This window comes from Bufo gargarizans, chromosome 1 (assembly GCF_014858855.1).
Source record: "Bufo gargarizans isolate SCDJY-AF-19 chromosome 1, ASM1485885v1, whole genome shotgun sequence".
NCBI lineage: Eukaryota > Metazoa > Chordata > Amphibia > Anura > Bufonidae > Bufo > Bufo gargarizans.
In genome coordinates, this window is record NC_058080.1 from 326,134,538 (window position 1) to 326,377,914 (window position 243,377).

A 243,377-nucleotide genomic window follows, 5' to 3' on the forward strand; every position below is an offset into this window, starting at 1 on the left:
ATACCAGTAATTGACTTGCTGCAGATTTTGAAATCCACACAGCAGGTCAACTTCCGCAATGTAAAAAATCTGGAAAGTGTACATGGAATTTGTGTAATCTCAGACAGTTTGCTGGTACTGTATTATGCTCGGGCTTTTCCGCATGGGAATTTGTGTGGAAAATCCACACGTATACCATAACGTGTGCAGGTGGCCTAAAGGTACAAGCAGTTAAACAATTATAGCGGTCTTTATAATAAAGGCGGGAAGATTATTAAACACTGCGTAGAGATGCCACAAGTGTGTTCCTCATAGCATCCCCTCACCTTGTGGAGAAAAGTCACATCGCTCCAGGAAAGTGCATTTTTTATGCAAAAAAAAGTCACACTTCACCACTCAAAACTAAGTAAAGTACGCCTGCCCTGGGATGAAAGGAGACTTTTTGCAACAAATTCAGGCGCAAAAAGGCACACCTACATAATAGATTGACATTTTCTAACTTTTGAACCTTTTTTCCCAGAGTCCAAAAAATCTAAATAGGCGAACGAGGCACAAAAGCCTCCACAACAGGTGCAATTTAGAGTCAGAGACAGCATTTTTCTAGACTAAAAACAGGTGAAGACACTATAGTAAATGTGCCCCACTGGTTGAAATTAACCACCTCCCGACCGCTGTACGCACCGATGCGTCCAGGAGGTGGTTGTTTAGTTCCTCCTGGACGCATCGGCGCGTCCTCTCGCGAGACGCGAGATTACGTTACAGCCGGCCCGCGCATGCGCATCGCGGGCCGGCATTTCGCAGAAGAGTATTTCGTCAGCAGCCTGCCGGCCACGATCATTGGCTGGCAGGCTGCTGATTTTAAAAAAAAAAACAATCAGCAGCCATATAACCCCACATATTAGTAAATATGATGGGGTTATATGGCTGCTGTGCTCCTCTGCTCCTTCTTTTGGTCGGTTGGTTCCAGCAGAGGAGCACATCATTACTGTGAGTACCCACCACACCACATTTAGCCCCCAGATCACCCCAATTAACCCTTTGATCACCCCTTTTATCCCCCCCTGTCAATCACTAGTCAAAGGAAAAAAGTGATCAGTGCAAACTGTCACTTTTTTTTTTCACTGTTATTGACCGTTAGGTTTTAGGTATAGTTTAGGTCCCTTGGTTAGGTAGTTAGCGATCAGTTAGCGCCCAGCCCACCGCACCGCAGTCCGTTATTCGCTGATTAGCGTATCGCTAATCAGCATTTGTACTTTTATAGTATCTGAAAGTGATCAAAACTGATCACGGTCAGATCTATAATAGTACTAGTGTCACTTTAGTTCGCCCTCCACCCAAAATGCAGTGTTTGCCCGATCAGGCCTGATCGGTCGCCCACACGTGCGTTTGCCCACGCCCGCCCCACCGCAGTGACAAAATTTTTTTATTTTTTTTGATCACTGCACATTCACTTTACACGCACTGCGGCGATAAAAAAATCAGTTTTGATATTTTTTTATCAACCGCAGCAGCCTCTGGTACTTCGTTAGCCTCCCATTTGTAAGACAGGCTTGCTTTTTTTTTCTTGGGTAGTCTCAGGGAATACCCGGAAATTTAGTTGCCCACATGTCTAACAGGGGGTATTCTTCTGAAGAGGCCTACAGGCTTCTGACCCAGTCGGATGAGGAGTGGGAACCCTCATCTGATGAATCCAGCGGGTCAGAATACGAACCTGTAGAAAGCAGTGGCTCTCTGACCCAAAGTTCGGACGAGGAGGCTGAGGTCCCTGATAGCACCAGGCGTACCCGGCCCCGTGTCGCTAGACCGCAGGTTGCGCAGGATCCGCTTCAAGAGCAGCAGAGTGGGGCTGGTGCTGTCGGATTATGTGGTGAGGCATACACCAGCAGCCCAGCCCTTCCTGGACCTAGTACCAGCACTGCCGTACAACCTAGTGAAGTAGCGAGCACCAGAAGGGCAGTTGAAGCTGGTACGGTGGCACGTGCAGTAGTGACCCCGTCGCAGCCACCGCAAAGACGTGCCTGTAGAGCCCCTAGACTCCCAGAGGTGCTGGCAAACCCTGATTGGCAGTCCCCAACTTCAGCCGCACCCGTAGTTTTCCCTTTCACCGCCCAGTCTGGAGTTCGGGTTGAGACCGCTCAGATCGATTCGGCCCTGGGATTTTTTGAGCTGTTCTTGACTGCAGAGCTTTTAGACTTAGTCGTGGCAGAGACAAACAGGTATGCCACACAATTTATCACCGCTAACCCGGAAAGCTTTTATGCCCAGCCTTTCCGATGGAAACCAGTCCAAGTTTCCGAATTTAAAACTTTTCTGGGCCTCCTCCTCAACATGGGCCTGACAAAAAAGCATGAATTGAGGTCATATTGGTCCACGAACCCGATTTATCACATGCCCATGTTCTCTGCTGCTATGTCCAGGACACGATTTGAGGTCATCCTGCGTTTCCTGCACTTTAGTGACAACACCGCCTCCCGTCCCAGGGGCCACCCTGCTTTTGACCGGCTCCACAAAATTCGGCCCCTCATAGACCATTTCAACCTGAAATTTGCAGATTTGTATACCCCTGAGCAAAACATCTGCATAGACGAGTCCCTGATACATTTTACCGGGCGCCTTGGCTTCAAACAATACATCCCAAGCAAGCGCGCCCGGTATGGGGTCAAATTGTATAAGCTCTGTGAAAGGGCCACAGGCTATACCCAGAAATTTCGGGTCTATGAGGGAAAAGATCAGACCCTGGAGCCGGTCGGTTGCCCTGACTACCTGGGGAGCAGTGGGAAGACAGTTTGGGACTTGGTGTCACCCTTATTCGGCAAGGGGTACCATCTTTATGTGGACAATTTCTACACAAGTGTGGCCCTCTTTAGGCATTTGTTTCTAGAACGGATTGGCGCCTGTGGTACCGCACGAACTAGTCGCGCGGGCTTCCCCTAACGGCTCGTTAGCACCCGTCTTGCAAGGGGGCAGAGGGCCGCACTGTGTAACGAAGAACTGCTCGCGATGAAATGGAGAGACAAGCGTGACGTTTACATGCTCTCCTCCATTCACGCAGACACGACAATACAAATTGAGCGAGCAACCCGTGTCATTGAAAAGCCCCTCTCAGTCCACGACTATAACCTCCACATGGGAGGGGTCGACTTCAATGACCAGATGTTGGCTCCGTATTTAGTTTCCAGACGCTGGTATAAGAAGGTGTCTGTATATTTAATTCAATTGGCTCTGTACAATAGTTTTGTTCTCTACAGTAAGGCTGGGAGAACTGGATCCTTCCTCAAATTTCAGGAAGAGATCATCGCGAACCTCCTGTATCCAGGAGGTTCCGTGGCCCCATCCACCAATGTAGTTAGCCGTCTACACGAGCGACACTTCCCCAGTGTCGTTGCTGGTACCTCAAACCGACCGCCACCCCGAAAAAAATGTTGTGTCTGTAGCAGGAGTGGAATAAGGCGTGACACCCGCTATTTCTGTCCTGACTGTCCCAACCACCCTGCCCTATGCTTAGGGGAGTGTTTCCGAAAGTACCACACACAGGTACACCTAGCATAGGGATCACATCTCACCAGGATAGGCACACAGGGCTATTAGGGCCCATTCACTCACAGCTGCTGCAAACGTCTCCTTTCACATGGGACAAAGTGTATAACGCACTTCGCCACATCTTTGGGCGATTTGCGCTTTGCACATTGACCCATGGGGAAGGAGAGGTTTGTTCTATAAAAGGTAAAAAAAAAAAAAAAAAAAAAAAACAGGTAAGCAAACAGGTTAATGTTTAGTTCCAAAAGTTAAAGTTACATGTTCTGTTCCAAAGTTAATAAAATTATTGCGTTGTGGCCTGGTTTTTTCTTTTTACCTTCCAGGTGGACCAACCGATCTACTAGCTGCAGCGCTGCTGTCAGATTACACGCAAGTCGGTGTATGCGGCGCTGCAAGACGGGATTTTCTCCTCTGCAGTGACAGATACGTTTGCCGAGGCATACGAGCTAAGTGGGTATGGATGTAGGGCGGAGCTCCTATGTCCTGGCAGACGCCTTTCCCCTCCATTTTTTTTTTGGGCAGAGATTTTTTCATCCACATTGATCGATGCGAATGAAGAAATCTGTGCCGTTCATTTTTTTTCTTTCAGCCCAGAGGCTGAACGGAAAAAAAAAATCTCATTACCTGTATGCTCAATATAAGGAGAATAGCAGAAACTCCTAATGCTGGTCATACATGTAATGATTGCGGAGACCCTCAAATGCCAGGGCAGTACAAACACCCCACAACTGACCCCATTTTGGAAAGAAGACACCCCAAGGTATTTGCTGAGGGGCATATTGAGTCCATGAAAGATTGAAATTTTTGTCCTAAGTTAGCGGAAAGTGAGACTTTGTGAGAAAAAACAAAAACAAAAAATCAATTTCTGCTAACTTATGCGAAAAAAAAAAAAAATTCTATGAACTTGCCAGGCCCCTCATTGGATACCTTGGGGTGTCTTCTTTCCAAAATAGGGTCACTTGTGGCGTAGTTATACTGCCCTGGCAATTTAGGGGCCCAAATGTGTGAGAAGTACCTTGCAATCAAAATGTGTAAAAAATGCCCTGCAAAATCCGAAAGGTGCACTTTGGAATATGTGCCCCTTTGCCCACCTTGGCAGCAAAAAAGTGTGACACATCTGGTATCGCCGTACTCAGGAGAAGTTGGGGAATGTGTTTTGGGGTGTCATTTTACATATACCCATGCTGGGTGAGAAAAATATCTTGGTCAAATGCCAACTTTGTATAAAAAAAATGGGAAAAGTTGTCTTTTGCCAAGATATTTCTCTCACCCAGCATGGGTATATGTAAAATGACACCCCAAAACACATTTCCCAACTTCTCCTGAGTACGGCGATACCACATGTGTGACACTTTTTTGCTGCCAAGGTGGGCAAAGGGGCGCATATTCCAAAGTGCACCTTTCGGATTTCACCGGTCATTTCTTACACATTTTGATTGCAAAGTTCTTCTCACACATTTGGGCCCCTAAATTGCCAGGGCAGTATAACTACCCCACAAGTGACCCCATTTTGGAAAGAAGACACCCCAAGGTATTCTGTGAGGGGCATGGCGAGTTCCTAGAATTTTTTATTTTTTGTCGCAAGTTAGTGGAATATGAGACTTTGTAAGAAAAAAAAAAAAAATAATAAATCATCATCATTTTCCGCTAACTTGTGACAAAAAATAAAAAGTTCTATGAACTCACTATGCCCATCAGCGAATACCTTAGGGTGTCTACTATCCTAAATTGGGGTCATTTGTGGGGTAGTTATACTGTTTGGGCATTGTAGAACCTCAGGAAACATGACAGGTGCTCAGAAAATCAGAGCAGTTTCAAAAAGCGGAAATTCACATTTTTGTACCATAGTTTGTAAATGCTATAACTTTTACCCAAACCATTTTTTTTATCAAAGACATGTAGAACTATAAATTTAGCGAAAAATGTATATATGGATGTCGTTTTTTTTGCAAAATTTCACAGCTGAAAGTGAAAAATGTCATTTTTTTGCAAAAAAATCGTTACATTTTGATTAATAACAAAAAAAGTAAAAATGTCAGCAGCAATAAAATACCACCAAATGAAAGCTCCATTAGTGAGAAGAAAAGGAGGTAAAATTCATTTGGGTGGTAAGTTGCATGACCGAGCGATAAACGGTGAAAGGAGTGTAGTGCCGAAGTGTAAAAAGTGGCCTGGTCATGAAGGGGGTTTCACCTAGCGGGGCTGAAGTGGTTAAAGAAAGACTGTTGGCAGGAAACTAAGAGTTCAATATACATTTTTCCTATATGTTGCCTGGATGGTTCTAATTGCAGCAAGTCCCACAGTGAAGTGGATCCTTATTCACAAAAACAGTACATATATAAAAAGGGCAGCGCAAAATTCCAAACCAATAGGGCTGATGTGAGTCTTCTACCAACTTTAAGCAAGCACATACTAGCTTCATTAGGTGTTTCTTTCAATTAGCATCATGAGATTATAAAGAAGACACGCACATAGTGAAGTACTGCAACAACCAGCCGTTCCTCCTCTCGATGTTATACTCACAAGCGTATAAGTAGAATATGCGCCTCCTGCAGGAGCAGTGATCTGTGTTGATTTTACTGTTGCGCATTTTATCTCATCTGAATGGGAGTATAATAAACGAGTTTCACCATGGGAGCAATATTGAATCATCTGTAGGAGGCACAACGAGAACAAGCGTGCAGAGGACCTACTGGTCGGCTTTCTTTTGAGGCGCATATTCTACTTATACGCTTGTGAGTATAAAATCGAGAGGAGGAACGGCTGGTTGTTGCAGTACTTTACTTTACATGTACACAGACCGATTGAAATAAATGGGTCAGGATTCAGTGCGGGTGCCATGCGTTCACTTCACGCATCGCGTGGAAAACTCGCTTGTGTGAAAGGGGCCTTAGGATTCTTTCACACAAGCGTGATGTATTAGGTCCGGATGTGTTCAGTGAAACTCGCACCATTTTGTAAGCAAGTTCAGTCAGTTGTGTTTGAGATTGCGTTCAGTTGTGTTTTTCACACACATGATAAAAAACGGAAGGTTTACAAATAACATCTTAGCAACCATCAGTGAAATACGCATTGCATTGCTCCCTTGCTTCCAGATGCTATGCGCTTTTTCACTGAAGCCCCATTCACTTCTATGTGGCCAGGGCTGTGTGAAAAACGCTGAATATAGAACCTGCTGCGTTTTTCCACGCAATGCAGAACTGCTGAGTGAAAAAAAAAAAAAAAAAACACACATGTACACAGCCCCATTGAAATGAATGGGCCAGGAGTCAGTGCGGGTGCTATGTGTTCACATCACGCATCGCACCCACACAGAAAACTCGCTCATGTGACAGGGGCCTTCTAGTGCTAGCTCAGCTGCATGAAAGATACCCTTCACTTAGGATCCGGCCACACCAGCATAATATTAAAAGGGAGTTTCTCCCCTGATGTCATGGCGCTGCAGGGTAAGAAACAGGGAAGGGCGGCAAGCTTGGGCACCTAGAACAGCAAAGCCCACCCAGCTGGACACTTGGGAGCAGTTTTTCATAGGAATAAAAGTGCTTTTCCTGGGCATGGTATAAAACACCCAGATGACAAAGGTATGGTTAGAATGCTTTTACAACCTTCTGATGGCCATTGCTGGTAGTTAACGTATATTACTAAAATTTGCATAACAAAGTCCCTTTAACTAACTGGAAGAGCACTGTTTATTCTGTGTTCACAGTAACCTGTGAAACCACACGGACAATGAACACCAAATAAATAATGTGGTTCCAATTATTGAATATGATGCTGCTGTGGCTCATATGCCACCATCCCAACCGCAGCACGGACGCTACATGTGGTCGTACCAGCAGTGATCCATTGTGACCTCCTGGAATAAAAGTACTTTTAATCCATATGCAAATGAGCTGTTAAAGGGAACCTGTCACCATGAAAATATGAATTAATCCACATGCATTTTATAGAGCAGGAGGAGCGGAGCAGATTATATAGTTTTGGGGAAAAGATTCAGTAAAACGTGTCTTTAATTTATATTCCTGCTCATTCTGGACTTTGAAGTCCAGGAGACGGTCCTATCAGTGATTGACAGCCTGCCCTCTGTGACTGTGTAATCACTGACAGGACAGAATTAGCAGGAATTTTAAATGAATACGTTTTACAGGATCTTTCCCCATAAAATGATAGATTAATCTGCTCTTCTTCCTCCTCCTCTCCAGCCCCTGACAGTGTCAGACAAGGTAAAAGGAAAGTAAGCGACCTGCAGAGGAAGCAGGAGGAGCAAGGCTGCACAGAGTGGCTTGGGTCTGAACTATATGCATGTAACTGCTCATTTGCATAAGGTTTAAATGTACTTTTCCCCCCAAATAAAGCAATGGATTACTTAGTGAAAGATATCCTTACATTTCACGAGGCATTGTGTTTGGCTTAACAGTGAATTTCCTGGTGACAGATTCCCTTTTCTGTCCGATCGGGAGGCCTTATTGCTGCCGACATATTTGGCAGCTCATCCCTCATTGTCCCCAGTGAGGCTCACAATCTAAGGGTCTATTCACACGTCCGTTGTTTCTTTCCTGATCTGTTCCGTTTTTTGCTGAACAGATCTGGACCCATTCATTTTCAATGGGTCCTGAAAAAAAATCAGACATGGTGCTGTCCGATTTTTTTCAGGACCCATTGAAAATAAATGGGTCCAGATCTGTTCAGCAAAAAACGGAACAGATCAGGAAAGAAACAACGGACGTGTGAATGGAGCCTAAGGGTGCTTTCACACTCTCATTTGGTGCGGATTCGTCTTGTACCTGCACCGATAATGCAAATGCTGGTATCTGTTCATAACAGATCTATTTGCATTATTCATATAAATATAAAATAAGTCTAAGTCAAAACGTTTTCAATTGCACCATATTGTGTCAGTGAAAAACAGATTTCTCCCCCATTGACTTACATTGTACAGACGGATCAGTTAGGCTCTGCATAGTCAGCCGGTCATAAAAACACTGCAAGCTGCATTTTAGTGACAGTCTAAAAAATGCTATGGAGGCCAAACGCAGCCAAATTGATGCATTGTGAACAGACCCTTGTCTAGTCAGAATGCATTGGGGCTGAACTGATCTGTTTTGGGCCGCTTGTGAGAGCTCTGAACCGGATCTCACAAGTGGACCCAGAAACACCAGTGTGAAAGTAGACTAAATTCCCCATCAGTATGTCTTTGGAGTGTGGGAGGAAACCCATCGAAACGCCATGTAGCGCCAGCATTACGCCTTCCACAAGCCATGTGTGAGGGAGTGATAGTTATCATTTAAAGGGAACCAGTCAGCTACAAGAGGAGTCATAAAGCACAAGCATTACTTTACAGATCTTTTTGTCTTATATGTCCGATGTGCAAGACAACTGAGAAAGGACTTTTACTCTCCTGCAGGCCATATGTAAATGAGGTTCTTATAGTCAAGAGGCAGCAGCTTATATCGCTTAAAGGCAAGCTCGCTGCACCCCTTTCCCTCCCCCTTAGCATTTGAGTGACAGCCTTTGGTATACATTCAGGTACAATTCCTTCCTCAGATCGATGCACATGCGCTCTACGATTGCATTTCCGATGTGCTCCTGTAAGTGACATATGTATGCGGCAATGTTCTGTGGTGCGTTCGCACACTTGAGACTGTGCCTGCAGGTACAGAACATCAAGGATTAATGCGCATGTGCTAGATCTGAGGAAGACATTGAACCTGAACATATACCAAAGGATGTCAATCAAATGGGAAGGGAGCGCAGAGAAAGCTGCTGCCCCCTTGACGTCAAGAACCTCATTCGGACCTGCAGGGGCATAAAAGTTTTGCTAGTTGAAACTGTAACCTTTACAAGATGCCAGATGCGTGTACCTGAAGCCTCATGAATATTTTTCTTTAACGAAAAACTCAAATTTGCCTTTGCTTAAAGGCCTCCTGCACACAATCTTATCCATTTTTGTGGTCCACAAGACAGGGACACCAGCTGTGTGCATTCCGTGGATCAGCTCATCCTGCCCTTTGTTAGAAATGCCTTTTCTTGTCTGCAAAACGGGGCCATGGAACGGACCGCTGCTCTGTTCCTGGCCCCTTCGAGTCTTCCTTTTTTATGTTCAGGGGAACAGAACCAGACCAAAAGGAGTTTATAGCACCAAGGCTGGAAAACCTCAGGCAGTATTTCCATCCAGTTAACAATGGACAGCATGTGGACTGAACATTAGGGCTGCAACGATTAATCGATTATATTCGATAACTGGATTCGTTGTCGACGAATCCAGTTATCGAATAATCGCCGATTCGTTGCTATTCGGGCGGGCGGGCGGTCGCTGCATCTTTATTTTACCTTTTTACAATGACGCTCCCGCTCCTGTAACAGCCAGGCAGAGCGGACGGCGGCGTAACGTCACTCACTCACGTGACACGCCTGCTCCGCCTCCTTCATTCATGAAGTGGGCGGAGCAGGCGCGTCACGTGATTGAGTGACGTTACGCCGCCGTCCGCTCTTCCTGGCTGTTACAGGAGCGGGAGCGTCATTGTAAAAAGGTAAAATAAAGATGCAAGCATCGGGGCCGGGGCTGTTAGGGGGAGGGGGGATCTGTCTATGGCACTGCTATGGGAAGGGGGGGTCTGTGTATAGCACTGCTATGGGGAGGGGGGAGGATCTGTCTATGGCACTGCTATGGGGAGGGGGGTCTGTGCACTGTTATGAGGAAAGGGATCTGTGCACTGTTATGCCCATAACAGTGCACATATCCCCCTCTCCATAACTACGCCGTCCACAGACCCCCCTCTCCATAACTACGCCGTCCACAGATCCCCCATAAGTGTCGTCCACAGATCCCCCATAATAGTGTCGTCCACAGATCCCCCATAATAGTGTCGTCCACAGATCCCCCATAATAGTGTCGTCCACAGATCCCCCATAATAGTGTCGTCCACAATTTGTTTTAATATGGCCTTTGAACATAATTTTTCAAGTAAGATCATATAAACCTCTCTGTTTTGTAATTTTGTCGTTTTTTCCGATTAATCGATTAATCGTAGTAATTAATCGGCAACTAATCGATTATTCAAATAATCGTTAGCTGCAGCCCTACTGAACATGGACACATTCAATCGAACGCGTATCTTCACATGAGCGATTCTACATATGGACCAAATGTTCTATATTTGTAAATTTTTTCCTTCAAGATTCATTCAAATTAATGGGTTTAGCCAGTTGCACCATGGCTAAAACCAAACATGAAGATTGGAGCACTTTTCAAATCCACTGCAGCTAAAAGCAGTTCCATGTGGTGGAAAAATCTGTCAAACAACTGGGGTGTGGATTTTTACAAGCGTATTCCATCCATCACAAATTAAATGGTAACATTCTGCTTCAGAAAAGCTACAACACATCAGTATTTACTCTGCAGCAGCAGAATACAGGACAGGGATTGACATTTTCCAACCCTATAGGACAGTGATGGCTAACCTTGGCACTCCAGCTGTGGTAAAACTACAACTCCCAAGATGCCCCACTTGCTTGGCTGCTCTCAGAACTCTATAGAAATAAATGAAGCATGCTGGGAGCTGTCATTTCATCACAGCTGGAGTGCCAAGGTTAGCTATCACTGCTATAGGATAACATGGGGGAAGTCTTTATCCTTCCTATTTTCTGCTGAATTTTCCTACCACATATGTGGCCATTAGGCTGAGTTCACACAAGCGTGACAGATTTGGTCCAGATGCATTCAGTTAAACTCGCACCATTTTGCAAGCAAGTTCAGTCAGTTTTGGCTGCAATTGCGTTTAGTTGTTCAGTTTTTTCCGCGCGGGTGCAATGCGTTATGATACGTTTTTCACGCGCGTGATAAAAAACTGAAGGTTTACAAACAACATCTCCTAGCAACCATCAGTGAAAAACGCATTGCAACCGCACTTGCTTGCGGATGCAATGCGTTATTAACGCAGCCCCATTCACTTCTATGGAGCCAGGGCTGCGTGAAAAACGCAGAATATAGAACATGCTGCGATTTTAAAGCATTGCAGAAGTGATGCATGATTCAGGATTCAGTGCAGGTGCAATGCGTTCACCTACTGCATTGCACCCGCGCGGAAATCTCGCCCGTGTGAACTCAGCCTACGGTTGCCTTCACACATGATAAATTGTGTGGGGAAAAATGTCTGCAATTGAAAGTAAGTTCCATTCATGTGAATGGCAAGAAATAGCCAAAGAAAAAGCAGCGTTCATAGAGTAAAATTTTTTACAGATTTTTCCTGAACACAGAAATTATGCGTTTAAACCAGGGTCAGGATTCAGTCCGGATGCGATGCGCTTGCTTCAGGCATCGTACCCTGACAGAAAACTTGCTTGTGTGAAAGAGGCCTTATGCTCACCTATTTGCATTGTGCAAAGTGGGCACAACACCAATGACAGCTTAGGAGGCAGGAGCAGAGATCAGTGAAGCAGATGCCATGTTTGTTGTCCAGGGTCAAAAGCCAGTCAACTGAAGGAGCAGGAGAACCAAAGGAAGGGAATGGGTGGACTGATTGGGTCTCACTGGCTGGCAGGCACAAACCCACGACCAATGTAGTTATAAGTACCTAAAAGACGTTATCCATGAGAAAAGCAATATTTAATAAAGATCTTACAGTTTGTAACTACGTTGGTCCTGGGTTTCAGACTTCATCAGTCCACTTGTATCCTTCCTGTTAGTCATCTGAATAGGGTTGTTTTAGTGGCAAGCACATGGATTCCTGCAAGCCCCATTTCAATTAATAGAAATAATTTTCCACCACAATCTGTGTGAGACGAGACCCTAAATTTGAAACTGTAGTTGGCTTTAGTAAACTCGAAAACTGCTATAAAAATGTGAACCACACCACAGAAGCACTGTTTCCAATGGTGCAGCCAGCAATAGCTTCTTAGAGCAGTCATTTGTGTGACAGTGCATAGGGTGAAAGCCACAAAATCCATAAGGCCTCACGCACACGACCGTTGTGTGCATCCGTGGCTGTTGTTCCATAATTTTCTGCGGACCCATTGACTTTCAATGGGTCCGTTAAAAACTCGGAAAATTCACTGTTTGTCATCAGCCTCCGTGATCCATGTATCCTGTCCGTCAAAAAAATATGACCTGTCCTATTTTTTGATGGACAACGGGTCCGTGAAAGAACACAGATGCACACAAGATTGGCATCCGTGTCCGTGAGCCGTAGGCTACTTTCATACATCATTGGTGGCCAGTGTGCGCCCGCCCGCCCGCCCCCCCCCCCCTTTATTTATAATAGGGGATCCGTTTGCAATTGCACCATATTGTGTCATCAAACGGATCCGTCCCCATTGACTCGCATTGTAAGTCAGGACGGATCCGTTTGGCTCCGCATGGCCATAAGGACACCAAAACGACTTTTTCCTTCATGTCTGTGGATCCTCCAAAAATCAAGGAAGACCCACGGGAGGGAAAACGGACACGAATTACGGACCTCGTTTTTGCAGACCTAAAAAAAAAAACAAAAAAAAAAAACGGTTGTGTGCATGAGGCCTAAATCTGCATGCGAGTTGTAGATTTCTCCACTTGTCCTGTTTAGATGTACCAATAACTTCCAGCATTACTGTTATGCAAAAAATGCACACATTCACAACAAAACTGGTACAATCCAACAAAGAATAAAGCTTACAACACTGCTGTATACCTAGTATGTGTGGTTTTCAACCCCAGTGCCTGAATAGGAGGTTAGAAATTATCAGCCTACAGAAGGGCATGGTGGGAGTTGTAGTTTTACAACAGCTGGAGGGCCGCAGGTTGAGCATGCCTGGTCTACAGCGTGTGAGCGCAACTTCAGCACTCCAGATATTGTGGAACTGCAACTCCCATCATGCACATTTGCTCGGCTGTTCTCAGAACAATCATAGAAGTGAATGGAGCATGCTGGGAGGTGTAGTTTCACAACAGCTAGAGTACTGGAGGTTGCCGACCCCTGGTCTAGAGTTTCATGATCTTATATCCAGACTATATTTAGGACTTGATCTTTGTCTACAAAAGTAGCAGTTTAGTTTCATACAAGTTTGTCAGTGGGTTGAGGTGCACTCAACACTAAAACAAGATTTTTACTGGGGAGCTGCACAAGGTTATATTCACATGCAGCAGATTTGTTACAGAAGTTTCTGTGACTGCCCTATTCATCTGACATGCTGCATAAACTATTAGTTGCCGAACTTCTGCACCTAATCTGCCACACGTGAATACGGACACTTCCAGTTTGCTACTTATAGAATAGACAAGAGAATAAACTGAACAGCACGGCTTAGTGTACAGTATTCCTTAACTCTTTCCCTTAAATATGGATACAAAAAAAAATAACATTTCACTTTTTCAGCACACAAAAAAAGCATATTAATGTCAGACTAATTAAAAAAAAACACCAACAGAAAAGTTACCAAAAGAAAATGAAATGAAAACAGTATGAGGCTCTTATTTCATTTAACTGACAAAGTCCTGAAGAAGGAAGAGGCTCTTATTTTAAGAGCGTTGTAAAAGTCAGTGTTATTGAAGTTTAATTCCAATGTGAAAGACGTCCACTTCAAGGTATTCATATGCGAATGGATCAAGCGAAGAGTTTCTGTACATGTTCATTAATTGCTTTGTTCCTGTACAGGACTGAATCCCAATGTAAAAGCAACCAACGACCGCAGGACCTTTAATGTACATTGAGGGGGTTGGCAGCAAGATAGAAACTAAAACTGATGCATATAAAATAAAGTTATGTCTCGGAAAAGCAAAGCAGATTGCACAGCTGATAATAGGAGAGGGAGGAAAAACTGGATTTCACACAGCTCATCAATATGATGAGCTGTTTATTCTGAAGCATTCTACACTGTATATAGGTTGGATACTTCACAGATCCCCTCCAAAAACACTATAAAAAATATATATATAGGGACCCAATGTATTTGTCTGGTTTACTTAAAGTGAACAAAAAGATAGAACAGTTCCTTGGTAAGTGGATAAAGTCTGTGTCCCCAGTCCACCTTTGTAACGAGTAGCCGGTTTTAAATATTCCATGAGGCATACAAAGAGGGGGCATCTGTGGATTGTCATCCTGCCAGGTGAGGACAACCATCTTTCTGGGAGTGAGGCAAGTGGCTGCTATGTACTGGATACGGGTGGCTTGTCTCCTTCATCACTAGGTGCTACAGAAAGAAGTAAAACAATATATGTTAAAAGGTGAGCAAAAGCCACGTTTAAAAAATAAATAAAAAATATGACACGTTATCTTTATTCTGATGGTCAGTACAATTAGAGAGATGAAAAGAACTATATAAAATTGGTAAGTTTTAAAATCCATTTTTTTTTTAATCAAAAGCAAAATCATCAGTGTTTAGTACTTACTACTCGTAGGTGCTACTGCAGGGGTAAGGACATCATCATCATCATCATCACTGTCTTCCTCATTAGATTGGGTGACCTCCCTAGATGGTTCAGGACACTTCACCTCAGCCTCCTGCTCTACACGGCTCCGAAGGGCAAGAATGCGGTGATGTATTGCAGCAAAAAGCTGCCCAGTGTCTTTAGAACTTGCCTGTAAACATTTATATTTATAGCTTACGTTATGCATTTCTCTTTTTCCTGTGCAAAGACATCTTCAGATTTACAAAAAAAAGTGCATAGGAAAGGCTGATAAATGGAACTTTTCATGTAGTAGTTTGTAGCTTTCACTAAGACCAAGAGACACGAGAGCTGACATCTACTGTGGAAAGACATTCAGGGTAAGGCCACATGCAGCGTATCTGTGACCAAAATCCACAGCAAATCTGCAGATCTCATCCACTGCATTGCAAAGGGCAATATCCATTGCAGATATGCACAACATAAATTTGCCATGCTGAGCAGATTTTAAATCTGCAGCACAGCACACAAATTATGTAAGGATTCCAGTCCGCACTTCAGATATGATTTTTTTGCCGATATTGCAAACACTGCTCTTTTCCTGAATAACTTTCCTACAAAATCCATGTTAAAAAAAACTGCTCTAAATAAACGCAACTAAAAACACCATAAAATGTTGTTATATTTTAACCCCTTAGTGACTAGCCTGTTTTGGGCCTTACTGACCAAGCAGTTTTTTTTATTCCCCCCCCCCCCCCCCCCCCCCCATAGTCGCCTTCTAAAAGCTATAAATTGTTTATTTTTCCCTCAATGTCGCTGTATGGGGGATTTTTTTTTTTACAGCACAAGTTGCAGTTTTTAATGGTGGGTCATTCCATGTCAAGTGGACCAACATAGAAATCCAACCCTCTCCAAATTGAATAAAATTTTGCACAGATGTTCCCTAGGATCCTAAATGAAATCTTAACATTCTTTTCTTCTGGAGCTCTGCTGGTTCCAGAGTTTCAGGCAGCTGATTATGGACTAGCTGTAATGCACTGCTTGCCACGTAACCTAAAGTGGCAACTTTACCAAGACGGCATCTTAACTAGTTGCAGGGTAGTAAAACGACTTAGTCTAAGTCTCCTTGCAAAGTTTAGTGCCTTAAGAAGGCTTGACTCAATTTTTACATGGCATCAAAATAGGCCAAGAAATTTATAAATGACCAATAAGGGCCTACTTTGACTGGCCACTGCTCCTGACATGCATGGCCGATCAGACTGTAATTTGCCAGGAGTTATGGCCCATGGGATATATCTTAAGATCACATACACAAGCTTTCCAACCAACTTGAAGACTAGATATGATTAGACAAATAAATTACTTATTTTTTTCTTTGCCTATGTTTGCTACTATTGGGGTGGAAATATCTCAAATGTGGACTTTTGTATCTTATTTTTATTAATCTCATCTTAAAAGAACATGTTTTTTGCCACAAAAGTCACCCTGTTTCATCTTTGACCCAGCCTTATGTTGGCCAGAACTAAAGCTCACAAGAATGTACCTATTTTGCATGCACGCATGAACTTCACTACAAGGAGACCTTTTTGGTGGCCTCCTGTCTGACAGGCTGGTGAGCCAGAAACATAAGATTATGTAATGCTGCTGAGCTTGTTTTTTTAATATAAACTTTTAGATATATTTCCACACACATATTCTAATTGTGGGTTGCCATTTTTAATTGGATTTAAGTTAATTTGTTCCCACCTATGGCCTATATTGCTTCAATGTACTTGAATAAATGACCTACAAGCTACACATTTGGCATCCTTGCTGTTCCTAAACCCAAGCAAGGAAAATTACTGTCTGAGCACAGAAAGCAGAATGTACTGGATTTTTATGAAAATGTTGAATTTTCTAGAGTATGTCTAGGCAGAAAGGATTGTGCGTTTGTGAGGTTAAATGGTGAAAAGCTATTGAAGCAGAAAAGGTTGATCTTGGGCAACTTGAAGGAATTGTACATCGGGACAAGCATGGGCCTGAAATTGGGTTCTCCAAATTCTGTGCGAGTTTCCAAAATGGTGCGTTAGTGTTGGCTCATCAGGAACTCCGTCTGTCTGCAAAATCCATCAAAATGTTAAACCTATGCTTTTGGCCACCACACTTCCCGATGACTACAAAATGCTTTTTAAGTAAAACTGTCTGATATTGAATCAAAAGATTGCATGTTGCAACGATGTGAAGAGTGCCCTGGAAGGACTGCTTTGGAAGAATATCTTGCTGATTATTTTAAGCAAAGTGACCCCAATGATATTGTTGAATTTAAGAAGTGGATTCACACAGATGTGGATACCTTAGAAACACAGCAGTTATCCTTAGAGGATTTCACCTCAGAACTAATTGACAAAATTTGTAACTTGACCACAAACCTTTTTATTACTAAGCACCAAAGTGCTCATCTAAATGAGCTAAAACAAAAATCTGGAGGAGGGACATGTAATTGTCCTGAATGACTTTGCCAAAAACAACTACTTTGTTGTCCAGGATGCAGTGCAGGGGTTTCACTGGGAAAATAGCAGCTGATGGCACTGGGAGGAGAGAGCTCATGCACTTAGGCTGATCGCAAAGTGGGGAATGAAGGGTGTTGGGGGATTAATGGCAGGGGGTCCTATGAGTTTTTATAAAGGAAAACAGTCAATTTTTTCTTATTAATCAATTGTAAAAAAAATCAATAGAATACTTGATTACTAAAATAATAGTTTACTGCAGCCCTAATCATGAGACAATAACTGTACACACATTTTAGAAAAAGCCGATTGGAGATCTGAAGGAAGCACTAGCCACTTTAAAGCATATTCACTATTTTAGTGATGATCTGCTGCGCAGTACAAAACCTTTAAAATTTTATTAATCTATGCAGTCATAATGACTTTTGCATCATTGCTGAGTGGAAAATCACCTTGTGATTGAATTAGAGGAACTGCAAAACATTTGGCTGCCAGGGCTAGTTTACAGCGTCCAGTCAATAACCAAATTTTTACACCAAAAGATCTGTATGACTTCTGCAGCAAAAAATGTTCCTGGTATTACATTTTTCTTTGTCCCAAAGGAAGAGGTTGATGCAAACAGACCTATTCTAGAAGGAAAGGTTTAGCCAGGGTCACACTGTTTCTGGGACAAGGGAGCTCCATTAGTTCAAACCTATTTGAACAACTAATATTTGTGTTAGCAAAATCTTGAATAATGCAACCTCATTTATTGCACTTATGATAACTCCTGGTGGATTGGCAATATATGTGGAGTTTCAATTGAGAAGCATGATGGTTTGATCAATTTCTTGCATCCCCATGGTCCTGTGCAAGGTCATTTTACTGGCCTTCCTGCAGAGATATTTGCTGGGTCCCAGAAGAGCATGTCATTGCTTCCCTTGATGCACCCACAACATCGTCAGGCATCCAATATGTCTTCTCACAAGATGTTTTGGTTAACATTGACAGGAAATTAAAAACTTTGTGCAATTTGAGAAAGACTGGAAGAGAAGTCTTGTGAAATTATTTTTTTAAGCAATTTTAGTATGCATGTTGTGTTTTTACCTTCTTGTTTTTCTTCAATAAAACTTGGACACCCATGGCTGGTATCTTCGCTGGTTGTTGGAAATTGCTCCTGGGCAATGGCAATAATTCTGTTGAACTGGCAGTAGCTCAGTAGTCCAATGCAAGATTGATAATAAAATGTGCCAATTTAAAATGGCAACCCACAATTAATTAGAATATGTGTATGGAAATATATCTAAAAGTTATATTAGGATAACAAGCTCAGCAGCATTACATAATCTTATGTTTCTGCCTCACCAGCCTGTCACACAGGAGGCCACCAAAAAGGTCTCCTTGTAGTGAAGTAGTTCATGTGCATGCAAAATAGGTACATTCTTGTGAGTTTAGTTCTGGCCAACATAAGGCCGGGTCAAAGATAAAACAGGGTGACTTTTGTGGCAAAAAACATGTTCTTTTAGATGAGATTAATAAAAAAAAAAAAGATATAAAATTCCACAATTGAGATATTTCCACCCCAATAGTAACAAAAATTGGCAAAAATATGAAAATTTATTTTTCTAATCATATCTTGACTTCAAGTTGGTTGGAAAGCTGGTGTATGTGATCTTAAGCTATATCGCATGGGCCATAACTTCTGCATGTCAGGAAGCAGTCCAAGTAGGCCCTTAACGGTCATTTGTCAATTTTTTGGGCCTATTTTGATGCCATGTAAAAATGTAGTCATGCCTTCTTAAGGCACTAAACTTTGCAAGGAGTTTTACTACCCAGCTAAATTTCAGCCTCCTACCTTAAAGGGGTTGTCCGAGTTATGAAAAATAATAATATAGCACTGAAAATCTGATATATAACAGAGCTAAGCAAGTTTTATGCAAAACAAATATTTCCTCATTTCCCTGGTTCTTTTCTGGCCCTTTGTTTACATGCAATAAAAAACAACATCTGCCCCTCCCCCTGCACTGCTAAGGGAGTGGCTATAAGAGCTTCCCTGAGTGACATGTCTGTCTGCTTGGAGACTCTGCAGCATGTTGTATGTGTAGGATACTGTATAATGACACTGCTAAGGGATTGAATACAAGAGCTGCCCTGAGTGCTGGGAGAATCAGCAGCATCTTGTAAGTGTAGAACTACAGGTCCCAGCTGTATAATGACACTGCTCATATACACAGGATCTTCCTCCTACCTTCTTGTGCAATGGTCTCTCTAGAATGTCAGCTCCAGTGCCCAGCATTGTCTCCTTGATGCCTGCAGAGGTGTGTAGCTGAAGGGGTTAAGAATCCTAGCAGAGAGTAGGGCAGTGAAAAGGGGGGGGGGGGGGGGGGGGGGGGGAGAGGGATGGCCAGCACAGTGACTCTGGTTTACGTGTAAAGACCTTTATCAGAGCAGGGAGAGAAGCTGAGATCACAGGTCATGGGACCCTCAGTGAAATCTGAGAAACCAGCCACTGGAGATAAAGTGAGTTAATTGGAGAGCTGTTACATTTGCCCAGTTAGGAACATAGAAAGATCAAAAAAATAACTCTGACAACCCCTTTAACTACTTAAGATACAGTGCCTTGACAAAGTTGCCACTTTGGGTTACGCAGCATTACAGTTGGTCCATCATCAGCTGCCTGAACAGCAATCCCCAAAACAGCAATGCTGCCATAAATAACAACTTTATTCTATGGGTCAGTACAATTACAGCAATACCAAAATAAATAAATACTTTACTACTTTTTCCATCACCGCATCCCAAGACCCATCACTTTTTGACCTCTTCTTTGGCCTCATGCACACGGCCGTGCCGGTTTTTTAGGTCCGCAAACTGCAGACCCGCAAAAAACGGAAGTCGCCCGTGTGCCTTCCGCAATTTGCGGAACGGGCAGCCCATTGTAGACATGCTTATTCTTGTCCGCATCAAGGACAAGAATAGTACATGCTATATTTTTTGGGTGGGGCCACGGAAAGGAGCAAAGGATGAGGACAGCACATCTTTTGCGGCCCCATTGAAGTGAACGGGTCCGCACCCGAACCGCAAAAATGCAGCTCGGATGCGGACCACAACACGGTAGTAGTGTGCATGAGGTCTTATTCTGTTTTGGTGGCAAATAAGCAAATAGCAATCCTGTTTTTTTTTTTTTTTTTTTACACAGTGTTCACCATATGGGATAAATGACATAACTGCATAGTGCGGGTTGTTACAAATGCAGTGACGCCCAATTTTTATTTTTTTTGCAAAAATAAAATAAGCTTCATTAGAATTTTATTTAAGAAATGTTTTTTTCTACTTTAACCATTTAATAGTTCCACAAGGGGACTACAGTAGCGATCTTTTAATCACTTCTTAAATACATTGCACTATTTCTACAGCGTAAGGCCTCATGCACACTGCCGTGTTCCGCGGCCGAGAGCGGCCCGTGAAAAACCCGTCCTGGATTCCTGCCGACAGCATGGCCGGGATTCCACGGTCCGCGTGCATGAGGCCTAATGCATTTTAATGCCAGTGCTATCCCTTGAGAAAGCAGCACGCGAAACGCGCATCGGGGAGTGGACTGGTGGTGCCTGGGTTTGAGGTCTGGATTGTGGTCAGTATACAGTGCAATACAGTCTTCATTGATTTTTCTCCGTGCAGACATCATAGTCTGCTGGTGATTTGTACTAGTCTTCAGTCCTTTTCTATATTGCACTATTATATGCATGTTGTGTGCCACACTGTGGTGCCAGTGGTACACACTGTGTTGGTGCATATACCATTTTCCTTTCTTCTTTATAGATTATATCACTGTACTGTACAATGAACTAAATCTCCTCTGCTGATTGCATTTTGCACTTGCACTTTATTCCTTGACCGGCCAGTCATGCACCACCAGCCCTAGAGTTTTTTTGTTTTTTTTTAATTGTGTTTTTAACCTTCTGTTTTGTCAATCGGGAATATTTATGTGATTAAAATAAAATTGTGTATGGTTTCACAATATTTTGTATTAGTATATTATTTTAAATTGCTTATATCCTTTTTGGTTAACTATACTGACATTGACCAGCAGGATGAGCCAGAGAACACTAGGTCCAGGCCTGCCTTCTCCGACATTGGCACCCTGCAATCTCATTTGCGAGGTGCCGATGGGATACAGAGGGACCCTGCTCTCTCTGTAACTGATTATATGTGGCGGATGCCATTACATTGGCATGCAAGGGGTTAAACAGCACGGCACGACACCAGTGTCGAGACCCCATTATCCGTTGCATGGAGACCCGTGCAACGCTTAGACTGGGCTACCGTGAAAATCTGGCAGCTCTGCCTAAGGCCCCTTAGTGACCCCCGTAAAAAGGTCGGTGGTCACTAGGCGGTAAAAAAAATGCAGTCTCAGAATTCATTTTTTTTCATGCGGTTTAAAACACGCCGCAACACTGTCATATGGACCTCTCCAGCTTGGAACCCCCCTGTGTAAGCCACAGCAGAGGGGCACACAAAGAAAACAGCTGATCTTTGTCGGACAACCCCTTTAAAATACCAATGAAAAGATGTCTCTGAAAATAATGGCTCTATGCCATTTAGACTGATTGAGAATGAAAAAAAATCTCTTGCAACACACCAAGTTGTCTCCTCTAACTATACTTTATAGGATAACCCAAAATATTACCAACCACATCATGCAGACAAACTACATAGACACGAATACCTTAATGTGTGACGTGGATATCTGCCAGTTTTTTTTTTTGTTTTTTTTTACATTTTCTATAGTCTTCACCAAGAACACTATAATATTTAATACATAGTCAAGTTTCTGAATGGCCATATGGGAGTCAGGGTAGAGGATAAACCCAAGCTATAATTGTTTATAGATCAAACCTCTCTACTCTACAGATAATTTTTGTGGCCATGTCTTTACCTCCTTATTATTGTTTGCCATGTAGTACTTTGTAGGCATGGTCGATATAAAGTGAATAAAAAAAAAAAAAAAAGGTCTAAATGTGGAATATAATATACCGTATTTTTCGCCCTATAAGATGCACCGGCCCATAAGACTCACCTAGGTTTGTGAGGAGGAAAATAAGAAGAAAAAAAAATTTGAACTAATTGTGGTCTGTGGGTGACGCACTGTTATGGGGGGGGGGGGGATCTGTGGGTGACGCACTGTTATGGGGGGGGGGACACTTATGGGGGGGGGGGATCTGTGGGTGACACTTATGGGGGGGGGGGGGATCTGTGGGTGACACTTATGGGGGGGGGGGGGATCTGTGGGTGACACTTATGGGGGGGGGGGGATCTGTGGGTGACCACTTATGGGGGGGGGGAGATCTGTGGGTGACCTTATGGGGGGGGGGGGGGAGATCTGTGGGTGACACTTATGGGGGGGGGGGGGGGAGATCTGTGGGTGACACTTATGGGGGGGGGGGGGAGATCTGTGGGTGACACTTATGGGGGGGGGGGGGGGGGGGAGATCTGTGGGTGACACTTATTGGGGGGGGGGGAGATCTGTGGGTGACACTTATGGGGGGGGGGGATCTGTGGGTGACACTTATGGGGGGGGGGGAGATCTGTGGGTGACACTTATGGGGGGGGGGGAGATCGGTGGGTGACACTTATATGGGGGGGGGGGATCTGTGGGTGACACTTATGGGGGGGGGGGGATCTGTGGGTGACACTTATGGGGGGGGGGGATCTGTGGGTGACACTTATGGGGGGGGGGGGATCTGTGGGTGACACTTATGGGGGGGGGGGGATCTGTGGGTGACACTTATGGGGGGGGGGGGATCTGTGGGTGACACTTATGGGGGGGGGGGATCTGTGGGTGACACTTATGGGGGGGGGGGATCTGTGGGTGACACTTATGGGGGGGGGGATCTGTGGGTGACACTTATGGGGGGGGGGATCTGTGGGTGACACTTATGGGGGGGGGGATCTGTGGGTGACACTTATGGGGGGGGGATCTGTGTGACACTTATGGGGGGGATCTGTGGGTGACACTTATGGGGGGGGGGATCTGTGGGTGACACTTATGGGGGGGGATCTGTGGGTGACACTTATGGGGGGGGATCTGTGGGTGACACTTATGGGGGGGGATCTGTGGGTGACACTTATGGGGGGGGATCTGTGGGTGACACTTATGGGGGGGGATCTGTGGGTGACACTTATGGGGGGGGGATCTGTGGGTGACACTTATGGGGGGGGGATCTGTGGGTGACACTTATGGGGGGGGATCTGTGGGTGACACTTATGGGGGGGGATCTGTGGGTGACACTTATGGGGGGGGATCTGTGGGTGACACTTATGGGGGGGGATCTGTGGGTGACACTTATGGGGGGGATCTGTGGGTGACACTTATGGGGGGGATCTGTGGGTGACACTTATGGGGGGGATCTGTGGGTGGACACTTATGGGGGGATCTGTGGGTGACACTTATGGGGGGATCTGTGGGTGACACTTATGGGGGGATCTGTGGGTGACACTTATGGGGGGATCTGTGGGTGACACTTATGGGGGGATCTGTGGGTGACACTTATGGGGGGATCTGTGGGTGACACTTATGGGGGGATCTGTGGTGACACTTATGGGGGGGATCTGTGGGTGACACTTATGGGGGGATCTGTGGGTGACACTTATGGGGGGATCTGTGGGTGACACTTATGGGGGGATCTGTGGGTGACACTTATGGGGGGATCTGTGGGTGACACTTATGGGGGATCTGTGGGTGATCTGTGGGTGACACTTATGGGGGATCTGTGGGTGACACTTATGGGGGGATCTGTGGGTGACACTTATGGGGGGATCTGTGGGTGACACTTATGGGGGGATCTGTGGGTGACACTTATGGGGGGATCTGTGGGTGACACTTATGGGGGGATCTGTGGGTGACACTTATGGGGGGATCTGTGGGTGACACTTATGGGGGGATCTGTGGGTGACACTTATGGGGGGGATCTGTGGGTGACACTTATGGGGGGGATCTGTGGGTGACACTTATGGGGGGGATCTGTGGGTGACACTTATGGGGGGGATCTGTGGGTGACACTTATGGGGGGGATCTGTGGGTGACACTTATGGGGGGGATCTGTGGGTGACACTTATGGGGGGGATCTGTGGGTGACACTTATGGGGGGATCTGTGGGTGACACTTATGGGGGGGGATCTGTGGGTGACACTTATGGGGGGGGATCTGTGGGTGACACTTATGGGGGGGATCTGTGGGTGACACTTCTGTGGGTGACACTTATGGGGGGGATCTGTGGGTGACACTTATGGGGGGGGATCTGTGGGTGACACTTATGGGGGGGATCTGTGGGTGACACTTATGGGGGGGGATCTGTGGGTGACACTTATGGGGGGGATCTGTGGGTGACACTTATGGGGGGGATCTGTGGGTGACACTTATGGGGGGGATCTGTGGGTGACACTTATGGGGGGGATCTGTGGGTGACACTTATGGGGGGGATCTGTGGGTGACACTTATGGGGGGGATCTGTGGGTGACACTTATGGGGGGGATCTGTGGGTGACACTTATGGGGGGGATCTGTGGGTGACACTTATGGGGGGGATCTGTGGGTGACACTTATGGGGGGGATCTGTGGGTGACACTTATGGGGGGGATCTGTGGGTGACACTTATGGGGGGGATCTGTGGGTGACACTTATGGGGGGGATCTGTGGGTGACACTTATGGGGGGGATCTGTGGGTGACACTTATGGGGGGGATCTGTGGGTGACACTTATGGGGGGGATCTGTGGGTGACACTTATGGGGGGGATCTGTGGGTGACACTTATGGGGGGGGATCTGTGGGTGACACTTATGGGGGGGGATCTGTGGGTGACACTTATGGGGGGGATCTGTGGGTGACACTTATGGGGGGATCTGTGGGTGACACTTATGGGGGGGATCTGTGGGTGACACTTATGGGGGGGATCTGTGGGTGACACTTATGGGGGGGATCTGTGGGTGACACTTATGGGGGGGATCTGTGGGTGACACTTATGGGGGGGATCTGTGGGTGACACTTATGGGGGGGATCTGTGGGTGACACTTATGGGGGGGATCTGTGGGTTGACACTTATGGGGGGGGATCTGTGGGTGACACTTATGGGGGGGATCTGTGGGTGACACTTATGGGGGGGATCTGTGGGTGACACTTATGGGGGGATCTGTGGGTGACACTTATGGGGGGATCTGTGGGTGACACTTATGGGGGGATCTGTGGGTGACACTTATGGGGGGATCTGTGGGTGACACTGTTATGAGGATGAGGATCTGTGTATGACAGTTATTGGGGGGGGGGGGGGGGAATCTGTGGATGACGCATATATAGCATCTTATGCTATGTGTCATCCACAGATCCCCTCCATAAGTGTGGGGGTCGCATCTGCTTTTATAATGGGGGTGGGGGTCGCATCTGCTTTAATAATGACAGCGGGGCCTGTGCAGTGACTATTCTACTACACGGGCCCCGCTTACTGTATAATAATATCCCTAATAGTTAATTGTTGTATGCATGTAAAAGCATAATGAGCGTTAATGAGCGCTGTGTATTACTTACAATTAGAAGCGCTCGCCGTTCGGAGCAGAGAGAGGAGGGAGGAGGCAGGCCGGGTGCTGGCAGTGTGAGTCATACATCATGCGCCCACGCCGCCTGCTTCATTCATAAAGTGGGCGGCGCAGGCGCGTGACGTATGACTCACGTTGCCAGCGCCCGTCCTCCCGGCCTGCCTCCTCCCTCCTCTGCTCCGAACGGCGAGCGCTTCTAATTGTAAGTAATACACAGCGCTCATTAAGCTTTTACATGCATACAACAATTAACTATTAGGGATATGATTATACAGTAAGCGGGGCCCGTGTAGTAGAATAGTCACTGCACGGGCCCCGCTGTCGTCATAAATTTTTTTTTGGGGGGAGGGGGGGTGTGCGTCTTATACGGCGAAAAATACGGTAGATATTTTCAAATGCGTTGTCATTACCCCAAAAGAAAGGTGTTCTGCAGTCTACAGTGGAGCTGCACTAGCAGAGATACAAATATGGTCCAAACAAAGGATTTCATTGGGATGGATCGACACTCACAGATATGAGAAACACTTTAACGCCTTGGTCCTCTGTGTCCATTGCAGTAATTCGAATGCTCTTCTCACTGGCTTTGTCTATCTGCATCTGAGCCCAAAGCTTAGTGTTGAGGATTAACCGCAGACTTCCCTGTGTGCGCATAACTGAGAAAAGAAGGTACATATTCGATTTATAAGGGACTAGACCATACTACTACACACATAGTTCTACTACAGTCGTAATTGTGGTCACCCATTCTGGGGGTGGGGGGCGGGAATTCCCCTTACAAAAGCAGGACAAATAATATTCACACCAACATATTAACAAACAGCCATTCACACAGAAGACGAACAGACATTTCATGAGGATTTTTAAGGGTCAAATATCAACCCGTGATAAAAGCAGTCAATACACCGTTCTAACCATCAACTCCACCTTTAAACACACACACTTGGCCGAGCGTGCATGTATATTTTAAAGAAAGAGGTAATTAACTCCCACAGAAACAAAGGATTTGGTATGATGGGTACTGGACCATAAGTTAAAGGAGTTGTCTAACCTTCCGCTTGCTTCCCCGCTGGTCTATGGGCCCATTTCTTAGCTGGAGCGGGGAGGAGGCTCTTTCTTTGACTGACCGAGGCTAGCAGCGCTGGGATCAAGTAAAACAGCCCCCTGCCTCTGCGTCCATGCTCCCAAGGCAGCTGTCTCCGTAAAGCTCCAGACTGATCAGGTTACCAGAAGACAGATCTGATCGCTCTGCCAGGCACTGCATAAAACTTTCAGGCCAGCCCAGAAGCTTTCCTACAGTCATCTTTCATAAGATGATGGCAGACATTTGCGATCCGTCTTACATGTCCGGGGCTATTTATGCAAGCCCTGAACCTGTTATACTTTGACTCTCTGGTAGCATGGAGGTTTAGAACAGCTCCAAGGCTGTGGAGCATGCTGTGAAGCTGTTCTGTTGGAGGAACAAGGTGGCCACATATCAGTGCTAAAACAGCAGCAGATGAGTGGGTGGGAGCTAATATGCATGTTCCGGCCTCTATGCAAGCTCACTCCCGCAATTCCCGGCCACTAGAAAGGCTGTCTGCATCACTCCTAGTACACAAACGCGTAACCCCCTAGAGATGAGCATGGTTTAACAGGATGGAAAATTAAAGGTAACGAATAAACATAACTAAAAATAGAAGTATATTAGTAAATGACTTAAAAAATGATTATACACATAATAAAATACATGGATGATTTGAGACAACCCCTTTAAATCATATTGGTATGACCTGCTTTACCTCCAATAGCGGGTTCATTCATGGTTAGAAGATAAAACTGGCTACCTTTAAGTTATTTAATGACATTTAGTAGGTTACGGTCAATTTTTTATAAACTTAGACAAACCCTTTAAGGCAGATACTACATGGGGATCTTGGCCATAACACCTTTAACGCGGCCAATGATTGTTGTGCAGAAATGCAGTCTCTGAACCGAATGAGGTTACAGCGTGACTTACAAGTTGCTGCAACCACAGAATTACAACAAAAAAAATCTGATTCTGGGGTTACAGCAACTTGCAAGTCATACTGCAACACTATTTACAGTATTTTCCGGAGTATAAGACGACACCCAACTTTTCCATTGAAAATATAGGGTTTGGGCTATGCTCGCTGTATAAGACTACCCCTGAATGGCCCAGCCCTCCCTGTCTTCAAGACTATCTTCTCTAGTCCAGGGAACTGACTGGGATCTGTGGATGGCACTGCTATTGTGGGGAGGGGAATCCACAAAAGATCCCCCTCCCCATAACAGTGCCATCCACAGAAGATCCCCCTCCCCATAACAGTGCCATCCACAGGAGTACATTTATAAACTGTAATCAGTTACTAGAATCAGCGCTCATCTCTTTACTAGGGTACCTTACTCTCAGCTCTGGTAACAGGCAGCGCTCACTCACTGATGTCACGTGCCTGCTCCTCCCACTAGGCGGCACAGGCACAGTGACTGCCTGTTACTGGAGCGGAGAGTAAGGTACACCTAGTAAAGAGATGAGCGCTGATTCAAGTTACGGATTAGTTTATAAATGTACTCCTGTGAGCGGCGGGGCCCTGTATATTCTAACCCCCAGGCAAGTGGGAGTTAGAATATACCATCGATTCTGAGTATACCCGGCGTATAAGACGACCCCCGACTTTTGAAAAGAATTTCTAGTGTTAGAAAGCAGTCTTATACGCCGGAAAATACTGTAGTTCAATGGCTGCACTGTTACATAGAGATCATAGGTGGTGGCCAAGATCTCAGTGTAGCCTCAACCTTAGAGAGCTGTCATAAGGCGTTTCTGTGAAATTACATGACAAAATACAAGTTATACATTTACAACAAAAATAAAGTGGTATAACTATAAAGATGTATTTGTGTATAGCTTAAAGGGAACCTGCCACCTGGATTTTGTGTATAGAGCTGAGGACATGGGCTGCTAGATTTCCGCAATACCCAGTCCCCATAGCTCTGTGTGCTTTTATTGTGTAAAAAAACGAGATTTTTGTATTACTTACCAGTAAAATCTCTTTCTCGCTCTTTCCTTGGGGGACACAGAAGACCTTGGGTATAGCTCATCTCCATAGGAGGCGTGACACTAAGTGAAGACTGTTAAGCCCCTCCTCCACAGCTATACCCTCAGCCTGGATAGAGAGACTGCCAGTTGCGTGTCCAAGCAGTGAGAAAAGGCAAAGTCCAAAAGTGGAACCAACAAGCCAACTACCCAACGGGTAAAACAAACTCGGAAACCGTGCAAAGAAAAAACAAGAATGGGTGGGTGCTGTGTCCCCCAAGGAAAGAGCGAGAAAGAGATTTTACTGGTAAGTAATACAAAAATCTCGTTTTCTCGCCCAGTTTCCTTGGGGGACACAGAAGACCTTGGGATGTTCAATAGCAGTCCAAGAGGGGAGGGACCACAGCACCAAGGCGAAGCACCCGAAGGCATCAAGAAAACACCGCCTGCAGACCAGGCGGCCCAAGGCAGCATACGCCGAAGCCCGAGTATGCCCCCAGTAGAACTCGGTAAGGTGTGCAAGGAAGAAGTGACCGCCCTGCACAAATGAATGGCCGAAACCTAACACCCCCGCCCCAGGAGGCACCGACTGCTCTGATGAAATGAACGGTGACACCGAAAGCAGAACCCTGCCATTGGTGCGATAACCACAGCAAAAGCCACTCTGAGAAAGCGGAGGAGGCCACCCCGGAGGCCATCAACCATTGCACTGACCTCCTGGAAACACAAGAGACCGAACGCCGACCGGAGTCGGAGATCCCCAAGGAACAACTGCAAGGCCCAACAACCTCCCAACGGTAAAGCGTCCGTACCCGGGGATGGGTGGAAAAGGACGAAAGCCTCGTTGATAAGAAGGCAGATACCACCTTCAGAAGGAAGGAAGAGGACGGGACGGAGAACAGCCCTGTCCTGGAAAAGGACAGAAGGCACAGAACACGAAGGGCCGCCAATCAGGCACCCTACAGACATGATGGCAACAGAAACACAACCGTACAAGACAGAAGGAGTAGGAAGAACTCCTGCAACGGCTCCAAGGGAAAGACTGGAGCGCAGAGAGCTCAGTATGTAGTTCCCAGGGCGGAACCAGGAAACGATAAAGAGGAACCACAGAGCCACTCTGTGGAAGAAGGACATGACAAGGCCCAGGAGGGCCAGGAAACGCTGGAAGGGGAAGGACAGCGCAGACACTTGACACTTCAAGTAACAGAAGTCCCAGTCCCAGGGTCAAGCCGGACTAGGGAAAGACAGAACCAAGGGCGAGAAGGCAGTATGGGGGAATGCCCCGCTTCCCACAAAACCCCAGGTAAGAACCCTAAGCCCGACAACCAAACCTGGACTAAACAGTCGGGAGCGAACACTAGCGTGCTCGCAGGAAACACCCAGCAAGCGGGAGAAAACCCAATGGGATCAGGCACAGACCAGTAACACGGCCGAAGGATCGGAAACCACGGTCCTGTCGGCCCCCGAACAACATAGCCCCGTATCCGACCGGAGTGGGGGAGCAGAAGGACAGACGGAAGAAACCAGAAGGGCCTGCCCAGCATCCGACAGATGCCCAGACCAGACAGGCCAAGTCCAAGTCGATGTAGCCACCAAGAAAGGAGTTCTACAGCCCCGTGTGGGAGATCCAAGGACAATCCTGACCGAAGGGCAGTCCTCCCAAGTCACTGAGAAAGTAAGTCCCACAGGACCATACACCCATAACGGAAAGGCAATCTGCACCCAGTGGAGGACAAAACGCGGTAGGCCCGGCAAACAGCTAGCACCGCCAGCGAGAACGAGGGAGATGGTACGAGACCGCAAGTAACACCGGAACCATCCAAGCGAACAACCATGCTCACCCCAGAGGAGGGGGGGGGGCAACGACGGAACAGCCACTGAGGCCTGGCCGGGGCAGCAGCCACATTGGAGCGACAAACCCAGAGCAGAAGCCAAAAAAAAAAAAAAAAAAACGAGCCGGCGAGGAAAGGCAGAGCCGAATCCCCTCTACTCTGTGAGACCACCTGCACACCGTCGCAGCAGGCGAATACCCTGAAGAAACCAAGGTGGAGGTCCCCAGGACCTGGACAATCAAGCACCCAAGAAGAGTTGGGCGACCTACCCGAGAGGAGCAGTCTGAACCTGGTAGCAACAGACTGGAGCGCAAAGGGCGCCAATAGAGGACCCACACCACACTGCATCCGAGAAGAGGAAATGGTAGTAGGCGAGGGAACCGTAGTCCCGCCAGAGCCAACGTAGAGGTCGAGCGGCACTGCAGACAACACTCTCGACCCCGACCGGTTGCGTAGGGAAACAATGTCACGAAATGACGAATGGGTACGCATCAAGGAACCCCGAACACTCCCCAGGTGGAAGGCCAACGAACATGGTGGGTGCCGACAACAACGGGACCCCACCGGAGAATGGGTACCACTCAGCTCAGTGCAGTAGCGAGCCAGCAGAGCCTGTCTACGTACATACAAGATATACAGCTGTGAATACATTGAGCATCCATTGTTGCGTGATGGACAACAACACCTTAGGCTCACAAGTGGACAGAACGATCTCTTCAGAGAAGAGTGCAAGCTTGCGACAAGCAAACACACCCCAGAGAGAAAAAGGTATGTCGCAGGAAGAAGGGAGGCATACGTACTAGCAACCCAGCAGGCAGCGAGAAGGCCAACCCACCCAAGGGAGGAGAAGGCATACACGGCCCAAAACAACGCACAGAGCACACAGCCACAGCGTCCCACAGTATCCACGGAAGTGTAAAGTGCAACCTGAAAAGGAGTTATGCACAAGACCAGTACCGGCATGCGAAGGAACGCAAGTAGTCCGCCCGGAAAAAAGGGGGGGGAAGGTACCTGGCAACTCTGCCGATGGCAAGAGTGCAAAGGCCCTGAAAAGGGGGGGCATGCACCGGATATCCTAGCAATAAAAGATTGTGCAATAATCTACCCAACACTGAATTTCGTGAGAGTGCAACTACTCCGCCCATGAAAGGGGAACGTCCAGGACAGCATACACACGGACAGCCGTGAATCTCGTGAGCGTACAATTTCCGCCCATGGAATGAGAAGTTGTTATGCACAAGGCCAGCACCATTCCCAAAGGGAGTGCAAGCAGCGCACCCCTGTTAGAGCCATGCTCACGGCCCGCAACGCATTTGGTGAAAGTGCAGTGACCCAACCAAAAAGGGGGAGGGGGGGTGCACATGGCCACCATCGCATCCCAGGAGAGCACGAGTATCCGCCATGGATGGGGGTCATGCACCTGGCCGGCAACGTGCTGGCACAATGACACCCAGTCAGTAAAAAAGTGCATGAATGTCGCCTGAAGAGAAGAGGCATGGCCACGCCGGCAGCAATCCAGCAAGAGTGCGGAACACCGCCCCCGGAAGGGGGCCATGCATATAGCCGGCAGCGGATCTGGTGAGAGTGCAAGCACTCAGGCACGTGGCCCATGGCCAACACTGAATCCGGTGAGAGTGCAATTATTCCGCCCCAGAAGGGGGACATGCACCTGTCCAGCATTAAAACCAGTGAGTGCAGCGTCCCCTAAGGAAGGGGGGTGGCGTGCCATGGTCAGCACCGATCCGGTGAATGTAGTATTCCACCTATAGAAGGGGGTTATGCACATGGCTAGCCTGCGGCCAGAGAGCGCAGAATTCCACTCAGGAAGGGGTTCATGCCCATGGCCAGCACCATAACTGGAAAGGTGATGTCCTGCCATAGAACGGGCGGAAGAGGGGCGCCTACACTTGGCTAGCGCCGTATCCCGGTAGATGGCAAGGGTCCGCCTAAAGAGGAGACTTGGAGCCGGTCAGCACCGCAGCCGGGGAGCGCGACATGCCGCCTACGGAAGGGGGGCATAGCATGCAGCCAGCACCACTGTATCATGCTGCAGCGTCCTGCGCAGCCATTCCGTTATTTAATAACTCCGCCATGGAAGCCCTTTCTCTTTTTTTTTTTTTTTTTTAAAAACACAGCCACTCTGAGGCAAGAAAGGGCCACCATACAGGGACATAGCCTCGTATAGGCTTATTAGGAAGCCCACCAGAACATAGAGGGGGTCCTCCAGAAGGGAGCCGGCCCTTGGAGATGGCCGGCACCCAACAGGTTAACAAAGATCCGGCCTGGGGGGCGGCGCTGCGATCCCCTGGGGGGCGGAGGACGTGCGGGCGGGAAGAATTCGCGCCGCGAGACGTTCCCGCCCCCTCCAACAGAGGCCGGGATGTTGCGGCCTAGTAGGACCCGAAGCCGGGGCCTAGATTTTTGCGGCGCCCGGCCGGCCAAGAGGCAACGACGGTGAGCCGGGACCTGGAGGGAGCCGGCTGACGCATGTACCAAACGGCCGCGGGTGCCCACCCCGCGGGCCGGCAGAGACAGAAGACCGGAGTAGCAGGCCAAAGCCTGGGTCAAAGTCTGCGGCACCCGGCCGACCGGAAGCATCAGCAGTCGGCCGGGGCCTGTTGGAGCATCGCGTCCACATGCAGGCCGCGAGGTCCTGCGTCCGGCAGCGTCTGGAGCGGCCCTTTGGCTCTAGCACACCGGTAAGGAGGGAGACCCCGAAGTCCAGCACTGCACCCCCTGCCCTAATGGACATCTGTAGGGAGAGACAGGGGCAGCTAGCGCGGGCCCCCTACTGAACTGCGACCGGCAAGGGGGAGGGTCGGCATAACCCCTGTGGTAGGGGCAGCTAGGAGCAGGTCTCTGGCCCTATATTCCTCAACAGCAATGCCATGCTCACCCCTGTGCAATCCCCTATGGAGGGGCATTGTATTGTCGCCCTGCGGCCACCAGTATGGTGGTGGTGTGGGGCTATATAATTATTGGGCAACAGCTAGCCCAGGAGCCAGCGTAGGTCCGCCGGGACCAGCATGGGAGTCCAGCACGCAGGAGGCCAGGGAGGGGGACGTAGGGCTGGAGAAGCCTCTCTCTTACCACAGCCGTCTTCACCCTCGGTCCGTTCCAGCAGGGTCGCCCCTTCAGCTACTGGCACCGTAGTGGCAGGACGCTGGAGAGGGACTTGGCGTGCGGGCGACCCTTGCGCTGGCGGGATGCAGGGGAGCTGGGCTGCCCTGGTCCACCTTGCCTTCTGTGGGGGAGGCAGCAGTGCGGATGACCGGCACTGGCGCAGCTCAACCCCGGGAGAACAGAGAGGTCTAGTGAGTCTCTGTTGTCCCTGATGATCTGGAACAAAAAGAAATAAAAAAGTAAAAATCAAAAAATTAAACAAGGAGAAAACAGCCCTGCAGAGCAGGGAGTGTCTTGCCTCCTTGGACACTAAGCAAAAACTGGCAGTCTCTCTCTCCAGGCTGAGGGTATAGCTGTGGAGGAGGGGCTTAACAGTTTTCACTTAGTGTCACGCCTCCTATGGAGATGAGCTATACCCAAGGTCTTCTGTGTCCCCCAAGGAAACTGGGCGAGAAATATATATATTTGAACCTGAGATGAGTCCTGTCTCCTCCATGCTTCAGAGATAAGTCCAGCGTTCTCTGACTCGGAGTGCAGCCACACCCACTGTGAAGGAGCCTAGCACCGCCCGTATCCTCCGAATCGCCTCCTTGCTCAACGCAACAAATCTAGAGCGCCGTAATGTTGCGATGCGCGAGCTAGCACGCTCTCGCATCGTGAGATTACGGTGCTCTAGCTTTGTGACGTCAGGGAGCAAGGAGGAGATTCAGAGGATGCGGGGCAGTGCTGGGCTCCTTGACAGTGGGCGTGACTGGGCTCCGGAAACGTTAGTACCAGATCCTTGGGCTTCTTACTTGCCTCATTTACATATATATAAAAAGTTGTTGTTTTTTTGACACAATAAAAGCACAGAGAGCTTTGGGGACTGGATATTGTGGATATGCTAGCGGCGATCTAGCAGCCCATGTCCTCGGCTCTATACCCAAAATCCAGGTGACTGGTTACCTTTAAAACTGAATAACTGCAAACACATTGCATTACTACTACATTGTGCAGAAATGTAAACCATCCCAGTAATATGATTTCAGCCTGTAAGGGATATGTCAACAAGCTAGCAACCACAAAAACTGAATGCAGATAACTATCAGGAATAACTCACCAAGTCTAGACTGCAACGTGCCATCTTCTGTAGAGGCCATGTCATTGAGGCGTAAAAGTCCCCGGCCTCTCTCTACCCAAGACTGAGACAGTTTATCAAACACGAACAGCTTGCACTGAATCTAAGAGTAGGCAAACAACATGGAAATAAAAATGTGCTTTCTGAATTTATTATCTACAGAAAATTAAAATTCAAAATAAAAAAATTTAAAATGACACTGCATATCAATTCTCTATTAACCGATCAATAAATATAGAAAAGGCATACTAATGACATAACTGTGTGAGATGAGGGATTAGGCTACTTTCACACTAGCGTTCGGGCGGATCCGTTCTGAACGGATCCGCTCATAATAATGCAGACGGAGGCTCCGTTCAGAACGGATCCGTCTGCATTATTTTTAGCATATAACAGCTAAGTGTGAAAATAGCCTAGTACGGATCCGTCCAGACTTTCAATGTAAAGTCAATGGGGGACGGATCCGCTTGAAGATTGAGCCACATTGTGGCATCTTCAAACGGATCCGTCCCCATTGACTTACATTGAAAGTCTGGACGGATCCGCACGCCTCTGCACGGCCAGGCGGACACCCGAACGCTGCAAGCAGCGTTCAGCTGTCCGCCTGTCCGTGCGGAGGCTGAACGCCGCGAGACTGATGCAGTCTGAGCGGATCCGCTCCATTCAGACTGCATCAGGGTTGGACGGCTGCGTTCGGGTCCGCTCGTGAGCTCCTTCAAACGGAGCTCACGAGCGGACCAGCGAACGCTAGTGTGAAAGCAGCCTAACTTCAATGTAAGCTATTTCACCGCTTGCATGCCACAGCCACTTTTGACCATGGCATCTAAGCAGTTAGAGGGAGGGTGCTCTGTCAATCAAGGGGTAGCAATGGTTGCCTGACAAAGGTCACAAGGTCTGGCAAGTATTGAAACCTATTAGGCCTTGCATGAGGCAGCATGGTAGCTCAGTGGTTAGCACTGTTGCCTTGTAGCACATGTCTAAAATTCTATTTCAACCAAGGGCAACATTTGCCTAGTGTTTGTATTTTCCCCATGTGTTTACAGGTCTTTCCTTCCACACTACGTAAGCATACCGGTTAATTAAAAAAATGTAACTGATCTCCATTAGGGACACAGACCGATTTTAATGATGCACAGAACTTCAGAATATGCAAGTGCTATATAAATGAATAAGATTAATTGCCTATCAGTAGAATACAGACATACTAGTGCAGTACCGTACATGTTCAAGATCCCTGGGGTTTAATAAAACAAAAATACATTTCAATATATTTTAAGCATTAAAAAAAACAATTCAAAATTGGTGTCCAACCCTATTAAAGTGAATATAAAAAACGATTTTTTTTTTTTTTTTTAACTTATCCTGCCTCAGGCTTGTGAGAGCCTTCAGACGGAACTCACAAGCGGAACCCCGAACGCAAGTGTGAAAGTAGGTTAAAAAGGGAGTAAAAAAAACCAACAAAAAAAAAAACAAAAAAAAAAAACAAAAAAAAACCTGTTGCTTGCTAAATCTGACCCGTAATTAAAAAGTTATTTTAAATCAGTGGAGGCAATTTAGCATTTCCTTACCTGTAACACATTGCTCTCTGCTTCTTCTCCAGTGATGACCTCTACTTTCTCCAGAAGACATCGTTTTGCTGTGGCTTTTGTGTAAGCAGCTGCAGATTCCACCAGTGATTCTGAGATGTTGTTAGCTGCAATTTCCAGACAATGGCCCAGAATTACTAATGTGTCCGTCTAGAATCTGCCTACTAAGTGGCGCAAATCAGGGCAGTTTTTATATTGTTTAAAGGGGGTGGGAAAGGTAGACTAACATGTGCCATTTTGCACAAATTCACAATTCTGATGTAAAATAAAATTCGATCTCAAAGTAAGCCAAGCAATATTTGGTATAGAGACAGACAAAAGAGTCTATCCCTGCACCAGGCTCATCTTCCAGCCTTTACCACTATGATAAATCTGCTCTAGACAGCCTAAGTTTACGCCATTTACAGGCTTAGTAAACCTCCCCAATGTTGTTTTATATAAAACACAAAAACATTATAAGACTAGCAAGCATAACTGTATTTTTAATATCTCGCTAAAGCTACATGCACACGACCGCGTGCCCCCCATGGCCATACTGCAGGCCGCATACAGCGTGTCCGCAATACACGGGCACCGGCCCTGTGCATTCCGCATCACAGACCCATTCACTTGAATGGGTCCGCAATCACGGAGATGCGGAATGGAGGCACGGATCGAAACCCCACGGAATCACTATGCAGTGCATAGTAGTGCACTATATAGTGCATACGCTACTTTTTGCAGTACGGCCCATCGGATGCAGATGGCGGACCCCATTCAAGTGAATGGGTCCACGATCCGCATGCGGCTGCCCCACAGTCTCCGTGCACGGAGCCCTAAAGTTCGTGTGCATGTAGCCTTAGACATGGGTCTCACCAATGAAAAAGTCAACACACATGCATGAGCTCCACTCCTTTTGCTTTCAGCATTCAACATTCAACATTTACAATATCATGACAGATGAAAGTGAACAAACACTGAACATACAACTACTTGCATGCTTTTAATTAGAAACACTGCTTATAGAGACAATCTAAAACACAATTACAAATGTTGCTGCATAAAAATCACAATACAAACCAACTGAACTTACACTTCTCTGGGGTGTTTTCCAATGAAGATCCCTCCGCTCCAGATTCTCCAGCATTCTCCTTATTGCTGTCAGAACTTGCTTCAACTTTGGGTGGACTCTGAAAACCACAAGGTTAGGGATTAGAAATACTCTATCTGAATTCACTTTAGGAGGAAAAGGAAAAAAATAAAAATAACAGCTTTTTATTTAGGCTGGGACTCCATGGCGATGATATTAATCACACAACAAAGGATCTCGATGTAGCTTTGCAGCCATAGAATTGAATGAGGTTGCAGATCAACCCTGCTCAAATTTTGCGTGGAGATTCTGAGGTTGTGGTAGCTTGCAAGTAATGGTGTATACGTTTATTGAACATTTTGCAAGTTGAACTACTCAGATGAACTACCTGCGGTTCGCGAGTATGAATTAAGAGGCTCTCAGTATCGTATGCTATAACAAGAGCTTAAAAGTAATCCCATATATGATTATTGAAACCACTGCTACACAGCAATCCTTGACTGTGTGACAGCTGTGACAGCTAAGATCGCCATGTAGCAACAGCCTAAAACAAAAAGCCATTTCAACATAGATTGGTTCATAAAAAAACAATCTTAGCCATAATATTTCAATTCAAACTTATGCTGCAGAAAAAATTACTTACCAAAACTCTTTCAATCATATTTTGCCCAAATACAAATTTATTGCAGGCTGCTTCTGCTTTGTGTGCGGAATTTTCAAGGCTAAACACAAAAATACAAAACTGTGAAAATATGTGCATAGACTATGACTTTTATATAAACAGGCAGAAAGTAAACCACAACAAAACATACAGAAATGCCATTAATAGTTTTTAAAAGACTTTTAAATAGTTTAAAAGTCTACACACCCCTTTTAAAATGTCAGGTTTGAGACAAAGATTACTCATGTCAGAACTTTTTCCACCTTTAATGTGACCTATAAACTGTACAACTCAATTGAAAAACAAACTGAAATCTTTTAGGTAGAGGGAAGAAAACAAAAATAAAATAATGCGGTTGCATAAGTGTGTACACTTATAACTGGGGATGTTGCTGTGTTCAGAATTAAGCAATCACATTGAAAATTGCTAAATAGGAGTCAGCATACACCTGCCATCATTTAAAGTGCCTCTGATTAACCCCCAAATAAAGTTCAGCTGCTCTAGTTGGTCTTTCCTGAAATTTTCTTAGTCGCAGCCCACAGAAAGAGACATGGTCAACAGAGAGCTTCCAAAGCATCAGAGGGATCTCATTGTTAAAAGGTATCAGTCAGGAGAAGGGTACCAAAATAATTTCCAAGGCATTAGATTTACCACGGAACACAGTGAAGACAGTCATCATCAAGGGGAGAAAATATGGCACAACAGTGACATTACCAAGAACTGGACGTCCCTCCAAAATGTATTAAAAGACAAGAAGAAAACTGGTCTAAGAGGCTACCAAGAGGCAGACGGCAACATTAAAGGAGCTGCAGGAATATCTGGCAGGTACTGGCTGTGTGGTACATGTGACAACAATCTCCGTGTTCTTCATATGTCTGGGCTATGGGGTAGAGTGGCAAGACAAAAGCCTTTTCTTATGAAGAAAAACATCCAAGCCAGGCTACATTTTGCAAAAACACATCTGAAGTCTCCTAAAAGCATGTGGGAAAAGGTGTTATGGTCTGATGAAACCAAGGTTGAACTTCTTGGCCATAATTCCAAAAGATATGTTTGGCGCAAAAACAACACTGCACATCACCAAAAGAACACCATACCCACAGTGAAGCATGGTGGTGGCAGCATCATGCCAAGGGGCTGTTTTTCTTCAGCTGGAACTTGGGCCATGTCTTTCTGCATGACAACGATCCAAAGCATACATTCAAATCAACAAAGGAATGGCTTCACCAGAAGAAGATTCAAGTTTTGGAATGGCCCAGACCTGAATACGATTGAAAATCTGTGGGGTGATCTGAAGAGGGCTGTGCACAGGAGATGCCCTCGCAAAGAGAAGAGCGGGCAAATCTTGCCGAGTCAAGCCAACTCATACCCAAAAAGACTGAGTGCTGTATTAAAATCAAAAGGTGCTTCAACAAGTATTAGTTTAAGGGTCTGCACACTTATGCAACCATATTTTATTTTTATATTTTTGTTTGTTTTTCAATTGAGTGGTACAGTTTATAGGTCACATTGGTGGAAAAAGTTCTGAAACGATTTATCTTTGTCTCATTTTTTACAGCACAAAAACATGACATTTTAACGGGTGTGTAGACGTTTTATATCCACTGTATATGAAAAAATTTGGAAAGGGGGGGTTTTAAACTTTTAATACATAGGTGTTTTTTTTTTTTTTTTTTTTACACTAGTAGCCCCCATAGGGTGCTAGTACAAGGGATCTTTTGATCTCCTATCCTATTCACCCTAATAGAGATCTATTAGGGTGAATAGGATTTTGCCTCATGCATTGCTCAGTATGGAGAAAGCCATGGCAGGCCTGGAGCATCTCAGCAACGTCCAGGCTGCCATAGCAACAGATCGGAGCCCTGCGATTTCACTGCGGAGGCGCAGATTGGAAGGCAGAGGGATGCGGCTTACTTGTTGACCGCAGCACCTCAGGGTTCAAGTGATGGGGACGGTGTGATCACTGCTCCCCGTCAGTGCGGGCGGATGCCAGCTGTATGATACAGCCAGCATCCATAGTGTGTTGAGCGGGCCCGCTGCAGAGGCCCACTCCATACATCCCCTCACACATCATGTACATGTATGTGATAATGCGTGAAGTGGTTTTAAAGGACAATACTAGCAGTTAAAAGCAGACGATATAGTCCGGGCAGACATATTACATTTATCCTCAGCGGCAGTAGCCAGGCACCATGATGATATAAGACATCAAGCACAAAAAAAAAAGTGTACGAAGCCATTATTTTCCGAAGCAGCAGGGAAGAGGAGCCACAAGGAATAATGCTGCCCAATTGTCCTCCAATGTGCAAAGGCCTCTATATAGGTTATAGTATTGTTGGCAAAACTTGACTTAAGGGGGTTCCCCGGGAATTAAAAAAATGAAAATACTTAAAATATGACTATTATAAATATATTCTCAAATACCTTTCATTATTTATAATGGTTCGTTTTGTCTGGGGAGCAAATCAGGGGAAACAAAGTGGCCGCTGTCCAATTAGTACACACAAAACCTGTCTTGATCACACGAGGACAAGTTACTTTACAACACTGAGGTAAAGAGCTGCCTCATCCTCATCTATGCTGGTCAGGAATTATGATCCTGAATACAGATAAAGATCTTTAGCTGAATTTCTATGGAATTTTGATCATGAGGAGTCATGAAGTACAGAGAGGATGGACAGGACAGACTGTGGTAATGGAGGCTGCATACAAGTGCTGCTGCTCATAAGCCAGACCCCACAATCCTCTCCTGTCTCTTCATCTCCATTCCCACAAAGATTCACCTGTATCCAGGATCATAATCCCTGGCAAGTAAAGCAGAGAGGAGGACGAGGAAGCTCTTTACCTCAGTGTTGTAAAGTAACTATAGGATGGCGGACATTTTGTTTCCCATAATCATTGCTCCCTAGACAAAACAAGCCATTCTAAGTAATGAAAGGTATTTGTGAATATATTATAAACTACTATAAGTATTTTCCTTTCAATTCCTGGAGAACCCCTTTAAAAGAGGTTTTCAGAGAATAATAAATTTTTAGCAAGTGCCTGCAGCCTGCATCTCTAAACAGAAGCTTCATACTTACCGGCTCCCATCGCCCTGGTTTTCTGCATCCATGTTCTGGTCCTTGCAGTGTTGACATTTGGCGCACCATGGGCAAAAACTACCTTCAGCAAAGCATGTGACCACGTCCATGGTGCCCCAGGTGTCAACAATGTGGGGAAAGGAGGCTGTGGGCACTTGCTAACAAATTATTATTCCCGGAGTACCCCCAAAACAAAGTTTGCACATATGTGGTTACTTTCAGTTAAAAAGATGAACTACAGACTTCAGTCTGTAATCTCCATTACTTCATTCAGTTTCAAATTCCTTAGAAAAAACTGATGACTACATATGGTTCATCTGGTCTGCTCATTATAACACATCTGCTGAAGCATGTTTCATGCATCTACTAGTTCTTTAACCCCTTCACACCCAGCGCTGTACACGTACAGCGCTGGGCGGGTGTTTAAATATGGCGCCCATCCTGTCCACTGTGGGCACCATAGCCACGGGTGGCTGTCTGCTTCTTTTAGCATAAACCTGCGGCTCATGTCCGCAACCGTCAGTAATGGCGCGTGCGGACATTTAACCCCTCAGATGCCGTGGTCAATCCTGACCATGGCATCCAAGTGTGCTGAAACCGAAAGTGTGCACTTTCGGTTATGCTTCAGCTCCCCCGCTCCTTGTATAAAAATATATTCCCCATAGGACAAACAGCAAAACGGGAAAAAAGCATACAAATGGCAGATTCGCAATTTTTGTTCACTTTCTTTCTACAAAAAATAAAAATAAATTGTGAGCAATAAGTCAGACACCCCAGAATGGTATCAATGAAAAGTTCAAATCACCTCGCAAAAAATGAGCCCCCATACAGCTCCGTACACATAATTATAAAAAAAAAAGTTAAAGTTATAAGGATCAAAATATGCAGACAAAAAACAAAACAAAAAAAAAAAAAAAAAACTACACATATAAGGCATCGCCGTAGCTACTGCAGGAGGCTAAAGAAATGAGTATTTTATTTATTATTATTATATTTAAGACCAAAGTTACCAAATGTTTTAGGCTACTTTCACACCTGCGTTAAGTGCGGATCCGTCTGGTATCTGCACAGACGGATCCGCACCTATAATGTAAAAGCTTGTATCTGTTCAGAACAGATCCGTTTGCATTACCATGAACAAAAATAAATAAATAAATAAATAAAAAATTTATGTTGACGATAATGCAAACGGATCCATTTCGACTTACAATGAAAGTCAATGGAAGGCGGATCCGTTTTAAATTGCCCCATATTGTGTCAGTGAAAACGGATCCGTCCCCATTGACTTACATTGTAAGTCAGGACGGATACGTTTGGCTCCGCATCGTCAGGCGGACAGAGCGGAACGGAGCCAAACTGATGCATTCTGAACATATCCTTATCCATTCACAATGCATTGGGGCTAAACTGATCCGTTTTAGGCTGCTTGTGAGAGCCCTGAAACAGATCTCACAAGCGGACCCAGAAACGCCAATGTGAAAGTAGCCTTATTCCGCTCTGTATACACAAAAGAAGAGAAAGGCTGCATATTGATATGTTTCAAGCAAAAAAGTAAATGTGAACAAGGCTCCAGGTCCAGATGGATCAAACCCAAGCGTACTTAAAAAGCTATGGACACCTTTGTGCACTAAAAAAAATCAATAAACCCATATCTTACTGTAATGCAGTACATCATAAAATTGCACTTGTTTGTTTATTGGTATCAGCTTTGCTTCACATGTCGTCAGAAATGCTCTTCTATGATTTTTACTCACAGCTGTAATCGCCTGTGAGGCTCTGTGGGCGTTCCTGTGGATTTCACCTGCACCAGCGCAAGCTCTGCTGCCCCGCCCCCACATGCTGTTACACAGCACAGTTAGCAGCCACTTACATATAGGCTGCTGGAACTTGTAAGATTTCAATCCAAAACAGGGCGAGTCTTTACAGGTTGCAGCATACTGTAATCAGCAGATCTATTTCTCACTTTCCTTTCTGTAGAAAGTCCACTATTTGTATAGACTATAGATATTTCTGCTGATAACATTAGTGCAGCGATTTACAGACAGAACCATGGTGTTATATGCAGGATATAGATCTCATTACTAACAGCTCTCTTTTGAATACAGTATTGTGTATAGTCCGCACAGTGAGCGCTCACTTGTACCACACAGATTAGTATAGTGTGACGACACACAATGCCATGTACACCTAGAAGTACACCGTGGCGGAGATTTATCAAAACTGGTGTAAAGTAGAACGGTCTTAGTTGCCCATAGCAAACAGGTTCCTCCTCTAATTTTCCAATGAAGCTGTGAAAAATGAAAGAAGGAATCTGATTGGTTGCTATGGGCAACTAAGCCAGTTCTACTTTACACCGGAGAGTGTTGCCGGATCCATTGGCCTGCACCTCCATATTTATATTTGGCCTGATGTGCTGCCATTGTAAAATATATATATTAGACATTATGCCCGTTACAATAATGGGGCACTAGAATTGGCTGATGATCAGAGCAATCATCACACCGCGTTCTATGGACAGCGCATTGAGCAGCCGCAGTGATTGCTCTGCATGCCGGCCAATTCTAGGGCCAGTTATTGTAACGGGCATATTGTAGGGACAAACAGCTGACATAAATATCCATATGGCCTGAGGTGCACTATGTGGCACGCTGATGTAAGCGGTCCGGCGCAATTGTGGGCGGTTCTGGAGGCCTGAGGTGCTCATGTTTTAGTGTCTCCATTTTCTGAAAGCCATATAGTTTTCACTTTTTGGGCGATTGTCTTAGGTAGGGGCTCTGTGGGATAAGAAGACTGTTTGGCACAATTTGGGGTACATATGACACTTTTGATACCAAACATGTTTAGTGTTTTGTTTACACTTTTAGCCAATTATATGTGCGGATATAGGAAGAAGTAGGGCTTGTTGCCATCCTGAAGGGGAGGTGACAGCTTGCATATAGGGGAGTGAAGGGGGGGGGGGGGGGGGGGGGGGGGGGCGCTGGGGGCTAGGGAACGCCGCCATGGGGGAATACATTATTAGTTTGTAAAAATAGCCTGTGGATATTGAGTTAAAGAGGCAAATCAAATGAAGGTGATGTTGGCAAACTAGGGGGACCTCTCTAAATCAGTGGACTCTGTTTTTTGCTAGGGTGTTGGCACCTGACTTCCCCGTTTTTAGGAGTTAGGAAGTGCACCTACCATTTTTGTCCCTGATATGAATGGCAATTGCTGTAATCTCTACACACTCCCCGCTGGTGAGAACCATTGGGGTCTGTGCTGTCAATTAATAAGACCCCTTCTAGGTCCTGGGGATACGCATGTACCTTTTTGTGTTCCTTTCTCCCCGGATTGGGGTTGCACCCTTATGTCCCCATAACTCTTACCCAGGGTATAAGAGATCGATCCCTCCGCTAGGACCTAGAAGATAGGGACGGACCAGTTTGTGTGTTATACATGTATTACAACAAGCCCTGTCATATCTAGCCCCGAAGTTGATATTGCGCCAGAAACTGTATAGAATGTTTTATTACATCTCTATATATAATATGCAGAGTACAGGTGAACAGCGCATATAGTTTTTGCTGTAGCGATGGATTTTCTCTTATGTATAGGACCTGGCCATAATGGTTTAACACTGAGTAGGACCTGTGGTTGCTGGGATACGGAGACACATAGGAACATGTGATGTGTCAGGTGACTCGCAACAGGGGTAGTGTCCTAGCAACGATGACAGGTCCTAGTCATGTGGCCGAACACATGATCGCTGGAGATGCAGGCCTACTATGGAGACCAGGAAATGAAAGTCAAGCATGCGCAGTAGCATGCTGGAGATGCTGTTCACCTTACTCAGTGTGTTTGTCTGATCCTTGGGCTCAGCTGTGTTGGAAGTACTAGTTTATACATGTAGGTTGTTGGTAATGAGGTCACTGTGGGCATCACAGGTGGAATTGTCTAAGGGGAGGGGTTATTTCTGATACGTTGGGACAGCCCCCCAACCAATTCTGTTTGAGAAGGATGCATAAATATGTGCTAGTGTTCACTTGTAACATTATCTAGCTTGAAAATGACTTTGCTGTCGAAACGTTGTTTTTTTTTCCGGTGTTACTAAATACAAAATTGGATTCAAAACTGGGAGTGCTGCAGTTTTTCATCTATTTTTTGGGCTACCAAGGGGGCCCCTCAGGTCGAGGCCTGGCACTGCGAGCACCACCGCCATTTTACACAGAAATCGACTAACAAGTGGTGCTGTCCTGTCTTCACTTTGACGAGCCATCGGGCCGCTACCACAGCAGAGCATCAGCCGATGGTTAGCCCCTTCTATGCCATGGTCCTTAGGGACCGCTGTATGGAAGGGCTTATGTCTGCAGTTTGAAGCAGACTGTCAGCTTTATGTTACAGCTGACAGCAGAGGTCGCACTACATTTTTCAGAAGAGTAAAAATATTCTTCTTAATTTTGAGAAGTATTTTTAGCCGAGGAGGAGTACATATTGTGCGGTAATTCGTGTATATATAATCCATAGGCCCACATAACGTTATGAGGCTGATATTTCTGCCGGAAAAGTGTTGCTAGTCTCACATGCAGAAATAAATGTAACAATTTTAAATTTATCCAACATCATACACTACACCCACCTGACGCTGCCATACACTGCGCCCACCTGACGCTACTATATACATATTACATACACAGCTCTACCAGATGCCCATTATACAGATAGTTTACTATATACACACTGCACACACAGCTCTGCTACATGTCCATTACACAGATGGTACTACTGTGTGCACCTTACACACAGAAAACTGTATATAATAGACTGGTTTTACTGACATAGCCCTGCTTTATACACACCTTCCATACATAAAGTACCTCTGCATTCTCCACCAGCACAGTCCTACATGGAGCCTGTGTTCCTCTAACTGGTCCCACACACATGGCTGATCACATTACTGTGACATCACCACAGGTCCTGTAACCATAATGTAGTCTGGAGCTGCTCCTGGTGTGAGATGTCTGAGAGGTGGGGCGGGGCTTCATGTGCAGGACCAGCAGCTTCTGACACAGCGCTCCTGACCGGGGGGCGGATTAGGAGGAGACACAGGAGGAGTTACAGAAAATCTGTCAGATGACATTCTCTGTAAACTCACTGAGAGCAGACTGCTGTGCATAGGAAGCACAGCAGGATGAAGAACGAGATCGGTAGATAATTAGAACCAATTGGAGGAACGATTTTCTCCATAAAAGAAATTAGTGTAAATTTTTATTTTATTTTATAGAAGTCACTAAGGGGCCTTAGGCTGTGTTGCTGACTTAACCATGGCCCAGTGTAACTGCTCCAGTGGCTCAGCACTCGCATGACAGACTCCTGCTGTAATGGTCCAGAAGGTTAACCCCTTAGATGCCGCAGTAAATAGTTATTGACTGCAGCATCTAAGAAGTCACAGAGGGCGCAGACTGTCTTCAATTGGCACCCCAAAAATGAGATTGTGTGGTGCAGATGTCTGTGTATGCAAGCCTAAGACTAGTGATGAGCGAAGCAAGCTTTGGATGTTAAATCCGAAGTAGTTTCATTCAAAACTTCGGATTAATGCTTTATGGAGAACTGTCTCCATACAGCATTAAAATATAAGGCCTCCAATGAGGCAAAGTTCTGGGCACCAGTCCACAGAAAGGATGTCCTGGATCTGGAGAAAGGACAAAGAAAAGCAACAAAACTTATAAAGGGCAAAAGTGGGAGAGAGGGTCTTAGAAGTTTAGAAGAGTTAAACGTACAGGTGCATCTCAAAATAGAATCAGTCATTCAATTTGAAAAGCAAACCTCAATATATAGATTCATTAAACAAACAGAGTGATCCACTTCAAGCATTTATTTCTTTGAATGTTAATTATGGCTTACAGCTAATGAAAACCCAAAAGTAAATGTATTAGATAATTAGAATAATGGAGTTCAGCTAATCGACACAAAACGCTTGCAAAGGTTTCCTAAGCCTTTAACCCTTTCCCGACCAGTGCCGTACTAGTACAAAACACACATCACGGGTGTCGCAATGTGCGAAAATGCGCATAGTATAAAACTATATTCCCCATACGGTAAACAGCAAGACTGAAATTTTTTTGCAAATCTGACCAGTGTCACTAAGTGCTCATAACTTTAAAACACTTTGACTGAGATTCTGATTTTTTCGTCACATATTGTACTTCATGACAATGGTAAAATGAAGTCAATAAAAATATTTTTTTGCATAAAAAAAATACACCAAATTTACCCAAAATTTTGAAAAATTTCAAATTTCAGTTTCTCTACTTCTGTAATACATAGTAATACCCCCAAAAATGGTGATGACTTTACATTCCCCATATGTCTACTTCATGTTTGAATTATTTTGGGAATGATATTTTATTTTTTGGGGATGTTACAAGGCTTAGAAGTTTAGAAGCAAATCTTGAAATTTTTCAGAAATGTACAAAAAACTAAATTTTTAGGGACCACTACAGGTCTGAAGTCACTTTGCGAGGCTTACATAATAGAAACCGCCCAAAAATGACCCCATTCTATAAACTACAAACTTTGTTAACCCTTTAGGTGTAGCAGAAGAGTTATTGGCAAATGGGGATGAAATTTGAGAATTTCATTTTTTTTGCCTAATTTTCCATTTTAACCCATTTTTTCCACTAACAAAGCAAGGGTTATCAGCCAAACAAGACTATCTTTATTGCCCTGACTCTGCCATTTACAGAAACACCCCATATGTGGCCGTAAACTACTGTACGGGCACACAGTAGGGCGTAGAGTGAAAGGTGCGCCGTATGGTTTTTGGCAGCCAGATTTTGCTGGACTGTTTTTTTGGACACCATGTCCCATTTGAAGCCCCCCTGATGCACCCCTAGAGTAGAAACTCCATAAAAGTGACCCCATCTAAGAAACTACACCCCTTAAAGTATACAAAAATGATTTTTACAAACTTTGTTTACCCTTTAGGTGTTGCACAAGATGTAATGGAAAATGTCACTTTTTTGGCAGATTTTCCATTTTAAGATTTTTTTTTCCAGTTACAAAGCAAGGGTTAACAGCCAAACAAAACTCATTATTTATGGCCCTAATTCTGTAGTTTACCCTATATGTGGTCCTAAACCGCTGTACGGGCACACGGCAGGGCTGATGCACCCCTAGAGTAGAAACTCCATAAAAGTGACCCCATCTAATAAACTACACCCCTCAAGGTATTCAAAACTGATTTTACAAACTTTAACCGTTTAGGTGTTGCACAAGATTTAATGGAAAATAGAGATCCAATTTCAAAATTTCACTTTTTTCCATATTTTTTATATTTTTTTTCCAGTTACAAAGCAAGGGTTAACAGACAAACAAAACTCGTTATTTATGGCCCTGATTCTGTAGTTTACAGAAACGCCCCATATGTGGTCGTAAACTGCTGTACGGGCACACGGCAGGGCGCAGAAGGAAAGGAATGCCATACGTTTTTTGGAAGGCAGATTTTGCTGGACTGGTTTTTTTGACACCATGTCCCATTTGAAGCCCCCCTGATGCACCCCTAGAGTAGAAACTCCAAAAAAGTTACCCCATTTTAGAAACTACAGGATAGGGTGGCAGTTTTGTTGGTACTAGTTTAGGGTACATATGATTTTCGGTTGCTCTATATTACACTTTTAGTGCAGCAAGGTAACAAGAAATAGCTTTTTTGGCATTTTTTTAATGTTATTTACAACATTCATCTGACAGGTTAGATCATGTGGTAATTTTATAGAGCAAGTTGTCACGGACGTGGCGATACCCAATATGCATAAAAAAAAAAATTATTTTATTTTTTATGTAAGTTTTATACAATGACTTCATTTTTAAAACCCCAAAAATGTTTTAGTGTCTCCATAGTCTAAGAGCCATAGTTTTTTCAGTTTTTGGGCGATTATCTTAAGTAGGGTCTCATTTTTTTGCGGGATGATATGACTGTTTGATTGGCACTATTTTGGGGTGCATATCGCTTGCTATTATACTTTTTGTGGCGTAAGATGCCAAAAAATGGCTTTTAAACACAGTTTTTATTTTTTTTATGGTGGTCACCTGAGGGGTTAGGTCATGTTATATCTTTATAGAGCCGGTCGATACGGACGCGTCGATACCTAATATGCATACCAGATATACTCGAGTATAAGCCGACCAGAATATAAGCCGAGGCCCCTAATTTTACCCCCCAAAAATGGGAAAAATTATTGACTTGAGTATAAGACTAGGGTGGGAAATGCAGCAGCTACTGGTAAATTTCAAAAATAAAAATAGATACCGTATCAATAAAATGACATTAATTGAGGCATCAGTAGGTTAAAGGTTTTTGAATATTTATTTCAAAGAAAAACAATATGGTATCAACAATAACTTTAACAGTACAAAAACCAACTAAAGCGAATATTAGATTTTTGGGAAAATTTGAATGCGATTTTTTTGCGAATTTTCGCAATCAAGACCTAGACTCGAGTATAAGACAAGGGGGCTTTTTGAGCACAAAAATATGTGCCAAAAAACTTGTCTTATACTCGAGTATATATGGTACTTTCTTTTTATGTATGCAAGTTTCACACAATGATTTCATTTTTGAAACAAAAAATCATGTTTTAGTGTTTCCATAGTCTAAGAGCCATAGTTTTTTCAGTTTTACGGCGATTATCTTGGGTAGGGTATGATTTTTGTGGGATGAGATGACGGTTTGATTGGTACTATTTTGGCGTACATGCGACTTTTTTTGATCACTTATTAGCTTTTTTGGGAAGTAAGGTGGGCAAAATTTCAATTTTCTCAGTTTTTATTTTAATGGCGTTCACCGTGCAGAGAAAGTAACATGACCGCTTTATAGATCAGGTCGTTACGGACGCGGCGAAGGTGTCCTGTTGCCATGGGAACCTTCCCCGTCTGCCACAACTTCGCAGACAGGGAAGGGTGAGCACGGGGCTGCGGGGGGGCCTCTCCCTCTCCATCAGGGGGTTGCAAAGGCACAGCAGCCCCCCGATGGGAGAGGGAGGGAGCTCCCTGACCGATGACAGTTAACCTTTTCCATGCAGCAGTCCGTACGGACCGCGGTATGGAAAGGGTTAAAACGGCTGACATTTGCACAAATGTCAGCCGTTTATACCAGGGTGTCAGCAATGTGCTGACACCCTGGTAGACCCACTAGACGCCAACAAATTTTCAAGGGGAGGCGGGCGGGGGATCGCGATCTCGCCTCCCGCAACGCCCCCACCGCCTGCGACCCTCTAAAGTTTCTGATCAGAAACTGCAAAAAGCGCAGCAAACCGCAGGTCTGAATTGAGAAAAGGATGCCGGCATCCTGTTCAGATTAACCCCCGCGGCGCCGGAATGTCTATTTAAACTTAGGACGTACCGGTATGCCCTGAGTGGTTAAATAAAAAGTGATCAAAAAGGTCATACATACCCCACAATGGTATCAATGAAACGTTTAGATTGCCCCGCAAAAAATAAGCTCCCACACAGCCCTGTACACATACAGTAATTACAAATAAGTTATGGGGTTAAAATCTGGTGACAAAAAAATAAAACCGATATTTTTTTCCCCACATTATTTTATCACTTATCAAAAGCAAGAAAAACTATACCTATAAAAAAGGTATTGACGGATTCGTACTGACCTGCAGAATAAAAGTAACTGGTCAGTTTTATCGCACATCGAAAATAAAAAAAATAAAATAAAAAAAAAAAACGTAAAACTGGTGGAATTGCTTTTTTTTTTTACCCCAATTTTCCCGTTTCCCACTACATCATATGCAATATTAAATGGTGGTGTTGGAAAGTACAACTTGTCCTGCAAAAAACAAGCCATCATATGGCTATGTGAACAGACAAAGTTATGCCTCTGAGAAGGCAGAAAGCGCAAAACGAAAAAAAAAAAAAAAAAAAAAAAAGAAGAAGGTCAGTCTTGTTCAGTAGGCTACACAATTATGGGGATGACTGCTGACTTGACAGCTGCCCAGAAGTCACTGATACTCTCCACAAGGAGGCTAAGCCACAGAGTCATTGTAGGAGTGCTACATATTAATGGACGGTTGAGTGGCAGGAAAAAGTGTGGTAATAAAAGGTGCACAAGCAACAAGGATAACCACAGCCTTGAAAGGATTATGAAGAAAAGGCAATTCAAAAATTTGGAGCAGACTTGCAAGGAGTGGACTGTGGCTGGAGTCAGTGCTTCAATACACAGGTTTATCCAGGACATGGGCTACAACTGTTGCATTCCTTGTATCATGCCACTCATGACCCAGAGGCAACGTCAGAAGAGTCTTACCCGGGCTACAGAGAAAAAGGACTGGACTTTTGCTCAGTGGTCCAAAGTCACGTTTTCAGATGAAAGTAAATTTTGCATTTCATTTGGAAATCAAAGTCCCAGAGTCTGGAGGGTGGAGAGGCACACAATCCAAGTTGCTTGAGGTCCAATGTGAAGTTTCCACAGCCAGTGATTGTTTGGGGAGCCATGTCATCTGCTAGTGTTGGTCCACTGTGTCATATCAAGTCCAAAGTCAGCTCAGCCGTCTACCAGGAAATGTTAGACCACATCATGCTTCCCTCTGCTGACAAGCTTTATGGAGGAGCTAATTTCGTTTTCCAGCAGGACTTGAGACCTGCCCACACTGCCAAAAGTATTAGTACCTGGATTAATAACCACGGCATCAGTGTGCATGATTGGTCAGCAAACCCGCCTGAACTAAACCCCATAGATTCTGTCAAGAGGGAGATGAGACACCAGACCCAACAATTCAGACAAGCTGGAGGCCGCTAAAGCAACCTGGGCCTCCATAAATCCTCAGCAGTGCCACTGGCTGATCACCTCCATGTAAAGCCGCATTGATATAGGAATTCATGCAAAAGGAACCCTGGCCAAGTATTCAGTGCATATACTGTTCAGTAGGACAACATGTCTGTATTAAAGTTCATTTTTTTTTATTGGTCATAATATTCTAAGTTACTGAGACACTAACTTTTGGATTTCATTAGCTAAAATCCATAATCATTAACATTAAAAGAAACAAATGCTTACAATAGATTACTCTGAAATGAATCTATATAAGAGTTTCACTTTTTGAATTGAATTACGGAAATAATTGGATTTTTGTACTTACCGTAAAATCCCTTTCTCGTTCAATTCATTGGGGGACACAGCACCATCGTATATGCCCAGCTACCACTAGGAGGCGAAACTAGATAACAAAATGTTTGGCTCTGCCCAGATGGGCCTTACCCTCTCCACAACCACTAGGCTAATCAGTTTATACCAATAGCAGTAGGAGAGAGAAACAAAAGCGAAGAACCAACATGTCTTGGACCAGGAAAGGAAACAAGAACAGCAGCCCAATGACAGAAAAAGAAGTGAAAACAAAAGATATCAAAAAGTTTGGCTCTGCCCAGGTGAGCTACACCCTCTTCACAACCACTAAGCTAATAGGTTTGTACCAATAGCAGTAGGAGAGAGAAACAAAAGTGAAGAATCAACATGTCTTGGACCAGGAATGGGAACAGGTGGGATCTGTGTCCCCCCAATGAATTGAACAAGAAAGGGATTTTATGGCAAGTACAAAAATCCAACTTTCTTGTTAATGTCATTGGGGGACACAGCACCATAGGGCGTCCCAAAGCAGTCCCCGAGGGTGGGAAGGAAATCTGATGCAAAAAAGTTGGACGCTGGGGAACCCTGTGACCCAACCGGACCAGGAGAGGCCATAGCATGAAATGGTTCCAAAGGAAACAATATAGAAGACCGTTAGGATTCCAAGGACAAGAAGAAAGGGGAAAACACACGGTTCCTCCCGAGGTGGGATAAGGAGCAAGGCAGATGTCCTTAGCAAGAAACAAGAGTTGAACAAGTGCACACTAAGGAGCCTGAGGAAGGATCTGGAAGAACCAGGGCTCTTCCCGAAGAAACAGAGTAGCACAGCAACTAGGGGTGCACCGAAATGAAAATTCTGGTCCGAAACCGAAACCGAAAATTCAGGATACCCCTTGACCGAAACCGAAACCGAAACTGCCTTTTTGCCCAAATACTTTTAAAAGACCCCCCACCCCATAACAGTGCCATCCACAGACCCCCACCCACCCCATAACAGTGCCATCCCCAGACCCCCACCCACCCCATAACAGTGCCATCCCCAGACCCCCACCCACCCCATAACAGTGCCATCCACAGACCCCCCCCCCACCCCATAACAGTGCCATCCACAGACCCCCCCCACCCCATAACAGTGCCATCCACAGACCCCCCCCACCTCATAACAGTGCCATCCACAGACCCCCACCCACCCCATAACAGTGCCATCCACAGACCCCCACCCACCCCATAACAGTGCCATCCACAGACCCCCACCCACCCCATAACAGTGCCATCCACAGACCCCCACCCACCCCATAACAGTGCCATCCACAGACCCCCCCACCTCATAACAGTGCCATCCACAGACCCCCCCCACCTCATAACAGTGCCATCCACAGACCCCCACCCACCCCATAACAGTGCCATCCACAGACCCCCACCCACCCCATAACAGTGCCATCCACAGACCCCCACCCACCCCATAACAGTGCCATCCACAGACCCCCACCCCATAACAGTGCCATCCACAGCCCCCATTGTACAATTAATAGATTAATAGAAAATAGCGGGGAGGAACTGGGAGGAGGAGCTGGGGGCCGGTGCGTTCACTGTTCTCCGGCCCCCAGCTCCAGTAGTTATAAAATGTTGTACAATTAATAAGAAATCTATTCATTTGGCCCCCCTCTGCAGTATTACATTCAATACAGCCACATCATACTCACAGGGCTGTCATCTTAATGCTGGCCGGCCGGGCAGAGGAGCGGCAGCGTCACAACTGACGTCATGTGCCCGGCCTACTTTCTGAATGAAGGAGGCGGCGCAGGCATGTGACGTCAGTCGTGATGCTGCCGCTCGTCTGCCCGGCCGGCCAGCACAGCCCTGTGAGTAGGATGTGGCTGTATTGAATGTAATACTGCAGAGGGGGGCCAAATTAATAGAATGCTTATTAATTGTACAACATTTTATAACTACTGGAGCTGGGGGCCGGAGCACAGTGAACGCACCGGCCCCCAGCTCCTCCCCGCTATTTCCGGCCGATATGTAAAAATATCGGCAGAAACAGATTAGGTGCATTCTCGGCCGATATTTTCGGCCGCCGAAATTTCGGTGCACCCCTAACAGCAACGTCTGTTGGTAATGACCTAGTGCTCTGCATATGGAAGAATGCTCCAGGAGGAGAATCCATAAGAGGACAGAACCAACAAAAAAATTAGACTAAGAGTACCTGGCAGGAGGAAAAATGCCTGGAAAAAGGACGGATCAGTCCTTAACCAAGGAGAAAAACTTCTTGGAAACAAGCTAAAAGACCATGTTGACTGCCCCTCGGCAAAAGGAAGGGCGCTTCTATATAGGCCTTGAAGCAAAGAAACCCGACCAGAAAGAGCAAAGAAAAAAATAAAAAATAACTTGTCGCAGACCAAAAACATGGCCTGTCTGTGGCCAACCTCCTTTAAAAAGGTCAGGGTAGAGAGGAACCATGGGAAGGGAGCAAGCCTCCTTCCACAGCAAGGCATGTGGGCAAACAAGAAGAGGCTAGGATCGAGCCTCCAAAAAAACTTTGTAAGACCAGAAGAAATATAAATGTAAGACCAGAAGAAAAAAAACAAAACAAAAAAAAAAAAACACATCAGCCATGGTTAACAAACCATGTGTAGTGGCTAGCATACTGTATAACAATGCCTCGGAATGGGAAGTACAGCAGCCTGGATTTTGTAAAGAAAGGCCAGATATCCACGTCAGAAGAGGATGCAGAATTCGCCAGGAGACTACACTAACATATAGAAACCAGCTACTAGCAGAGCACAATGAAAACCCCAAGGAAGGGGGAAGAAACTGACAGGTGCAGAAAATGGCAAGGCCCAAGGGGATGGCACTACTGTCATGTACTACCACTAATCCGCAAATCTAAAAGCGTACAAGAACGCCCGGACCATGGAAGAACTACGGGAACATATCAGATACAACGGCGAGCAGCGGAAAATCCCACCCACCAAGTATGTGTGTGGCGCTCACTAGTTCTGTCTCAGTCATATCAGTGAGGACGTCCAGGAATTACCCCAAAACTGCAATAGCGGCTGCTGCTCACAATGCTTCATATCCCTGCAGGATAGAGCATTCAGTGGAGATCCAGGAACTCTGTCAGGACTGGACAACGTAACTCTGTGAAAAGCAGTAAGAACAATAAGGAGTACTCCATCATGAAATGGCGTAATGCAACTGTGCGGAATACAGTAGTATTTTATAGGGTTGAAAATCTAGCATGACAGCAAACAACATGCGCACGCAAGGGGAGTGTGGTTGTCTGGTGCACGACAAGCAATAAAGAAAAAAATCATGCCTAGTACAGAGGCAAGGAGATGGCTTGGAGGTACTGTACCGGGTATCAGATCTGAAGAGGCCAGCCATATACCGGATCTAAGAATTGCAATTCTACTCCGCACAAAAAGGGAGGAGAACATATGGTTACCAGATACATACTCCAACCACGATGGCCTGTCCGATACAGCGCCTTGAGATAGTACAAGTACACAGCCGAGCACGACCGTAATGAGGTGCCATATGCATACTGGAACCAGAAAAGGGTGATGAATACAGCGTCTGGCGATGTTAACATCATTTAGCATGAAGAGGGGCCACAAGATTGCCTAGCACACATTACAGCCAGGAAAATACACCAAGTAATGCAGGAGCCGTATGGGCCACAGATTGTACCAATAGGGCACAGCACTTGCAGATACTATAAATACTGAGCCAGAATAGGAGTAATCTGATTGCATGGTGAACACTATAATGAGAGGAGACATAGCTTCAGCATATAGAAAATGGCATAGGCACTGCACTTGATAAAGGAGTAGAAAGACTGCATGATTCACACTAGAACAGGTGTAATGGCGAGAAAAACAGCGGTGTAATGCAGACTAAAAACCAGACAGGTGTAAAGGCTATAGCATCTGGAAATGGTACAGGTACTCTACCTAATAAAGGAGTAATATGGCTGTGTAGTGCAGACTAAAAACCAGAAAGATAAAATGGCTACAGCATCTGGAGATGGTATAGGTACTCCACTGAAAGAAAGAAAGGTGGCTGCATGGTGCACACTAGAGCCAGATAGGTGCCATGGCTACAGCAACTGAACATGGCATGTATACTTCGCCTGTGGTGCACACTAGAACCAAACAGGTGTAATGGCTACAGCCTCTGGAGATTATACAGGTTCTTCACTTAACCACTTCAGTCCCGCTAGCTAAAAACCCCCTTAATGACTAGACCACTTTTTACACTTCTGCACTACACTACTTTCACCGTTTATCGCTCGGTCATGCAACTTACCACCCAAATGAATTTTACCTCCTTTTCTTCTCACTAATAGAGCTTTCATTTGGTGGTATTTCATTGCTGCTGACATTTTTACTTTTTTTGTTATTAATTGAAATTTAACGATTTTTTTTGCAAAAAAAATTACATTTTTCACTTTCAGCTGTAAAATTTTGCAAAAAAATAAAACAAACGACATCCATATATACATTTTTCGCTAAATTTATTGTTCTACATGTCTTTGATAAAAAAAAAAAAAATGTTTGGGCAAAAAAAAATAAAAAAATGGTTTGGGTAAAAGTTATAGCGTTTACAAACTATGGTACAAAAATGTGAATTTCCGCTTTTTGAAGCAGCTCTGACTTTCTGAGCACCTGTCATGTTTCCTGAGGTTCTAAAATGCCCAGACAGTAGAAAAACCCCACAAATGACACCATTTCGGAAAGTAGACACCCTAAGGTATTCGCTGATGGGCATAGTGAGTTCATAGAACTTTTTCTTTTTTGTCACGGATGCATGGAATAGCCTTCCTGCAGAAGTGGTAGCGGCAAATACAGTGAAGGAGTTTAAGCATGCATGGGATAGGCATAAGGCCATCCTTCATATAAGATAGGGCCAGGGACTATTCATAGGATTCAGATATATTGGGCAGACTAGATGGGCCAAATGGTTCTTATCTGCCGACACATTCTATGTCACAAGTTAGCGGAAAATGATGATTTTATTTTTCTTACAAAGTCTCATATTCCACTAACTTGCGACAAAAAATAAATTCTAGGAACTCGCCATGCCCCTCACGGAATACCTTGGGGTGTCTTCTTTCCAAAAGGGGGTCACTTGTGGCGTAGTTATACTGCCCTGGCAATTTAGGGGCCCAAATGTGTGAGAAGTACCTTGCAATCAAAATCTGTAAAAAATGGCCTGTGAAATCCGAAAGGTGCTCTTTGGAATATGTGCCCCTTTGCCCACCTTGGCTGCAAAAAAGTGTCACACATCTGGTATCACCGTACTCAGGAGAAGTTGGGCAATGTGTTTTGGGGTGTCATTTTACATATACCCATGCTGGGTGAGAGAAATATCTTGGCAAAAGACAACTTTTCCCATTTTTTTTTATACAAAGTTGGCATTTGACCAAGATATTTAGGAGAGTGTGTTGAATAAAAGCCCTGGAATAAATTACTCCAGCTGAAAAAGGAGATACCTTTGAACGAGGAAAGTCTGCCGGATACAGCATTTGGCAGTGGTACAAGTACTCCTCTGTGAAGGGGAAGGAAAAACATACCGGGGACACCACATAGGTGTGCCGGCCTGCTAAACACGGTGGCGGGTAAAGCAGCATGTACTGGAGAGGTGGCAAGCTGACTTATCTGTGTGGATAATATCCTGTGCAGTCAGGGGAGTGCCATTTGAAAATCCACTAAAGGGGATACCAACCCTGGAGAGGAGAGGTTCCTCAGTGGACATTTGTCTTTGACCACCCAGAGAGATTCTGTATGGTGGAAGACGGCCTGATGCTCTGTTCATAGTCCGAATCGGTGCAGAGGTGTCCCCTGAGGAGGTGTAACATGCGTCAGGGAACAATACGTCACCAGCCTCAGACCTGTCCTGGGGTGACCCGAGGAGGAGCGGGACTTAGTTGTTACAACCTGAGGTCGTTTGCGGGACCTGGTGTCTGAATGTCGCAATTTGGGCAGGCAAGCGTTCCATCGACTCCACGATGGATTAGGAGAGTCGGACATGGTTCTCTACGGCTTGGGACAGGAAAGAGGCCCATTCAGGAGGGACCCACACAGCCTAGGCGAGAAAGAAATCAGGGCCTCGATAAATGAGGTGGCCGGAAAAGGTGTGCCGTTGGCGGACCGGAACCGCGGGAGACCTGGGGCCCTCCGGAAAAGAAAAAAAATAATAAAAAATGGGTGAGTGGGGCTGCTGAGGAGGAGTGACGCTCAGGGAGGGTAAAAACGGGGCAAAGGACCAGGGGCCCCGAAGACAGGCCGGGGAAGATGCAGCCTAGTCCCGGCAGAAGCCGGGGATTAAAGTAGAGGGGAAGGCTGGGAGAGACATGGGTGGCCAGGGAGGTGAAGGATACCCAAGGGAGGGAAGAAAAAGGAGAAAAAGGGACCTAGCCACACCTCACAATAAAATGAATACCATCCCTTGGCCAGAAAGGGGGATTTAACCTGGGGACCTCTTGGGGCAGAGACGCAGGGGAGAATACTTACAAAAACAGAGCAGGTCATGTCTGCCTCCTACAGACACTAGACTAAAACTGATTAGCCTAATGTCTGTGGAGAGGGTATAGCCCACCTGGGCGGAGTCAACCTTTTTGATATCTAGTGTACCGCATAGTGGTAGCTGGGCATATACTATAGTGATGTGTCCTCCAATGACTAACGAGAAAAGTTAAGTTTTCGTTTATATTCCATTTTATTGAGACGCACATGTATTTAGACTTGAGAAGAGGCATTTAAGGGGTGGACATCATTAACTTTTATAAATGGCCCATGCATAAAATATGGTGGATAGCTGTTTTATGTAAAATCCACTCGAAATACAAGGGACACTGCCTCCATCTGGACAAGAAAAGGTCAGTTTCTAGATACGGCAAAGCTTCTTCACCATAAGGGCCCATGCAGACGACCGTTGTTTTGAAAAAAATTTTTTATAAAATTTGTGTGCATGAGCCCTAAGAGCAGAAAAATCTGTAGAATAGTCTACCTCAGATTTGGGTAATGGCAGGAACATCTCAAGGTTTAAAAAGGCTTAGACGAAATGTTAGAACTAAATAGCATTATTGCCGATATAGGGATAGAACTCGCACTCGCCTTACATTAATTCACACTCTCTGGTTGAACATTATGGACTTGTGTCTTTTTTTTCCAACCGTACTAACTATGCAAGCAGAGTGTAGATCTATTGCATTATTCTGACATTAGCATTAGGTCAGTTACAATTTAGTAGATCCAAGGTCAGGCTGGGAGAAAAAAAAAATATTATTGTTTGCAGATTTTCCATTTGAATCCATTAATACTGCAAGGGTTAACAGCAGATCCTACAGTTTTGGCTGCTTTCACACTAGCGTTCACACTAGCGATGCGGATCCGCTCAGACTGCATCAGTCTGGCGGCATTCAGCCTCCGCACGGACAGGCGGACAGCTGAACGCTGCTTGCAGCGTTCGGGTGTCCGCCTGGCTGTGCGGATCCGTCCAGACTTACAATGTAAGTCAATGGGGACGGATCCGTTTGAAGATGCCACAATATGGCTCAATCTTCAAGCGGATCCGTCCCCCATTGACTTTACATTGAAAGTCTGGACGGATCCGTCCGAGGCTATTTTCACACTTAGCTTTTTTTTGCCATTTTAATGCAGACGGATCCGTTCTGAACGGAGCCTCCGTCTGCATTAATATGATCGGATCCGTTCAGAACGGATCCGATCGAACGCTAGTGTGAAAGTAGCCTTACAGAAACATGTAGTTGTAAACTGCTGTATTCGCAAACGGTAGAACTCAGAAAGAATGGAGCATCATTTGGCTTTTGGAGAAGAGATTTTGCTGGAATAGTTTTCAGGTGTTTCCTCATATTTGCAGAGACCCTGAGCCACCTGTACTGTGAAAACCCCCAATAAGTGACTCCATTCAAAAACTACACCTCAAGGAGTGGAGGGAGCATTTCGACACCATAACTATTTTGCAGAAAATTAAGGGGACGTGAACATTTTTATAGATATGGCATTTGCATTTCAGTGCCCAATATGTTGTGCCCAGCTCGTGCCACTGGATTGGTTTATGGGCACCATGTTGCTGTTGATCAGACTCTGGGGTACCAGTACAGCAATTTTTTTTTTGAGAAGCATACTTTTTATTTTCCTCTCAACGGAGCTTATTTTAAGGAGCAAATTGCTATTATCATGGTTTACATTTTAGGGTACAAAAAACTTTTTTATTTTGCTTTTTGGGAAACCGGTAGAGAAAGGGCAACAATTGCGCTCTTGCTTTTTGGGTGCCCCATACGCTAAAAACAACATGTTAACTTTATTGTGCTGGCCTGTACCATTACAAAGATGCCAATTTTATATATTTTTTTGTTTTGTTTTATGTTTGCTACTCAATTACCAATTATGTTTGTGTCACCATTTTCTGAGAGCCATTATTTGTTTTCAGGCAAAGTTTTTATTTATTCTCAAGCAACAACCTCTCCGCTCCTTCAGTGCTGTGTATACAGTGATGGGGAAGGCAGGGCTGGTGAAACACTCAGGGGGGGTTGTCACTAACAGCAGGCTTCCCAACTGCTGCTGCATGATTATCGTGTAGATGTGATCTCTGCATGGACGTTTTAAAATGTCTATGCAGAAATCTGTCCCTACGGCACGGATGTATATAGTCTGTGGGCGCTGGTAAACTAAAGATCACCTTTCACTCGTATACAAACTAAAAACTAACTAGATCAGTGGGCAGAGCGGCGCCCAGGGGTTCCCCTGCACTTACTAGTATGTCTGGGCGCCGCTCCGTTCGCCCGGTATAGGCTCCGGTGTATGCAGCTCAGTCTGTTGTACTGGACTGATTTCTTGTAGGAGGAGTGTCCCTTGCTGCACTGCTGGCCAATCGCAGCGCACAGCTCATAGCCTGGCTATGAGCTGTGCGCTGCGATTGGCCAGCAGTGTAGCAAGGGACACGCCTCCTACAAGAAATCAGTCAGAGGGAGCTGCAGACACCGGAGCCTATACCGGGCGAACAGAGCGGCGCCCAGGCATACTAGTAAGTGCAGGGGGACCCCTGGGCGCCGCTCTGCCCACTGATCTAGTTAGTTTTTAGTTTATACAGTAGTGAAAGGTCCTCTTTAAGTCACACCTGTTGTGCACAAGATTGCATACAACACAATTTACTAATATGGACTACAGCTGTAGTTCGATCCACTCCTTGTTTTGGCTTCAAAAACAGCATTAAAAAACTGGACTGTTTAGCACCACCCTTAGGCCTCCTGGACACGATGGGAAATAAGTGTGTTTTTCTGCGCTGATTCCAGTGACGAAAAATCGCTGCATATTTCTAATTGTGGCATGTACTTCTACAGATCAGTGTTCTGTCCACGTGCGAAATGGACAGAAACATACAAAAAGATATGGACATGTAAATCACGCCTTTGAGGGAAGAAATTAATTCTCCATAAAGCATGGACTGGCCCAGTAAGCATGAAAAACATTTTTCCAGTGCTACTACCTTACCTGGAACTAATGTATTGCAGAAAGTAATTGGTCTGCGCTGGAGCATCTGCACTTTGCGGCCCAGGATTCGCCACATCAAGGGAATCTTTACTTTCCACTCCAAGCTGCAAGATAATGAACATATTTAAAAACTGAACAAAAACACTTTATGAAATGTAAGGTGTATCCAAAAGAGGGATCTTTAGCTTGGGAAATTAAAAAAGAGCAACATACATATACAGTTGCAAGACAAAGTATGTGAACCCTTTGGAATGATGTGCACAAATTTGTCACAAAATGTGATCCGATCTTCATCTAAGTCACAATAGACAATCACAGTCTGCTTAAACTAATAACACACAAATAATTAAATGTTACCATGTTTTTATTGAACACACCATGTAAAAATTCACGGTGCAGGTGGAAAAAAAGTATGTGAACCCCTAGACCAGCAATAGGCAAACTGCGGCTCTCCAGCTGTTGCAAAACTACAACTCCCACCATGCCCTGCTGTAGGCTGAAAGCTGTAGGCATTCTTTGCATGCTGGAAGTTGTAGTTCTGCAACAGCTGGAGAGCCGCAGTTTGCCTCCTGCCCTAGACTAATGACATCTCCAAGAGCTAATTGGAGTGAGGTGTCAGCCAACTGGAGTCCAATCAATGAGATGAGATTGGAGGTGTTGGTTACAGCTGCCCTGCCCTATAAAAAACACACACACACACAAGTTCTGGGTTTTATTTTCACAAGAAGCATTGCCTGATGTGAATGATACCTCGCACAAAAGAGCTTTCAGAAGACCTACGATTAAGAATTGTTGACTTGCATAAAGCTGGAGAGGGTTATAAAAGTATCTCCAAAAGCCTTGCTGTTCACCAGTCCACGGTAAGACAAATTGTCTATAAATGGAGAAAGTTCAGCACTGCCGCTACTCTCCCTAGGAGTGGCCGTCCTGTAAAGATGACTGCAAGAGCACAGCGCAGACTGCTCAATGAGATGAAGAATCCTGGAGTGTCAGCTAAAGACTTACAAAAGTCCCAGGCATATGCTAACATCCCTGTTAGCGAATCTACGATACGTAAAACACTGAACAAGAATGAATTTCATGGGAGGATACCCCAGCAGAAGCCACTGCTGCCCAAAAAATACATTGCTACACGTTTACAGTTTGCACAGGAGCAGCTGGATGTTCCACAGCAGTACTGGCAAAATATTCTGTGGACAGGTGAAACCAAAGTTGAGTTGTTTGGAAGAAACACACAACATGATGTGTGGAGACAAAGAGGAACAGCACACCAACATCAAAACCTCATCCCAACTGTGAAGTATGGTGGTGGGGGCATCATGGTTTGGGGCTGCTGTGCTGCGTCAGGGCCTGGATGGATAGCCATTATCGAAGGAAAAATGAAGTCCCAAGTTTATCAGGACATTTTGCAGGAGAACTTAAGGCCATCTGTCCACCAGCTGAAGCTCAACAGAAAATGGTGTTGCAACAGGACACCGATCCAAATCATAGAAGTAAATCAACAAAATGGCTTAAACAGAAGAAAATGCGCTTTCTGGAGTGGCCCAGTCAGAGTCCTGACCTCAACCAGATTGAGATCCTCTGGCATGACCTCAAGAAATCGATTCACACCAGACATCCCAAGAATATTGCTGAACTGAAACAGTCCTGTAAAGAGGAATGGTCAAGAATTACTCCTGACCGTTGTGCACGTCTGATCTGCAACTACAGGAAACGTTTGGTTGAAGTTATTGCTGCCAAAAGGAGGTTCAACCAGTTATTAAATCCAAGGGTTCACATACTTTTTCCACCTGCACTGTGAATGTTTACATGGTGTGTTCAATAAAAACATGGTAACATTTAATAATTTATGTGTTATTAGTTTAAGCAGACTGTGATTGTCTATTGTTGTGACTTAGATGAAGATCAGATCACATTTTATGACCAATTTGTGCAGAAATCCATATTATTCCAAAGGGTTCACATACTTTCTCTTGCAACTGCATTTTACAATTAAAAAATAAAACAAACTACCTTTACTCGGTCACGAAGATTCTGACCAAACACAAAGGTCTGTTGAGAATTCTGTTCCACTCTCTCGGAGCTCTCAAGAACACCAAATTTAATAGCTATCGACTCTGACTGAGCATCGCCAGCCTTAAAAAACAAACAAAAAAAAAAAAAAAAAAAAAAAACAACACAAAAATAAAATAAAAAAAATACATTGATCATGTACATTCTATTCACACACATTTTTTCTTCTCAAAATTAAAAACTTCCAAATTATAGGGTTATTCCCCCAGATATGCCACAAATGTCTGACAGATGCAGGCCCGCATGACTTTGGTTCCGCCTGGTCATGTGCATCTCTCTTTATTGACTTATATAGGAGTCAAGAGGAGTGCACGCTTATGAGAGATAACTTATATGTGTAGACACTCACTACTGATAAATGCATGGCTGTATAATGCCTCATTAGTTATAGTGACTAAACTATGAAGCCTTAGAGTACTCAAGTTGTGTTTTAAAGACTGCTTTACATAGGCTGACTCAGCAGGCAGTTTTCCTAACCAAGCTGTCTCTGATAATTGCCTGCTTATCAGAGGAGGTAAGAACTCCATTTACATGCAATAATCATCTCCACTATATGAAGGCCAATGATCACTTGGCCCCCTGGAGAATCACTGTTTCGAGTTGCTTCCAAATAAATGTTCGTGTACAAGGAGAAAGCCTCACCGATATGAATACCTAAATTATTGTTTCTGGGCAGCAGATTACCCTGCGTACATAGGGAGCTGTTGCCCAGAAACAATAATTTAGGTGTTCATATCGGTGAAGCTTTCTCCTTGTACACAAACATATGTTTGGAAGCAACTCGGAACAAGGCAACTATTGTGGATTGGCGTTTCTAGGAACATTCCTTCCTGATAATTGCCCAGATTGTCACCTACTTCGGAAATGCACAAGCTCTAAGCTACTCTCACTTCCGGCTGTTTAGATCTACAACAGACAGCCCGACCCAGATACGACAACATGTAAAATACTGCATTTTCTCATTCATTCGACATCCTTTATATATATTTTTGCAAATCTTGCATGTTTTTCTGTCTTTAGGGCATGTAGCACACGAACGTTGTTTGTTTCCGTTCTGCATTTTTTATTTTTTTTTGCAGATTTCAATGGGTTGGCAAAAAATGTGTGCTGTCCGCATCAGTATGTCTGTTCCATAGCCCCGCAAATAGAATATGTCCTATTCTTGTTTTAGGCATTGTTACAATGGATCCGCAAAAAAATAACTAACAACGGATGGCATTTGTTTTTTTTTATTTGCAGACAACAAAACACATACGGTCGTGTGAATGTAGCCTAAAATAATTTTTCCGGGTGTTCAATATTGATTGCCTAGCCTCAGGATAGATTATCAATATTTGAAGGGAGATAGATTATCAATATTTGTTTGATACACAGACCCTCCCCCACTAATCAGTTTGAAGAAATAAAAAGTTTGTTACTCTAAGGCTGTGTGTACACACATGGCTGCAGGTCAAAATGTATGGGAATGGGTCTATTCCTGATTTCAGTTTGTACGATAAGCACAGACCTGCGCTCATTGGAACAGGTAGCTTCTCTTTCTCAAGAACTACACCCTTCACAGACGTTGTAATCCTCTCCTTCGGAAGATTTCTTCCTACCACCAATCTCTTGCTGTTACATTAGAGATAGCTTGCACTCACAAATGGCCGAGACCTTGGTGTATTCAGTCTATGATTTGGGTTACCCTCAACTCTCTCCTCCCCTCATATGCAGATGTCCTCCTATATTGATTACCTGCCAGATCCTCCGGTAACTACTAGTTGACCAGTTTGGAGTGTGGCTAACTGGAGAGGTCTAGAAGCACCTCTATTACCCAGGCAACACCACTCAGAAGGAGAGATGGCAAAACCCCCTGGGTCAGCAGCAAAGGACTACACCCAACAAGGCTCAAGACACGGATGTAGCAAGCAAACAGCTAAGGCTACTTTCACACTAGCGTTCGGGCGGATCCGTTCTGAACGGATCCGCTCATAATAATGCAGACGGAGGCTCCGTTCAGAACGGATCCGTCTGCATTAAAATAGCAAAAAAAAAAGCTAAGTGTGAAAATAGCCTCGGACGGATCCGTCCAGACTTTCAATGTAAAGTCAATGGGGGACGGATCCGCCTGAAGATTGAGCCACATTGTGGCATCTTCAAACGGATCCGTCCCCAGTGACTTACATTGTAAGTCTGGACGGATCCGCACGGCCAGGCGGACACCCGAACGCTGCAAGCAGCGTTCAGCTGTTCGCCTGTCCGTGCGGAGGCTGAACGCCGCCAGACTGATGCAGTCTGAACGGATCCGCTCCATTCAGACTGCATCAGGGCTGGACGGCTGCGTTCGGGTCCGCTCGTGAGCTCCTTCAAACAGAGCTCACGAGCGGACCAGCGAACGCTAGTGTGAAAGGAGCCTTAGATATGCTACCCAGAAACAATGAGTGTCCAATCACACGTCCATGGTGTGTTGCGGACCCGCAACACACCCGGCCGGCACCCACTATAGAAATGCCTATTCTTGTCTGCAGCTCTGGACAAGATTAGGACATGTTCTATCTTTTGCGGAGCTGCGGAACGGAAGTTTGGCGTCGCGCTCTGCAAATGCGGAAGAAGAGAGCACATAGTGTGCTCTCCGCTTCACGTCCGGGCCAATACAGAATAAATGGGTCAGCACCCGTTCCGCAAAATTACGGAACGGGTGCGGACCCTTTTGCGGACGTATGAACGGGGCCTTAATCTGTATGGGAGCAAGGAACTGCAATCACTTGTCCACATACAGCAGTGGTGAGTGCTGTACATAACTGCTGCTTTAGATTTAACGGGCATTTCAGCAGCTTTGTGCTTATGAATCTGGATGACCTGTTACATGTGCACTTGGTAGCTGATGGCATCTGGGGTAGGGTAACAGGCAGAGTCTCCGATTAACCACTGCTGGTGGATGTCTACTATAGCACCCGATCAGCTCCAGAGTAGGTCCCATATTTAAAGCCCAAACATCTGCTGTGCATGCACAGGGGATGTGGCCAAGAAGTTAATACGGCATATAAACAATCTGAAAATGTTCCTTTCCAATTAGAATGGCACCGGACTCCTTTTATGTTCATGACTCACTATAATCATTTAGCTGTATGCAGTTTTAGGAGTGCACACTCATGTTTATACAAAGGGAACAGACATTTAAAAATGTTGGTAAAAGTCACTTTTTTCATTTATAAAAGATCTATTGAGGCTTGCTGTATGTAATAGTAATGTAAACTGTATATGAGCCATTTACTTTGGAGATGGGGTCACTGTGTGGGGAAAAAAATAATAATAGAGCAGTGCGAGTTAGGCCTCATGCACACGACCGTTGTTTGGGTCCGCATCCGAGCCACCAAAACAGCGGCTCGGATGCGGACCCATTGACTTCAATGGGGCCGCAAAAGATGCAAACAGCACACCATGTGCTGTCCGCATCCGTGGCTCCGTTCCGCGGCCCCGCAAAAAAAAAATATAACGTCCTATTCTTATAAATAGGCATTTATATTGCCGGCGCCCATTCCGTTTCGCAAATTGTAGAAGGCAACACGGGCGGCTTCCACTTAGGTTGGGTTTACATCACGCTTCACAAAACGTACATGTTAGGCCCCATGCACACGGCCGTGTGCGGGCCGTGGAACCGCGGCCTGGATCCCTCCTGAGAGCAGGCACGCACGGCGTCACTGGTTGCTATGACGCCGTGCGCTCCCTGCTGCCGGCACAGTACAGTAATACACTGGTATAGATCATACCAGTGTGATACTGTACTGTGCCGGCAGCAGGGAGCGCATGGCGTCATAGCAACCAGTGACGCCGTGCGCTCCTGCTCTCAGGAGGGATCCAGGCCGCGGTTCCACGGCCCGCACACGGCCCGCACACGGCCGTGAACAACGGCCGTGTGCATGGGGCCTTAATGGGTGCCTCAGACAGATGTTATACTGTGGCATCTGTCACAACAGTTCTATTGCACATAAAAAATAAAATATTTAACTTTTGCTGGACTTTGCAGGATAGAAAAACATGGCTTTCCCATCCTGCAGTCCTACAAGAGAACATGTTAAAGTATTTTTATTTCTTTTTTACAGCTGGACTCTATGGTGACTGATGTCATAGTATGCCATCTGTCTGAGGCGTCTGTTAACGCATACATTTTTGTGTGCGTTAAATAACGTATTTTTCGTTTTTTTATGACGCTTTTACTTATCCAAGCCATTCTGATATCGTTTTCTCGTGACTCATTGTACTTCATGACAGTGGTAAACTTGAGTCGATATATTTCACCTTTATTTAGAAAAAATAATCCAAAATTTAGAAAAATTAGCAATTCTCAAAATTTCTATTTCTCTGCTTTTAAAACAGAAAGTGATACCTCAAAAAATATTACTTAACATTCCCCATAGGTCTACTTTATGTTGGCATAATTTTAGAAATGTAATTTTATTTTATTTTTTTAGGACATTAGAAGGCTTAGAAGTTTAGAAGCAATTCTTAAAAAGTTAAGAAAATTTCCAAAACCCACTTTTTAAGGACCAGTTCAGGTCTGAAGTCACTTTGTGGGGCTTACATAGTGAAAATCCCCCATAAATGACCCCATTGTAGAAACTACACCCCTCAAGTTACTCAAAACAGATTTTACAAACTTTGTTAACCCTTTATGTGGTCCACAAGAATTAAAGGAAAATGGAGATCACATTTCTAAAATTTCACTTTTTTGGCAGATTTTTCATTTTAATCCATTTTGTTTCTTTAACACATGGAGGGTTCACAGCCAAACAAAACGCAATATTTATTACCCTGATTCTACGATTTATAGAAACACCGCACATGTGGTCATAAACTGATACAAAAGTACACAGCAGGGTGCAGAAGAACAGGAACGCAGATTTTGCTGAACTGGTTTTTAGATTTCATGTCCCACTTGAAGCCCCCCTGATGCACCCTTACAGCAGAAACTCCCCAAAAGCTACCTCATTTTGGAAACTAGGGGATAAGGTGCCAGTTTTATTGGTACTATTTTGGGGTACATATGATTTTTATTGCTCTAAATTATGTTTTTTGTGAGGCAAGGTAACAAAAAAAATGGCACGGTTATTTTTTACAACATTCATTTGACAGGGTAGATCATGTGCTATTTTTATAGACCAGGTTGTTGCGGCAATATCAAATAAATCTACTTTCTTTGTTTCAGTTTTACATAAGTTTTTTTTTATGACTGTATGTTTTTGTGTCTCCATTTTCTGAACGCCATTTTTTTTCATCTGCCGATAGTCTTGTGCAGGGGCTCGTTTTTTGCAGGAAGAGTTGACGTTTTTATTGGTACTATTTTTGGGTACATATCATTTTTTTGATCATTCATTATTACAAAATTACGAGGCAAGGTGACCAAATTTTTTTTTTATTGTTTTAGCAGTTTTTATAGCGTTCACCTGAGGGGTTAGGTCACGTGACATTTTCATAGAGCAGATCGTTACGGACGTGGCAATACCCAATACGTATACTTTTTCTTATTTTTTACACAATAATAGCATTTTTGAAACAAAAATAATATTTTGGGGTCTCCATAGTCTGAGAGCCATAGTTTTTTTATTTTTTACCAATTGTCTTAGGTAGAGGCTCATTTTTTGCAGGATGAGGTGACTGATTGGTACTATTTTGGGGGGCATATGCCTTTTTGATAGCTTGATGTTGCACTTTATGTGATGATGGGTGACAAAAAAATTGCTTTTTTGGTTCTGTTTTCCAATTAAAAATAAAAAATAATATTATATATATATATATATATATATATATATATATATATATATATATATATATATATATATTATAGTTTTCACCTGAGGGGTTGGGTCATGTGATATTTTTATAGAGCTGGTTGTTACGAACGCAGCTATACCTAATATGTACATTTATTTCACTTTAACACAATAGCAATTTTGAAACAAAAAAAATAATGATGTTTTAATGTCTCCATGTTCTGAGAGCTATAATATTTTTTTAGCGATTTTCTTATGTAGGGGGCTCTTTTTTTTTTTGCGGGATGAGATGGCAGGCAGTTTTATTGCTACCATTTTGTGGGACATATCTTTTTGATCACTTGGAGTTGCACTTTTTGTGATGCAAAGTGACAAAAATGGCTTTTTTTTTTTTTTACAGTTTTTATTTTTTTTATGGTGTTTATCGGACTGGGTGGATCATGTGATATATTTATAGAGCCGGTATTTATATCCTATGGGCAGATGTGAAGTGCTTAACAAAGCAGAGCCACTGGATTACACGACAAGAATTTGCATATGAAGACCGCTTTGAGTGGGGCCCGGTGTAATGGAGTACAGCGATTATTCAAAATTATTCTGCGATCTGACTCCACCACAACCCATAGTACTGGCTGGTGATAGATGGCTGGACCACTACACAAAACAAGCACTTAATCTATTGTGCCACTCCTACCATCTCACAGATTGTAAGCTCTTATGAATAGGGCCCTCACTCTTATTTTAATTACTATCTAGTTTGTTACCCTGTAATGTTTTGTTTGTGCAACCAATTTTTGATAACATTTTTTTTAATCCAATTTTTTTTTTTTTTTGGCTATGAGGTGACCAAAATGACAATTCGGACATCAGAATAGTGTCTACAGCATTCACCACGCATGATAAATAACATTTAGTATTTTAGACCGTTTCAGATACAGCGATAACAATTGTTTATTTTATTATTTTTAAAATGTGTTAACTAAGCTTTTTTTTTTAAAAAAAATAGCTGAACCTACTTCAGCACTGCAGTAAATACCAATTTACCCTGCCAGATCTATTGCATACCATACCACCCCATTTTTCCCACAGGCTGCTGTTAATTACTGCAGTTTATACTGGAGTCTGCTCTCCCGAATTTGTTTGAGAACTGTTGGCACAAAGAGGAGTCATCATAGAGTAGGGGTAGGGTCCAATCCAGATGAGGTCACCTTTCCGTGCTGGATCTGCACAAATGATCTTGATTCTAATAAAATAGTTTAGTACCTAAATTATTTATATAGAGAATCTAGCATTAGAACAATTTACAATCCATATATTCAATTCAACAAATTGCCACAGCAACTGCTCAGCACCCGATAACTCAGAAGGGTATTGATCTGAGAACAGAAGGAGCCCTCTCAAAGTCCAAACACTTAGATTTTGTGTTAGATTCAGGATCTGAGGGGTTAAAGATGTATACAACAGCTAGTACCAGCCAGGTATGTAGGAGGCACAGCCCGTGAGCCAACAAGTTATCTGGCTGGACAAACCATTTTAAAGAGGACCTTTCACCTGTAAAAACAATGTGAACTAAGTATGCAGACATGTAGAGCGGCGCCCGGGGATCTCACTGCACTTACTATTATCCCCGGGCGCCGCTCCGTTCTCCCGTTATGCCCTCCGGTATCTTCGCTCTGTAAGTTATAGTAGGCGGTGTCTGCCATTGTCCTGTGGGCGTCTCCTTCTCCTAGGCTGCCGCGCTGGCCAATCGCGGCGCACAGCTCACAGCCTGGGAGGAAAAACGGATCTGGCGATGCTGCATTTTCCGGAACACTTAGTACCGGATCCGGCATGGATACATGTCTATAGAAATTAATGCCGGATCCGGCAAGTGCAGTATTGTTCCGGGATTTTGTCCGGTCAAATACCGTACAAGGGACAGAATGGAAGACATCCTGATGCATACTGAACGGACTGCTTTCCATTCAGAATGCATTAGGACAAAACTGATGTGTCTTTTTCCGGTATTGAGACCCTTTACCAGATTTCAATACCGGAAAAGAATAACACTAGTGTAAAAGTACCCTAATAAAGACCATTTGAAAAGAATATTAGCTCAAAATGAGTACAAGCAATAATTAGAGGAGGACCTTGTCACCACTCCTGACATGCCTGTTTTAATAGCTTCATGCATTCCCCATGGAATAACCATTCTGGAACATCTATTCTTATGGCTCCATGTTGTGCCATTCCTTTATTATTTCTACTAGAAGTTATGAATGAATTACTATTAGCCTTCAGTAACTGTACAGAGAGGAGGTAACCAGTTGGGGGGTGTACCTGCATAGACTGAAAATGGCAGCAGTGATTGGATAGAGTCAGTCTGTGCAGGTACACCCCCCCAACTGGTTACCTCCTCTCTGTACCCTTACTGAAGGCTAATAACAATTTACTCCAAAGGTGTACATAGCCTTTAAGGCTAAAATTATGTCACTAAGGGTTTAAAAATGCAATTGTGTCCCCTGATTTACCGCAGACACACATTAAAAATCTACAATAAATAAAAAAAAAAATGGAAGTTATTTTTTTCAATTTCAATGTTACTGTTAGGTGGTTATTAACTACTGAACTAAAGAAAAAGTCCAGCAAACAAATCACAAGTCAAGGCTCAACCCTTCCCCTGCCAAACGCATATAGTCATGCTATTTTCTCTCAAGCAACTCAACCGACAGCATGTCATCTTGGTTGTAAACATAAATGTCTGCAAGGAACAGCTCTGGAAAATAATTGTCCCATGATGCCAAGCCCTGCCTGCATCACAGGTTATAGAAACCACTCCAAACTGTCTGCAGAGGTACAGGTCTAAAAGTGGCCAAACACATTAGATGAACGCCAGCCAAATTTACCAATTTTAGCAGACTATTTACTGTCTATGGAGGTGTTTGACTTTTTCCTGCCAATCTTATATACTGACAGACAGAACAGTGTCATTTTGTATTACAACCAGATTCCTTTGTTATCAAGGAAGATAAGCCGACAGAAAACGTATTCCTCTCTCCCTAGTGAGAACACATGCACACTCAGCCAAGTACGCATGTACAGGAAATAGTCTGAAGGAATAGCTGTTGGCAGACAGCTACTTAAAGGGGGTGTCTAGGATTTTGATAGGTCACCAATATCTGATTGGCGGGGGTCCAATAACATGACGATCAACTGTTTTGTTGTAGTTCAAATCCCGCAACTTCATAGCTCTGTCCACTGTGTAATGGAACGAGCAAGTTCACGTAGCACTGCACCCACTGAAACTAATCCTGTACAATCCAAAGGTCTATGACCATCTTCAATTACTTAGAAAGGCTAGATACTGTGTCCCGTACAAAACAACGGATAGTAGGTGGTATACAAGTCTTCAGAAAACATGAAGCAGCCTGAAGAACAGAAGAATATACGTTCTTCTGTTGTCGCCCTCATCTTTGCATTGGCATTAAGTTTAGCATCTGACCATTTAGGCCTCTATTGGGCTGCTGCTGTCATGTAATCACTGGAAGCTTGTTAATAAAGACAGGCAGAGGGACCAAAGCATCTGCGACAAATTGAAAATCGCTCAGTTTTTTTTTTTTTTTTCCCTAAAATGTGTGGCTCCTACCCCAAAAAATCCATTTCAAGATTCACTGAGAAAACCTACTTTATCAGATGTAAGTGTTGGGGCAGCTGGACTTGTTGAAATTTTATTAGTAGATGAACCACATGGTTCAGAGGAGACACTTATGCCATTAGTTCCACTGCTGACAACTGGAAAACAGAACATAAATATGATCAAATCTATCCATGTTTTGTAAAGCAGTAACAATACATTTTTAGCGACATTTAGAACATCCTTGCTACTTACATGGTGTGCAAAAAGTCTTCGGTTGTGGTGCTTGTAATACTGCTGGACGTAGCACACTGCGCTGCTGTTCCTTGGGTTTCTGACTAGGAAGCCCTGAAATGCCCAAAAATGATTAATGGTAACTCACGTTAAAAAACAATTCTAATTATCATGAAGTATAAGGAGAAAAATACAAACAGCCATCACTAATGATAGACAGAAAAAGGCACAAATGTTCTTGTGCACAGGAGCATATTCAGGAGACATATGGGCTCAATATAGAAAAGACCCTGACAGCCACTAGAGTTAAATGCATACTGTTGTTCAAGCTACTGTATTTTTTAGACTATAAGACGCACCCCCTCCCAAAATGGGGGGAAAATTGGCAGTGCGTCTTATAGTCTGAATGTTGGCATGCAAGAGGCATGGGGAGCTGAGGGCAGCGCTGCACTGGCTGTACTTCCCTACCATGGTCTTCTTTCAAGTCCCGCTGTAGTATCCTGACTGTGCACAGTGTCAGCAGATATTGCACGTAGGCACGCACTATGACCTGAAGCTGTGCGCCGTCAGGTCACAATACACAACGGGGCTGATTGGAGGTCAGATTGGGGGGCGTGGGGGTTCTGATCTGAGGTTAATGGGTCTGACTGAGGCTGATTGAGCTCGAGGGGTCCGATCTGAGGTCTGATGAAGAATAGGGGTTCTGGTTTGGGGGTCTGCTCTGGCAGAAAAATGTTTCTTATTTTCCTCCTCCAAATCCTACGTGCGTCTTAGTCTGAAAAATACAGTATACATCAGTATTTCTATGTATGTGGCATGTTTAACAGGAAGTCGTATGCAGGTCACCTTTCTAGAAATCTGCAATAAAGAGCAGTTAATATAGAATACCAACTATATTAAAGTCTTATGCTTACCATGCACATTATATTAACCCCTTACAGCATTACGTGCTGTGAATTGCGCTGAACCTGCTCCATACACTGTGGGTGTTGGCTGTATAGTACAGCAGGCACATGGTCGCAATGATGGGGAATGGTGATCACATGGAACCCAGTCATTTAACGGTTGCGGCATCTGTGAGGTTATGCAGCTCTTTCTGCCTTCCGATCGGAGCCTCCATAGTGAAATCACGGGGCTCTGATCGGTTACCATGACAGCCTGGTACCTCCTGTAGGTTACCAAAGCTGTCAAAGTAGTCTGCCTACTGAGCTGTGCATGAGGTATTTTTCTTCAAAAACATATTACTGTACTAGTGATGTACACTAAGTTGTGTGAAACTAGTGACCATTTAATAAATTTTTCTCCTTGACATTTCTCATGTAACTGCAGTTGATCCATCAGCCCCAGCTACAGGTAGAATACCGTACCCAGAGCTTCACTGCAGAGATAATCGGGGACAAGCAAGTTATCCGGTGATCACGATCAATGGGGCCAAGAGAAGGAAGTGTCACACCGTGCTCACTGAGCCATGGTATAAAAGTGATGTTGAAGGTAGGGGCGGCAATGAACCTCCTTCTAAGGGTATCCCGGCTGCCACCTGTAACCAGCTCCCCACTCCAGCAGCTGCATGATCTCTATGCAACTGCAAACTCTGCAGGGATGTCTTTGCAGAAAAACATGCAAACTTGTGGTATTAAAAAAAAAAAATACTAAATAAATACAATAACGGAAAAGAATACCTGCACTGGGAGCTTGTCCATGAATAAGTGTGGGAGGTTTGAGTCTGAATCCACTGGATTTTTCCTCTAAAAAGGCATTTATAAATTAATTGTTAAAGAATATTTTCTGAAATTAATTCTGGGTACAGGAAAGGAGAATGTATAAGAAGTTAAAACAATAGGCAAATCGAATATAGTTTCCATTGAAATCAGTAAGCACAAGCAATATAGATCATACAAGCACATATGGTGGTGAATGGGAAAAATCATTTGTAATATAGCATATAGAGCATGTCACACTTTGTTCTCTTCTCTGAGCCCACGAGCTGTAAATATGAAGCCATACAAGGGAGGAATTCTATAGGTGCAGTATATGGAAGGGCACTATAGTGCTCAATACTTGTTATACAATCTAGGTGTGAAGATGGCAGGAAGCCTTGGCTGAGATCCACTCCAAGTGTCACTCATCAAGGTCATGGTATATCAGCAGTAATAAGTCTGAGCTACTGACTTGTAGAATTTTTGTTTTTTCCAGATGTTTTGCGACTGTCTTTTTCAGTTAGAAGGGCTTGCATGAGAATTCTCCTGCATTAAATACTGGTAACTCGTGACTGAAGCTATAAGGTGTAACATCTGCATAGTAAGAGGTTTTATGTCCCAGCTACCCAGTGATATCTGGAAGACAGTGGTGGAATGTATAACATGCACAGCACAGTAGAAGTTCTCCATTCCATGCAGCAGCCATACACATGAGGAATTAACCTGGACACATAGGAATGTAGCTAGGACATGGCAAATCCAAGTAAGGCTACTTTCACACCCGCGTTTGGTGCGGATCAGTCAAGGATCCGTTCAGATAATGCTACCGTCTGCATCCGTTCAGAACGGATCCCTTTATTATCTTTAACATAGCCGAGACTGTTCCTTCTTGAACACCATTGAAAGTCAATGGAGGACAGATCAGTTTTCTATTGTGCCACATTGTGTCATAGAAAACGGATCCGTCTCCGTTGACTTACATTGTGTGTCAGAACGGATCCGTTTGGCTCAGTTTCGTCAGACGGACACCAGAGCGGCATTGAGATGGAACGGAGGCAAACTGATGCATTCTGAGCGGATCCTTTTCCATTCAGAATGGATACTGATCTGTTTTGGACAAGCTTGCGAGAGCCCTGAAAGGATCTTGCAAACGGAAAGCCAAAACGCCAGTGTGAAAGTAGCCTAAAGCGAGTGAAGAACTTCTGAGATGGGGATCTTACCCAGCTGGAGACAGACGTCCTGAATAAAGAACTGAACTTTGCAATTGCCCTCGAAATAATCCCAGTGGTGGGCATTATCTCAGCCACTGAAGCCTTCATCCTGAACAACTCTGTCCTAAAAGGTCTGCAGCCTTAGCCAGAGCTAAACCACCCCATCCAACCCGACTAAACAAGAAAGGCCATTACACCCCTCCTTAATACAGTTGTAAAATGTTTATATGGTGACCACATTTCTGAGTGACAAGACATAGGAAGGGACCAGCGGTTACAAGAAAAAGATTGCAGAACTTGTAAAACAGCTTAAAAAGGGCCAAGCTATTCAATACTCCTGCCAGCCAGATAATGGCTACTGATTGAGAGGAAGCTCCTTACTTTTCCTAGGCCCTAAGAACTGTATAAGTAGTTAAGAAGACTGTCTGCAATCCTTTGTGACCTGCAAATACTAAAGAACACATCTCCTAACATACAAACAGTGAAACTTCTCTTTCTTGTGAGTACAAGCATGGCATCCACAATACAGCTCTGTAGTATTCATTTGAACAGACAAAGCCGTCCGATAGAAGTGAATGGGGATGCCATACTGTTGTAATTACACCTGCTCACCACTGAAACTGCTGCGGTGAGCAGGTAAACAGAGCAGAGAAGGCAGCGCTCATACGAGTGCTGCCTTCTCTTCAAACAGCAGATCAGCAGGGGCCCTGGGAGTCCGACTCCTGCTGGCGATATTGATAACCTATCCTAAAGATAGGTCATCAATTGTAAAAAGGGAAAAACTCCTTAAAAGTAGCAGCAACTTAAACTATATTTCCTCTATAGGTTCAAAGGGAGCTGAAGTGATGGCAGTTAAAACTAAATTAAACGGGGTTCTCTGGGAATTAAGAAAATAAAAATACTTTAAATATTACTTTATAATAAATATATTCCCAAATACCTTTCATTATTTACAATGGCTCATTTTGTTTGGGGAGAAGTCAGAGGAAACTAAATGGCCGTCGTCCTATTAGTACATACAAAACCTGTCCTAATCACACAGCAGGACAAGTTACTTTACAACACTGAGCTAAAGAGCTGCCTCATCATTCTCTCTGCTCAGCTTGTCAGGGATTATGATCCTGAATACAGTTTATAAGAACTTTAGCTGAATCTCTGGGGAATTTAGTTTATGAGGCGACATGAAGTACAGAAAGGGTTGGACAGACTATGGTAATGTGGGGATGTGAAAATGGAGACTGCATACAAGTTCTGCTGCTCATTGTCCCCTCATCTCCATTCTCACAGAGATTCAGGATCATAATCCCCAACAAGCAGAGAAGGATGAGGCAGCTCCTTAGCTCAGCGTTGTGAAGTAACTTGTCCTGCTGTGTGATTAGTACAGATTTTGTGTGTACTAATAGGACGGCAGCCATTTTATTTCTCCTAATGATCGCTCCCTAGACAAAACGAGCCATTATAACGAATGAAAGGGCTATTTGGGAATTTATTAAATTAAAAATAATATTTAAGTATTTTCATTTTCCTAATTCCCAGAGAACCCCTTTAACATCCCACAGAGGAGATCTATTTCTCTGGATAGATGCCATCCTGCTTACTGCTCTGATAAACCTTTTAACCCAAGGGTGTTCTGCCAGGCAGAAATCGAACAGAGCACTCAAAGCTGAAACCTGAACTTTAAAGGGAACATGTCATCAACTATGCTGCCCATACTAACGGCAGTATAAAGTAGAGACAGGTGAGTTGATTTCAGCAGTCTGTCATTTAAAAGTTAAAAGTAAGTGGTTGCCGAGAACCAACAACTAGTGTTGAGCGAACTCGTGTTTTAAGTTAGGAGTCTAAAGTTCGGGTTATCGAAGTATCCAGTTATGGATTCTAAATTCCGTTATGGTCCGTGGTAGCGGAATCCATAACGGGATACTTCGATGACGCCGAACTTAAAACACAAGTTCGCTGAACACTGCCAACAACACAATCATTGCAGACCGGGCTTCGAAAAGAGTCACGGCCACCTGAGATGAATCATCGTTATTCATAAATTCCTGCTCTCCCTGCTGATGACTGACAGTCTTCTACCTAGTTTTCTCCCTTTTTCTCTAGGAGAGAACTGCCAGTCATCAGCAGATGGGCGAGTCCAGGAGATTATGAATAACCATGACTCTTCTCAAGTATATTTTCAAGGCCTGGGCTGCAATGATTATGATGATGGTTTTCAACAACCACTTTTAGCTCATGAGTGACATACCGCTGAGATAAGCATTTCTGTTACTATATTATGCTGCCCTCAGTGAGGTCAGCATATAGTTGATGACAGGTTCCGCTAAAGAGTACTAGGTCCAGGTCCAAGATTCTTATTTCAACATTCCTGAAAAAACTCACAAGAAAAATATCCAGAGCAGCTAGAACATCTACAGGTGTATTCACAAATTTATAGAAAGCCCTCCATATCCTAAGGTATACAGTAGATGTGACTTTATTTCTGCTTGCCAGCAGGGTGGTGATAGTATCATCATCAGAGAGGTCCTTCATTCTCAAAACCCACCTATCAATAGCCAGGCTGTCAAATGAAGATTCTGTACATCCAGGTGAAAGACTCAAGAGCTTCTGGGTCTCTGTCAGGATCCAGTGTGTAGCTATTGGCATCTTGAGGTGCCATGAAAATCAAACCCTCCAGAGCTAAAATGCAGCAATTATTATCACCATAGCCCCCTCTTCTCTGATCTTTTTGGGACATCTAGCCATAAGCTTCAGCTGGGGAAGGGTATGAAGTAATCCTTAGCTCCAAGATTGAGCAAATACATCTATCCCTGATAGGAGAACCCTTGGAGAGAAAAGAACCTGTTCACGTTCTTGTTGGATCAAGTTTGCAAACCTCTCTCCGGAGACACCCCCCTCCTCAAACAGCAACTACTTGATTATAAATGGCGCGATTTACAGCCCATTCCCCCTGACACAGACGACGCTCTGAAAATATGTTTCTACATTCTACACTACTCTGAGATGAACTGCCAAGAGAGAGACTAGTGACCTTTCTACAAACTGAAAAGTCAGATTGGGAGAGGGACGTTAACCCTACAGCTCTGGTACTGTCTGTTGATATAGAATAGTGGTAACTGAGTAAATGTTGACGTTCCTGCACTGTATTACCGAGAAACTCTATACTAGGGCCTGAGAAACCTTCAGCCCCTTGCAGTTGTGGAATTGGGATAAAGTCAGTTTGTCCCACATACCCTGAAGTAGTAAAGACTCTGCATTGGGCTATCAAAATTTAGACTGTTGTGTGCATCCGTGGCCGTTGTGTCGTTTTCCGTTCTTTTTTCGCGGACCCATTGACTTTCAATGGGTCCGTGGGAAAAAAATAAAAAAAACTGAAAATTCACTGTTTTGCAGCAGAGACCATGATCCGTGTATCCTGTCCGTCAAAAAAATATGACCTGACAACGGTTCACGGACCCATTCAAGTCAACGGGTCCGTGAAAGAACACGGATGCACACAAGATTGGCATCCATGGCCGTAGGTTACTTTCATACAGACGGATCCAAAGATCCGTCTGCATAAAAGCTTTTTCAGATCTAAAGTGCGGCACCTGAAGGGGTTAATTGTACTATCATACCCCCCCTGTAAGAGATCAGGGATGCCAGGCAGCAGGGGGCAGACTCCCCCCCTCTCCAGTTTGAATATCATTGGTGGCCAGTGCGGCCCCCCCCCCTTTCTCTATTGTAATAATTTGTTGGTGGCACAGTGTGCGCCCCCCATCCCCGCCCCCCCCTTCCTCCCTCTATTGTAATAATTTGTTGGCGGCACAGTGTGTGCCCCCCTTCCCTCTATAGCATTAACAACATTGGTGGCCAGTGTGTGGTCTCCCATCTCCCCCCCCCCCCCCCCCCCCCATCATTGTTGGCAGCGGAGTCAACGTCGAACGGATCCGTCCCCATTGACATGCATTGTAATTCAGGACGGATCCGTTTGGCTCCGCACGGCCAGGCGGACACCAAAACTTTTTTTTCATGTCCGTGGATCCTCCAAAAATCAAGGAAGACCCACGGACGAAAAAACGGTCACGGATCACGGACCTACGGACCCCGTTTTTGTGGACCGTGAAAAGATACTGTTGTGTGCATGAGGCCTTATCCGAAGCTTTTGCCAGCAAATCATCTAACACAGGGCCAAACAAAAAAATCACCCTGGCAAGTAATGAAGCACAACTTAGCTTTTGAAGCCATATCCCCATTCCAGTTCCCAAGTCAGAGGGCTCTAGGCGCCGGTCTTGAAAGGGCAAGAGTGGTTTAAATACTGCAGAAGATGCATTCCAATTCTTCCTAACCCTATACCACAGCCCTTTTGTCCATGGGATTTTTCAGAGAGCCCCCCCCCCCCCCCCCCCCCCCAATCTGGCCTGCAGTGATGACCCCCTTCCTCCTCCGTTCCCCCAAACCAGAAGCTTTCATCATACAGCCTATTCTCACGATCCTGAGGAAGACAGGCATGGCCCATAGTGGCACACAGATACCCGCCCACGTCAAGGAAGAGAAATTCTCTAACCTCCATGCGAACAGATTGGGGAGGAGACTGGAAAGTACAGATGTGGAGACCAGACTAGGCCGTGGCTCCTAATAGTGGCTTATGTTGCCCAGGGTAATCCTCATCTACATATTTCCCCATAAGACAGGAAAGAGAACTGGGGATAAGGAGAAGGTTCCCTCCTTTAAAGCGATTCTGGCTCCCATTTTCTGTCTCTCCATGAATGCTGTTATAAAGAGAAGGGGAAATTAAATATTGATGACCTAATCCAGAATAGTTCATCAATACCTTATCGGTCAGGGTCCAACTGCTGACTTACCAAATTAGCAGGTGTCTGACTCCCAGCACCCCTGCCAATCAGCTGTTTGAAGGGGTCACTGTGCCTGGCCAAGTGCCTCAGCTACTATATAGAATTGCCAAGCACAGTGCTGAATATCATGCAGTGGCTGTCCTTGGTACTACAGCTTAAACTCATACACTTGAAAAATCATGCGACTGATTGATACAATGGCACAGGCTTAAAAAGAGACAGCAGTGCTTGACTGAGCCATGCGGCACCTGCAAAAGCTGACCGATAGGGTGCTAAGAGCCAGACCCCAACAAAATTTTATGCTAAGATCTTATGATCGAAACGCATAAGCAAAGACACTTTCTGATGTATCCATGCTGATGTTTTAAAATAAAGTATAGAATATTTTATACTGCTCATAGGACTGCTTTTCTTATTCTTGATTCCTTTTTATCATGTTTGAATCTTTTCAGCTATTTTCCATGCGCCCAGAGGACTACAATTAAGATGCCTGATAAGCTGACTACAAGTGTGTACTATCCCAAGGATAGGTTATGAATGTTTAATTCCCAGACAACCCCTTTTTAACATGCTACTCTATCTGCAGACATCAAATTATAGAGCAGAAGAAATCAAACAGATTAACAGTTTTACAGCAAAATCTTCAGTTTAATAATCCCGTTAAAAGGGTTGCGTCATCTCAGACAATGGGAGCATATCACTAAAATATTCCCTGATTGTCTGATAGATGTGGGTCCCAGAGATGGGACTCGCAGCTATCTTGTAAACTGAGCCAGCAAAGTCCCGGAGGTCGCATCGCACATGCGCGGTTACCCTCCATTTCTATGCGGCCCCAATAGAAAGGAATTGGAGCGGTGGGCGGGCAAGCGTGGTGCGCTCCATTTCATTTCTATGGGGATTCCGAAAGTATGCTGCTCGGTTATTTTCAGCAAGCCAATATAAAGGCTTGGTTGTGGCCGGACCCGCCTGGCCACCCCTTTACCGACCTTGTGTTCGGCTTAGTTTTAGAGATCGTGACAGCGATAAGCCCCCAATGTCTGAGATGGGAATACCCCTATAAACATAGACCAAACAGAACAAATGTCATCAATTAGTAGAATTCCTTCAATGATTGTATCTCACCAAAAGAATAGTAGCATCTGACAGGTGGACAACACAGTCCAGTCAAAAGAGGGTTTATGATGGGGCATCTAGTTTGCTGCTTACCTGCTTCAGAATCTGAGTTCCCTGTGGAAGGCTGACAAAAACTGGATGGCATGAAGACATTGTTCTTTGTCACTAGAATTAAAAATGCACAAAATTCACAACTTAAGGGAATTTATAATCAAACACTCCTGCAGCTACTACAGTGATATATAAAAAAATAAAAATAAAATAGCAACATATAGGGCATTTGTTTAGAACAGTGAACAAGATGAAAGTGGGATTGGACAGGACAAACCCTCCTGAAAAGAAAGGCATCCTAGCCTTTAGCTACAGTGCATTTGGAAAGTCTTCAGACCCTTTAAAGGGGTTGTCCGAGTTATGGGGAAAAAGAAAAAATATATATAAATATAAAAAAGAAAATAAAAAAAATTAATATATATATATATATATATATATATATATATATATATATATATATAAAATCACTGACGTCTTGTTTACAGGCTTGCAAAGGAACATTATCAGAGCAGGGAGAGAAGCTGACATCACAGGTCATGTGACACAGTGAAATCTGAGAAACCAGCCATTGGAGATAAGATAAAGTGATGAGTTCATTGGAAAGCGGTTATATTTGCCCAGTTAAGAACATAGAAAGAACGAAAAAATTACTCAGGTAACCCCTTTGTTATGCTGTGACCTTGTTCTAGGATAAAATAAAAAAATATTACAATGTTCCTTCTATTATTCTGCACTCAATACCGCTAAATGAGAAAGTGAAAATCTATATTTTTGTACTTACCGTAAAATCTATTTCACTTCAATTCATTGAGAGAAACAGGCTTGACCAAGGGTATAGCTGCTGCCACTAGGAGTTGGACACCAAGTACAAAAGTGTGAGCTCCTTCCATCAGCTATACCCTTCCTCAGGGACTCGGCTAAAAACAGTTAGTGCAAGTAGGAGAACCAAGAAATGGAAACAAACCCAGAACCAAATCAAGGCCCATCAAACAAGAGAATTAGGGAAGAGAAATAGATTATACGGAAAGTAGAAAAATTTTGTTCTCATCCATATAATTGGGGACCATAGACTTGACCGTGGGACGTTTCAGAGCAGTCAAAAGGGTGGGCCAGAAGCAAAAAATAAAGACAGAGAATTGAAGATGCAAAGGTGTGCAACCCTATAAAACCAGGCAAAGGTGTGTAAGGATGATCATGTAGCAGCCTTACAAACCTGAAGGGCAGAAGCCCTATGATGCACCGCCCAGGAGGCCCCTATCACCTGAGTTAAATTAGCAGTAACACGGAAGGGCGGCTCATTGTGCTCATACAGTACACTTCCACAATAACCAAACAAATCCACTGAGAAATGGATGCTTTGAACGCAGCCGGCCCTCACCTCAGCCCATCTGGGATGATGAAAAGGGAATCCGCCTGACAGAAAAAGGATGTCTGTGATAGATGTGAATAGCGAACACCAAATCCAGACTGAAAAGACTGCTCCCTGGGATGAGATGGAGCGGGGCAAAAAGGGGGCAAGACAATCTCTTCATCAAGATGGAATGCCAACACCACCTTTGGAAGGAAATATTGTACAGGGCGAAGAACTACCTTGTCTAGGGAGCAGCAAGTTCCGACCGCTTCCTTGCCCGGATCATTGTCTGGATGACCGCTTCCGAGAATCCACGAGCCATTAGAACAGTGACCTCAGCCATGTTGTTAAATGTAGAGACTGTAAATTCGGGTGGAAGAGCAATCCCTGGGTTCTTCTTTAAGGGGAAGATGCCAGGGTTAGTCAGTGAGGAGGGCAACCAGGGATATGTGCCAAACTCGAAGCGGGCAATTCATAGCCATGGGAATGACTGGCAGACCATCGGGTCGGGAAGACAGAGAAACTGATCCAGTGAAGCCGAGACCGGTTCCAATTGTTCAGAATGTCCTGCTGAAGCGTTTTGGTGTGGAACTGAGCACAGGGGACTTCAACTGCTGAGCCGGGTGAAGGCATGACTTTGGAAGGTCCAGTATCCATCAGAAGCGCTCCAGGGTGTTGCTGCTGGAAACTATAGACCCTTGATCAGATTATCATCCAAGTACGGTAGGTCACGATCACCCTGGCATTGGGGGGGGGGGGGGGGGGGGGGGGGTCAGAACCTTGGTGAAGACTTTGGGGAGCAGTGGCTAACGCAAAAGGAAGGGACACAAACTGGTAAGGGAAGGGGCCCACGGCAAACTGTTGGCTAATGCAAATAGGGATTTGGAGATAAGCATCCTTCATGTCTATCAAGTACATGTACTCCCCCGGTTCCATGGACGCAGTGTCCGATCTGGAAGTGGCGCACCAAGTACCAAGTAAAACCCACAAAATCGGTCATGCGCAGGAACCGGAATGATAACTCCCTGCAGCAGAAGAGTGAGGAAAGCTTGAACATTTTATATCTCATCACCTTTGTAATAATATGCTCAGTAGTGTCATTTATTTCCATCGTATATCTTGTAGACATGGATCACTATATGGGGGATAACGCCACTTGCAATGTTATTTGTTTCAATAGACATCTTGGCTTTTCTTTAGAATAATTTTTTAATATTCATCAATAAATAAAGATTGCTATATATTTTTTGTACATTTGGTGGTGGTATGCTTAGCAATGCGAGACACTGGTGGGTAGAAAATTGGAGGATGACCACTTTTTTTGTCAGATCCTCCAGAAAAGGGTACAAGACCTCCAGGCATTTTGGCAAGGTAAAACATCTATCCCAGAAATCCCACTCATTGGAAAGAGAATAATTAAAATCTGGATGGCTAGGGGAAACATTTGGGTGAGCGACAGGATAGTTTAAAGGAAAATCCTGAGCCGGCATATGAGGTTGTAGGTTCCTCAACCTGTAATGTCCCTATGACTGGCGCAATGAGATTGCCTACCATGGACGACAGTTTGGAGGACTGCTTCTCAGGCAAAGCAAAATCTGTGTGACAATTTGCCCTCGGAACATGCCTCTTACCAGGACACGGAGGAGTAAAACTCTAAAAGGTGGAGAGGAGACGGAAGAAACGGGGGATGGGAACTAGCTGCAGGTTCCCAGTCAGAGGGTGGTCACGTGGATAAACATCCCAGCATTTCAACAATAGATTTGTTGGAATGGGAAATGTCCTGTACCATTTGTTGCCAGTTCCATCATAGGCTGGGGAGAAGGGGCAACTAGGTCAGAAGAACAGTGGGGATCTAACTGACAGCACTGAAATTTGGAATGACCATAATTAGACTAGGGCTAAACTGATGAAAGGTCCTCTTTAATACAAGGCACTTACTAATGTATTATGATTGTCCCCATTGCTTCCTTGACCAACTAGATTCATTTTTCCATCACATTATACACAGCTCGTTTCTATGGTTACAACCAACCTGCAATCCAGCACTGGTGGACATGCTTGCACACTACAGAAAAAATGCTGGACTATGCACGCTCCCATGGTCCAAGCCGCCAGAGAGCCTGTGCCTATATTGTGCAATCACGACCACTGCTGGTGGATTACAGGGTGGTTGTAACCATGGAAACAAACAGTATATAATGTCTCATCTTTTGTAGAGTTGAAGCATGGGCCTGAAAGCTTGAGGATCGTGGACCCATTTAAGTATGCAGAGTTCACATGGTCGGCAATTGTGTATTGCGGACCCACGGCTTGCTGTCCACAGCACGGGCACGGAAGCGATACAGTCATGTGAATGGGCCCTATGGCTGCATTCTGTAGCAAGATGATCCGGCACAAATGCAGCTTTCTTGTCCGGCTGAAACCCAGCTCCAAAGATCCTGTGTGAAGATGGAGAAACTCCCAGAAGGTCAACCATCACTGCAGAACTTCACCATGGCAGAATAGCCAGAAAGAAGTCTCTCTTTAGTAAAAGAAACAAGACTTGTTTTAAAAATAAAATAAATAAATAAACTGTGAGAAACAGGATTCTCTGGTAAGATAAAACCAAGAATTAACTTTTTGGCCTTGATTCCAGCCACTGACGAAGCATGGTGGTGACAGCATTTTACTGTGGGAATGTTTTTCAGCAGCTTAGGGACAACTCTGTGAATGTCTGACTAGCCAAGTCAGAGCCCTGACTTAAACACGATTGAACATCTCAGGAAAGAACTGAATATGGCTGTCCACCAAGGGTTCCCATCCTGAGAGGATCTGTAAAGAAAAATGGCAGAAAATCCCCATATTCAGGTGTGCAAACATGGCATCAAAGATGACCGGAGGTCCGTGCCAAAGATTCTTCAACTAAGTACTCAGTAAAGAGTCTAAACACTTAAATCAATGCATTATTTTAGTTTGTGCTTTTCAATAAATTAGCAAAGAATTCCCCCCCCCCAAATTTTTTTTCTTCATTATTGGATATTAAGTGCAGAATGATGGGGAAAATGTTGAACAGTTTTTTTGTTTTTGGTTTTCATTTTGGGCTACGTTCACACTAGCTCTTTTGCTGACCCATCATGGATCTGCAAAAACGCTTCCGTTACAATAATACAACCACATGCATCCATCATGAACGAATCCAGTTGTATTATAGCCATGACGGATCAGTCTTGAATTCCATTGAAAGTAAAAGGGGGACCGATCCAGTTTCTATTGTGCCAGAGAAAACTGATCCGTCCCTGTTAACTTACATTGTGTGCCAGGACGGATCCGCTTCATCAAGTGGACAGCAAAACGCTGCAGGCAGCGTGTTGGTGTCCACCTCCAGAGCGGAATGGTGACTGAATGGGGGTAAATATGCATTCTGAGCGGATCCTTTTCCATTCACAATGCATTAGGGCAAAACTGAGGTGACTTTAAAAAAAAAAAAAAGAATATAAAATAAAAAATATTAAAAAAGAAAAAGGTTACAAATATAAAAAAAATAAAAAATTCTAATCATCCCCTTTTCCTTAAAATAAAAATACTTAACCAATAAAAAAAATATAAACAGCCAATTCGCCTTTTTTTGTCACTTCAACTACACAATATTTTTTATTTTTTTTATAAAAAGTGATCAAAAAGTCCGACACGCCTCAAATTGGCATCACTAAAAAGTACAGATAGTCCCGCAAAAATTGAGCCCTGGCACAGCCCCGTACACAGAACTACAGAAAAAGTTATAGGGGTCAGAACATTGTTGTAAAAAAAATAATTCTGAAACGTTAAAAATAAAGATTTTGCACCCCTGCATGATTTTATGCCAGCGGGTAGTGCGGCAGGCGGGATCGAGATCGCGATCCCCACCCCCCTCCTCTTGAAAATTCATTGGTGTACAGTTGTTATACCAGAGTGTCAGCACATTGCTGACACTCTGGTATAAACGACTGACATCTGTGCAGATGTCAGCCGTTTAACCCTTTCCATACTGCGGTCCATACAGACCGTATGGAAAAGGTTAACTGTCAGGGTCAGGGGGCTCCCTCCCTTTCCCATCTGGGGCTGTTGTGCCTTTGCAGCCCCCAGACAGGATGGGACGACAGAGGTAGGGAGCCCCCGTCCTTACCCTTCCCCGTCTGCGAAGTTGTGGCCACAACTGAGCAGACGGGGAAGGTTCCCATGGCAACAGGACGCCTTTTCAGGCGTCCTGCTGTCCATGGTGCTGAACAGATCTATGCTAAAGGAATAGATCTGTTCAGACAAAGTGTGTAAAATACAGTACCCTATATAGAGTACTGTACTGTATTATACAGACATCAAGATTTTCAAGAACCAAGTAGGTCTGGGTCAAAAAAAAAAAGTAAAAAAAAAACGTTAAGATAAAAAAAAAAACCACATTTATCACTGAATAAAAATGAAAGAAAAAACAAAAACAAAAAACACAAATACACTACACATTAGGTATCGCCGCACCATGAACGCCATAAAAATAAAAAAATAAAAACTATGAGAAAATTGAAATTTTGCTTCCCTTACTTCCCAAAAAGGTAATAAAAGTGATCAAAAAAGTCGAATGCAAGCCAAAATAGTACCAAACAATCATCTCATCCCACAAAAATCATACCCTACCCAAGAGAATTGCCCAAAAACAGAAAAAAAACTTTGGCTCTTAAGACCATGGAAAAACTAAAACATGATTTTGTTTCAAAAATGAAAGCATTGTGTAAAACTTGCATAAATAAAAATAAAGTAAGTATACATATTCGGTATCGCCGCGTCTGTATCAACTGGCTCTATAAAAATATCACATGACCTAACCCCTCAGGTGACCACTGTAAAAAAATAAAAGCGGTGTAAAAAAAGCCATTGTTTGTCATCTTCACAAAAAGTGTAATAGCAAGCGATCAAAAAGTCATATGCACCCCAAAATAGTGCCAGTCATCTCATCCTGCAAAAAATGAGACCCTACTTAAGATAATCGCCCAAAACCTGAAAAAACTATGGCTCTTAGACTATGGAATTTTTTGGGGGGGTTTTAAAAATGGTCATTGTATAAAACTTACATAAATAAAAAAAAAATATATATATACATATTAGGTATCGCCGCGTCCGTGACAACCTGCTCTATAACCACATGATCTAACCTGTCAGATGAATGTTGTAAATAACAAAAAAAAAGTGCCAAAAAAAGCTATTTCTTGTTACCTTGCCCACAAAAAGTGTAATATAGAGCAACCAAAAGTCATCTGTACCCTAAACTAGTACCAACAATACTGCCACCCTATACTGTAGTTTCTAAAATGGGGTCACTTTTTTGGAGTTTCTACTCTAGGGGTGCATCAGGGGGGGCCTCAAATGGGACATGGTGTCAAAAAAAAAAAAAAAAAAAAAAAAAAAAAAAACAGTCCAGCAAAATCTGCCTTCCAAAAACCGTATGGCATTCCTTTCCTTCTGCGCCCTGCCGTGTACCAGTACAGCAGTTTATGACCACATATGGGGCGTTTCTGTAAACTACAGAATCAGGGCCATAAATAACGAGTTTTGTTTGTCTGTTAACCCTTGCTTTGTAACTGGAAAAAAAAATATTAAAATGGAAAATCTGCCAAAAAAGTGAAATTTTGAAATTGTATCTCTATTTTCCATTAAATCTTGTGCAACACCTAAAGGGTTAACAAAGTTTGTAAAATCAGTTTTGAATACCTTGAGGGGTGTAGTTTCTTAGATGGGGTCACTTTTATGGAGTTTCTACTCTAGGGGTGCATCAGGGGGCTTCAAATGGGACATGGTGTCAAATAAACTGTCCAGCAAAATCTGGCTTCCAAAAACCATACGGCGCACCTTTCACTCTACGCCCCGCTGTGTGGCCGTACAGTAGTTTACGGCCACATATGGGGTGTTTCTGTAAACGGCAGTCAGGGCAATAAAGATACAGTCTTGTTTGGCTGTTAACCCTTGCTTTGTTAGTGGAAAAAATGGGTTAAAATGGAAAATTAGGCAAAAAAATGAAATTCTCAAATTTCATCCCCATTTGCCAATAACTCTTGTGCAACACCTAAAGGGTTAACGGAGTTTGTAAAATCAGTTTTGAATACCTTGAGGGGTGTAGTTTCTAGAATGGGGTCATTTTTGGGCGGTTTCTATTATGTAAGCCTCGCAAAGTGACTTCAGACCTGTAGTGGTCCCTAAAAATTGGGTTTTTGTAAATTTCTGAAAAATTTCAAGATTTGCTTCTAAACTTCTAAGCCTTGTAACATCCCCAAAAAATAAAATATCATTCCCAAAATAATTCAAACATGAAGTAGACATATGGGGAATGTTAAATCATCACACTTTTGGGGGGTATTACAGAAGTAGAGAAACTGAAACTTTGAAATTTGCAAATTTTTCCAAATTTTTGGTAAATTAGGTATTTTATTATGCAAAAAAATTAATTTTTTTGACTTTATTTTACCAGTGTCATGAAGTACAATATGTGACGAAAAAACAATCTCAGAATGGCCTGTATAAGTAAAAGCGTTTTAAAAGTTATCAGCACTTAAAATGACACTGGTCAGATTTGCAAAAAATGGCCTGGTCCTTAAGGTGAAAATGAGCCTGGTCCTTAAGGGGTTAAAGGGGTTGTCCAGGTTCAGAGCTGAACCTGGACAACCCTCCATTTTCACCCAGGCAGCCCCCCTCACATGAGCATCGGAGCAGTTCATGCTCCGATGCTCTCCTTTGCCCTGCGCTAAATTGCACAGGGCAAAGGCATTTTTCTGAGTTCCGGTGACGTACCGGGCTCTCTATGGGGCTGACAGGAACCCCGGTGACGTCACCGTCACTGATGGGCGGGATTTGGCTCTGCCCTAGCCAGTAAAACGGCTAGGGCAGAGCTAAAGCCCGCCCCTCAGAGCCGGTGACGTCACCGAACACACTGCTGGGCGGAAGTTACCGCCGGGCAGTGTGTTATTGAAAACACAAGAGCCCGTGCCCTGCGCAATCTAGCGCAGGGCACTGGAGCGCATCGGAGCATGAGATGCTCCGATGCTAGGCTCAGGGGGGCTGCCGGGGTGAAAATAAGGGTATGTCCGGGTTCAGCTCTGAACCTGGACAACCCCTTTAAGGGGTTGAAGTTTCAGTGCTTGCTCGCTACTCTCCTGTTTTAGAGATTTAAATGCTTTCTTTTTGTCATTTATTGCTTTCTTTACAGTTCTATTTATCCACATTGGTTTCTTCTTGTTCCTTAACCTTTTATTCCCATAAAGGCATGTGTCTCTCACAATTAGATTTTAGGATGCTTTTAAAAATATCCCAATTTGTGGATGTATTTAAAGTTTTGAGGACTTTGTCCGAGTTAGTTCGGCCTATGGCCTCTCTTAGTTGGCTAAATTTAGCTTTTTTGAAGTTTGGTATTTTTGTTCCTCCCTGAAGAACTCTTTTGAATGAATTTGGCCCCTTTCACACGGGCGACTTTTCCGTGCGGGTGCGATCCGTGCGGCGAACGTATGGCACCCGCACTAAATCCTGACCCATTCATTTCTATGGGGCTGTGCACATGAGCGATGTTTTTAACGCATCACTTATCCGTTCAGTTGAAATCGCAGCATGCTCTATATTTTCCGATTTTGACGAGACGCAGGCCCCATAGAAGTGAATGGGGTGCGTGAAAATCGGATGGCATCCGCAAGCAAGTACGGATGCCGTGCGATTTGCACGCATGGTTGCTAGGAGACCATCGGGATGGAGACCCGATCATTATTATTTTCCCTTATAACATGGTTATAAGGGAAAATAATAGCATTCTGAATACAGAATGCATAGTAAAACAGCGCTAGAGGGGTTAAAAAATAAAATAAAAAATTTAACTCACCTTAGTCCACTTGCTCGCAAAGCTGGCATCTCCTTGTGTCTCCGCTGCTGATGAACAGGACCTGGGGTGAGCTGCTCCATTAAATATCGGTTAAGGACCTTTGATGACGTCACTCCGGTCATCACATGGTACGTCACATGATCTTTTACCATGGTGATTCACCATGGTAAAAGACCATGTGATGACCGGAGTGACGTCATCGAAGGTCCTTAACCGATATTTAATGGAGCAGCTCACCCCAGGTCCTGTTCATCAGCAGCGGAGACACAAGGAGATGCCGGGCTTCGCGAGCAAGTGGACTAAGGTGAGATAAATTATTTATTTATTTTTTTAACCCCCTCTAGCGCTGGTTTACTATGCATTCTGTATTCAGAATGCTATTATTTTCCCTTATAACCATGTTATAAGGGGAAAATAATACAATCTTCAGAACATCAATCCCAAGCCCGAACTTCTATGAAGAAGTTCGGGTACCAAACATGCGCGATTTTTCTCACGCGAGTGCAACGCATGACAATGTTTTGCACTTGCGCAGAAAAAAAATCGCGCATTTTCCCGCAACGCACCCGGCTCTTATCCGGGCAAAAAAAATTACGCCCGTGTGAAAGAGGCCTTATTACTTTATGGTCACTATTTCCCAGGTGTCCCGCGACCTGCACATCTGTTGTTCTGTCAGGTCAATTGGTTAATACTAAGTCCACTATGGTCATCCCTCTAGTCGGGTCCTGAACCAGTTGGGAAAGGTAATGGTCTTTGTTTATTGCCAAGAACCTGTTTCCTTTAGGAGATCTACAGGTTTCATTTTCCCACTCTATATCTGCGTAGTTGAAGTCCCCCATGATAACCACCTCATTCTGATTTGCGGCATCGTCTATCTTGTTCAGTAGCAGATTTACTGTGGACTCTGGTATATTAGGTAGTTTATTTTAGTTTTTGCCTCCAAGTATTTCTACCCACAGTGACTCCACAAAATCATGTCGCTCACTTACATCTTCCGGAAGTGTGGGCTTTAGACAGGACTTTACATAAATGCAGAGCCCTCCCCCTCTCCGGTTTTGGCGATGCTTTCTAAACAGAATGTAACCCTGTACGTTACATTAACTGCCCATTCATAGTTATCATCCAGCTATGTCTCTGTTATGCCCACTATGTCATAATCCTCTTCCCACATCACTAATTCCAGTTCACCAGTTTTATTAGTCAGGCTTCTGGCATTAGTATACATACATTTAAGAGGTTTATGTATATGTTGCACACTACACTTCATTCTGAGCTTTTTTAGTCCCTCCATCCATTTCTCCCCCAGTCCCATTATCATGCCCCCGGTATCTATCTGCACCATCTTCCCATCCTAAAACGCAATCACTCTCCCCCACAGTCCCTACTTTAACCACCTCAGCTCCCCTAGCTTAACCCCTTCTCGACAACAATCTGTATATATACGCGATAGCTGCACATACCCTGTGCAGCTACCACGTATATAAAGGTTCTGGCAGCTCTTTAATCCAAGCGCTGCAAAGCGTTTGGATTAAAGCTTCTGCCCCTTCTGCCCTGCTGCTGTCACGGACAGCATACAGTGCAGTAATGCCGGCAAGGGACTAATCAATCGGATCGATTGTCGGCAAGAGACCAGTGCCAAAAAATATATTTTTGTCACCTTACATCACAAAAAGTGCAGCAGTAAGCAATCAAAAAGGCCTATGACCCCCAAAATAGCACAAATCAAACAGACACCTCGTCCCACAAAAAATGATACCCTGCCAGGGCAGTATAACTACCCCACAAGTGACCCCATTTTGGAAAGAAGGCACCCCAAGGTATTTCGCAATGGGCATAGCGAGTTCATGGAGGTTTTTATTTTTTGCCACTAGTGGAATATGAGACTTGTTAGCGGAAAATGATGATTTTTTTTTTTTTCCATACATTTGACAAATAAAAAATTCTAGGAACTCGCCATGCCCCTCACTGAATACCTTGGGGTGTCTTCTTTCCAAAATGGGGTCACTTGTGGGGTAGTTATACTGCCCAGGCATTTTAGGGGCCCTAATGCGTGAGAAGTAGTTTGAAATCCAAATGTGTAAAAAATGCCCTGTGAAATCCTAAAGGTGCTCTTTAGAATGTGGGCACCTTTGCCCACCTAGGCTGCAAAAAGGTGTCACACATGTGGTATCGCCGTACTTGGAAGAAGTAGGGCAATGTGTTTTGGGATGTCTTTTTACATATACCCATGCTGGGTGAGAGAAATATCTCTCTAAAAGTCAACTTTTCCCTTTTTTTTTTTAATACAAAGTTGTCATTATAGAGAGATATTTCTCTCACCCAGCATGGGTATATGTAAAAAGACACCCCAAAACACATTGCCCTACTTCTCCTGAATACGGTGATACCACATGTGACACTTTTCTGCAGCCTAGATGCGCAAAGAGGCCCAAATTCCTTTTAGGAGGGCATTTTTAGACATTTGGATCCCAGACTTCTTCTCACGCTTTAGGGCCCCTAAAATGCCAAGGCAGTATAAATACCCCACATGTGATCCCATTTTGGAAAGAAGACACCCCAAGATATTCAATGAGGGGCATGGAGAGTTCATAGAAGATTTTTTTTTTTGGGGCACAAGTTAGCGGAAATAATTTTTTTTTTTTTCTCACAAAGTCTCCCTTTCCGCTAACTTGGGACAAAAAGTTAAATCTTTCATGGACTCAATATGCCCCTCAACGAATACCTTGGGGTGTCTTCTTTCCAAAATAGGGTCACATGTGGGGTATTTATACTGCCCTGGCATTTTAGGGGCCCTAAAGTGTGAGAAGAAGCCTGGAATATAGATGTCAAAAAAAAATTACGCATTTGGATTCCGTGAGGGGTATGGTAAGTTCATGTAAGATTTTATTTTTTGTCACAAGTTAGTGGAATATGAGACTTTGTAAGAAAAAATAAAAGAAAAAATAAAATCAATTTCCGCTAACTTGTGCCAAATAAATGTCGGAATGGAGCCTTACAGGGGGGTGATCAGGGGTTAACAAGTGACAATAGATAATTGAAAAGAGAGAAGCAGCACACAAAAAGAAAACGTGCAGGTGCAAAAAAATCCTCCTGAGGGACCTGCAACCAAGGTCCCGGGTATGGATAATGAAGCAAAGGAAGGCAGCACTCCAGATAATGAAAAAGTGGACGATTTATTCACTCATCAACACAGAGTTTAAAAGGCCACCACCCACACTCCCCCTCAGTGCTTTCCAAATTACCAAGTGGGTGTAGCCTTAACCTAGGCAATATATGAATATACACTTTTTTTGTATATAATTTTTATTTTTATATATTTTTTATTTTTTTTAACTCAACCCCTCCTTAAATCTCAGGGGGGGAATCTGGGCCGTCATGGTGGACTCAAGGAAACAGAATTACCGGTAAGTCTAATTATGGTCTTTCCATTTCGTCCACCATGACGGCTTACTATGAGAACTACCAGATTATTAGACAGGGTGGGTAACTGCTTGTAGAACCTTCTGACCGAAGGTTAAATCCGCAGAAGCAGACACGTTAATTCGGTAATGTTTAATGAAAGTACTTATATTCGACCAGGTGGCTGCTTTACAAATCTTGTCTAGGGAGACACATTTTTCTGCCCAAGAAGACGCCATAGCTCTTGTAGAGTGGGCTTTTATATTCGTGGGGCTATCTAGACTCGACTTCTGATAGCAGCAGATAATAGTAGATTTGATCCATCTGCCGATCGTGGCTTTGGATGCCTTTTTTCCTCTATTTGGACCTGCATACGAGATGAAAAGGTTATCATCTTTCCTAAATTCCTTTGTTGGTATTGTATGATAGTATCTCTAACATCCAGGAGTTGGAACTGATCTTGTGATGAGCAGTCCTTAGGAAAGGATGGAAGGATGATCTCTTTGTCCCTGTGAAAGTTCGACACCACTTTTAGGGAGAAAACCTGGGTCTAAACGTAGAACTATTGTGTCCGGGAAGATAGTGAGGTATGGTTCCCTGCAGGACAGCACCTGGATTTCACCCAGGTGTCGGGCTGAAGTAATTGCCACTAGGAAGGCTGCTTTTAAAGATAGGTGCTTGAGGGATATATCCTGTATAGGAGAAAAAGGGGAAATCTTAAGATTTCTTAGTACCAAGTTAAGATCCCATTGAGGCGTCCTAAGAGTTAGGGAAGGTCTCAATCTTGAGGCAGCTTTTATAAACCTCCTTATCCACCTATGACTGGCTAAGTCTGTATCATAACAAGCCCCTAAGGCCGAGATCTGTACTTTGTACTTTGAGAGTACTTGGTCTAAGGCCCAGGTCTAACCCTCGTTGGAGGAAATCCAGCACTTTTTTAATATTTGGAGAAGAGTTCACGGGAGGAGTCTGGCCTAGCCAACTACAATATTTTTTCCATATCTTAAGATATATTGCAGAAGTAACTTCTTTCATGCTGGACTTAAGGCTGTTAATGACCTTTTCTGATAGCCCTCTGCTTTTTAGGATATCGCGTTCAGGATCCAGGCTGATAGTCTGAAAAGACCTAGGTTCTTGTGGAGAATCGGACCCTGAGAAATAATGTCCTCCTGTGGGGGGATTTATCCAGGGTTCTTCCAGGGCTAGTTCTTTTAACACTGGGAACCAATTCCTTTTTGTCCAGAACGGGACAACCAGTATTACAGTTACCGGATCCGATCTTATTTTCTGCAGCACTCTGGGTATTAATGGCCAAGGGGGGAAAGCATAGGCTAGATCCCAAGACCACCTGACTGAAAATGCGTCTGTCGCCCAAGGGTTGTCTCTTGGGTTTAGGGAGCAAAAGGGATGGACCTTTGCGTTCTTTTTTGATGCAAACAGGTCTATCTTGGGGGGTCCCCCACCTCCTGGTAATCTGCTCGAATACGATTGAGTTTAGGGCCCATTCCCCGGGATCTATGGTTACTCTGCTGAGAAAATCCGCCTGTATGTTTTCTGTACCCTTTAGGTGGATAGCTGTGATGGATAGAACGTTCTTTTCCGACCAGGAAAAAATTCTTCCCGCCAATTCCTTTAGGCTTGACAATTGTGTGCCCCCCTGATGTTTCAGGTATGCCACGGCTGTTACGTTGTCCGAGCGGATTTTTAGGTGTTTTCTGGAGACCTTGTCCTGTGCTACCTTCAGCACCTCCCAGATTGCCCCCAGTTCTCTGTGGTTTGAGGAACATTTTTTCTGACCAAGTGCCCTGGTAATTTAGCGAGCCTATTTTTGCTCCCCATCCTGTACCACTTGCGTCCGTGTATATTAGAATCTTTTACCCAGGGTACACCCTTTTGCAGGTTTTCCTCTTTCGTCCACCATTTTAAATCTGACTTTACCTGATTTGGGATGGGGATTTCTTTCTCTAGAGAGCACTGTCTCTTGTCCCAGATTCTCAGGATCCAAGATTGGAGAATCCTGGTGTGGGCCTGAGACCAAGACACCGCTGTTATGCAGGAGGTCATTGTGCCTAGGAGGCTCATGGCATTGCGAATGGAGCACTGGGATTGACATCTGAATTTTTGTGTTTTTTCCGTAAACAACATAATTTTTTCCCGAGGGAGGGATGTCACCTGGGAGACAGAGTCCAGGATTACCCCCAGAAATTTCATTTTGGTAGGGGGGATTAAATTTTATTTTTTTCAGGTTTATCACCCACCCCAGGTCTGAAAACCTGCGCATCAGGTCTCTGGTAATGCTGGTTGTCTCCAGCTCTGAGGATCCTAGGACCAGAAAGTCGTCCAAGTATGGGAAAATTTTTATCCCCTCTGCTCTCAGGGGGGATATCATTTCTACTACTAGTTTTGTGAATACCCTTGGTGCAGATGAGATTCCAAAGGGTAACACGGTGTACTGGAAGTGTCTTACAACTCCTGAGCTGTCGGCTAGGGCAAACCTGAGGAATTTTTGCGATGATCTGTTTATGGGGACGTGATAGTACACGTCCTTTAAGTCTATGGACGTCATGAAGTCTCCTGTTTTGATCATAGGAATCATGGATGTTATGGATTCCATTTTGAATTTCCTGTATGCCACTGCTTTGTTCAATTCTTTTAGATTTATAATAGTGCGGAAGGTACCATCTGGTTTTTGTACCAGAAATAGATGAATAATAACCCCTTCCTCTTTCTGAACTTGGGACTTCTGTCACAACGCCTGATTCTATAAGTTGCAGGATACCCTGCCAGATTTTCTCCATAATTTTTGGGCTGTGGGAGGTTATTTTGAATCTTTGGAGGGGCTGAGGAAAATTCTATCCGGTAACCATCCTGAATTATGTTTAGGGCCCATGGATTTTTTGTAATGGACTCCCACTGGGACAGAAAATTCTGCAGTCTTCCCCCTACTCTGGCGTCATTGTTTATCTGCTTGTTTGTTTTGGGGGTTAAGAAGGAACCCTCTGCCTTTCCCCCCCCCCTTCTGGTAACTCCATCTACCCCCCTTTCCTTTGCCCTTATAGGGTCTAGTTTGAGGGTTGGAGGAACGAAAGGGCTTCTTTTTGGTCTCTTCCGGGAACCCCTTCTTTTTATCTGCTGCCTTTTCCAGGATTGAGTCTAATACAGGCCCAAAAACATATTCGCCAGAAAACGCTATGGAGCATAATTTGGCTTTTGATGCTCTATCCCCTCCCCAGGCCTTCATCCACAAAGCTCTTCTTGCAGAATTGGTGAGGGCCGCATCCTTAGCGGCGAACCTTACTGATTCCGCCGAGGCAGACCTGAGGAGTGGGATAGAGCTCAATATTTCCTCTCTAGGTGTCTTGTTCTTGATATGTTCTTCAAGTTCGTTGAGCCAAAAACACATAGATCTCGCGACAGATGTTGCGGCTATGTTGGTTTTGACCCCAAACATAGCAGTCTCCCAGGATTTTTTTTTAGGAGAGAGTCGGCTTTCCTTTCCATTGGGTCCTGTAGTTGAGAAGAGTCCTCAAATGGGAGGGAAGTCTTCTTAACTACTTTTGCTACTTGGATGTCTATTTTGGGGGTCTCATTAAATAATTTGACATCCGCTGGATCAAACAACAACAACCTGTTTCTAAATTCACGAGATACACCCAGTCTCCTCTCAGGGTCAGTCCACTAGTCTAAAATCATGTTCTTTAAATTTTCATTCATCGGAAAAACTTTAGATTTTTTTGCTCTAAGTCCCCCGAACATCTCGTCTAAGACGGACCTCGGATTCTTCACCTCCTCAATCCCCATGGTCGCTCTGACAGCCCCCAATAGCTCCTCCATATCCTCGGAAGAAAATAAGTATTTTTTACTATCTTCCGTTATCTCACCCTTGGATAGAACGTCCAGATCCACATTCTGTCTAGAGGTGGAGGCCTCCTCGTCCATAATCTCTGAAACAGAGAAAAACCTGATAATCTAGGTTTTTTTGTAGGAGGTGTGGACGGGACTGATCTGAGGGAGGCCAAGGAGGACTTAATTTCGTTCTGAATAAGTGTTTTGACCTCAGACAAGCCTTTTATTACAAGTTGCACATCTTTGCACTTTAGACCTTGTTCTGGGCTCTTTAACTCCCTATAAGAGAGGAGCAGCCAGGTATCAATAGATAAAACAGGCAAGTCAAAAGGATACATTATTTTTGTCTTTTCCCCACAGGGGAACTCACTGTTGGAGTCGCCGAGGGAGTTTCAGAGTCCATCTGGGCTGTAGGGGCGTCCAGGAGCAGACATAGGTGCTGTTCATGCGTCCGGAGGCAGATCGATGCCACTGCCTGAATCTGCTGCCACAAGTAGTCGCCCAGCGTCATCGCCGTGCGCCCGTCCAAGCTCCGCCCCTTCCGTCCAAGCTCCTCCCCCAGCCACCGGGAGCTGTGAGTAATGCTGAGGCTTCCACAGAGTCAGTGTTCAGCATGCTGCTTCCTTGCGGTCAGCTTCCTCAACATAGGGGAAGGGGGACCGCACTGAGTCATACAGGCTCCTGGAACAGAAGCGAGATCTCCTCTATCTGGATCCCCTGCCCAGCTTTGGACCAGACCGCAGGAGGGCAGGGGGAGAGGACAAAAATCCTCAGGTATTTGTAAAATAAAAATAACTTTCTTCACCTCCACCAGGAGGGCTGTGTGGTTGAACCCCGTAGGGACAGAAAAAACACTGAGGGTGAGTATGGGTGGTGGCCTTTTAAACTCTGTGTGTTCCTGCCCCTACAGAGGTCAAGGGTCAATCTCATAGTAAGCCGCCATGGTGGACGAAATGGAAACTATGAATTAACACATGTGGAATTATATACATAACAAAAAAGTGTGAAACAACTGAAAAGGTCATTCTAGGTTCTTCAAAGTAGCCACCTTTTGCTTTGATTACTGCTTTGCACACTCTTGGCATTCTCTTGATGAGCTTCAAGAGGTAGTCACCTGAAATGGTTTTCACTTCACAGATGTGCCCTGTCAGGTTTAATAAGTGGGATTTCTTGCCTTATAAATGGGGTTGGGACCATCAGTTGCGTTGTGGAGAAGTCAGGTGGATACACAGCTAATAGTCCTAATGAATAGACTGTTAGAATTTGTATTATGGCAAGAAAAAAGCAGCTAAGCAAAGAAAAACCGAGTGGCCATCATTACTTTAAGAAATGAAGGTCAGTCAGTCTGAAAAATTGGGAAAACTTTGAAAAAGTGCCCCCAAGTGCAGTCACAAAAACCATCAAGCGCTACAAAGAAACTGGCTCACATGCGGACCGCCCCAGGAAAGGAAGACCAAGAGTCACCTCTGCTGCGGAGGATAAGTTCATCTGAGTCACCCGCCTCAGAAATCGCAGGTTAACAGCAGCTCAGATTAGAGACCAGGTCAATACCACACAGAGTTCTAGCAGCAGACACATCTCTAGAACAACTGTTAAGAGGAGACTGTGTGAATCAGGCCTTCATGGTAGAATATCTGCTAGGAAACCACTGCTAAGGACAGGCAACAAGCAGAAGAGACTTGTTTGGGCTAAAGAACACAAGGAATGGACATTAGACCAGTGGAAATCTGTGCTTTGGTCTGATGAGTCCAAATTTGAGATCTTTGGTTCCAACCACCGTGTCTTTGTGCGACGCAGAAAAGGTGAACGGATGGATTGTACATGCCTGGTTCCCACCGTGAAGCATGGAGGAAAAGGTGTGATGGTGTGGGGGTGCTTTTGCTGGTGACACTGTTGGGGATTTATTCAAAATTGAAGGCATACTGAACCAGCATGGCTACCACAGCATCTTGCAGCGGCATGCTATTCCATCCGGTTTGCGTTTAGTTGGACCATCATTTATTTTTCAACAGGACAATGACTCCAAACACACCTCCAGGCTGTGTAAGGGCTATTTGACAATGAAGGAGAGTGATGGGGTGCGGCGCCAGATGACCTGGCCTCCACAGTCACCGGTCCTGAACCACTACAATAGTGTAGGTAATATTGTTCACCGAGCACACTTGTATAATAAGTCTACTATTTGGGTCGGTAATTAGGGTACTAGGGGAAAAAGGAAACAGTTACTGAAAGCCAGCATGACTCCCCTCTGCTTCTTGCGGTAATAAACTTGCATGACATGAGGGAATTGACGGTGGTGGATTTTATGAGCATCTTTGTGCATTATGTGGGTTTCTTGAATGCAGAGGATATCTACTTCAGCTGTCACAGCTTCAGGCCAAAAGGTAGGATCTTTTTTTAAGGGCTGTTAAGGCTCTTAGCGTTGATTAAAATCAGTTTAAGACCATGGGCCATGGTAGAGGAGCTCAACATTTCCCCAGGGATGGTTAGGTTCAAAGCGGAGTGGGCCACCCAGATCACCCAGTACCAAGGGACATTTGTAATATGGAACACTGGGGCAAACTTATTAGCATGGGAGCCTATGATGTGACACGGCTTGCACCTAGAGACAAAAGGTAAAACATAAACCAATAACTATAAACCGGAGTGGGATAAACTTCCCATAGTGAACAACATTCCGGAATCATACAATGTAGGGGGTAAAAGTCCAGGTTGAAGCCAAATAACTATGTGGTGCGCTCCTGCACAATCACACCTAGAAGCAGTTCAATGCTTTGTACCCCTTTTTGCCCCTACTGTGTGCCACTGAGGTCGAGAAGCCGGTATGGATGGAGAAATATTCCAGGACTTCAGCAGGAGGCATCCCTATTCTAGTGAAGCAATGACGTGTTGTTTGCCATTATGGTAAAGTAGCAGTTTCACCGGGAAGCCCCATGTGTAGGCAATATTGTGATCCCTTAGAGCTACGGTGTTCGGGGGAGGTGGGGGGGGGGAAGAGATAACGGTACTTCAGTGGTCGGACCCACTGGACAGGGATAAATGGACACCAAAAAAACCACTGGAACCCACGGAAGCTGTGCCCACCAGGTGTGGAGCAGTGGTCGGCATGGACCGCTGCCATAATCTTCAGAAGCCATATGAACATGTCTGCGCCAACAAGTGTACATGACCTACTATGCAGATTTTCCACACGCAACCCTGATTGTGTGCATTTAGCATTGATGTGCATAAAGTAATTGTGCAGCCTCAGAAAAGAGATGGATCCTCAGCACCTTCTGGTCCTCCCATGATGCAGAGCAGGACAGTTAGTAATCTCTAGCTATATCAAACTACACAAATTACAGCTAATAAAGCACGAATTAACATTCATTTACAAGCTTGCTTAACAATGGATTTTCAGTATGTAACCTTGTGTATTCTCCTCTGTATTGTCAGTCATTGCTGTTTCTTTTTGTTTATATGTTGCTTTGACTACCTGACGTCATATTCTATGACGCCAGATCCAGCGGGCTATTTAAATCTTGTTTGCTGCATAGAGTCGAAACGAGTCACTTACTTTGTCCCTCTATGTGGCAATAAAAAGAAAGCAGCATTATATCCACTTCAGCGAGTGTCGGTCTTTTTCCTTGGATGTTTGTTTGTGGGACACCGACCCAGACACGTGCACCGCACATGAATATTGGAGTGCTGGCTGTTTCTCTCTATTAATTTACAAGCGGCAGTCACCGAGACAAGCCTGATAAAATTTTCTTCAACTCATGCATGTACAAAATTTCACCACTTTCCCAGCAAGCAGAGATGGTAAGAAACAGCTGATGTGATGTTGTGCTGAGACATCATGGAACTGATAGCATTTTACCTAGAGGTCTTTAACTAAATCAAATTTTATTATAAGCCTTACCGGACTGAGAAGGTGGGAACTGAGAAAAGGATGATGTGCGTTCTCGTTTAGGGGGTGGACAGTAACCTCCATCTTCTTTGTCAGAATCTAAACAGTGAAAATATTGCTCATTACTGTAAAATTTACCATGAATAATATCTAATATTCACAAACAGTTGTGGAAAAACGTTGTTACCTTCACCTTCTTCTGGACTTGATCCGTCAGCAGACCTCTATAAAACAGGAAACGCAGCGTTTATGCCAGTCTGGCAGGCAATATAAAAACATACTGCTCCAGCTACACATGAAATGAATATACAACACGCATGGGACTGATTGAATGCATTTAATAAGTCCTTTTTAATTTACTACACTGCATGTAAGGCACCAACTTATTTGGAGCACGGCCAGACTGAGCATGTGGGCAGACGTGCTTTCACCAACTATACGGGGGACTCAACTCCATAACATTATCTCTACTAGGCAGCAGCAGCAGATAAAAAGGGAAAATCAGCTACAACGGGAGACGCTAACCCAAGATGGTGGTGCAGCCTCTGCTACAGCAAAAGATAAATAAGACTGCCTCTAGAGCCTCCGCAGCATTCACAAAGCTGCTCCAGTAAACCAGAGTCCCACCAGAATGTAGTCAACTGGCAACAGCTTCAGCTAAGATTGTCCTGGCCTCTGCCAATCGGCAAGGTACGACACTCTACCCGCAAGCTATCAGGCAAGCCTGTGCCTATACTCAAAGCTTCTACCTACCAACCCTGTCAAGAGCATACATCAGTCTAAGGGTGTATTTACATGGCTGTGTCTGTTTTGTAGATCTGCAAAACATGGGCCACGGGAGTGTGCACCCCGGACCGAGATGTGGACACATTGACATAATAGATCTGCATGCTATGGCCAAAGTTAGGACATGTCTCATCTTTTGCGCCATGGCTTCTAGGTCCATTCCACAAAATATCGAAAAACATGCCCTATCTTTGGCCACAACACGCTGATCCCAGACCCATTGAAGTAAATGGGAACGAACCGCAATGCAGGGTACAAACGGCCAAAGTCCGTATTTTGCAGTCTACAAAACAGACATGCCTTAGAGTGTATTCACATGGCCCTCACGCGTCTCGAGTGCATTGCGGCAAACCCGCACAAGTAGGTACGCAATTTCAGTCAGTTTTGACTGCAATTGTGTTACGTTGTTCAGTTTTTATTGTGCGGGTGCAATGCGTTTTGCACGCGTGTGATAAAAAACTGAATGTGGTACCCAGACCCGAACTTCTTCACTGAAGTTCAGGTTTGGGTTCAAGGTTGTGTAGACTTCCCTTATAACATTGTTATAAAGGGAAAATAATAGCATTCTTAAAACAGAATGCTTAGTAAAATAGGGCTGGAGGGGTTAATAAAAAATAAAAATAATTCTTTAACTCACCTTAATCCACTTGTTCGCACAGCCTGGCTTCTCTTCTGTCTTCAGGACCTGGGTAAAAGGACCTGTGGTGACATCACTGAACTCATCACATGGTCCGTCACATGATCAAACACCATGGTTGGATCATGTGATGAACACAGTGACGTCACCACAGGTCCTTTTCCTCACAGATCAGCAAAGGCGATGACAGAAGAGAAGCCGGGCTGCGCAAACAAGTGGATGAGGAGAGTTAAAATTTTTAACCCCTCCAGCCCTACTTTACTAAGCATTCTGTGTTAAGAATGCAATTATTTTCCCTTATAACCACGAAACCGAATGAAAATTTTGGTATCGTGACAACCAAAAGGGTTGTTTCAATACCAAAATTTTGATTCGCTTTCGTCACCATAAAAAAGTATTGCGATACTCAATACCACGCAAAAAAGGCACGTGCATTTCGCATTTTATGAAACGTTCGGCCCATAATAGAACAGTCCTATCCTATTTGACAAAAAAAATGGCGAATGCTCACAGCATAGGAGATATTTTTTAATAATTTAATAGTTTGGACTTTTCTGACGCAGCGCTATGTAATATGTTTATTTAGTGTATATATTTTTTATATGTAAAATTGGGAAAGGGGGGATTTAAACTTAATATTTTAGAGTACTTTCACACTAGCGTTTTTCTTTTTCGGCATAGCGTTCAGTCACAGGGGCTCTATACCGGAAAAGAACGGATCCGTCATATCCCCATGCATTCTGAATGGAGAGTAATCCGTTCAGGATGCATCAGGACGTCTTCAGTTCAGTTATTTTGACTGATCAGGGAAAAGATAAAACCGCAGCATGCTACGGTTTTATCTCCGGCGGAAAAAAAACTGAACACTTGCCTGAATGCCGGCATTTTTTCCCATAGGAACGCATTAGTGCAAGATCCGGCACTTTATGTTTATTATACTGGGGGGGGGGGCGCCACCAATGAAGATAACTGACGTGTTAATACAAATACAGGAGGCGGGTGCCGGAATGAAATAGCCGGCACCCGACCTCTATGACAGGGGGCTGCGATCAGCGGCAGTTAACCCCCTCAGGTGCCCATCCCTGTCATAGAGGTCGGGTGCCGGCTATTTCATTCCGGCACCCGCCTCCTGTATTTGTATTAACACGTCAGTTAACTTCATTGGTGGCACAGTGACCACAGCCCCTCCTCCTCCCATCTCTCCTTATTGGCGACGGCAGCACAGGGGGGAGGGAGAGACTCCTTCTCCACTGCGCTCTGCACTGCTGAGAAGAACATCGGCATCGGCGGTGGGGCAGAGAACGATCATCTCCTGTCTGTGCCCCGCCGCTGTATTCAGTGCTGCGGCGGCCGGTCTAGTCGCAAATGGCGACAAGACTAAAAAGTCTTGTCACCATTTTTAAATTCTTAGTCGCATTGGCAACCTTTTTGGTCGCCATCTGGAGCCCTGAAGTGATGCGTGAAAATCACTGCTCATGTGCACAGCCCCATAGAAATGAATGGGTCTGGATTCAGTGCGGGTGCAATGCGTTCAGCTCACGCATTGCACCCACGTGGAAATCTTGCCCATCTGAAAGAGGCCTAAGGGTACTTTCACACTAGTGTTTTTGTTTTCCGGTATAGAGTTACGTTCTAGGAGCTCAATACCAGAGAAAAACGGATCAGTTTTATCCTAATGCATTCTGAATGGAGAGCAATCTGTTCAGTATGCATCAGTTGTCACTCTTACGTTTTTTGGACAGAGAAAAAAAATACCACAGCATGCTGCAGTTTTCTCTCCGGCAAAAAAATCCTGAACACAATGCATTTGCCAAGTGTTCCAGCAAAACAGATTCATTCTTTCCGTCCGGGCATGTGCAGACCATTAAAATCAGTGAAAATAAATACCGGATCCGTTTTTTCCAGATGACACCCGAGAGGCGGATCTGGTATTGCACGGCATTTGTCAGGCAGATCCGAATTGGATCCATCTGACAAATGCCATCAGTTTGCGTCAAGATTGCCGGAATCCTCTGCTGCAAGTGTGAAAGTACCCTAAGGCCTCATGCACACAACCATACCAATTTTGCGGTCAGCAAAACACAGATCCCAGCTATGTGCATGCCAAAAGTTTTTTTCCCCAAACGCCAGCAAAACGGACATCTTTTCTCTTAGGCTACTTTCACACCTGCGTTTAGGTGCGGATCCACACCTATAATGCAAACGCTTAGATCCGTTCAGAACGTTCGGGTGTCCGCCTGCTGAGCGGAGGACAAACGGTGCCAGACTGATGCATTCTGAGCGGATCCGTTCGGGGCCGCTTGTGAGAGCCTTCAAACGGAACTCACAAGCGGAGCACGAACGCAAGTGTGAAAGTAGCCTCATTTACAGGGCCGTGAAATGGACACATCTTCTGCAGCCCTTTTGAAGCTAATGGGTCCGCATCTGATCCGCAAATAATGTGGATCAGATGTAGACCGAAACTTTGGTCATGTGCATGAGGCCCAACCTTGAGCAACTTCCAGGTGAGCCATCACTGAAAGACATTTCAAGAGCTGTCACTCAATGTAATGCTGCTCTTTCTACATTAGCCCCTTCAGGACCTCAAGATTTTTCTTTTTTTTTTTTTGCATTTTAATTTTTCACTCTCCGCCTTCCCAAAGTCCCTACTTTTTCATTCACATAGCCTTATGAGAGCTTTTTTTGCGGGAAAAGTTGTACTTTTTAATGGCACCATTTACAGTTGCATACCATGTAGTAGGAAGCAGATTTTTTTTTTTTTCCCAAACTGGGTAGAATGGGGGGGAAAAACGCAATTCTGATAAAAGGTTTTTATTTGTACACAATGCAATAAACTTGACCTGATCTCTTAATTCTCCAAGTCAGTACGGTTATGTATAATTTTTCTAGCATTTTAATACAGAAAAATTAAAACCTTTTGGGGTAGTTATGTGTACAAGGCTGTGTGAGAGCTAATTTTTTTGCAGCACGATGTGTTCTTTTCAGCGATACCAATTTGACGTGTGTGCGACTTTTTGATCACCTTTTATAAAAAAAATAATAATAATAATTGGGTAGTTGAAGGGACAACAAATGGCAAATTGTCTCCTCAACCGCGACCTCCCTTCCAGGTACATAGGCCTGCATAATACAGGCATTTCCGGATGGCCTCAAACCGGGAGCATGTCATGGCCGTACTGTTAAGTGGGGTCTGGTAGAGGATGTCCCCACTCCAGTAATGCCTGACACTAGGTTTCTTGACTAGGCCCATATGCAGCATGAGGCCTCAAAATGTCCTTATCTCGGCTGCACTGACCGGCGTCCAGCCACCGGGCCTAGCCAAAAAGGAGCCCGGGTGTTGAGCAATGAACTGTTGGACGTACAGGTTCGTCTGCTCCACCATTAGATTTACCAGTTGGTCACTGAAAAAAAATGACTAAAAAAATCATATTCAGTGAAGCCCACTGTGGAAATCTGGATTCCTAGTTGGCCTTCAAAAACAGGAATTACGGGCTCAAATCGCTCTGGGGTACACCAGACAAGTTCACCGGCAGGGTGCTCCGGTGGATTTAACTGGTGGGCCGGAAAACTAGTACAAGCCCCAGAGCTGCTCGTACTAGGGTAGGCCACAGGGTCCGTAGCATGGCGGTCCACCTTGTTCCGTCTGGCGGCCTCTCCACCGCCTTGGGGGCTTATCATCACTAGATGAGGAGGCCGCTGATGACAACAGGAAAGTGGGGTCATCCTCGTCCTCACTGGGACTCTCGGACTCAGAGCCAAGCTGGGCGTATGCCTCCTCGGCCGAGGCCATAGAGGAGTGTGTGTCTGCGTGCATTTAAATCTTTATTTAGTGCGCGTGTGTGTGGGGGCAAGGATTTTCGCGTACTTATGCCTAAAACTAACAGTACAAAAAAAAAAAAAAAATTACTAACTGTATTAGACTGTATTATCACACCACCGATCACCATCCTGTTCTGGGTTATTGGGTCCCCAGAGATCCGAATAACCCGGAAACGCAGCAAACCGCAGGTCTGAATTGACTTGCAGTTCGCTGCGATCACAGACATTGGGAGGGAAGGGGGGGGAGACACCGTGCATTTAGCCAATGTGCACCGGGATTTAGCCAAGCAGGTACCGGGTTCCGATCACCGCCCGCCAGTGATCGGAACTATACACGACGTACCATTAAAGGGCTTCTGTCACTCCACTAAAGTTTTTTTTTTTTGTGTACTTATAATCCCTATACTGAGATTTATCCATACATAATGTAATTAATCATTTTGGTTCAGTAGATTTTGCTAAAAACATACTTTTATAATATGCAAATTACCTGTCTACCAGCAAGTAGGGCGGCTACTTGCTGGTAGCAACCGCATCCTCTTATCATAATGACGCCCCCTCCACATGTTGATTGACAGGGCCAGCGAACAGGATCGTTCTCTGCTGGCCCTGTTTGCATTCAAAATCTGGCGCCTGCGCCGTACCCGTCTTCAATCGGCGCAGGCGCACTGAGAGGCGGTCGCTCGCTCGGCCGCTCCATCCTAAATGCGCCTGCGCCGGGTGTAGATGTGACGTCATCGGCGCATTGAGGATGGAGCGGCCGAGTGAGCGTCCACCTCTCAGTGCGCTTGCGCCGATTGAAGACAGGTACGGCGCAGGCGCCAGATTTTGAATGCAAACAGGGCCAGCAGAGAACGATCCAGTTCGCTCGCCCTGTCAATCAACATGCGGAGGGGGCGTCATTATGATAGGAGGATGCGGCTGCTACCAGCAAGTAGCCGCCCTACTTGCTGGTAGACAGGTAATTTACATATTATAAAAGTACGTTTTTAGCTAAATCTACTGAACCAAAATGATTAATCACATTATGTATGGATAAAATCGCAGTATAGGGATTATAAGTACACACAAAAAATTCAAACTTTAGTGGAGTGACAGAAGCCCTTTAATGGTACGTCATGTATAGTTCCGATCACTGGCGGGCGGTGATCGGAACCCGGTACCTGCTTGGCTAAATCCCGGTGCACATTGGCTAAATACTTTAGTGGGGTGACCGAAGCCCTTTAAGTCATGTGTCCTGAAGAGGTTAAGTACATTTATTTTTAAAGAAAGGGGGGTTATTTGAACTTTTTTAAATCTGTAAAACTTTTTTTATTTTTTACGTTTATTACGTCACCTTGGGTGACAATAACTGCCAATCATTGGATTGCCCATTGTGTTCAATCATGGCTATATAGCCATCATTGAACACCATTTGCAAAAAAAAATAAAAAATATACAATGCTGCCACCTAGTGGCCTGTATTAGTATATTACTGAAAGACAACTAAGCCTACTTCGGGCTATTTTAGCGATGTAACAAGTTCCCCGATCTCACTCGGGGAACGCTGTTACCGGAGCGGAAGCGTGCGACTTCCACTTCCGGACTGCCAAAAAGCCGTGGTCACATTTGACCACAGCATCTGAAGGGGAAAATGTATGCCATCAGCCTTATGGCTGATTGCAAACATGTTTCGCGGGTCTCTGCTATTTAAAGTGGCAGAAACCCAGCGGCTATGGCGCCTGCTGCACGTGCAAGTGGGCGCCATATTTAGGGACCAGACTTTCGCTGTACATATACGGTTGAGGTCCTTAAGGGGCTAAACACGTAGGCTAGTTTCACACAAGCATGAATAATAGGGACTTGCTGAGATCCAGCCGCAACCCGGCACATATGCCGAGAATTGGCGGGAAGGAAACTGCTGCATGTGCCACATCCCTAGCGCTAGCATGACACTGACCTTACACGGGCACTGTGAAAACGATTATTTCTTATATGTAAAATGTTAGTCATTTCCTAACAGGTAGTGGAGGAGTGAGTAGGTGATGTTAAGGCTATATCGACACCTCCTACTGGTGTCAATGACGTGACACATTGATATTGCAAAATAAGACCGATGGCATTGAAAACAGCATAAGGCAAAATAATATATGTCTCATCAGAGTGCCAGAGGCAAATAGAGGGTGATGATCCTGGGCACTATTTGAAGACTTGACTCAGAGATCCTTTTAGCGCTGATATGTTAAGCTCAGAGTTCCGACTAGGCATTTACCTTCAGGTCCTCCCCCTATTCCAGTAATAGTAAGGAAGTTGCAGCACACAGTTTTTCTTGATGCTATTAAGTTTTAATTTCACATTTTTTTAAACATGGTTAAAGTTCCGGTGCAATATTCACAGCAGTGAAGGTAGAAGATGAACGACCAAACGTTTCGGCCTTTCCCCCTATTCCAGTCATGGTCAAAATGTATTTCAAATAAAGAGATAACATATTGCGGTTTGCAAGAGACCGTCTTGAGCTACAAATTGATGATTTTAAAGTGCCCATTTTCTCCACCTTCTCTGCGGACATGCAGATGCACAGAGCACAATTTCACTCCAGGCTACGATAACTCCAAGCGCCCTATTCAATGTATTGCAGGTGGTGACTCAACACCCAACACTGCTTTGAAACCCTAAGGCTAGGTCTACACGACGACATTTGTCGTGTGACAGATAGGGCGCAACATTTTGTTGAACCAATGTCGCGCGACAATTTTTATAATGGCAGTCATGCGACATCTGCGACGCAACAGTTGCGGAAAAATCCATCTCGAATGGATTTTCTGCGACTGTTGCGTCGCAGTTTGTTGCAGTGCGACACCATAGACTGCCATTATAAAAATTGTTGCGTGACATTAGTGCAACAAAATGTCACGCGACAAATGTCGTCGTGTAGACCTAGCCTAAAAACTGCTTTAACCCTTTAACCCTATAGGGACACAGCCTTATTTCACCTTAAGGACCAGGCCATTATTTGCAAATCTGACCAGTGTCACTAAGTGCTGATAACTTTAAAACGCTTCGACTTATCCAGGCCATTCTGAGATAGTTTTTTTGTCACATATTGTACTTCATGCCACTGATAAAATTAAGTCAACATTTTTTATTTAATTTTTTGCATAAAAAAATACCTAATTTACCCAAAATTTAGAAAAATTAGCAAATTTCAAAGTTTCAGTTTCTCTACTTCTGTAATACATAGTAATACCCCCAAAAATTGTGATGACTTTACATTCCCCATATGTCTACTTCATGTTTGAATAATTTTGGGAATGATATTTTATTTTTTGGGGATGTTACAAGGCTTAGAAGTTTACAAGCAAATCTTTAATATTTTTTTAGAAATTTACAAAAAACCCAATTTTTAGGGACCACTACAGGTCTGGAGTCACTGAGAGGCTTACATAATAGATGGGGTCATTTTTGGGTGGTTTCTAAGAAACTACACCCCTCAAGGTATTTAACGACCTCCCGACCGCTGTATGCATATATGCGTCCGGGAGGTGGTTGCTTTATTCCTCCTGGACGCATATACGCGTCTTCTCGCGAGACGCGAGATTTCCTGTGAACGCGCGCGCTCACAGGAACGGAAGGTAAGCGAGTGGATCTCCAGCCTGCCAGCGGCGATCGCTCGCTGGCAGGCTGGAGATCCGAATTTTTTAACCCCTAACAGGTATATTAGACGCTGTTTTCATAACAGCGTCTAATATACCTCCTACCTGGTCCTCTGGTGGTCCCTTTTGTTAGGATCGACCACCAGAGGACTCAGGTAGGTCAGTACAGTCGCACCAAACACCACACTACACTACACTACTACACACACCCCCCCCCCCCCCCCCCCCGGTCACTTATTAACCCCTTATAAACCCCTGATCACCCATGATCACCCCATATAAACTCCCTGATCACCGCCCTGTCATTGATCACCGCCCTGTCATTGATCACCGCCCTGTCATTGATCACCGCCCTGTCATTGATCACCGCCCTGTCAGGCTCCGTTCAGACGTCCGTATGATTTTTACGGATCGGATCCGCAAAAAGCATACGGACGTCTGAATGGAGCCTTACAGGGGGGTGATCAATGACAGGCGGGTGATCACCCATATACACTCCCTGATCACCCCCTGTCTTTGATCACCCCCCTGTCATTGATCACCCCCCTGTCATTGATCACCCCCCTGTCATTGATCACCCCCCTGTCATTGATCACCCCCCTGTCATTGATCACCCCCCTGTCATTGATCACCCCCCTGTAAGGCTCCATTCAGACGTCCGCATGATTTTTACGGATCCATGGATACATGGATCGGATCCACAAAACACATGCGGACGTCTGAATGGAGCCTTACAGGGGGGTTATCAATGACAGGGGGGTGATCAGGGAGTGTATATGGGTGATCACCCGCCTGTCATTGATCACCCCCTGTAAGGCTCCATTCAGACGTCCGCATGCGCTTTGTGGATCCGATCCATGTATCCGTAAAAAATCATGCGGATGTCTGAATGGAGCCTTACAGGAGGGGTGATCAGTGACAGGGGGGTGATCACCCTGATCATCCCCTGTCATTGATAACCCCCCTGTAAGGCTCCATTCAGACGCCCGCATGTGTTTTGTGGATCCGATCCATGTATCCATGGATCCGTAAAAAATCATGCGGATGTCTGAATGGAGCCTTACAGGGGGGGTGATCACCCTGATCACCCCCTGTCATTGATAACCCCCCTGTAAGGCTCCATTCAGACGTCCGCATGTGTTTTGTGGATCCGATCCATGTATCCATGGATCCGTAAAAAATCATGCGGATGTCTGAATGGAACCTTACAGGGGGGTGATCAGGGAGCCTATATGGGTGATCACCCCCCTGTCATTGATTCCCCCCCCCCTTCTACTAACTTGTGTCAAAAAATAAAATCTCACATGAACTCGCCATACCCCTCACGGAATCCAAATGCGTAAACATTTTTAGACATTTATATTCCAGACTTCTTCTCACGCTTTAGGGCCCCTAAAAAGCCAGGGCAGTATAAATACCCCACATGTGACCCCATTTCGGAAAGAAGACACCCCAAGGTATTCCGTGAGGGGCATATTGAGTCCATGAAAGATTTAAATTTTTGTCCTAAGTTAGCGGAAAGTGAGACTTTGTGAGGAAAAAAAAAAAAAATATCCGCTAACTTATGCAAAAAAAAATAAAAAATTCTAGGAACTCGCCATGCCCCTCATTGAATACCTTGGGGTGTCTTCTTTCCAAAGTGGGGTCACATGTGGGGTATTTATACTGCCCTGGCTTTTTAGGGGCCCGAAAGTGTGAGAAGAAGTCTGGGATCCAAATGTCTAAAAATGCCCTCCTAAAAAGAATTTGGGCCCCTTTGCGCACCTAGGCTGCAAAAAAGTGTCACACATGTGGTATCGCCGTACTCAGGAGAAGTTGGGGAATGTGTTTCATGCCGGGTGAGAAAAATATCTTGGTCAAATGCCAACTTTGTATAAAAAAAATAAATGGGAAAAGTTGTCTTTTGCCAAGATATTTCTCTCACCCAGCATGGGTATATGTAAAATGACCCCCCAAAACACATTGCCCAACTTCTCCTGAGTACGGCGATACCACATGTGTGACACTTTTTTGCAGCCAAGGTGGGCAAAGGGGCACATATTCCAAAGTGCACCTTTCGGATTTCGCAGGCCATTTTTTACACATTTTGATTGCAAGGTACTTCTTACACATTTGGGCCCCTAAATTGCCAGGGCAGTATAACTACGCCACAAGTGACCCCATTTTGGAAAGAAGACACCCCAAGGTATTCCGTGAGGGGCACGGCGAGTTCCTAGAATTTTTTATTTTTTGTCACAAGTTAGCGGAAAATGATGATTTTTTTTTTCTTTTTCTTTTTTCCTTACAAAGTCTCATATTCCACTAACTTGCGACAAAAAATAAAAAATTCTAGGAACTCGCCATGCCCCTCACGGAATACCTTGGGGTGTCTTCTTTCCAAAATGGGGTCACTTGTGGCATAGTTATACTGCCCTGGCAATTTAGGGGCCCAAATGTGTGAGAAGAACTTTGCAATCAAAATGTGTAAAAATTGCCCTGCAAAATCCGAAAGGTGCACTTTGGAATATGTGCCCCTTTGCCCACCTTGGCAGCAAAAAAAGTGTGACACATCTGGTATCGCCGTACTCAGGAGAAGTTGGGGAATGTGTTTTGGGGTGTCATTTTACATATACCCATGCTGGGTGAGAAAAATATCTTGGTCAAATGCCAACTTTGAATAAAAAAATGGGAAAAGTTGTCTTTTGCCAAGATATTTCTCTCACCCAGCATGGGTATATGTAAAATGACACTAGGGCTGCAACGATTAATCGATATAATCGATAATTTTCGATAACTGGATTCGTTGCCGACGAATCCAGTTATCGAATAATCGTCCGATTCGTTGTCGGCGCCGTTTATCCCGCTTTCGCCCGCCCGTTCAGACTTGCATAAATTACATACACATCATCGCCGTCTTCAACGACCCAGGCTCAGCCTCTTCCTCCTCGCTCGCTGCAGACTCCGCCCACCGACGCTGAAGTAACGCGTCACAGAGCCTCTGAGCGCAGTGTGTTTGAGCGGCGCGAAAGTCTTTCTCCTCAGCTCAGGGCACGAAACGAAGGCTCTTCAGCTCAGTCCCACTCCCTTCGGACTAGCTCTCAAGGTAATGTCTGGTCGGTGCAACTCTACATGTATTATGACGGGCTGCACGTGGCCCCAATTATGAATGATTATGTGATGTCCGCCCTGTCGTCCATGCTCCCTGCCTGCCTGCCTGCAACTAGCCACCACAAATTTGAAATAGCAGGCAGTGGGAATGGGGATGAGTCTCAGTCAGACAAGTGACTGCCATGAACACTCTGATGCACTCTGCAGTTACTGTATGGGGGGAGCAAAAGGACTGCACTCACTGACTGCAGACATGAGGCATGAGCGCAGCAGCCACAATAGGAGATGGTGGGGGCAGCAGGCCAGCAGCCACGCAGACGGTCTACTGTATACTGTGTGGGGGGCCACAAGGATACATATTATGAGGGCAGCAGTAGCAGTCTGTGCGTGTCTGCTGACAGCCTGACCCATAATGTCTCTCCACTCTCCATGTTTCCTTGTGTCCCCCATATACAGTAATGTTGTTGTCTCGCAGCCCCTCGCTGCCTTCGGTAGGCCAGTTGCCCGGCGCTGTATAATGTGCCCTGCTTAGGGCTCATTATGTCACTGCTGCTTTTTCTGTCCCTATTAGGTGACGGTCTAGTAACTTAGGTCTACTACGTCTACTTCCAGAGAACAGTGGTGCGGAGTCGGACTGCGGTCTACGGTGCAGTAATTCACCTGAGAGAGACATTGCAAGGTGAGGCAGGGCTGTGGTGGGTCAGGTGTGGGGAGCAGTAGTGGATACATTTTTGTTAATATGCTGATGCTCTTTTTTCTGCCCCTATTAGGCGACGATCTAGTAAGGTCAGGTCTACCTGGTCTACTACTTCCAGAGAACAGTGGTGCGGACTGCGGTCTACGGTGCAGTAATTCACCTGAGAGAGACATTGCAAGGTGAGGCAGGGCTGTGGTGGGTCAGGTGTGGGGAGCAGTAGTGGATACATTTTTGTTAATATGCTGATGCTCTTTTTTCTGCCCCTATTAGGCGACAATCTAGTAAGGTCAGGTCTACCTGGTCTACTACTTCCAGAGAACAGTGGTGCGGACTGCGGTCTACGGTGCAGTAATTCACCTGAGAGAGACATTGCAAGGTGAGGCAGGGCTGTGGTGGGTCAGGTGTGGGGAGCCGTAGTGGATACATTTTTGTTAATATGCTGATGCTCTTTTTTCTGCCCCTATTAGGCGACGATCTAGTAAGGTCAGGTCTACTACTTCCAGAGAACAGTGGTGCGGACTGCGGTCTACGGTGCAGTAATTCACCTGAGAGAGACATTGCAAGGTGAGGCAGGGCTGTGGTGGGTCAGGTGTGGGGAGCCGTAGTGGATACATTTTTGTTAATATGCTGATGCTCTTTTTTCTGCCCCTATTAGGCGACGATCTAGTAAGGTCAGGTCTACCTGGTCTACTACTTCCAGAGAACAGTGGTGCGGACTGCGGTCTACGGTGCAGTAATTCACCTGAGAGAGACATTGCAAGGTGAGGCAGGGCTGTGGTGGGTCAGGTGTGGGGAGCAGTAGTGGATACATTTTTGTTAATATGCTGATGCTCTTTTTTCTGCCCCTATTAGGCGACGATCTAGTAAGGTCAGGTCTACCTGGTCTACTACTTCCAGAGAACAGTGGTGCGGACTGCGGTCTACTGTGCAGTAATTCCCCTGAAAGAGACGCTGCAAGGTGAGGCAGGGCTGTGGTGGGTCAGGTGTGGGAAGCAGTAGTGGATAATACATTTTTGTTAATATGCTGCTACTGCTCTTTTTTTCTGTCCCTATAGGCGACGGTCTAGTAAGGTCTACTGTGCCAGAGAACAGTGGTGCGGTGCAGTACGAGAATTCCCCTGAGAGAGACACTTCAAGGTGAGGCAGGGCTGTGGTGGGTCAGGTGTGGGGAGTCAGAAGTGGATACATTTTTGTTAATATGCTGCTGCTCTTTTTTCTGTCCTTAGGAACTGCATTATGGCTGATGCTGGTGAGACTGTGACCCCTGAGAAAAGCGGGCGGACAAAGTCATGCAAGGCATGGGAGCACTTCACTCAACATCCGTCTAACAAGTTGGTTGTCTGCAAAATCTGCAAAGCAGCGCTGGCGTGGCACGGAAGCACAACCGTGATGAACGAGCACTTGAGGAGGAAACACGTTGGAGTCACAGAGGAAGGAATAACCCCGTAAGTAATAATATATGATCTGTATTAATTTATGCAGGTAAAAAGCTCTTTCTGTCAAACCTACTCATTTATGTGAGTAAGTTAGACAGAAATAGATTTTTACTAATATATTTCTTTTTCAATCATTTTCAGTAAGAAGCAGCGCTCCATAAGTGAATTTCTGCATGTAAATCCCCCATGTACACCAGCACAAGCTTCTGTTCTCACAGATGCTGTATTAAAAATGTTAGTCGCTGACATGCGACCACTGTCCATGGTTGAAGACAAGGGATTCCAGAGCATGGTCAGTGCACTAAATCCTTCATACAAGCTCCCATCAAGAACCCATTTCACCACACTAATGGAGAGGAAGTACAGGGAGACCTTTCAGCATGTGACAGATACCATTAACCATAATGAGAGCAGAATAGCGTTGACTGCAGACATATGGACCAGCGTAGCAACTGAGGCTTACCTTGGCATAACATGCCACTACATAGGGGATGATTGGAAGATGAATTCCATCTGTCTGACAACCATGCCCCTGGAGGAGAGACACACAGCTGCACACATTGCAGAATGGTTAGAGGAGGTTTTGGAGAGATTTCAAATTCCACCCCAAAAAATTATTGCCCTTGTCCATGACAATGCTGCAAACATGGTGGCTGCTGCGAACATCCTGGAGGAGAAGCATGGATGGTCCAGTGTCCGCTGCACTGGCCACACTTTGCAGCTTGTTATTAATGGTGCAATGAAAAATGCAGTTATTGATAGAGCTGTCAGTGCTGCCAGAGGACTGGTTGAACACTTTAAAAAAAGTGAATTAGCCAGCACCAAGTTGAAAGAGAAGCAGAAGCAGAAGCAGATGGGTACAGCAGATCATAAGCTTGTGCAAGATGTCAGCACCAGATGGAACAGCACTTACTATATGGCTGACAGACTCCTTGAGCAAAGGTGGCCAGTTACTGCAACCCTGTCAGACCCATCAGTTACTTTAAAGGCCAAACATTATCGTGATCTAAAGCCAGAACAGTGGACTGTTCTTGAGGAGCTTTGTACGGCACTTAAGCCTTTTGAGTGTGCCACTGTGTTCATGAGTGGGCAAGAGTATCCATCTCTATCTTCACTTCCTGCAATTGTCAAGGGGTTGTTGAGGTCCACTGAGCGTGCTTCCTTTGAAACTGCAGCCATGAGGAGCTTCCAAGCTACAGTAAAGGACCAGCTTCACAGCAGATGGCATGGTATCCTATCAGAACAGGTTCTAAATCCTGTCATATTTTCCGCTGCACTGGACCCAAGATTTAGGAAGCTGAAGTTTCTGACACCTGAACAAATTATAAATGTGCAGGCAAAAGTGCAGACAGAGCTGCTTGCGCTAAGAAGAACCCAGCTCCTGGAAGAGCAGCAGGAAACTAGCACGTCTACTGCGACAGCTGACGCTGAGCCAGGACCTTCAACATCAAGAACAATACTGGAGAGTCTCTTCGAGTCTGGTGGCAGCAGTGAAGAGGACACCGAGGCACAACACATGGAGGAGGATATTAATACAGTCATCCGAAATGAAGTACAGTCCTATTTTGCCGAGAAGCCTCTCCACAATGATGGCAACCCTTTGAGCTGGTGGAAGTCTAACGAAGACAGGTATCCTACATTGGTTAAACTTGCAAGATCATACTTGTGTATCCCAAGTACATCCACACCATCGGAACGCCTCTTCTCAGCAACGGGCAACATAGCGTGTAAGAAGAGAGCTAGCCTCAGCCCTGACCATGTGGATATGTTGTCTTTTTTACATTGTAATGCCAAATTTTTATAATTATGTAACTTAAAATTGTTTTAATATGGCTTTTATACATATTTTTACAAGTAAAATGACATAATCCCATTACTTTGAGTTTTTGTCGTTTTTTCCGATTAATCGATTAATCGGAGAAATTAATCGGCAACTAATCGATTATTCAAATAATCGTTAGCTGCAGCCCTAAATGACACCCCAAAACACATTCCCCAACTTCTCCTGAGTACGGCGATACCAGATGTGTGACACTTTTTTGATGCCAAGGTGGGCAAAGGGGCACATATTCCAAAGTGCACCTTTCGGATTTCACCGGTCATTTTTTACAGATTTTGATTGCAAAGTACTTCTCACACATATGGACCCCTAAATTGCCAGGGCAGTATAACTACGCCACAAGTGACCCCATTTTGGAAAGAAGACACCCCAAGGTATTCCGTGAGGGGCATGGCGAGTTCCTAGAATTTTTTGTCGCAAGAAAAAAAAAAAAAAAAAATTAATAAAATCATCATCATTTTCCGCTAACTTGTGACAAAAAATAAAAAGTTCTATGAACTCACTATGCCCATCAGCGAATACCTTAGGGTGTCTACTTTCCGAAATGGGGTCATTTGTGGGGTTTTTCTACTGTTTGGGCATTGTAGAACCTCAGGAAACATGACAGGTGCTCAGAAAGTCAGAGCGGTTTCAAAAAGCGGAAATTCACATTTTTGTACCATAGTTTGTAAATGCTATAACTTTTACCCAAACCATTTTTTTTTTTTGCCCAAACATTTTTTTTTTTATCAAAGACATGTAGAACAATAAATTTGGCGAAAAATTTATATATGGATGTCGTTTTTTTTTTTGCAAAATTTTACAGCTGAAAGTGAAAAATGTCATTTTTTTGCAAAAAAATCGTTACATTTTGATTAATAACAAAAAAAGTTAAAATGCCAGCAGCAATGAAATACCACCAAATGAAAGCTCTATTAGTGAGAAGAAAAGGAGGTAAAATTCATTTGGGTGGTAAGTTGCATGACCGAGCGATAAACGGTGAAAGTAGTGTAGTGCCGAAGTGTAAAAAGTGCTCTGGTCATGAAGGGGGTTTCACCTAGCGGGGCTGAAGTGGTTAAAACTGATTTTACATAACCCTTTAGGTGTTGCACAAGAGTTATTGGTAAATGGGGATGAAATTTGAGAATTTAATTTTGCCTAATTTTCCATTTTAACCCATTTTTTCCACTAACAAAGCAAGGGTTAACAGCCAAACAATGCTTTTTTTTGCCCTGACTCTGCCGTTTACAGAAACACCCCATATGTGGCCGTAAACTACTGTACGACCACACCGCGGGGCGTACAGTGAAAGGTGCGCCGTTTTGTTTTTGGACGGCAGATTTTGCTGGACTGGTTAATTTACACCATGTCCCATTTGAAGCCCCCCTGATGCACCCCTAGAGTAGAAACTCTCTAAAAGTGACCCCATTTTGGAAACTACGAGATAAGGTGGCATTTTTTGGGGACTATTTTTAGGGTACATATGATTTTTGGTTGCTCTATATTACATTTTTGTGAGGCAAGGTTACCAAAAATTGAAATTCTGAAATTTCATCTCCATTTGCCATTAACTATGGTCGAGGAACACCTAATGGGTTAATAAAGTTTGTATAATCAGTTTTGAATACCTTGAGGGGTGTAGTTTCTTAGATAGGGTCACTTTTAGGGAGTTTTTACTCTAGGGGGGCATCAGGGGGGCTTCAAAAGGGACATGGTGTCAATAAAAAAGGCCATCAAAATGGGCCTTCCAGAAACCATGTTGGTCCTTTCCTTTTGCGGCCTCCCTTTTACTGATACAGCAGTTTACGACCACAAGTGCAGTATCAGGGTCATAAATATTAACTTTTGTTTGGCTGTTAACCCTTGTTTTGTTACCGGCAAAAACGGTTTGAAATGGGAAAAGTGTCAAAAATAGCGGTTTTGGCACTTTTTTTTTTTTTACAGTGTTAATCTGGGGGGTTAGGTCATGGGCTATTTTTATAGAGGAGATTCTTATGGACGCGGCGATACCTAATAAGTCTATTTAGGTTTTTAACTATATCATCCTTTTTGATAGAAAAAAAAAATATGTTTGCATCTCTAAAGTATAAGTGTCATTTTTTTTTTATCCATTTATCATATGTGGGGGGCTCATTTTTTGCGGGATGAGAGGACGGTTTTATTGGCACTATTTTGGGGGCTATATGACTGATCGCTTGCTATTAAACTTTTTATTATGTAAGGTGACAAAAAAACAACAACATTTTTTTGCACTTTTTTTTTTATTTCTGGACCGTGTTAATCTGGGGGGTTAGGTCATGGGTTATTTTTATAGAGGAGATTATTACCGGCGATACCCAATATGTCTACTTTTAATATATTATTTTAGTTTTTTTGGGCGTTTCAAATCTGAGAACCATTTTTTTTTTAATCCTATGTCAGTGCTAAATTTGGATATAAATGTAGTACTCCATGGAAGTGTGATACTCCCTGAAGCAACCGTCAACGCAGAGGCCCGGATAATCAGGGCACGTGTCACATTGAGTTGTGGTGTCCTTCCGTATCCCCCTCCTGTGAGACACACTGGACCTTTTTTGGGTTCGTCCCTTCTTTCCAGTATGGGGGACCACACCTGGAAAGTGTTGGCCAGGGACGATCCGGGCGCCTACAGTTCCCGAGGTACTCCGGCCTGCTCTTTCCCGGTCCGAAAAGATCAGGGCCTTGAGGACTGCCTCAGAACTGGAGGAATGTCCCCGTGTTGCCAGCGGTCCGGGACAGCACAAAAGAGTTGTACGTGGCAACCTGTACCAAGTAGACCGCAACATTTTTGTACCATGCCCGGGTTTTTCGCATGGCATTATATGGCTTGAGGACTTGATCAGAGAGATCAACTCCTCCCATATACCGATTGTAGTCGACGATACAAATCGGGCTCGAGGACCGTTGCCGCAGTACCTCGCACAGGGACATGGGCGATGCAGTTACCATGAATTGTGGACAGCATAATGACATCCCTCTTGTCCTTATACCCGACCAGCAACAGGTTTACAGTGGTAAGGGCACGGGTCTCACCTCCTGGTATAGGACGTCCCCACTCTAGTAATGCCCGACACTTGGTTTCTTGACCAGGCCCATATGCAGCACAAGGCCCCAAAATGTCCTCATTTCGGCTGCACTGACCGGCGTCCAGCCACCAGGCCTAGCCAAAAAGGAGCCCAGGTGTTGAGCAACGAACTGTTGGGCATACAGGTTCGTCTGCTCCACCATCAGATTTACCAGTGGTTCACTGAAAATAAAAAATAAAGACAAAAAAAGTCATATTCAGTGTAGCCCACTGTGGAAATCTGGATTCCCGATTGGCCTACAAAATCAGGAACCACGGGATTGTATCGCTCTGGGCTACACCAGACTAGTTCACCGGCAGGGTGCTCCGGTGGATTTAACTGGTGTGCCGGAAAACTAGTACGAGCCCCAGAGCTGCTCGTACTAGGCTGGGCCACAGGGTCCCCAACATGGCGGCCCCCTTGCTCCGCCTGGCGCGTCTCCGCCGCCTTGGGGGCTCATCATCATCATCACTAGATGAGGAGGACGCGGATGACAATAGGAACGTGGGGTCATCCTCGTCCTCACTGGGACTCTCGGAGTCGGAGGCAAGCTGGGCGTATGCCTCCTCGGCAGAGAACATCCGGCGGGCCATAGGGGAGTGTGTGTCTGCGTGTGTATGTGCATGCAAATCTTTATTTGGTGTGCGTGGGGGCACGGGTTTTCGCGAACGCACCCTAAAAATAACAGAAAAAATAAATAAATAAATAACTTAAAAACAAAAAATGTGGGGTGGGGGTGGGGAATACAAAACTGCTGATTAACCGCCCGAAGTTGATCAGCGGTGGGGTGTGCGATTCAGTGGCCGGATGCCAAGAGTGCCGGCCACAGTCAGCATACACCAAAAGAAAAAAAAAATCCTGCACCCTAAAAAAAGTTGGGGGAGGGGGCAAGCGGCAGCACCCCTGGGGGGTCTAGGGTCACACAGCTGTGCTGTGGACCCCAGACACCCTAACTTAGGGTGACGCAATCAAAGTTTTTCCAACTAACTTTCCCTTTATTTTCCCTGCCTAACCCAAACTTTCCCGATGTACCTGCGGTTCAGATGGGGGGTGCTGGGGCACAGATCAGGTCCTGGGGGCACAGATGGGGTGATGCTGGCACAGATGGACACAACATGCAGGCAGCAACTTTTGAATCTCCCTGCCACCATCACCTCTTAGGATCGCAGGATGGTGATTGATGGGGTAAAAATCACACCACCATCACCATCCTGTGCCGGGTTATCGGGTCTTCGGAGAACCGAATAACCCGGAAACGCAGAAAACCGCAGGTCTGAATTGACCTGTGGTTTTCTGCGATCGCCGACATTGGGGGGGGGGGGGGGGCGCATTTAGCCTAGGCGCCTGCTCAATGATTTGAGCAGGCACAGAGTTCCAATCACCGCCCGCCGGCGATCAGAACCATACATGATGTGTCCTTAAGAGGTTAAAGGACCTCCGCCGCATATGTACGGCGGAAGTCAAGTCCCCAAACATGGCGCCCGCTCACACGTGCATCCGGCAACAATGCAGCCAGGTTTCTGCTATTTTAAATAGCAGACACCCGTGGCACATGTATGCGATCAGCCATAAGGCTGATCGCATACATTTTTTCCCTTCAGATGCCGTGATCAAAATGTGACCACAGCATTAGAGCAGTCGCACGCTTCCGCTCCAGTAACGGCGTTCCCCAACTGAGAACGGGGAACCAGTTATATCTCTAAAATAGCCCAAAGCCTGTGTGCTGTCCGCATCAGTTGCCCCACAAAAAAATTAAAATTTATAGAACGTGTCCTATTCTCATTCGTTTTGCCGAAAATAGGCATTTCTATTTAGGGGCGACCCATTCAGTTAATTGTGGAACGTGCACAGGCATCATCCGCGTTTTGTGGATCTCCAATTTGCAGAGAGCAAAACACGCCACGGTCGTGTGCATCTAGCCCTAGACTGACACTCTAATTGAACACCATCTCAACAGTCTTCTCTGGAAATCATGGGACTCTTCCAGTCTAGTATAGCGTCCCTCAATATATTCTCTTTTCTGTACACAGTTCTGAATTAGTGGTTTTTGGCAGCTGCAGTCAGTGGAAATCATGTTGTTGTGTTTTAGTTTTTTTTTTTTTTTGTTATAGTGCAATAGCTGCTCTCAGTTATTGCCTTTACTACATAGGTTTTAGTGCGTTGTTTTCTACTTGGTGCTTCGATTCCAGGTGTTTATGTTGCCCCGTCAGGCATGGTGGTTTGTGGTTATTTTACCTCTCCAGTCGTGTACATTTGCTGGTATGTTTCATATGTGTTGGTGTTCTCCATGTGAGGCGGGACAGATCTGGTTCAGGCATCTCCTACTATCTCCACATTATGGCTAAGGGCTGTATTACACTGGTAGATGGGCCAGACAATTGTCAGGAGGGAAGCATTTCTTCCTGGCAGGCGCCTGCTTGTCAGTGAAGGAGACCACTGCTTTTACATGCAGTGATTTCCTCCACAGTATTGGGAGGAGTGATCGCTAATGCCATAATTCGGCCCCATACTGAATCATTATTTGTCGGCAGCAGAGAGTGATCATATAGCATGATCTCCCTCCACAAATAATGTGATTAAAATTGGGTAATTGGTGGCAGTATTACACAGGCAGAATATCCCAGTCTAATACAGGTCTTATTCTAGGATCCTGATCAGCCACGTGCTATTGATAGAGTCCTCTGATCTCAGAACCACATATGGTCCCAGAATCAACATATCTTTTGAACAGACCTTGGATTGGTCATGTGTACCACACCACCTTTACAACTCATGCAAGGGAAGGGAGTGTTTTAGTTCATAGACCCTTGTTGATCCTGAGGGTAGGTTTATTTGTTTGCTTTGTAAACTTTATAATGTAAACTGTATAAAATGTATAGGTTTTCAGTTTGCTTTTGAATACTTTTCTAACTGCACACAATAACAAATTTAGTATAGAGACAGTTATTCAATAAAAATCTATCTTTATCGTGCCACTTCATGTTTTTTTTCTTATTTCACATGCTCAGTTGCATCCTTCAACTGTCTCCTGAGCTGTGATAGAGAGCACTCCAGGAGGAGAACAGACATGCTCCTCTTGAGCTGCCAGCTTGATATAAATCTAGAGGAGCAGTGAATGGGGAGATCTCTGGATCCATGGGAGGTACAGGTCTGGTTCTGGCTTTGTTAGAGATGGTCATGGGATAAACCCTTTAACTAAGAGTCGTTCTGATCGCTTCTCTCTGCTCTAATCCGAGTGGTTCACCTGTGGTAACTAAATCTACACTGACACACAGCTTTAGACAAGCTTTTAAATCAGCTACAAGAGAATTTTGATATCAATTGGGGCTCTGCGTTTCCTTTAATAGTATGATATGCTATTGATGCATTTCTCAGCGGTATATTAAAGAGGTTCCCCAGAAATAGTGATTTTCGGGTAAGTGCCCACAGAAAGGTCATAGTTGCCTGCTCCCCGCTGATCCAGTCCTCCACTCTGCCTTCACTGTGTTTACATGCGGCGCTGCAAAAGCACGATCACATGTTCCACTTCAGACAATCATAGGCTTCAACTGAAATCCACTTCGCGATCACTGACCCTGGGTTCACACCTGAGCGTTTTACAGCGCGTTCCTACGCGCTGTAAAACGCACAACAGGCAAGAACCAATGATTTCCTATGGGAATGGTTCTCACCTGGGCGTTTTACAGCGCGTACGATCGCGCTGTAAAACGCCCGACGCTCAAACAAGTGCTTGAGCTTTTTTTTGGGCGTTTGTCGCGCGTTCCCGCACATAGAAATTCAGGAACGCGCGACAATGTGTGAACGGCAATCTCTGTATGCGCGATTGTAAACGCCCGTACAATCGCGCATACAGAGCGCTCGTTTCCGAACGCTCAGGTCTGAACCCAGCCTTAGGGCTCTTTCACATGAGCGGATGCAGTGCGTGTTAGGCTACTTTCACACTTGCGTTCAGAGCGGATCAGTCTGGTGTCTGCACAGACGGATCTGCTCCTATAATGCAGACGATGGGATCCGTTCAGAACGGATCCGTCTGCATTATAGTTAAGAAAAAATTCTAGTGTGAAAGTAGCCTCAGACGGATCCGTCCAGACTTTACATTGAAAGTCAATGGGGGACGGATCAGTTTGAAAATTGAGCCATATTGTGTCAACTTCAAACGGATCCGTCCCCATTGACTTACATTGTAAGTCTGGACGGATCCGTTTGCCTCCGCACGGCCAGGCGGACATCCGAACGCTGCAAGCAGCGTTCGGGTGTCCGCCTGCTGAGCAGAGCGGAGGGCAAACTGTGCCAGACTGATGCATTCTGAGCAAATCCGCATCCACTCAGAATGCATTAGGGCAGTACGGATCCTTTTGGGGCCGCTTATGAGAGCCTTCAAACGGAACTCACAAGCGGAGCCCCGAACGCTAGTGTGAAAGTAGCCTTATCTGCAGCGTGAATGACAGCCAAGTCCCGTTCCAGACAGCAGAGACATGGAGCGTTAACATGATTGATAATGCTCCGTGCCTCTCTGTGATCTTTTTACTACAAAATCACAGTGACAACTTTATCTCACTGTGATTTTGTAGTAAAAAGGTCACATAGAGGGACAGAACATTAATAATCATGTTAATGCTCCGTGCCTCTGCTGTCCAGAGCGGGCCTTGGCACTCTTTCACACAGCCGATTACCCGCACGGCATACACTCGTATGACAGAGCCCTTAGGCTGAAATAGCAATGGGAAAAAAAATAATCCTGCCATTGCTTCTTGCACTTAAAATTTACAATGCAGCATAACTAGTGTTACTGTTACTCTATGGGTCAGTATGCCAACAGCCATTCCAAATCTGTGTATTTTTGTGGTGGGGTTTCTGTGCCGCTGCCACCAATGAGGAGAGAGGGGCAGGCTCACTGCGCCACGAATGATTACAAAGTCCTGCTAAGTATTCGGCTACACAGAGGGTGCCCAGGGATGTCCCAGCACTTACTATTATTCCTGTGCCCCATTACAGTCTCCTGCAGTCCTGTTACATATGCTAATTACTATCGGAGCAATGGGGAGGAGACATTTAGCTTCTCTAGTGGGCGTTCCTTCTCCCCTGGCTGTAGCGATATCCAGCGCAGGGAGAAGGAATGCCCACTAAAGAAGCTGATGTCTCTTCCCCATTGCTCCAATAGTAATAAGCATATGGAGCAGGACACTAATAGGGCACAGGCGCACAGTGGGCGAACAGAGTGGCGCCGAGGAATAATAGTAAGTGCTGGGACATCCCTGGGCGCCTTCTGTGTAGCCTAATACTTAAAGTCCGAACCCATAGAAGGTTGTCTTTAACTTTTAATACAGGAGGCAGGTGCCGGCAGCAGAATCGCATATCCGACATCATGCCTCTGACAGGGACAGGTGCGGCACCGGAGGGGTTAACTGCCGCTGATCTGCTGCCAGCACCCGCCTCCTGTATTAAGAGTTAATCATCATTGGTGGCCCTCCCTCCCTCAGTATTATAATCATTGGTGGCAGTGGCCACAGGGTCCCCTCTCCTTCTCATTAGTGGCAGTGGCAGCTTCTGATCAGAGCCCCAGCAGTGTAATCCTGGGGCTCCGATCAGTTACCATGGCAGCCAGGATGCTACTGAAGCCCTGTCTGCCATGTAATCTCTCTGCTGCTGTGTGTACTATGCACAGAGCAGCAGGGAGAGTGTGAAGTCCTATTCACTCCGATAGAGATCTATTAGGGTGAATAGGACAAGGGATTAGAAGATCCCAGGATAGTTCTTAAATAAACAGCAAAAAAAAAAAGAAACAACCACACCAAAATATTAAGTATAAATTACCCCCTTTCCCAATTTTACATATAAAATATACAAACAAATAAAACAAACAAACAAACAAACATCGCCACATCCAAAAAGTCCAAACTATTAAAACATAAAAAATAAATCTCCAAATGGTATCGAGTATCGCAATACCTTTTTATGGTATCGAACCCGAATCAAAATTTTGGTATCACAACAACTCTACTCAATAATAGCACAACTCAAATTTTTGAGCGGATGTAGCTGTATAAGAAGGCAGGCCGGGAGGACGGAGGGAGGAGGCAGGCCGGGAGGACGGGCGCTGGCAGCGCGAGTCACTACGTCACGCTCCTGCACCGCCCACTTTATGAATGAAGCAGGCGGAGTGGGCGCATGACGAAGTGACTCACGCTGCCAGCGCCCGTCCTGCCTCCTCCCTGCTACCAAGTGCTTGTAAGTATACAGGCGATGATTACCCGATTATATACATAACAATTACAGATACGGTTATATACAGTGAGCGGAGCCTGTGTAGTAGAATACAGTCACTGCACGGGCCCCGCTGTCATTATAAAAGCAGACGTGACCCCCACCCCCTGTATTGGGGGTCATTCACACTACAGGGACACTTATGGAGGGGCTCTGTGTCATCCACAGATTCTCCCCCCCCCCCCTAATGAACCTTTTGACCCAAGGATGAGTAGCCAATCGAAAGTCAAACAGGACACTCAGTGCCGAGACCTGTACTTTGAGAGTGCTGGGTTTAAGCCTTTTGTTAAGGCCTTCCTGTAAAAAGTCTAAAATTAACGGGATGTTGGGTGAGCTCAAATCTAAGCCTGGACCTGCAAACCGAAGGAAGGTTTCCATACCCTCAGATAGATTTCGGAGGTGACTTTTTTCCTACTAGCTAGGAGAGTCCCAATGACTTGTTCCGATAGGCCTCTAGACCTGAAGAATGTCCTCTTAAAATCAAAGCTGTCAGGTGGAGGTTCTTGACTTCCAGATGATGTAGAGGGCCCTGATATAATAGGTCCTGTCTCTCTGGAAGCACCCAGGGATCGGTTATTGATAGTCTCCTCAACCATGCAAACCAGACTCTTCTTGGCCAGAATCGTGCTATTAGTATCACTGTTGCCTGTTCCCCCCTGATCTTCTGGATAACTCTGGGCAATAGGCTGATGGGACGGAAAGCATAGACTAGGCCCTTCCCCCATGTCTGTGAAAGCGCATCCGTGCCCATCGACTGATCCTCCCTGCTGAGAGAAAATAACTTTTCGCACGTTTTGTTTTCCACCGAGGCGAATAGATCTATCGTAGGGGATCCCCATAGGGCCTGTATTTGGTGAAACACTTCCTGATTCAGACACCAACTCGCCTGACTGAATCTGTGTCTGCTGAGAAAGTCCGCCTGGTGATTCTCTGAGCCTTTCAAATGAACCGCTGAGAGAGAAAGCTTTCCCCTGCATTAACAAGAAAATACTGGATGCCAGCTGCATTAGTTGATAGGATCTTTTTCCCCCTTGTTTGTTTATATAAGCTACCACCGAGGCGTTGTCGGAAAGGATCCTGACATGTTTTTGAGACAAAGAAGGGAGACTTTCCTTTAGTGCGCACAGGACTGCTCTCAACTCCCTGGCATTTTGGGACTGAGCACGCTGGGTACTTGACCAAGGACCTTGGAAAAAAAACCAAAACTGAATGGGCCCCCCATCCCCAAGGAATTGCGTTGGTGGTTATTATTAAGGGGTCGTATCTCACCCACTCTACCCCCTGACTGAGGTTCGAGGTTCTTAGCCACCAAGCTAGGGACCGGGTTACTGACCCTGGGACCACAATCTTGTGATCCAGGGATAGCGACCTCCCGTCCCAATTGACTAGAACAAGGACTGCCGTTTCCAGGAGGTTGTTTATTTCCTCCGAAAGTGCCGCCTGTTTTGGAGAATTTTAGTTTAATGAAGTAATTTTGAATGTCCTGGGTGGTAGTCTCTTGAAGTCTAGGCGATAGCCTTTCGTTATAATATCCTTTACCCAGGCGCTTGCGGTAATATTTCGCCAGGCCGGAAAAAGTGGAGTGGAACTTGATGTTTGATCCCCAAACCCTTTCCTTCTATCATTACTCCGAAATGGCTTCCCCTGTTTAGGAAAGGACAGTGCTGGAAATCCTTTTTTCTTATCAGATGCCTTATCTAAAATATCATCTAAGGCTGACCCAAACAAAAAATCTCCTTGGCAAGGGAGGGCACAAAACTTTAGATTTTGACGCTACATCGCCCTTCCACCCCTTCAACCATAACGCCCTTCTGGCTGAATTGGACAGTGCAGCCGCCCTAGCGGAAAGCCTCAATGCGGTCAGCGGAGGCATCAGAGATAAAGTCCACTGCACTGGACATAGTTGGTATAGCCTCCAGCAGCTGATCCCTAGGAGTCTTGTTTTCTATATGAGACTAATTCCTCCAACCAGCGCTTTAAAGGATTTGCCACCGAGGTAGTCACTATATTCGGTTTAAAGGCAGAAGTGGAAGCTTCCCAATTCTTCCTTAAGTATGCATCAGCCCTTTTGTCCATGGGATCTTTAAGGGACCCCAAATCCTCAAACGGGAGAGCTGACTTATTTATCTTAGCTACGGGAGAGTCTGCCCTCGGTACCTCCTGCCAAGCTGACACTTCCTGATCGTCAAAGGGGTACTTTCTCTTGACCGCTCTAGGGATAAAGAATTTTTTATCGGGCTTCTCCCATTCACGTTTAATCAGGTCCTTGATACGGTCCTGAATGGGGAACAGCCTAGACTTTAGGCTCTCCAACATTAGCTCTGGTCTAGACCTGGACTCCTTTTCTTCCTCAAGCTCCATCGTGGATCTAACCGCCTTCAATAGTAGATCCGTATCTTCCGCTCTAAATAACGGCTTCCCTGTCAAATCCTCAGAGGAGGAATCTGAGTCTGCAATAGCTCCCTCCTCAGACCCAGAGTCCATAGTATCCTCCACTATCGCCTGGGCCCTCTTATGTCTGGATGAGATAGGCAGGGATTTTTTTAAGCTCCTCCACAGAAGAACGGACTTCATTTTTAACTAAATCCTGGATACTTTGCAATAAAGATGGCGACTCCTCTGCCACTAACTTATCCAGACATGGTTGACAACATGTTTTGGGGTAAGACGGATCCAACTTCCGCTTGCAAATTCCACACTCCTTAGCTCTCGTTTTGTGTGAAGCTTTTCTTGTGGGTTCTTTAACCTGCATTTAATAAAACAGCCTAATCAGTCTAACCTGAACACAATAATAACTCCCCAAAGGGAGATGGTGGGGGTTAACCCCTCTTACCCCCAGGAGTACCATGCTGGATTCCGAAAGCTGCTCCTGTCTGTCGGCGCGCTGTTGTACTTCCCCTTCTTCTTGCATGATAATGCTGCTTTCAAGGGGGGCCAATGGAGGGCTGTAGGTGCCGCCTGGCATCCGTTCAGTATCTGCCTGCTGCTGCTCCCTCCACGCTGGCTGGCCAGCGTTCCCTTTTTCAAATGGGCCGAGCAGCGCCCGCCATGTTCAAGCTCCTCCCCCTTTCCGGCCGATGCGACGCGCACGCCCAGCTCAGCCTCAATGAGAGGAGAAGACGTACCTCCCCCTTCACGCCGCAACTTCGCCGGCAGGCAGGGTCACAAGGCAGCTACAGGCATCCCCTCATGGCTCCGAAGAAGGGGAAAAAAGCAGCAGACGCCGGGCTTCTCAGCGGCTCCTAGTTGAGACTTACGCCGACAGGTACCTCCACTAGGTTTCCCTTTTAACCCTAGAGGTCCTGCAGCCGAAAAATAGACCTGGAAAGAAATCCTCCTGTCCCTGGACAGGAAAGAACTGAGCAGTGGAAGGCAAGGGACCAATTTAAAGATCTGGGAAGTTCCTGTTTCCTGTCCGGAGGATCTCTCACAGGTGCCGTCATGGGGCGTAATGGAAAAAATAACACTACTACATGGGCTGGTTGCTGGGTAGGCAGCGGGGCACAAGGAGACATTATATACTGTATGGGCTGGCTGCTGGGCAGGCAGTGGGCTACAAGAGTCACTATACTGCATGGGGCCACCAGGAGACATTATACTGTATAGACTCGAACTATACTGTAAGGGGGCCATAAGGTGACATACTGTATGGGACAACAGTTTGTAACGCATATGGCCGCTCCTATGAAGTCACAACATACCGCGGTTATTTGGAAACAGCAATATCGCTGTTTCTTAATAGCGCGGTATATCTTTTATACTGATTTACCGCTCAACCCTACTACAGCATCTCAGCCAGCTAAGTACACAAAAAAAAGGCTCCATATTTTTAATAAACACCAATTGAAAAAATGATTTCTAGGTCTTATTAAGTACAATGCAATAATAAAGAAATTGCCCCCAAAGGTGTACATAGCTTAAATTTTTATTTTTTTTGCCTCTCTCTTTTCCTTACCTCCCAGGAGCAACAACTTTCTTACTTTTCTGTTCATATAGCCTAATGAGTGCTTATTTTTCTTGCATTGAGGGATGGAGGAAAATGTTTTGTCAAGTGAAAAATAAGCCACAATTCCACTATTCATTTTCCATCAGTTTTATTTCTGTGGTGTCGCTACAAGTTTATTCTGCAGGTCATTGCAATAATGGCAATAAAGTTTATGGTTTTTGTTTTGTTTTAGTACAAAAAAAAAAAAAGCCTTTGAAGACGCTTAAAAAGTCTGTCTATAGTGAAATTAATCCCTTAAAGGGAACCAGTGACCGGGATTTTGGGTATAGAGCTGAAGACATGGGTTGCTAGATGGCCGCTAGCACATCTGCAATACCCAGTCCCCATAACTCTTTGTGCTTTTATTGTGTAAAAAAAACGATTTAATACATATGCAAATTAACCTGAGAGGAGTCCTGTATGCGAGATGCATATGTATTGCATATGTATGTGAATTTGCATATGTATTAAATCGGTTTTTTTACACAATAAAAGCACACAGAGCTATGGGGACTGGGTATTGCAGATGTGCTAGCGGCCATCTAGCAACCCATGTCTAAAGCTCTATACCCAAAATCCCGGTGACAGGTTCCCTTTAAAGTTGTAGCCTTCAATTCATAATTTTCTTGCCAGATATTAACCACCTCAGCCCCCCCCCAGCTTAAACACCCTTAATGACCAGACCACTTTTTACAATTCTACACTACACTACTTTCACTGCTTATTGCTCGGTCATGCAACTTACCACCCAAATGAATTTTACCTCCTTTCCTTCTCACTAATAGAGCTTTCATTTGGTGGTATTTCATTGCTGCTGACATTTTAACTTTGTTATTAACCGAAATTTAACGAAAATTTTGCAAAAAAAGTCCACTTTCAGTTGTAAATTTTTTATTTATTTTTTTTAAACGACATCTATATATAAATTTCTCTCTACATTTATATTTCTACATGTCTGATAAAAAAAAAAATGTTTGGGTAAAAAATAAAATAAAAATGGTTTGGGTAAAAGTTATAGCGTTTACAAACGATGGTACAAAAAATTTTGAAGCAGCTCTGACTTTCTGAGCACCTGTCATGTTTCCTGAGGTTCTACAATGGCTAGACAGTAGTAAAACCCCACAAATGACCCCATTTCGGAAAGTAGACACCCTAAGGTATTCACTGATGGGCATAGTGAGTTCACAGAACTTTTTATTTTTTGTCACAAGTTAGCGGAAAATGATGATTTTTTTTCCCTTACAAAGTCTCATATTCCACTAACTTGTGACAAAAAAATAAAAGCTTCCATGAACTCACTATGCCCATCATGAAATACCTTGGGGTGTCTTCTTTCCAAAATTGGGTCACTTGTGGGGTAGTTATACTGCCCTGGCATTTTAGGGGCCCAAATGCGTGAGAAGTAGTTTGAAATCAAAATCTGTAAAAAAAATGCCCTGTGAAATCCGAAAGGTGCTCTTTGGAATGTGGGCCCATTTGCCCACCTAGGCTGCAAAAAAGTGTCACACATGTGGTATCGCCATACTCAGAAGAAGTAGGGCAATGTGTTTTGGGGTGTCATTTTACATATACCCATGCTGGGTGAGAGAAATATCTCGGCAAAAGACAACTTTTTCAATTATTTTTTATACAAAGTTGGCATTTGACCAAGATATTTATCTCACCCAGCATGGGTATATGTAAAATGACACCCCAAAACACATTGCCCAACTTCTCCTGAGTACGGCGATACCACATGTGTGACACTTTTTTACAGCCTAGATGCGCAAAGGGGCCAAAGTTCCTTTTAGAAGGGCATTTTTAGACATTTGGATCCCAGATTTCTTCTCAGGCTTTCAGGCCCCTAAAATGCCAGGGCAGTATAAATACCCCACATGTGACCCCATTTTGGAAAGAAGACACCCCAAGGTATTTAATGAGGGGCATGGCGAGTTCATAGAAATTTATTTCTTTTTTGGCACAATTTAACGGAAATTTTTTTTTTGTTGTTGTTTCTCACAAAGTCTCCCTTCACGCTAACTTGGGACAAAAATGTCAATCTTTCATGGACTCAATATGCCCCTCAGCGAATACCTTGGGGTGTCTTCTTTCCGAAATGGGGTCACATGTGGGGTATTGATACTGCCCTGGCATTTTAGGGGCCCTAAAGCGTGAGAAGTCTGGAATATAAATGTCTAAAAATTTTACGCATTTGGATTCCGTGAGGGGCATGGTGAGTTCACGTGAGATTTTATTTTTTTACACAAGTTAGTGGAATATGAGACTTTGTAAGAAAAAAATAAAATAACATTTCCGCTAACTTGGGCCAAAAAAAAAAAAGTCTAAATGGAGCCTTACAGGGGGGTGATCAATGACAGGGGGGTGATCAGGGAGTGGATATGGGGTGATCACCCTCCTGTAAGGCTCCATTCAGACGTCCGTATGCGTTTTGCGGATCGGATCCATGGATCCGTAAATCACATACGGACATCTGAATGGAGCCTAACAGGGGGGTGATCAATGACAGGGGGTGATAAGGGAGACTATATGGGGTGATAAGGGAGTCTATATGGGGGGGGGGCCTGAGCTGCCTGTGTCCTCTGGTGGTCGATCCAAGCAAAAGGGACCACCAGAGGACCTGGTAGCAGGTATATTAGACGCTGTTATCAAATATACCTGTTTAAAAAAAACGATCGCCGCTGGCAGGCTGTAGATAAACTCACTTACCTGCAGTTCCTGTGAACGCGCGCGCCTTTGTGCGCGCGTTCACAGGAAATCTTGCGTCTCGCGAGAGGACGCGTATATGTGTCGCTGTACCTGGGAGAGCCGCCTCCGCACCGCGATCCTGCATTAGGTGGTCCGGAGGCGGTTAAGCATTTTCCCTGAATGTCACTGCATATCTGAAACCTGTCCTACCACATTTTTGGCCACAAGAAAATGCACTGCAGCAATCACTGCATGTTTAATTATTAAATGAGCTAGACAGTAAAAAGAAAATGGGGAATAATGTCTCAGAATCAGAAATGCTAGACAAGCTCCCGGGGAGATTCAGCAATAATGTTGTTCAGAAATCATGTGGTATAATTATACAACCGTTCACCGGTTTGAATGTTGTGACCAGTTGCTGTGAAGGTCTCTAACCCATCATACATCAGATCTAACTAGCTGTACAATTTGTATATGATGCTACTGACTTATAAACATGGAATACGTCACCGCCCAACTCCAGTTTGTTAGATCACACAAAACATAACTTTTCAATTGGAAGAAATTAAATACGCTTGAGTTTATGTATTGCCTTTACATACTTATTATGGTGCCCCCAATGTTCTGTCTCACAGCAACAACCCAAACTGTTCCCAAAGAATGCCAGGGTCATGCACTAAAAATGTAACCTCTATCCCCTTAGGCTGGGTTCACATCACATTTTTGCCATATGTTTAACGTACACAAAAAAATTGATGCCCCAGGCAAATGTTATATTGTGGCATTCGTCATCAGAGTTCCATTGCATAAAAAAAAAAAAGTATGTTAGCCTACATTTTTTTGGGGGTCAGATGGAAACACATGGCATGGTACACTACGCTTTCCCAGCCCGTAAAAAAATATATATATGTGTGTGTGTGTGTGTGTGTGTGTGTGTGTGTGTGTGTGTGTGTGTGTGTGTGTGTGTGTAAACAGTACATACCAAAAGTTTGGACACACCTTCTCATTCAAAGAGTTTCCTTTATTTTCATGACTATGAAAATTGTAGATTCACACTGAAGGCATCAAAACTATGAATTAATACATGTGGAATTCTATACATAACAAAAAAGTGTGAAAAAACTGAAAATACGTCATATTCTAGGTTCTTCAAAGTAGTCACCTTTTGCTTTGATTACTGCTTTGCACACTCTTGGCATTCTCTTGATGAGCTTCAAGAGGTAGTCACCTGAAATGGTTTTCACTTCACAGGTGTGCCCTGTCAGGTTTAAATAAGTGGGATTTCTTGCCTTATAAATGGGGTTGGGACCATCAGTTGCCTTGTGGAGAAGTCAGGTGGATACACAACTGATAGTCCTACTGAATAAACTGTAAGAAATGAAGGTCAGTCAGTCTGAAAAATTGGGAAAACTTTGAAAGTGCCCCAAGTGCAGTCACAAAAACCATCAAGCGCTACAAAGAAACTGGCTCACATGCGGACCGCCCCAGGAAAGGAAGACAAAGAGTCACCTCTGCTGCGAAGGATAAGTTCATCCGAGTCACCAGCTTCAGAAATCGCAGGTTAACAGCAGCTCAGATTAGAGACCAGGTCAATGCCACACAGAGTTCTAGCAGACGCATCTCTAGAACAACTGTTAAGAGGAGACTGTGTGAATCAGGCCTTCATGGTAAAATATCTGCTAGGAAACCACTGCTAAGGACAGGCAACAAGCAGAAGAGACTTGTTTGGGCTAAAGAACACAAGGAATGGACATTAGACCAGTGGAAATCTGTGCTTTGGTCTGACGAGTCCAAATTTGAGATCTTTAGTTCCAACCACCGTGTCTTTGTGCGACGCAGAAAAGGTGAACGGATGGACTCTACATGCCTGGTTCTCACCGTGAAGCATGGAGGAGGAGGTGTGATGGTGCTTTGCTGGTGACACTGTTGGGGATTTATTCAAAATTGAAGGCATACTGAACCAGCATGGCTACCACAGCATCTTGCAGCGGCATGTTATTCCATCCGGTTTGTGTTTAGTTGGACCATCATTTATTTTTCAACAGGACAATGACCCCAAACACACCTCCAGGCTGTGTAAGGGCTATTTGACCATGAAGGAGAGTGATGGGGTGCTGTGCCAGATGACCTGGCCTCCACAGTCACCAGACCTGAACCCAATCGAGATGGTTTGGGGTGAGCTGGACCGCAGAGTGAAGGCAAAATGGCCAACAAGTGCTTTGCATCTCTGGGAACTCCTTCAAGACTGTTGGAAGACCATTTCAGGTGACTACCTCTTGAAGCTCATCAAGAGAATGCCAAGAAGCAGTAATCAAAGCAAAAGGTGGCTACTTTGAAGAAGCTAGAATATGACGTATTTTCAGTTGTTTCACACTTTTTTGTTATGTATATAATTCCACATGTGTTAATTCATAGTTTTGATGCCTTCGGTGTGAATCTACAATTTTCATAGTCATGAAAATAAAGAAAACTCTTTGAATGAGAAGGTGTGTCCAAACTTTTGGTCTGTACTGTGTGTGTAAAAATCTATATATATTTCACATTTTAGGGCTGCACGGTATGGGAATTTTGTGCGATTGCGATTAGGGCCCTAAAAATTGCGATAACGATATGCGATGCAATATTTTAAGGGAATTGTGCTAGAGGTCTATTTGATTGGATTTTCAAGGCAAAAGCACACAAATTACTGATAATGCTGAAATGTAGTTATGCTTAACTCAAGAACTGAAATGCACACTGTTTTTCAAAATAAAAAACATATTTGACTAAATTAAATACCATATTTGCATTACTGCAAAAGTACAAAATACAAAACTTGCCATCTTAATAGCACTGCACAGAACAGATAAATAAAATAGAATAAATAAAAGAACATTTGTTCATTAAAATAACTACTTTCCTCCAGCAGGTATACCCCCAGGGGTTCACAAGGGGCAGGGTATATATACAAAATAAGTTAATAAACCTTCTGTCAATCGATTCCAATAAAACAATATATATATCGTGGGTGTACCACCAGAGGTACACAATGTGCTGGGTATATATAGCTAAATTAATAAACCTCCTGTAAATGACTTCGGTTAAAGCATCACATAAAATACTATAAATATAGCAGCATCAATATTACACCACAGTGTTACACCAATATTAATATCAATATCAACATCAATTATAGCAGCTATTATATGCTGCTACCTAACACTGTGGTAGGTTTATTAACTTATTTGGTATATATACCCTGCCCATTGTGTACCCCTGTGGGTATACCTACGATATATATATTGTGTTATTGGAATTGATTCAACGTATCACGTCAACTTTCAAGTCACATGTCTATAATTTTGTAACTATGCATTAAATGTAGTGTCCAAATTTCTTCAGGTGTGCCCAGTCTTTTTGTATATTCATATTCACTCTGTGTGACCTCTGCATTTCCTGAACTCACACCATCACAAAGATCTATGATCCTGTGAGATCCTTCCTGACCGCAGGTCTAATAAACTGTACTCACATAATGCCATGAGTGCAGAAGACCACGGTCAGGACATAGAGGAGAAGTGTTCAGTCCGGGAAATACAGCGGTCACACAGGAGGGTGTAAGGGGTATTGCTTTAGAAGGCTGTGCTTGTGACAACTTACCACTGCTCTAATGGCCAGGTTCAGGTTTCTAAATCGTTTGTCCCCACAATTTTATGGTCAGCAGTAAATCCCACAATAAGTTGCCATCAAATGATGATTTTATGTTCCACAAATACTATATCATCACTCGATAAATTAGTATTTTACTCATTTTTGGGGGCAATTGTGGCACATTTACAAGGAGCAATTATTGAGAACAAAGTGTTAGGACATAAGAAAATTCATTTCCATTAACTGTCCCAATAATCTACCAATGTAAGGCTACTTTCACACTTGCGCTCGTCGGTCCGCTCGTGAGCTCCGTTTGAAGGAGCTCACGAGCGGACCCGAACGCCTCCGTCCAGCCCTGCATCAGTCTGGCGGCGTTCAGCCTCCGCACGGCCAGGCGGACAGCTGAACGCTGCTTGCAGCGTTCAGCTGTCCGCGCGGAGGCGAGCGGATCCGTTCAGACTTACAATGTAAGTCAATGGGAACGAATCCGCTTGAAGATGACACCATATGGCTTAATCTTCAAGCGGATCCGTCCCCCATTGACTTTACATTGAAAGTCTGAACGGATCCGCTCAGGCATCTTGCGCACTTAGAAATTTTTCTAAGTTATTAATGCAGACGGATCCGTACTGAACTAAGCCTCCGTCTGCATTAATATGATCGGATCCGTTCAGAACGGATCCGATCAAGCGCAAGTGTGAAAGTAGCCTAAATTAGGCCCTCAACAATGGCCTCCAGGTCTGCCGTGTGCAGTAGCCCATTAGTCGCAGACTTAAGTAGTGCAGTGTATTAGCATGCCCATTAGGGGACATATAAAGTCACATCAATGACACCCGTATGGAGCTTTATTTCACTTACCTTCTGGCCTTTTTCTTTTTGAAACACAAACATGGGCGGTGCTATGGCTGGCTTTTCTGAAGGAGGGAAAAGGGATAAATGCAGCTTTACTTTCTACAGCAACAAAAACCAAACCACAAAAGCTTCAAAAACTACAGTCAAGCCACAAATGAATGAACTGCAAATACAGTACATGGAAATGCTCAATCCACCCCCTCCCCATAGTCACAGTGTTACTGGGCACCTTTAGATGGATTTGCCAATGATCTGCAGAAACACCTCACAGCTATAGACAGATGCTGATGAACCCTCGTCCAGCCCTCTTATAATCCAAGAGGAGTAGCTACCTATTTTCTGTCTCTAACGGCTCATGCACACAACAGTTCTCGCTTTGCGGTCCGTCTTTCACTGATCCGATGTTCCGCATCTGAGGTTTTTTTCTCTGATTTAAGTCCTCTTCCATTCCGTTATTCCACAAAACATATCCGTATGGTTTCCGTATACGAAATAATAACTTATTAATCACCAAGCACATGAGCAATATGGGCTGGGTATAGCATTTCTACAGTATGGACCCGCAAAATACAGATAAAATACTGATATATGGATGTGTTCCGTGTGAGTTCCGTATTTTTTGTGGACCCATTGATTTGAATGGGGCCTCGGATCATGATTTGCAGACAATAATAGCACATGCACAACTTTTTTGCGGAACGGAAATACGGATATGGAATGCACACGGAGTATCTTCTGTTGTTTTTACGGACCCACTGAAGTGAATGTTTCCGCACAAAAAAAAAAAAACACAGAATGGAAGCGGAAAGAAAAGTTTGTGTGCATGAGCCCTAAGGGTAAGGCTACACGGCAACTTAAATCAATGGTGTCGCACTGCGACATGGTGCAACGTATCCAAGTAGCACAAAAATCCAACATGCGTGGATTTTTGTGCGACTGCTGTGTCGCAGTTTGACCCCATTAACTATCACTACAAATAACGCAATGCAACAAATGTCATCGAGTAGCCGAGACCGTTGAATTCCACACCTGGTCGTGGCTTTGAAAAATACATCAGTAAGGGCTCGTTCACATGAACATGTGAAGCCCATGCTGTGGACCACAAGTTGCTGCGCTGCAACGCACCGTCCGTGGGGCAGGCGTATGTGGATCACAGACCCATTCACTTGAATGGGTCTGCGATCCTTCCGTTCCCAAAAAAAAAAAATGCAAGTTCTATCTTTTTGCGGTGCAGAAGCACGGAACAGAACCCCAGAAAGCACTCCGTAGTGTTCCGTTCCGCATCTACAGATTTTCAGACCCATTGAAATGAATGGGGCCGCATGCGTAATGGCCACGGAACAGTGCCCATGTATTGCAGTCCGCAATACGGCAACGGGAATCAAACGTTTATGTGAACTAGCCCTAAACCTGAACGTATAACGTTAGTGTTGGCGCAGATGTGAACTCTGTTCCAGCAGAGGAACAAAGAGGAGTACACAATATGCAGTAGGGGTGGGTGATATGGCCTAAAATCTATATTGCAATATAATTTTAAGCATGTGCGTTATATATTGCGATATACTGTTTTCTATATTTGGGGGGGGTATTTAAACTTGCCATCAGTGCCATCGCGCAGATCCCCCTCCCTGGCGCTCACAGGAGAACATTTATAAACTAATCAGTAACTTTAACCATTGCTAATCTCTTTATTGGATTCCTTATATTATTCCAATAATATAATTAACAATGATTAAAGTTACTGATTAGTTTATAAATGTTCTCCTGTGAACGGCGTGGCCCTGTATAGTCTAACCCCCAGGCAAGTGTCCCTGTCACCATGGGAACGCCTGGGGGTTAGAATATACCATCGGATTTGAGTTTACACAATCTCACTGAGATCGTGAAAACTCAATGATTTACTGTCAGTCCCTCCCCTCCTCCGTTCTCATTGGTGGTCAGCGGCAGCCGCGCACAGTGGGGAGGGAGGGACTCCCTCTTTCTCCACTGTGGTGGCTCAGGAGAACATGGTGCGCGCAGAGAGCGCGATCATTTCACGGTCCGGCGATATGCACAAAAATCGATATTGTGGCACAAATTTATATCGCATATCGCCCACCCCTAATATGCGGTGTAGCCAGAGGAGAGTGCAGGATCGGCAGCAGCACAACCTGGTAAGTCCAGATACGTTTTAGCTATTTAATTTTTTTTTTTTTACAGGTGATGCGTTCCAGGGCCGCAGCGGCCCCTTTATCAGTCCAGTTTGATGAAGAGGCAGGTCCGGCCACGAAACACATCACCAAAAGATACTACCTTATCTGGACTTAACTGGTTGTGCCGCTGCCGTTCCTGCACTCTGTTCTGACAGCACCAGTATCTATACTTACAGCACAACCCTTGCCAGTGAGAGGCTCTGACTGACGAGCTTACCAGCATTCCTTCCATCGAAGCTCTGCTCTCCTTCTCCATTCTAAAACCGGTGTAGCCAGATACTGCCACGCACCTCCAGACCCACTGACTAGATTGGTATCTAACCAATTTCGAGCATAAATGACGGCTTTCAGACAAAAAAATAGCATTATATTGATTTATGACGCTATGTAACCCTTACAGTTCTGGAATGTATTGAATAACACTAACAGCATTATGCCAGTGTTACCAATGCTATCCAGATCGGTAAGGGTTACATAGCATCATAACTCAATATAATGCTATGAGACCCCCGACAGCGCTGGGAGTCCAGGCCGGGAGCTACGTTGCGGACTCGCTGCGGTAGGAACACTAGGGGCCTTTGGCTGTGACAAACATCACATGGCCAGAGATCAGTGTAGTAATGCAGCATTGCCACTAGTGAGAGGGGTCATTTTGGGACCTGCACATTGTCATGACAGCCCCAATAAGTCTCACAACTGTAGGGTTGCAATGCGACCCCATTCACTGTCACGATTTGAAACCCTGCACTACATTACGATGATTGGTCGTGCTGGCAAGTGTATTCCTTTCTTTTTATTTAGCACACAAAGTGCACCAGGCCCTGTGACAGAATTGCGTCAACCAGTTACGGAATCCGTTTCATCTGCTAGTGTGAAGCGTCATAAAGCCCAGCGTTAGTCTGCATTCTGTGTGTGGCTGAGCGCAGTCCACCATCATTGCCCCTTCTTCTCCACCACTTACCCCTTACTTGGGGTGCACAGGGCACCCTCAGCACATGGCGCAGTGTACGCAGAATGCTCACCTCCGTGCATCACATGACTGAAAAACTTGTCTACTTAGCTGCCCCTTGTTTATGGAGCAGTCGGCAATGAGCGCACTCCCAGTTTTCATAACTGAAAAGCAAACTGCTGTGTTCAGCCAATGGTACGGCAGCACGCTGATACTGACAAATCGGCAGCCTCCTCACTAATAACAGCTCTGTACTGTACGGAGCTCTGTTATTGGATTGCTGTGTCTGCTGGATGCAAGACCTTTCTTCTTAAAGCGGCAGAGCAGGACGTGACATGAAGGCGGACATGAAAACGCTGCAAGCAGCGCTTTGGCCTCTGCCTCAAAAGCGGAACGGAGACCAAACTGATGCATTCTCAACGGATCCTTATCCATTCAGAATGCATTGGGGCTGAACTGATCCATTTTGGGCCGCTTGTGAGAGGCCTGAACCGGATCTCACAAATGGACCCAGAAACGCCAGTGTGAAAGTAGCCCAAGCCAGATGCAGTAAACCTTGGTAGTCTATTAATCTGCCAGAACAGCACTCCAGTGGTTGCAGCAGTTGTGAAACCACCCTTAGGGTTTTGCGGGGCAGGGGAGTGGTAGTAATAATAGTAACAGTAGTCACACCTGGCCTTGTGTTCTGACACATACAGCCCAGATGCTTGCCAGCACAGTGCAGAAGACTTCCAAACCAGCACATACACAAGATACCAGAGCCGGGCAAGACTAAAATGTCCCCTGGGTGGCTGTCATTTAAAGCTGGAGGGGAGTGGCAGACAACAATAAAGGAGCAGGGAGTTGGTTCAATGGTGATGCCCTTGTGACACAAAGCAGCTAATTTACATTCACCGATTTCTCAGTAACGCAGGCACTTATCGGGAATGTGGGACGTTTTTGTAATGAGACCTGTGCACATCTGACACTGCACTTGAATTACTATGGAAGTATGTGGTAACAGATTTCGTTTAACACATTAGGGATGGTGCCCGTTCAGAAGCTGAAAGGGCACTGTAGTAGCCCGGTGCCTGTATTTTTACACAGCAGACAGCGTCCGTGAGCAGCGGTAACGGTGACCACAGACATTTAATCCCACAGATGCATGGTCAATTGTGACCACAGTAACTGAGCGGTGAAATAATCGGGAGAACTGCGCGCCAGGGGCCCGAACGGGACTCCCTCACTCCAAGATCGAAGGAGCCGTTTGGTTTCTATGGCTACCTCAGGCCCTCTGAAGGATCCAAGGCAATTTTCCTATGGAGCCCTATCTTCAGCATTTCTGCGTCTCAAAATGAGTATAATTAAAATATATTTATCCTGTATGGCAGGGGTGGCCAACCTGTGGCTCTTGAGCCACATGCGGCTCTTTGCTTCTTCAAGTGAGGCTCTAGGTGTGAAGCCAGGAAGCACTCTCCACCCCATGCTCAGATCTCTTTTCCTGATCGGGCACTGTTACTACTTTGCAGCTCCAGCTCACTCTCCACTACATCCTGATGCACACAGTGTAAGAAAAGTAGTACGTGGAGACACACAGTATGACCTGATATTGCGCTCATCAGGTCACAGCGGAGAGCGTGTCAGACCTGCACAGTAACAGGTGCCTGACCTAGCTGGAGCCCAGTGCCTGATCAGGAGGGAAGAGATTTTTTTTTAAATGATAGAACTGAGCATGGGGGGGGGTCTGATCTGAGCATAGGGGGGAGGGGCTGTCCTGATCTGGAAAATGGGGGGTCTGATCTGAGCATGAGGTTTCAGATTTGAGCATGGGTTGGTCAGATCTAAGCATGTGGGGGAGATCTGAGCACTGAGGGTCTGACACTGGGAGTCTGATTTGTGTTGTCTGATCCAAGCATTGGAGGTGTGATTTGGAAGTCTGATGAGGTTTGGTGATCTTATTGTAGGTCAGATAAGGATTGGGGCTCCGATTTAGGAGTCTGATGAAAAATATATTTTGTATTTTTTTCTCTGCTAATGAAAAATAAAAAATATTTTTAGCAGACTTCAGATCAGATGAAAAATATATTTTTTTAATCTTATTTTACTTTGTTAAAAGCTTGGTGCATCTTGTAGGGCAAAAAATACGGTAACTGTGTGTAAATGTATAGCCTGTGGCTCCTGGTAGTCATACTTTTTTTTTTTGGGCTCTGTGTATGCAAGGTTGGCCACCCCTGCCGTATGGTGTAAGACGCAATAGGAAGGGAAGAAATTTTCTAGTCAATTTTCTGAATTTAGATTTTTCTGGTTTTAACCCTTGGGATACCAGAGGTTTTTTCGTTTTCATTTTTCTTTCCCATTTTCCTCGAGCCATAACTTTTTTATATTTCTGGTCACATAGCTTAGGACTTTTTTTTTTTTTTTTTTTACAGAACTGGTTGTATTTTCTAATGCCACCATTAACTATGGCATATAATGTAGTGGAAAGCTGTATTAATAAAGAAATAAAAATATAAATGGGGTGGAAATAGGAAACAAAAAAACATTTGACGGATTTTGTTCCCATGGATTTTCCTTTGTTTCCTTTACGGCGCATGCCCTTCATTCTCTGGGTCAGTACGATTACAACGATACCCCCATACTCCGAGCCTCATAACATTTTTATATTTAGGTCTACTGAGCCGTTTAGGGGCTCATTTTTTGCAGAACAATCTATGATTTTTATGGATACTACTTTGGAGTGTGTGACTTTTTGATCACATTTTATTACAATTGTTTTGGGTAAGAGAAGCAATATAAAATTTAAAAAAGCAAATCTGCTATTTTTACCCCTTTTTTCCATTACGCTATTCGTCGTATTGGAATATTTTTTTTTCCATTTTAATAGTATGGGCGTTTTTGGTTGTAGTGTTTATATTTATCGTTATTTAGGTATTTATATTATATGGAAAGGGGGGTGATTTAAACTTATTTTTTATCCTTTTAATTTTTTTATGATTTTGTGTCATATACGAGCCTATAAATAATGTTTTTTAATTCTTCATTTTGTTCTATCGGGGATTTTTAAAATGCCATTTAAAGAGGACCTTTCACTGCAATAAAAAAATAAATAAATCTAAACTAAGCATACAGACAAGGAGAGCGGCGCCCAGGGATCTCCTTGCACTTACTGTTATACCTGGGCGCCACTCCAGCATCTTCAGATTTTCGGCTCAACTGGGAGGAGCCTGCCGGCGTCTCCTTCTCCCAGGCTGGAGGGCTGGACAATCGCAGTGCTCAGCTCATAGCCTGAGAGGTTTTTTTTTTTCGCTCAGGCTATGAGCTGAGCGCTGCGATTGTCCAGCCCTCCAGCCTGGGAGAAGGAGACGCCGGCAGGCTCCACCCAGTTGAGCCGAACATATGAAGATACCGGGAGAACGGAGCAGCGCCCAGGGATAATAGTAAGTGCAGGGAGATCCCTGGGTGACGCTCTCCATGTCTGTATGCTTAGTTTAGATTTTTTTTATTGTAGTGAAAGATCCTCTTTAACCTCAATATTGCACATTTCTTATCCTGGCCTTACCCATCTGGTGGCCAAAATAAGAATTGCAGCATGAACAATTTCAGTGCAAGTACCGATGCCACACGGGGCATCCGTAGGAAGCGCTTCCGGGTTTTTGCGCTTTTAGATGCAGTGATCTCACTTGGTCACAGCATCTAAAGCATTTAATTACTGCGTTCAGCAATATTGCCGGTCACGGTAATTAGCTGCAGGTCTGCTGTTTGAAACAGCAGAGATGTGCCAGACATGGCACCCACTGCATATTCAAGTGGGCGCCATGTTTACACATAGCTCCAGCGCAGTACATGTACGGCGCTGGTAGCGAACGGGTTAAGATAGATAGCGATACCTCATAGAATAGTTACTTAACATTAACCACATGTCTTCTTTATGTCAGCATCATTTTGTATATGTCAGTTAATTTTTTTTAGGATGTCAGATGGCTTAGAATTTTAGAAGAATTTTTTTTTTACATCTTCAGGTAAATTTCCAAACCGATTTAGGCTACTTTCACACTAGCGTTCGGGGCTCCGCTTGCGAGTTCCGTTTGAAGGCTCTCACAAGCGGCCCCGAACGGATCCGTCCAGCCCTAATGCATTCTGAGTGGAGGCGGATCCGCTCAGAATGCATCAGTATGGCACCGTTTGCCCTCCGCTCTGCTCAGCAGGCGGACACCCGAACGCTGCTTGCAGCGTTCGGATGTCCGCCTGGCCGTGCGGAGGCAAACGGATCCGTCCAGACTTACAATGTAAGTCCATGGGGACGGATCCATTTGAAGTTCACACAATATGGCTCAATTTTCAAACGGATCCGTCCCCCATTGACTTTCAGTGTAAGTCAAAACGGATCCGTTTGCATTATCATGAACAACAAAAAATATATATTTTTTTTTTTGTTCATGGTAATGCAAACGGATCCGTTCTGAACGGATCTTACCCTGGGTTCACACCTGAGCGTTCCTCAAACGCGCGTTTAACGCGCGTTTTTTGTAATAGTAAACGCGCGTTTGACGCGCGTTTGTGTCATTGACTGCAGTGTCCTATGGCCACAAACGCGCGTCAAAACGCCCCAAAGAAGCTCAAGTACTTGTTTGAGCGTCGGGCGTTTTACAGCGCGTTCGTACGCGCTGTAAAACGCCCAGGTGTGAACCCTTCCCATAGGGAAGCATTGGTTTTCATGTCTTAAGCGTTTTACAGCGCGTTTGAACGCGCTGTAAAACGCTCAGGTGTGAACCCAGGGTAAGTGTTTGCATTATAGGTGCGGATCCGTCTGTGCAGATACCAGACGGATCCGCACCTAAAACAAGTGTGAAAGTAGCCTTAGTAGTAATAGGAGAAAACGCATCCAAAATGTGTTACATAATTCTTGCCAAGTGCTATAATGCCGCCTATGTGGTCATAAACTGCTCTCCGACTACAGGGTTCATAAGCTTATGGCCTCATGCACACAGCCATTGTTTTGGCGGCTCGGATGCGGACCCATTCACTTCAATGGGGACACAAAAGATGCGGACAGCACTCAGTGTGCTGTTCGCATTATTTATTTATATATCTATATCTCTCTCACACGTCCTATTCTTGTCCGCACTTTTATATGCATTTATATTAAAGGCTGTCTGTGCCGTTCCGCAAATTGCGGAACGCGCACGGACGCCACCGGTGTTTTCTGGATGCAAAACACACCACGGTCGTGTGCATGAAGCCTAAGGCCGAATGCACACGGCCGTTTTTCACTGCCGTGAGCAGTCCGTGGAACCACGGGCTGGATTCCTGCTGAGAGCAGGAGCGCACGGCGTCATTGGTTGCTATGACGCAGTGCGCTCCCTGCTGCCGACGCAATACAGTAATACACTGGTATGATCTAAGAGAAAGAGCACTATGGGTATTTGAGTTTGGCATTTTATACAGAACTGGCCAACAAATGCAAACAAGAAGTGACCCCATTTTAGAAACCACACCCCTACAGCATTTACTAAGTCAAGCGAGAATTTTGACCCCACAAGTGTTTTGCAAAAATGAATGCACAGCAGATGGTACACAGTGTAAATTGCAATTTTTCCACAGATATGCAATCTCAGGCAAGTATATTTTGCCCATCATGGGCCAGTGTGAAAAGTCAGCCCTCTTTTTATTGGGGCCCGTTCTCACGACCGTATATTTGAGTCTGCATTAGTTTCGCAATTTTGCAGAACGGATGTGGACCCATTCGTTTCTAAGGGGCCACAAAAGATGTGGACAGCAAACCACATAATGTTCACATCCGTACTTCTGTTCCATGGCCCCGGTATCCATGTTTTGCAGACCCTAAATCTGCGGACTACAAAACATACAGACGCCTGAATGAACCCCTTTGCTGCGTTTCCTGGTTTTCTAAACGCCCTCCATGTGACCCTAATCTTTTGCCAGAACATATTAGAGGGTTCAGGAGTAAAAGAGCACCATTTGAGGCACAGTGTGTTCATTTGTGCATCTTGTGCTGACAGCTGTAGGTTACCCAAGTTTGGAAACTGTGCCCCTCATGGTATTAGTAAGCGGAGTCACCACCGATATTATGTAGAAATGAATGCACAGTGGACGGTGAAAAATAAAAATTGCAATTTTTGCACAGATACAGCATTCCAGTGCCAAATATGATGTTCCCAGCTGGTGCCATCTGAGACTCAAACTACACTTCTTAAATAAATGTGGACATAAGCTGTTGTATGGGCACATGGAAGTGCTCAGAAGGGATGAAGCGCCATGTGGAGCAGAGATTTTGCTGGACTGGTTTTCAGGTGTTACATTACATTAGCAATGACCTCCCCCCCCCCCTTGCTTGATAATGATTTTTGTTAGGAGATGCAACAAAAAAAAAAAAAGTCGTTCTGGAAGAGTTTGATTTTTACAGTTAGGGTGTTTAACCACTAATCAAAATAAAATGACTATAGAAGGTTTTTTTTTAATTTTATATAAATGTTTGTTAGTTTTTAGTTCTACTAGGGTACACAATTTTTAATTCACTGGTATACTTCATATCTGACAACAGTGACAGGCCTGTGGCACAATCTAACAGGCATCCAGTCATGGCAGGTCTTGAGACCTTTACAATTGTGTTTGCCAGGTTGAGAGGCGTGGTGGCACTGCCTAGATGCAGCATCAGGAGCGGAGTGGGGGTTAAGTGTCCAGGATTGGGCTCTCTAATCCCAGCTGTTGCAGCAGGGCTCAATAGGTGCCAGACTCTTACAGTGGTCTGGAGTAACGCTGGCACAGATGGCAGGGACTGAGCCGACATCTCTCCAGACCCAAAAAAAAAACAAACAAAAAAAAAAAAAAAAAAAAAAAAGGTCTCATGCGTAGAAATACATGGAGTTGTTTTTAAAAACGTAATATTGCTTTAGGCCTTATTGTGACCTCTGGACATCAGTATCTGATCAGTTGGAACTACATAGCTGCCTCCGCTCCAGCAGCAAGCAGAGCTATTAGGCAGATAAATAGAAAGCAGAATGACCCAATATGCCAAGAGTTCATTCATGGGACCAGATGCTAGAAACAAAAGCAAAGTTCTGGTCACTTCTGAGAAAGGCACTGACAACTATGCAACAGTTTAGGCTGCATCCGCGTGTGTCAGAGGCAAGACACAACAGAGCCCATTCTAGCCCATGGGGCCAGCCAGCACCATTTGCATGTAAATGTGAAGGTAACATTAGAGGCCTCTGGCAGGTATGTACACAGAGTCCAAATGCTGACCACAGAGGCTTGGTGCCAGTCCCCATGACCTCCACTACAGGCAGGCATGGAAGGGCTGCACTCTCCTCCACAGATCAGGCGTTCTAGGTGGAAAGTCTAGGACATGGCTCTGCCTGTAAACAATGGAGGCAGGGCAGGCTCCATGCGGTTATCAGGTGGAATACCCCGGATGAAGGAAGACTTCACTGCCCCGCTCAGCAGAGACAATTCACAAGCGGCAGGCCTCATGCAGACCAGGGTCTCTCCTGAGCCGCGCCCCCAGCCTCAAGGGGGCCCTGGCAGCGTACGATATTGGGCATGGAGCCGTGCCGGACGCATCAGAAAGCGAAGCACCTCAGAGCAGGAAAGCAGACAGCACCGCCCGCCTCAGAAACGTTACAGCCGCGGCTTTAGCACCACTTACCTTCGTTTGACAAATCCTCCATTTTACCGCCTGAGCCGCTCCCACAATGCTCTGCGGCCGCTTTCACAGTCGGGGGGCGGACGAAGTTGGGCGGGAACTAGCGCCAGGCGCAGCAACCGCCTCGCTGCTCTCGCCCCGCGAGCATGTCGAACCGCGCATGCGCATAGCGCTTTTCGAGGGCTGATTCCGCCCGTGCCCTTCTCCCGTGCAGAGCCTACCACGTGGGGAGAGAAGATGTCGCTTTTTCTGTCCAACGTTATGTGTAATGTGTTCTAAGCCTTGTTCCGCCCAGATCGCACTGCCACATTTTAGCCCCATATGGACAATTTTCAACCTATGGACCAAGTCACGTTTAGCAAATCTGAGGTGTCACTTTATGTGGTAATAACTTTGGAATACTTTTAGGCTACTTTCGCATCTGCGATTTTAATTCAGGTTTAGAGATCCAGCAGAGAATCTCAACAACCTGAATGAAACTGATCCGTTTTGTCCCCATTCATTGTCAATCACTGATCAGGTAGCATCATTTTAGTTTAGTTGCATTTTGGGGCCGGACACAAAACTGCTGCAAGCAGTGTTTTTGTGTCTGGTTTGCGAAACTGAACAAATCTGATCAGTGAAAGGCTACTTTCACACTAGCGTGTCTATTTTCTGATATTGAGATCCGGCAGAGCGTCTCAATACCAGAGAAAAACACAGTTTTGTCCCCATTAATTGTCAATGGGGACAAAACTGAACTGAATGAAACGGAGTGCACCAAAATGCCTTCCGTTCCATTTCTTTCCCATTCCGGAGAGCAAGCTGCAATTTTCTTTCCGTCATGGGATGCGGATTAAGACGGATCCGTCATGACCCATAATGCAAGCCAATGGGACACAATACAAAATTGATCCGTCCCCATTGACTTTCAATAGAGTTCATGACAGATCCGTCTTGGCTATGTTTTTTTTGGTCAAAAAAAAAAAAAAAGGGTTCTAAAAAAAATGTCCCCTCGTGTACCGGGCACCCCACATGGAATGTACTCCCCCCGATGCCCTCTCTCTGCACCGCTCCTGGTCCCCGCACCACCGCTGCTGCTTCTCCCTGCACACGGATGAAAACATCCGATGTCAGGGAGGAGCAGCCAATGGCAGACGGGGACGAGCTTCCCTAGACCAGGGAAAGTATATTTCATGTGGGGTGCCTGACACATGGGGGGACATTTTATACTCTTGGAGAACCCCTTTAAATATTATACAACTGAATGCGTTCATAACAGATGCAGATAGTTGTATTATCAGTAGCAAAAGCGTTTTTGATGAGCCCAGCCGGATCCAGCAAAAACGCTAATGTGAAAGTAGCCTAAGGGTACTTTAACAATAGCGTTTTTGTTTTCCGGTATTGAGTTCCGTCACAGGCGCTCAATACCGGAAAAGAGCTGATCAGTTTTATCCTAATGCATTCTGAATGGAGAGCAATCCGTTCAGGATGCATCAGTTCAGTCACTCTTACGTTTTTTGGATGGAAAAAATACCGCAGCATGCTGCACGTTTCTCTCCGGCCCAAAATCTTGATCATTTGCCGGCATTAATTTACATTGAAGTGTATTAGTGCCTGATCCGGCATTAAGTGTTCCGGCAACACAGAACCAGGTTTCCGGTCTGCACATGCGCAGACCTTTAAAAATGCTGAAAAAATATACACCATATCCGTTTTTCCAGATGACACCGGAGAGACGGATATGGTATTTCAATGCATTTGTCAGACAGATCCGGATCTGTCTGATAAATGCCATCAGTTTTCTTCCGGATTGCCAATCCGGCAGCCAGTTCCGGTGACGGAACTGCTTGCTGGAATCCTCTGCCACAAGTGTGAAAGTACCCTAGGTCAATGGTGCCTGATCCATGTTTTTTATTGTTACAGAAAAAAAATAGATCAGGCGCACAATGGTAATCAGTTTTTATACTTCTGTGAGAAGGTCTGTTGATGTTCTTCTCTACCTGCATGAAGTTCTTTGTTTTGGTTTCACTTTGTCATCTCCTTTCCTTCTCCCAGCTGTCACCTGTTTACACTAATTGTCTCCCTTTATATTCCCTCCCATACTGCCTCACTTTGCGGTTTATACTTCTTCCTGCTGAAGGCTGCGTCTGCCGATTCCTCAGATAAGTCTGTTTCCTTTATTTGTGTTTCCTTGTTGGCTTGATTCTAGGTAACCCTAACTCCGTCCGTATTAAGTGCAGGGAGCCGCTGGTCATGTCACCTCACTATTATAGGGTTTTCAAGGTGTCACATAGTATTAGGTACGTGGACATGCAATCGTCTACCATAAAGACCTTTGCATGTGCATAGCAGTCAGGGAGAGCTCTATGGGTTTTTTAGGGCTCACCCATATGCTCCTTAGTTTGGGATCAAGCCAGTCGGATGTTTATTTATAAGTTCCAGCTTTCTGCAACACCATCCGTGACATTATAAACCGCCATAACCGTCTTAAGCATGGATCCGGTTTCAGCCTTGATTGACCGCATGCAGGGTCTATCGCTGGAGGTAGCAGGTCTCCATAAAACGTTCATGGAGTTTGTTCCGAACCTAAGATCTTGCTTCTGGATACGTTCTCCAGGGGTAGTGAGAATTTTCTTCACTTTAGAGAGGCTTGCAAACTCCATTTTCGCCTACTTCCCTATTCCTCTGGTGATGAGGAGCAGAGGGTGGGGTTCATCATCTCGCTGCTCAGGGATAACGCTCAGTCTTGGGCCTTTTCGCTGCTGGTCGGGGCACGGCCCCTCCGATCAGTGGATTAATTTTTTGTAGCCCTGGGGCAGATATATGATGACCTGGATCGTATTGCTCTGGCTGAATCTAAACTGCGTCTTTTATGCCAGGGTAAACAGTCCGCAGAGATATATTGTTCAGAATTTCGGAGATGGGCAGCTGATACTGGTTGGAATTATGCTGCACTCCAAAGTCAATTTTGCCATGGTCATTCGGAAAGATTGAAAGATGCATTTTCTTTTCATGAGAGACCAGCCTTGTTAGAGTCTGCCATGTCTCTAGCTGTTCGTATTGACAGGCGTCTTAGAGAGAGATAGGAGACTACTCCTTCCTGTCATATTCAGCCCAAGGACAGTGGGACTGTCTCAATCAGTGCGCAGGGGTCTCAGTCAGTCTCAATTCCCTATGAGGAGGAGGCCATGCAGCTGGGTTCGCTTGCCTCTGTTGTGGGGGTATAAATCATTTGGCAAATGTTTGCCCCTCTAGGAGATTCATGGAGTTTTCTGAGGGTAATAAAAAATAAATAAAAAACCTCTAAAAACTTTCCATTTGCTACTATTGGCAAGGTTGACGCGGAAATTGAAGGATTGACATTTACTTGTAGTTCCCGTTTTCTCCTACCTGCCAGAGTGGCGCTAGACAGCAAGAACATTATTTGTGAGATTTTTGTAGATAGTGGAGCAGCTGTCAATCTCATTGATAATCAGTTTGCAATAACGCATGGTTTCCAGGTATGCACTTTGGAAAAGGATATACCTTTTTTTGCTATCGATTCCGCTCCACTTTCTCAAAGATCGTCAAAGGGCATAGTTCACAATATCCGTTTGACTGTGGGTGACACTCATATTGAGGATATGTCATGTTTCGTCTTAAGCAGATTACCTACTCCTCTAGTGTTGGGGCTACCCTGGCTCACTAAACATAACCTCACCATTGATTGGCAAGCAAGGCAAATAAATGGTTGGAGTGATATTTGCAGAGAGAATTGCCTCACGACATCTGTTTCAGAGGTTTCCACCAAGACTGTGCCATCTTTTCTCTCAGAATTTTCGGATGTGTTTTCTGAGAGTGGTGTCCAGGAGTTGCCCCCACACCTGGAGTACAACTGCCCTATTAATCTCATCCCAGGCACCAAGCTGCCTAAATCTCGTTTATATAATCTCTCCCAACCTGAAAGAGTCGCTATGCGTACTTATATCTCTGAGGGCCTGAGAAAGGGACACATCCGACCCTCGAAGTCACCTTTTGGCGCTGTTTTTTTTTTTTTTTTGTTAAGAAAAAAGATGGTTCTTTAAGACCTTGTCTGGATTTCAGGGAGCTGAACCGTATCACGATTCATGACCCATATCCGCTTCCTTTGTTCCCGGACCTGTTTAACCAGATTGTTGGGGCTAAGGTTTTTTCTAAGTTGGATTTAAGAGGGGCATACAACCTAGTCAGGGTCAGGGAAGGGAACGAATGGAAGACGGCCTTCAATACCCCTGAGGGTCATTTCGAGAATTTGGTTATGCCTTTTGGTTTGATGAATGCTCCGGACGTCTTCCAATATTTTGTGAACAAGAAGAAGACAAAAAAACACGGCGCCTCATGTGTCGTACCGCCTTATAAACAGTATAATATTATGGTGCGCAATTCGCTTACCGGATGCTGTCGTGAGGAGTCACAACAGCTATATATGCCTTAGCTGGTATCTATCCCCACCAGCTTCAGGGAATGCCGTGCTGTTGCCTGGGCCTCTTCCTGTCTTGATAGTTCCAGGAAAATTTGTATGCAGAATATCATAAAAGTAGGAGACCACTATATTTTAATAGTGTGCGCTGTGGAGATGCCAGCGCAGCGAGTGATCGCTAATTTTAGTATCACTAAATGGACTATTAAATGTATCAGTTTAAAATATGTATCAATCCGCTACATGGAGCGCTCGATCTAGCGCCACTGTAGCCCACACATTATACAATATATCCCCTTAGGTATCGCATTAGATACCAGTGTGCATCTTTCCTAGCATCATTTTCTAATTGATGTAATTGAATGCTATTGAAGGACTCTATCTAGGAGCCTCATTATACTAAACACGCCCGCTCCTACCCTTGAACCTCCCCCAGATTAGCCCACCAAAACAGTGTTTTAAATATCTCTATCACAAGTGAGTTTGTATTCTGTAAATTGTCCTGACGAAGGGGGCACTTCGCCCTTGAAACGCGTTGACTTTAATAAAATAATATTACTAATCTTAATGACTGATCTATATGCCAGCAGCGCCGGACAGTGGTCTCCTACTTTTATGATATTCTGCATACAACATTTTGTGAACAGCATTTTTCATCATTTAATGGGGAAATTTGTACTGGTGTATCTGGATGACATTCAGATTTTTTCTCCTGATTTCAAGACTCATCGAGACCACCTACGTCAGGTCTTGCTGATTCTGCAGGATAATAAATTGTACGCTAAACTGGAAAAATGTGTGTTTGCAGTTCCGGAGATTCAATTTCTTGGTTTTCTTCTCTCCGTTTCTGGTTTTCGCATGGACCCCGAGAAGGTCCGCGCTGTGCTTGATTGGGAGCTTCCTGAGAATCAGAAGGCACTGATGCGGTTTTGGGGTTTTGCCAATTATTACAGAAAGTTAATTTTGAATTATTCCTCTGTTGTTAAGCCACTCACTGATATGACTAAAAAGCGGGTAGATTTTTCTTCGTGGTCGGTAGATGCGCTTAAAGCCTTTTCTAGTATCAAAGAGAGTTTTGCTTCCGCTCCCATTTTAGTACAACCTGATGTCTCTCTACCTTTTATTGTTGAGGTGGACGCTTCTGAGGTGGGTGTGGGTGCGGTCTTATCTCAGGGTCCCTCTTCTGCCAAATGGCGACCGTGTGCCTTTTTCTCAAGGAAACTCTCCTCTGCAGAGAGAAATTACGATGTGGGAGATAGGGAGTTGTTGGCCATCAAATTAGCTTTTGAGGAATGGCGCCATTGGTAAGAGGGAGACAGACACCCTATTACCGTGTTTACCGACCATAATAATCTGGCCTACTTGGAGTCAGCCAAGCATCTGAACCCGAGACAGGCCAGATGTTCCCCACGGACCACCACGGGTTGACGGGGGGGAAGGAAACACCGTACCCCTGTTGGGTTTTCGGTTGTTGGTGTCAGTCTACACTGATCTGGGCAGGTCGGTTTTTCTGGCCCTAGTCGGGTAGTGAAAGTGTTAATCCTTTACTATGCTTAGTGGGTGTGGTCTTCCTGCGATAACCAGAGCGTGTGAATATAGGTTTGGTGTTCACTGACCGTGGGGGCTGATGTAGTGTGGTCCCCTGTCTCTCTGCAGGAAGCTGTACGGAGGGTCGGGGTGAGCCCTGTAGTCCACTCCGTCTAACAAAGACTGCACAACTGATGCAGGCACAGGGAAGGAGCATAAGTAGGGATCCGGTGGCCGGAGCCAATCCCTTGTCCAGGCCGACACGTGGCCTGTCTAACTTGCATGAACTTGTACAAACCTGCCTCACGACAAGGTGTAGTACCGATCACTGGTGGGAGAGACTGTGTGAACAGGCATTGAGACGCCTGCAGCGTTTGGGGCTCCGTTGTGGGAGGTGGGGTTTCTGAACATTACTATTGTGTGAACCGCACAGTTTTTGATGTGACTCGCTGGAGTGAATAAAAGAGCACGGTTTGGACACAAAGCCTTGTCTCCTGAGCCTCTGTACTGCCACCGCTACCGCCCACCTACCAGAGCAAAACCTCCACAGCCTCCAAAACGGAATGGAGATGGAACAGAGCCAAACTGATGCATTCTGAGCGGATCCTTTTCCATTCAGAATGCATTAGGGCAAAACTGATCCGTTTTTGACCGCTTCTGACAGCCCTAAACGGATCTCACGAATGGAAAGCTAAAACACCAGTGTAAAAGTAGCCTAATACAACCGGATCTGGCCAAAACAGAGCCATCAGGATGTATTAAAGGGTTTCTACCACTTCGGTTTCACATATTTAGCTGTCAGACACTAGCGATCCGCTAGTGTCGGCTCTGGCCAACCATCCTAATATAATTGCTTTTGGGGCGGTGGTTTGGCTAAAAAACTACTACTTTTATTAATATGCTAATGAGCCTCTAGGTGCTATGGGGGCATCATTAGCACCTAGAGGCTCCGTCTACCTTCAGAAACTGCCGCCGCCGAGCGCGTCCCTCCAGCCCGCCCATCTCCTCCTGAATGCGATCTTCCTTGTGAGCGTATGTATTCTGCGCATGCTGTCGGAATATTTATGCTGTCTCCGATTGACAGTCTATATGATTTATGTGAATAAATTAAAATCGGTAATAAAGGAGATTCTAACTTATTATCATAAATATCAAGCTAAAACAAGCTCGTGATCTGCGTTGAATTGAAGACAAAACCCAATTACAGACAAAATATATATGTAATTTATTAATACAATTTATAGTGCAAAATAATATATATAACAAAATTGGCGGTAATAAAATTCAATCAATGATATGCAAAATAGTGGTAAAGACAAAAATAATTGAGAACATATATCTATATATATACACAATTATGCCTTCTTATAATAATACCCCTCACTTATATTAAAAGTCAATTTAATACTTGATTTCTCTCAGCCGACAAATGTCCGATTAAACCCAAATCTGGTTTATCTTTTATCTATATAAATATATATATATATTATTAACCATACTGGTCTAGAACTGAATTCAGTTCCTTGGAGATAATACTGTGCTTTCACTAGTATATTTTTAATCTCCCTGTATTGGATTCATTTTCAGGATGATGCTGCAGGTACACCCCAATCTTATTCCAAAACAGATACTATATACCAAGTATGGTTAATTGAATATATAGATATGTATTATATTAATTAATTATCCTATAAAATATAGGTAAGGTTATACTATACCAAAATGTCAGCTAGCAGAAATCAGTTTCAATGGTTCTAAGATGGCTGCCTCCAATGACTGGCAAGGTGGTCAAGATGATGTTCAGAGAGAGAGAGCCAGATAGCTCTAGAGATCGATCTCTTCTCTCAGCCCATACCATCTTTTTATCCTATCTTAGAAAGGGCTTGGCCAAGTTTTATCATTAACTAGTGACCTCACTTTATAATTAATAGAACCTCCCTCTAGGGAAAAATATACCCTAGATCTTTGTTACCCTAACACTAGATGGCACTAGTATTCCATACAAAAATCGAAGCATTCATTTATTTCTCTTATTCATATAATAGCAATAAAATGTAATCTAAGGTTTCAGACAAACCTTGAGAAGATCTTGAAGAGACAATGAGTTTTATACTTGGTCAACTAACTTGTGTATCCTTAAGTCTTTTGACCAGACTTGATTAAATCAAGATAAATAGGGCTATCTCAATTCATTGTTCTTGGATGAGACAGGGTTTGTTCATGATCACCTGTATCCACATTTCTCCATTCCAGGAAAAAAATAATTAAGACAGATTCTAAACATGACAGAGGAGTTTATACCTCATTTCTAATCTTACAATTGAATATATCTATGAGGACTATACTCTTATATATATACTATATATTCAGCACACCTATTAAAATGGATTATATAAAATCAATCTACTCCTATATTGATTAATATAAAAACCACAAAGAAAGATTAGAGTCTTTCTATTTACTAAAATCATCAGAATTCAAATACATTGTCTTATCTAGGCCATCACATTTCATTAGACCTTGGGACATCTCCTTCTCACAAAACAGACTTAGGTAAACACTTTGGTATATATCGTAAACCTTAGGTTAGCAATTTCAGAGTAAAAAAAAAATCCTGAATTCACTCTGCCTTAAAATAAGACAAAATGGTTGTCCCTTAGGCTCATGTCCATACACTTATATAGGCCTTATAATTATGGACTTTATTCATACTCAATAGTTCTGACAATGCGCAGTGAATGTCTGACCGCTTCCTTGCTCAGACATCTCCACTGCGCCTGCGCGATGACGCCATAGTGCTCCGAGGAACAGGCGCAGTGGAGATGTCTGAGCAGGGAAGCTGTCAGACATTTACTGCGCATGCGCCGAATACAGGCGCTCACAAGGAGGATCGCATTCAGGAGGAGATGGGCGGGCTGGAGGGACGCGCTGGGCGGCGGCAGTTTCTGAAGGTAGACGGAGCCTCTAGGTGCTAATGACGCCCCCATAGCACCTAGAGGCTCATTAGCATATTAATAAAAGTAGTTTTTTTAGCCAAACCACCGCCCCAAAAGCAATTATATTAGGATGGTTGGCCAGAGCAGACACTAGCGGATCGCTAGTGTCTGACAGCTAAATATGTGACACCTAAGTGGTAGAAACCCTTTAAGTGGAACGGATCCTTTTAATTCAGGTTTCAGTTCCTCTGCCTGATCTCAAAACCAGAATTCAAACCACAGATGTGAAAGAAGCTAAAGCCTCTTTCATATCTGCAACTCTCCCGCAGGTTGTTCCAGCAGAGAACAGCCTGCCTCCATGCCTGGCAGATATGCTGGACAGAAACCGTTGTGTGCAGAGATTTGTCTGGCTGAACCCTGGTATATTTGCTGGGTAGCTGCCATATCCAGGGCACACCTTAGGGGGGGTGTGACTGCACAAGGTGCATTACCCTGCACTACTGAAGGGAGCTTCAGATGGTCCCCCCTATCCAGGCAACTAGTTACCAAAACGATTCAGCTGGCTCCGTGCTTCAGTATGAAGTAGGCTGTTGTCTCCAGCGGCAGACAAGATGTAGTCACACACCGTGCCTAATGCACTCTGTGCAAAGACCATACAGGAAGAGGCTTTGCCTATGCGTTCTCTAGCTCAGCAGGCTCCTCCCCCCAGGGCCCTTTATGTGGTTTAGTGATACCGTGGATGGTACCCAGGTGTAGGAATGCCATAGTGATGTAGGGCAGCCTATAATGTCCCTCAAGGTGTTGTGCACGTGCCATGGTGCTCCTACATGGATACGCTGGACCCTAGGCACTGGCTCTCCAATGAAAAGGGGGTTGTTGATGAAGGGGGTGATGAAATAAATTGGGTCCAGACCTTGTGATGAAGTTGATAACAGCTTTACTTTGCATAAACGTTTCTCCAAACTACAGGTTTTATCTTGGTTCCAGAATGCTTTGGCATTAACCGAACTGTGGCATGCAAACTCCTCTTTGCTACATCAGTTGCTCTCTGACTCTGCTGTACTGACAGGCTGACTATGGAACTCTGATTCTGCTTTAGGCTGTCCTTCACTTTGTAATCTGGTCTGTCTTTAGCTTTGTTCAGGGAAACTTTACTCCTGGCTTTGAGGCTTCCAGCTTTGGCCTCCATACTCAGCTGAGCTGAAGGTGCTCAAGCTGTTCTAGACAGGGCTCGTCCAGGAGGGACATGCACCTGCTGCACACCCTCCCTTGCTGGGCCGGGGGGCAGGGAGGCAATTGCCCCCTAGGCCTCCCTAAAAAAATAATAATATATATTTATTTTTTTTATTCCTCAGGGCCGCACCGCTGACCACCACAGGCGACACGGCCCTGGATGTAATTAAGGGGGCAGCAGTGGCGGCGGGCAGTAGGAGATGAGCGCTTCCATTGTGGAAGCGCTCATCTCCATATTCATCTGTATCGATGTCCTCAGGACAGCGATACAGATGGCTGTGCTGTGGGGCAGGGGAGGGAGAGGCGTGTCCCTCCCCTGTTCTTCTGATAGGCCGCAGGCACTAATGCCTGCAGCCTATCAGAGGCCGGCTCAGGCAGCGCGATGACGTCATTATCATCGTGCCGTCTGAGTCGGCAGCACACAGCAGGGACACAGGCCAGAAGAGGCCTGCATTGCTGCTGATGGGAGGTAAGTATTAGTGTCTTTTTTTCTTTGCAGGGGGAGCTGGCACTATGGCTATGGGGGAGCTGGCACTATAGGGGCATTTGTTACTGGCACATTATGGGGGGCACCATGGGGGAGAGGAGCACTATGGGGGTATCTGGGGGCTCTGAAAGGGCTTTTTTTTAATTATTGGCACATTATGGGGGAGAGCGACACTATGGGGCATCTGGTGTTACTTTATGGGCATTATTTGGGGGCACTATGGGGAAGTGGGGGCTCTAAAGGGGCCTTTTGTATTGGCACATTATGGGGGGGCACTATGGCATTTGGTGGCACTAAGGGGGCATTTTTTTACTGGCACATTATGGGAGGCACTATAGGGGAGAGCAGCACTATGGGGCATTATTTGGGGGCACTATGGGGGAGTGGAGCACTATTGGGGCATATGGTGGCACTAAGAAGGGGCATTTTCTACTGGCACATTGTGGGGGAGAGGAGCACTATAGGGGCATCTGCTGGGGGCACTAAGAAGGGGTATTTTTTACTGGCATATTATGGGGGACACTATGGGGAAGGGGGAGAGGAGCACTATCAGGGCATTTACTGTGGCACTATATAGGGGTATTTTATACTGCCATACATTATGGGGACATTAGCTCAACTGCGGGCACTAAGTGGGGGTATTTCATGTACTGTCATATTATTGGGAGAATTATTACTACTAGGGGGTATTATGGGGATCTTTACTACTACTGGGGGGCTATGAGAAACATGATTACTAGGGCACTATAGGGGCATTATTACTACCAAGTGTGCTCTGGCAGAGAATTATTTCTATTTGTGGGATTTTAAGGAGCACAGTTGCTTTGGGGGCATCCTGGCATAGTATCAGCTTAGCTCAATTTTTTTGGGGGGACATTATCTTTATACTATGAGGTTTAACACTGACAAATGTAAAGTTATGCACATGGGAAGGAATAATGCAAGTCACCCGTACATACTAAATGGTAAAACACTCGGTAACACTGACATGGAAAAAGATCTAGGAATTTTAATAAACAGCAAACTAAGCTGCAAAAAACAGTGTCAGGCAGCTGCTGCCAAGGCAAATAAGATAATGGGTTGCATCAAAAGGGGCATAGATGCCCGTGATGAGAACATAGTCTTACCACTTTACAAATCATTAGTCAGACCACACATGGAGTACTGTGTACAGTTCTGGGCTCCAGTGAACAAAGCAGACATAGCAGAGCTGGAGATGGTCCAGAGGAGGGCAACTAAAGTAATAACTGGAATGGGGCAACTACAGTACCCTGAAAGTATAAATATATCAGGGGCCAGTACAGAGATCTATCCCGTCATCTATTTATTCCCAGGACGGTGACTGTGACGAGGGGACATCCTATGCGTCTGGAGGAAAGAAGGTTTGTACACAAACATAGAAGAGGATTCTTTACGGTAAGAGCAGTGAGACTATGGAACTCTCTGCCTGAGGAGGTGGTGATGGCTAGTACAATAAAGGAATTCAAGAGGGGCCTGGATGTATTTCTGGAGCGTAATAATATTACAGGCTATAGCTACTAGAGAGATATCGTTGATCCAGGGATTTATTCTGATTGCCTGATTGGAGTCGGGAAGGAATTTTTATTCCCCTAAAGTGAGGAAAATTGGCTTCTACCTCACAGGGGTTTTTTGCCTTCCTCTGGATCAACTTGCAGGATGACAGGTCGAACTGGATGGACAAATGTCTTTTTTCGGCCTTATGTACTATGTTACTATGTTACTATGTTACTATTAGGGTCTGGGTGCAGTTATTTTTTTAGAGCACTGTGTGCCAATAATTGTTTAAGGGGGCACTATCTGTGTGGTAGTAGTATTTCCAGGGGGACTGTTTCTGCTGTATAGTATTGGGGGTGGCAGGAAAGGGTGTTCAGAAGATGCGAAGATGATGGAAATGTGGGAAACTAATCGTTAATTTCTAACGATAATTTTTTTTCCCTTAGTCCTAACAGTGGCACAGATGGGGTATTCTGCCCCTGTGGACTGGTTAGGACAGGTGGAAGTTTTAATGAAATGACAAACCTATACACGCCCTCCCTGCACCCAATAAAGAGGGGTGTAGCCCTCATGCTATTGTGTAATAACAAGTAGAAATTTGTGTGCCACTGTTAGGACTAAGGGAAAACAAATTATCGTTAGAAATTAACTATTCCCCTACGTCCTAACCAGTGGCACAGATGGGGATTTAGCAAGTAGAAACCCCCATGGGAGGGTCCTCATGCCTGGCGGAGGATAACACTGTGCGCCCAAATAAGGAATAACTATGTATTCTAGTGTCCACTCTATAGTGTGAGATAAAAGTGGAGAGAGAACTCCAAGAAGCTGACTTACAGATCACGTCCAATGGGATCGAGCTTCTCTCTGCAAAAGAAGTGTCCACTGCTCGAGTAGAGTGGGCCCTTACAAATTCAGGGGGCTCCAAGCCCTGAGACATATAAGACTCCCGAATTGCCTCTTTAATCCAGCGACCTCCCTTTATGGGTACCGGAAAAAAGGATAAGGAGGTTTTCATCCTTCCTAAATACCTTGGAGCGTTCCAGGTAAATCCCAAGACATCTCGCAATGTCGAGGGTATGGAGCCCTCTTTCTTCAGAGGAGGGGGATGGAGCCAATGTTGGTAGGGAGATCACCTGGTTAATATTGTCAAAGGAAGGAACCTTTGGGATGAAGGTAGGTAAAAATTTGAGAAGTACCCGATCCTGCAGGAACTTCGTATAAGGCTCAAAGGCAGAAAAAGCCTGGAGTTCCCCAACTCGCTTTGCAGAGGTAACAGCCAACAAGAAGGTGATCTTCCAGGTCAGGAACCTGAATCCCGCCTCCTCTAGGGGCTCAAAGGGGGGAGATGATAACCCCCTGAGCACGACCGATAAATCCCAAACAGGGATAGGTCTGATTACTGTAGGCTTTAATCTTGAGGCTCCCTTCAGGAACCTCTTGATAAGGGGGTCTTGAGAAACAGCTCTGTTGAGACAAGCAGAGATTGCTGAAATCTGCACTTTAAGGGTAGCGGGTGATAGCCCCTTGTCCAGACCGTCCTGTAAAAATTGTAGGATCATCGGGATGGAAGCTTCAGCGGATGTTTGCTGATGCCTAGAACACCAGGATGAAAAATTCTTCCAGATTCTGGAGTAGGCCTTATTGGTAGCTTCTGATCTGGAGTGCTCCAGGGTTCTCAAGACAGACCCCGATAGCCCTTCTATCCTTGGAAGGGACTGATCAACCTCCAGGCCGTCAGGTTGAAGATTTGAGGAGACCTGGGTGCCCCCTGACACCAGTACTCTCTCTGGGGGAAGCCTCAGAAATTGACCCCGACTCATCTGTAAGAGTTGGGTAAACCAAGCTCTTTTCGGCCTGTATGGGATAATGGCGATAACTGATGCTTGGTCCTGCCTGATTTTCATCAAGACCCTTGGTATCAAGGAAATTGGAGGGAAGATGTAGGCCAGCCTGAACCTCCATGGGATTGACAGTGCATCTATTGCCACCGGGTTGTCCTCCCTGTAAAGGGAGCAATACCTCTCCACCTTGGTGTTGAACTTCGTTGCCATGAGATCGATCTCTGGCATGCCCCACCTGAGCGTTATTTCCTTGAAAACCTCTGGATGAAGTGACCATTCTCCGGTTGGAAGACCTCGGCTCAGGCGATCCGCAATCACATTGTGAACTCCGCGAATGTGAACGGCTGATAAGTGAGTGAGGTTCAGTTCTGCCCAATCCAAAATCACCCCTATCTCTCTCAGGAGACTTTGTGACCTCGTGCCTCCCTGCTTGTTGATGTACAGCACAGCGGTCATGCTGTCTGACTGTACCTTCACTGCCTTCCCTCGAATGACGGGAACAAAATGAAGAAGAGCTAGCCTGATTGCTCTGATCTCCAGAAGATTCGATGACAATAACCTCTCCTGAGGTGTCCAAGTTCCCTGGACTGTCTTGTCCTGAAGATGCGCACCCCAGTTTACTAGGGATGCGTCTGAAGTAAGTATGATCCAAGAGGGTTGGATCAGGGACTTGCCGTCCGTGAGGTGGGACCACCACCTTAGAGAGGATCGGACTTTGTAAGGCAGGGAGAGCACGGAATTGAGTCCCACTGGACTGTGATTCCACTTGGCTAATACTTCAGACTGGAGCGGACGTAGATGCCATAAAGCCCAAGGTACCGCCTCTGCGGTAGAGGACATCCTCATCCACGTTCGAATCGTCACCTGTTTTGGTACAGAGAGAGAATGGGCTGTCTGTTGAACGGAGTGAGATGAATTGTCACCCTGACAGAATCCACCATGAACCCCAGGAACCTTACCGAGGTGGCTGGTTGAAGTTGGGATTTGTCCCAATTGATTATCCATCCTAACTGATGTAGGAATGTAACAGCCTGTTGGATGTGTTGGGACAGGATTGCTTGGGAGGGGACTCTGAGGAGCCAGTTGTCCAGGTATGAAACTATACTCAGGCCCTGAAGCCTTAGCGCGGCCACCACAGAGACCACCACCTTGGTGAAAGTGTGTGGGGCTGAAGAAATCCCAAACGGGAGGGCCACAAACTGAAAATGTTTTTGGACCCCCCCCCCCCCCCCCCCGATGTTTACCGCGATCCTTAAGAATCTTCTGGACCCAGGATGGATGGGAATATGGAGATAAGCATCCTTGAGGTCTAGGGTTGCCAAGAAATCTCCCGGCATAAGAAGATTGGTCACCGACTGGATAGTTTCCATACGGAACTTCTTTTGTTTTATGAAACGCTTGAAGAACCTCAAATCTATAATCATCCTCCAACCTCCGGTATTCTTGGGTACCAGGAAAACTGGGGAGTAGATACCTGTTCCCCTCTCTTGGAGAGGCACTTCTTCTAAGGCCCCCTTCTGGAAGTATTCTAGTACGTAGCTTTCTAGAATCTTTTGCTTGTTGCTGGGAAGAAGCCTTGTTTGGACGAACTTGTCCAGAGGCAGACTGCTCAAGTCTACAAGGTAGCCTTGAGAAATTACACGCAGGACCCAACTGTCCTGGATATGATCCTGCCAACAAGGTAGAAAGTGCTGTAGGCGACCGCCTACGGGAATGTTGGGAGAAGGGAGCCCGGGATATCCAGTCAGACCGGCTAAATACCAAGAGCCTCGAGGAGGCCCGCAATCAGAGCGCCGAGAACTTCTTGGGGGGTCTAGAACCCCGAGAGGATTTCCCTCCTCTACGGGAGCCCCAATTCCTCTGGGCTCTGGGTTGAGGTTCCGCTCTGGAACCATACCTCTTGCCCCGACCACGAAAGGACTGCTGGGGAAGGGACTTGCCCTACTTGTCCGACAGCCCCTCCATTATCTGGTCAAGCTCTGCACCAAAGAGTTTGCCGGGTTCATACGCCATGGCACAAAGATTGTGTTTTGAGGTCGTATCGGCCTTCCAAGGTTTCAACCAAAGCGGACGCCTGCCTGCGGTTGAAAGAGCCATGGACTTGGATGCCAGCTTCAATTGTTGTGGAGCTGCGTCACACAAGAAGCTAATGGCAAGACTGGCCGTCTTACATGAGGCCAGAATGTCGTCCCTAGAGACCCCATGGTCCAGGTCAGACTGAATCTGGGTGAATCTAGCCCTCAGAACATTTGCCACTTCGGACGACGAAATCGCGACTGAGGCTGAGGAATAAGCGCGCCTAAGGGCGCAGTCCGCCTTCCGGTCTATAGGGTCCTGCAAGCTTGAACCGTCATCTGATGGGATCAGGGTCCTTCTAGATAATTTAGCGATAGCCATGTCCACCTTAGGGACAGGCCCCCAGGGAGATACCTGATCCTCTTTGACCGGAAACACAGCCTTGAATCTCTTAGTCAACACTGGACCTTTCTCTGACTTTCTCCACTCTGTTTTCATCAGAGACAGGAGAGAATCGTCTGCTCTAAAGGCCCTAGGCCCCCTAGAGGCAGAGGATGAGGCTTCCTCCGGATCAACGTCCTGGTCCCCTGACCGGACGGATTTTAGTAGCTGCTGGGCCTTCTCCAGCGGAAAAAGGTATGAAAATCCGTCCTCCTCATCCGAGGAGGAAGAGGCTGAACCTTCTCTCGTCTCCTGACCCCCCCCCCCCCCCCGAGACCTCCATCGCCCGATGGGGGAAGGAGGGACGATGGCGTTTGGACACCAGGGTGTTCTTCAGCTCCTGTAAGGAGGCGTTGACCTGGCTCATATTTGACTCAATGTACCCCTTCACCCAATCGACAACGTCGTGGACCGATGGCTCCAGCTGGGGGAGAGACTTGGCCCTACAGGGTGGGCACCGGGTAAAATCATAGGAGTCCTCCAGCAGGATCTGGCAGTCGTGGCACTGCAGGTGACGCCTCTTGCCCGCGGACTTCCTGCTGGGCTCTCGCTCACCATCCCCGGTAGAAGACATAGCTGAAAATAGAAGAGACATGAATTTTAGCAAAATTCAAGAAAAAAAAACTGAGCTTAACCGCAAGCTTCAGGATCTTTACCCGGAAGATCCTAGCAAGCTCTTATCATTAGCAAAATAAATTTTCAGCACACAGAGGTTCGCAAAAACCACTATAGCACCAAACCACACTCAAGGTTAACAGGCTAGCTGCGCTCCAGGAGACAGAACCTGGAGCTTCACCAGGTTTAAATAGGGTTGAAGGCGCCAAAAAGAAAGCCCCGCCCACAAAAGTTTATAAGTACGTAGTGGATTATAAAAAACATTTACTATGGACCCCAGAGAGGGACCCAGCAACATCTAAAGGCCCCCCACGGCCTTGGACAATCAAAATACACCTCCCGGCCGAGCTACTGCGCTCGGTCGGAGAAACCCGGAAGTGACGTCACCTGACGTCACTTCCACAAGATGGCGGCGCCCAGCCGAACATGCGGACACCGCTACCGCCGCTCCAGCCTCCCTGAAATGAGGTAAGCCCAAAGTGACAGGGCTCTATACACAAGAGAGAAAACCAGATATGGCAGAGGTACATCATCAGGCCGCATAGGAGGAGCGGTCCAGTTCCCAAAGGGGAACAAAATATCGAAAAAGAGGAAAAGTCACTCTCTCCACCGCAAGGATGGAGGAGTGCACCACCCGTCCTGTCCTGTCCGCAGGACAGAAAAAAACACAATAGCTTGAGGGCTACGCCCCTCTTTATTGGGGGCAGGGAGGGCGTGTATAGGTTTGTCATTTCATTAAAACTTCCACCTGTCCTAACCAGTCCACAGGGGCAGAATACCCATCTGTGCCACTGTTAGGACTAAGGGAAAAAAAATTATCGTTAGAAATTAACGATTAGTTTCCCACATTTCCATCATCTTCGCATCTTCTGAACACCCTTTCCTGCCACCCCCTTTGTGCGACAGAACATAACGATGGGTGTTTTTCCGGGTTTAAGGTCACACCCATCGAACAGGTAAATGACAGCTGTCGGAATACCATTCAGACCCTTCGCAAACGTGAAATGTATTGGATTTTTAAACTCGGCTGTCTCAATCCAAACGGTCTGAATGAGGCTTTTGAAATAAACTTTTAGGGTCACATGACTACCGTTACTGATATTATAGGTTATTTATTATCAATTTTTTATATCATCAATATTGTTTTAATCATGTTCATAATTATTTATATATAAATTTCGATCTAATTATTTATTTTTTAGTCTGTAGTGTCTATTATGCACTATTTTTATAGATATGCATATATATTCATATATCATACAAAATATATATTTTTTTTTTTACAGAGTCCCATACATACAGATCTGATATCATCTATTCAATTTTATGGCGTTTTGTTTGTGGAATTATTTGTGGGATTAATGAATTTTTTATATATATGTCATATTATAAATTTACATCCAAGATATTTGCTTTTGGATTGCTCCTTTTTCTGCATTCAAATCATTAATTTGTATCTTGGACTAATGCTGTTAGATTCATGTATTCATTTATCTATCTATCGTAATCTTTCTGCTAATGTTTTTATTTTTAGTGAAGTAGGGTGTCACATCTCTTCTTTCTGTAGCGCTGCTGATTATATCAAGAAAGCAGCATGACGCAGGACCTTTCAGTATGCCGAGTTTCCTTCTAAGCCGGCCTTTCAGCATCCTGTCACCCAGCAACAAGCATTGCATCACAAGTCACATGATCGGAACTGCGATCATGTGACCCTGTGTGATGCTGTTCCTCCTCCCCAGCCATGGGCTGCATCTAGAGGCGATGCTTTTTCTTGTTAATGTTTTATAAATACACTTATGAATTAGTCTGTAAACCCAAAAGGTTAGTTTGTTCATTTGTATATTTGCATTATTTTATGTACCAATGACTTTGTTTCTGCTTGAGGTAACGCCCACCTCCCTTCTGACCTTGTTTGCATGTGACCATTTTTGTGTATATATATCCAGCATGTTTGTCCACTCTCTATGCAATATTCTTCACCTGATGAAGGGGACCCTTTCCCTGAAACGCGTTGTGTGATTGCAATAAAACTCTTTTTTTAGATTATATTTATTTATAATTTTCTTCTTCTCATTAAAAACATGACATAAATGGGATTTAACCATTACAGAAATACATATATATACCGTCATAAATTACAAAAGGATATCATAACAATACAAATATACACCATTATACACAGTCATGTCATAACAGCTTATCCCCTTCATTTTAACTTTTAGAAAAAACCTCACCCCCCCCCCCCCTCCTCCCATCCCCAACCCCCCCTCACCTCCTCCCTCCCCTCCACCCTTTTTGGTTGTCTTGGGAGTATCCCAATGGCCTTTCCTTTCAGTAACCTCATTTTAGAGTCTTGTAGTTCCCCCCTATTTACTCCTTATTTATTTCATTGGCTTCACCTGCCTGGCTTTCTCGTATCTTGTCACCCTTTCACATAAATTTTTCCATTCTACCACGCTTGGCGGGCTGTCCGCTCCCCATCCTCTGGCCAAGACAACGCGTGCCAGCATCAGACCTTTTTCCCATTTTCTTTCACTTTCTCTATCTACCCCTATTCTTCTCGTATCTCCCAGGACTGCTATGCTAATCTCAAAAGGAGCCGATTTCTTTGTCTCTCTCTCGAGGTGCTGGAAAACTTGAGACCAGTACCCCTGTACAGTCGGGCAAAACCAGATCAGGTGGACAAAGTCGGCCCTCTCCTCTCCACACTTCCAACACTTTGCATCTCCTGTTTTATACATCTTGCTCATAACCCTTGGGGTGACATAGGTCCGGTGAAGGATAAAGAACTGCGTCAATCGGAAGCCACTGGAGATTGTACTCCTTTTAACGTTTTTATATATATTTCTCCAGTCCAAGACTAAGGGTGCCACCTCTTGTGCCCATTTCTTTTCACTATTAAATCTAATCACCCATCCCAAACCCTTCTTTATCCTTTTATAAATCTGTGAGATTGAAACTTTACTCCCTATTCCCTGATAACAAAAATCAACAAATTCTGAATGCTTTGTAGTAAAGTATTCTTTATTCTTCGTTTTATCAAAAGCGTGTTTCAGTCTACTATATCTAAACCATGTGAGATAATCTTTATCTATACTTAAACCCATTTCCTCTGGTGTCTTCAACCTTCCTTCCACTACTATATGGGGCACAAATCTAATACCCTTTTTATCCCAAAACAGATAATCCTCAAACTTCAAGAATTCTTTTAAATTAATATTTCCCCAAATGGGTGAAACCTTTAGTGTGTGCTTTATTCCTAGTAATCTTTTAATATTAACCCAAACTAAGTGTACCATCTTACTAATTGGGCATTGCCTCCCCTTAATTTTTATCATTCCTGCTTCCAATATACTAATCATGTTATATTGGAGAGCTCCCAACTCCCCTTCCAAGAAGCGACGCAGTCTGTCATCCTCCATCATTAACCACTGGAGCTGGGATGCAAAATAATAGCCCCTAAAGCATGGGATGGACAGTCCTCCATCTTCCTCACCTAACCATAGGTATTTCTGTTTCAGCCTGACCCTTTTTCTCCCCCAGATAAGGTCGTTTATCGTTCCTTCTAACGCATTGAAAAAATGGTCCCCTATCCAAATTGGGCACGAGGAGATAACATACAAAATCTGTGGCAGTAGAACCATCTTTATTATTGCTATTCGGTCCACTTGTCGGATCAGCAGCTTTTGCCAAACACTTGTTTTTTCCCTAACCCTTTTTAATAGAGGGTCAATATTAAGTTCTAAGTACTCCTGTATCCTCGAACTAATTTTTATTCCCAAGTATTCAAACGATTCCGTAGGTTTCAAGATTTTAATGTTAATTTCCTTCGGCCCAATTTCCTGACCAATAGGAAGCAGCACCGACTTTGTCCAGTTCACCTTAAAGCCAGAAACATGGCCAAACTGGTTAACTACCTCCATCAGATGCTGTACCATTGGTACCCCTCCATCCACAAAAAACTGAATATCATCGGCATAGAGGCATATCTTATCCAGTACACCATTTCCTCCAAATCCCCTTATTTTTTCGTCTGCTCGGATCTTACAGGCTAGTGGCTCAACAAATATAGCGAACAATCGTGGGGAGAGGGGGCACCCCTGACGGGTTCCCCTCTGCAAGGGTATTGCCTCTGATATTACTCCATTGACCCTAACCCTAACTTTCGAATTGTTATATAAAAGCTGTACCCATTTAATAAATTTCTCCCCAGATTGAACTCATGCATAGTCTTCCAGAGGTATGCCCACTCCACCCTGTCAAACGCTTTTTCAGCGTCCAACGACAGGATGGAGTGGGCGCCCTCCCCAACCATCTGCATATTCAACAATGTCCGTCTAATATTCGTCTGCGCCTGACGTTTGGGTACAAACCCGGTTTGGTCTGGGTGTATTAATTTTCCAATAACTTTTCTTAGGCGGTTTGCAAGCAACTTAGCACATATTTTAAAATCGGTGTTGAGGAGAGAGATGGGGCGATACCACTCCACCTTTCTCTCATCCTTCCCCTTTTTGAGTATCAAACTTATTACAGCCTCAGAGAGAGAGGACGGGAGTTCACCACTGTCCATTGATTCATTTAAAACCTGTACTAACATTGGGAGAATGACCTCTCCATACCTTCTATATATCTCAAAGGGTAGGCCATCCAACCCGGGACTAGTATTTCCCTGAATAGTTTTCAGTGTGTCTCGTAGTTCCTCAACTTCAATAGGGCCGTTCAGCCAATCTCTCTCCTCCTCCGAAAGTCTGGGAATCGGGGCTCCCTCCATGAAGATTCTAATTTCTTCAGACCCCCCCCCCCCCTTCCGAGGAGTAGAGGCCCGCATAATATTCCACAAATTCGCGCTCTATCTCTCCTTGGCTGGATACCAGCCCCCCAGCTCTCCCCTCAACACCGTCAATCCTATTACCCCCCCTCTGATTCCGTATAAGTGTGGACAGCAGTTTTCCCGACTTCCCAGATTCTCTAAAGTATCGTTCCCCCTCAAAAAACACCTTTTGTTGTGCCTTATCGCTCAGATAATTCCTCAATGTACTTTTAGCCTGATCCAGCTGGTTTATCAATTCAGGGATTTTCTTAGTCATAAGTTCTGCTTCTATTTCTTTTGTCCTATCTGTCAGCTTTCTCTCCTGTTCTGCAAATCCCCTTTTCAGGCCCTTAATTTTACTTATCAAGATGCCGCGTAGAAATGCCTTAAAGGCATCCCAGACGTATCCTGAGCCTGCTGACCCTAAATTATATTTCCAGAATTCATCTATATTCACTCTAATGTCATCTTCCTCCTTGATTAAATTCAACCAGTGAGGGTTCAACAGTTGTTGGTCTTGAGTTTGTCTTAAACCGCAGGCAAACAGGGGAGTGATCTGAGATACTATTCACTTCATACTTCATACTGGAGATTTTATGTACTAATTCTGAGCTAACCAGTGCCAAATCTATCCTGGACATTATTTTATTTCCCCGGCTGAAACAGGAAAACCCTGGCTTGTCATCGTAAAGGTGTCTCCACACGTCTATTAAGGATAGTTCCTGCGATATTTTCCACAGCACTGATTGTCGCCCTGTCATCTGTTTAACCTTTGGGAACACAGAGTATCTGTCTAACTCGTCATTCATAACGTTATTTAGATCTCCCATAATTAATATGGGGCATTTACCTCTTGAATCTGCATACTCCACTAATCTATGGATAACCGTTAGGGAAAATGGAGGGGGTATATACACAAAGGCCAGAATGCATACAATGCCATTCCATTGACAATGAAGAAATACATATCTACCCCTGTCATCTATTTTCTCGTCAATTGGGCGGAAATCTACTTTATAATGAACATATACACTAACTCCAGATGAGTATGTAGAGAAACATGAGTGATATTGATACCGGGCCCATTTCTTCTTTAACAGGTTTATTTTGTCCTTTATACTATGTGTCTCCATTAATCCTACAATCGCCGGGAGGTGTTTACAGACAATATCAAAGACCATTACCCTTTTAACCCTATCTCCTAGGCCCCTTACATTCCATGTCATAATACTACTCATACTACTCATCTGGATTGGTCACTGACTTTTTCTTCACATTAGACCCTATTAGATCTCCCAAGACAACCATTCCCACCCTGCTCCCTCTCCCCCCCCTCATCCCTCCCCCCCCCCCCCCCCCCCCCACCATCTGGTCGGCAGAAATCGAGAATTTCCCCCACCTCTTACACACGACCCCTTCCCACCCCCTACCCCTCCCCCATGAATCCGTCTGGCGCCTTTCATGTTCCTATTCCTTTATCGTCCAACCACTCCGCCACCTCCTCCGGGGAGCCAAAAAACCTAACCTGTTCACGATATATTATACGTAGCTTAGTAGGGTACAACAGGGAATATTGTATCTGAGCATCCGCTAATCTCTTTTTCACTTCTTTGAACTCACGCCTCTTAATCTGGGTGGCCCTAGAGAAGTCAGGATAAATTGCAATATTATTTCCATTAAACTCAGTTGTTTGCAACATTCTTTTGGTTCGCATTATTGTATCCCTGTCTTTAGCACTTTGTATTTTGGCAAGGATTGCCCTCGGGGGAGCCCCTTTTATAGGGGGTCTCCCTGGTATTCTATGGGCTCTTTCCACTGAAAACAGATTAGTTAGGCCCTTATCTTTAAAGCTATCTTGCAGCCACTGTTGAATAAACCCTGTTGTATCCTCACCTTCCGTTCCCTCAGGAAATCCGACTATTCTGATATTTGATCTGCTGGATACATCTTCCATTATTGTAACTCTCTCTAAAAGAGTCTTCTTTTCCTCCTCCATTCCCTCCACTCTTTTCTTTAACCCCTCTATATCCTTTTTCATAATTCCTGATGTTATTTGCAGCTCCTTCACCTTCTCCCTAACTTTATTCATATCCTCCTTTATGAAGGAAAGGTCAACCTGTACCGAAGCAATCTTGGTTGTCAGATCCTCCAGGCTATGATTAGTTTTTTGCACTGCGCCAAGGATTTCCAGTAGCTTATTATCTACCAGGTTGATTCTTTCCTCCATTCCTACTCCACTACCCACCCTCATTTCCATTCTCCCATGCTCCTCAGGGGGAACCACTTCACAACTATCCTTTTGTATTTCCTTGCAATAAAACTCTTGAAGATTCACCGTCTACCTCTGGTTGGTTCCTTGCGCCGAGGGATGTTCCTTTTCTTCCTGTCATTTTAATCCTCCGTGTGGGCCTAGGCACGCTTATCCGAGGACATCTACATCCGTGGCTGCATACCAACCTTCATATTGGGGATTAAATCACCTCCCACATGCCTACAATAGTGTTGTGCCTATAATTGCGCAACCCTGCAAGGTGAGCCTCCCAAATTGGGTTTTAATCCGAATTTCCAAACGTTTTTACCCTATGGTGCGCCCTCTCTCTTTTGTTTACACAGTAAACAACTTGCCTTTATATAGAATCTGTCCTGGGACAGATAAGAAAACCTAACTCACAGCGGGGGAAGGTGAAACAGTGCGTGGGTGAGATGTTATAACAATTCTTTACATATTTAGAGAAGACAAGATGGAATCACATTTCTTTTCAATGCCCTCTTAGAACCAAATTTCTTAGATAATATGGTTCTTACCCTTGCCCTTTTCCCTGTATACCGCCAGATATTTTCTATATCCTTCATGTGAGTTGTCTTCAGGATTAGGCAGCAGAGACATATTTGATACTCCTTTCATTATCAGTTTTCAGTACACATGGTATGATACATGTTGCAACTATTTCTATAATAATTATCAGGATAATGATTCCCAACTGTACAAGTGCCCGTTTCCAGGTAGTGAACCAGCCAAAATACTGATCCCAAGGGTTATCGATGCCCGAGTTTCTTTTGAGCTTGATTGATAAATCCTCGAGTTTCTTTATTGCCAGTGTGACCTTACCATTAGGGCCGGTGTTGTTGGGTATGACCGTGCAGCAGGATGAGGGGTCTGTCAATACCTTACAGACACCACCTCTTTCTGCAAGTACCATGCGGTTTTGAAATATCATAATGGAATCTGCCTGTAACTGTTCTGCTACACCCTGTAACGCATCCCTGGTGTAGCTTACAAACCTTTGTTGATTATAGTAAATAGGTTGATCCAGTCTACATTTTTGTTGATCGTTATGTGGGGAATTATTGATTCAAATCCTGCTGCCACCTGACCTCTGGCCTTGAATTCATCAGGGAACCCTCTTGGGATGCCTATTGAGTCTATATACACACATGAGGATCAAAACTTCCCATGGGGAGTGATCTTTTGGTCCTTGTCACTCTTCCTAGACTAGGGGTCTCTTGTTCACTAAATATTTGTATATTCATTAGGGCTTTAGCAAGAGCACATTCACCTTTCCAGGAACCCTCTAGTCTAGATTTTATCTTTCTATCCCCACAGATCCAATATACAGTTGCAAGAAAAAGTATGTGAACCCTTTGGAATGATATGGATTTCTGCACAAATTGGTCATAAAATGTGATCTGATCTTCATCTAAGTCACAACAATAGACAATCACAGTCTGCTTAAACTAATAACACACAAAGAATTAAATGTTACCATGTTTTTATTGAACACACCATGTAAACATTCACAGTGCAGGTGGAAAAAGTATGTGAACCCTTGGATTTAATAACTGGTTGAACCTCCTTTGGCAGCAATAACTTCAACCAAACATTTTTTGTTTTGCAGATCAGTCGTGCACAACGGTCAGGAGTAATTCTTGACCATTCCTCTTTACAGAAATGATTCAGTTCAGCAGTATTCTTGGGATGTCTGGTGTGAATCGCTTTCTTGAGGTCATGCCACAGCATCTCAATCAGGTTGAGTGGATTAATATTGTCTTTTCACTAATTTGAGACAGGGTTTGATTTGCCTGCAGGTTATATAAATCACTGTAGTATTTGCAGAACTGTTCAGCTATCAATTCCGTTTTATATACATCCTGAGTTTTGGGATTTAATATGAGAAATGTAGGACTTCATTTTCCTTTTTTTAATTTGAGACATGAGGACTTTTGTGGCCTTGTTTCCGTGTGCGTAATATTTATATTGAGTGGATAGGAACAACTTTGCAGTGTTAGCATTTAGTATATTTTTTAATTCTGACCTTAGGGTGTCCAGGTGTGCCAAAGTATCTTCTTTCAATGTACGTCTATGCTGCAGCTCCAGTCTGGAAATATCAGAGGTGAGTTCCTGTATTCTCTTTAATTTTTGTTTTTTTACGTGAGCTCCCAAGGCAATCAGATGATCCCTTATAACAGATTTATGAGCCTCCCATAATATCGCTTTTGTTATATCTGCCGAGTCATTCAAGGTGAAATATTCTTCAATCAGATCTGCTAATTTTGGGACACTGGAGTTGTTTAATAAGGTTTCATTCAGCCTCCACTTATATTCCGTTTTTGGCATGTTGGGAATGGAACATGTGATGAAAACCGGGGCATGATCTGACAGAAGAATATTCCCAATCTTGGACGAGACACAATATTGGAGTGCTGGCATATTAAAGAAGACATAATCTAGCCTCTGGTAAGAGCGGTGAGCAGAAGAGAAATAGGTATAATCTTTCTCACTAGCATGCATCACTCTCCAGACATCTATCAGTCCCTGTTGAGAGAGAGCTTGCCTTATTGCCTTGCGAAGATTTAGACATGGAAGAGGTTCCCGTGGATGAATCCAGGCTGGGGACCAACGCAACATTAAAGTCGCCGCCTAGCACGACAATGCCTTCAGCAAAATTCTCAAGTTTTTTTATGTTATCTAAAAACCACGTGGTCTGCGCAGTGTTAGGTACATATATGTTGCAGAAAGTGAATAATTGGGGCCCGATCAAACCTTTCACAAATACATACCTCCCGTCCCCGTCCACCAAGGTGTCTTGAAGAATAAATGGAGTATTTTTATGGATGGCAATACTGACCCCCTTGGTGGCCGTGGACGGAGAGGTGCTATGGTACCACTGGCTTTAAAGCAAATGAGACAGCCTAGGTACATGATTTGAACGGAAATGGGTTTCCTGTAGCAAAGCTACTTGTACTCTCATTTTGTGTAGATATTGACACACTTGGCTCCTTTTTGAAGGTGCATTTAAGCCCCTTACATTATACGTACAGATCTGTAGGTTAGCCATACCCAACTATATGTAGGACGTAAACTGTAGACCCTACCTTAGTCCAGTGGCAGTAGCGTTTACTACAATAGGAGGGGGGGAGGAAAGAAAGAGGGTAAAAGAGGGAGGACCTATAACAAAAAAAGAAAAAACAGTAGTAACGGTTAGTTACAATAATACAATTAACATAGAGTCTCCATATGCGAGACATCTGAGGTAGGGAGTGGGTCTACCACATGTGGACCGAGTCCCCACTTGAGCTAGCTGACATGGGAATTATATCCAACTAAATAGAGCAACCTAGGAAACCTGAGTGGTATGCAGGATGACTTGCTATGAAAACATCGTAATTATTTCCATTGCCACTAGGAGTCGCCCTTTGCTCAATAGACAGTAAACTATATGATTAACCAGTGCAACTCCACATAGAAGTTAACTTTCAAATTATGAAAGAGACCTTATCTGTTAAGGTGAGCAACATTTGTAAAAGCCCTAAAGAACATTAGATGCATATACAGTCATGTGAAAAAATTAGGACACCCTTTGAAAGCATGTGGTTTTTTGTAACATTTTTAATAAAAGGTTATTTCATCTCCGTTTCAACAATACAGAGAGATTAAAGTAATCCAACTAAACAAAGAAAACTGAAGAAAAGTCTTTTCAAGATCTTCTGTAAATGTCATTCTACAAAAATGCCTATTCTAACTGAGGAAAAAGATAGGACACCCTTGCCCCTAATAGCGAGTGTTACCTCCTTTGGCTGAAATAACTGCAGTGAGACGGTTCTTGTAGCCATCTACCAGTCTTCGACATCGGTCTGAGGAAATTTTACCCCACTCCTCAATGCAGAACTTTTTCAGCTGTGAGATGTTTGAGGGGTTTCTTGCACGTACAGCCCTTTTCAAGTCACCCCACAGCATCTCAATGGGATTCAAATCTGGACTTTGACTTGGCCATTCCAGGACTCTCCATTTCTTCTTTTTCAGCCAATCTTTGGTTGATTTACTAGTATGTTTTGGGTCATTGTCATGTAGCATGGTCCAGTTCCGCTTCAGCTTTAATTTTCTAACTGATGGTCTCACATGTTCTTCAAGCACCTTCTGATACACAGTAGAATTCATCGTGGATTCTATGATGGTGAGCTGACCAGGTCCTGCTGCAGCAAAGCAGCCCCAAACCATGACACTTCCACCTCCATGCTTCACAGTTGGTATGAGGTTCTTTTCTTGGAATGCTGTGTTTGGTTTACGCCAAACATGTCCTCTGCTGTTGTGTCCAAATAATTCAATTTTGGACTCATCTGTCCAAAGAACATTATTCCAGAAGTCCTGGTCTTTGTCAACTTTATCTCTGGCAAATGTCAGTCTGGCCTCGATGTTTCTCTTGGAAAGCAAAGGTTTCCTCCTTGCACACCTCCCATGCAAGTTAAACTTGTACAGTCTCTTTCTGATTGTAGAGGCATGTACTTCTACATCAACAGTAGCCAGAGCCTGCTGTAGTTCTCGAGATGACACTTTAGGGTTTTTGGAGACCTCTTTTAGCATCTTGCGGTCTGCTCTTGGGGTGAACTTGCTGGGGCGACCAGTCCTGGGCATGTTGGCAGTTGTTTTGAAAGCCCTCCACTTGTAGACTATCTTCCGGACAGTGGAATGGCTGATTTCAAAATCTTTTGAGATCTTTTTAAATCCCTTCCCAGACTCATAGGCTGCTACAATCTTTTTTCTGAAGTCCTCTAACAGCTCTTTTGCTCTCACCATGGTGCTCACTCTCACTTCAACAGTCAGGAGCACACCAAACTAAATGTCTGAGGTTTAAATAGGGCAAGCCTCATTCAACATGCAGAGTAACGATCTACTAATTATGTGCACCTGGTGTGATATACCTGTGTGAGATCTGAGCCAATTTAAGAGGGAATACATGTGAGGGTGTCCTATCTTTTTCCTCAGTTAGAATAGGCATTTTTGTAGAATGACATTTACAGAAGATCTTGAAAAGACTTTTCTTCAGTTTTCTTTGTTTAGTTGGATTACTTTAATCTCTCTGTATTGTTGAAACGGAGATGAAATAACCTTTTATTAAAAATGTTACAAAAAACCACATGCTTTCAAAGGGTGTCCTAATTTTTTCACATGACTGTACCTTCGACTAGAGATAGGGGTGGATCAAGTATAATGGCACAGAAACCTTCTATAACCGGTCTTGACCGCAACATAACATATATCTCTACTGCACATTTAACACCAGAACATGTGACCTAATATAAATAGGTCGCTAGATATATTTCTTTTAGATGACGTTCCTTGACCGTCCATATTGAACTGTCTTCAGCTGAGTAGTCGTCCCTGGGCTTTCTTTGATTTCTGCCTTCTATTTGTTCCTTCCTGCCAGGAATCTCTGATGGGCAGAGAAGGTAGCGAGGCCATATTCTGTGCAGGGCACCAGTCTTGAACGTCCAGATCCTTTATGTCCAGAACCTCACACACCCTCTGTAAATCGGCATGCGACCGGATAACTTGCTTTTTAATCGGTGTGTTGATAAGTAATCCGAAAGGGTGAAGCCAGCGATATGTTAGCTTTTTCTGCTGTAGAATGTCCAGGAGAGGCTTCAGGTGCCTTCTCTTCCTGAGAGTCATGGGTGAAAGGTCCTGGTAAAGTGTAATGACGGAACCTTCAATGTCCGCTGTTTTGTTATTTCTCGCTGCAGCGAGGATTTGCTCCTTTGCTATGAACCTAGGCGGGTCTTGTGGTTTCGGAATAGGCCGCAATGCCCTATGGATTCTGTCCATCTCCAGGTTTTCTAGAGGACACTCTGGTATAAGGCGGGAGAAAAATTGCACCACCTCGTGCTTCAGGGATTCAATGGGAACAGATTCTGGGACCCCTTTGAGTCTTATATTGTTCCTTCTTCCCCTATAGTCTTGGTCCTCCACAAGGGCATAAAGATAGTTAACATGGGCTTGAGCATTGTCCATATTAGCTGCCGCTTGCTCCCCAAACTCAATGAGGGATTGCTGCCCAGACTCAAGTGCTTCCGCTCTGGCACTAAGCTGATGCATATCCTGTTTAATTTCAGATAGATCCTGTCTGAGGGGCTCTAAAGCGTCATGCAGGAGGTCTCTCATAAAGACTCTGGACAGAGGTAAGTCATCTGCAGAAGTTGTCTCCTCTGTATCGCTGTCTCTCTCCCCCTCAGCGTCTTTACCTGCAGTCACTGCCGCTCGGCGCGCGGTCGCCATCTTGGATTCAGACCTCACTTCGGTCTTCCTCACAAATCTGTCCAGATCGCTTTGATTTGAAGCAGCCCTCAGCTTCCCAGGTGTTTCTTTAGGCTTATCCTTGCCGATTTTTCCCATCTTGTGCTATGAAAATCGCTGTAATATGCTCATAAGGGCTCGGTCAGCAGCAGAGCTCTTCACACAGCCTGCATCCGGCTCGGCTGCTAGACTCCGCCCCCTCAATCAGGTTGAGGTCAGGACTCTGACTGGGCCACTCCAGAAGGCGTATTTTCTTTAGTTTAAGCCATTCTGTTGTCGCTTTTTTTCTATGCTTTGGGTCATTGTCCTGTTGCAACACATATCTTCTGTTGAGCTTCAGCTGGTGGACAGATGGCCTTAAGTTCTCCTGCAAAATGTCTTCATAAACTTGGGAATTCATTTTTCCTTCGATGATAGCAATCCGTCCAGGCCCTGACGCAGCAAAGCAGCCCCAAACCATGCCCAAACCATGATGCCCCCACCACCATACTTTACATTTGGGATGAGGTTTTGATGTTGGTGTGCTGTGCCTCTTTTTCTCCACACATCATGTTGTGTGTTTCTTCCAAACAACTCAACTTTGGTTTCATCTGTCCACAGAATATTTTGCCAGTACTGCTGTGGAACATCCAGGTGCTTTTGTGCAAACTGTAAACATGCAGCAATGTTTTTTTGGACAGCAGTGGCTTCCTCTGTGGTATCCTCCCATGAAATCCATTCTTGTTTAGTGTTTTACGTATCGTAGATTCGCTAACAGGGATGTTAGCATATGCCAGAGACTTTTGTATGTTTTTAGCTGACACTTTAGGATTCTTCTTTACCTCATTGAGCAGTCTGCACTGTGCTCTTGCAGTCATCTTTACAGGACGGCCACTCCTAGGGAGAGTAGCAGCAGTGCTGAACTTTATCCATTTATAGACAATTTGTCTTACCGTGGACTGATGAACAGCAAGGCTTTTGGAGATACATTTATAACCCTTTCCAGCTTTATGCAAGTCAACAATTCTTAATCGTAGGTCTTTCTGAGAGCTCTTTTGTGCGAGGCATCATTCACATCAGGCAATGCTTCTTGTGAAAAACCCAGAACTGGTGTGTATTTTTTAGAGGGCAGGGCAGCTGTAACCAACACCTCCAATCTCATCTCATTGATTGGACTCCAGTTGGCTGACCTCACTCCAATTAGCTCTTGGAGATGTCATTAGTCTAGGGGTTTGCATACTTTTTCCACCTGCACTGTGAATGTTTACATGGTGTGTTCAATAAAAACATGATAACATTTAATTCTTTGTGTGTTATTAGTTTAAGCAGACTGTGATTGTCTATTGTTGTGACTTAGATGAAGATCAGATCACATTTTATGACCAATTTGTGCAGAAATCCATATCATTCCAAAGGGTTCACATACTTTTTCTTGCAACTGTACATCTCCAATCGAGTATACTTGATTCTGTGTGAGGGAGGTATCTGTTTCACTGTAAGTTGCACAGTATCCTTCTGTGAAATTACCCAGGGTTCTTCCTTGATCTCCCCCTCTGTGGCAGGTATAGTTACCAGGATAGATATGTATACCTGCACCAGGGCGGGGTGTTTTTATGAGGAGTGGGTATTTTTGCTTCCATTCTTCACATGCAGACTGGTTACTAGATGAATTTGAGAAGAATTGCAAAAAAACATTCCTCAACACTAGAGGGCAATATTTAGGGCACAGTACCTAGGTGAGGCTTAGCGGTCCAACATATATAACAGTTACTTTTATTTACTGAAGCTGCACTGTACTTAATCTATTCTAACCATAGGTTGGCATCAGAGAACCCCGTTTCTGCTGCCAGGCTATCCTCATAGGTAGGGTCAGAAATAGCCAGTATGTTTCCTAGGCACTGTATATGGGTTTTTAGAGGGTATGTTTGTTTCTGAGGGTATGTCCATTCTGAGGATTGACACATATCTCATATTTCAAAGTGTTTGGTGACCATTGAAATCTCTGCCCTCCCTCCATGTTGTGAAAGTACCATCCCAGCACATCATTTCCTTCATTACCTTTGTTGGGGTTTTCTATGTTTATAATTATTTTCATCTCAGACACCATCTTAGGGCATGCCCACCCTGTAGGGTATAGGCTAACATCTATGTGACAGTCCCCTCCGTTGATAATGGTCATTCTACTAATCAAGAATTTACCATTCTTATCCTTTCGATTAAGGGCATTCTGTGGTTAATACCCCCAGTCTTCTCCTGTATTCCATCCTACTGACACCCAGTATGCGCAACTACCCCAATAAGGGTCAGTAATACAGATATAAGCCTCTCCATTCTTATAGTGGTTGCCACATCTCATGGAAGGACTGCACTTCATTATGCTGCATAAACAGAAGGAGTAAGTTGCAACGTGAGTACTGGAGGAATTGTACCAGAAGGTAGTGATTCCACCTTTCTGAGTTATAGCAACTTCAGCTTTGTTATCCTCCGGCAGAGTCATTAGGCACTTCAGTAATCCCATAGTCCAAGTGGACCGTCTGTGCCATATTCCAGAATTGAGGGAGTGCATCCTGGTGAAGATCAGATCTGTCTGCTCCCATTAGTACCTCACTTTGTCCTTTTTCGAGGTCAGGACTGTCTGTCCCCGTTATTACCTCTTTTTGGGGTGCCTCCTTTACCAGTTTTACTCTGGTGGCGTGGACCCAGGTAGGTGCTTCTTCTGTAAGTACAGCTGTGCGGGTCACGGCTACCACTGTAGTCGGTGGTCCGTAGGTGAAGTCTCCTGCAAATTTTCCTTTCTTTAAATTCTTTATCAGCACGATATCTCCCACTTGTAATGGGTGAGTTGGTTCCTGTGGAAGACAAGGGGACTTACAAGCCACTTTTTCCTCAATTTCACTTAGGGCTTTAATCAGTCTGGTTACATTGGTGTGTGGCTTGTTCCTCAAACATGTGATACACCTTCCCACATATTCGGACACTAACTGTTTAATGTCTGTAATATTCTGTGCCAGCAGCATGTGTGTTTGAATGCCGTTGTGTCCTACTCCATGAAAATGTGCAATGAACAGAGGGGAGCTGTGCTGTGGCATGCATGGTTTCCTCTCTTTGCAGATTAATCCTGTCCTAGGATTCTTCTGCAAGATTGGATAACACCAAATCGGCCATTTCCTCGAGGATTGGAGATCCGCAAGCATCTGAGTTAACTCAAGTGAAGGAGGTACTAAATTCACCATTTGCAATGTGGCCAGGGCCATCAGTGCAGCCTTTTTGGCCTCCGCGTCTGCCAGGGCATTGCCTTGGGACACATGATCTTTACCATCAGTATGCGCCCTGCAGTGGACAATTGCAATTTGTGAGGGAAATCTTATGGCTTCTAAAAGTTGTATGACAAGTTGTAAATGTGAGATGTGCTTACCATCAGCTGCAATGAATCCTCTCCTTTGCCAAATGACCCTGTGGTCCCAGACCACTTCATGTGCGTACTGCTGTCAGTGTAAATGGTGACTGGCTTGCCTTCATGTTGCCTTTATGTAGTATGCATTCTCTCGTGAGTGCAATTAATTCTGCTGCTTGTGCAGATTGGTGTGTGTGATGGGTCTGGCTTCCAGGACAACATCGGGTAGCAAAACAATAGCATATCCTGCATAAGTGAGCCCCTTCTACTGGTACAGATTGTAAATCAGAGCAGGGTGATGTCTCATGTTGTATGGCATGTATACAATCATGTGCCTCTGTCAAGTGATCCTCAGGTCCTTTAAGTCCTAATAGGGAATTCAAGATAGGTGCTGGACCTGAGGTGTGTGTTGCATATTTGATTTGGGGGGAGGGATTTCTGAGGAGTAGACTCTCATATCCAGATAGTCTTTGTGCGGACATGTGCTGTGTGTATGCCTTTGAGAAGGCCTAATGCATCATGTGTGGTGTACAGGATAGTCTCATGTCCCATTGTGAGTGGCATTGCAAGCTCAACCATCATAGCACAGGCTGCAAGAGATCTCAGACAGGCCGGCATTCCTTGGACGAATGCCGGAACCACCTTTGAGGAAAAAAGGCACAAGGACGTAACTTGCCTCCATGATATTGTGTCAGCACACCCGCCATGGTTTTACAATTTTGTCAAGCATATACGTGGAATGTGAGTTTGTAGTCAGGGAAAATTAACTGATGGCCACTAGGGACCTAAATATGTCTTTGGATCATGTACTGTTTTTTTAGTTAAAACTTTACTTTTATTGTTTTATTTAATACACTTTGTCATTTCTTATCTCTATATATACATTAACACTCCATAGACAATTTATCAGCGGTGCGGACTGGCTCTATCTTATTGTTTATATTTTCAACTGTTTATTGCCACAGTTATTTCTGGCCCTTTTATTTTTATTTTTTTCTGGCATTTCTTCTATTGTCGTCTGTATAGCTATTTGTACGCTCCTATTAATGAGGTTCACTAACTTCATATAGGGGGTCAGTGGTGTAATCTTTACTATATTGCTAATCGCTGTTATCACGCTGCTGCTATACACCTATTAATTCTTTTCAACTGGTATTACTAGCCTGTATTGTGGCTGTGTTTGCTGCCACCTATATAGCTATGCAGTCGCTCGTATGTTTTTGAGCTCCCCCACTACCACTGTCTAAAACTTAACACTCAGGCACCCTGCATCCCGACATGTTTCGCTGGGTAACCAGCGTCTTCAGGGGATAGTGCAGGTGTGAGTGTTGGGGGCGGAGACCATCTCTTAAAGACTCATATTTGGTCACATGTTGATGGGTACCAGTAATATCCCGATTCGTCATATTTATTTTTTTCCTAATTGGTCCGTAGCCGTCAAGGTTAGATGACTCATCATAATGCGGTGTGACGTTGAAACTTCGCGCATGCGCCCGGACTCAATATACTTCCTCGTACCTCCCGTTCTCGCAATGTCTTTGGTATGCTTGCGCATGTGCACGGACTTAAACACTCATTTATCCTCATCTGTACCCTCGCAATGCCTACTGCATATATTGCGCATGCGCGCAAACTTGATTATTTTTTTTCTCTTATGCCGTATCACCACTATGTCTTAGATATATACTGGCGCATGCACGGAAACTTTGATCCCCTTATAGGATCTCTATCTTTTCATCATCTGCTTAGGTGTGTACACTTCATTCTTTCTAATTACTGGTTCCATTTGGTGATTAATGTGCTTCCATCCTGTTTATTTACTGCCAGTACCGATTTTTACATTGTGCCAGCATAATATAAATTGTAATATATCTATCTTATCACTTAACATCATTCGAGATCACTTCCAATTTCACTCATAAATGCTTTCCTATGGTGTGTCTATATGGGGTTTTGATGTTTCCTTCTAATTGGGAGATTTCCGTATATTAAATCAGTTTCTGTAGTTTCATTGGATGACTATTACTTTTAGAAATTCTATTTTCTCTATGTACTGGTTCTAATTTGTCTTCCATCATTTATAATTTGTGTTTTTTTTTTTTTTTTTATTACCAATTATTTCACTTATCTACAGGTCTCTGATTAGTAAAATGGGACTTACTTATTCTACCTGCCCCCCTCAAAGGAAGATAACCTCACTCGTCATGGTAAGTATTTTATTTTTCCTTCTGGTCCTTTAAGTTATATATTTTGGATGGTCTCGCCTATATCTACTCTATTCATGTCTATTTTCTATTATTGTTTATTCTAATATAATATATTAGTATTATGATATTCTCATTATTACTCTTCTTTTTTTCATTTTTCCCTGTTATATTGTGCTACAAAAATGGGGAGAAGGTGAACCCTTCATTTATTCCAATTGGTGACAGTGATTTTAACCAGTATATCCACTTAGCCTCCTCCTGTTGCAGTTTGCTGTCTACATCTCCCTGTCTCGGACCTGACTTTACCTTCTGTATTCCCCAAATTTCTAGGCCTGAGGGGCTACCTTTATGATATTTGTTGATGTCTTACTAGGGGTGTATCATCATTGGTGTTGAGTACTGAGATGTTTAGATACCCTCCTTCTCAGTTCCTGTATCGTTTTGCCTACATAGATTTTAGAACACCTACATTGTATGGCATAGACTACGCCAGTAGTTCTACAATTGATGTAATCTTTAATGAGATTTTTTTTTTTTTTTCCATCATGGGGATTTACAAACTTTTTTTTTGGGCACCATGTACTTGCAGAATGCACATCCTCCACATGGGTATGACCCCTGTGTGGAAAGCCTGTTTTTTTGTGCATATCTTTTTTTTGGAAGTGACTGTGTACCATAATATCTTTTACATTTTTTATTTTTCCCCCCTCCTATAGGTTACTAATGGGCTGCTGGGTAGTACTTCCTTCGGGTCCTTATCCGATCTCAGAATATGCCAATTTTTAAGAATCTCATACTCTTTGATGTTGAGAATCAAAGGTACCTATACATCGTATTATTTCTTTTCATTTTTTTTGGTTCCTTCCTCCTGAATAGGCTGTCTCTCTCCATCCTTTTTAACTCTATTATAGGCTCTGTATAGTGTCTTTCTAGCATATCCCCTAGCCAAGAACCTTTGGTACAGTATTTTACATTCCTCCTCAAAAGCTGACTCATTTGTGCTATTTCTCTTTGCTCTCAGATATTGAGCTAGGGGTATTGCCTATTTTTGAGGTTTTGGGTGACAGCTCTCCCAGTGGAAGAGGCTGTTGGTTGCCGTTGACTTCCTATATATTTCAGTAGTGACTTCTCCATTACTTTCAATATTTATCTTTAAATCAAGAAAGTTGAGACTTCCTTTTTTTTTTTTCATGGATCTCTGCTGTAAATGCTAAGCCTACGTCATTCTCATTGAGATCCTTTGTGAATTGTTCAAATTGTGATCTGGTGCCATTCCAAAAAAATCTAAATATTGTCTATATACCTACCCCAGTACATTATGTGCTCAGTGTACAGTGAGTCTCACAGAATGAACATAACCCTGTTCACGGGAATATCGTAGAATATGGTCAGTTAGAATAGACTTCACAGAAATACCATTAATTCTAAAACATAACTTTTAATAAGTCACTAATAAAAGCCAATGGACCCTTATAGTACAGAAAGAAAATATAAATAAAAAAACCTAAATGTGGTAATTTTCCACTAGCGTACGTTTGCAGGATGGCAAACAAGTATTTATTAGGCTATTGGAGCGATGTCCCTGATTCTAGCCCTATTATTGTTGCCCTACCTGCAAACGGAATAGCCGCCCCGATAGGGACAATCCAGTGTCTCGTGCCTCCTATTGACGCCTAGATATCCCTCCTATTGACCCTAACCCATGCCTCTATAAGGCATGGAATTGGGCTAAATCTAGAGATCGTTCCTCCCTATTACGACCACAAATGAAAAGAACAAACTCACAAGGACCTGAGTCACAACAGGTCCGTGATATCTTGAGTCGCCATTGGTCATTAATTAAAACGGATCCTGACTTAACCATGGTTTTACCTGAAAATCCGTCCATCACCTTTAGACGTGGCTGGAGCATAGGGGATGCGCTGGTTCACAGCCATCTAGATCCGCCTGAAACCAACACATGGCTGTCCAATAGACATGTAGGTACCGTCAAATGTGGTAAATGTAAGGCATGTAACTTCATATCTCCAGGAAATATGTTCAAGAATTGCTCTGAAGATGGAGTATTCTATATCCGGAGCTTTGCAAACTACAACACCTGTCTGCCATCCTGCAAACGTAGGCTACTGGAATATTATTTCCACATTTAGGTTTTTTGATTATTTCTTGATTTATATTTTCTTTCTGTACTAGAAGGGTTCATTGGCTTTTACTAGTGACTTATTAAAAGTTATGTTTTAGAATTAATGGTATTTCAGTGAGTTTTGTTCCGTGAATACATATTTATCTTCCCACCACCACAAAAAAAAAATTGCAAAACTTGGTGCACATCGCGGTGCCAGTAATCTGTAAATATTGCCCATTAAAAACAAAAAAATTGTGTGTGAGAAGGAATCTTAATGTGATAACAAAATTATTGTGCAGTGTAATGCTGGGGTTCCGATCGGTTACCATGGCAGCCAAGACGCTACTGAAGTCCTGGCTGCCATGGTATGTCAGTGAGCAGCATTATACTCACGTGCACCGTGGCCGCTGGGCGCTCCTTCTTCTCATAGGTCTGTGCGGCGCATTGCTAATGCTTATAGCTCACGTGCGCCGTGGCCGCCGGGTGCTCCTTCTTCTCATAGGTCTGTGCGGCGCATTGCTAATGCTATAAGCATTAGCAATGCGCCTCACAGACAGAAGAAGGAGCGCCCGGCAGCCACGGCGCACGTGAGTATAATGCTGCTCACTGACATACCATGGCAGCCAGGACTTCAGTAGCATCCTGGCTGCCATGGTAACCGATCGGAGCCCCAGCATTACACTGCTGGGACTCTGATCGGAACTGCTGCTGCCACCAATGATGTAGGGGGGAAGGGGGCCCCTTCCACCAATGATGAATACTGGGGAGGGGGGGTGCACTGCCCACTGCCACCAATGATGATGGGGGGAGGAGGGGGGACCCTGTGGCCACTGCCACCAATGATTAATACTGGGGAGGGAGGGGGGGTGGGTTTGAGTTTACAAGAGGGGGTTGATCAGAGGGAGAGGCTGGGGGGCTAATCAGAGCCTGGGTGGCACATGAGAGGCTGGAGGGCTGATCAGAGGCTGGGGGGCACATGAGAGGCTGGCTGCCATGGTCAGCTCCCTGCCATTGTGTGCAAAAAGCACAGGGCAGCAGGGAGAGTGTAAAGTCCTATTCACCCTAATAGAGCTCTATTAACCCCCCCCCCCCCCCAAAAAAAAAATATAGAAAACAATATATCGCACATGCTTAAAATGATATAATGATATCGCAATATAGATTTTAGGCCCCTATCGCCCACCCCTAGCTGACACCTTAGTTAACAGTTTCTTCTCGTATTCTAGGATGTATGCTTGCATACGGAGTGGGTTGTCAGTTAGTAGTGATTCCCAGCCTCTAATGAACCCAGTGTCTTCCTGATGTGAATTGGGAGTAATATTTACTCTTATGCCCTGTAAGAAGGAACAAGGAGCCGTCTTTGACGGAAGATACGTGTCACCGAGGTTCCTGGCCTCGGTGAGGTAAGAACCGGGTTTTTTCCTGAAGTGTCAGGTCTGTAGTGCAATCTGACACTTCAACTGTTAGAATGGCTGTAAAGCCAATCCGGGCCGGTTCTTATTGGGAGCAGCCAAAGAGCAGGGTGGGTGGCTGTTCCCCACGGTTCCAGGCCGGGTTTTGGCTGGAATATAAAAAACAGGCCACAGGGGAAACAGGCCACTAAAGACTGCTGCGGACTCTGGATGAAAATCATCTGCTGACCGGGTGACGTCTTTTTTGCACTGTGAACTTTGTGTGGTGTGAACAGGCACCTAAACTGAACACTTTCTTTTGGCTTGTTTTCTTGCTATGTGTGAATAAACACTGAACTTTGATTTAAACCTTGTTTTTGCCTCTGTACTGCGTCCGCTTACCCTGCCTACCAAAGCGAATCCCCACATTTGGTGGAGGATGCGGGCAAACTCAGTGAGGCAGGCCTGAAGGCCGAAAAGTTTTTGTTTATCCGGGCACAAGTGCATGTCCTACATTAAGCCGGCAAGGTTACGACCCGTATCCCCTGACAAAATGGAGGCGGTCGTGAAGGCCCTCGTGGAGGCTAACTTGCAGCAGCGGGAGGCTAACAAGCAGCAACAAGAAATGAACCAGCTGCTATTGCAACATGTGATGGCGTTGCAGGCGTCAGGAGCATCCCAGAATGTCCACGATGCCCGGAAAGCTGTCCGCGCGGCGATTCCGAAGATGACCCCCTCGGATGACGTCGAGACCTATCTGGCGGTCTTCGAAAAAGTGGCCGTGAGGGAAAAGTTACCCCGAGACCAGTGGGCTGAGGTCGTTGCTCCGTTCCTGGCGTCCGGTCCCCAGCAAGTATTGTTTGATCTCCCCGATGATCAGACGGCCGACTACCCGACAGTAAAAGGTGAGATCCTGGCAAGACTCGGGGTGAATGTATTGGTCCGGGCCCAGAGGGTGCATCAGTGGGAATTTAACCCGGCTGAACCCGCTAGACCACAATATTATGATCTGCTGCACCGTTTGCAAAAATGGCTGCAGCCGGACATGTTGACTCCCACTGCTATGTTGGATCGGCTGTTGGCGGATGTGTTTTGGAGGGCTTTGCCGTACCCTCTCCAGCACTGGATCGGCCAGGTGTCTCTGAATAATGCCCTGGAGATGGTCGACCTGGTGGAGCGCTATGAGGCCACCAGAAATCTACAGGGGAATTCTTTTGGGAAGGGGCCAGTCAAACCCCGGAAAACTCCACCCCAGACCCGGCGGCCGGTGCCAGCTAGACCCGCCCGGGATGTACCCCCTGCCGACCTCAACCCGGTGGTCTGCTGGCGTTGTCAGGAGCCTGGACACATAAGGGCTGACTGTCCCCATCGGGGGGAACCCATGGACACCAACTATGGCTTCCGCCACTCATTATATGCCAGGATGTTGTGTGCCACAGGAACTTCAGAGACTATGGACAATAGCCACCTGTGCCAGGTGGAAGTGGGGGGCACTCTGGCGGTGGCTCTGCTGGATTCAGGGAGCTTGGTGTCCCTGGTAAGAGCTGCCCTGGTGCGGCCGGCTGAGTATACTGGCCGAAGAGTCGGTGTTTCCATACATGCGGACTTAAAGGAGTATCCCACCGCCCTGGTCTCTCTGTCAATGGTGGCCGGCAGGTGGATGCATGAGGTGGCCGTCGCCACAAAGCTACCATATACATTGATCATTGGGAGAGACTTCCCCGGGTTCCCGGCACTCTGGCCGGATACGAAAGTTACCCGGGAGACAGATGTACCCCTAGCAGAGTGGCCCGACTCAGGGGGGAGGCCAGAACCTTGGGAACCGGAGTCAGAAGGACCAGCAGTAGGGGTGACCGCCACTTCGGTGGAAGAGGGGGAGACAACCCCGTTAAGTGTGATGGTGGGAGACGTAGAGGATTTGCCGCCGGGTCCTGAGCTGGCAGACCTCAATGTCTCTAGGGATAAGCACAACACCAGGAGCCGACTCTATCTCGAGCCTGGGAAAATGTGGTAGTAGTTGAGGGTGAGCTGCAACAACCGGGGGCCGAATCTATGTTCCCCCGTTTTGTGGTTCAACAGGAGATGCTGTACCGGGTAAATAAACTACGGGGTGAACATATTGAACAGCTGGTGGTGCCCCAGGCATATCGCAGGCTCGTGTTGAAATTAGCCCACCAACATGTTCTTGGGGGACACCTGGGCCAGCAGAAAACGCAGGACCGGATTTTACAGCGGTTTTACTGGCTCAGTGTGTTCAGAGAGGTAGAAGAGTTTTGCAAGTCTTGCCCAACCTGCCAGATAACCAGCCCCCAGCCACATTTCCGTAGTCCTCTGGTCCCTCTCCCGATTATTGAGGTTCCCTTCGAGCGGATCGCTATGGATCTTGTAGGCCCAGTACCGAAGTCAGCTAGAGGGCACCAGCACATCCTGGTCATCCTCGACTACGCCACGCGGTACCCGGAGGCGGTGCCACTGCATCATACGTCAGCCAAACTCATAGCTAAGGAGTTAATGGAAATGTTTTCTAGAGTGGGTCTGCCTAAGGAGGTTCTAACTGACCAAGGGACCCCATTTATGTCCAAGGTCATGAGGGAACTCTGCAAGTTGCTCCAAATAAAACAGTTACGGACATCCGTGTATCATCCGCAAACGGATGGCCTGGTAGAGAGGTTTAACCAGACGTTAAAAAATATGCTGAAAAGAGTGGTGTCTAAGGATGGGAGGGACTGGGACCTTCTTCTGCCCTATCTCATGTTCGCAGTGCGAGAAGTGCCCCAGGCCTCTACTGGGTTCTCGCCCTTCAAACTACTATACGGCAGACACCCTCGTGGTTTATTAGACGTCTCCAAAGAGGCGTGGGAACAACAAACCACACCGCACAAAAGTGTAGTTGAGTATGTCACGCAGATGCAGGGACGGATGGAAACAGTGTTACCTCTGGTTAGGGAGCATATGGAGGCAGCGCAGCGAGCCCAGAGTAGGGTCTATAATCGGCAGGCTCGGGTCCGAGACTTTAACCCGGGTGATCGGGTGTTGGTTCTGGTACCAACGGTAGATAGTAAGTTCCTAGCTAGGTGGCAGGGGCCCTACGAGGTACTAGAAAAAATTGGACCAGTAGATTACAAAGTACACCAGCCAGGGAGGCTAAAGCCGGAGCAGGTGTACCATGTGAATCTGCTCAAGCCGTGGAAGGAAAGGGAAACCTGTACGGAAGACAGCCCACGACCAGGGTTCCTGGGGGAAGCGGTTTTGGCCCCTCAGTCTGAAGCAGGGGAAGCGGCTGTCACTGTGAAAATTGCTGACAGCCTCTCCTCTAAACAGGCTCAGGAAGCCAGGGAGTTCATTAGTCGGAATACGGATGTGTTCTCAGACCTCCCTGGACGCACGTCCGTAATCCGGCATGACATTGTCACTGAGCCTCAGGCGAAAGTCCGGTTAAAACCTTACCGGGTACCCAAGGCTAGGCGACAAGCCATCACGGAGGAAGTGCAGCTAATGCTCCAGCTGGGTGTCATTGAGGAGTCAAAAAGTGAGTGGGCCAGTCCGATAGTATTAATACCCAAGCCAGACGGGACATTGCGGTTTTGTAATGACTTCCGCAAACTTAATGAGGTGTCCAAGTTTGACGCGTATCCCATTCCCCGAGTGGATGAGCTTATTGAAAAGTTGGGCCAAGCCCGGTATTTTTCTGTGTTGGACCTCACCAAAGGGTACTGGCAGGTACCCTTGACAGAGGCTGCCAAAGAAAAAACTGCTTTCGTCACGCCAGAGGGGCTGTATCAGTACAAGGTATTACCCTTTGGTCTACATGGCGCTCCCGCCACGTTTCAAAGGTTAATGGATATTGTACTCCGTCCACATCGTCGATACGCTTCAGCATACCTGGACGATATCGTTGTCCATAGCAACGACTGGGAAAGTCACTTACCTAAAGTCCAGGCTGTAGTGGACTCCCTTAGGAAGGCTAGCTTAACCGCTAACCCAAAAAAGTGCTCGATAGGGTTAGAAGAGACCAAGTACCTGGGGTATGTCATTGGGCGCGGAGTGATCAAACCTCAGGTGAACAAAATTTAGGCAATTAGGAATTGGCCCCGACCTGTCTCTACTCGGCAAGTAAAATCGTTCCTGGGTATGGTGGGGTACTATATGAGGTTTGTCCCCAATTTTGCTACAGTCGCCGCACCATTGACAGGCCTTTTGAAGGGACGCAAGTCAGTGACGGTCCACTGGAATGAGCAGGCGGAAAAGGCTTTCTCCGCTTTGAAGTCGGCCCTGTGTGGGTCCCCGGTTTTGGTGACGCCCGACTTCAAAAGGGAGTTTATAGTGCAGACCGATGCCTCTGAGGTAGGTCTCGGTGCTGTACTATCTCAAGATATTGACGGGGAGGAGCATCCCGTTGTCTTCCTCAGCCGGAAGCTCACTCCAGCCGAGACTAGGTACAGTATAGTGGAGAGAGAGTGCCTGGCCATCAAGTGGGCACTCGAGTCTCTCCGCTACTACCTTTTGGGGAGAAGGTTCCGTCTGGTGACCGACCACTCCCCTTTGAAATGGATGAGCCAGGCCAAAGAGAGGAATGCTCGGGTCACCAGGTGGTTCTTATCTTTGCAAAATTTTAAGTTTTCTGTGGAACACAGGGCAGGCAGGTTACAGGGAAACGCGGATGCCCTATCCCGCGTACACTGTCTGGCAAGTGTTCACCCCCTCAGGGTTGAACAAAGGGGGGAGGTATGTAAGAAGGAACAAGGAGCCGTCTTTGACGGAAGATACGTGTCACCGAGGTTCCTGGCCTCGGTGAGGTAAGAACCGTGTTTTTTCCTGAAGTGTCAGGTCTGTAGTGCAATCTGACACTTCAACTGTTAGAATGGCTGTAAAGCCAATCCGGGCCGGTTCTTATTGGGAGCAGCCAAAGAGCCGTTCCCCACGGTTCCAGGCCGGGTTTTGGCTGGAATATAAAAAACCCAGCCAGCATGTTCAGGTGGTGGATTATCCTCCATGCCAGAGGAGCTGAGGAGTCTGTGGTTTGGAGACACTGAGTCATCTGTTTGTGTGAGCCATAGGCTGGGGGAAACAGGCCACTAAAGACTGCTGCGGACTCTGGGTGAAAATCATCTGCTGACCAGGTGACGTCTTTTTTGCACTGTGAACTTTGTGTGGTGTGAACAGGCACCAAAACTGAACACTTTCTTTTGGCTTGTTTTCTTGCTATGTGTGAATAAACACTGAACTTTGATTTAAACCTTGTTTTTGCCTCTGTACTGCGTCCGCTTACCCTGCCTACCAAAGTGAATCCCCACAGCCCCTGTATACCATTTTTTTTTTTTTTTTTTTTTTGCAGATATATTTCCAAACTAGTGATTTCCCAAATGGATCTTATATATTTTTTATATGTTCTATTGATTTCTCTAAAGGCCTGTGTGATATCTTGGGTACTGATAGAGAGATTTTCAGTGGAAAAAACCTTGTTAGCTTCCAGAAGGTAATTTTGGCTATTGGGTTGGTTAGATAGAAATCCTGCCATATCACCTTAGTGGCTTTACAATAGTAACAGCGAATAGGGAGGTCTACAATCTATTGGGGTTTGTCCCACTCATAATTTACAACTACGTATCAACTGACCTCACACTACATGTCAACGTTTACTATTTTAGAAAACTAACTCATGGTCACCAGGGACCTAAATACGTCTTTGGTTCATGTACTGTTTGTTTTTGTTTTTTTAGGTAAAACTTCACTTTACAATTTAAAACGATCAGTAGTGCAGGCTGGCTCTCTTATTGTTTATATTCTTACCTTCTCCCCATTTTTGTAGCACAATATAACAGGGGGAAAAAAAGAGAAGAAAAGAGTAATAATGAGACTATATATCATAATACTAATATATTATATTAGAATAAACAATAATAGAAAATAGACATGAATAGAGTAGATATAGGCAAGACCATCCAAAATATATAACTAAAAGAACCAGAAAGAAAAATAAAATACTTACCATGACGAGTGATGTGAGCACCCATCCTGGACTGTGAGGTTATCTTCCCTTGAGGGGGCGGGTAGAATAAGTAAGTCCCATTTTACTAATCAGAGACCTGTAGATAAGTGAAAAAATTGGTAATAAAAAACACATGACAAATTATAATCGATGGAAGACAAATTAGAACCAGTATATAAAGAAAATAGAATCTAAAAAAAAAATTAAAAAAAGTAATAGTCATCCAATGAAACTACAAAAACTGATTTAAGATATGGAAATCTCCCAATAAGAAGGAAACATCAAAGCCCCATATAGACACACCATAAGAAAGCATTTATGAGTGTGAAGAGGAAATGGGAAGTGATCTTGAATGATGTTAAGTGATAAGATAGATATATTACAATTTATATTATGCTGGCACAATGTAAAAATCGGTACTGGCAGTAAATAGACAGGATGGAAGCACATTAATCACCAAATGGAACCAGTAATTAGAAAGAATGAAGTGTACACACCTAAGCAGATGATGAAAAGATAGAGATCCTATAAGGGGATCAAAGTTTTCGCGATTGCGGCAGTATATATCTAAGACATAGTGGTGATACCGCGTAAGAGAATAAAATCTTCAAGTGCGAGCATACCAAAGACATCACAAGAACGGGATCGGGAGGTACGAGGAAATATAGTTGAGTCCAGATGCATGCCCGAAGTTTCAATGTCACGTCACATTATGATGAGTCATCTAACCTCGATGGCTACGGACCAATTAGGAAAAAGAAGGCGTGGCAAGGAAAAAAAGAAATGACGAATCAGGATATTACTGGCCACCATCAACATGGGACCAAATACAAGTCTTTAAGAGATGGTCTCCGTCCCCAACACTAACACCTGCACTATCCCCTGAAGATGCTGGTTACCCAGCAAAACATGTCGGGATGCAGGGTGCCTGAGTGTTAAGTTTTAGACAGTGGTAGTGGGGGAGCTCAAAAACATACGAGCGACTGCATAGCTATATAGGTGGCAGCAAACACAGCCACAATACAGGCTAGTAATACCAGTTTAAAAGAATTAACAGATGTATAGCCGTAGTAGTGATAACAGCGATTAGCATAGTATTATTATAGTAAAGATTACACCACTGATTCCCTATATGAAGGTAGTGAACCTTATTAATAGGAGCGTACAAATAGCTATACAGGCGACAATAGAAGAAATACCAGAAAAAAATAGGCCAGAAATAACTGGCAATAAACAGTAGAAAATATAAACAATAAGATAGAGCCAGCCCGCACCACTAATAGTTTTAAATTGTCTATGGAGTGTTAATGTATATATAGAGATAAGAAATGACAATGTGTATTAAATAAAATAATAAAAGTGAAGTTTTAACTAAAAAAACAGTACATGATCCAAATATGTATTTAGGTCCCTAGTGACCATCAGTTAGTATTCTAAAATAGTAAACGTTGACATGTACTGTGAGGTCAGGGAGGCCCAAACCTGGACTTGTCATTAACCCCTTAAGGATTTAGGTCGTACTGGTACGACCTATTTCCCAATTGCGGCGGGGGTTAATCGCAACAGGATGTCCGCTGAAGTCATTCAGCGGGCATCCTGTCACAATGGCGGTCGCCGCAGGTCAATTCTGACCTGCGGTTTGCAGCATTTACCTTATCCGGCGGTTGCGGGCGGCGGTGCCATTGGGTCCCCATTCGGCTGTAGGGGGGACCCGATGGCATGGTAGGCATCGCGATGTGTAAGGAAGGCATCGTGCTGCCTTCTGGTGACGAGCCTGTGAGATCCAGCCCCCTGGATCTCACAGGCAGGAAGCTGTATGAGTAATACACAGTGTATTACTCATACAGCCAATGCATTCCAATACAGAAGTATTGGAATGCATTGTAAAAGGGATTAGACCCCCAAAAGTTGAAGTCCCAAAGTGGGACAAAAAAGAAAGTAAAAATAAACAAAAACATCATTTTCCCCAAATAAAGTTAAAAAAAATTGGTAAAAAATAGGAGGGAAAAAAAGTATACACATTAGGTATCGCCACGTCCGTATCAACCGGCTCTATAAAACTTATCACATGACCTAACCCCTCAGATGAACACCGTAAAATTAAAAACTGTGCTAAATAAACCATTTTTTGTCATCTTATATCACAAAAAGTGTAATGGCAAGCGATCAAAAAGTCATATGCACCCCAAAATAGTGCCAATAAAACTGTCATCTCATCCTGTAAAAATTATATCCTACCCAAAGTAATCACCCCAAAACTGAAAAAATTATGGCTCTCAGACTATGGAAACACTAAAACATGAAATCATTGTATAAAACTTACATAAATAAAAAAAAGTATACATATTAGGTATCGCAGCGTCCGTAATAACTTGCTCTATAAAAATATCACATGACCTAACCCTTCAGGTGAATACCGTAAAAAAGCCATCACCTTACATCACAAAAAGTGTAATAGCAATGTTCCAAACATGAAGTAGACATATGGGGAATGTAAAATAACTATTTTTGGAGGTATTACTATGTATTATAAAAGTAGAGAAATTGAAACTTGGAAATTTGCAATTTTTAAAAAAATTTTTGGTAAATTTTGTATTATTTTTTTTTTTTATAAATAAAAAATATTATTTTTACTTCATTTTACCAGTGTCCTGAAGTACAATATGTGACGAAAAAACAATCTCGGAATGGCCTGGATAAGTCAAAGCGTTTTAAAGTGACACTGGTCAGATTTGCAAAAAATGGCCAAGTCCTTAAGGTGAAATAGGGCTGAGTCCTTAAGGGGTCTAAGAACATTTCAAATAATCATATGCATTAAACATTTCCTCAGACCACCTGATGAGATCTGGCATGTCTGCCAGAGTGGCTTGTCTCATTACATTGTCATAGTAGGAGCAATCAGGAATCCATTCTCTGCAGTAGTTTATCATACCAAGGAAATATAACATTACTTTCTTGGTGTGCGGGGTGACCAGGCACGCAACAGACTGGACTCTTTCTGTGCTGTTTCTCCTTTCTCCCTTTGTGAGAACAAAGCCCAAGTATTCAACTTGCTTTTTACACCATTGCATTTTCTTGCGTGACACCTTGTGTCCACATTCAGACAACCATTTCAACAAAGATAAACCATCTGTTACATTGGCCTCCTCTGACACACTGCACAATAACAAATCATCCACGTATTGCAAGAGTACAGAACCCTGGGTGGGGGGACATGTTTTTAAACTGGCTTGGAGGACAATGCTGTATAGTCGTGGTCAAAAGTTTTGAGAATTACATAAATATTGGAATAGTTGATGCTTAATTTTTATAATAGCAATTTGCATATACTCCAGAATGTTATGAAGAGTGATCAGATGAATTGCATAGTCCTTCTTTGCCATGGAAATTAACTTAATCCCAAAAAAACCTTTCCACTGCATTTCATTGCTGTCATTAAAGGACCTGCTGAGATCATTTCAGTAATCGTCTCGTTAACTCAGGTGATAATGATCTCCAGCCTTGTGCTCGTCAACATTATGTCAGGCTGATTGGGTTAAAATGGCAGACTTGACCTGTTAAAAGGAGGGTGATGCTTGAAATCATTGTTCTTCCATTGTTAACCACGGTGACCTGCAAAGAAAAGCGTGCAGCCATCATTGCGTTGCATAAAAATGGATTCACAGGCAAGGATATTGTGGCCTCTAAGATTGCACCTCAATCAAAAATTTATAGGATCATCAAGAACTTCAAGGAAAGAGGTTCAATTCTTGTTAAGAAGGCTTCAGGGCGTCCAAGAAAGCGCCAGGATCATCTCCTAAAGGGGATTCAGCTGCGGGATCTGAGTGCCACCAGTACAGAGTGTGCTCAGGAATGGCAGCAGGCAGGTGTGAGCGCAACTGCACGCACAGTGAGGCGAAGACTTTTGGAAGATAGCCTGGTGTCAAGAAGGGCAGCAAAGAAGCCACGTCTCTCCAGAAAAAACACATCAGGGACAGATTGATCTTCTGCAGAAAATATGGTGAATGGACTGCTAAGGACTGGGGCAAAGTCCTATTCTCCGATGAAGCCTCTTTTCGATTGTTTGGGGCATCTGGAAAAAGGCTTGTCCGGAGAAGAAAATGTGAGCGCTACCATCAGTCCTGTGTCATGCCAACAGTAAAGCATCCTGAGACCATTCATGTGTGGGGTTACTTCTCATCCAAGGGAGTTGGCTCACTCCCAATTTTGCCCAAAAACACAGCCATGAATAAAGAATGGTACCAAAACACCCTCCAACAGCAACTTCTTCTTCCAACAACAGTTTGGTGAAGAACAATGCATTTTTCAGCACGATAGAGCACCGTGCCATAAGGCAAAAGTGATAACTAATTGTCTCGGGGACCAAAACGTTGACATTTTGGGTCCATCGCCTGGAAACTCCCCAGATCTTAATCCCATTGAGAACTTGTGGTCAATCCTCAAGAGGCAGGTGGACAAACAAAAACCCACTAATTCTGACAAACTCCAAGAAGTGATTATGAAAGAATGGGTTGCTATCAGTCAGGAATTTGTCCAGAAGTTGATTGAGAGCATGCCCAGTTGAATTGCAGAGGTCCTGAAAAAGAAGGGCCAACACTGCAAATACTGATCCTTTGCATAAATGTCATGTAATTGTCGATAAAAGCCTTTGAAACTTGTGAAGTGCGTGTAATTATATTTCACAACATCACAGAAACAACTGAAACAAAGATCTAAAAGCGGTTTAGCAGCAAACTTTGTGAAAACTAATATTTGTGTCAGTCTCAAAACTTTTGGCCATAACTGTACACTACAGGTGAATTAGCATATCCCTGGGGCATCCTGTACCAGGTGAGTTGACGACCCTTAAAGGAAAAAGCAAAATAAGGAGTCTGGTCTGGAATAGAGAAGAAAGCATTTTTCAAGTCGATCACGCTGAAACAGACAGCTTCTGCAGGGATGTCTGAAAGCAACTGAGAAATGTCTCGGCTGTCTGTTTACTCACAAAAGTTCAGGAGCCAACACCGTAACTGTGTGGGGGTCTGTATCTTCCTGATCTCAAAGCATCCCGCTGCTCATATAAGTGTTTCTCAAAGTCTTGTATTTTGTATGAGGTTTATGAGGAAAGACTCTGTTTTACAGTCAGCATGAGATTGGGAAGGAAAACTAGGCTGTCACTATTTGCAGTCTGCAGTCCCTAGTTGGGAGGGGGAAACTCACACTTAGATTTTCCTCCACCCACAGTAAGAAAATTCACCAAAATGACAGTGATAATATTACAGTGAGATATGTTCTTACACTTACCACCAGATCAATAGCTCTCACACAAACAGATGAATCTTAACACTCTATGTATCTTATACTCTAAATATAGGAATACATCATACCAAGGTAAGGCCCCATGCACACGGCCGTTGTTCCTGAGAGCAGGAGCGCACGGCGTCACTGGTTGCTATGACGCCGTGCGCCCCCTGCTGCCGGCACAGTACAGTAATACACTGGTATAGATCGTACCAGTGTATTACTGTACTGTGCCGGCAGCAGGGAGCGCACGGCGTCATAGCAACCAGTGACGCCGTGCGCTCCTGCTCTCAGGAGGGATCCAGGCTGCGGTTCCACGGCCCGCACACGGCTGTGAACAACGGCCGTGTGCATGGGGCCTAAGTCAGGTCTCTTTTACATGTACCCCTGGTACAAAAAAATCTGTCGATAAAGTAAATAGATCTTCCTGAGATCCTATAGTGTATCCCTGACACAAAAACAACTTACGGATAGATCTCCCTGAGACTCTATGCTGTGCGTGGCACTCAAGTGCCGGCCTTATTCATGAAAGTACTCCAAGTACTTATAAACTCCCGAGTCTATTTTTAAGGCTTAACAATGTATCCCGGATACATAATAAAAACTCACGGGTAGAGATGTGACCAGAGCCCTCAAACCAGGCAGTGGACAAAAGGGATGTCTTACCGGACACGAGGATGGCCTTCTCTATCAGGACGAGCCCCCAAACTGAAAGGATTTGGACCTTTCTGGACCTCTACGACAACCTTGGTTTGAGACACTGATGTCAGGAGAGATGTTTCTCAGTTGGCAATAACAGACACACACAGGTATCACTGAGAAATACTATACAATATACACTCGCCTAAAAGAATTATTAGGAACACCATACTAATGCGGTCCCCCTTTTGCTTTCAGAACTGCCTTAATTCTACGTGGCATTGATTCAACAAGGTGCTGATAGCATTCTTTAGAAATGTTGGCCCATATTGATAGGATAGCATCTTGCAGTTGATGGAGATTTGAGGGATGCACATACAGGGCACGAAGCTCCCGTTCCACCACATCCCAAAGATGCTCTATTGGGTTGAGATCTGGTGACTGTGGGGGCCATTTTAGAACTCATTGTCATGTTAAAGAAACCAATTTGAAATGATTCGAGCTTTGTGACATGGTGCATTATCCTGCTGGAAGTAGCCAACAGAGGATGGGTACATGGTGGTCATGAAGGGATGGACATGGTCAGAAACAATGCTCAGGTAGCCCGTGGCATTTAAACGATGGCCAATTGGCACTAAGGGGCCTAAAGTGTGCCCAGAAAACATCCTCCACACCATTACACCACCACCAGCCTGCACAGTGGTAACAAGGCATGATGGATACATGTTCTCATTCTGTTTACGCCAAATTTGGACTCTACCATTTAAATGTCTCAACAGAAATCCAGTCCAATTTTGGTGAGCTTGTGCAAATTGTAGCCTCTTTTTCCTATTTGTAGTGGAGATGAGTGGTACCCGGTGGGGTCTTCTGCTGTTGTAGCCCACCTTTCTTTCCCATTCTGACATTCACTTTGGAGTTCAGGAGATTGTCTTGACCAGGACAACAACCCTACATGCATTGAAGCAACTGCCATATGATTGGTTGACTAGATAATTGCATTAATAATTCTTTAGGTGAGTGTATCTTTTTTATATACATTTAATCTTGCGTCTCATTTATTGCATCCAACCTTGAATCAGACCCAGTAAGAGGGTGTATTGTATATATTTATATATAATAATTTCTTACATTCTGATCTTGGGATTTGGTGCTCTATTTAAATCCCTTGCTGGCAATCCACATTTGCCAGTTATAGGTTTACTCCCTTGCTGTGTTCCTGGTTCTGTCTGAGAGAATTTTAAATTTAATATATTGACCTTGGCTTGCCTCTGACCTTCCTTTTGTCTTGTAATTTTGTACTGTGATACATCTGGTTCTGACTTTGGCTTGGCTATTTTGACTACCCTCTGTCCTCAAGTAGGCAGGGAAAGCAGCTTGGGTTCCAGTCAGGGTTCACGGTGTGTGTGTTTCAGGGTCGGCTCCAGGATCATGTGGGCCCTTGGGTGATAAAGTCTCAGTGGGCCCCCTTACAAAAGTGATAACTCTCTGAGTACAGATAATACAGTAGATATCACCTGCAGTCCTGTGTAACAGCATAGATAACAGTCATGGCTATCTGAGTACAGAAAATGTAGTAGTGTTACCTGCAGTCCTATTTAAAACCACAGATAACACTAGTGTAGATCATATGGTGGTTTTACCTGTGTCCTTAGTGTGCCTCTACCACGGACTCCATGCTGGCGGTGCTGCCTCCTCTTCCATCTTCATCTTGCCCCGCACAGAATGTCCTGATGCAGCTGCGTCAAGACAAAGGGAACACTGTGGGCATGGTGATGGTGACACACACACACACACGGGGACAGACACCTGTGCGATCATCAACCAACTGCTATCTAATGTGTGGGCACCTTTAGGGGACATTAAAAGGGAATTCCACCTTTAGTTATGCTCCAACCTTTTGTTACCTTATAATAGGACTCCCACTGATTCCCAATACTGAGGGGACATGGACTGAGGTTTAAAAGGGAATTATCAACATGTACCAGAAGGTGGTCTAAACTGTAACCCATTAGGCACTGGCTAGACTGTGGGATAGAGTCTAAGCAATGCCTCAGGCCTCATGCACACTGCAGTTATGCGTCCGTTCCGTGCATTGGGGACCACATGGTCCCCGATGCACTGGCAACGTCTGTGCGGCGACCGGGACAGATTGAGACCCATTCAACCTGAATGGGTCCATGATCCATCTGCACAGCACAAAAAACATGTTCTATTTTTTTGCGGTGCGGACGCATGGATGGAAACACCACGGGAGAACTCGCTAGTGCTTCCCATTGAGCGATTGCGGACCCATTCAAGTGAATAGAGACTGACACACACACACAGGGACAGACAGAGACAGACACACACACACAGGGACAGACTGACACACACACAGGGACAGACTGACAGACAGACTGAAAACACACACACAGAGACAGACAGACTGAAAAAACACACACACACACACACACACACAGGGACAGACAGACTAAAAAAAACACACAAAGGGACAGACAGACTGACACACACACACACAAAGGGACAGACAGACTGACAGACAGACTGACTGACGCGCGAACACACACAGGGACAGACAGACTGAAAACACACACACACAGGGACAGACAGACTAAAAAAACATACAAAGGGACAGACAGACTCACACACAAAGGGACAGACAGACTGACGCGCGTACACAGGGACAGACAGACTGACACGCGCACACAGGGACAGACAGACTGACGCGCGCACACACACAGGGATAGACAGACTGAAAAAACACACACACACAGGGACAGACAGACTAAAAAAAACACACAAAGGGACATACAGACACACACACAAAGGGACAGACAGAAAGACTGACGCGCGCACACAGGGACAGACAGACTGACGCGCGCGCACACACACAGGGACAGACAGACTGACGCGCGCGCGCACACACAGGGACAGACAGACTGACACGCGCGCACACACAGGGACAGACAGATTGACGCGCGCGCACACACAGGGACAGACAGACTGACGCGCGCACACAGGGACAGACAGACTGACGCGCGTGCGCACACACAGGGACAGACAGACTGACGCACGCACACACACAGGGACAGACAGACTGACACACATGGCCCCCATTATACACCTGGATCTGGATGATAAACCCCCTTAATTGCACCAGATTCCACTCCACTTGAAACCCACTGCCCCTGAGTGCTCCACCTGCCCCCTCATATATGAGCTCCATATGCTTCCCCTCATGAAGTTCTGGTTCTCCAGCAGCACATCCTACCTCACTCTGCATCTTGCAGGCACACACAGCCCCTCCTCCTTCCACAAGCTGCTGCTGCCGTCAGGGTTTGTCATGTGACTATAAAGGAGCATGTGACCAGTGATCTCACAGACCTCCTTCTAACAACTACATTCTAGCATAGGATCGATCATCTACCCTGTTCTGAGTTCTGGGGCCGCTTACCCCAGCAGTGCACATGGTGAAAATTGTCTGCATTGCTGGGGTAAGCTGCCCTAGAATTCAAAACAGGCAGGACACAGCTGCAGGAGTGAGCGGGCACAGTGGGCCCCCCCAGGAGCAGGGGGCCCTGGCACTTGCCCGGGTGGTGGTGGTGGTGCCGGCCCTGGTGTGTTTCCTGCCTACTGTGCTGACAGTATAACTGGCCATGCATTATTTTTTTTCCCCGGGTGACTTAGTGCCATGAACCCCATGTCAGAACTAGCAACCAAGAAGGTGGGTATTGTCCAGCTAGTCCAGGACTTGGCAGTGAGGGTTTAACAGCATGAATCCCTTTTGGTTCAGCTTCCTCACCTGTAGAGCCCAAGGTTCTGCTTCCTGATTGGTTCTCTGGAGACCGTAAATGCTTTACTACTTTTAGGGAAAGTTGTAGGCTATACTTTCGTCTTAGGCCTCACTAATCATGGTTGGAAGCTTAGAGGGTGGGCATCATTATGTCCCTACTTCAGGGAGATCCTCAGGAGTGGGAATTTTCTGTGCCATCCAACTCCCCTGAACTATTTTCTGTTGATTAATTATTTTTTTCCGCTTTGCAGCTGCTGTATGATGGGCCAGACAGGGCGGCTTATGCTGAGACACAGCTTCTGTCTTAGTCACGGTAAGTTACTGGTAAAGGAGTATAGTGCAGAGTTCCATAAATGGTGTACTACCTCTGGTTGGAATGACCCAGCTGTGTCGTTGGCCATTCAACTGGATAGGCTTATTAGGAAATGTATAGAACCGAAAAAAAAAAAAAAGGGGCCTCACTATAATACCGTAGGTAAGGGCAACCAGAGAACCAATCATATAAACCTATAAATGCTGCTATAAAAACAACCATAGAATGCCCAGTAGAAATATAAATACTTTATTAGATCATCAATGGATCACAAAAATTCATAAAATATTTTTTATACACAGATATGCTATGGAGAATAGTCAGCAAAACAGACTGGAAACAATAGTCCCCCCCGTCGGTGCCTCAAACACCCACCAAACAGATGAACAACATGTCAGTGTGATGTGCAGTGAGGTGATTCACCAGTAGAGAGTGTCAGTAAACATCCACTACAAGTGTCTGTGATATCCAACTCGCTGCACAACCCAGGGAGAGGTTATTGTGTGAAAGAATACAGCAGAAAATAATAATAATATAATGGAGCACAAAGTTACATAACATCCATCAAATACATCTAGATGCAGTCTGCCCATATATAGTAAGTCAAAGATATCAGGCTGTACAATCAAACTCCCACAAAAAAGTATCCACTGGGGACGTGAACATACCCACAGACATGATGGAGGGTGGAGGCACCGAACACAGGGCTGGAAGGAACCCCGACGCGCGTTTCGCCTCAGCTTCGTCAGGAGGGTATGTTCACGTCCCCAGTGGATACTTTTTTGTGGGAGTTTGATTGTACAGCCTGATATCTTTGACTTACTATATATGGGCAGACTGCATCTAGATGTATTTGATGGATGTTATGTAACCTTGTGCTCCATTATATTATTATTATTTTCTGCTGTATTCACACAATAACCTCTCCCTGGGTTGTGCAGCGAGTTGGATATCACAGACACTTGTAGTGGATGTTTACTGACACTCTCTACTGGTGAATCACCTCACTGCACATCACACTGACATGTTGTTCATCTGTTTGGTGGGTGTTTGAGGCACCGACGGGGGGGACTATTGTTTCCAGTCTGTTTTGCTGACTATTCTCCATAGCATATCTGTGTATAAAAAATATTTTATGAATTTTTGTGATCCATTGATGATCTAATAAAGTATTTATATTTCTACTGGGCATTCTATGGTTGTTTTTATAGCAGCATTTATAGGTTTATTAGGAAATGTAAGCATGAGAGATCTGTCTGTGTCCATTCCTCTTCTCCCTTCCCTATTCCTAAGCCCTCCGTATCCAAAGCCCCCAAAGAGTTCGATGCCATGTCGTCTGAGCAGCAGAGGGAAAATTGCCAGAGGAACAAATTGTGCTTCTACTGAGGCAGCCCAGCTCATCAATTACGATCCTGCCCTATGAGAACGAAGGCAGAAAACTTCAGCATTTGAGTGATGACCGGGGGGGTATTTCTCGACAAATGTGGTAGAGTGCTCCAGCCAGTGAAATTATCTTCACAGGGGTCAGTTTCTGGCATGGCCTTTGTTGATGCAGGGGCCAATGCAAATTTTGTTAATTATATTCTTGACTGGTTAGGTTCTTGTGGTCTGGAAATTAGTGGCATCGTTTATAAGGCTGAAAAGGACATCTGTCCATCCAGTTCAGCCTGTTATATCCTGCAAGTTGATCCAGAGGAAAGCAAAAGACAGTTTTCCACATTTTATTCCTGACTCCAATCAGGCAATCAGAACAACTCCCTGGATCAACAACCTATCTCTAGTAACTATAACCTGTAATATTACACTCCAGAAATACATCCAAGAATTCACCATCACCACCTCCTTAGGCAAAGAGTTCCAGAGTCTCACTACTCTTACCGTAAAGAATCATATAATCCTCTATGTTTGTGTACAAACCTTCTTTCCTCCAGATCAGTCACATTCCTGGGGATAGATGATCTGCGAGATCTCTGTACTGACCCCTGATATATTTATTATACTTAGTTATTAGATCTCCCCTTAGTCGTCTTTTCTACAGTGAATAACCCTAATTTTGATAATCTTTTAGGGTACTGTAGTCCCCCCCCCCCCCCATTCCAGTTATTACCTTAGTTGCCCTTCTCTGAACCCTCACCAGCTCTGCTATGTCTGTTTTGTTCTCAGAACTATGTTCTCATCACGGGCATCTATGCCCCTTTTGATGCAACCCCATTATCTTATTGGCCCTGTCAGCAGCTGTTTGACACTGTTTTGTACAGTTAGGAATTTTAGTGAACAGCAAACAAGTCCCTTTTCCATGTCAGTCTTACCCAGTGTTTTTCCACTTAGTATGTACTGGTGACATGTATTTTTCCTCCCTATGTGCATAACCAGGCTTGGACTGGCCCACAGGGGGTACAGGTGAATCCCCTAGTGGGCCACTGAGCAAAGTGGGTCCCTAGTCTTCCAATCCCTGCACAAGTAGCACATAACATAACACAGTAGACTATTGCATAACCTACATATAGATAAGCAGTGTACAGGACCTCTACCAGCCTATGTTCATATAAGAAACGGGGTACATTATTTAACCCCTTAGGGACACAGCCTTTTTACACCTTAGGACCAGGCCATTTTTTGCAAATCTGACCAGTGTCACTTTAAGTGCTCATAACTTTAAAACGCTTTGACTTATCCAGGCCGTTCTGAGATTGTTTTTTCGTCACATATTGTACTTCATGACACTGGTGAAATGAAGTCAAAAAAATATTTTTTTTTGCACCAAAAAATACCTAATTTAACAAATTTTTGGAAAAATTAGCAAATTTCAAAGTTTCAGTTTCTCTACTTCTGTAATACATAGTAATACCCCCAAAAATTGTGATGACTTTACATTCCCCATATGTCTACTTTATGTTTGAATTGTTTTGGGAATGATATTTTATTTTTTGGGGATGTTATAAGGCTTAGAAGTTTAGAAGCAAATCTTGAAATTTTTCAGCAATTTACAAAAACGACATTTTTAGGGACCAGTTCAGGTCTGAAGTCACTTTGCGAGGCTTACATAATAGAAACCACCCAAAAATGACCCCATCTAAGAAACTACACCCCTCAAGGTATTTAAAACTGATTTTACATACGTTGTTAACCCTTTAGGTGTTGCACAAGAGTTATTGGCAAATGGGGATGAAATTTGAGAATTTCTTTTTTTTGTCAAATTTTTTATTTTAACCCATTTTTTCCACTAACAAAGCAAGGGTTAACAGCCAAACAAGACTGTATCTTTATTACCCTGACTCTGCCGTTTACAGAAACACCCAATATGTGGCCGTAAACTACTGTACGGCCACACAGCGGGGCGTAGAGTGAAAGGTGCGCCGTTTGGTTTTTGGAGGGCTGATTTTTATGGACTGGTTTATTTACACCATGTCCCATTTGAAGACCCCTGATGCACCCCTAGAGTAGAAACTCCCTAAAAGTGACCCCATCTAAGAAACTACACCCCTCAAGGTATTCAAAACTGATTTTACATTCGTCGTTAACCCTTTAGGTGTTGCGCAAGAGTTATTGGCAAATGGGGATGAAATTGGAAAATTTCATTTTTTTGTCTAATTTTCCATTTTAACCCATTTTTTCCACTAACAAATCAAGGGTTAACAGCCAAACAAGACTGTATCTTTATTACCCTGACTCTGCCGTTTACAGAAACACCCAATATGTGGCCGTAAACTACTGTACGGCCACACAGCGGGGCATAGAGTGAAAGGTGCGCCGTTTGGTTTTTGGAGGGCTGATTTTTATGGACTGGTTTATTTACACCATGTCCCATTTGAAGACCCCTGATGCACCCCTAGAGTAGAAACTCCCTAAAAGTGACCCCATCTAAGAAACTACACCCCTCAAGGTATTCAAAACTGATTTTACATTCGTCGTTAACCCTTTAGGTGTTGCGCAAGAGTTATTGGCAAATGGGGATGAAATTGGAAAATTTCATTTTTTTGCCTTATTTTCCATTTTAACCCATGTTTTCTACTAACAAAGCAAGGGTTAACAGCCAAACAAGACTGTATCTTTATTACCCTGACTCTGCCGTTTACAGAAATACCCAATATGTGGCCGTACACTACTGTACGGCCACACAGCGGGGCGTAGAGTGAAAGGTGCGCCGTTTGGTTTTTGGAGGGCTGATTTTTATGGACTGGTTTATTTACACCATGTCCCATTTGAAGACCCCTGATGCACCCCTAGAGTAGAAACTCCCTAAAAGTGACCCCATCTAAGAAACTACACCCCTCAAGGTATTCAAAACTGATTTTACATTCGTCGTTAACCCTTTAGGTGTTGCGCAAGAGTTATTGGCAAATGGGGATGAAATTTGCAAATTTCATTTTTTTGTCTAATTTTCCATTTTAACCCATTTTTTCCACTAACAAATCAAGGGTTAACAGCCAAACAAGACTGTATCTTTATTACCCTGACTCTGCCGTTTACAGAAACACCCAATATGTGGCCGTAAACTACTGTACGGCCACACAGCGGGGCATAGAGTGAAAGGTGCGCCGTTTGGTTTTTGGAGGGCTGATTTTTATGGACTGGTTTATTTACACCATGTCCCATTTGAAGACCCCTGATGCACCCCTAGAGTAGAAACTCCCTAAAAGTGACCCCATCTAAGAAACTACACCCCTCAAGGTATTCAAAACTGATTTTACATTCGTCGTTAACCCTTTAGGTGTTGCGCAAGAGTTATTGGCAAATGGGGATGAAATTGGAAAATTTCATTTTTTTGCCTTATTTTCCATTTTAACCCATGTTTTCTACTAACAAAGCAAGGGTTAACAGCCAAACAAGACTGTATCTTTATTACCCTGACTCTGCCGTTTACAGAAACACCCAATATGTGGCCGTAAACTACTGTACGGCCACACAGCGGGGCATAGAGTGAAAGGTGCGCCGTTTGGTTTTTGGAGGGCTGATTTTTATGGACTGGTTTATTTACACCATGTCCCATTTGAAGACCCCTGATGCACCCCTAGAGTAGAAACTCCCTAAAAGTGACCCCATCTAAGAAACTACACCCCTCAAGGTATTCAAAACTGATTTTACATTCGTCGTTAACCCTTTAGGTGTTGCGCAAGAGTTATTGGCAAATGGGGATGAAATTGGAAAATTTCATTTTTTTGCCTTATTTTCCATTTTAACCCATGTTTTCTACTAACAAAGCAAGGGTTAACAGCCAAACAAGACTGTATCTTTATTACCCTGACTCTGCCGTTTACAGAAATACCCAATATGTGGCCGTACACTACTGTACGGCCACACAGCGGGGCGTAGAGTGAAAGGTGCGCCGTTTGGTTTTTGGAGGGCTGATTTTTATGGACCGGTTTATTTACACCGTGTCCTGTTTCAACCCCCCTGATGCACCCCTGGAGTCGAAACTCCCTAAAAGTGACCCCATTTTGGAAACTACGGGATAAGGTGGCATTTTTTGGGGGAGTATTTTTAGGGTAAATATAATTTTTGGTTGCTCTATATTACATTTTTGTGAGGTAAGGTTACCAAAAATTGAAATTCTGATATTTCATCTCCATTTGCCATTAACTGTTGAGGAACACCTAAAGGGTTAATAAAGTTTGTATAATCATTTTTGAATACCTTGAGGGGTGTAGTTTCTTAGATGGGGTCAATTTTAGGGAGTTTTTACTCTAGGGGGGCATCAGGGGGGCTTCAAAAGGGATATGGTGTCAATAAAAAAGGCCATCAAAATCGGCCTTCCAGAAACCATGTCGGTCCTTTCCTTTTGCAGCCTCCCTTTTACGGATACAGCAGTTTACGACCACAAATGTGGCGTTTCTGTAAACTGCAGTATCAGGGTAATAAATTTTAACTTTTGTTTGGTTGTTAACCCTTGTTTTCTTACCGGAAAAAACGGACTGAAATGGAAAAGTGCCAAAAATAGCGGTTTTGGCACCGTTTTTTTTTTTTTTTTTTAACCGTGTTAATCTGGGTAGTTAGGTCATGGGATATTGTTATAGAGGAGATTCTTACGGACGCGGCAATATCTAATAAGTCTACTTTTTTTTACAATTATTTAGGTTTTTGACTATATTATCTTTTTTGATACAACTTTTTTTTTTGGGTATCTCTAAAGTCTAAGTGTAATTTTTTTAATTTTCTTTTAGCCAATTATCTTATGTGGGGGCTCATTTTTTGCGGGATGAGCGGACGGTTTTATTGGCACTATTTTGGGGGCTATATGACTTTTTGATCGCTTGCTATGAAACTTTTTGTTATGTAAGGTGACAAAAAAAAAATTTTTGCACCTATTTTTTTTTTTTTTTTTTTACTGTGTTAATCTGGGGGGTTGGGTCATGGGGTATTTTTATAGAGGAGATTCTTACGGACGTGGCGATACCTAATAAGTCAACTTTTTTTTTACAATAATTTAGGTTTTAGACTATATTATCCTTTTTGATACCCTAAAAAAAAATTTGTATCTCTAAAGTCTAAGAGTCATTTTCAATTTTTTTTTTTATCTGATTATCTTATGTGGGGGCTCATTTTTTGCGGGATGAGATGACGGTTGTATTGGCACTAATTTGGGGGCTATATGACTTTTTGATCGCTTGCTATTAAACTTTTTATTATGTAAGGTGACAAAAAAAAACTTTTTTTGCACCTTTTTTTTTTTTCTGGACCGTGTTAGGCTACTTTCACACTAGCGTTCGGGCGGATCCGTTCAGAACGGATCCGCCCATAATAATGCAGACGGAGGCTCCGTTCAGTACGGATCCGTCTGCATTATTTTAGCAAAAAAAAGCTAAGTGTGAAAATAGCCTAGTACGGATCCGTCCAGACTTTCAATGTAAAGTCAATGGGGGACGGATCCGCTTGAAGATTGAGCCACATTGTGGCATCTTCAAACGGATCCGTCCCCATTGACTTACATTGAAAGTCTGGACGGATCCGTACGGATCCGCACGCCTCCGCACGGCCAGGCGGACACCCGAACGCTGCAAGCAGCGTTCAGCTGTCCGCCTGTCCGTGCGGAGGCGAGCGGAGCGGAGGCTGAACGCCGCCAGACTGATGCAGTCTGAGCGGATCCGCCTCCATTCAGACTGCATCAGGGCTGGACGGCTGCGTTCGGGTCCGCTCGTGAGCTCCTTCAAACGGAGCTCACGAACGGAATACCGAACGCTAGTGTGAAAGCAGCCTTAATCTGGGGGGTTAGGTCATGGGGCATTTTTATAGAGGAGATTATTACAGACGCGGCAATACCTATGTCTACTTTTAATAAATTATTTTAGTTTTTTTGGGTGTCTCAAGTCTGAGAACCATTTTTTTTTTTTATCCCATGTCAGTCCTAAATTGGGATATAAATTTAGTACTCCATGGAAGTGTGATACTCCCTGAAGCAACCGTCAATGCAGAGGCCCGGATGATCGGGGCATGTGTCGCACTGAGTAGTCGTGTCCTTCCGTATCCCCCTCCTGCGACACACTCTGCACTTTTTTTGGGTTCGTCCCTTCTTTCCAGTATGGGGGACCACACCTGGAAAGTGTTGGCCAGGGACGATCCGGGCGCCTACAGTTCCCGAGGTACTCCGGCCTGCTCTTTCCCGGTCCGAAAAGATCAGGGCCTTGAGGACTGCCTCATAGAACTGGAGGAATGTCCCTGTGCTGCCAGCGCTTCGGGATAGTACAAAAGAGTTGTACATGGCAACCTGCACCAAGTAGACCGCAACTTTTTTGTACCATGCCCGGGTTTTGCGCATGGCGTTATATGGCTTGAGGACTTGATCCGAGAGATCAACTCCTCCCATATACCGATTGTAGGCGACGATACAATCGGGCTTGAGGACCGTTGCCGCGGTACCTCGCACAGGGACAGGGGTGATGCCGTTACCATGAATTGTGGACAGCATAAGGACATCCCTCTTGTCCTTATACCTGACCAGCAACAGGTTTCCAGTGGTAAGGGCACGGGTCTCACCCCTTGGGATGGGTACCTGGAGGGGGTGGGCAGGGAGGCCGCGTTGATTTTTCCGCACGGTCCCACAAGCGGACGTGGATCTGGCGGCAAGGGACTGGAACAAGGGGATACTGGTATAAAAGTTATCCACGTACAAGTGGTAACCCTTATCCAGCAGTGGGTACATAAGGTCCCACACGAGTTTCCCGGTAACACCCAGAGTGGGGGGACATTCTGGTGGTTGAATCCGGGAATCTCGCCCCTCGTACACACGAAATTTGTAAGTGTACCCTGAGGTACTCTCACAAATTTTGTATAGCTTCACGCCATACCTCGCCCGCTTGGAAGGCACATACTGGCGGAAAATGAGTCTCCCCTTGAACGCAATGAGAGACTCATCAACCACGACCTCCCTTCCAGGTACATAGGCCTCCATGAATTTGGCCCCAAAGTGATCGATGACCGGCCGTATCTTGTACAGACGGTCATGGGCAGGATCACCTCGGGGTGGACATGCTGCATTATCGGAATAATGCAGACATTTCCTGATGGCCTCAAACCGGGAGCGTGTCATAACCGTACTGTAAAGTGGGGTCTGATATAGGACGTCCCCACTCCAGTACAGCCTGGCACTGGGTTTCTTGACCAGGCCCATATGCAGCACGAGGCCCCAAAATGTCCTCATTTCGGCTGCACTGACCGGCGTCCAGCCACCGGGCCTGGCCAAAAAGGAGCCCGGGTGTTGAGCGACGAACTGTTGGGCGTACAGATTCGTCTGCTCCACCATCAGATTTACCAGTGAGTCACTGAAAAAATGACAAAAAAAGTCATATTCAGTGTAGCCCACTGTGGAAATCTGGATTCCTGATTGGCCTACAAAATCAGGAATCACGGGCTCGTATCGCTCTGGGCTACACCAGACAAGTTCACCGGCAGGGTGCTCCGGTGGATTTAACTGGTGGGCCGGGAAACCAGTACGAGCCCCAGAGCTGCTCGTACTAGTGTGGGCCACAGGGTCCCTAACATGGCGGTCCCCTTGCTCCGCCTGGCGGCGTCTCCGCCGCCTTGGGGGCTCATCATCATCGCTAGATGATGAGGAGGATGCGGATGACAACAGGAATGTGGGGTCATCCTCATCCTCACTGGGACTCTCGGACTCGGAGGCAAGCTGGGCGTATGCCTCCTCGGCCGAGAACGTCCGGCGGGCCATAGGGGAGTGTGTGTCTGCGTGTATATGTGCGTGTGTGTAACTCTTTATTTGGTGTGCGTGTGTGAGGGGGCACGGGTGTTCACGAACTCACCCTAAAACTAACAGAAAAAAATAAATAAAACTAACTAAAAAAAGGGCAAAAAAGTGAGGGAAAAAAATTCAAAACTGCTGATCAACCGTCCAAAGTTGATCAGCGGTGGGGTGTGCGATGCGCTTACAGTGGCCGGACGCTAAGTGCCGGTCACAGTCAGCGAACTCAAAAAAAAAAAAAAAAAAAAAAAAAAAAACACCCCAAAAAAGGTGGGGGGGGGGGGGGGCAAGTGGCAGGGGGAGGGGGGCAAGTGGCAGCACCCCTGGGGGGTCTAGGGTCACACAGCTGTGCTGTGGACCCCAGACACCCTAACTAGGGTGATGCAATAAAAAGTAAAAAAAAACTAACTTTCCCTTTTTTTTCCCTGCCTATCCCAAACTTTCCCTAGCTGTCCCTATGTACCTGATGGGGTGCTGGGGCACAGATCGGGTCCTGGGGGCACAGATCAGGGGTGCTGGCAGCGATGGTGGACACAAGCAGGCAGCTCCTCTCTCCTCCGGCGCTGGAACACAAAAGGAGGAGGAGAGGGGCGCCTGCCTCTTTTGAATCTGCCGCCGCACCGCCCCCTGACCAATCAGAAAGCGATCCTGAGTGGTGATGTCACCATCACCACTCAGGATCGCTGGATGGTGATTGGTGGAGTGAAATCACACCACCATCACCATCCTGTTCCGGGTTATCGGGTCTTCAGAGACCCGAATAACCCGGAAACGCAGAAAACCGCAGGTCTGAATTGACCTGCGGTTTTTTGCGATCGCATACATGGGGGGGTCACCGGACCCCCCGACGCATTTGCCCCAAGTGCCTGCTCAATGATTTGAGCAGGCACGGGGTTCCGATCGCCGCCGGCCGCGCGGCGGTGATTGAAAATGCACAGGGCGTACATGTACGCCCTGTGTCCTTAAGTACCAGGGCACAAGGGCGTACCTGTACGCCCTGTGTCCTTAAGGGGTTAAGAAACCTCCCAGTTTATTATTATAGGCGTATCAGGTGGCTGACAAGTCTTATACAGTCAGGTCCATAAATATTGGGACATCAACACAATTCTAAAATTTTTGGCTCTATACACCATCACAATGGGTTTAAAATGAAACAAACAAGATGTGCTTTAACTGCAGATGGTCAGCTTTCAGTGTATTTACATCCAAATCAGGTGAACGGTGTAGGAATTACAATAGTTTGCATAAGTTCCTACCACTTGTTACGGGACCAAAAGTAATGAAACAGAATATTAATCATAAATAAAACTTTCACTTTTTAATACTTGGTTGCAAATCCTTTGCAGTCAATTTCAGCCTAAAGTCTGGAACACATAGACATCACCAAACGCTGGGTTTCATCCCTGGTGATGCTCTGCCAGACCTCTACTGCAACTGTCTTCAGTTCCTGCTTGTTCTTTGGGCATTTCCCCTTCAGTTTTGTCTTCAGCAAGTGAAATGCATGCTCAATCGGATTCAGGTCAGGTGATTGACTTGCATAACATTCCACTTCTTTCCTTTAAAGCCCTTTAAAGAAAAAAACTCTTTGGTTGCTTTTGCAGTATGCTTTGGGTCATTGTCCATCTGCACTGTGAAGCGCCGTCCAATGAGTTCTGAAGCATTTGGCTGAATATGAGCAGCTAATATTGCCTGAAACACTTTAGAATTTATCCTGCTGCTTTTGTCAGCAATCATATCATCAATAAATACAAGAGAACCAGTTCCATTGGCAGCCATACATACCCATGCCATGACACTACCACCACCATGCTTCACTGATGAGGTGGTAGGCTTAGGATCATGAGCAGTTCCTTTCCTTCTCCATACTCTTCTCTTCCCATCACTCTGGTACAAGTTGATCTTGGTCTCATCTGTCCATAGGATGTTGTTCCAGAACTGTGAAGGCTTTTTTTAGATGTCTTTTTGCAAACTCTAATCTGGCCTTCCTGTTTTTGAGGCTCACCAATGGTTTACATCTTGTGGTGAACCCTCTGTATTCACTCTGGTGAAGTCTTCTCTCGATTTGTTGACTTTTACACATATACACCTACCTCCTGGAGAGTGTTCTTGATCTGGCCAACTGTTGTGAAGGGTGTTTTCTTCACCAGGGAAATAATTCTTCGGTCATCCACCTTAGTTGTTTTCCGTGGTCTTCCGGTGTTGCTGAGCTCACCAGTGCGTTTCTTTTTTTAAAATAATGTTCCAAACAGTTGTTTTGGCCATGCCTAATGTTTTTGCTATCTCTCTGATGGGGTTATTTTGTTTTTTCAGCCTAATGCTGGCTTGCTTCACTGATGGTGACAGCTCTTTGGATCTCATCTTGAGAGTTGACAGCAACAGATTCCAAATGCAAATAGCACACTTGATATGAACTCTGGACCTTTTATATGCTCATTGGAATTGTGATAATGAGGGAATAACACGCACCTGGCCATGGAACAGCTGAGAAGCCAATTGTCCCATTACTTTTGTTAACAAGTGGGAGGCACATATGACAACTGTTGTAATTCCTACACCATTCACCTGATTTGGATGTAAATACCCTCAAATTAAAGCTGACAGTCTGCAGTTAAAGCAACTTGGTTGTTTCATTTCAAATCCATTGTGGTGGTGTATAGAGACAAAAATGTTAGATTTGTGTCGCTGTCCCAATATTTATGCACCTGACTGTAGGTACAGAAACAGGCCAGCCAATATCCTCTTTCCCAGTGACCCACCTTCTCAAAGTCGATGCAGGGACCCCATAATCAATCATCTTGTAGTGTGTTGCTGCTGTCTACTGCTGTGTGAGCAGGAAATATTTGAATGTATCCATATGGTGGGCCCTAGGCACCCCAGTCCAACACTGTGCATAACATTACATTTGTCAGTGTTAAACTCATCTGCCACTTCTCTGCCCAAGCCTCCAATGTATCCAGATCCATCTGTAGCAGTATATTGTCCATATCAGTGTTAATTACTTTACATAGTTTAATGTCATCTGCAAAATTTGATATTTTACTGTGCAAGCCTTCTACAGGGTCATTAACAAATAAATTGAAAAGAATAGGGTCCAATACTGACCCCTATAGTACCCCAATAGTGATAGTGACAGTGACCCAATCTGAGTGTGTACCATTAATAACCACCCTGTTTTCTAATACTGAGCCAGTTACTTACCCACATACAGACATTTTACCCCAGTCCGAGCATTCTCATTTTATATACTAACCTTTTATGTGGTACAGTATCAAATGCTTTGGAGAAGTCAATATATACGACATCCATTGATTCGCTACGGTCAAGTCTAGAACTTACCTCCTCGTAGCCATGCTGATATGGTGTTATTGGCTTATTTTCATTGACGTACTCCAAGATAGCATCTCTTAGAAAACCTTCAAACAGTTTACACAACATGTCTGTAAAGGTTCTCATTTATCCAGGTCATGGTATATCTGTAAATAATAAGTCAAGGCAACTGGACTTACTGTAGATTTCTTGAAAACGTTTCACTCGTTTTTCCAAAATTAGGATAATGGAATCAACACCTTTGACCCCATGCTGGGTATTATGACCTCTGACCCCAGATGTTGATACAGTTACATGCTGGGTATAATTACCAGATGTCGATTCAGTTACATATTTATTCCCAGAGAATTCTTGTACAGTCACTCAGAATTGAGAAAGCTCATTGGAAGAACGAGTGAAATGTTTTCAAGAAATCTACAGTAAGTCCAGTTGCCTTGATTTATTCTTTACAGATAGTTTACACAACAGCAAAAGACTTGATTGGGGGGGGGCTTACTCTGTATTTCAGTCCCATTAAGGGCTGTTTCACACGAGCGAATGCCGAACGTGACATCCGCTGCGTGAAAGAGTGCCAAGACCCGATGCAGACAGCAGAAGCATGGAGTGTTAACATGATTGATAATGCTCCGTGCCTCTGCAGTCTACATCGGGTCTTGGCTGTCACGCACGGCATCCGCTCGTGTGAAACAGCCCTAAGGGACTAGGATCCATCCTAGATATAGAGTAATAGATAATTGAGTATTTTTTAAATGTGATATTAAGCTAATGTGCATTACCATACACACATGCCCATATGAAATATAACAAAAGGCTTTTGATACTTGCTAGATAGAAGTGGGTGAGATTTGACTGGTACGCTTGCAAGTAGGGCGATATAGACCATATGCAATATATAGATTTGGCCAATGATAGAGATTTTGTTTATATCGCCATATTGCGGTAGAACATGGTGCTTAGCATCTGTGCGGCTCCCGGGGCGCTTCAGAGTGACGTCAGGGCGCCCCACGCGCATGGACAACGTGATCGCATGGATCGAGTCATCCATGCGCATGGGGCGCTCTGACGTCATTCTGGAGCGCCCCGGGAGCCGCACGGGCGGTAAGTATACTGCTCCCCCACTCTCCACTACTACTATGGCAACCAGGACTTTAACCACCTCCCGACCGCTGTACGCACCGTTGCGTCCGGGAGGTGGTTGATTTGTTCCTCCTGGACGCATCGGCGCGTCTTCTCGCGAGACGCGAGATTACGTCACAGCCGGCCCGCGCATGCGCATCGCGGGCCGGCATTTCGAAGCAAAGTATTTCGTCAGCAGCCTGCCGGCCACGATCATTGGCTGGCAGGCTGCTGATTTTTAAAAAATCCAATCAGCAGCCATTTAACCCCACATATTAGTAAATATGATGGGGTTATATGGCTGCTGTGCTCCTCTGCTCCTTCTTTTGGTCGGTTGGTTCCAGCAGAGGAGCAGAGGAGCACACATCACTGTGAGTACCCACTACACCACACTTAGCCCCCAGATCACCCCAATTAACCCTTTGATCACCCCTTTGATCGCCCCTGTCAATCACTAGTGAAAGGAAAAAAGTGATCAGTGCAAACTGTCACTTTTTTTTTCACTGGTATTGACCGTCAGGTTTCAGTATAGTTTAGGCCCCTTGGTTAGGTAGTTTAGGGATCGGTTAGCGCCCAGCCCACCGCACCGCAGTCCGTTATTCGCTGATTAGCGTATCGCTAATCAGCATTTGTACTTTTATAGTATCTGGAAGTGATCAAAACTGATCACGGTCAGATCTATAATAGTACTAGTGTCACTTTAGTTCTCCCTCCACCCAAAACGCAGTGTTTGCCCGATCAGGCCTGATCGGTCGCCCACACGTGCGTACACCCACGCCCGCCCCACCGCAGTGACAAAAAAAAAATATTTTTTTTGATCGCTGCACATTCACTTTACACGCACTGCGGCGATAAAAAAATCAGTTTTGATATTTTTTATCAACCGCAGCAGCCTCCGGTACTTCGCTAGCCTCCCATTTGTAAGACAGGCTTGCTTTTTTTTTCTTGGGTAGTCTCATGGAATACCCCGAAATTTAGTTGCCCACATGTCTAACAGGGGGTATTCTTCTGAAGAGGCCTACAGGCTTCTGACCCAGTCGGATGAGGAGTGGGAACCCTCGTCTGATGAATCCAGCGGGTCAGAATACGAACCTCTAGAAAGCAGTGGCTCTCTGACCCAAAGTTCGGACGAGGAGGCTGAGGTCCCTGATACCACCAGGCGTACCCAGCCCCGTGTCGCTAGACCGCAGGTTGCGCAGGATCCGCTTCAAGAGCAGCAGAGTGGGGCTGGTGCTGTCGGATTACGTGGTGAGGCATACACCAGCAGCCCAGCCCTTCCTGGACCTAGTACCAGCACTGCCGTACAACCTGGTGAAGTAGCGAGCACCAGAAGGGCAGTTGAAGCTGGTACGGTGGCACGTGCAGTAGTGACCCCGTCGCAGCCACCGCAAAGACGTGCCCGTAGAGCCCCTAGAATCCCAGAGGTGCTGGCAAACCCTGATTGGCAGTCCCCAACTTCAGCCGCACCCGTAGTTTTCCCTTTCACCGCCCAGTCTGGAGTTCGGGTTGAGACAGCTCAGATCGATTCGGCCCTGGGATTTTTTTGAGCTGTTCTTGACTGCGGAGCTTTTAGACTTAGTCGTGGCAGAGACAAACAGGTATGCCACACAATTTATCACCGCTAACCCGGGAAGCTTTTATGCCCAGCCTTTCCGGTGGAAACCAGTCCAAGTTTCCGAATTTAAAACTTTTCTGGGCCTCCTCCTCAACATGGGCCTGACAAAAAAGCATGAATTGCGGTCATATTGGTCCACGAACCCGATTCATCACATGCCCATGTTCTCTGCTGCTATGTCCAGGACACGATTTGAGGTCATCCTGCGATTCCTGCACTTTAGTGACAACACCGCCTCCCGTCCCAGGGGCCACCCTGCTTTTGACCGGCTCCACAAAATTCGGCCCCTCATAGACCATTTCAACCTGAAATTTGCAGATTTGTATACCCCTGAGCAAAACATCTGCATAGACGAGTCCCTGATACATTTTACCGGGCGCCTTGGCTTCAAACAATACATCCCAAGCAAGCGCGCCCGGTATGGGGTCAAATTGTATAAGCTCTGTGAAAGGGCCACAGGCTATACCCAGAAATTTCGGGTCTATGAGGGAAAAGATCAGACCCTGGAGCCGGTCGGTTGCCCTGACTACCTGGGGAGCAGTGGGAAGACAGTTTGGGACTTGGTGTCACCCTTATTCGGCAAGGGGTACCATCTTTATGTGGACAATTTCTACACAAGTGTGGCCCTCTTTAGGCATTTGTTTCTAGAACGGATTGGCGCCTGTGGTACCGCACGAACTAGTCGCGCGGGCTTCCCCCAACGGCTCGTTAGCACCCGTCTTGCAAGGGGGCAGAGGGCCGCACTGTGTAACGAAGAACTGCTCGCGGTGAAATGGAGAGACAAGCGTGACGTTTACATGCTCTCCTCCATTCACGCAGACACGACATTACAAATTGAGCGAGCAACCCGTGTCATTGAAAAGCCCCTCTCAGTCCACGACTATAACCTCCACATGGGAGGGGTCGACTTCAATGACCAGATGTTGGCTCCGTATTTAGTTTCCCGACGCACCAGACGCTGGTATAAGAAGGTGTCTGTATATTTAATTCAATTGGCTCTGTACAATAGTTTTGTTCTCTACAGTAAGGCTGGGAGAACTGGATCCTTCCTCAAATTTCAGGAAGAGATCATCGCGAACCTCCTGTATCCAGGAGGTTCCGTGGCCCCATCCACCAGTGTAGTTAGCCGTCTACACGAGCGACACTTCCCCAGTGTCGTTGCTGGTACCTCAAACCGACCGCCACCCCGAAAAAAATGTCGTGTCTGTAGCAGGAGTGGAATAAGGCGTGACACCCGCTATTTCTGTCCTGACTGTCCCGACCACCCTGCCCTATGCTTAGGGGAGTGTTTCCGAAAGTACCACACACAGGTACACCTAGCATAGGGATCATCTCACCAGGATAGGCAAAGGTTAATGTTTAGTTCCAAAAGTTAAAGTTACATGTTCTGTTCCAAAGTTAATAAAATTATTGCGTTGTGGCCTGTTTTTTTCTTTTTTTTTTTCTTTTTTTACCTTCCAGGTGGACCAACCGATCTACTAGCTGCAGCACCGATGTGCATTCTGACAGAAGCATTGCGCTGCTGTCAGATTACACGCAAGTCGGTGTATGCGGCGCTGCAAGACGGGATTTTCTCCTCTGCAGTGACAGATACGTTTGCCGAGGCATACGAGCTGAGGAGGAGGCGGCGTTCCTATGCTTTGGCAAGCACTTTGTATATATATATATGTATATATAGATGAAGAAACGGACAGCACTCCAAGTAAAAATCAGTGATCTTTTTATTCACCCATGTGGGTAGCAGCAACGTTTCGGCTCATGCAAGAGCCTTTTTCAAGCAATGAACACACTCAAACTGGGGTATAAATAGCCCAACCCCTGTGATGTCACAATATGGTCAATAATCAAACATATTCCAATAAAGTGCAAAAAGTGCTTATAATCACAGTCAAGCTGTAAATATAACAGTGTATCGTATAACAATAAATCAGAATGCATTATAAAATAAATGCATTGTAGCATAAAAGTGCATATTGACATAACAATATAATGATCAATTAATAAATACCAGGTGCCTAAGTGGTGAAAGAAGACATGATGCTGTCAAGGGAAGGAGGAGCGAAGACATACCAGGTGCTGTTATCAATGCCGCACATGTCAGGTATCACCATGTCCGGCGTTCAGATGACTGTAATGCGCAGGCGCCGAGTCGCATCGCGCCTGCGCATACGTAATGCGCCGAGTCGCATCGCGTACATAATGCGGCTCACTCAGATGACATCACCGGAACCTGCACAAACGTCACATCCGGCGTTCGGATCACTGCAGTACGCAAGCGCCGAGTCGCATAACGTCCACGATACGGCTCACTCAAATGACGTCACCGGATCATGCATGCATGTCCAATGACGCTCTTACGGCCATCTTGGAAAAGGCACATAAAACTCCCCATAGATAGAGCAAATGGGGCAAACACTGAACCGCATCTTTATCCCAATGTAATATAATGTCCCCACATATATAGAAACAGGGCAATTACAAAAAACCATTAAAGGACCAAAATAAATATACATACACATAAATGATGACAACTGTTATGTGTGCGCTCAACCAAGTAATAGACCGGATGGCGCAACACGGAAAAATTGCCATGTACCTAATGGTGTCACCATGAGGGAAAAGGGAGAGAATGCAACCAAAGGCGCAATACATCTCACAAAAAGACCAATAGGGGCAATGACCAAAGTGAGACACTATGGACATGCCACTAAAGGCCAACAATTCCCAAAGGGGGGGGAGACATCTTCAATCTAGGACATCAAACAGTTGGCATAATGTATTAAGTATAAAAATCTTTACCAAGAAAAAGCCATCATATATATTGAATAAGGGCATTTAATTAAATATAAAGTACAACAGGTACGCTCCACTTCTCCAACCCGCAGCATCATTCTTATCTGTGAAAATAAATAAATAAATAAAAATAAAAAAATATTAGAAATCGGCTTAATGGTGTTCATAGTCCTCCATATAACACCAAGAGAACAACATATATCGCACATAAGACATTAAGGGGCAAACTGCTCATCTAAACAAATAACCCCGGATTATAATCCACATTGAGCCCATAGGGTCTCAAACTGTTAAGAGTGTGGATCCAAAAAAGCTCTCTTTTTCTCAAAGTCAACACCCTGTTGCCCCCACGTCTTGGCATGGGTATGTGGTCAATGGCCCAACACTTAAGATCTTTTTCAGAGTGTTGAAGCTCCGTGAAATGTTTGGCAACAGGGAGGTCCTTTCTTTTCTTGCGTATGGACAATCTATGATTGTTCAACCGCGTTTTGAGGTCCGTAGACGTCTCACCCACATATATTAATTTGCACGGACAAATCAGAACATAAACCACATAGTTCGAATTGCATGTGAGGTGAAATCGAATTGGATATGAAGCTCCAGTGGTAGGATGAGTAAAATTACTACCCCTACCCATATACCTGCAGTCAACACAACATAGACAAGGAAAACTACCTTTACCATGTGTAGTAAAGGAAGTTTGAACAGACTTTGATCTAGGTCCAATATCTGCTCTAACCAATTGGTCACGCAAATTTCTGGACCTACGAAAAGAAAAGAGGGGAGGAGCCCTAAACTCTACGATCTCACTGTGGCAGCCACCCAGAATCCCCCAATGACGCTTAATAATCTGGTTGATGGCATCGCTTTGCTCCGTGTACTTGGAGATGAAGGGGATCCGACCAGTGGACTTTTCGGACACCCCCCTCTCCAAAGTACTGCTTCTATCCAAATTGCGGACCTTTTGTTTATGGAAATCAAGAAGCTGAATGGGATACCCCCTTTTTTGAAATTTATTGGCCATATTGTCCAAAGCCAAATCAACCTGTTCAGATTCAGATACTATGCGCTTGACCCTGAGAAACTGGGAGAAAGGCAAATATTTGAGCATACTACGTGGATGACCACTGTTAAAACAGAGGAGGGTATTCCTGTCTGTAGGTTTAGTATATAACTGTGTATGTAACTCACCCTGTTCATAAATAACCGTGGTATCTAAAAACTGTAGTTCCCTCTCAGAATGAACCAAAGTGAATTGAAGGTCTTTGTTGACACTATTGAGAAATAATTGAAATTCCTCAAGTTGGCCAACATTCCCTGTCCATATGAGGAAGATGTCATCAATGTATCTCCACCACCGCAGCAAATGGCTGCGGTGGTGTGACACATGGACGACATCCTCCTCAAAGCACCTCATGAAGATATTTGCATAAGTGGGTGCTACATTCGACCCCATTGCCACGCCCCTTTCTTGTTGAAAAAACGTATCCTGAAAAAGGAAATAGTTGTATTTTAAGACAATCTGCAATAAATCCATAATAAACTGTCTAGCAGCCAAAGAATAAGATGAGGAACCCAACATACGATTGACCGCCTTCATACCTATATCATGGTCAATTGAGGTATACAAAGAAGTGACATCAAACGACGCCAAATGGATCTCATGAGCACCAGCAAAATCAACCCCATTTAATTTGCACAGGAAATCCGTCGTATCCTGAATATACGAATCGGCTCCTGTAGCAAAATCATGTAAGACCTTATCAAGAAACATAGAAATGCAACTAAAAATCGAATCAGAACCGGACACAATTGGGCGTCCGGGCGGATCCTTGAGTGACTTATGCACTTTCGGAAGTACATATAGGACTGGCGTGACCGGATGGTCTACAGTAAGAAACGTGCATAAGTCATCATCAATGGTGCCTGCCAAAACCGCATCCATCATACATTTCTTGATAAGTCTTGCTATTTCAAATTTGGGGTCAGCCTGAAGGACAGAGTAAACATCCCTGTCGTCCAGTTGACGCTGAATCTCGCACACATATTTGCTGGTGTCCATGACGACCACTGCGCCCCCCTTATCTGCAGCTTTGATCGTCAAAGAGGGGTCCTGTCTTAATTGATCAAGTGCCTCAATTTCAATCCTAGAAAGATTGGGATGTTTAAAAACATAATTTTTACACTTCAACTTATATGCAGATATATCAGATTTAACAGCACTTATAAATGCATCAACAGAGGCGTCATTCACAATAGGGGTGAAATGGCTCTTGATAGACAGATCGAGGCGTCTCAGAGAGAACTCGCTAGTCTGAGGCGTCGCGATCTGTGTTCTATTGTTGAACCATATTTTCAATTTAATTCTACGAAAGAATGCAGATAAATCTGCATCCAAATCGAACCAATTGAGAGAAGACATAGGGCAAAATGAAAGTCCTCTGTTTAGAACACTCACTTGTGCTGGAGTGAGTATTTTGCTGGATAAATTGATGACAGTCACTTCCTCTTGTTCATCGGTAGTTTGTTGGTCTGGGCTCTGGTTTTGTTGTTTCTCAGTATATTTGGCTCTGTGGTGTCTGCGACCCCCTCTCCTGGTCCGACCCCGTTTTTTCTCTGTGGGTCCCCATTGTTCCCTAAAAAAAGGGAAGAAGATAGTACGGTGGTAGCTGGTACATTTCTTTTCTTCTTTCTGGGATCCTTGAAATTAGAATTTGTAGCCTCAGATTGCCAGGTATAGACTGTATCTTTCTTGTAGTCATCGGAGTCTCGGTTCCATTTGGACCTTTTACCCTCCTCCAATTCGATTTTTGCTCGTGCCACATAGGCCAATACGTTATCGCTGAATACTGTATAGTCCTCAATCGACATGGTTGTACGAAGTATTTGATCAACCTCAGCCGTATCATTGGCAATAGTGGATAGTTCATGTTGCAAAAACTGAATATTTAACAGGATGAAATCAAATGAATACCTGTTGGATAGCATTTCAAATTTCTTGCAAAACAATGCATTGTGCGAAAACAGATTAGGTCTCAAATTGGACCTCATCCCACGTGGAATCCTCTGCATTTTAAAATATTCGCCAAGCGTGGTCATATGTAGTTGCAGTGAAGCCGTCTTTTTGGACAGGAACTCAAACTTCTTTTTGAGCTCATGGACTGAAGGGGTGTTTAAAAAAGCAGCATCTCCCCCAATGTCATGCAATATGCGATCGGTCTCCTCCTGGGAGTACATGGAGCCACATGGGAAGTCAATGTCCGTCATGGTAAAAATATTAGAAAATTCACTATGTGAATTGAATCCGTGCTCAGCCACCCAAGCGATAAATGGAGAAGAAAATTGATGGCGGCACTGGAAAAAGCAGATTGGGTGCTAGGTCCAGGGATGTAGCGGCTTACCCCGTCTGATACAGATGAAGAAACGGACAGCACTCCAAGTAAAAATCAGTGATCTTTTTATTCACCCATGTGGGTAGCAGCAACGTTTCGGCTCATGCAAGAGCCTTTTTCAAGCAATGAACACACTCAAACTGGGGTATAAATAACCCAACCCCTGTGATGTCACAATATGGTCAATAATCAAACATATTCCAATAAAGTGCAAAAAGTGCTTATAATCACAGTCAAGCTGTAAATATAACAGTGTATCGTATAACAATAAATCAGAATGCATTATAAAATAAATGCATTGTAGCATAAAAGTGCATATTGACATAACAATATAATGATCAATTAATAAATACCAGGTGCCTAAGTGGTGAAAGAAGACATGATGCTGTCAAGGGAAGGAGGAGCGAAGACATACCAGGTGCTGTTATCAATGCCGCACATGTCAGGTATCACCATGTCCGGCGTTCAGATGACTGTAATGCGCAGGCGCCGAGTCGCATCGCGCCTGCGCATACGTAATGCGCCGAGTCGCATCGCGTACATAATGCGGCTCACTCAGATGACATCACCGGAACCTGCACAAACGTCACATCCGGCGTTCGGATCACTGCAGTACGCAAGCGCCGAGTCGCATAACGTCCACGATACGGCTCACTCAAATGACGTCACCGGATCATGCATGCATGTCCAATGACGCTCTTACGGCCATCTTGGAAAAGGCACATAAAACTCCCCATAGATAGAGCAAATGGGGCAAACACTGAACCGCATCTTTATCCCAATGTAATATAATGTCCCCACATATATAGAAACAGGGCAATTACAAAAAACCATTAAAGGACCAAAATAAATATACATACACATAAATGATGACAACTGTTATGTGTGCGCTCAACCAAGTAATAGACCGGATGGCGCAACACGGAAAAATTGCCGTGTACCTAATGGTGTCACCATGAGGGAAAAGGGAGAGAATGCAACCAAAGGCGCAATACATCTCACAAAAAGACCAATAGGGGCAATGACCAAAGTGAGACACTATGGACATGCCACTAAAGGCCAACAATTCCCAAAGGGGGGGGGAGACATCTTCAATCTAGGACATCAAATAGTTGGCATAATGTATTAAGTATAAAAATCTTTACCAAGAAAAAGCCATCATATATATTGAATACTCACTCCAGCACAAATAAGAATGATGCTGCGGGTTGGAGAAGTGGAGCGTACCTGTTGTACTTTATATTTAATTAAATGCCCTTATTCAATATATATGATGGCTTTTTCTTGGTAAAGATTTTTATACTTAATACATTATGCCAACTGTTTGATGTCCTAGATTGAAGATGTCTCCCCCCCCTTTGGGAATTGTTGGCCTTTAGTGGCATGTCCATAGTGTCTCACTTTGGTCATTGCCCCTATTGGTCTTTTTGTGAGATGTATTGCGCCTTTGGTTGCATTCTCTCCCTTTTCCCTCATGGTGACACCATTAGGTACACGGCAATTTTTCCGTGTTGCGCCATCCGGTCTATTACTTGGTTGAGCGCACACATAACAGTTGTCATCATTTATGTGTATGTATATTTATTTTGGTCCTTTAATGGTTTTTTGTAATTGCCCTGTTTCTATATATGTGGGGACATTATATTACATTGGGATAAAGATGCGGTTCAGTATTTGCCCCATTTGCTCTATCTATGGGGAGTTTTATGTGCCTTTTCCAAGATGGCCGTAAGAGCGTCATTGGACATGCATGCATGATCCGGTGACGTCATTTGAGTGAGCCGTATCGTGGACGTTATGCGACTCGGCGCTTGCGTACTGCAGTGATCCGAACGCCGGATGTGACTTGTGTGCAGGTTCCGGTGATGTCATCTGAGTGAGCCGCATTATGTACGCGATGCGACTCGGCGCATTACGTATGCGCAGGCGCGATGCGACTCGGCGCCTGCGCATTACAGTCATCTGAACGCCGGACATGGTGATACCTGACATGTGCGGCATTGATAACAGCACCTGGTATGTCTTCGCTCCTCCTTCCCTTGACAGCATCATGTCTTCTTTCACCACTTAGGCACCTGGTATTTATTAATTGATCATTATATTGTTATGTCAATATGCACTTTTATGCTACAATGCATTTATTTTATAATGCATTCTGATTTATTGTTATACGATACACTGTTATATTTACAGCTTGACTGTGATTATAAGCACTTTTTGCACTTTATTGGAATATGTTTGATTATTGACCATATTGTGACATCACAGGGGTTGGGCTATTTATACCCCAGTTTGAGTGTGTTCATTGCTTGAAAAAGGCTCTTGCATGAGCCGAAACGTTGCTGCTACCCACATGGGTGAATAAAAAGATCACTGATTTTTACTTGGAGTGCTGTCCGTTTCTTCATCTGTATCAGACGGGGTAAGCCGCTACATCCCTGGACCTAGCACCCAATCTGCTTTTTCCAGTGCCGCCATCAATTTTCTTCTCTATATGTATATATATGTATATATATAAAAAAAAAATCCCGGCAATGATTTATTCATCCACATTGATTGATGCGAATGGAGAAATCTGGTTTGCCAGGGCATACGAGCTAAGTGGGTATGGATGTAGGGCGGAGCTCCTATGTCCTGGCAGACGCCTTTCCCCTCCATTTTTTTTTTTTGGCAGAGATTTTTTCATCCACATTGATCGATGCGAATGAAGAAATCTGTGCCGTTCATTTTTTTCTTTCAGCCTAGAGGCTGAACGGAAAAAAAAATCTCATTACCTGTATGCTCAATATAAGGAGAATAGCAGAAACTCCTAATGCTGGCCATACATGTAATGATTGCGGAGACCCTTAAATGCCAGGGCAGTACAAACACCCCACAACTGACCCCATTTTGGAAAGAAGACACCCCAAGGTATTTGCTGAGGGGCATAGTGAGTCCATGAAAGATTGAAATTTTTGTCCTAAGTTAGCTGAAAGTGAGACTTTGTGAGAAAAAACAAAAAAAAATCAATTTCCGCTAACTTATGCGAAAAAAAAAAAATTTCTATGAACTTGCCAGGCCCCTCATTGGATACCTTGGGGTGTCTTCTTTCCAAACTGGGGTCACATGTGGGGTATTTATATTCCCCTGGCTTTTTAGGGGCCCTAAAGCGTGAGAAGAAGTCTGGGATCCAAATGTCTAAAAATGCCCTCCTAAAAGGAATTTGGGCACCTTTGCGCATCTAGGCTGCAAAAAAGTGTGACACATCTGGTATCGCCGTACTCAGAAGAAGTTGGGGAATGTGTTTTGGGGTGTCATTTTACATATACCCATGCTGGGTGAGATAAATATCTTGGTCAAATGCCAACTTTGTATAAAAAAAATGGGAAAAGTTGTCATTTGCCAACATATTTCTCTCACCCAGCATGGGTATATGTAAAATGGCACCCCAAACCACATTCCCCAACTTCTCCTGAGTACGGCGATACCAGATGTGTCACACTTTTTTGATGCCAAGGTGGGCAAAGGGGCACATATTCCAAAGTGCACCTTTCGGATTTTGCAGGCCATTTTTTACACATTTTGATTGCAAAGTTCTTCTCACACATTTGGGCCCCTAAATTGCCAGGGCAGTATAACTACCCCACAAGTGACCCCATTTTGGAAAGAAGACACCCCAAGGTATTCTGTGAGGGGCATGGTGAGTTCCTAGAATTTTTTATTTTTTGTCGCAAGTTAGTGGAATATGAGACTTTGTAAGAAAAAAAATAAAACATCATCATTTTCCGCTAACTTGTGACAAAAAAAAAATAAAAAATTCTAGGAACTCGCAGTGCCCCTCACGGAATACCTTAGGGTGTCTTCTTTCCAAAATGGGGTCACTTGTGGCGTAGTTATACTGCCCTGGCAATTTAGGGGCCCATATGTGTGAGAAGAACTTTGCAATCAAAATGTGTAAAAAATGGCCTGCAAAATCCGAAAGGTGCACTTTGGAATATGTGCCCCTTTGCCCACCTTGGCAGCAAAAAAGTGTGACATATCTAGTATCGCCGTACTCCGGAGAAGTTGGGGAATGTGTTTTGGGGTGTCATTTTACATATACCCATGCTGGGTGAGAAAAATATCTTGGTCAAATGCCAACTTTGTATAAAAAAAATGGGAAAAGTTGTCGTTTGCCAAGATATTTCTCTCACCCAGCATGGGTATATGTAAAATGACACCCCAAAACACATTCCCCAACTTCTCCTGAGTACGGCGATACCAGATGTGTGACACTTTTTTGATGCCAAGGTGGGCAAAGGGGCGCATATTCCAAAGTGCACCTTTCGGATTTCACCGGTCATTTTTTACAGATTTTGATTGCAAAGTACTTCTCACACATTAGGGCCCCTAAATTGCCAGGGCAGTATAACTACGCAACAAGTGACCCCATTTTGGAAAGAAGACACCCCAAGGTATTCCGTGAGGGGCATGGCGAGTTCCTAGAATTTTTTATTTTTTGTCGCAAGTTAGTGGAATATGAGACTTTGTAAGAAAAAAAGAGAAAAAAAAATAAATCATCATTTTCCGCTAACTTGTGACAAAAAATAAAAAATTCTAGGAACTCGCAGTGCCCCTCACGGAATACCTTGGGGTGTCTTCTTTCCAAAATGGGGTCACTTGTGGCGTAGTTATACTGCCCTGGCAATTTAGGGGCCCATATGTGTGAGAAGTACTTTGCAATCAAAATTTGTAAAAAATGACCGGTGAAATCCGAAAGGTGCACTTTGGAATATGCGCCCCTTTGCCCACCTAGGCTGCAATAAAGTGTCACACATGTGGTATCGCCGTACTCAGGAGAAGTTGGGGAATGTGTTTTGGGGTGTCATTTTACATATACCCATGCTGGGTGAGAAAAATATCTTGGTCAAATGCCAACTTTGTATAAAAAAATGGGAAAAGTTGTCTTTTGCCAAGATATTTCTCTCACCCAGCATGGGTATATGTAAAATTACACCCCAAAACACATTCCCCAACTTCTCCTGAGTACGGCGATACCACATGTGTGACACTTTTTTGCAGCCAAGGTGGGCAAAGGGGCGCATATTCCAAAGTGCACCTTTCGGATTTCACCGGTCATTTCTTACACATTTTGATTGCAAAGTTCTTCTCACACATTTGGGCCCCTAAATTGCCAGGGCAGTATAACTACCCCACAAGTGACCCCATTTTGGAAAGAAGACACCCCAAGGTATTCTGTTAGGGGCATGGTGAGTTCCTAGAATTTTTTATTTTTTGTCGCAAGTTAGTGCAATATGAGACTTTGTAAGAAAAAAAAAAAAAGAAAAAAAAAAAAATCATCATTTTCCGCTAACTTGTGACAAAAAATAAAAAGTTCTATGAACTCACTATGCCCATCAGCGAATACCTTACGGTGTCTACTTTCCGAAATGGGGTCATTTGTGGGGGTTTTCTACTGTCTGGGCATTGTAGAACCTCAGGAAACATGACAGGTGCTCAGAAAATCAGAGCCGTTTCAAAAAGCGGAAATTCACATTTTTGTACCATAGTTTGTAAATGCTATAACTTTTACCCAAACCATTTTTTTTTTTTTGCCCAAACATTTTTTTTTATCAAAGACATGTAGAACTATAAATTTAGCGAAAAATTTATATATGGATGTCGTTTTTTTTGCAAAATTTCACAGCTGAAAGTGAAAAATTTCATTTTTTTGCAAAAAAATCTTTACATTTTGATTAATAACAAAAAAAGTAAAAATGTCAGCAGCAATAAAATACCACCAAATGAAAGCTCCATTAGTGAGAAGAAAAGGAGGTAAAATTCATTTAGGTGGTAAGTTGCATGACCGAGCGATAAACGGTGAAAGGAGTGTAGTGCCGAAGTGTAAAAAGTGGCCTGGTCATGAAGGGGGTTTCACCTAGCGGGGCTGAAGTGGTTAATAGCGTCCTGGCTGCCATAGTAACACTGAACGCATTTTGAAGACTTATCAGTCTTCTAATGCTTTCAGTTCACTTCCGGTGTTACGGATCCTAACAACGCAAGTGTGAAAGAGGCCTTAATTGGTGGCGCAGTGGCCACAGCCCCTCCCTTCTACTCCCCCTCTTCTAAGTATTATATTAATTGCGGGCCCCCTCACGATTTAGTCATTGTTGGCAGTGGCCCCAGCTTCTGATTGGAGTCCCAGCAGTGTAATCGCGGGGCTCCGATCGGTTACCATGGCAGTCAGGACGCTACTGAAACCCTGGCTGCCATGGTCAGCTCCCTGCTGCTGTGTGCACTATGCAGAGGGCAGCAGTGGGAGTGTGAAGTCCTATTTACCCTAATAGAGCTCTATTAGGGTGAATAGGACAAGGGTTATAGCCCCTAAGGAGGCTAATAGTTAAATTAAAAAGTAAAAAAAAAAAAAGTTTAACCCCCCCCCTGCCCGAAATATAGAATATTCATATGTATGAAACAAATTCTACCACATGTAAACATGCACCAATGATGTAATAATCTCCATAGTTGAAGATGCATAACGTTTATTTGGTTTATGTGAAATTCAAAGTTTTTTCTTTTTTTTCTTTTTAACATCCCACTATACTATATGATTAGGTGGATAACAAAAACAAATCTTAGTGCTCAAGCACACGCCGTTCTGTGCAAAAAAAAAATATTGAAAATAAAAATAGAATATGTTCTACTCCATGCTGATTCTGTCCCTCCGTTCTGCACTCCAGATTGCGGACCCATTTAAGTTTATGGCTCCACAGTCGTGATGTGGTGCACAAAAGGATGGGGCCCGTATATTGCGGATCTGCTGTTTACGGGCCGCAATACGGGTCTGGTCTGCACACATTTGTGTGCATGAGCCCTTAGACTGAGCACTGTCCTTTTAATCAATGAGATTAAGAATATCAACTCTACTGAGCGGTCAATTTCTTATAAGGCACCCTTTCTATATTCAACAATAACTTTTTCATATGTTGGGAGAAAATGATTGAAAGATGAGGTTACTGAAAAGGAATGGTTTTGCGCTGTTGTCTAGATTTGGCCAGCAATAATCAGAGTAATTCAATTCAAGATTATACAACAACTTTATTTTTCTGCTAAACATTTAAAATTGATCTGAGAGATTTGGACAAATGTCCTAATGTAAATCTATACAAGCAGATTGGATACATTTAATATGGCGTTGCCCCAAATGAGTCAAGTATTGGTCAACTGTTCTTGGCTATATTGCAAAAAAGAGTGGTATTTATATTCCCTTAAAAATATACAGTTGCAAGAAAAAGTATGTGAACCCTTCGGAATGATATTGATTTCTGCACAAATTGGTCATAAAATGTGATCTGATCTTCATCTAAGTCACAATCACAGTCTGCTTAAACTAATAACACACAAAGAATTAACTGTTACCATGTTTTTATTGAATACACCATGTAAACATTCACAGTGCAGGTGGAAAAAGTATGTGAACCCTTGGATTTAATAACTGGTTGAACCTCCTTTGGCAGCAATAACTTCAAACCATGTTTCCTGTAGTTGCAGATCAGACGTGCAAAACGGTCAGGAGTAATTCTTGACCATTCCTCTTTACAGAACTGTTTCAGTTCAGCAATATTCTTGGGATGTCTGGTGGGAATCGATTTCTTGAGGTCATGCCACAGGATCTCAATCGGGTTAAGGTCAGGACTCTGACTGGGCCACTCCAGAAGGCGTATTTTCTTCTGTTTAAGCCATTCTGTTGTTGATTTACTTCTATGCTTTGGGTCGTTGTCCTGTTGCAACACCCATCTTCTGTTGAGCTTCAGCTGGTGGACAGATGGCCTTAAGTTCTCCTACAAAATGTCCTGATAAAATTGGGAATTATTTTTTCCAATCGATGATAGCAATCCGTCCAGGCCCTGACACAGCAAAGCAGCCCCAAACCATGATGCCCCCACCCCCATACTTCACAGTTGGGATGAGGTTTTGATGTTGGTGTGCTGTGCTTCTTTTTCTCCACACATAGTGTTGTGTTTCTTCCAAAAATGTCAACTTTGGTTTCATCTGTCCACAGAATATTTTGCCAGTACTGCTGTGGAACATCCAGGTGCTCTTGTGCAAACTGTAAACGTGTATCAATGTATTTTTTGGGCAGCAGTGGCTTCTGCTGGGGTGTCCTCCTATGAAATCCATTCTTGTTCAGTGTTTTACGTATCGTAGATTCGCTAACAGGGATGTTAGCATATTCCAGGGACTTTTGTAAGTCTTTAGCTGACACTCTAGGATTCTTCTTCACCTCATTGAGCAGTCTGCGCTGTGCTATTGCAGTCATCTTTACAAGACGGCCACTACTATGGAGAGTAGCAGCAGTGGTGAACTTTCTCCATTTATTGACAATTTGTCTTACTGTGGACTGATGAACAGCAAGGCTTTTGAAAAATATTTTTATAACCCTTTTCAGCTTTGTGCAAGTCAACAATTCTTAATTGTAGGTCTTCTGAGAGCTCTTTTGTGCGAGGCATCATTCACATCAGGCAATGCTTCTTGTACAAAGCAAACCCAGAACTGGTGTGCGTTTTTTTTTTTTTTTTTTTTTAATAGGGCAGAGCAGCTGTAACCAACACCTCCAATCTCATCTCATTGATTGGACTCCAGTTGGCTGACAACTCACTCTAATTAGCTCTTGGAGAGGTCATTAGTCTAGGGGTTCACATACTTTTTCCACCTGCGCTGTGAATGTTTACATGGTGCGTTCAATCAAAACATGCTAACATTTAATTCTTTGTGTGTTATTAGTTTAAGCAGACTGGGATTGTCTATTATTGTGACTTAAATGAAGACCAGATCCCATTTTCTGACAAATTTGTGCAGAAATCCATATCATTCCAAAGGGTTCACATACTTTATCTTGCAACTGTATACTATTGTGTGCTTGGAGGATTTGTCTGGAATTTCTTTACCTATATCCAACTTGTCTATATGTATAAATTACTTTTATTTGGCTAGGGCAGTTATTGCTAGAGAATGTCTGTCACATACAGTACCTACCCTCCTTAAGAGGAAAAATGTTATGACATTACAGTTGAGATATGATTTAATATATGGAATTTTTGGTCTAATGTCCTTTAATAAGAAGATAGAAGAAGGGTTACAGGCACAGGCTTCTGTGTTTTATATAAAAAAATGAGAATTATTTAACTTAGTTACTTTTTCTTTGGCTCTACTCCCAAAGGTGGGTGGAGCGGTTTAGAGAGGGTAGAGGTTGGTTTTAATGAGGCTGTTTCTTTTGTGGTATATTTGCCTTTTTGTAATGACAAAATGAAATCAACAATTGAAAAATAAATAAAAAGTAACCCTCAAAGTGCCCAGCTAATAAGGAAATGTAAGTTCCTTGTGACCTTCTTTACAGTCAGGTACACAGTACAGCAGTGTTTGTCCATCGAGGCCTATTACTCGCTACCCCTTTTAAAGAAGTGTGAATGAATGATTGTGTCAAGTGCATTTTAATACTGCCCTGTATGAGTCGCTACTGCGCCATATTTGCATTGGAGATAGAAACTTTTCACCCAACACAAGCTCTGGAAATGGACAATACACTGTTATTATGGAACCAGGAGGGAAGAACAGCCCCATAATGACACAAACAGTTTTCAGTCAGATTCAGTACAAAATAAGGAAAATTAAAGTATAACTGCCATTTTTTTTTTGTATACCCTAATGGTATAGGACACCCTGCTGTATAAATGCTTTTGTGCTTTATAATTTAATCATTTTCACCTCATAATAACACCCAGAAATGCATGTAGCTTTCACATTGAGCTGCGTTGTCATGTGCAGTCGTCTCCTCTCGGATATAAAACAAGAGACGGGGAGAGCTCTGGGAGGAGGAACACAGCCCTGAATGCCTAGTCTCGGGCAGAAAGTGGAGGGGCTTGGGCTGTTTTAGATGCTGCTTTTTCCTGAATGGTAGCAGCTAGAAACATGCAACTGGTCTTGTTTGAAAGCTGACATTCCAGAATGACAGTCCCAGAGGAGAAATCACTGTTAGAAGTCTAATCGGGAATAAATTGTGGCTAAAACCTTGTTTTACCTTCACTTTCAGCTGCACTCACTGCATCCTGATTTCTATCAGTGATATCTTACCCTGTATTGAACATATTGCTGTCATTCTGGTATTGTCTGAAAGCTTAGGTCAGCTTTCAAACAATACAAAGCAAATACATATCTCTAGCTGGTACCAAACCAGAAATGAGCAGCTAAAGCAACCCCCTCCCCTGTCAGTGTGGAGGAGAATGAGGGAGCAGCTGCAGAGCTCACAGGAGGAGAGAAAAATAGTAAAAAAAATACTACTATATTGAGATGGTCAGTGTAGTGACCCACATAATAAAATAATGTTATTTTTACCACACAGCGCAAGTTGTAAAAAAATAATCCACAAAATAATGTAAAAATTGCTCAGGTACTCATGTAGAACACTTTGGGATGCGCTACAGCAGTGTTTCGCAACCAGTGTGCCTCCAGCTGTTGCAAAACTGGACAGCCTTTGGCTGTGCGGGCATGCTAGGAGTTGTAGTTTTGCAACAGCTGGAGGCACACTGGTTGGGAAACACTGCTCTACAGAGCATCAGAGCACAATGGAAAAACCAGAGCATTAAACCAGGCACCCCCTGTTCTGAAGAAGGGAGGGTGTCTGGTTCACAGGATAAGGTCAGAACACAACTGAAATGGTTTGGTAACAGCATGGGGAAGATGTCTGGATGCATCTTGGACTCCCAGGTCACTGCTGGGAACGATGTTGTCCGAGTAGTATGCCACTTTTAAAGACTGACAATAACAAAACCCAAAATAAAATAAATTCTTTCCTGTATATGTACTTGTATATAAAGTGCAAGTGCTGCCAAAAATTACAAGGAAGAGGAACTCCGAAACAACCTGTATATCACATAAAAGAGTGGCTCATTCACATTGTAGTAAAATTGTTCAGGTAGTGGGCCTCCTACACTCAAAGGCTATGCACTAAGTGAAAGGGCTGCCAAAAATTACAAGGAAGCGGCACTACAATACACCCTTTATTACACATAAAATGGAGGGCATCATACACATCCTTGAAAAAATTATGATTGATGGCCTGCTGGTGACCCTCAAAAAAATTTGGGGTGAGGGTCTGCTGCTGAGCTGACCCTCTAAAACATTAGGAGCGAGGGCAGCCTAATAAGCATGTTGATATGATGGAAGAGGACGAGAAAAGGAAGATTGAACCATATACCCTTTTTTTGTGGTGGAAGGAGTGTATGGGAATACAGTGTATTCAATACACCATAAAAGCCACATTTAAAGTGCCTTTATGTTCAGCCGCTTTCCTCTGGTGGAGTAGAGAAGTCAGGGGCAATCCAGGCCTTGTTCATTTTGATAAGTCAACCTGTCAGCATTTTCAGTTGACAGGCGGATGAGCTTATCAGTTATTATGCCCCCAGCAGCACTAAATACCTGCTCTGACAAAATGCCGGCAGCAGGGCGGCCAGCACCTCCAAGGCATAGAGAGCCAGTTTGTGCCACGTGTCCAGCTTGGACACACAATAGTTGTAAGGCACAGAGGGATTACTGACTATGCTTACACAGTCTGCTAAGTACACCTTACCCATCTGCCAAAAAGTTTCCCTCCTTGTGACACTAGGTTGCGTATCAGGGTGAGGGTGCTGGCGGGTATCGTGAAACTGTCCCAGGCCTTGGAGAGAGTGTTGCCTTGCCTCTGTTGGAACTGCTCTGTGTTCCCCTCGTCTCCACTCGGTTGCCCAAGGAACTACGTACTCTTTTTGGAGCAATTTTTCCACAAGGACCTTCTGGTATTGCACGATTTTGCTAGTCCTCTCCACCAACGAAATGAGAGAGGAGTTCTTAGTAGTGGAGGGGGAGGGGGGGGGGGGTGAACAAGAAGGGTGAACAACTAGTAACCGGTGTTGGCCAAAACGTGTATAACGCAAGGGTCACGTGAAAGGCAGCATAACAAAGTGACAGCCATGTGTGCCAGAGTCCCAACAGACAAGACTTCGCTGTCCTCAGCATGTGAATGACTCTTAATCGCCTCATCCACTTCGGCCCATCCACGCTGAACAGATGGAATAAACCGGCTATGGGTAGTACCCTCTGTAACAAAGGAAACCGTCTCCTGCTCCTCCAATTTGCGCCAAGACGAACTGAGGGCGGTCTGGCCATCACCCTGTGTACTGTCTTTCCCCCTTTCCACATGCAAAGTGTCCGCCTTCATTGTGAGCAGCGAGTGTTTCAGTAGACACAGAAGTAGGATGGTTACACTGATAATAGTGGCATTGCCGCTCACCATCTGGGATTCCTCAAAATTGAATAAAACCTTACAGAAGTCAGACATCCATGCCCTCTCGTTGCTTGTGAACAGCGGAAGTTGACTGGAAAGGCAATGACCATGTTACCGCTGATATTCCAGTGAGGTGGCAATTGCAAGCACTGCTGCAGCGTTGCCAGAGCGGTGGCAGCTGTAGATGACCTTTGGAAATGGGCACAAATGCGGTGCACCTTCACCAGTAGCTCAGGCAAATTGTGGTAGGTTTTGAGAAACCGCTGAACCACTAAATTGAACGTACGTGTGTGTGTGTGTGTGTGTGTGTGTGTGTGTGTGTGCGTTTGCCAAGCTCCAAAGCCGCCACCAAGTTACGGCCATTATCAGACACAACCATGCCTGGTTGTAGGTTGAGTGGAGAGAGCCACAGCTCAGTCTGGTCCCTTATACCCTGCCACAGCTCTGCGGCAGTGTGCGGTTTGTCACCTAAGCAAATTAGTTTCAGCACAGCCTGTTGTCGCTTCCCCACTGCAGTGCTACACCCACCGCTTCCAGCTAATGATTGATGCTGCAAGATGAGAATTCAGAGGTGTAAGTGGAGAACAGGGGGGGTTGCATCCACTAATTTAGGTGGTGGCGGAAATCCTGATGGAAGTAGGGAATCGGAATCCTTGGCATTGGTAGCACCTGTGCCATCCCAGGGGACGACTCGCTCCTGGCCTCCACAACGTTCACCCAGTGTGCCGTCAGGGAAATGTAGCATACCTGGCCAAAAGCACTTGTATAGGTGTCAGTCGTTAAGTGGATCTTCCCAATAACTGCGTTGGTCAGAGCACGGGTGATATTATGGGACACATGCTGGTGTAAGGCAGGGGCGGCATACCGGGAAAAATAGTGGCGGCTGGGGACTGAGTAACAAGGGACAGCCGCCACCATCAGGCTGCGGAAAGTCTGTGTCCACAAGCCTAAATAACAACATTTCCAGGGCCAGCAATTTGGAAAGGTGCACATTTAGTGCTATGGCCTGTGGGTGGGTATTTGTGCTTTCGTTCAAAAGGCCTGGGGGTCTGGACATCTGTACACTGCACTGGGACACAGAACTCCATGTGCTAGCTGATGGTGCTTGCGAAGTTCCAGGCGCAGGGCGGGAGGCATCCAGGACTGCATCTTGGACAGGGGATTGGCCAGCACATAACACAGGGGGCAGAGGAGGCAGTGGTATGACCCGCACACACCGATTGTGGACTCAGGCGTTCAGCCCACCAAATAGGGTGCTTTGATGCCATGTGGCAGATCATACTGGTGGTGGTGAGGTTGCTAGTGTTCACGCCCCCTGCTCATTTTGGCACAGCACAGGTTGCAAATGACAATTATTTTATAGTCCACACTTTCCTCAAAAAAAAAAAAAAAAAAAAAAAAAAAAAAGCTCCAGATTGCAGAACACCTACCCCTTGACAAGGAAGATTGCCACAAGGGGTTGCTTCGGGGAGTAGTTGTGGGCCGCCTTCTCCCTTTTGCCACTCCACTACCTCTTCCAGTGCTGTGGATCCCTCCCCCCTCTGTACTGCTGTCCTCGCTCGGCTTGCCACCTCCCCAGGTTGGGTCAGTGAGTTAATTGTCCACCACCTCCTCACTCTGGTCATCCTCCTGACTTATTGACAACTGTGTCTCATCATCAACCTCTTGAGACCCTAATGCCCATTGACTTATTGGCAACTGTGTCTCATCATCAACCTCTTGAGACCCTAATGCCCATTGACTTATTGGCAACTGTGTCTTATCATCCACCACGTGAAACACTAATTGCCGTTCCGTCATCTGCTTCTGAGAGTGGATGCTCAAGAGTTTGGGAATCAGTGCACAAGATCTCCTCCTTTCCCTCTTCAAGCAGGCTTGGCAAGAGGCCCAAATCAAGGAATGGCACTGAAAAGTGCTCCTCAGAATATGCAAGGTGGGAGGAAGGCGGATCAAGGCGAGCATTCTGTTGACCAGAATCTTGGCTATTGAGACTGGACTTTGTTGAAGACAGGGTGGTGCTTAACCGACTGAAAGCATTATCTGCTATGATCCAACTGGCCACCTGGTCCCATTGGTATGGGATTGAGAGTGGTGTCCTGCACCGCCCTGCAAACTGAGACATGAAGCTAGGCATCGTGGATGAGGGTTTGAACCATGGCTTCTGTGTGCACCATCAGCAACAGGGCCACTTCCCCGTCCCTTACTGCTCACCTTGAGCATATTAAATGGTATATATGCTTGCAAGTATGTCACACATACAGTAGCACAGGTTTGGTAAGTGCGCAAATAAATTACAGTCAGATATTCAGGATGCGCAAACGTTATACAAGAGCTGTAGTGCAGGTAATGTCACTGTCACCAGCAGCCAAACAATTGCACTGAATGTCACAGATATTTAGTCTGTGTTCACACGGGCGTTGCGAGAAAAGGTGGAGGTGCGTTACGGGAACATGCACGATTTTTCCATGCAAGTGCAAAACATTGTAATGCGTTTTGCACACGCGTGAGAAAAATAGGCATGTTTGGTTCCCAAACTTCTTCACAGAAGTTCGGGTTTGGGATCGGGGTTGTGTAGATTGTATTATTTTCCCTTATAACAGTGCTCCAGACAAAAAATAAATAAAAGATACCTGGTAGCCATTGGCTCCTGAACTGAAAAATGTAGGAGCCAAATCAAATTTTTAGTCGCCAAATCGAACCGAATCTAAATTTTGGTATCGTGACAACGCTACGTCGATCAGATCGGCATAGGATTGTTTTGATACCAAAATTTTGATTCGCTTCAGTCACTATAAAGTATTGCGATACTCAATACCGCGCAAAAAATAAAATAAGCCGCGTGCATTTTGCTCATTATGAAATGTTCGGCCCATAATAGAACAGTCCTATCCTATTTTTTGGGGTGACAAGGTGACTACAAAATGGTGAATGCTCACCGCATAGGAAATATTTTTTAATAATTTAATAGTTTGGACAGCGCTATGTAATATGTTTATTTGTTCTTTATATATTTTATATGTAAAATTGGGAAAGGGGGGATTTAAACTTAATATTTTAGGGTACTTTCACACTAGTGTTTTTCTGTTCCGGCATAGAGTTCCGTCCTAGGGGCTCAATATCGGAAGAGAACTGATCAGGCATATCACCATGCATTCTGAATAGAGAGCAATCTGTTCAGGATGCATCAGGATGTCTTCAGTTCAGTCATTTTGACTGATCAGGCAAAAGATAAAACTGCAGCATGCTACGGTTATATCTCCGGCGAAAAAAACCTGAAGATTTGCCTGAATGCCGGATCCAGCATTTTTTCCCATAGGAATGTATTAGTGCCGGATCTGGCATTCAAAATACCAGAATGCACCCGCACTAAATCCGGACCCATTCACTTCTATGGGGCTGTGCACATGAGGGGTGATTTTCACTTGTGCGCTGCGTGAAAATCGCAGCATGCTCTATGTCAGGGGTGCACAACGTTTCCTGGTTGGGGGCCACATTGCCAGACTGAACCAATGACGAGGGCCGAAATAAAAATTTTAAGGTGCATTAACAATTGAAATATTGTACTTATGGCATATTGAACACACATTATATACCATTAATGTCTAGTTACACTTCCAGGACTCCCATCTAATGGAAGAAATACATGAAAAATACATGTGAGCAGCCACAAGACATAGGCATACATGTCTGTTACCAGATGGTTGGGGGCCGCACAGAATAATATCAAGGGCCGCATGTTGTGCACCCCTGCTCTATGTTGTGCGTTTTTCACACAACGCAGGCCCCATAGAAGCTAATGGGGCTGCGTGAAAATCGCAAGCAAGTGCGGATGTGGTGCAATTTTTACTCATGGTTGCTAGGATGAAAGTCTATTCACTGTGTTATTTTCCCTTATAACATGGTTCTAAGGGAAAAATAATAGCATTCTTTAATACAGAATGCATAGTAGAAGGTCAATATAATAAACATTGGTGGCGCAGTGC

General features: G+C 44.6%; 1 protein-coding gene across 3 annotated transcripts; it reads right to left on the reverse strand.

The window, feature by feature from the left end:
• Window positions 1-13,793: 13,793 nt before the first annotated feature.
• Window positions 13,794-150,305, reverse strand: RANBP3 (RAN binding protein 3). 3 transcript variants are annotated; one of them, XM_044305941.1, is made up of 17 exons: window positions 150,168-150,305; window positions 139,388-139,443; window positions 103,157-103,193; window positions 102,982-103,068; window positions 82,663-82,734; window positions 75,396-75,461; window positions 73,738-73,830; window positions 73,534-73,640; window positions 64,060-64,182; window positions 62,047-62,150; window positions 38,327-38,405; window positions 37,687-37,783; window positions 36,597-36,721; window positions 35,011-35,131; window positions 26,436-26,578; window positions 14,879-15,068; window positions 13,794-14,679 (listed from the first exon to the last, which is right to left on the reverse strand). In XM_044305941.1, exons 1-17 carry the CDS (start codon window positions 150,187-150,189, stop codon window positions 14,636-14,638), a joined length of 1,566 nt encoding a protein of 521 aa, XP_044161876.1. In that variant the 5' UTR covers window positions 150,190-150,305; the 3' UTR covers window positions 13,794-14,635. The 3 variants fall into 3 exon arrangements, with proteins under 3 accessions (XP_044161876.1, XP_044161885.1, XP_044161894.1); XM_044305950.1 differs by lacking the exon at window positions 82,663-82,734; XM_044305959.1 differs by lacking the exon at window positions 64,060-64,182.
• Window positions 150,306-243,377: the final 93,072 nt, after the last annotated feature.

What these genes read in the sequence shown, in the direction of transcription:
- RANBP3 (XM_044305941.1), bottom strand. Translation starts at nt 150,189, where the DNA reads ATGGAGGATTTGTCAAACGAAG. An exon ending in AAGTCCAGAAGAAGGTGAAG is followed by an intron (nt 103,069 to 103,156) that starts GTAACAACGTTT and finishes TTCACTGTTTAG; the next exon opens with ATTCTGACAAAGAAGATGGA. An exon ending in ATATGATTGAAAGAGTTTTG is followed by an intron (nt 37,784 to 38,326) that starts GTAAGTAATTTT and finishes TGTGGTTTTCAG; the next exon opens with AGTCCACCCAAAGTTGAAGC.